The sequence below is a fragment of the Lepisma saccharinum genome, chromosome 12 (assembly GCF_977018435.1).
Source record: "Lepisma saccharinum chromosome 12, izLepSacc3.1, whole genome shotgun sequence".
NCBI lineage: Eukaryota > Metazoa > Arthropoda > Insecta > Zygentoma > Lepismatidae > Lepisma > Lepisma saccharinum.
In genome coordinates this window covers 35,335,528-35,623,885 of record NC_139240.1, presented here as the reverse complement: position 1 = coordinate 35,623,885, position 288,358 = coordinate 35,335,528, and the positions used below count along the sequence as shown (strand labels likewise).

At 38.4% G+C, this 288,358-nt stretch overlaps 2 protein-coding genes across 15 annotated transcripts; both read left to right on the top strand.

The window, feature by feature from the left end:
* The first annotated feature begins 12,251 nt into the window (after positions 1-12,251).
* On the top strand, positions 12,252-102,950 carry LOC145995972 (uncharacterized). 7 transcript variants are annotated; one of them, XM_083132068.1, is made up of 17 exons: positions 50,317-50,651; positions 54,653-54,841; positions 59,357-59,403; positions 60,877-61,008; positions 63,434-63,482; positions 68,259-69,585; positions 71,490-72,316; positions 73,265-73,381; positions 75,294-77,261; positions 82,135-82,197; positions 87,973-88,134; positions 90,360-90,464; positions 92,077-92,607; positions 93,485-93,723; positions 94,737-94,980; positions 99,306-99,414; positions 101,338-102,950. In XM_083132068.1, exons 4-17 carry the CDS (start codon positions 60,992-60,994, stop codon positions 102,189-102,191), a joined length of 6,612 nt encoding a protein of 2,203 aa, XP_082988194.1. In that variant the 5' UTR covers positions 50,317-50,651; positions 54,653-54,841; positions 59,357-59,403; positions 60,877-60,991; the 3' UTR covers positions 102,192-102,950. The 7 variants fall into 7 exon arrangements, with proteins under 7 accessions (XP_082988193.1, XP_082988194.1, XP_082988195.1 ...); XM_083132067.1 differs by lacking the exons at positions 50,317-50,651; positions 60,877-61,008 and adding an exon at positions 12,252-12,268; XM_083132069.1 differs by lacking the exon at positions 59,357-59,403.
* Positions 102,951-144,185: 41,235 nt separating this feature from the next.
* On the top strand, positions 144,186-277,793 carry LOC145995971 (uncharacterized). Of its 8 annotated transcripts, XR_014442737.1 has the most exons (22): positions 204,496-204,797; positions 209,456-209,604; positions 213,573-213,754; positions 215,860-215,983; positions 218,186-218,370; positions 219,646-219,799; positions 223,441-223,589; positions 225,393-225,557; positions 230,565-230,639; positions 239,418-239,653; positions 244,036-246,749; positions 249,605-249,665; positions 250,910-251,037; positions 252,832-252,942; positions 255,184-255,351; positions 256,645-256,809; positions 258,278-258,451; positions 267,039-267,194; positions 271,765-271,887; positions 275,616-275,708; positions 276,479-277,712; positions 277,761-277,793. XR_014442737.1 is itself a non-coding variant. In XM_083132061.1 (21 exons), the coding sequence occupies exons 2-21, from the start codon at positions 209,467-209,469 to the stop codon at positions 276,575-276,577; spliced, it is 5,400 nt and encodes a 1,799-aa protein (XP_082988187.1). In that variant the 5' UTR covers positions 144,186-144,440; positions 209,456-209,466; the 3' UTR covers positions 276,578-277,793. The 8 variants fall into 8 exon arrangements, 7 of the variants coding, with proteins under 7 accessions (XP_082988187.1, XP_082988190.1, XP_082988188.1 ...); XM_083132061.1 differs by lacking the exon at positions 204,496-204,797 and adding an exon at positions 144,186-144,440 and having other exon boundaries at positions 276,479-277,793; XM_083132064.1 differs by lacking the exon at positions 204,496-204,797 and adding an exon at positions 154,430-154,478 and having other exon boundaries at positions 276,479-277,793.
* Positions 277,794-288,358: the final 10,565 nt, after the last annotated feature.

Genomic DNA, 288,358 nt, shown 5'->3' with positions numbered 1-288,358 from the left:
AAAACCCCACATGAAGAAATCACATGGGGTCAAGTCGGGGGAATGAGGTGGCCAATAAAGGAGAGTTCGATCCACTGGAGATGCACGGCCTTTCCAACGTTGTTCCAATGCCCCATTGAGATGGTCCCGAACGCTGCCACGGCAATGCGCAGGGGCACCATCCAATTGGAGAATGAAATCTGCGCTATCCTCTGCAAGCTGTGGAAGGAGCCGTAGTTGCAGCATATCAAAGAAAACAAGTCCTGTCACAGTACGTTCATGGAAGAAAAAGTGCCCATAAATCTTTTCATGGGAAATGGCACAAAAGGCATTCATTTAGGGAGAATCGCATTCGTGTTCCACAAATTCATGGGGGTTAGCATTTCCCCAAATCCTTACGTTGTGTCTATTCACTTTCCCTGAAAGGTGAAAAGTTGCTTCATCACTGTAAATTAACCTCTCAGAGAACCCATCGGTTTCCATTAATGTGAGGAAATCAGCACAGAAGGACGCGCGCAAAGCATAATCAGTGTCTTTTAAGGCTTGAACTAGTTGCAAGCGGTAGGGTTTTATTTGTAAATGTTTCCGCAGAACCCGCCAGATAGTTTTCTGTGGAAGTTGAAGTTCTCTCGCTGCCCGGTAGGTGGACTTCTGTGGACTCCGCACGAAACATGTGCACACTCGTTCCACTGTCTCTTCCCCAGTCGATTTTCATTTACAGATGCAGCCCGAATCTCTGAAATGTTCATACCACTTACGAATGGCCTTCCCCGTAGGTGATTCTCTCCGATAGTTGGTACGGAAATGCCGTTGCACACTAATCACAGACTTGTTCACATTATAATCAAGCACACAGGAAGATCTCTGTTCTCCAGTCAACGCCATTTTCCTGTTCACTGCTCGCTGCTGACTTCTAGCGGTAGAAAGTGGAAACACTGCGTGAAAACTAAACTTTGAAAGTTAACCTTTCGAAGCGCATGTCTCACAATAACATATGTTTATTAGATTTCATAGAATAAATTTCTGTAATCGGGTCCATCATTTTGACTTACCCTCTATACTGTATCTGTGTGTGTTTTTATATAAATACACACACACACAGTGCTTTTTTCCTGGAAGGAAAAGTTCCTGTACTCTTCAACATGGTTTCTTATTGTGTTCGTCATAAGAACGTCCGCAGGAAGGGTCAAATGGGGAGTCCCTTAACCCCCCTCATCCTTCGATAGGGGGGAAAACACCTACTTTCCTTCTTTCATCCATTTAATTTGCAATTCTTTCTTCTACTTCTCTCCTTGCATCTTCTCTCTATATTTCATTTTTTTCTGTTTTAGTAGCTCTTTGTGCGTGTTTATTTCCTCTCCTCTTGACCATTTCTAAGTTTTCCTCCCATTTTCTGTGCTTCTTCTCTTTTCTTTCTATCTATTCTTTTGCTATTTCTCTTCTTGCTTCTTTGCCTGTTTTCCCTTTGAATTTATCTTTTCTTTCTCCCTTCTTTCTTTCTACATCGCTTCTATCATTCTCTGCCTCTCTTCCCATTTTGTATCTCTGGTTTCTCTACTTCATTCTTTGGCTTTCGCTAGCTTCTTTATTTCGCTCCCATATATATTTTCCTCTCTCTTTTTCGCTTCCCCTGTCTGTGTGTGTGTTTATCGTGTTTCTTTATTTCACTTTGTCTCACTTATGTCTCCCTTCTATTATTCTATTCTATTATACTTCTATAATATATCCCATGCCCAACTGACGGCTGACCTACATAACTTAATCTATCCACCAACCGCTCTCCCGTTACAATGTTGCCAAGCGTACGCCTCACTTTTGTCAGTTGTTTGGGTGTTTCGTGTACTAATTTCCCGTGCTCTTCAGTACCGGCGCTGATCAACTCTCCCCCCCCCCACCCCCGTTTTACAATACGTTTGGCAACATGCGGTGTATCAGACGCTCATTTGTTTCGTCCCGCTAACAACTTTCGGTACCTTGTGACTCGAAAATGCCCGATGTCAGTCGAAGAGAATTCAACTGATCGCTAAAGCCCGCATCACACGGAACTGGATTTCCAGTAGGTATGCCCTAGTTGGCGCTGGACTGGCTACCAATTTGCTAGTTTTCGCCTCACACGATACTTATCACCGTACTTGTCGATAGACTTTTGTTCCCATACGAGGGAAGTTGTAATAGCGGCCGCGTGAGATGTAAACATGAACAATGTATCACTTCACATTTTTAAAACCCGATAACTATTCAACCGAGAGGAATAACGTTTCCTATAAAGAGGTTTTAGGTACAAAGCAATGGCGCTGCTTAAATACATACTTTACAACGTTTACTGTACACGTATGGAAGAATATTTTAGTTGTTTGAAATGTAAACACTGTGCACTCAGCATAGATGATGTAACTCAATGCGCCTTTCATGCTGTATACGTTATACATTGCTGGAGTAACACTCGGAAACCACAGACAAAAGCGCTCCTTTGCACACTCACAGATTATCTTCACATGGCGAAACTTTGCTCTGATTGGCTGTTCCACAGAATCCAGTCGAGGAAAGCAAGTAGCAATTAGAACATGTCCTATTCCTCCAAACCAGTCAAGCAGTCAGCCAGGCGGCCATGATTGCTACCTAGAAAGTTAGTTCAGCGCCAACTAGGGCATTCCTACTAGAAATCCAGTTCCGTGTGATACGGGCTTTACTCGTTATTTCCCAGTCGCCAGCCAGTTGGAAATGTGACCAGTCCTTTCTCTCTTTCGCTTTTTAATTCCCTATTTTCTCTCATTCTCTGCCGCTTCTTTCATTTCTCCTTCTTATGATGACATGTAAACATGTTGTCATTATATATCTAAATTAAGGAAACAGCTTTTCGATTTTGACACCCCCTTCCGCCCCTTGGAAATTTGTTTGAGGGGGGAGTCCATCTAAGAACTAACCAAAATATTGTCGTATGTTCGTAAACGATCACATCCATTCAAGTAGTTACACACACACATTCTTTTTTTTAATGAATGGTTATTAGTTTTTATTCTGATCTGTAAAAAGGTGCCGGCACGGCGTACCGTTGCGTACCACCAGTAAAAAAAGCACTGTATCAGTGACGTATTCTAGGTTCAACACCATAATATAATGGCGAAAATTTTGCTTGGGAGGAGGGAGGCCTCTTTCTCATTCACTTTTGGGGATGTTGAAGTGATGTGACGTTGTAATTAAAAATACACACCTCACAAATAATCATGAAAATTTATTATTAAAAGAACAACATTAAGGAAAAATTTCAAGTATTTCATGCTAAGTATAAATAATAATAATGAAATCTTGTAAAATATTTATATACCTAGACGTCGACTCTCGAGTTCATCAAAGAAAGTGGGCAAAGTTGCCAACTCATAAGAAATCAGGTTGCCAACTCATTAGAAATCAGATTGCCAACTCATTAGAAATCAGGTTGCCAACTTCTAAAAAATCAGGTTGCCAACTTCTGAAGTATATATCTTTCTCTCCCTCTCTTTCTTCCTCTATTTTCTTTCTTTCTTTCTTTTCCACTTTCCACAGAAACAGTTTGAAATGGAATCCGATTCACTATGTGCTTCCACCGCGTATCGAACCTTGTGTACCCTTGTGCATAGAGTTGACTTAAATCCGAAAATCAAACTGTTTCTCTATATTAGGGATGGTACCGAGATAAGTCTAGCCTAGGTCTCTCCATGAAATCGATCCGAGAATGGGACCGAATCCTTCGAGACGAGACCGAGCGTGTGTCCGACACTGAGACCTTATTACAGTACCTAAACCAAACTTTACTACGAATGACATCTTGAGACATACCAAGCGTATGGATCTGATTATTTACAGATAAGTCATATATTTTGATTAGTAATTGCAAAGTTAATCCATATACAGCAGTGGCGACGATTAAGGGGCGAGAGGGAGTTGATCCCCCACTTTTTGCCACTTTTGCCCACCGCACTATGCTAAACCTTATCTACGAGGGGCAAATAAATTGTCTTCCCCCACCCAGTTTTGGCCCCTTGCCCCCCCCCCCTACTTATGGAACCAAATCGCCGCCTATGATATACAGTAAATCATGACGGTGGTTGCATGTATATTCAGGTAAAATTCAAATAATTGAGAGTTCACATCGTCGAAAAATTTTACCAAGATAAATTGTTTGACCTCTCTATGCTGTGAAAGTTTGTGTACAAACTGTTTATGTTGTTTACGGTATATATTTCGAAACTATAGGGACAAGATCGAAACTGGCCGGTATCGTCTAGATAACCAACTCCAACTTTCTTCACCCTCTCTCTGTCGCTCTTCGCTGTTTGTCTATCTCTTTTATTCTTTGTTTCTCTGTATATTTCTATCTTATATTTTGCTTTCTGTCTTTTCCCCTTTATCTCTCTATATTTTCTATTCCTTTCTATCTTCCTGGCTGTCTCTCTTTCCCCCACTCTCTCTCCTCTATTTAGCTCTTCTTCTCGTTTATTTATTATCTTCTTTCTCTCTTTTCTGTTTATCTGCCTTTTCCCATTTGTTTCTCTATACTTTATTATCTTATATTTCTTCTTTCTCTCCTTCTATCTCTGTTTCTGTTCATTTATTTTCTTCTTATTCTTTATTCCTCTTTCTATATCTTCTTGTCCTTTCATTCTTTTTCTTCCTTTCTATTTAATTCCGTTTTTTGTTTTTCGTCTGTTTCTCATTTCTTTCTCTTTCTTTTGTCTCTTTTTTACTTTCTTTCTCTGGGGGCACAAAGCTCCCTCCTCGAAAAGAGCCAAAATCTTATTTTTGATTAGATAAGTGTGGATTTGTTTTAAAAAGAGTTAGATTTGTGTAGACAGAATTAATTGAAGTTACTACTGCATGAAGTAGTAACTTCATGAAGTTATGTATTGCAAAATCATAGAGCAATTTAAGCTAAGAGATTACTGTTAAATACATACCTGCAATCATAGGCGCCGTCAAGGGCAAGGGAAAGGGGCAGCATATGCCCCTCCCTGGCTTTCCCTGAATGTCCGTTCTTGATTCTGAAAGACGGAAAATTCCGACAGCAAATTTGGAGAGACGTACGTTCGAGTTCAACAAATTTGTGAATACATTGATGTGGTACTAACACGACCTCGCTGCACTTCACTGCAGGTGTTTTTTTTAATTTTCATATCATGATATGAAAATTATCCATCAGGAAGTCTACAAGAGTATACTTTCTCGGCGGCAAATATTTGCGCCATAAATAGGGTAGTTATGCTTAGTTCTCTTAGTCTAAATAATATTTTTTCATTGTATTAATGCTAATGGAACCTAACCTAACAGGTCTAACCTAACCTTGTAGGCATTCCTCGTCTGACATCAGAACACAAGGTAGCAAAACTGTTCTGCGACAAGGAAGACCCGGATTGTGTGCAAAGTAATCAAAATTTCCATTGTATAGAGTGATTGACCATTGACTTATTTGGCAGAGGCGTCTCCAGTTTTTGTTCTGGGAATAATTGTGTTGTGTCTACAAGTGTGTTCATATTTTTATAATGTGTTCATATACATAGATTTGTGTTTAGTGTTTCCTAAATTAAACGTACTTGCTTCCCCCTGAGTTTGCCCCCTTCTGCCAAAATTCCTACAATAAACGTATTCATTAACAGTAACACGTAAATTATTGTTTAAAAATAGGGCTATTATTTTTCTTATTTAAAATCGTTAATATACAGGGTAATTCAAAATAAATGGTGCAACTTTACGCAGTTGTTATGACGTTACTATTTATGATAGAAAATCGGGAAAGGCATCAATATAAAGAAAAACTCTGGATGTTTTCTTCTCACTAAGTGGGTGCTACTTTACCGCTATTCCACCAGTGTTGCAAAATGGTTAGTGACCAGTAGAAGGTGTATTGGGTGTTGGAACTATCAAGAACTGATTCACTCAGAATGGTACAAAGACATTTCCACATGCGTTTTGGTAGTAATGCACATGCTTCACCCTTCCGAAAAATTTGCCAAAGTTGCAACTGTGAATTGCTAGTGTCTTCGAAACCATAGACAATGACTTGCTGTCTCGTGCATAGCATGTTCTTGATTATCGTTTGGACGTTTATCGCATTACACGGTTCCGGTGTTGAATATTTGTAATGTGAGTCATGCGAGTAAAACTTCCACAGTTTTTCTTCATGTTGATGCCTTGTCTGATTTTCTATCATAAATAGTAACGTCATAATAACTGTAAAGTTGCACCATTCATTTTGAATTACCCTGTATAACATGTTCAAGGATTTTATTGGGGGTAGAAAGTAGGAGGGATGGCAAGCTGGAAAGTAAGGGGGGCCAAAAATTTACCTCGCCCGGGTGAAAATCTTAGTTTGAGGTGCCCTTGTCTGATTCTCTATATTTCCCCCCGCCCTCTCTGTTTTGTTCGTCTCTTTTCATTAGTCACTCTCTATATTTCGTTTTCTTTCTATCGTCCCACTTTCCCTTCTGTTTATCTCTTTTGCTCTGGACGTGTAAGAGGGGTAACTTTCGCTGAAGGCATCCTATAAAGCAGGAGCGTATATTCTAGGCTAGCTAGCTATCTGCGAAGCCTGAAGTCTAGAGAATAAAATTCAGGAGGAATTGTAAATATTATTATTCATATCAGTGAGATGATAATGCTGATTCTGGAGTTGGCAACCTGATTCCCTATGAGTTGGCAACTTGATTTCCTATGAGTTGGCAACCTGATTTCCTATGAGTTGGCAACCTGATTTCCTATGAGTTGGCAACCTGATTTCTTATGAGTTGGCAATCTGATTCCCTATGAGTTGGCAACTTGATTTCCTATGAGTTGGCAACCTGATTTCTATGGGTTGGCAACCTGATTTCCTATGAGTTGGCAACCTGATTTCCTATGAGTTGGCAACCTGATTTCTTATGAGTTGGCAACCTGATTCCCTATGAGTTGGCAACTTGATTTCCTATGAGTTGGCAACCTGATTTCCTATGAGTTGGCAACCTGATTTCCTATGAGTTGGCAACCTGATTTCTTATGAGTTGGCAACCTGATTTCTTAGGAGTTGATAAATTTATTTCTATTCATAGCCTAGGACCACGTGACATAGTGAGATAGCCCAGATCTTGGACTCCGTATACGCCACTGCTATAAAGTCAAACTACCTTCCACGTAGTACTCCCAGGTAACTTCAATATTGCAGGCGAACGAGGCTCTGGCGCCTGAACCTGCAGCCAGGATACTCCACTATAAGAATTTTGTTGTGCGTGCTTGTGATTGTCCATTCATCTCATCGTATCGGCATCGTCGCGATTAGCCAAAAGTGAAATTAATTAAATCAATCAATCAAGCTTGCTTACGGTTGAAAATTCGATGACAGCGCTACAGAGGATTTTCTCGAACTGATCAAGGCAACTTCTCTGAAAGAACTTTCAGACTGAAGGGACGAGCGAAACGTGTCAGGCACATACTGAGCTGGTTTCTCAACGTCACGTATCGTGTCGCCACGGTCTGGCGGTTGCACATGCCCAGGTAGAGTCCAGCGCAGATAATTCTGCCGTGCAATGCGCGACAGAACTAAAGAAGCAGTGTTGCTAATGGAGCAGATAGAAAAATCGCTGCGGTGCGCCGATGCACAGCTGTTACGTACAACAATAAAATTAGAGAATTCAGGTCTATCTAACGTTGAGTTTTAAACGTCATGCATTATACCAGGACTAGGATTAATATGTACTAACAAGTGACTATGTATGTAGCTACATACATATGGACTAAAAATTCGCAAAATATGAACTAACACATAAGTAAAATTACCAAAAATGCTGCAAAGAAGACTTCTTCATACGATTCCTTATTTGAGTGATTTCAAACAAAATAAAAAAATATATATATTATTTTTCATTGCATTAATGCACTGGTGGCGTTCTAACTTTTCACTCCCAAAACCCGTATACACTGGTATGGAACTGCAACGGCAGATAATAACATGCCAACGTGTTAAACCGCTACAATTGCACCATAACACTCCTCCTGAAGCAGTATTATTATTTCCTCTCTGAGATCGGCGACAGTCGGTTGCCTTTGTTGTACATTTACAAAGGATGCCGGCTTCCACAACAATAACAAGTACATATACTGCCACTAGACGATAAGCTGCGCGGCTTTTTCTTTTGTTATGAACCAGGGCCGGCGCTAGTCATTTTGCCTCCCTGGGAGGTGGCGGCAGATGCCGCTCTATTTCGACCCCCCCCCCCCCGGTCATTACGCAGCAACGGAAAATTGAAAATCAATATATTCCTAACTAAAACATCAAAATATAAAATAAATAATGAGACTTCTTATGCTATTTCAATACTATTCAGCGCAAAAGAATATCTCGCTCGATCACAGTTTTCAATAGGCTTATTTTTTTCTTCTCTTCAAATTTTGCCGCTCTGGGCGATGGGACGGTTCGCCCTCCCCTTCCGCCGGCCCTGCTATGAACTTGGTCACCCATCAAAGCATGGCAATTTTAACACAGAAAACAATATGTATCGCATGAAGCAGCAAAAATGACAGCCTCCTCTATGCAATTTCTACAAGAACACGTGCCGGAGCCAGAGTTGAAATGATGTTGGAGCCACATAATTTATTTATTTTGAATAATTCCAAAATTATGAAATATGAACAATTTGTTGCTGCTGTTCGCTGCTCTCTTGCCAAAATGCTTTATTGGGATGCTAACACCATGACTGGCTTCCTCCTTCATGAACTCGTGCACGTTGCTTAGAATTTCCCGAGCTTGGCTATGCAAGGTTTTTGATTTCAACTTCGACAGAACTGGAGGCATTATGGAATTTAACGTTCATCAGCAAACACACACTTTTACATAAACACACGCAATACACGCACACAACGTCAAACCGGTCAAATACTTAGTATAAAATAAAAATATGGTGCTTCCAATCCAACAAAACTCACCGCCACTTTACCTGCTTTCCCCTTCCGTGACAGAAATAGTGCTTCATTATTACAGTTGGCAACACTAGTTACTAGCTAGCCAATGAACATGCACTGCATAAAAGAAGCAACGACTCCGCCGTGCTATATTGCCACATTGCCGTCCCTGCTGACCGGTGGGAACCGCGAGCTGGAGCGCTGTTCAATTGTTTTCAATGAAGTTTGCGCGAGTGTGTCCAGGAATGGAATGACAATATGGCAACAATAGCGAAGGTTTTCGAGCAGGGTAGAACACGTGATGCTAAGAGAGAGGGAGACGAAACGAAAATACGTTTCTACGCAACGGCAAATTTACGTGTGTGGCACTCTAATGTTTCCTAGAATGGAGGTGTCTGTGTCACTTCGGTCTGCAAGCTGCCTAAAGATGGGTTTTCTTCCTGGTAATAGTACGAACGTAAATTTTTACAAATTTTTCGATGTTACCACGCAGTTCAAGCTCTCTCCCCCCCTCCTTTCACAGCGCAGAATGGCTATTTTGCTGGTCGCTTCGTAGAGGAGAAATTCTAAGGTTGCCGTTTCTTGCACAAACATCTACCTTGTTCCACAACACTTATGCAACCTTGTGTTCTGACGTCAGACGAGGAATGCCTACGAGGTTAGGTTAGGTCTCTTAGGTTTGGTTCTATTAGCATAAATTCACTGTAAAAATTATTATTTATGCTAATAGAACTAAACCTAGCTAGCCTAACATAACAACTTAGGCATTTAGCCTAAATTAAAAAGCTTTCTCCCGTGACGTCAGAACATAAGGTTTCTCAAGTGTCGTGCGATAAGTGAGACTCCAAATATTCGGGCATCGGTAGGTCTAATTGGCTGTTTGACCGCAAGTTTCTTCGTAGGTAACACGGCAACAGCGGGTCACTTACCATAAAGGCAGTTGCCGCGCCGGTTATTAGATTGGGCGGACTCTAATTGCCACTAATGTTTCACATTTGTACTTTATGTTAACAAAATACATGAATGATTCATAAATAATCAGGCAACCTCTTATTACCTCTGAAGAAGTCTCATAGTGCGCTAAATACATGGACGTCCCGAAGGGTACAAGGAGGCCATGGCCCACCCCCTGTAAAATGAATTTGAATTGTGTTTTAAGTCCAATTTATGTCACAGTTAGGCTAATCGGGACTGGACCTATAGTTTAAAGTGGGATCCGAACCACCTACGTTCCTTACTCGGGGATCCAACCCGGGATCCCTTGATTGCAAGGTACCTTGAAAAATGCATGTCAACCTATTATTTCACACATATAATTTCAGTCACAGTATATTTATTATGTTAATTATTAGATATGGTATGGACGTTCCAGGAACATGATAACTTCTGATTATTATGGGGTCAAATGTCTAATATGTCCCCATGACATACCTAATTTACGTTAATTTTTCCAGTGATTCAACGCACACGCCCTAACACTTCCCCCAAATGTCCTTAATACCAGGCTCGTAGCCAGGATTTTATTTGGGTGGTCAACCTTATCAGCACAGGCGTCGCCTGAAATATTTATAGAGGGGAACAGGCCACTGATAGAACTTGATTAGTAGAAATAATAATGACAATAATAATTATTACCACGGCTATAATTGTCATTACAATAATAACTATTATAAGTTCATAAAATATAAACCAATTTTCAACACTCCTAAAAAAAATCACAAGGGCCAACAAATGTATGTTCATCTTGCCTATAAATTTACCCTCCTAAATACGAACTTACACTCCCTTAGATGCAAAAATTCTGGATAAACTTCTGCGGTTCTTCAAATATCATTCCAAAGTCTCGAATAAACTTGAGTCTCCGGACAATAAGTCTCGGTCTCGGGAATTTATGGGAATGGGGAATTGTAGTCCAGTGGTGTGCCCAGGATTTTCGAAAGGGGGTGTGGTCGTGGGGGTCCAAAAACTTTTTGTAGTAGTCAGCTCTCATTTTGCCATCTTTTCTTGCTTTGCCGTTAATTTTTTCTTTTAGAAATACTGGGCCAAAGAGAGGGTTATGACCCCCCACAAACCCCCCTTGGGCACGCCACTGACGTATCTCAAGAACAAATTTGAGTAGAAAGGCCACTTCAAACTGTTCCATTCCTAGTTAGCTTTGCTGTAGGGTTTGGTAAAGGAATATCTGGACAAGGTCCTTGCGCTGTGAGGCTGGCTGCCTGTTCCTGACTAGAAGTTGTAAGTCTGTCGAGAACGTATTCAGTTGTCACGCTTCGTGACGTCACAAGAATGTAACTTTTGCGGAGCACGTCATTATGCATGTTAGTTATCATCTCTCCCCCTCCTCTCGGGTTTAAAAAATCTGCAGGTGATGGGAATTGGATCAATGGCCAGGTGAAGGGGGAGTGGGATATCAAAATATGTAAACACGTGGTGTGCACTGGTCACGTGACTCCAGGGGCAAGGGGAGGCACCTTCGACCTGTTCATGGGGGATTGTATGCACGGAGTCTGGCAGAAGGCAGTGCGTAGTGTATTTCGTGTCTTCTCGTGCTCTCAGAATCAGATGTCACACTCTAGATCCCCCAAGCGACCAGCTCATGCAACGACGAAATGGGTGTTGTCAGTATGGGAAGCTAAGCTCCGCCCACATCTCGAACGGTCGCCTCCTATTGGTCGGCTCTCAACGGCAAATGCTGCAGCCATTCCTTTCTGGCTAAAAACGGAACCCCAACCCCTGAAAAAAGCTTTCATTTCTGCCTTTTTCTACTAGAAATTCTAACCCTGCAAGTCCTTGCGATCCAGCGTTTGTTTCGGGCATGTAGCATTACAGAAGAAACTCGCCTTGCAGTTTCTACCTACTTCCGGAGTTCTAAGTCAGCTCCTTGATACATTGTTTTATCGTTCAAGAGGGGGGAAAGGGCGGGGGACTCTGGAAACGTCCTGCCTTTGTATCCGAAAACTGTAAACAGCAGATATTACACGCAGTCATACCATAAATAGTGCATACAATGAGATCTTTTGTACAAGCACCCGATCTAGAAACAATGATTTCCCTTTCAGCTATTCGACATCGCCGCACTGGCTTTCGTGATGACGTAACTATCTGCGCGTATGCCAAACTGCCGAGTCAGTCCGTGAAACGAAAAAAAAACTTCCAACAACTGAAAATAGGACCTCATTTTAAGAGGCAACAAACAAGGTATTCGAAATACAACTGCTTTTTATCGTTTCGGTCACCCCCTCTCTCTCCTAAATCACCAATAAATCCCTCCATTCCATTACAGCAATGAGACTTCTTATTGAGTGACGTCATCACCCAATCGGGTCACGGAGTCCTTGCGTTGAGCCGTGTAGCCCCCGTAGGACATAGGCATGTTAGATGACGGGTGAGTGTTTTCGGAATATTATTTTGTTGATAAAATTTTCAGGGAAAACACCGTGTTCGAAAGCTCGTAGGCTCCGAATATCTTCGGTTTGATGTCGTGCAGCGAAAAAGGGGTGCTTTGTGAACTTGTGCCGAGAGAAGGGAGACAGTTGTGATAAAAAAGTGTGCGACCAGTTTGTGTCCCGCGAGTCGAGATATTGCAGGCTTCGTTTATGCGCCGTTAGCAACCACACCGCTGTTGTGGGGTTCGCTCGGGCTTTCGTGTGGCAATATTTTTATTTGTGAGGGATCGGGAACCGTGGCTGTGCCTTCGGTACCCAAGCACATGACATTTACCGACGACTTTGGTGAAGTGAAGCGAGGAGTGGTTGCTGCGGCGGGGGAAAGAGGGGGCGAAGGAACTTTGTGTGTGTGCGTGGTGCGAATCTCACTCGGCCCCCACCGTTGTTTTTGCCAGGTTCCTTGCCTTCCCTGGCGTGGCTTATAAAGCTCAACTGTTGTCGTTATCGTGCTGGCCAATGGCAAAGCTGAAGCCAATGAAAACTGCTCCTACTCGGGTGCCTACGCAGTTCGCAATTACCGGAGAAGGAACCAGAAACAGTTTTTTCTGTGTTCAAAGACAGTCTGTGCCAAGAGAGCTGCAAGTAACTTAGTAGGAGCAGCAGTGATACAAATATATGCTTTCACTGTACCCAGTCAATTCTCGAGAGCCTTATGCCTTATTGTTACCGAAAATTTTGCAACGTGATACGTGTCTTATAAGTGTATCTAGAAGCTTAAATGTTGGTGCATACGTGAAAGTGCTTATGCAATACGAAACAGTTGTGATAAGTTTTAATATATTCCTCGCCGCAAAGAACATTTTCGTTCACCCCTTTTCCGTATGCCCGTATGATTTCGGTGCTGGAGCCAAAGTATAATTTTGTTGTAACCTCGCTTGTAAGCCAGTGATTACGTGTGCATTAAATTACCTACAAATTTGACCAGAAATGTTCTAGCCTGATGAATTCTTCGTACACGGTGTTTTCATGTTTCAATTTACCAAATTATATTTTTTTTGAATTGATGCAATAAAAGTGTGTTAGAATAAAAATGCAGGAAAAATCCAGATTTTGCGACCGGACGTCAAGTATTTGTTTTTGCTGCCAACAGATGGCATTAATAAGTTCTACGTGGCGTTTTGTGAGAGTGAATCGATAACATTGCTGCGGAAGAGCGACGTTGTGGGGAAAATGTGAATTAAATAGAAGGCCTTTCTCTGCGGTGGCCTTGTAATCGAATATGCCCTTGCTGTAACTCGGGGTTCCTTCGATATTTTTTTCCTGTTGAAGAAAAGGTTGTCCTGTGTAATTTCTTTCTCGGCGAATATCCATATCTTTTGTATGTGGAGTGATTACGTAAAGAATTAAGTGATATAACTACGAAATAGCACGGGTAAGGACGAACAAATTATAGAAATATTATACTGCGGGTGTCTGCATAAACTTCGCTAGTTTTGCTCTATAGAAACATGCAGTCCCTTAGAGGACGGAGCACGAAGTTCGCTGCGCAGCAGAAGGTGCGCAGGAAGTATAACCTAATTTCGCAAATGACACTACCTCTCCCTCCCTCTCCAACCTTCCTCTGAAGGCAATGAGAAGTGAATTTACCGTTTACACATTCTTAGCTTGCATCGGGCCGAACTGTTATCTTCAGTTTACACTAAAGAACCATGATTGAGACAGCAAATTGCTAAGTAATGACCACTTTTTGTCCGATTTTTATTTTTTTCAGAAAGTCTCGTTTTTGGGCCTATTAGTTCAAGTTGCCAGATTGCAATTGTTCCGGGTTCGATTCCTTATATTCCCTACCATATGATATATAGTTGTGAACAGGTTAGGGTTTGGTGATATTTGTATTTTTTTCATCTTTTTCTTTTACTATACCGCTGTTTAACGCAGCAGAGTAGTTATCGCCACGACGCAAGGGTTCGAATCCCGACCTGGACATGGGTGTTCTTTGTATGTCCCTTCATCATATCATCATTCATCCTCATGTTCGCGATTAGCCAAAAGCGGCAGAAAGTCGAAGTAAAATAAACCAAATCAATTTAACGCACAAGAAGGCGCCGAATTTTTAACGATGTTTTTATACTACCAGTCTTAGGAACGCGTTCTCTTCGATACATATCTTCCAGATAACATAAATCGAACATTGTTGCCTTGAAATCAAGATGTCCCAAGATTTTTCGTGGCAGCACATTCCACAGTTCCGTGGGGCCTACTTTAAACTATTGCTTGCCACATTATCGTCCGGACACACTGTTGCTTGAAATGAAAAAAATGAAATGTACTTAACCATCATCGGGACGCTATCCTACAATATAAAGAGAGAGAGAGAGGTTTCAGATATACCATATAACCCCCCCCCCTCCAGGATATCGTATTTAGTTCTGTCTTAATATCTGCCAACCTTGACCTAACCTGTTAGGTTTCTTCAAAACTCGACATATATAACCTGTTAAGTTTCTTCATAACTCAACGTACATTTGATTCACCCACACACTATTTTGTTAACTCCTGTTGGGTGTTTCATTCTTATTTTTTAACATCGGTGCTTGGCCCGATTGTTACTTGATTGATTTGCTTTATTTTAATCCGTTTTTTGTGCCAGTTTTGGCTAATTTGCGAAGATAGGGATAATGATGATATAATGAAATTGATGAATAAACAGATTAAGGGGGAACCCCCTGACAAGCCCGCCTCATATATTGAGGGGTATGCGCTTTATGCTCAACCAATGCGTCAGTTTTCTCTGAATTACGGTTCCCCCGTTTATTTATTCACCAACTTGATTTAAGCTTACTGAGAGTGAATACAATATATTACAAATACATCCTGGCCAATTCTGGGATCCAGAAACAGACACACAGTTTGTACTACCTATTATTATTTTATCTTAATTCTAATTGTAAATTGGAATTTGAGATTACGAGTTAAGTAAGTATCAGGGTTTAGTTTTGTTTCAGTTCTAGAAATGCATATTTAGGTTTATTTAAGTTTATTCGTAAATGAGGAATTGATGTTCCGTTTATTGAATAAGATCATATAAATTACTGTAAATGGTTATGTGTGCGAGTGACATTTATTGGGGGGGTGTCATAAAATTAAGTAGAATAAGGTTGATGAACTAGAATAAAGTTATTTAAGAGGTAGGGTAAAAATCATTTTTGTTTGGGGATTCAGATTAAGTGTGAGAGCAGTTTTTTTTTCATTTCTTAATTATTATTATTTTTTACTGAATGAACAGTTACATACATCCATGCCCAGGCCGGGAATCGAACCCGGGACGCTGGCGTCGTAGCGCCATGTGCTAACCACTCCGTCACGGGGGCCGGCCCGATTGTTACTGTACAGTTTGGAGAAATACAAGGCTACGGAGTCCTCAAAAAACACGCTAAACTTTCCGTTATTTACACCCCTCGCAAGCAGACAATGGCAAAACTCGGATGTTGACATTCAGCGTGTTACGCAGTGACCTGCACTGAGGATTAGCTAGTCTAGCAGAGATAGATCAATCAATCTCAAATCTCTAATTATTTTCAAATCACAATATTTATTGTTTTAATGAAGCCACAGTTCATATACAACACTTTTTTTTCACGCGCTTGTCGTCCCTCGGTGCGTTCAGCGGCCTAACTCGCTCTTTCTCCGCCTCACAGTTCCAGGTAGAAACGGGTTTTCGAAGGGAAAGGGAAGATTTCTGCCTCTACCTCCCTTGACCCCTCGTGCCGGCTCCAATAGTTGAAAGCCCGTTCTTTCAGGTCCTCCATTCTATCTCCTATAGGACAGATAGGGGATTGGATTCCCTTCGCTTCCTTTGTAAATCCTCTAAAGAACGAAGGGGAAATTTTTCTGCAGTACGTCTGTCCTCTGTATTTACACTACTTTTTACACGTTGTACAATATGTATGTATAATATGGGATGTACTTTTATTATTTATGCAATTGGAACGTCTTATGTGCAGACAAAAATTTTATGCTTTTTTTAAAAATATGGGATATATAATGATTAAATAACAAATATTTGCTCACGCTCTCTCTTGCTCTCGTTTTAGTAGTGTTTTATTTAAATATACTAATCTTTTGGCTTCCAATAAAAAAATGGATAAGCTAAACAATCATAAATACGGATGTATTTATTTGTGCAAGTGAACGCGCGTTCTAATTCTTGTTGTTGGTTTGGTTTATTTTACATCGCTTTTCTGCCACATTTGGTTATCGCGAAAATGAGGATGAGTGATGATATAATGAAATTGATGAAGGGACCTCGCAAAGAACAATTCAGGCCGGGATTCGTGACAAGCCAGCATTCTTGTTCTTATGTGTTGTACTCTGCCTGCAGTGAATAATGAGAAAATTAGAAATGAAAAATGTATCCCAGAACTCAAAAAGCCAAATGAATATCATTGAAGAAAGTAGAAAAATGGTTTGTTTAAAGTTGTTTTTTGTTACCCATCGCTTTTTCTAGCTGTATAGATTTAATCGGAATAAGTAGCTAAGAGCTTGGAAAGTCGTGAGGGACAATCATAAACAGAGAATTATAGGCTCCTGATTTCACAGTGTCCTGCAGATGCACTGGGAGGAAATTATTTGTATTTTCTTCTCTCTTCCATCGCTTTACCTAATTTCTGCCATGACGATGAACCTTGATTAAATTAAACGGGTGAAGAGTGTTTGCAAATAAACACTCATGCAAAGGCCAGGGCTCGAGCCCGGATCCTTCAGTAACGAGATCGTGAGATGGGGAAATTAGGGAAATCAAGCAATGCAAAATTTGAAAAAACGTTAATCATAAATAAAAGATGGTATTTAAAAAATTCAATTGAAAATTGCTACTCAGGAAAAATGCAGTTTGCTTTACCAATACCCACGTATCCGAATGGTTAGCGCGCCTTCCTCACATGTTTTTTGTCGGCCAACCTCCGTGGGGGAGTGCAAGTGGTCCCGGATCTGTACCCGATGGAGGCATATAGTGGTTCGGATCCCACATTAAACTATAGGTCTAGTCCCGATTAGCCTTTCTGTGTATAAAGTGGACTTAAAACGTCAAATCAACCATCAAATCAACCAACCGTGGGGGAGTGGTTACCACAGCGCGCTACAACACCAGGAGTTCCTGGTTCGAACCCCTACCTGGACATGGGTGTTCTTTATGTTTGTCCCTTCATTAATTTTGTCGTATCATCTTCGCGATTAACCACATGTATAAAAAAGCGAATCAAATCAAATCATTCATTGATTGATTTGGTTTATTTTACTTCGCTTTCTGCCATATTCGGCTAATCGCGAAGACTATATGATAAAATTGATGAAGGGCAAGGGACACACAAAGATCACCACCCATTGCCAAGCCGGAATTCTCTGGCTCAGTAGTCAAATCAAATCATTTTAGATTTTCGAAAGTGGGTGGAAGTTATGTGTACAATTTTTTGTAGTCATTCCTAACTTTGCAATTTTTCCTGTACTTGACGTTCTTCTATTAGGAATACTGGGCCCTAAAAAGGGGGGGGGTTATGACCCGTTGGACACGCCACTCATTGCTACCCCAAGTGTTGACGTCACCGCACGTCACTGGTGTTACGACACACTGTATCAACGCGAATTTCTCCTGGTTGTGTCCGACAAGCAAGTGACAGCGTTTTCCAAGCCCGAGCGCATTATTCGAATCTGTCGCTTCGCGCATGGAGGCTGACTGAAAAGAAAAACATATCGTATAACATTGCGAAACTGAGTGTCGAAGGTTCAAATCCTGACCGAGCAGGTGTTCCCCGTCCTCATGGATCGGAAGTTGATGACTTAAAAAATCTGAAACAATTGACCTTACAATTATTAAAAAAATACCTTCAAATAATTTTCGAACTTGAAAGTGATTTTTTTCATGAATGGTAAGAGAGTAATTATTCACCTCCTTTCAGATTGAGCTTTGCACAATTCAGAAGTCGGTCCGGTCCGCACCTCTGAAAATACAGTTGTTTAGTGTACATCCAGGTTATATATATTTTTGTATTTATTCTTATTTTATTATTTATTTTTATGTTGACTAATTTTACTTTAAAACCACAGATTAAAGCGTGGCCAGCCAGGAAACCACAAAGTAGGCTGGAGGAAATATAAATTTACCACAATGACGTATTTAGTGCATTGCCAAGGATTTCAGTTAAAATAACATTGTGCTTTTGCATTGACAATATTTTCGATTAATTGCGGGCATACTTGCTAAAAGGACCATGTTAGGACATTTAAATATGTAAGTTATGTTAGCAAATTCGTATAAAATTCATGGAACAACAGGGAAGCAGCAAGATGATACCCATAATAAATGTAACCAAATTGGGAAAATATACTGAAACCTTACATAAAAGCCAAAGAAGGCCGGAAAATGCAATATGAAAACAATCCTTGTTCTAATTGAAGGGAAACACACTACTATCAGGCTTAGCATTGTCTTCAATGCTCAGGGAAAAAATCATCAACTTCCTAGCCCTAGTCATGATTTATCCTCATCGATGCGATTGACTGTAGAGATAGAAAAGCAACGAACAATAAGCATAATAGAGTTTACAAGTGTGTCGTCCGGGAAGGGCTTGCGTGGGCATAGTATTCCTTTTTGCGTGTGCTTAATCAAGTTCATCCAATCATCATCGTCGTCGCAGTTAGCGAAAAAAAGCAGAAAAGCGACGTAAAATCTTAGAAACTCGTTCCGTCTTGTCTCGAATGCAAAGGATATCTGGGACTGCCTCTGTGAGTAACCTTCGCCTCCCGTGCCGCCAGGCGAAACCATTAATCTTGGGGGTTTCGGGACCACCGATCTTTCGGCGACGTTGGTCGGAATCTGGACTTCTAGAGCGAAGACATGAAGCGACGAGGCAGGCAGGCTCTTTTAGAAAGGCAAAGTCTGTGTACTGACAGTTGATTTTAACCAATAAATAACAGTGGATAGGGCTTGAAAAAAAAATCTACCTTGTTTATTTTATTTCATCTTTTTAACTTAATGTCAAGTATCGTATTTCCACATTTCTGAAAATGTAGTTCGCTATTTCTAATCAGTTACTTAATTTATGAATTAATAATTTAAAACTTTTAGTGAAAATTAATATGGAACCAAAGAACCATACCATGTTCCGTGCCGCAGTGGTTAGGTGGGGATTGATATGTAACATTCTCGGTTACGGGAGGTTTAAAGGTGAAGCTCGTTCGTGTTTTTTTTTTCTTTTTGCCTCTGCCACTGCTTCCGTTTTTTTTTTTTCCATTATGCCCAAATTGTTTGGCGGCATCGTTAAAATTAACCGTTAGAATTCAGAGTACTCCTTCAACAGGAATAGTTCATTCACCTCCTTAATGAATGCAATGGGTTGCTCTGTAAAAGAAACTGTGTGACATTTACCGGTACTTTACAAAATATGCATTTGCATTTACATCAAACTGTATACTTATTGGAACGACAGGGTACCGATTAATATATCCCATCTCTTGTAGAGTGGGATGCATATCATATGTATTAGAAAAAAACACACGTAAATTTGCCGTTGCGTAGAAACGTATTTTCGTTTCGTCTCCCTCTCTCTTAGCATCACGTGTTCTACCCTGCTCGAAAACCTTCGCTATTGTTGCCATATTGTCATTCCATTCCTGGACACACTCGCGCAAACTTCATTGAAAACAATTGAACAGCGCTCCAGCTCGCGGTTCCCACCGGTCAGCAGGGACGGCAATGTGGCAATATAGCACGGCGGAGTCGTTGCTTCTTTTATGCAGTGCATGTTCATTGGCTAGCTAGTAACTAGTGTTGCCAACTGTAATAATGAAGCACTATTTCTGTCACGGAAGGGGAAAGCAGGTAAAGTGGCGGTGAGTTTTGTTGGATTGGAAGCACCATATTTTTATTTTATACTAAGTATTTGACCGGTTTGACGTTGTGTGCGTGTATTGCGTGTGTTTATGTAAAAGTGTGTGTTTGCTGATGAACGTTAAATTCCATAATGCCTCCAGTTCTGTCGAAGTTGAAATCAAAAACCTTGCATAGCCAAGCTCGGGAAATTCTAAGCAACGTGCACGAGTTCATGAAGGAGGAAGCCAGTCATGGTGTTAGCATCCCAATAAAGCATTTTGGCAAGAGAGCAGCGAACAGCAGCAACAAATTGTTCATATTTCATAATTTTGGAATTATTCAAAATAAATAAATTATGTGGCTCCAACATCATTTCAACTCTGGCTCCGGCACGTGTTCTTGTAGAAATTGCATAGAGGAGGCTGTCATTTTTGCTGCTTAATGCGATACATATTGTTTTCTGTGTTAAAATTGCCATGCTTTGATGGGTGACCAAGTTCATAGCAGGGCCGGCGGAAGGGGAGGGCGAACCGTCCCATCGCCCAGAGCGGCAAAATTTGAAGAGAAGAAAAAAATAAGCCTATTGAAAACTGTGATCGAGCGAGATATTCTTTTGCGCTGAATAGTATTGAAATAGCATAAGAAGTCTCATTATTTATTTTATATTTTGATGTTTTAGTTAGGAATATATTGATTTTCAATTTTCCGTTGCTGCGTAATGACCGGGGGGGGGGGGTCGAAATAGAGCGGCATCTGCCGCCACCTCCCAGGGAGGCAAAATGACTAGCGCCGGCCCTGGTTCATAACAAAAGAAAAAGCCGCGCAGCTTATCGTCTAGTGGCAGTATATGTACTTGTTATTGTTGTGGAAGCCGGCATCCTTTGTAAATGTACAACAAAGGCAACCGACTGTCGCCGATCTCAGAGAGGAAATAATAATACTGCTTCAGGAGGAGTGTTATGGTGCAATTGTAGCGGTTTAACACGTTGGCATGTTATTATCTGCCGTTGCAGTTCCATACCAGTGTATACGGGTTTTGGGAGTGAAAAGTTAGAACGCCACCAGTGCATTAATGCAATGAAAAATAATATATATATTTTTTTATTTTGTTTGAAATCACTCAAATAAGGAATCGTATGAAGAAGTCTTCTTTGCAGCATTTTTGGTAATTTTACTTATGTGTTAGTTCATATTTTGCGAATTTTTAGTCCATATGTATGTAGCTACATACATAGTCACTTGTTAGTACATATTAATCCTAGTCCTGGTATAATGCATGACGTTTAAAACTCAACGTTAGATAGACCTGAATTCTCTAATTTTATTGTTGTACGTAACAGCTGTGCATCGGCGCACCGCAGCGATTTTTCTATCTGCTCCCTTAGCAACACTGCTTCTTTAGTTCTGTCGCGCATTGCACGGCAGAATTATCTGCGCTGGACTCTACCAAGCAAATTGTCCTTAACCATGTTTGTTCTCGATTCACTCATAAGGATTCAAGAATCGAAAGAAAATGCCAAATAACCTGCTGACCACCTCTGCACTGCACCACCATACGTTAAAATTAATTCCTTAAAAAAGACGTGAATTCAAGATAAAATTTAATGAAAATACTCACCGACAATTTGACAAGGAATACTCGAGCATCCTGTACAGTCAACAGCAAAGATAATAGTAGTAGGCAAATTGTCCATCGCTATTGTCATTCTTTTCTATTCTACTTCGAGTGTTGTTTTAAGGAATGAAATTTGTTGACGTCAAGCAGATGTTGCTCTCTGCTTGTTGATATTTTTGTCACTTCTTTTGAAAAGATCTCGTAAATTCTTTAGCCATTCCCCGTGATGGAGTGGTTATCACATCACGCTACGACGCTAGGTGTCCCGGATTCGAATCCCAGCCTGGGCATGGATGTTTGTCAGTGTCCATTCATCAATTACATTTCATCTTCGCAAATTAGTCAAAAGTGGCACTAAAGGCGAAGTAAAATAAATCTAATCAAAATGTAAAAAAAAAGAAAAGAAAAAAGTTTTTTACTGACACGTATCTAGAAAAAGTTTTTTTCTGGGAGGGGGCGAACCAAATATGTCAAAATATATTAATTTTTATTGCGTGAATAGGTAAAAGAACTGCACAAAATATTTTATATTTACCTACCATTACTTTTGGCATTGGGTATACATTGAGGCAAGTTTTGCTCGGCAAATTGTCAATGACAATTTTCATTTATTTTTCTCGCGCATCCTACGTATTTTTAAGGAATAGATAGATATTGATATAGAGATTGTCAGGAGCTTGTTTGGCGTTTTATCAATTCTTGAAGCGCTCGTTGCTTAAAACAAAGAGAAAAACCATGTTGATTGACAATGTGCTTGGTAATACTTACGCATCCCACTCTACATTCAGGAGTAAATTATTATTGTTAGAAAATAATTAAAAATGCTATAATTTAATCTTAGTTTCTTGCTGAAAAGTTCGACTGTAAAGGATGAAAAGTTACTTCTCAAGAAAGATGTAGATTGTATGAATTTCAGCGTGTTTTTCAATAAACTTGCAACAAAGGCAATTTACTACTGAATGGACAAATAAACGAACCGGAAACTGTTCGCGTTGTGGCTTGGGGTACTCTTCCTCCCAACCGTGCCTTTTCGAACACTTCCGCCATTCCATAATCTCGAATGGCTTTGTCCTTGAGGAGTGTAGCAGATGGAGTTGAATATAGGCGTGGGCTGTGTGAAGTGCATTGCGTCATAGACGTGTACGAACGACCCCCTTCACACGTTTGAAGGTTCTTATCATTGGTCTCTCCATCCATGGCTGTATATATAGAGAAATAACGAGAGCGGTTCAACTTTCAGCAGCCCAAGAATAGTAAACTGTTAATAATAATAGTAATAAAATTGCTTAATGATTGTATTTGTAAAATGGCTTCGAATTATTATTGTCCAGTGGCGTATTCTGAAAATTTGGTCTGCTTTAGCGCAACAATACTTATTTATTACATCCCATCAAGATGAATTAGATGTAATAGAAATATAACACCAATGGAGACATGCAAGTAAACCTGAAACAAAAGTCTGACAACTTCAAATTTTCCCTCAATTTCTGTAGTTTTCATAAAATCTCCCTTTTTACCTAAAAATGGATCTAGATTTCACTGCACCAAGATAAATTTACTTTTATGTAGCAACACTGACTCTGCCAACCGCGGCACAGAAAGCAGGAAGGAACAAGCAGTTTTCTCGTGCCGACGCTGTTTCCAGTAGAAGGCGGCGTGGTTTTAAATAATCACTCACTTCGGCTCCCTGTATCTCCCCGCGTGCAATCGGGGAAGAAACCAGGTCGTCAGAAGGCAGGTACAGTGGGATCCATGAGTATTACCGTGCAAATTATCCATGACTATTTTCATTAATTTTTCCCCTACATCCTATGTGTTTTTAAGCGATGGATTTTTATGTATGCTGGTGAAAAAGTTGTCAACAGCATGTTTTGAGTTTTCTTTTAATTCTTGAAGCTGTTATTGGAATAAAGTGCACGAACATGGTGATGGACAATTTGCAAGGTAATACTCATGGATCCCACTGTACATGTGAAACGAGTAGTGGCGTATTTAAACACACTTTAAGTTATTTAATTAATTTACCACCTTGAACCGATATCGCTACTTGAAAATTGGAATAATTAAAATTGTTCAAAATATTGATCAATATTGGCGTGTAAATATTCTTCTCCAATCATATGCATCAATTTACCAAGAAAAGTGGTTTAGAATTCAAGAATTACATCAGAATATTAAAACAGATGTTATGTAATCAAAAATACAGTTTTTGTGTAAAATTGGTGCTTGCGCACCCTGTGAGAAGCCACAATATCGGGAAAGTATCGGCTGGTATCGGTAGATGAATTTCAACCAACACCACCTCAGCACTAATTTAATTTCTTGTTTGCACTGATGTGAAATAAATAGGTCTTGTTCCATAAACGGACATTTGACTTGTTTCTCTCGTCTCGAAAACCGCTGCGATATTCCGAATTCTAAAAAAAATACAACCACAACTAATTTGGACTGAATTTATAACTGGTAAAGGATAAGTTTGAAGTCCATTGTACGCACAGCAGGCTTAGAATTCCGCCTGGAGCATTCAAGTGAATCTTCGTTTGGTTACTCTGTTGTCTAGATACCTAAATAGGCGTATGTAGCCACGAGGGAAATATCTAAACAGTAGTGAAAACAAACTACACGTTGCTCTTGGATTTTTTAAAGAGATCCATGTTTAATATAGTTTATAATGTCGTGGTGGGTTTTTAAGCGAAATGAATTTTCGAAAAAGAATCTTTAATGAGACAGATCAGCTATATTTTTAAAATTATTATTTAGCTTCGCTTTTCTGCCAATTTTGTCTAATCGCAACAATGAGTGATGATGTGAAGGGATATATACAAAGAACACTCTTGCCCAGGACCCCTGATGTCGTAACGCGCTGTGGTAGGAGTTACCACACGGAGGTCGGTAGCAGCATTTTAAGAAAATGTTTATGCTATTTATGTTTCCATGCACTGTCAGGAGCGGGAGAATAATCTAACACACTTTGTATGCAAATATTAACTGTCAACACAGCGATATCCGTTGAACGTGCGTTGTTGCCACGTTTCAGGTTCATCTTTACTCCGCTGAATAAAAATCTCTATAAAATCGGTTTCATAATATGAATTGACAACGATAATGAATTATAAAAACAGATGCAAAGAGCTTCAAAACAAGACTAATATTGTATTTGTATAGGACTACCGAATACTAAGAAAAAGTTGTTTCGCAAAATTGATGGTAACGGTTTGTTTGACAAATTTTTGAAATCTGAAAATTAAGATTTGTGTTTAAAACCTCTGCCTGCACCATACTAAAAACCATCGTTTGCAAAATAATAAAGAAACCAGCCCTTTATTTGTTTTCACGATAATAAAAAAATGATTAGCATAGATCAATGCATAATTGAATAAGCTAAATTTTAATGTAACTCGTTTTTATGTAGGTCTACGGGTTAATTTTTAATTGGAATCCAAACTCAAGTATCTATGATTTTTAATCAGACAGTAGTACTCCGGGAGTTTGTTTCTTTGTACAGCATATTTGCAGAAGATACAGTTCAACCTACAATTGTATCAATATACGCTGTATAAAACACTTTGTTGAATGTACACTTACGAGCAAAATTATTTAGTCATAGGGGATGAATTTTCTCTGATGTCATATAGCCTAAAAATTCAGACACGACCACAGTGCACCAATTGTATGACCGGAAGTTCAAGTATCATAACATGGAATGTTTTAGTTCCACCTCATTTGGCAAATCCATTTCTGCTTCTGCGCTGTAAGTGCACTTCATAACTGACAGAGCTCGACTCTTTGTGATCTTTTGTTCTTGAAATGAACACCTCACATGTGCACCACGTGATCACGGCAGTTGTAGAGCTTACCTGTTCCCATCGAATCTACATGCCCTGTAAAGAAATAATAAAAAAAAACACCATTCTGTGAGGTGCCCAAAAAGAAAAGAACACGAGCCTCAGTGTTGCCACATACGATCTTTTTCAACCGGCGATGGACAATTGGGGGGGGGGGATTTGGTCTTAAACAGTGTTGTTGTCACATGAAGGGAAATTTCCCACGGAGCAGGGAAATTCAGTAAGGAATTTACGGAAAAATTGAAATTTCGCGCAAGAAACTGATATTGAAGGGAAATTTGAAAATAAACAACGTCAGATTGAAGTCTGATCTAAATTTTCCGTTCTTTTTACGCTTAATTTATACCCCAAGCCTCATTAAACATTTTAACTTACTGAATTAAGTTGTTTTACGTTGCTTTCCTTGATTTTTTTTGGCTAATCGCGAAGTTGAGGATGAGTTACTATCCACCCCCCCCCCCCCCACGGACGCCAGCTTCATCTTGTTATGGTAGTTGGGTTTAAAATTACTCTGCAAAGCTTATGAACCAATGTCGTGTTTACTAAACCAATATAAGGGATTTAGACCCGTTAACCCTCCCCTTATAGACGGATGTTAGGATCCCACTTTAAACTCTGCGGGCCTACCCGATGGCGTAGTGGTAACGAGGGGGTCCCGAGTTCAATACCCGGTGGGGGTGCATAGTTGTTGGAATTCCACTTTAAAACTGCAGAAAGCTGTTCATAAAGTTGACTTAGAACAAGAACTCAAACTTTGAACTGTAGGTCCAGCCCCGATTAGCCTCTCTGTGCACAAAGCGGACTTAAAACAACTCAAATGACTCGTATCTTTGAAACCATATTCCAGGAAACAGACTGCTAAAAGAATTTCACTTGGTATCCTGTACAGCTGTGAAAGTTTCTCTGTGTCTTACGGCGACCGTCTGCAATCTCAAGAAGAAACATTCACATCACTTCTTTGCTCTGCCCCTTTGGATCCACGAGCATGCGCACAACAAATTTCCTCCTGTTACAGTAGGGGAGAAAAAAACATGGGTAATTGCGTGACCTTGAGAAACAGCTGTGTCGTGTCTGCGTGCACACCTCGATTTCCTTTCGGGCAGGAGGAGAGGGTGCATATAGAGTTACCCCCCGGAGAATGCATTTGTGCCAGGGTGGGTGTGGGTGGAGCCTGTCTTCGAAACAGCCAATGGAGAGGAAGCTAAACGTTATCGTAAGAGAAGGTACCCCGAAATGGCGTCCACTTCCGATGCTGCACGAAGAGCGTGCTCGGTTCTTTTCGTTACACAGGATTGTATGCGTGACGTCACGCATGCTTCCCTGCCAGGTTTTTGCAGTGTTGCCAGACGTATCTTACCGAAAATCACGACATTGCTGGTAAATATTTCTCGGCCTACTTGGTACGTGGAAGAAGTGCAGGCCTCCCATCTACCTGAAAATACTGTAAAACCTGGGAAAGTCGGTGAAATCAGTGAAAAACTGAGGAAAAGCCAAGTGTATATTTTATTTATATCATTATTATTGCTAGGATTTTGGAATGAAAAATAAATTCCATCTTCTTGAAAAGGCTGCTTGTTTATAATTTTGAACAATGCTGAATAAACTTTATTGTCTTAAAATTTAACACTTTAAAATTTGTGTTTTTTTTTTGTTTTTTTTTTAGCATGTTATAGCACCACAGGACAGCCTAAAAAATCACTATTAAATTGCCTTGGAAAGGTGGGAGAAGTTCGGGAAGGTGTTTTGTTGAAATGACTGAGAAGTCTGAATTTGCGTTCGTGTTTCAGGTCAGGCTTCAACTGATTTTTAAAAAATCAATAAGTATACAATTCATTTGGTTTTAGAACACCGACGAGCTCTTCGTTTCTCATAGTTCGATCCTGATATAAAACTGTTGATAAAAAGCTAACGGTTTATTCTTGAAATTGAGTGGTCCCGGTGGAGGTACAGCAGGATACACAAGCATTGGTCGCAAATATTCGGCTTCCTACGTGTGTGTAAGAGAGAGGTTTTCAGGTATGCTGGTGCAGAGAATAGCAATATCTTGTTTTGGTTTAGTTTCAAATTTTTGAACCCCTCATTGCGTAAATTAAGAAAATAACATGGTGATTAGCAGTTTGTTTGCTAATACTCATGCACCACACTATACATAGTTTATCTGATCTCGGAAGAGCTGTAGCACAGTTTCTGGATCTGGAGGTATCAAGTGGACTTCACAGAAATCAATAGTGCCCGGATTTCTTGGCACTAAGACCATACTAAAATAAAGGATTCGTAAGAGGTCTGAAAAATAGGAGAAAAGTTACGACAATAAACACTAAAACAGACCAGTTTCATAGCATATGCATTGGTAGAAATAATGAATTGACTGATACAATGTTAAACATACTCTTTACGAAATTAATTGGCCCCAATTTACCCTCGAGAAACATGCATATAGTTAATCGTTTCAGTGGCCAGTAGTGGAGTTGTACTGAGTCTCTCGATCGCTATACCGACGGGTATGGATTCAAATGTCTGGCAGGATATGTGGAGCATGGGCATACGCAGACTTTTCGTTACGTACGATGCCAAGGATTCCTGGTTCGATTGATTGATTGATGTAGTTTATTTTACTTCGGGTTTTGTGCCTCTTGCGAAGATGGGGATGAGTGATGAAATTGATGAATGAGCATTCACAAACAACCAAGCCCGAGCGATATTCGAACTCGGGACCCTTGGTGTCGCAACGCCATATGCTAACCACTCGGCCACAGGGTCCGGCAATTCCTGGTTCGAGTCCCGGCCTGGGAATGGGTATACTTTGTGAGTGTACCTTCATCAATTTCATCATGTCATCGTCGCGATTAGACAAAAGTGGCAAAAAACGACGCTAAATAAAAATTTCATATTAGAAAAAGAGCTTATATTGTTTTCATAGTTGGTAACAAAATATAGTTTAATTCATTAGTGTTCCAGCCAAATAACCAAAGAAGTAAAGTGAATTAGCTCCAAAAATTGAGTGTAATATGCAGGTCCATGTTTTATTTTATGCAAGGAATGAATTGGTCCACGAGTTTTCAAAAGGAATTATTATTATTATTATTTTTTGGTACTTGAAGGGGGCGACAAGATAAATTTCATGACTGAATTTTTCTTAATTTCAAACATTTTTCTTGAACGAGTTGTGTAATACTAAATAAAACGTGAAAACTTCAAGTAAAACAAATGTGCCGGATATTCACACATATAACCTCTCTCCAAGGTTATAACAATCATAAATTGTCACCAAAGTAAGTTTATTAAATTAATTTAGATGATAAATTTTCCTTTCAATAAATTAACCTGTAAGCTACAATATTGTGTTTAAGCAAGAACATTTATCGTCACCACTGGCATTGAAATTCTGAAGAGCCTCTCAAGATACCCAACTTTGTAAAGACTGGTTCTGCGGCCATTGGCCTATTGTATTCGTAGGCAATACATTCGGTCATAAACAAACACGTACGTATCTACATTCCATGTCCTTGCCACTAAGTGAGTAAATAAAGGTCAACAACAGTATAAATCTGTATAAGATTTAATACCGGCAGGGTTGCCAGTTGCATTTTTATTAACATTCTCCCGAGCAATTAAGTTTTCTTAGACAATCTTTTGGGAATATCCATGTATCCAATTATTGAATGTAATTGATGTTGTAGTGAAAGAAATAAAATATGCAGAATTTACTACTTTTTTTTTGTTTAGTTTTTAAATTTTTATTATTTAGCGTTCCTTTACACCCACGCTCAGACCGGAATTCGAACTCAAGACCCCCGGCGTCGTGCTAACTACTCCGCCACGGTGGTCGGTAGAATTGACTATTCAACAATAAATTTGGAACACAATATGAGAGGCAATTTATTTCAATTTTACAAATGTCGCCCTTCCAAGATTTATTTCTTTATTTTATTTATTTATTTATACATGTCTTATTTTAAATTTCCTGAGGGTTATGGCTCTGGTTATGGTGTACAGATATTTTCCTTCCACTCAACTACATACATCCCATAACATTTTGAAGTTATAACTTAAACACAAAGTGTGTTTGTATACTTAATAAAATGTTTCGTAATTACCATTTTTCACCATCGTTTTAACAAAACGTTTAGGCAAAATTCGTAATCGAGGGTCATTTTGAGGGGAGGGTTACATTTGCAATTTGGTTTTTCGAGTTCTTTACTGCTTTCGTTTGAAAATTTTGATTTTCTCAAAATTTGGTAGGTGCTGTACGCCATCATCTCCTCCAGTGTGTCTGGTGAGAGATTTGAAATCTTGGCAAGGTAAGGTAGGTCTAAGAAATATTCAGAAGAGAATGCTGTAAGTTGAAAGAAAAAGTTCTAATAGAAGTTCGATTTGTGAACAGGGAAAGAGAGATGAGGAGCCATCCGATATGGTAGTACAGTCGTGAAATTCGTTAAGAAATTGGAAACGTTATGGGTAATGCTTAATAGTCAATAGCCGGAACGCCAACCACGAATGAATAGACATCAGGGGTGCCCACAGGGGGGTTTCATGACGCAGCACATTTCGTTTGATTGACTTGTTATTGATTTTTAGTTTTGGTTATTATGTACAGTTTTTCTACCTACTTGTGGGTGATCGCGGCGATAGGGTTAAAATGAAACAGCACCTCTTATGCCTTTAGAATCGATTTGGATTTGGGGGGGGGGAATGTTGCTGTTCGCATTAATACAAGGTTAGTCGAGCAGACAAACTGTTAAAAATAAGGTTCAGTACACTAACAATGGCAGTTTTGTACGTTTTATGTTAGCAAAGCAAACATGAGAGTGAGACTACAGTACCTAAAGTAAACATATATTGCTTAAATATGTGTGTATTATATTGTTCCGCAAATTTTGTCTGACCGAAATAAATCGGCATAAAGGAGGAACGGGGCGAATGTTCTACCTTTTTGGGGGGAGTGCGTCATAGGCCTTAGGGGTGCAGGCCAAGGAGGCTCTGACGTCTTCACCTACGGCTACTTATAATCCTCCATAAGGCTGTGTTGTCCTTCTGTGTGCTGAGTGCCCCTTTACTACAGGTAAAGGTATTTTAATTCTCACAGACCAATGACGTATTTAGGGGGGTCCAGGGGGTCCTGACCCTCCCCTAAAAACTTACTAATTACAAAAAATAAAGAATAAAATTACTAAAATTAAATAATAAAAATATACTTGTTCTTTAATCGAGGGTTATTTATCGCCGCCAAACTTATTGGAAGGCATACTCGTATATGTTGTAATCATACTACATTGAATGACAGTGCCAAAGTAGATTTATGCAAGATTTATTACTACTTGTAACGTAATATTCGTAAAACATCACCAGGAACTTAACTTGTCGTAAACGGATCTAACAATCTTTTTTTATATATTTAATAAATATTCAATTCTTTATTTGACATTAATTTCGTTGCCAGTGCAGTTTTTTGTACAAATTCTGCCGAACTCAACTGTTATATCACTACTCTTACACCGTCCTTTTACCTATTCATATAATAAAAATATATTAATTAATTTGAATATTTTAATTAACACTATATAAATTAATTTAATATAATTATTATTTTTGTGTAAACATTATTATTATTTTGAGACACTTGGTTCGGAACACTCCCTCCCCCCGAAACATATTTCTAGATGTGTGCCTGTTGCAGACAGTATAGTTCTAGATCGTCTTAACCGATGAATGAATGAATTAGTTTTAAAAACTGAAGAAGAAAGATTTTAACAGAGATATTTTGTCTTAATGGTTAGAGGTCTCTCCTCATATTTGTTTTAGTCAAGGCCATATCCCCGAATTATGTGACGGACCAATATAGCCTATGTGCTGAAGTGCTCATATCAAATTCAACTAATAGTAATAATAATAATTTACGTGCATATTAAAATAAGAATGGTATTTATTATTATTATCAACAAATTTGTTATAATTACTGCATCCAAAGTAAATGTATTCACGCACCATCTATCATGTCAGGAAATTAGCTTGTCATTTACATTTTAAACGAATATCACTTACCAAAATGTGCTATTTTTCTAAATTTCCTCAACGCCCAAAGACAGGAAATAAATTTAGTACAAGAACTTTCTCTTTTCCTCCTCATCTATTGTTTACAAGAATTAATGTAACAAAGGATAGACATTTGTATAATGTAATAAATAAATAAAGTGGATGTCCGATGTCAAAGCAGGAACCAAATTGATTTGCTTGGATGAAATTCTGATGCGTTCCCGCTCACTTTAAGCCCTGGATGGGAGATAAGGAAGGTGGCTTGAGGTTTCGAAAGTCCATCCCTTGTTACCAGGCACGTATCCAGAGGGGGGCTCAGGGGGCTCGAGCCCCCTCCGAAATTTTTCGGTTTACACTAGATAAAATGAGGTTTTTGGCTTGTGTTTGTAAAATAAAATATTGTGATTATAATTTGAGGAGGGATATAATTATCGAGGAAAGGCGGAGAATGTTCTAGAACCCTGAGGGATAATCCTGTTATTGATGATATTGTATGTAAACTTTTCTTGCTCTTTCGGTGTTGTCACAACGAACGTCAGCATTATTTAAAGATTTGTCAGCATTTGGAAGTTGCACAACAAAACACTGTTGAAGGTAGTGCCATGAGTCGAGCGATTCGTTGCATTACTCATTCTCTAAAAAGCTCGAGAGGGAACGTTCTTGATTAGGAGGTGGAGTCGAACTACTGGCAGTATTAACAAAACATTTTATGTGCGGAACATTCCAGAATATAATATGAAGGGCCAGGGGGAAAAACGATGAATGTCGATTTTTCGCCCATTTTGAGATCGCAACGCCATCTGATAGTTCAGAAGCTGTACTATAAGAATGAGAACGGCCTTGGTTGGGAAACGATGAGAAGTGCCTGAAAAACGCATTATTATTTTGGCATATATTAACGTTCTTATGGAAAGAAATACTTTGTTTTTCATTTCCTGGCAAATTGTCTCGAATGAACATTCATCGTTTTTCCCCCTGGCCCTTCATATGGATATGAATACGTGGATTCAATTTTACAGTTGGTCTGTACAACAGAATCATTCAATAAGACTTCAGGAGTAAGTGTGGCAGTCGATTAGTGATCAGTCAGTGCCCATTGACAGTTTATAAGATGTAGAGATTCGGGGGGTGGGGGGAGGACTAGTGACACATTTTCCTGGAAAGTGCTGAAGTCTACTACTAGTACCAGTTCGGGCCCAAATCTGAAGACATTGCCGACAGTGGAGCCTCAGTGTAGTGCTAGTTTCGGGTCATGAGTCGAAGAGATCGAAGGTCTGTAAAGTGAATATTTCAGCAGTAATGGGCATTGGAGCATCATTTTTTTCTTTTTTTTAAAAAAAGGAATAAGCTGCACAGATCGACTGAAAATCTAAGTTTTGAGTGACGATTTATTAGTGACCGGGTCCAGTTTCGTGTATGCAGTCCGAGAGTTTCGTGGGTTAAAAAGCACTTTTAAGTCAACTGTTTTGGAAACACACTCAAACACTAACTACCACAAAGGGGCAGCCATGAAGGCCGAAAATTTTATGAATGTCGAGAAGAGAAAGCAAGAAGAAATTGTATATGTGAAAATTTTAGCGGAAAAAAGCAAGCTCGACCATGACCCCAAAACCAGGGTCTCTGGCATATACCGTGCCATTCTTTGTTCTACCAAGTGAGCCGAGCTATGCCTGGTGGAGCCTGCATTTTCAGCTAAAATTTCTGCATAGCACATCTCTTGTGTATGCCCAACCGTGAGATGTTGCCTGTTTAATTTTTTTAACATATTTTGAAATAAAAATTTTGGGTGCGTCAGCACTAAGGCTATTTTGCACCCGTCACATTATACGGGGTCCAGCCCCTTATCGTTACACATAACAACTCTAACGTTGCATAACTAAAATCATAAAATATTCTGACTTTCGTTAAAAGCTGAGGCTGTAAAGGAGCACTCAGCACAAATATGGACAAAACACAGGACAACACAAACAAAATTATACTGGCCTTGGGGCCAGTCGCCAGAGGCTCGTTAGTTTGCAGTCCAGGGTGTACTACGTGGAAGTGAGGTTGACTATTGGGTGCACTACATGGAAGGAACACCCCTTACACCCCGCCTGTTTAATTAACAAGCACAGAAAAAGGAGATAGAACAAAACTAAGGGACATTCTCACCGGTTGAAGATATATTTTTCTTCCGTGGTCAACACGAGCTGCCGTTTCAAGGTGACAATTGGATTGACCTACTGAGGGAAGTTTTACACCGAAGCTACAAGCCGCTATGGTGTGAAAAGTTTCTGTTGATTGGGTCATTGCAAACGACGTGTGTGTCCCTTCGGTCTGAATTCTTCCTAAATCTTGAAGATCCAAGTCACAAGGATGGAAAATTAGGATTGTGTTAAGGTTACGTTTCGAATGCAGGCGACAACACCATAAAGGATCATATCGAAACCTGGGAGAACACATTCGAATGGATTGTCCATTGCATAACAGCTTCGTGAAACGGACACACATGCACATACTGAGATCGTTTCGGCACAAACACAACGTTCGCACATTGCAACAGAGGAGTCGAGTGATAAAAAATGTCCCGATATCATGTTCTGAAAAAATAAGAAAAACAGTAGCTTAAACAGTGGCAGATTTAGGAGACAGTTGCTCCCCATTTTTGGCCCCGCAGTATGGCTTTTTAATGCTAAACTTTGTCTACCAAGAGAAAGTAAACTTTTGTTGCCCCCCCTCCCCCCGTTTTGGAACTGGATCGCCACCATCGACCTTAAATCTTGCGAGGTTCTATCTATACCTCTTTAAAAAAATTGTTTAGCCCCCCCCCGAAAGGAATTTCTGGATACGTGCCTGCTTGTTACATCAATTCTTTTAAACAATACATGAAAAGAGAAAGTTCTTGTACTAAATGTGTCCCCTGTCGGTGGGCAGTGAGAAAATGTAGGAAAAAATCATATATTTTGCAAGGTACTATTTGTTTAAGATGTAAATGAGAACATAATTTCCTGAAGACAGTCGTGATATATCTTGTGTTTATATATTGACTTTGGATGCAATAATAATCAGAGCTTCTTTTTCGAACGGTACGTCTTTTTTACAGGTGCGAATGAAACTAAAAACATTTTATTTTAACGAAATAAATGTGCGTGTGTGTCTATACATGGATGTACTATCTATCTTTATGAACATACTACAATATTTAGAATAGTTATGATGAATGACATAATAATAACAGACTAATTCGAAGAGTACCGAAAACTTTCTTCCCAGAAAAAGAGCGTTGAATGTGATTGTTGGAGCTGGTGGGCGCGCTCCTTGGACTTCAAAGCCAGCCGGTCGTAGCTAGCTCGTCGACTATAGTAGTACTCGTGTATAGTTTGCATTCCGGCTATTAACTGAAACTACTGCTGATTTATCATTGTTTTCAGCGTGATTGTTATTTGTGTTCTGCAGCTTTCTACCTGTTCCCACTTCTTGTCTTATATTGAATTGGTGTTTTTAAGTCCACTTTATGCACAGTAAGGCTAATTGGGACTGGACCTACAGTTTAAAGTTTGATCAGAACCACTATGTGCCTCCACCGGGTATCGAACCCGGGACTCCTTGATTACAAGGCAACGACGCTACCACTGCGCCATCGGGAAGGCCCCCACTTTTTGTGTTCACATATTGATACTCCATGTACTGTACATGGTGTCTGACCGAATGTCGGAAAGAATTGAATAAGAATTTGAAAATTATGGCATCCAACAAGCAGGTGTTCATCTAGAATGTTCCATCTGGAGGGATATAAGTTCTTTTCTTAGGGTTGAATAAGGTAAATCTTACACCAGAATGACCATACATTGCGTTTTGGGTGTCAGGGATGTGTTTATAAAATTACTACCCGATTACAATATTTTTCAAAATTACTTGATGTGATTGAACAAAATGTGATCCATTGTGTATACTTTCAACAGTGCATTTTCAAGAAACTACCACTTTTCGACGTATTGAATTAATTTTTTTGTGATATTTATGGATGCTGACAACACTTCACTTCCAAAAAACCATCGGCGGTGGGCTAGGCTGCATCAACTGGTATTGAAATAACCAGATGGATGCACATGAACAGTTCTTGTGGACGATTTCGATTCATGAATCAGTTCTTAATTAGAAACCAGTAAGAATTAATGGAGCCAATTCATTACCATCAGTGTACCATAAGCATTGCGTGTCAGGACTTAATAGGGATAACATGTTTGAACCATCCCAGTGATTGAACTGTGAGAGGTGTTCATTTTCAACGGTTCACATGAACTCCTCACTCCAACGTGAAACCTTCCCCCTCCCCATCCCCAGTCTCGTCCCCGTATTGCCTAGCAACCTGCAGTGACCCTCCCATTCAAAAGCCCTTGTAGTACTCGAAATGACGTCATCATCGTTGCTTGGCAACACTGTAACCTACTCCATCTCCTTTGAAAGTATCGACCCTTGACGTCACAGTGCCACCTGACGGCTTATCGTCTAGTTGTTGCCAGACCCAGCTTCGTGTTTCCCTGGTGTTTTGCTGGCCTCCGTGATCCAGGCAGAAGTTGTGTGCCCAGCAGGGAATTACAAAGAACAGGAATTTGGCACCAAAATTTACAGGAAAGGGGAAAGGGAGAAACTTTTAATCATAGGATAGTAAGGTTACCTATTTTATGATTTAACAATATTAAAGAAATGGGAAAATTAACGTCATACATGAATGCACTGTACACGCAACGGCGAAAGAAACAGTAGGTGAATTGTCCATCACCACTTTCATTCGGTCTGAATTACACAATGTGATGACAATGAATTGAAATAATGACTTCAATAAGCAGAAAACAATGTCTGCTTCGAACTAACATATAGCCCAGTCAATAAAGGTTTAATGTCGAGAATAATTCCGTAAAAGCTAAATTTTGGTCAGTTGTTAGAACACTACTAGTAGTGCAAAATCCCAAAAGTCCCCCGCCTCTCCTCGCGGCGCTTCTTCCCCCCACCCCCACCCCCGACCATCAATTTCGCAGACTCTCAGTTATTGACCTATATCTCCGTAACCAATCATCGTAGGCAGGTAATCTTTTTTAGTCTTAATCCTCATTAGATGGGCTACAAAAAGGATTCTGTTTAATTTTTCGATAATGTTGATGGGTTTGCCGTAAAATCTTCAAAAAGTTTCAAGTACTTTCTGAAGATTTTGCCTTGTAACTTTTGAACAAATTAATTGACAAAAAATTGTTTCGAATAAAAGTTGTAGCCTAATTTATAAGCTTTAAAACGATATCAGTTCTAATATATTGTAATGAAAGATGCGCCATAAAATGTGTCTCCAAATGGAGAACAGCACCAAAAAAGTGTGTCTTCTTCACAGTCCGGCGGTTAAGTCCGGAATCATTGATTTTTCGATAAAAGCATGAGACTTGGTAGAATCAATTGTTATACCGCACTTAAGACATGTTCAATCGAGTAGCCAATCGCCATCTGCGTTCTGATGGCCGCCATCTTGAAAAAAAGTCCGCTATATTGGATATTTTTGATTTGATATATCTCGGGAACGGTGGTACCTGTCAACTTCAGGATTTTTCAGAAATGCTCCAAATAATGTAAACTTTCATAATTTATCAATAAATGTATTATTGACAAATAAAGATATTGGTCTTATAGGAAACTCACTATAATACTTTATGTGAATAACTCTGAGATAAAAGTCTTAATAATTCTCGAACCATACAATAGTATTGTATATTTGGTAACGTTACGAAATGTTTGTTAGAAGACTTTAGATGAACTGAAGCCTTTTTTTGTATTTATAAATTTACTATAAATAACATTTTTAAGATAAATTCAATTTATGTACAACCCAGTTTGATTTCTGAAAGTAGAAGTAATTGAAATTCTATTAAATTGTTTTATTATTTGAAGGAAAGAAAGCATTCATTGTAATTGATGATACAAAAATACTGACATATTTGTTTTACAAAATATTTTGTAATGAATTTCTCATTACATCCGTTCCCTTTTTTGATCAGGTTCTAAATTCAAATCTTTCACATTGGGATAATATACTACAGGCAAGATATCTCATTCAACACCGAACACCTATACTCTATCCTGGGAATCTTTGGAGAAGTCCTGCGCATAACGGAAGAGAAGTGCAAAAAGCGAGCAAAGCAGTACACACTGATGCAAGCAGCTGGTAACTGCAGTCCCTTTTGTCCGTCCACGCAATCCCGTTTCCTCGCAAAATTTCATTGTTCGAGCCCCTCTTGGGCAGAGACTTACTTTCATTCGCTTGCTCCATAGGTTCCCGGGACAGAGTATAGTACTCTGTGCTTGGTTGTGAAGTTCTCTCTCAATTTAAGTTGTTACACTGAGAGTTTTGGGCTTTTTTAGTTCCTTGCATGCACTGTTTCCAAATTGAGATATCTTGAGTCAGGTTCTGTGTTGCAATTGACGAGGTATACATCCTTATGCAGTTTGTAGAGTACATACTGGTAGTCTGATGAGCATTTTCTGTTTTCCTCACATGTCAGGCTTTATTAAATGAATCCCTTGTACCAAATAAGAATGAATTTTGTTTTGCTCCAGGGTTTATATCTAGGCTCCTCCAGTAAGAACACCGCCGTGCATTTTAAGGCAGTCATTTCAAGGTGAAGCTTCCCAACATGATGACTCTCTTACCGTCTTTATAGCCGGGAACCACTGAACCCAGTTCGATATCTTGAATACATGTATATGTACGGACGTATATTCAGTGTAAAAGTTGGAACTGTAGTGTTTTCAAAAGATTTACGGGTTTTTGAGTGACGTCAAACCTATGTCACATCATTACGTCTTATTTAGTCATTCAGAAACAAAAACAGTAGTGCTGTTACTTCACGTGAATGGGTTGAAGTTTGGGTATCCACTCATTGCTATCAACTCATGTCAGCAACAGGTGGTTTCTTTACTTGCAAGTTCTTAATTCATCAGATCTTGAAGACTGAAAGGTACTCAGTAACTCACTCACTTTCTAGCATTTCTAAACCCGAAGGTTTATGGCTGCAGCAACACAAGCCTTCCATCTGTCCAATCCAATCAATCTAATCTTTCCCATCCTGACTGATTTCCTTTAGGTCCATCTTAACGTTATCCCTCCATCTTCCTCTTGGTCTTCCTACAGGTCTCTTAACATCAGGTGTCCCAACAAGAATCCTGTAAAATCTTCTTTCCTCTCCAATTCGTACCACGTGAACTGCCCACCCAAGTCTTCTTGATTTAATTATTCTAATAATATCTGGACATGAATACACATTATGTAGTTCTAAATTATGTAATGATCTCCACTCACCGACTCCTCATCCCTTTTAGGTCCAAATATTTTTGTAAGTATTTTATGTTCAAATACTCTTCATTTATGTTCATCTTTTAATGCAATGGACCAAGTTTATAACATCCATACAATACTACAGGCAAAATTACTGTTTTTTTTTCTTCTTAATTTGAACTTTGTTTCATAGATATAAAACTTATGAAGAGAAATGTGTTTTGAGCTTAAGGCCATCCGGAAATGAGTAGTTATTGGAAAATATCCCAATCGTTTTTACTCGTTTTGACATGGTTAGAATGGGATATTGTGATCTACTTTTGTCAACATGAGGATGTTAGAATAACAAAATTTCTGTATCATGAAAGAACCTCCAGCACTTATAGCCATAGAGTTGGGATCTTTGTAACTGCCTTTGTTGTCAATCCAACTCTGCTGATTTCTGATGGAGGAGTACAGAGCGACAGAGGTTCTTACTCCTTGGATACTTCAATGGCTGACAATGTAGATATGTAAGTATTAGCTGGTGATAACTAGAAATAAATCATAAAATACGCGCCACTACATTATGCGAATGTGAAGGATTCGATTTTGAGATCTGATCAAAGAAGGGAAACGAACTTATGAAAAATTCATAGCAAAATATTTTCTAAACTATTTTCACTATTTTCGCATCATTTACAATGAAAATATGTTTTTCTTTCATTCATATTTTCAGAAATCAAATTGGGTTATATATGTCTTGTATTTCTCTTAAAAATGTTATTTAAGGTAAATTTATAAATACAAAAAATAGTATTTTAAGGGTTCAGTTCATTCTAACAAACATTTCGTAATGTTACCAAATATACAATACCATTGTATGGTTCGAGAATTATTAAGACTTTTAACTCGGAGTTATTCACATAGAAAGTATTATAGTGAGTTTTTTCTACAAGACCACTATATTTATTTTTCAATAATAGATTTATTGATATATTATGAAATTTTACACTATTTGGATCATTTCTGAGAAATCCTGAAGTTGACAGGTGCCACCGCTCCCGAGATATATCAAATCAAAAATATCCAGTATGGCAGACTCTTTTCAAGATGGCGGCCATCAGCACGCAAGAGGCGATTGGCTACTCGACTGAACATGTCTTACGTGGTATAACAATTGATACCAAGTCTCATGCTTTTATCGAAAAGACAATGATTCCGGACTTAACCGCCGGACTGTGATGAAGACACACTTTTTTGGTGCTGTCCTCCATTTGGAGACACATTTTATGGAGCAACTTTCATTAATATATATCTGATATCGTTTTAAAGCTCATACTTTAGGTTACAACTTTTATTCGAAACAATTTTTTGTCATTTAATTTGTTCAAAAGTTACTAGGCAAAATCTTCAGTACTTGAAACTTTTTGAAGATTATTTTTTAAATTACGGCTGACTGTACCAAAGCTGATTTCAGTGACGTGCCGAAGAGTAGCGAGTCTAGCAGTAATAGATCAATCAACCTCACATCTATAATTATTTTCAATTCGCAATGTTTATTGCCTTCTGGAAACTACAGTTCATATGCAACACTTTTATTTTCACGCGCTTCTCAACTCCCAGTCGGATCAGCAGGTAAGCTGGGAAAGAGCTACTATAAAAAAAAAAAAACGCCAAACAAGTTTCAGGTAGAAGCTGTCGCGGAAAGGGAAGATTTCTGTCTTCTCCCCCCCCCCCTCACTTCCTCCAACCGGCTGGGTGATGCAGTGGTTGAGAGCTCGTGGTTTCACCCTGTAGTCCTGAAAAAGGATTGGTTTCCCCGAATTCCCTTTCATTTCGTCCGAGAAGCTTGGGGCGGAGTAATTTCAACATTTACACCACAAATTTTACACATTTACTTATGTAAAATATCCAGGGGTCGAGATGGATCGGTTCGTGAATATCTGGAACCTTCCTGTCCCGTCTTGTCAGAAATGGGAACGGACCGTTCCTGTTAGTTTATTGCTTTTTTTTTCTGTATGAACTAAATTATTCACACTCCATAATAGCATATATTATAGCATTCATTTAAGCTTCCCCTATACATGGAAATGTGTTGCCGTGAGGGAACTTAACAGAGTATAGCGACGTCTACAAGTATCGACCGCTGTAACCAGCACACAATCTGCAGTACTTCCTTTTTTCTTGAATTTTCCTTTTTCAGTAGTTTTCTGTCGTCCTTTCTTCTTTGCCCTGATTAATCGAACAGAAAAAAATCAAATCAGTTACACAATAAATCCAAGCCTTGATCATACCCAAAATACCAAAACTAAGATATATTTCACTTGCACAAATTATTTTTTTAGCAAGTATTATAAGTATTATTAAGATAAAGTATTGAGGACATATATTTAATTAAAATTTTCTCCTTTCCGTCTGAATTTTAAAAAGAAAATTTCAGAAACCTCTTGTCCAAAGTATTTTGCATTATTTGATGTTTATGTAAATATTTTAATATTAACTATTATTAATGTTAATACAGCACGTCATTTCTCTAGTCTTTAATCTCGTCGCTGTAGTAATCAGAGACAAAAAAAAAAAAAAAACACCATCCATGTTAATGAAAATACAGAGTTTCGTTTCGTGAGAATCTCTATTTCGAGCCCTGCTAATCCTATATGGCTTCAAGTCTTGTTATTTATGAAATGAGAAAATAAGTATATTCTGTGCAGACGACTTACTGGAAACAATTATTTTTTTCTCAAGTAAGGAATGTAATTATAATAACGGAAAAAATACAAAAAACAATTTTTCGTTTTAATAGTATTATCTTTAAATACACTAATTGCTTGTCCGCAGGGACATACAGCTGATCAGTACATTTTGATAAGCATAACAATCTGAAATGTTATGTGTGGAGGTGGTTGGGTGGGGGTGTATTGTTTTACTTTGTCTGTAATGGAATAATGACCCAGTTAAAAACTGTACAAGGGTCAAGTTCCACAAAACTTACCAGTTTTCTCGGCTTTCTAATTTACATTTTTGCCATTTCACATAACTTTTCTGGTATTCGAACTTTAATTGCCAATGCGACAATTAAAATGGCTAACAAACTCATTGCAGTGATGAGGGACAGTGGTTAGGTGGTAGAACAGCCGCAGACTGAACCTCGCCTTTAATAAAGGAAATTGAATTGAAATAAACATTCATAATCATACATTAATCTCAAGACCTTTCTTCAATGTCATTGTTTTTGAAAAGCACTTTCTTAAAATCCCTTGCTTGTCTCTGTATGCTTCCGTGCATAGGCCCAACCAGAAAGTTTTTAACGGAAGTCAGACTGCTGAAAAAGTATTTTGAATGTCAACATTGGTAGAAAAATGAGGCAAAATAAATACAAGCACTTATATTTTAAGGAAATTATGTTCAAAGGGGTATTTATGACCACCATAACACTCCTTTCCAGTTTGTATTTGTTTATTTAGCATCTCTGCTGAAGACTTATATAACGTTAGATGCAAATCGTGTTTATTTTTTTATATGAAACTTGCACATGTACATACATATAAATAAAATTCAGGTTTCGTGCTAAATTCCCACTTCCATGAAATAAGCTAAATCCTTTCGTCTGCACTGTAATCTATGTACTATTTGGGTGTGTGGGCGGCGGGGGGTATGTGTGATGCTTTAAAGATTTTCAATAATCAGTTGCTACCCCAAGTGGCGAGGTAACAGCACGTCACTGGCTAATATCTGATTCACAATTTCTTCCATCTTTCCACTTTTGGTGGAATATATATTAACACCTGAAATCTTGCATCGTTTGCGGGGTTCCCTAAAATGCGGAGTCTAACGCCCGCTTTAGACGAAAGCATTTTCCTTATAACATTTGTGCCATGACCAAAATGCTAACGTGTAAAGTGAAAAATCTTATGGCATTTTAGATGCCATGGCATATTCCATGGCATTTCTGCAGGATAGAACCCGTCCTATTTCCGTTGCATTTTTCGTAGCATAACCAATCAGAAGCGACCTCTAGGTCACGAGTGCAGGTGTAATGGCGGCCGCGTGAGATGTAAACTATGTATCACTTCACATTTTTAAAAGCCGATAACTATTGAACCGAGAGGAATAACGTTTCGTATAAAATGTTATTAGATACAAAACAATGGCGCTGTTTAAATACTGTACTTTACAACGTTTACTGTACACGGAAGAATATTTTAGTTGTTTCAAATGTAAACACCATGCACTCAGCGTAGATGTTGTAACTCGACGTGCCTTTCATGCTGTGTATGTTATACATTGTAATCGCAAAAGCTAGTCGAAAAGTTACACGAAATGCTTACGTGTAAAGTACCGTCTGTTATAAGATTTTTGGAAGCATTTACATAACATTTATGCTAGCAAAAATGTTAAAGGAAATGCTTTCGTCTAAAACAGGCTTAAGTATCTTGGAAGTTAGTCAATGTTCGGAGTTTTAATTAATCTTTTTACGTACCAATAATATTTAAATAAACTGCAATTTGTGATTACTTAACAGGTATTTTTATACTCTGGGATGTAATTTTTAATTTTAAAGCAGGAGTGGAATACTCACACACTAATATTAATCAATATTTTGAACAGCTTTTAATGATTACAATTTTCAAGCATCAGTATCGGTGGGAATCGGTAAAAATATCGGTATGGGTATCTGTTCAAAGTGGCCTTTATCGTCTTTCTTTCATTTGAATTCGAACTTGGTTGATCGTAATCGACTGACCATGAAGCAAGTTTTAGAAATTCAGCGTCTAACGTAAAGGAAATTAGTCCACTAAAAAAGCCCATACATTTTTCGCGACACGCTTCATATAAAGTTTATTCACATAGGCCAAATTTCCTCCTCCCGGGTTCGATACCCGGTGGAGGCACAAGTGGTTCGGATCCCACTTTAAACTGTAGGTCCAGTCCCGATTTGCCTTACTGTGCATAAAGTGGACTTAAAAAAAACAAATCAACCAACCAGCCAAATTTGCTCCTAGATTTCTTTTCATTGAAAAATTCTCCATAAAACGTAAGTGTATGCATCGTACCCCCAACGGTAAAAATAATAGTGGGCAAATTGTCCCATTATTTTCATTGAGTCTGTTATCCACAATATGATGATAATGAATTGTAATAAAAACGCCTACTAGCAGAGGGCAACAAGGAGGATATACATTAAAAAGAATGAAAGTAACTGTGGACAATTTGCCTACTATTATCTTTGCCGTTGACTGTACAGTCGTTGGAAAAAATACTTCCCCCACGAGACTGTTATTAAGGCTCTATTGGAAAGTATTTGTTCCATAACTGTACATCCTTTGGATACTTTCGAATGTTTCTACAGCAGTAGGGTTGCCAAATTTCTAAAATAAAAAAAACGGGACATACAGATTATATAGACATGAATATAGTTAAATTTATGTTTTTATAACATTTTTAAACATTACAAAATCAATTGCTGTTTATAGCAGTGTTAATCCGTAATTTTTAACATTTTGACAAAATACATTCGACATATCGACAATGAGCAGTTCTACGCCAATGTTAATATGAATATTGAGTGGTAAATGGTAATTGGTATCCAATTAGGTTAGTTATAAATTGTTATTAATTTCTTGTTGTATAAAATGATTTTGAAATTTGAATTCGTTATTTCTTTAGCTAAATAGGGACGGGACAAATGGGCCTCCCGATAACATTTTCCGTGTATCACATGACCCACCTAGCATTTTAAATAAAAAAGGTGAATTCAAGATGGCGGCCGTCCGCGTGACATACTCCACAAGGTGTTCCCTTAGGTCTATTATGTATCGCCCATATCAAATTCCATGAAAATACATCACTGCGAATTTTGCATTGGGTGGTAAGGGACTTCTGATACACCCTGTATATTGGACATGTGTAAAGATTCCAAACGGTGATGATCCAACATTTATATCATGTCTGTAATGTTTGCATATTAAGAGAATAAACATACAGGGTGTTTAAAAAAGAATCGTCCGATTTTAAAAGGCTATAGTTAGGAAACCATTGAACATAGAACTTTGCAGTAACTTGTAAAATACATGTTGGAACATCAAGTTTCACTTACAGTAGGTTTTGATTTGTTGCAGGTAAGTGCTTTACTGGTGCAACTCACTCATTAGTCCGCATCAAGAAGGCAACCTAGCAACAGAAATCTTTCTGCGTTCTCCACTTCAACAAATGTGAGTCCGTTACAGCTATGCACCGTGAGTTTCGTCGTAAATTCGGTGCTACACCGCCTACTGCTCACAGTATTCGACGTTGCACAGTGTTATAACAAACTCACATTTCTTGAAGCAGAGCATGCAGAATTGCTTCCTGTTGCTCGGTTGCCTTCTTGATCCGGACTAAAGAGTGGGTTGCACCAGTAAAGCACTTACCTGCAACAAATCAAAACCTACTGTAAGTAAACCTTGAAGTTCCAACATGTATTTTGCAACTTGCTGCAAGATTCTATGTTCATTGGTTTCCTAAATGTACCCTTTTTAAATCGGATGATTCTTTTTGAAACACCCTGTGGCCGATGATAGGGCAGCAGTTTCGAATATTCCTCTCCTTTCTAAAAACAGCTATAGTATTCCAAAATTATATATGCTTAGAATTCCTTCTAGAGCATTCACGTGAATCTTGATGTGGTTTGCCTTTGCTGTTGTCTAGATATTATCAATAGTTTAATAGATTTATGTAGCGACAAAACGACTGAGAATAAGCAACACCAAAACCAAACCAGATTCACCTGACTGCTCTAGAAGGCATTCTAAGCATATGTAATTTTTCAGATTGTGGAATATCATAGTGTTTTTTCAAAAGTAGAGGAAGATACCAAAACGGCTGGCCTAACGACTGGCGTACGCAGGGGGAGCTGATGAGCTAAAGCCTCTCCAGAAATTTTGAGAAAATTATAATATTCAAATGGAAAGCCGTCGTCGTTTAGCACTCGAAGAGAAAGGTGTAAATTCAAACCCCACTTAAAGTGACCTTCGGTTACCATTTTTGTCTTCGAGTACAAAATTTCCTGCCTATGCCAGTGGCCCTGACGTGACGTCGGCCAGAGGCAGGCCCCGTAGCGAAGAGTAGGCTGGAAAGAGAAGGAGGGAGTTCTGAAGCCTAGTGCAAAATTCAAAGTTTTTTTTAAAAAAAAAAAAAAATAATAATAAGATTATGCCAAGACGAAATTTAAACTTGGCAGAGGTAAGGGGAGATCAGCCACAGGCTGAACCTCGCCCTTTAATAAAGAAAATTTGAATTTGAAATTGAAAGGACAACCAGGGGGTCACTACGTGAAAATATATGCCACCACTCGACTCGGTACATGTTCTCTGTTCAACCACGTCAAGATCTCTATTATAAATCCTTTTCGATTTAATAGGTTGATACTAAGTTACAGACATACATACCACAGATAAACGTTTATCTGTGTACATACCAAGACATAAGATTAAGAAATAACTGAATTATTCTTAAATATGCTACAGTTTTTTTTTTAACTCGGGAATGAAAACTACGAATCTTTAAATATGACCAATATTATTTTTAATTGGGTTCTTGTTTCCTCGTTTCAAAATTTGTAGGATGTAAATGCTACAAACAATGGCATAAGAAGAAAATATCGAAGCAGAGTTTTTTTCCAAACAGCCTAGATTTATGTATTGGACTCTACATTCCCGGAACGCGGAAAGCAACCAATTGGAAGCCGTTTAATACAGATCTTCCGGGGAGCGCCATTTCCTGATTGCCAATATGGACAAGATGGTGGTCGGCGTATTGATTTTGGCCGGCGGGCGTCAGACTGCAGTCACGCACATGTGTGCACGCCACGGGGACAAATCGCCGCGGGACAATTTCCGGGAAACATTACTCCAGGAATCGAATTCGATCCCCGACCCTTTCGCCTAATGTATTTTCCTCTGGCCGGATATTGCTACACGAATATCAGATGCATGTTAACTTGCAATGTAAGTTTTGGCGCGAGTAACATTGGTTCTTGCGGGTGTAGGAAACTTATTAGTTTTCGAGTCATTGATTATTCTTTCGGGGGAAGAGAGAAGGGAATAACGTTCAGTGAAGAGTTGAAGAAGAGTTATATACAGGGATCATTTATACAGCGCGTCCCCCCCAAAATATTACACACAGTAACAGGAATTTCAAAATCAAGCGTCCGTTGTATTTGGAAGCACTGGCATTGGACTGTTGCATTCCGTGCTCTTCATACAGATCATTCCGGATCGGAAGTTCACAGTACAAAATCGGTAAATTTGACGAATTGAAAAAAATTGAAAAAAGTAATTGAACAAGAATGTGCACAAATGCCGAACGAATCACGAAATCAGGTGATTTTTTTTAAAAAAAGATCACTGATATTTAAATCACTCTAAATAAATAATTTATAGAATAATGTACATAAGGATTTAGTAGATTTCAGAAACACTTTTGTTAAAAGTACATTACTCTCGTAATCATTTAATGGTTATTATTAGGTTCTAAGATAGGAAAATAAATAAAATAAAATATATGTACTGTTGGTGTGAAGCTCATACGAAAGGAAATGTAAACACAGGATTTCTCTTGATTTAAAATTCAGTTATTTTATGGGCAAAAATAGCAAACATTTTGTGTAAAAAAAGTACAAAATACTAATCATGTCAAACCATAAATAGTGTCAATATCATTAAACTTAATAAACATGGCAGCTGATATTTTTCGAACTATCATTTAAAAAGCTCCAAAATTTAGGTACAAAGACTATAAAAATATATAAGTTAATATTTTAAGTTACAATTATAGAGTACATCCAGAATGTTTTAGTTTCACTGGAAGAAAAGTTACTGAAATTATTATTAGTTTCATGAACAAGCTCAACAAACATTTCCATAGTAGTTACAGTATTAGAAACAGAAAAATGTATATTTTTTATTTGCTTTAATTAAACTGCTAAAATATTTTACAAAGCCATTTACTAAAAAAAGCCTTTCTATAAAAAAATATATATCTATGTGCATGGTGCCAAAAGCCATGCAAGCAATTTTAGGCATGTTTTTTTTAAAAAAAAATCGATTTAAATTTAGAAAAATCAACAAAAAATATTTTTTTAAATAAAAATCATGATTTGTATCCACCCTGGGTGTTCGGATTCCATTGCTTCGAAGTTTCCAGCAGGGGCTTGCAGAGGGTTATCAGTTTGAAAACATGCATTGACAAGGAAAATTATTCATGTCTGGATTCTGTTAAATTTTGAAAACGAACTTTACAATCATTCAAAGTGTGAATACATTTTATTGGGTCACTCCATAGATTATAACACCGACAGTGAAACAGAGCTTTAAAGTTACATCAAAGTAAACAATTGGAAGGCATTCAACAATATTGTCAGTGGAAATATTCAAAGGTCTAAAATTGCACTCGTACATAAGAAAAAGTGACGGCGATTTCATATTTTTACCGAAAGATAGCAGATATCGATACCGGAAAAAACAAACTGTACTCGTACCGTTAAAAATGAAATAAGTAAATATGCGGTAATTGAGATAATTAATTAACACATTACTATTTCACTTCCACTTTGCGCCATTCCATGAAGCCATAGACGAACCCAGGAATTTTCTATGGTAGGGGTAAAAGAATTGTCGTGATTCTTATTCTCAAGCCACAACTTTGAAGTAGATGAATTGAAAGCCCTATAAAAGGGTGCATCGATTGATAAATGCTGCTGTGCCGTTCCAGACAGTGATCCTGTTGTTAGAAAATGACAAGGATGAGAAATTTTCCATTATAAAAATGTGGGGAAAAAGTAATTTTCTTACCCCCATAACTCCCCCCTTGCATAAAGCGTAAATAGGGGGATGTAGGAGTAGGACCCATATATACTTCAATCTTGGACATTTTGGAGGTGATGTGACTAGCACCACGCTTCGGCCGCCTTAACTTGCCAGGGTTGACCTCTGGCACACGCTTATTTGAGGCTGGTGAGCCCCAGAATCGCTTTATGTGGGGACAAGGCCGGAAAATTACGACCGTTATGTCACCCAAACCGGAGGATTGAACCCGCGTGTCAGTCAGACGCCCTAGCGATTAGACCACCGTGGCTACTAAATGGCTATTTATACTACTTATATTTTGTGGTAATTTTGAAAGCAATATTACCCCAGGGGAGGCCTCATTTGCAAGTTGACGTCATCCACGTTAAACATTTGGTGAGTTTAGATGGAATGGAAGAAGGTTGTTTTCACAAGGTATGGATTGCATCACAAGAAAATCCAAGCGAGAACTGTGTAGATGTGAAATCATATTTTGAATTTTGTAATTTATTCTAATATAGAGTAATTAGAACTGGTAGATAATTTCAAGGGGAATACAAACAACTGTGCAATGTGCCTCCAGCGGAAATCGAACTCTGAACTCGTTGAATAAATCCTGCCCTGATCTACTACTCTTGGCACTGGCAGGTAATATTACCATGTTTTCCCCAGTCACACAAAGAAACAATTACACTAGCCTTCTTAATTTCAGCCCTCTCATCTTCGTCGCAGTTAGCCTCCAGGTACAAATAAGCTATATCTAAGCCAACAGTCAGTTAACCCCCGATTGACAACCAGGCTTTTATAAATTTCTCACATAAATCGCTTGTATGTACCAGACTCCGTTTGACAGGCATGGAGACGAAAATCGCCACCCGCTGCCCTAATATAACATCATAGCACCGAACTTTGCGGAAGTGCCAAGATGTCTGAACTGAACTGAATTTCCACGAACCAAGCTGAGGAACACTGTCTGCTGACAGAGTGCCGAGTTGTGCGTCGATCTTGGTTCTCGTCCTTGTCATGTGATTAAGTACGGACCAATCACGAGAAGTTCTCCTTTCGCTGTAACCAATCAGAAATCTTGCTGTACAATGTGTTTCATTATGCACATTCACTTCTTTCTTCTTCTTTTTATTTAATGTAAGAAGTTACGGTATACCAGAAAGTACACGACATATTCAGTATTGTGAAGACATGTTAGCAGACGGACTATATTTTCATTACCCACTTTTGCTTTTGTTTAATCTTTTAATGTCAGTGCCGGAAGAATCGTATATTTCAAATTTCAAGTATTCTGTTCTGCTTTCATGTACAAAATTAACAGTTGCCCCTAATTTATCTGTTACACTATTTCATTGTAGTATCATATTGCAATTACAATAATGATCATTCTTAGTTATCAGAAAAACTTCAGAATGCGAAGATTTTATAATAATCCCCGATACTTCCGTTATCGTTCTATTCAAAACCAAAGCAAGAGCAATTTTTCTTTCATTATTTCGATCTAGGTATTCTTTATAATAATGTCAGTTCGTAAACATTTGCAGGTCCGTGACACATTTTCATTGTGGTCGGGTTCCAGTTGCGATGTTTACAATGATGTAACGTCCAGCTTGCGCGCGGCCTCCATAATACACAGAGCGATATGTATCGATTATTGTGGTCGAAGTTGGGTCGAGTTCGAGATGAACCATCATCTTCGATCCAAACATTGCAGCTTTATGCTGAGAACCTGTATTTAATTAGAAATAATATCAAAATATTAGCTCTATATGGAAAAAATATGGAGCGCGAATACTTGTGGAGGTAACAATGCGAAACTACAAATTCTGGAAGAGAAGAGATCGTGGACGAATAGCTTAATGAATTGTCAAATGCGAAGGAATATATGTTTAGGGAAAACCCAACAAGACAAGGTAAGCCTGCTCACAATGGATTTATAATATGTACTGTAATATTATCTTTGTAATATGTATTTGTGAAGTTATTGTCTTTGTTAAAGTTAACACTCGTCATGTGTGATCCATGAAAACAAGACCATGTGCCTTTGTTTTAGGTAACATGCTTTCGCAACGATTTGTTTATTTTCCGTCTGATATTTAGTAATGATGCGAACTTGGGCCGGAAGATGGTGTCATCGCCAACCGTTCCTCTGTAATACTGAAATGTACTTTCAGATAATTACGATATGGTAAAGTAAAGTTACTTTTGCTTGCAACAAGAACGAAATATGTTCTATATAAGATAGAAATTATGTATCTGTTTATCGAAGAAGGCGATAGATGTTCCCTCCAAAATTCAGACAGTGGTATAAGTGCAAGTATAATTTTTCGTTTTTTATTTTTCGCTTCTGACAAGTGATATTTTTGTTTTTGGAAATTTGCGTATTTTTTTCCAAAACCGAATATTCAAGAGACAAGAGGTGTACACGAAATATTTTTCGATGTCATGCTTTCAACTACCACATCGTTTATCAGGATTTAATTTAAAAGTCACATCATAAGAACATATTATAAAAATAACATAAAATCTAATGGTCACAGTGGACCTTGATATATGGAATTATAAATAGCAATGATACTTCAAGTCTGATTTGTCTTGTTTTTGCAAGAAGTACCAATTTGTGAGCTTCAAACTGCAATCTGGAATAGTCATATTAAGAATGCAAGAGGCTACTACAGATGCTGTAGTAGTGGAGCAGAGAATTTGAATTGTGACTGAAAAGAATAATCATAATTATTGTTGCTATTGATTGTGTCATTGCTTGTCAGCCTCACTGTGTCTCATCATAGTTACGGTACAATTGAAAGGAGCAATCATAATTTTCTTTCAAAAATCTCAGTAAGAAATTTGGTAACAGTTCGTTATATCGGAGACACATTAAAATTGGATATTTTGTGTTTTGCATGGTTTGTACTTAACAATTGTGTATTGCGGAACATAGTTCAAGGTGCCATTATGCTTTTTACATGAAAACAAACAATTTTTCACATAGTAAATAGTTTTTGTTATTCCTTTTTTCGCTTCCGTAACACAATATGGTGGGCAGAGGTTGACTAGTGTTGTAGGTATGCAGTGTTTCCAACCTTCTTCACCAAAAAATACCTACTATCGTGTTCGTCACGTGTGCAAATTGTAAATTATGCACGGGTAGCTGATGGATAGCCCCACGAACCATTTCCGATAAGGTTAGGTTAGGCAAACATAGTTAAAATAAAAGGAGGTTGGAAACACTGACAGGGGGTTACGTCATCAAACGTATGCAGCATCCGTTTCACGTAGTGAAAGCAATGGCACTTGTGCGTCAATGAGATATTTCTCTTGAAAAATACATGATTTCCCGGTCAAATAGATTCCACAATGAAAGAAAATACCTCGACGAATGTTGGAAAACTTAGAGAAACTCATTTCCGTAAGTAGTTTCTTCTGTAAAAACAAAGAAATGTGTCTCAGATATAATGAACTGTTACCAAAAATTTATCAGTTTAACATTTCTCTATAAATATGAGTTTGTGAAGTGTGTCTAGGTTCGCATAACCACTTTTTTATAGATAGAAAATGGCACAAGTGCTTATAGATAGGAAATTGCACAAGTTCATTTTATTGCGATTTCATCATGCTACGAATGCAATTTTTACATGGTTTGATTTCGATTCACATCTTTTAACACATGCTGCAGAGTTTTAGCGATTACTTAAGATTTTGTTAGATATATGCTTTCGTGGTTAGGTTAGGCAGGTCAGTTTGGTTCTCTTAGCATTAAAATAATGTCCCTAAGAGCATTTTACTAAGGTTCTGATTTACTTCTACATTCATTCCCACTAGTCTACGATATTTACTGTCGCTTGTCAAAGGAGAATACCTTGTCCATGGGAAGGTAACTTGCATAAAGTATTTTTTCAACATAAATAACTTTTTCGAATCCAAACAGTGCTCATTACTTCAAGGAATGTTCAAATTCCACGTGACAAAAATTTCCAAAATTCTACGATAATTAGTCTTTCTGCTAGGAGAATTTGGAAAAAAAAATCATAAACAATCTGAACCGTTACCTGGAAAATAATACCTACATGGTAATTTTTAAGTGTTTTTATTTTATTTTTCATGCAATGTTTCACAACACTTAACTAGTCACTACAACTAACAACTCTACATGACTAGTCATGTAAAGTTATGTGTTGTGTGTGTGTGGTTATCTTGGCTAGAGAAAGTTCTGGGAAACCAGGATGAAACATTGCATGAAAAATAAAATAAAAAACACTTAAAATTACTGTATATTATTTTCCATCTGTGAAGTATGTGTATTAAAAAAAAACAAAATAATGTTGCCTGTTGTTTTAAAATAGAGGAGCGATTTTACAATACCGGGAATTTCTCCATTTTGTTTGAAATTTGGCTTACTCACTAAATTAGGGCTCCTAATCACGAATCTGAAGTTAAAATTTGGCGCTCACCTGACAAACTTGCAAAATAAGAGGGTCAGTCATCGCAACTGACAATGCACAATTGCTCATTATTTATCGCAAGATTTTCCGTTTCGAATACTTAAAGAACGAAATATATATATTCCTGATATTACTACGACCCTAAAATTTAACTATGTTTCCTAACCTAACCACGTGCCAATGGTTCGTGGGGCTAACGCCAATGGTCCGTGGTGCTAGCCATAATTCAGGAATTTCTATACGTGAGCGCCAAATTTTAAGTGCAGATTCGTGATTAGGAGACCCAAATTAGTAAGTATCCGAAATTTCAAACAAATTGGAGAAATTCCCTGTATTGTTAAATTATACCAAAATAGATTTCATCATGTAGTCTGATGAGAGTTACTTCAGTAGAGTTGGTATATTGCAGTTAAGATTAATATCTGCTTGATTTCAGTGTAATTAGGTAGAAATGCAGCAAGGTTGAATAATGCTAATTTGTGATAAACACAAATACTGAAATCCCTAGAAAGACATGGAGATCTCATTGTCCTTATTATAAAGGCAACTGTACTCTACAAACATAAGATAGCAACGTATTAAGCAAATATGGGCAATCTGTAATGCCATAAAAAAGTTTTTGTCCCAAGTTCCTTCTGTTTTATTGCGATTTCATCATGCTACAAATTCAATTTTAACATGGTTCAATTTCGATTTACTTCTGTTAACACATACTGCGGAGTTTTAGCGATTACTAAAGGTTTTGTTCAGTGTATGCTTTCGTGGTTAGGCAGGCCAGGTTTGGTTCTCTTAGCATTAAAAGAAAGTGGCTAAGTGCATTCTACTAAGGTTCCGACTTACAAGGTGCCAAAACTAGGGGGGCAAAGACAGTATATTTCCCTTTGTAGATAAGATTTAGCATAGTGCAGGGGCAAAAGTGGCAAAAATGGGGGGCAACTGCCCCCCTTAATCCATGGCACTGTGGAAAAAGGAAGCAAGCATATCGCAATCAGACAACTACCCGAACAGAACCATTATGAGCATTTTTCCCACCATCTAGTGGCAGTATGAGGAAGTACGATGTCCAAACATTACTCAGGATTGCTAACTCCGTAAATGTACGGCAAGCAAATGACTGTTGAAATAAATTTTGAATTCAACTCCTTATATATACATGATCCGCACACTAGAGAAGTTCGGGAACTCTGTATATATACATGATTAGCCCTCTTTAAGTGTTAAGGAAGGTTCAAATTTCATGAGAGAATGATAGCCAATATTCTGCGATAATTAGTCTTCCTGCTGGGAGAATTTGAAAAAAGAAAAATAAAACAATCGGAACCTTTACCATTTCTGGTGTTGAATATTGGTGATCATAAGAGCAATAGTTTTTGTTGTATAAAAATAAGGCTGTTATTTTTGTGGTATCTAATTTGATAATGAAGCATGATATAGTACGTATGGAAGTTCCTAATTATGTTATCTATTTCCAGGTGAAAAAAAAGAGCACATGGCGTTCATCCCATTTTCCCCAATGGGTTAGTTTCAACTTTTGTTCTCTGTCCAGTCGGGCAAGATCCCCAAGTGGCAGACAGAGACGCATTCTTCTCAGAGTGCAATGGCTTATAATACGACACTTCCCTCAGACATAGTCTAAAACTCAACTTTCTCAACAATTGTTGGTAAGTCCTCGTATTTATACTCCTTAGTACATTTCTTTGTGGTGATGTGTGAATTAAACCCATTCTGATTAATATTTCATTCTCAAACAAAGCTAAACGTGTTCAATTTTTTTTCTTAAAGAGGGTATGAGCTTGTAGTAGATTTGCTTGCACAAGCTGTACACTATAAATTACATCACAAGTTGACAAAATGAAATTCCTGCATTTTGGTTTAGGGAACTTTCAGTCGGAAGTGACAAGTAACATGTTGCACTTGGTAGCGAACCCTCGGTAATCCCCCTCAAGAATTACGTTGAATATTTTTTTTAATTGATTGATTTAGATGTTTTATGTAATATGAAATTGGTTCCAGTGTGCAGAAAACACGACTGAAGTTACTTTTGTTTTATTGCGATTTCATCATGCTACGAATGAAATTTTAACATGGTTTGATTTCAATTTACTTCTGTTACCACATACTGCAGAGTTTTAGCAATTATTTAAGATTTTGTTAAGTATATGCTTTCATAGTTAGGTTAGGCAGGCTAGATTTGGTTCTGTTAGCATTAAATAAATTTCCTAAATACATTCTACTAAGGTTCCGATATACTCCTACATGAATTCCCACTAGTCTACAATAATTACAGTCCCTTGTCAGTGGAAAATACATTGTCCATGTGAAGTGTGCATGTTTATGTAAGGTAATTTTTAAGTTGTTTTTTTTTCAACATAAATATTTTTTTTTCGAAATCCAAACAGTGTTCATTACTTTAAGGAATGTTCAAGATTTGTGAGAGAATGATTGCCAAAATTCTACGATAATTAGTCTTCCTGTTAGGAGAATTTGAAAAATATAAATCATTCAGAACCGTTACCAAAAACACAAATAACAGATATTTGATCCTGTGTGGCCTTCGTAAGTAAAACATACCATCTCAGAGTACTTCCTCTGCTTTTTATTAGTAAATACTGATTGTATGCACACTCAAATAGCTAAAGAACACATACAAAAGATTACACCATCAAACCTAAGTCCTAACCTAACAACATAATATTATAAACACCAATAAATCTAACTCTCCTAACAATAATAATTTCACTTTTATTTTTATTTTATAAGTTTTTAGTTCTTCATGCTTGATGTGCCTTATTTTATAATACATTTATGCATGGAATGTCAGGTTGGGTGCTATATTCACTTGCACAAAGCCTTTGGGCACTTCTGCTTCACCCTATGGTAACAGATGTACTTAACTTCACAATAACAGATCTCTGCGAGCTAGAAACAACTGAAGACATCCATAAACCATGCAGAATATCACTTTTGCGAGGGATACAGAGGATCAAAGGTGCCATCACTGCAACCTTTGAAACCATGCCTAGTCGCATGTTTTACTCAAACTCGGCCGTTTTCTTAATGGTGTGTGTCACGTCAACTCAGTTTGTTGATTGGACATGCACACTGAATGCTTGCTTGTAGACTGAAAGGTCCCATGTTGCTGTAGCTTCTTTCTGAAATCTCCCTTAGGACATTAATAGATTGGTATCCATGGTATGTTTAGAGGTTGGCCTAGAATTTTGCCACCGAGGCTTGCCCTTGTCATTGGCCTACAGGGGCAGAAAAACAGCGTGAAGGAAGAGATAGTCTCTGTAACAATGGTTTTTAGGAAGGAAAATCCATTGTAAAATGCAGAACTTAATGTAAAGGTCAGATTGCAAATGATTTTTTGTTATTTTGTAGAGAAAGGGTGAAAGTGTATTTTTGTTATTTATATTTAGTGTGACTTTTCTTCCACCTTTGGCTAATTGCGACAATGAGGATGAATGATGATTACGTGTAACTGATGAAGGGGCAGTCATAAAGAACACCCATGGTCAGGCTGTTACTCAAACCTGGGAGCTTCGGTGCCAAGATGGAATGTCGACCTCTGCTTGGCCACCAAGCAATCTATGTGCAGTTTGTACTGCTTTGTGTGTGGAAAGATGAAACTAAGAGGCTCGTTCCCAAGTGGCATGTATCGTGTATCACCTTTCGCGTCGGTCCAAAATCTCTCTTGGGGAAGCAGCAGGTGACTCTGAGAATTCACACCAACAATGTAAAGCAAAACATTCACTGGGCACGCACGAACAACACACAGAATCGATATGATGCATGATATTAGGAACACGGCCCAGTCCGAGTGACATGCAACTTGTCATAACCAGTTTGAAAATTGCATTTATTTCTGAGAGTCTGTTACCAAGAGGTGTCACATATTGTTTGTCGCCTGTCGCTTTAGTCTGAAAACTTCAATAAACAGAAAGGGCTCCTGTCTTTTGCTGCTTGTCGCTTATCGTCTGATACTTCGATCTAGAATCTACCTAAGAGCTCTGCTACTGAGGTGGCGTAAATTGTCTTGGCAAATCAGGCTAATAATCTCTACATAGCTCATATTTTTTTATTAATAATGTTTTGTAATGCATTTAAGAGTTACAATGTAACTCATATTTGAAATTGATTGTTGTTTCATTTAACCTAAGTGGTCGAAATTTCAACCCCCACATGTGAATCCTTTAACGCCTGATGGTCAATATTACCTAGGTATATATCCTCATAGAGTGGTCTTTTGTTGTGCTTCCCTCCAAATTCCGGATTCCGATTCTAGAAGCATACGACAAATAGAAAATTATCTCTAAAATATATTCAGATTAGGGCTGTGTCGATACCAATACTACAGCGCCTTGAATAACGTAGTGTGGAAAACGACTCAAGAAACTGGTTCCCCGAGACGATGACAAGTAGATGGCAGTGCGATCGACCCAGGTGCTAATTTTGTTATGAAAGTAATGCGGCTTAGTTAGTTTTTGGAATATATTATGTAGATTTGTTTCTCTAGAAAGGCGGTAAGTGAATTGATGGAAACAGTTATATTTGTGGAGTGATTTGCAGTCACGAAATGTCATTAATTTGGAAAGAAAAGTAAAATAAAATTAATAAATAAATAGCATGCGTAACACAAGAAGAAACATCGCAATGTGATTCCGAACGTCAGGTCTTGGATTGTGTATTAGAGTTTATTTTTCTATGTTATTAGAATATAAATAGTATCCTGAGAGATATTTCATACCGAGGCGACAAACCACAAATGTCGCTTGAAAGCGAGCATTAGGAAATCAATGCAGTCTTTCGAACCGTAGGGACAAAAGCTCTGACTGCACCGTTTCCTCAAGGAGATTTTACACCAAAGCGACACGCGACAAACGATACGAGGATTTCACACCAAAGCAACACGGGTCATTCGGTCCAAGGCAACTTTCATACCGAAGTGACACATGTTGCTTGGAAAGGAGCCAATCAAGAGCAACATTTCACATTGTAGCGGCATAACGGGAAGCACAGGCCAGCGTTCGGTTGGTGAAATCCTCAAGCGATAAGTGTCGCGTGCCGCTTGTCGCTTTGGTGCGCAATCTCACTAAAGCAAGACACTCATTGCATCGCGTATGCGCGAACAACAAACCACGGCAACATGTTGCAAGCTATTGAGGAAATGGCCCAGTTTGAGCGACACAGAAGCGACAAAGCGACACGTGTGGCTTATCGTGTCGCCTATCTGTTGTTCGCAAGCAACGCTTGCTAATAGACTGAAGGCACCATGTCGCTTGTCACTTAGTTGGGAACTCCCCCTGTAGCGCGTCGCTTCGGTCTCAGCACCCTTCCTTTAATTAGCTTTCCGACCGAAGTAACAAGTAGCACGCGAATATGAACGTGTCGTTTGCTGTTTGGACCCTCATGTGCAATGAATGCTATTTTACAGTCTGGAAGCGTGTGTCACTAGTGTGACAGTGTGAACATCCCGTGTCACTTGCCATTGGTTTGAAAGTTTCCTTGCACTCATGTCGATGGCACTAAGAAAGTTATGTGGGATTCCCCTTGTCGTTTCATGCAATCATCATCATCATCATCGCTGCGATTAGTTTAAAGCGGAAGAAAAGAGACAGTAAATATCCAAAATACAAATGCTTCAGTGTGTATATCTTTAAAAGAAATGATGATGGTGATAATAATAATGAACCTAATTCATACACAAAAATTTAGTTGCCAAGAACATTCCACGCATATTTTTTCTCCCGTATTATTAACGAAAGTATGACGATAACATTACGTGGTCGACTGTCTAGAATGTTCGTTAATATCTTCGCGACCACTGTACCAAATATCATAGCAATTATTACATTCATAGAAATGCTTCATGTAAAAGAATCAGACGTTGCAGCGAAAACTCCATTTACTTCCATTATAAGCAGTCGAACACCAAGCACCGGGGTCAACACCAGCGCCTCTAGCGGATCATTTTCGAGTGGAACCAGCCTGAGAGCGCAGAAGCATGCCGTTTTCCACACTACGTTATTCTAGGTGCTGTACCAATACCAAAGCAGATTCCCTTTCTGATTCTCACTGTTACCAATACCGATGCAATTGAAAATTGTAACAATTAAAAGTTTCTACTGCGTATGCACTTCCAGCTGTTTCTCCTCTGTTTCTCTGTTATATTTCAGGGCTCTGCAATGGATGATGGTGGTCAAAAGTTACTGGATGTTATTAAGTAAGTATATGTGCTAAGTTACACTGCTTAACATGTTTTTAGTAATTCCATGTACGTGCAATACACTAACTGTATGAAATATTATATGATTTAATCCAAAAGAATGGTTCCACTGTTTTCAAAATTCCAACATTTAGAGCCACGTAACATAAACTTTATGACTAAAATTTCACCCCAATTTTTAAAACTTTTTAAAGCATTTCAGTACACTACAGTACAGTATGAAATGTCAAACAAATAATGGGAAACAGGTGTGCTGGATATTCACTCACCTGGTACATCAAAATCGAATTGGTTTATTTTTATTAGTTCATAATAGTCATTATTTTATAATAATAATTATTGTTATTATTTCTACTATTTAGGGTTTATAAAGTATCTGATGCCCCCCCCCCACACACACACCTAAAAACATTTCTGGCGATGCCCATGAACATATATTGTGCAACATTTCTGCCGTATGAAATCAAATATGGCCTGGCCTGTGCACCCTTGTACTCGGCTTAAGCTGAACTGAACTTCAGAGAATCATTAACAGGTTGTGGCATAATTCCGACGAAGTTCTCTGCAACACAATTAGGTCCCTGGATTTTATAGGCAGGGGTGGGCAAAAGTGAGTTCCGAATACTTTTTAAAACCGCTTCAATGCCTCTTGTGCCCATTTCTTCTCCGTTTAATCTGTAGAGTGACCACAAACAAAAGAAGCTTCAGCTAAAATCCTTTGCACATTTTCCCGGCTGTTCAACTCTGGCCTTAAGGAAGGCTGCTTCACTCACTACCTCTCCTCTCCACGTGGGAGTACGGTGAACAGGAGTTGTTTGTGCTGGTAAACATGACCAGAATCTGCCAAAATGACTATCATTTGCATAGTCCTGGTAACACTGGTTACCAGGAACAAGTCTGTGTAGAATAATCAAGTGCCAAAATCCACGTCGCAGTTGCTCAGTTTACATTTGGACAAAGCTTGCCATAGATCTCTGGTTTTGGTTGTTTGTTTGTATCCGAGGAGAAAACCTTGGTAGCCATTATGCATGCATGTATGTGCTTTCACAAAGCTTACTGTCCCTTTTATGGGGGGGATTTGAGCACTTGATTACAGCAGAGACGAGGGGAAGGGAACTGACAAAAAGGAGTAGGTATTTCAAATGGCGAGAGGATAGTAATTTGTCCTAAGAGCTTGAATTAATATTATTTTCATACCCTTTTGAAGTACTCCAATGGCATGGTCAGTCGCAATGCTGGATCTACATTTTTTTTTTACCTTCCTGCAAAATATTGCTAAAGCCCCCTCTACACACGTAAACAAAAATTCAGCTGAAAACTGTGGACCAATACATATTTCTTACATTTCTGTACTTGCTCTGCTTTTGCTATCAGTTCATAATGAGTTGGGTTAGTTATGCAGTGGTAGTTAGGTAAGCAAATGAGGTTTGATGGTCCCCAGAGTAAATAGTAATTTCGTTCTATCGACAGGTTTTTCGTCACTTGCATCGCCGTGTTGGACTTCTAGTAAGGCCCGTTTCAACTCGTAACTCGTGTGTGCGTATAGTACATACAATCTCAACTAGTAGTCCCACACCACAGAGCTATGGGAGAAAACTTACGGTTAGAAAGAAATTAATGTTTTGTTTATGGTATGGAGCATTCATCAGTAGTTATTAACCAAAAACTAATGCATGTTAGCCAACTTATAATGAATAACAAATCCTTTCACAGTCCATTCTTCTCTGATCTGCAGTGCTGGACAAATTACTACATTTATTGTTTTATATACACATATTTGAGTATGTAAAGAGAACGACCAGGCCCCCATAAAAGGCTTGCTCATCCCCAGGCCTCCCCGCACTGCGGTTTTTGCAGTTTGTAGATCCAGCACTGGTCAGTCATCATGTTTGATTGAAACAGATATTTCGCAACAGTAGCCTAGTGGTGGATTCCACTCTGGTTTCATACTTGGAATATATACTTATCTCAAGAAATTTTAAGTATGAAATGTGTGGGATCATATCACATGTGCCATTATTGTATAATGCAGTGGAACCTCGATTTTATGTTTTTCACGGGACCAAGCTGAAACTTTAAATACGGGAAATATAAAATCCAGGAACATAAAATTGGGGTTCCACTGTATATAATGGGGGGAATGTTTTAGCATAGTTGTCACCCCAGTTGTGTTTTTCAAGAAGTATTGATCTTTCAAGAATAACATTCTCTGCCTTAAATGCATTTGACACAAGTACACAGTTTCTCTTGGCGAAGAAAATGAAAAAAAGTTCTTATGGCAGTTGGTATTGTTGCAGAAAATCTATCCATTTTAGTATTAAAACTCTGCTTATGAGCCATTCATACAGTCTGAAAGACTATAATGTGTATTGCACGAGATATGTTTATCTGGATTTTTTATGGTTTTATGAGTAGTAAAATTTTGTAAAAATATATATTTATATTGTACAGAATAAAAAAACCTTCTGTTGTGGTCTTTTTTTTATTCTTTTCTGTGTATTTATGACAAAGCTTTCCCTAGTATTAGGTGGTATGATAGACTAGATGAAATTTGTGTTTGGATGGTGGCTTTAAGTTGGAATGTGGATTTTTGTTTCCTCGGTGGTCTGTTTTCCCCCCCTACAAGAACATGTAAATATCTACAAATGTTGCTAAACTAGATGGTCAGAAAGGGAGATATGGCCTTTAAGTTCCATATTAATGCAGTTCCTTGTTGTCACTGGTGTAAAGGGTGTTGGTATAACCTCAATCGCAGCACAAATGTTCTGAGGCCACTTTTATTTGCCCCACCCTGTAGTTCATGAAATGTGTCTTTGCTCTGTGTAGAAACATACCAAGTTGTGTGCTACTAAGTCCAAATGTAAATGTGCACACAGATTTGTGAACAATTTGGGAAATATCTACAGTTGTCACCTAAACTTAGCCAAGGAAAGGCATAGCGGTAATGTCACCTTGTAATCATGTGATCTCTGGTTCTACCCATATTTCACTGCATAATTGTAGCAGATTTTGTGCCAAATTTTTCTGCAAAACAGAAATGTGGGACCATTATGTGAAATGTGTATTTTTTTAGAGAATTGTCCTGGTATTACCTGTAATTAAAAATCATTTATTACTAAACTGTCTTTCATGCCAGATTGGTATGCATGGAATACTCGTGAATACAGTTGAACCTCGATTTTTTCAGGGGACCAAGTTGAAAAAAACTTAAAATGCTGGAAAATGTAAAATCGAGGACAATTTTTAACATTTTACTGTGTAGAGACCATCATGATTGAATGCATAATGCAGGAAAATGTAAAATCGGGGATCCACTGTATGTTGAAATTGAATATAATTAAAATAGACATACATAATTTCTTCGTGAAAGTGTAGCATTCTTCTCATTAGGAAAAGTGATTACTTGTTATTAATTTGTGTATTATTGGCAAAAAATTTACTACAGTGTTGCGTAGTAATGTTCTGCGTTGTTATCATTGTTTTCGTTATCTTACATGCCAATGCGAGAATTATGCAATGGAAGGTTATTAACCAATTTTCGGACTGAAAAAACTGCAACAATTATGCGGTGAAATATGGTATACCCAGTGGAAGCACATAGTGGGCTGGATCTCATTTTAAACTCTAGTTGCATTAGCCTATATGTACATAAAGTGTACTTGAAACAATCAACTCTTAACCCAGTCAAGGAAGATCCGTATAGTTGAAGCGCCAAAGCAGCCGTTTACGAGTCCAGTCAGTCTCCTACTTTTCCAGTACCTTGCCATTTGATCTCAGTGCTGGTCAACACCAAAATATTGATGCAATACAAGATATCATATATATGACTGCGGTTGGCTTCATTTCCTTGAACACTTTGGGGAAAACGTGCTAGAATCAAACGGAGGACAGAAATCCATATTCCAAAATATCTGTGACTCGCACAAGTGGTTGGGAATGTTACGGGGTGGTGGTTTAATGTTTTACCCAAAGTACCCCTATCTAGAATTAATACATAATGTACATAATTTCGTTTTGTATCTTTCAGTGACCCTCATGCACTTGCGTCTTTCCTCGGTGGTTTGAGCACAGAATCTGTAAGTGTTCCCCAACCCTTCTCTTGTGTCGGTATTTCTCCTGCATGCATGTAGCTAGTAGTCTTCTTAGAACCTATTGTATTTTGTACAGTAATTATATATACACGAGGGTATTACAATAAGTTAAGGTAACAATCAATTATGTGTACATATTGATCCACGTGTGCTATTCAGGTTGGCATAGGTAGACTGGTGGTTCCTTGTCAAGCCACTGGACAAGTGTGTGTCCCAACTATTGGGCTGCACCGGTACCAGGCCATGGCGTCGATTCTATCAAGTCGTGAGAGTTTCTCCTGAAACAGCATCGTTAAAATCAAATTAATAATATACTAGGGAGAGTCAAAAATTATCTACACTTTTCACCATAACTTTCTTTACACACAGCTCTCGGAGGCTGATAAGTGGTACTCTTGTGGTTACGTGGCCGATGTTTCATATTAATTGCTCCATTTTTCTTTCTTTTGTAACAGAGTAAACATGGCCGTGCTGCTGGTAATGTGCACCAAGGGAAAACAGAAATCAGTGAGCTTATGCTTGTGGACGATTTCACACACAGAACCATAACTAACAGTGGCATGCCCAGAATTTTCAAACGGGAAGGGGTTATGTACATTTTTTTTTAGTAGTCTGTCCTCATTTTTCTTCTTATCCTTCCTTTGATGTTCTTTTTCTTTAAGAATACTATGTCAAAGGTAGGGGTTTTAACCCCAACCACCCCCCCCCTCCCTCAGGTATGCCACTGATGACCAATTTGCAGAGAGCACCCTGTGACCCACCTGTTCGTCAGAATCATCGCTTGAGCTTGTTGAATCTTCACATCATTGGTGGAGCTTGATAGGAATCCTGCTCCCGCTTTGTGCTTCCTGCTTGTCCCTGCTTGTCCGGTCATTTTTAAACCTCTCGATCCACTCATTTATAGTGCTAGTCTTGAACGTATCTCCAGTTCGGCATCTTTGACAGAACCGCAGAGGAAGCAGACCGGAACCCGTATCTGGTTTCGAACCACCACCTGTTGTCACTTTTGCCTGCAGTGTTTACACATCCATTCATTCACTGTGACGTTTTACTCCTAAGGTCTTTATATTGCATAAAAAAAATAGCTAAACACAATAACACAACCTAGCAAAGATAGAGAACCGCAACCTCGCGTTTAGAAATTATAAAAAAACTGAATTAGCAACATCTCATTTAGTCCACGTGGACTTGGCGAGAGCTGTCATTTCTTGGACGCATGCTATTGGTGGGAAAGGTTTCAGGGGACGATTTATTGCACTCCACGTGGACCTGACATGTGATTGTTAGGGGAAAACTGATCTTTCGGAACTTTTTTGAAGTAAAGTGAGGTTGCTTTCGGGATGACAACTATACACTTCTACGCAGGAGAGTACTGTCCACATATTGTACAGAAAGCCTAAGGTGAAATTCAGCCTCTTGACACACCTTCGGAGCAGAGAAACTGGCATTGGTGCACACTGCCAGCAGAGTGGCCATGTTTACTCTGTTACAAAAGAAAGAAAGAATGGACCGATTAATATGAAACCTCCACCACGTAACCACAACAGTACCACCTTTCAGCAAGCGAGCTCTGAAGGCAGTGTGGCCAACCTAAAGAAAGTTATGATGAAAGTCTGGATAATTTTTGACTTCCCTCGTAATTATCAATTTTCCGGTTGGTATTAATTGAAACTTTATGCAACATGCCAATGAAAATCAGCATTTACCAAATTAATTTAATGATGTTGGTATGAAAAAGTACAAGATTTTTTTAGATCCAGTGGTTGGCAACTATTTTAAACCTGATTTTATTTTTGTCAGCAAACCTACACATAATCAAACTGTCAACCTCCATTGTGGAGTTGTTAACACAGCATTCTATGATGCCAGGAGTCTCAGGTTCTAATCCCAGCCTAGGCATGAATGTCCCTTCATCAATTTAATCATATCATCACCCATCCTCATTTTTGTGATAAGCCAAAAGTGGCAGAAAAAGCAATGTAAAATAATCTAACTGAATCAACATATTCAAACCATTAATCTTTATGATCATACCATAATTTATTTATTAATATTAATTAATGTATAAAGTTAAAAATGTAGAAAAGTATTTAAGGATAACATTTGGGATCAGGACACTGACTTTTAAAAAGAGAATTTACTGGCCCACAGTCTCGCAAACGTTGAGAACCACTACACTAGACTACATCTGCTTGGTATATACCAATATCTTTGGTATTTTGCTGTGTAAATTATTATCAAGTGGATGAATGACTTAATGGTGTCCATTACTTGTTGGACATATTCAAAAAATGAAAATCACATATATTACATTAAGAATGATGTATTTCCTAAGTTGCCAGTTTCATTATTCCCACAGTATTTTTTCAAGCCATGTATACTATGTTCCCAGAGTCTGTGGAGCAAGGGAATGCACTCAAGAAGGCTTGATATCTAACCAATACTACATTTTGTCCCCCATATCATGGTTGATCTGGGCCCAGCCATGGTGATACTGTTGCAAAGTTTTTGGAGTTTAACGGGAGTGAAGGCTCTTGATTCCTTTCGAAATAATTACTGCATAGTCATGGCGTATTCCAGTATACAAAGCACCTTCTCATGTTTACTACTGCCTCCTAGCGGCAGACCATGGTAACTATCATCTCATGTGGTTTCTTACAAAATCTTCGAGAATTTGTTGCTCTATCAGTCTCAGAATTACTGCTACATAGTTTATCCCTTTGTTCCAACTAAAGAATGAGCATTGTGCAGCCATGGACTATCCAGGGATGTGTTTCTAAAAACCTGATGGTGTTTCATTGTTTTAATTCATCTTGAATGATCTTTTAATTCTGTCCTTCACTACACATTTGATTTGACCAATATGTTTCCTATTGCATCCACATTTCATAATCTGTATGCGGCTATTTAACAGGGAGTTCAGAAAATATTTTTTATAGTTGCAAATGAGATTTTGTACTTTTATACCAGTTTTCTAGGCTGTCTTTAAACGTTCTTCACAGTTGGTTGGTTTTCGTGAAAACTCCTTTGATAAAGGGCATCCCCACCCATATCTTTCTCTCCCTTATTATTATTTTTTTTCTTTAGTAATTGTAATTCATTGGGAGATGCATACATAAAATTAAAATGAGAGAAAACATTATTTACACTTCAGTTTTATTTGTGTGTGCTGTGCTTTCTCGTGTGGTCCTGCTCTCTGACTGGTAATTTATGTGATTTTATTATTTTGAAGTGAAGGGATGAATGGTGTTTGAGGGGCAGAAGAAAGGTGATTATGGTAGTGGTGTGTTCTGGTTAAAGCAAAACAATAAGTACAAGTTGTAATGTTTTGTTACCTTCTTTTATGTAAATTGCAAAAGAATGTATTGTAAAGAAATAGTATAATGTTTACTAGTGTACATTTTGCTTGTAAGGATTACTCCGATAAGCATAATGTTAAGTTTCTCCCCTCCTTCAACCAGCTCTCCTTCTTCAGGTTGTTGCAGGAAATGGTCTGTGAAAGAGGGTTTTTCCAGAACCTCGGGTTTGGCTGGACACTAAAACTGTTCCTTGTGGTCTTGAGATGATAACAACTTTGTGAGAGCACTTTGTTTTTTTTTGGCCGCACTTAATAACTAAAAACACAAAGACACTTACGTTTGTACCTTCTGTATGGCCTACAGGGAGGGACTTCTTCTTTTTTTTTCTTTCTTCAAAGTACTTTGGGGTTTTCGTATTCTCAACTCAAAGCTGTCATTACTGTCAAATATACATTTGGTGTTAAAAAGAGATTGAAATTAGATAGATAGTAGCAGTATCAGAAATATGATATATCGATGTTGAGAATCAATTGTTTCTTTATGCTTGCTACATTATACTAAAATACAGAGCATGTAACCTGATACTATTTCTTTGGTCTTTATTCCTTCAAAATTACCTCTATTTGGTCTTTATTCCTTCAAAATTACCTCTATTTGGTCTTTATTCCTTCAAAATTACCTCTATTTGGTCTTTATTCCTTCAAAATTACCTCTAACTAATGGCTGGATGAAAGTACCTTTGTAAGCTCATCTGTCATCTTGATAAAGGGAGTCACCTGCTTTTAACGTTTGGAAAAGCTCAATTTCAATCAATCACTCTCATGCAAAATATATTATACCTCTGTCAGCAGTTTCATTTTTGTATCTACTTTCCTTCCCAAAACTTACAGATGGATTGTATAAGTTGTATAAAAAATATGCTTTGGTGATCTGTCACAACATAAGCAATTGTGATATATGAATCTCTGTATGTATATATATATAACTGTACAATTTGGTACACTAGATACAGTACCAGGCCTTTCTGATGGTGCTGTGGGTGCATTTCAGACCCTGCTGTTCTGCATGGAGTGTGTCCTGTTGTTCAATGGTTCTCGGTTACTTGTAAATTTATTTGTCCTGATATCCATAGATTCATGGTGGTGGTGGAAAAAACAGGTTGTTGTAAACTTTAAGGGTTCTCTGTTTGAGACGGACAAACTGGGAGGCCTAGAGGTTGATTCTGTCTAGCAGACAGGAAGCAAAACTAGATGGATTTTTTGTTTTGAGGGAATGTAAATGGTGTGGGCCAGCAATGGGAGGTATATTTATGCACAGACACACACTAAGTTATACATAATACTGTGGTATATTCAGATATCCTATTGTCTGGCAGGAAACTTGCCAGTTTGTTGTGAAATTTCCCAAATTGTCATCAAATTTATATTTATTGACCTTGGTTTCATTTGTTTATTCTGTACAGGCACAGGATTCTGATCATGTTGGATCATCTGTGGACAGCATCGTGGATTCCATAGCACAGAACCTTATTGATGGCCACGGGAATGAGTCTGGGAGTTCCTTGGTTGTGACATCCCAAATTCTGGGAACGACATCATCTCAGTCCGGGCCTTCAGTCACCTTCACCGTTCACCAGCAGCAGACATCTGACGCATCGGCTGCAACGTCCTCGGCGCACTTTGTTATCACACCCACGACGTTCCAGTCCCCCCACGTTCCAGCTAGCATTGTTGGTGGACAGAGTTTTAGCACAACGTACCCCACCATGGCATTAACTCAGGCGCAAACGTCCCCTGCATCGTCACTACAGCATGCACCCTCGCCTGCCACGTCTCCCTTCCCAACGCGATCTCCCGCCCCAGCGCATGCACCACCAACACCATCTCCTAGTCCGGGAGTTCTGTTACGATCTCCTGCCCACCCCCCTTCGGTGCAATCACACGTGTCCCCAAACCCTTCTCCGTATCATCAGCAGTTGCAGTCCCCTTTGCAGCAACAAACCATAATTCACACCAGATCTCCTGCCCCACCGTCCCTTACCCCGGTACCTTCTCCGTCACCTCAGAGAGCTGCACCGTCACCATCCCACAGTGCCTTACAGAACCAGCTGCGTCCTTCTACACCCACATCGGCATCAATACCTGTGATACACCAAGCTTTGTCGGCTGGATTGAGTTTGGCGCCGATCACCACAACGGCAACCATGCCGCAAGTTGTGCAAGCCAGTATGCAACAGTTTCCCATGATGGCAGGGAACTCTGTGATGTCTGGCACTCCCATGCAGCAGATGATACAAGGCAACCAGCTGGTGCAAATCATCCAATCGGCACCGACACCGCAGGCTTCTCCGATCCGCACGCAAGTTTCCATTCCGACGCCTCGTCCGAAACAGCCGCAGCTACTTCCGAAACCGGCACAAACGCTGCAGAACCAGATCCAGACGACACTTGGAAAGCCAATTGTGAGTGGCGCACGGCCTGTGACAATGGGAAACGTCCCAACGCAAGCACCTCAACTAATGATTGGCACGAATCCGACCGTCATCGCTGGACAGCCTGGACAAGGGACTCTTCTCCTAAACCAGATGATTCCAGGTCTCACCCAGAATCCTGTGATACTGCAGCAGCCTGGTGGAGGAGTCCATCTGATCCTGAGACCTCAGACACCTCTCGCGGGACAGCAACAACTTGTAGGTGCCCAGAAGAGTTCCCAGCCGCTCGTGATTTCAGGTGCAACAGCCACTGCTGGACAAGGGCAGGCACCAACAGTCCTCATCCAGCAACCAATAGGTGAGGGTTTGAAATTTTTGCTATGATTTCAAAACAGATTTATCAGAAATTCCTTTTTTTTTTCTTTTTTTTTCAGCCAATATACACATTTGGACAATTAAGTAATGTGACAGTCGTTATCAAATGAAAGGGAAACAAATATTATCTGTTAAGTACTCAAGATACATCCCTTCTGCATCGATACAGCAGTTGCCATGGCTAGCCAGTGATTGAAACGACATGGGCAAGTTTTCATGTATGCCTTGAAGATTTAATATCACAACCTGTTGGATGTACCTGTGTTCAAAGTAGCTAATTTCAGCAGTACTTTTACTTTTGGGAACAGGAAATAATCAAAGGGGGAGATATATTGGAATTAGAGGGGATGATTCAACATACACACTTTTTAGGGCTAGGTATACCTGGACAACCACCATCTACTGGCACCATGCATTATTACTGAGCAGGAACCAACTGTCCGATGTAGAATACTAAGGTCACACAGGGACAGTTCTCTTTCTTATTCCGAGCGCGACAATAGTAACTGCCAATTACAGTTTCACTGTCTGGAACAAATACATGATGAATAATACCCTTGCTGTCATAAACAAAACACATCGTATTTACCTTCCAGTTTTAAAGCTTCATTTTCTTGCCTCTTGGTAAAATTAGCCGACTTCCAATCTGCACTTAATTTTGTCTAGTCAATACTGCAACAATGGAATTCAAGGATTTTTTATTTCTGCGAGCAATTTTCAGTATGTCTTTGATGAAACTTGGGTGTTCACTCCTTTCTCCAAAGGGATTACATGATAACACCCTTGCACCTCCTTCACGACATGGTAGCATAACTCCCAGCATGCCATGAGATATTGCAAGGTTGTAGATTTTTGGACCACACTACTCTATGAACATGTTACGTCACAGAGAAAGTTCATATAAAATTTGTCTACTTAATTTTCAAACAGCATATTAGCACTTTGTGAAGAATTTTCTTTGTTTTTCATAATACAGTGAATTCTCAGCTTTATGTTCTTGGAGATCACACTTTTTTCTGCATTTTATATTTAATTTTTATGGTCCCAATAATACAGAATGTTAGAATTTTTTTTGCCACATTTTATATGTTTAGGATAGTTTCCTGGAGAAGTTACACCCAAGGTTCCACTTAATCAGACAAGAGGGCAAAATTTATAAGCATTACACTTCAAACATGCTGTGTTTTCTCATTAGACATTGACAAGTAATGTTGATTTGCAATTATCTGAGAACAGTAACTTATGCATGTTGTGATAAAAAAAACATGTAGTGGAATGACAAGCAAAATAACGTTTGCAGAATTGCATTACGTGTGCATTGGACTCACATCTGGAAGGGGAGGTGTAGAGTGGAGCAGAGCTGAACGGATGGAGGGGAAGATTCACAAATGCTTCTGGCCAAAGGTTCTTTTGTTTGTGATTGTTCTATAACATGTGTATTTTTAGGCAACCACGACAATGAGGCTTCTGTAGTTATCAGAACTAGCCAGCTAGAAGTTTGCTTTATATTACCTCTTTGATGGTGTAGCAGTAACAACATTGCTTGGTAATCAAGGCATACCCCAAATTCAATACCCCGTGGAGGCACATAGTGATTGGGATCCCACTTTAAACTGTAGGTCTAGTCCTGATTAGCTTATGTGTGCACAATGTCCCATCTCAACGTTTTTCTTCCTTTCGTTTGCTTCGTAGGTTCATTGAAGATTATCGTTTAAGGTGTCAAAGGTGAGGTGATTAGTATTTACCCTGATCATCTTCCTTAACCCATACTTGTGTATTACGATCACAAAATACAGCTACTAATTTTAGAGGCTGATCAATAGATCTTTGATAAGAAGTGTCAAGTGTCATTTTGGAATGATTATGATCTGCATGTGTTTTTTTTAGGTGCAGCAAGTGCAACAATGAACCAAACAACACGGCAAAGTTTGCAACAGCAACAGCAGCAGGTTGTGAGACTCATAACAGCAGGCACGATGCAGCTTCAACAGATCCAAACCCCTTCTGGTCCAACATTCATCGCGGTACCAGCGGGACAGACACTGAACTTTCAGCAGCTCACGCAACTCCGGCCTACCGCGGGCACGGTGGGGAACGGAGGTGTCAGCGTGGCCACCAGTTCGGCCAATCAAATCTCTCTTCCTGCGGTTAGCATGGCCGGAACCGGTTCGTCCGGCATCATCCCCTCTGCTTCCATGATTGCAGGTGGCATTCAGCATACCCTCGGCACAGGCACTCAGACAGTATTACAACAGACGGCCCTTCCTTCTGTGATACAGCATAACCAGGAACCCAGTCTTGGCCACCCACCCAACGCAGTTGTGAGCGAAATGAACACCGCCTCGCTAACGTCCATCGGCGGCCATAACAACTCCAATCCAGTATTCCCACCGGTGAAGAAGAAACCTAAGAAGAAGAAGAAGAAAAAGAAAGATGAGGAGAAACGCGAGGAGACCATCGCAAAGCCGACACTGAACCTGGCGGAGCTGCTCAAACAAACTGGGATTGTTGATGAGGATGATGTCGGAGTGTTTGAGACGCTTGAGGAGAATCAGTCGACATGTGGCACAATATCTGTTTCTCAAGGGGATGTATCGACCAATGCAGGAATGCAACATCAGCAGCACCAACATCATGCCATCCAGCAGACCCAAACGGCAGTAGTCTCACAATCCCAATTGCTCACACATTTACAAAACCCTATTTCCTCTCAGGTAAGTCTATTTAAAAATGTCTATTTTACTCTGTTTTACAACTGTAAAGAATGAAAGTGAAATGTACATACAGGGTGCTGCAGCATTTATAGCATAACTTTAAGTCGCATCTCCATGCACAACAGCCCTCTAATTGCCAAGGCCAGTCAGAGCTGTGGCTTTTTTTCATTGGGTGACATGTGGTCAGCGCATGAAGTCCCATTGCCACTCTTTTCTGGCTTTCGAGACCATTGTAGCTCCCCAATTTTCGTCACTGTACTGGGTCTACGCTAAAATTTTAGGGGCTCCAAGTGGGAATCGAACCTGGAACCACTCGCACCAAAGGTGAGAGTGCTAACCATTTGGCTACGTGGAGCCCCACAATTATATATGGAGAAGAGTATTTTTATTGAATAACTCTAGTACCTAATTGTATAGAAAGGAATTCCATGTATTTCTTAATGTTTGAATTTGACCCCTGGCAAATGAATACCTCGGAACCAGTTTTAAAGAAATTAAACTATAACAAATGACTTGGAAGAACAATGCATACCAGTTATGATCCAAATAACTTGCATAATTCACGGTTTATTGTCATTCGATATATTCGACTAAAAGCAGCCTTGTGAATGGTAACAATGGGACTGCCAAGAAGGCGGGTGTCAATTTTTCTCACCGGGCTACCAATTGTGAGTAGTTAGGGGGGGGGGGGGAGGGAAGGGTGCCGATTGTGTATTTTCGTGTGGGTACTGAGAGGATGCCCTGACAGTGAATCACTGTAACCAGTATTCACAAGCTAAAAATGTTCTTCAAAATAATGCATAGCACATTGTTCTTTTTAAGGTTGTCATTTTTCTGGATTTGCTCAAGTATACATCCAGGTATCAAGTTGTTGATTAAAAATTAAGGTGCGTGTGATAATGCCAGAGGCTAAAGTTATCGTTCATGTTGTAACTTTTTCTTTTGCAGCCTTCACCGCAATCCCAGCCGCATGTCCGGCTCTCGCTAGGTGAGGATGGGCGTGTTCTTTTACAAAGGGAGGCACAAATATCATCCAGCGGTAACCTGATATCTTTAGCAACTCAGGTGAGTTATTATTATTAATCAATAAAATGTACTCATAACATATAATGTACTGATGTGATGTAAAATAATATATCTTGAAATTTATAAAGGTTAAGCAGGCTACCCACTCACCAGAAGTTAAATTAGGATTCTGTATGAATTTTCTTCTCTCGCGTGGTGTCAAAGATTATTCTAAATACCTGAAACTAAACACTCTGTGGATCTTTGTCATAGTTATGTAACATCCGCATGGATAAGATTTATAAAAGAGCTCTTATTATTATTGAGAAGTAATATTTTACTACCAGCCACCCTTCTTGTCTTATGTTTTATGGTACTATTGAAAATAGAAGAGTAGAAATAAGGATGCCTCTTGTTGAAGCATACACAATGTTATAGTTAAAATAGGATCCTAAATTATATGTAAAGTTATACTTGGTGAAGTTTAAGGTTTCTTGGAAATAAATTACATAAAAAAAAATAGGGGAAAAATTGTTTACACCATAAGATATTTTTGGAAATTCTTGGAATATTCTGGAATATGCATTAGCAATTTTTGTTCTTAAGCTTATAAAATCAATAACAAGATGAGATAGTTTTATGGAAATATCAGGTCTGTAAAATTATTATAAAATTACTGTAGAATCTATATTTTGTGTTATGGGATATGACATTATCAGAAATGTGTTATAAATTTTTTTCCAATAGGATTTCTCACATTGGAAGTTCAGAGGACAGGCCCTGAAAGACATATAATTGAGGGTCTATTGTAAATTTCTAGCAATGAGCTTTGTCTAGTTGCTGAACGTACACTTTGCTCCTATATGCACTAATATAGTTGAAAAGTACTTACAAATCACACAGGAGCAGCCTCATCACTTTTGTTCGAAGTAGCTCGGGTTTTCTTGGCTTATAAACCATGGTTACCTCCACGTTCACAATGCACTTAAAATTCGCATGTGAAAACCCAAACAGCCATATGCCGGCTGCTCTTTTGTTTAAAGAATGAGAAATTGGAACCCGTTCGATGTCTTCCTCGGTGACTTAATAAGGAAATCTGTAAGGACAAAGCAGAGTCTTGCTTTCCAACCCACATCCAGGCCTCTGGCAGGAGGTGGTGCAATAAAGTGAAATGTGCATGCCTGTCAAGGAGCCAAAAAGTGCACGTAAAAGCAAGCTTTTTCTCTTGGGGAGGGAGGATGGGAACGAGTGAGTGAATCAGCTCCTGGTTTTTATGCCTGAATTTCAGTGCATGTGGGATCACACCTTTCAATCTCCAGCTCATATTTAGAGGCACGAGTTTCTTTTATGAATCAATGAGAGAAGGAAGTCTATGCTTGCTATGTTTATTATTATTATTATTATTATTATTATTATTATTATTTAGTTGAATGAAACCTTTTTTTCTGAGGATGTAGCAAGGTTTTACTACTTGAGAAGAGAGAACAACTTTCCGTAACAATCAAAAGAGAGAAGCAATCCAAAAATTAGTATTTCAACTCTTAAAACTTAATTAACGTTTAAAGTTTAGTTGTTTCTTCATAGGAACCTGAACTTAAAAAATCATAATTGCAAAGATCTTGAGTGTTTATTTACATGATAACTAGATTATTTTATATTTTGGGAAATGCTGTCACAACGGGATCTGTTTCATTTGAAACACTGATGACGTCAACAAGGCCTAGTTTCTCCCAGCATAGATTTCTCGCTGGCAGAACCAACTCCACACAGGTGAAACAGCGACAGTAAAAAATCAAGCAAAGGCAGGGCTGACTCAATAGCTCAGCGCAATGGCACAGTTTGCCAAGGACCTGGGTTCGAGCCCTGGTCGAGCCTGCATTTTCACTAAAATTTCTCCATAAAATTTGTGGAATTGTTACATGTGGGGAAATGTAAGATGATGTCTAATTTTTGTTGTTTTTCTTTTTTCCAGTCACCATCTCCTCAGCCTTCCACAACATCTGTGTTGTTGCAGACGCTCCAGCAGGGACCATTGATCCATTCGCTGGCATCTGCAGCTCCGGCAACCCACACATCACAGTCCATCACAACAGGCCAGTCACACTTGCCTCACATCATCTCTTCTGCTGCTCGCAGTTCGCCTTCACCTTCGGCTGCTTCCCAGGCAGCGTCGCACATCGTGCTGTCACAGTTGCTTAGATCGGGACCCCATCTCATTCACGGACCAACGCCGTCGACAGGTGAAGCTGCCGCTCAGACTCATCCGATCATTCCCACGCATCTCAGCATTGGATCTCAGTTCAACGCCGGTCCGCCTGCGTTATCGCAGATGTGCCAGCCGCAAGGTGGCCTGATTCTAAACAGCAGTACAAGCACGCCAACGTCGTTTCAGACGGTTGTGAACCAGGCTCAGCAGACAGGAATTCACGGTCTGAAGGTCGGAAACTCTGCAATACTCCAGCAGCAGCCGTTGCATCATCATCAGCATCAGCCGACGATGGTTGACAGCAGTAGCTCCACCACACCTCCATCGCCTCATTTAACTCTATCTCACATTCCAACTAGCATGGCACGGACCGATGTTTCAAATGCATCTCTTATCCACACTTTGCATTCAAATACCGCTACGAATTTAGGAACAGGTTTGTCTGTTTCTGGTGCCCCGTCTTCGCTGTCTGGAACTGGAGTGACTCCGATGCTCTCTGCGTCGGGACCCGTAACGTACACCACGAATTCAGTGCTCATAACCCCGTGTGCTCAAGTGTCTCAAGCAGTGTCTTCCCCCCCAAGTGCAGTGGTCGCGACATCGTCCTTGCTGCAGTGTTTGCAGCACGGTGGGATATACCAAGTTCCTCCCCTTCACACCCAAGGTGGAGGAAACATTACGAAAGTGATTCCGGGACTGACCGGCGACACCAGTGGGGATAGTGATAACGTGCAACAAGCAAAAACTAGTGTAATCACAGCAAACTCGCAAGTGCAAGCACAACAGTCTGTTCTCTTGCAACAGCTGAACGCAGCTGTACCGAGACGGAACTCCGTCGAGGCCAGTTCGACCTCAGTGTCATCCACAGTACCTTTGATTCCGCAGCCAGTTCAAAGTTTGAGCTGCGTTAGCCAAACTACCCAAACGAACGTATCCAACCTTGTATCAAGGTTACCAGTCACAACAGCAGAAGAGACATCTGTCCGTCCGACATCGGTTGCACCTGGTTTTCAAAATACGTTTCTCGAGAGCATAGTGCAAAGCCAAATTCCTGATTTGAACAAGGCAAAGTACAAGATTCCTCAGCCCTCAAAGAAAAAGAAAAAGAAGCCCGATCGCGAAAGGCCTAAACTTCCAGTGATCGTCCAATCGCAGATCGGTGGAATGAGCCCGACGCTTCAAAGGACCGACATTGTGAAGCCAGTCATACCAGAGCACCTTAAGGGCATTACAACGTGCAATCAAGCTTCTCCTAGTGAAATCATCTCAAACTCCAATGTCTCGTCGGTCACGACACAAACATTTCACAATAGCAGTTCGGTTCCTGTATCCTTACCCTCGTGTACACCACCGTTGATTCAACATAACAACAATATACACAGTGGAACGCAGACGCACCAGCTAGCTCTAAGCATGGAAAATATACTGCCTAGTCATACTGGGTCGCAAACGACCTCCATCCAGCCTAATCTAGACACTTCAACGCCTCATCTCGTCCCCATTGTGACGACAGTGGGTTGTTCGGTTGCGACGCCATCCGTGATGAACTCTAGCGTGGCAACGACAACCATGTCTCAAGTGATGTCTCCCCCAGGCACCATTTGTAGTGATTCGACAGGGCAACAGACACACTCGCAGAACCGAACTCATAGCAATATGGTGCTTAGTACGCAAGGAACCGCCGGAGTTGTTCAAAGGGTGCAAACGATCCAGCTCACTCCACAGAAACAACAGGTAAGATTGTTATGATAGCTTTGAAATGTTCTGTATCAGTCTATGTATTCATATATCTCTTTATGTTTTAATTAACAGACGACTTGGTGGTTGAACATGTTACATGGTAGACCTTAAATCTTGCTACAGAAGGTACCAGTTCGTCTCTGGGCATGTGTGTTCTTTGCGAGTGCTCCTTCATTAATTTCATCTTGTCAACTCATCATCATCATCTTGATTGGCCAAAAGTGCCAGAAGCCAGCCTCTGTGATGGAGTGGTTAGCACACAGCATGCTACAACAGGTGTCCTGGGGTCAAATCCCAGCATTGGCATAGGTGTTTTTTTGTGAGTGAATTTCATCATATCATGATGAAGGGACACTCGCATGCCCGAGCCCCGATTCAAACCTGGGATCCCTGGTGTCATAGCATGCTGTATTAACTTCAAAGTTAGTATTCACAGTAGCAACCGGAATATTTTACTTGATCATTTCTTGACCTATCAATTTACCACACTTAGCCATTATTTTTTACATTCATGGACCTGCTGACTTCAGGCACTCATAAAGTTCCTTGTGTTGATAACATTGCATCATTAGCAACATCAACAAAAGTTACAATGCATTCCATATTGTCACAAAAAATTTTGACATTGTAATGTGTAACTTAATCTGTGCAATCAATCCACTTGCTCAGGTGTGAAAATTTGGATGAAAATGACCACCATAAGAACAAGGTAGATAAGAAGACGTAAGTGAGTTACTAAATTATTTCCGCGAAATTTGTAAATGTTCTATTACTTTCGGTGGCCTCTGCCACCATCCACTTGGAACTCGATGTTTCACTGTTGGGTTGACTTCCAGTTCCTGTTTACTCCTCGTTTACTGCTAGGAGCACTGGTGTAGCCAGTTCGTCTGCTGCGCATGATAGCTTTGAGTTGTTGCAAAGGCGGAAGCCAAACATGATGTGCCTGACCAAGCAAAAATAATTTAGTAGCTCACTTATGTCTTATTATTATTAACTGTGTTTTTTATTCCCCCCTAACATGAACATGAAGGTAGTTGAAGTGAAGTATGTCAAGGTAACATGGAACATTACTGTTGCTATCAAATGGCAGCTCTTTAGAATTTTAATAATCCACATTTTTATTTTCATAAATGTGCCTTTATGAATCTTGCAAAATGCAAATAATTACATATATACTAGGGATGGGACCGATTAATCGGAACTCTTATCAGTATTGGCCGATATAGGCATATTGGTGTTTCCAGTTTATCGGTAAAATTACAGATTATCTTACCGATCTGATATATCAATAAATATCTTATAATTTAGTGCAATATTCTGCCATTTTGTTGTAACTTTTATGGATATTGTCGATGCCCTACTTTCTAAAAAGTAATTGTCTAAATATTCAGCTTCTTATTGCACTGCAGTCACCTCGAAACACATTTGTTAAGGAAATCATGAACATTTCAGGTTCTTCAAGTACCATATCTAATTTTATATCTGATCATTAGAATATTGGTATCGGTAAATTTTATATCTACTTTATTGGTATCGAACACAATTTCATATCTGCCCATCCTTAATATATACTATTCCCCAACAACGATGTTTTTCATGATATTTACTAGGTTAATTGTTGCTTGCTGGATGCTCAGTTTGAAAATGTTTCAAGAGAGTACGTTTTTACTTTTATTTGCGACCACAAATTGAAACAAGTAATTTTTAAATGCCATTCTATACATTTGTATGCTTGTATTTATCATGATAGTATTTGTAAGAATAGTGTGTAATATTGTAGAAACGTGAGAAGGTTCATTGTGATTCGGGAACTGTTACTGTAAGAATTTCAATGAGGCTTTTCTTGAGCAGGGGTCAATAAGCACCTTATATCTTCTTTTTTGTTTTTCTTTATTTCACTTATTTTGAAAAACAGGTAAGAGGTATGTGAGTATTGTAGTAAGAAAGTACTTAATTTATCGCTCAGCATATCTTTCATGTATAAACTAACACAAAACAAATATGACATGTGTTAGTTTAAGGAATATACAGGTAAATAAATTGGATGGTTTGTCTTCTTATGCTTAGATTACACACACTGAGAGAAATTGTTTTGTTTGCCATCTTCAATACATCAAAGCCATGGTCTGGGGTATTGAAGTAAATATGGCACCACAATGGTGGTGAGGTCTGTTGCTTGGTCTTGCCTTTGGTTCAAATAGTCCTTGGTTTCATCCCCAGCGGGGGTTCTGAAGTTGCAATATTGATCCTGCATTGCAAGGACAAATGAATAGTAGTTTTAGCCCGTTGTCTACAGGACCTGACGCACTTACCATGCTTCACCCCCAGTAAAAATGCTTCTTAGCAGGCCTATGCCTCTAAGGGCTGTCGTACCACAGTTGTTATTATTATTATGGTGAATATGGTTTGCATCAGGACTTTAACAATAAACATATGCTGTAACCTTTGTTAATGAAGGCAGTAGTCCTCCAAAAACCAAAATTCCTGGTGATGTGACAGTGGCACATAGAAGTTTGAAAATTGTTCAGATACCCCACACCAAATAAATTATTTTGTATTTTTAACATTTTAAGTCTTACTGCAGAATTGCATCTAAGGTGTACTAAGAATATTGGTAGTTGTTTGGCTCACCCAGTGTGTTGTGTGTTAAATGCAAATCACCTGGTTTTTATAATTCTAAAAGAAAAATAAAGCAAAAGGTTATAGAAAAAATTGTATTACATTAGAATAGAGGCAGAATATAACATTATTGTTAAATTGTTTGATTTGCTGTGGAAAAGCTAGAATCTATATATTTATAGATTTTATTTGTCTGCTTTTACATATAAATATATATAGCCTATGTAGACACAAGCATCACACATATAGGTAAACTATGAATGTACAATTCATGCATTATAGTATCATCATAGATTAGGGATCCCATTTTCAAACCAGTCATTTGAGTACATTAAGGAATCCCTGCCCATTGTATAACTTTGATGTTCCTATGTTCTAGTCCCAGTGAAATACAGGTATTTCTAGTTTGTACCTGGTAGGGGAATGTATATTAATCATCACAGATTTTAACTCATGCTTGCACTTTGTATTGTGTTTTCTATGTGGTTACATTTGAGTTCTTCAAATATCTTGGTTCTTCTTGTGATTATTATACGTTATATAAATTCACTGGACAATCTTCACCATTGACTACTTCACTAGTTTGTTGTGATCATTGTCAGCCCTAGGTAACTTGTCTTAATTGTGCAAGAATGCTCTACATTCGCATGCATCTCAGAGCGAGCAAGGTTTCAGTAGTGTTGTAAGAGGGGCAGAGAGGAGGGAGCAGTATTGCCAGATACTAGATGAAATCTTGCTTGCAGAACAAGTAATCAGTGCTCTTGAAGTACCTGACCCTTTACCTGTCCCGGTTGTTCGAATGAATGACTACTGGCGACCATTTCCTACATGCCAAAGCTTTCATTTAAAACAATCCTATGTGTGATAGTGCTGTGGTCAGTGATCTGTACTGGGACTTGGTGTTGTGATGTAATGAATGTTCTAACTTGCATCATAATGTGGAACTTCCATCTTGGTCTGGCGATTGCATCAGAATATTATGTTGTGGCTAACCAGTCTTACTTTTATATTTGTTGATAATTGTTCCTGTACTTTGTACTTTAGAATTTGTCCCACACAGGAGATATACTACAGAAATTTCAGCAAAATATGCATTCTGAACCAGGACTCGAACCTGTGTCTCTGGTGGTATACATTGCTATTGCTCTACCAACTGAGCTGCCTGATTTTTCACTCTTGCCATTTTACCTGCATGGAATTGTCTCTTGTTAGTGCTACCTCAATCGGATCTGTTGCCTTTAAGACACCGATGGTGACTAGTTTCTGTGTAAATTATCTTAGTATTTGACACACACAGGAGGTGTACTATGTATAAATTTCAGTAAAAATGCAGGTTCAACCAGCAAGACCGAAAAATGCAGGTTTGACCAGCAAGACCGAAAAATGCAGGTTTGACCAGAAAGACCGAAAAATGCAAGTTTGACCAGCAAGACCGAAAATGCAGGTTTGACCAGCAAGACCGAAAATGCAGGTTGGACCAGCAAGACCGAAAAATGCAGGTTTGACCAGCAAGACCGAAAAATGCAGGTTGGACCAGCAAGACCGAAAAATGCAGGTTCGACCAGCAAGACCGAAAAATGCAGGTTCGACCAGCAAGACCAAGAAATGCAGGTTCGACCAGCAAGACCGAGAAATGCAGGTTCGACCAGCAAGACCGAGAAATGCAGGTTTCGACCAGCATGACTGAAAAATGCAGGTTTCGACCAGCATGACTGAAAAATGCAGTTTTCGACCAGCATGACTGAAAAATGCAGGTTTTGACCAGCCTGACTGAAAAATGCAGGTTCGACGAGCAAGACCAGAAAATGCAGGTTTGACCAACAAGACCGAAAAATGCAGGTTCGATGAGCAGGACTCGAAAATGCAGGTTCCACCAGCATGACTGGAAAATGCTTCGGCCAACAAGACCGAAGAATCAGGCAAAACCAGGTCCGGCTTGGTAGCTCAGTTAGTTGACCCTAATTCAGGTCCTGATCGAGCCTGCAATTTTGCTGAAATTTCTATGCTGTATTTTTTATTTGGCAATTGTTCCTGTTTCATCATCTTGTTATCACATTAGCCATTGATGTTCTCGTTTCTCATTATAGTCATTCTCCTCTATACATTTTTTTTACACTATTCCTACTTCGTAGTAGGTGTTCTTGATTTTGGGATCCCTAGAATATTTTTTTTCTCGCAAGTGCTCATCACATTCTCACCTGATCTAGTTGTGCCAGTGGGACTCCTGTTCTGTTTCTCCTCTTTTCAGTATTTCTCGGCAACAGATCAATTGAAGGCTGTGAATGGGCCACAGGATGGTATCTACCACCGAGTAAGTCAAACAACTAGCGTGTGATGCTATCTGCTTCTGGTGTTTAAACTTGCTGGAAGATGGTTCTTTTGGGTTGCTTTGAGTATTTAAGGGGAATTTTAAATGTTCCAGTGGAATGATCATATTCTGCATTTTGATTTTCACACAATTACTTGATTTATCCTGGGCCACAATTGCCATAATTATGGTACTAGAAGAATTTAAGACCAGGTTCAGAAGCTAATAGTAATGCTGTGTCTTTCTAGTGTTTCTATGGAGACACAACAGTTATCCGTAATTCCGTAATGTTGGGATTGTTTTTACCTTATGCTGGCAACTCTGTGTACTGATATCAAATCAGCTGCAGGCTGATGATTGGTTACTTTGTTTTATCTTACTTGTTGGGCAATTTTAACGTGTTTGCATCATTGAAGATAGCTGAAAACGATTTCTTGGCAGGTAGAAGGGGTTACCAGTGGCGAGGTTTGTCATTTGCTGTCATTGCGATATGTTGATGGTGTTTTACACATGCCATCTTTTACAATTTAATCAGTAGCAATGAATTAATGTTATAAGTCCAGATGGGTTCCATACATTACTCGCTTACTTGGTAAGGTGCGGTGGAAAGATATATTAATAAATATTTAGAGTAAATGATAATACAAATTATTGTATTTATAACAATTATTATATTTTGCCTTGGAATTTTTTGGAAAGTTTCCCATGAAAAGAGAATTACACTTGAATTTCACAAGTGTTCACCCTGAATGAGCACTATGCATGAAGGAGTTGGTTGACCATTCACTTGAATAAGTATTTGTGATCGGAGCCTCCGCGATGGCACAGTGTAATCACCTTGTAATCAAGGGGTCCCGGGTTCAATTCCTGGTGGAGGCACATAGTAGTTCAGATCCCACTTTAAACTGTAGGTTCAGTCTCGATTGGGTGTATAAAGTGGACTTTAAACAACAAATCAAACAATCAAGTATTTGTAATCAGATTACCATTGATGATTTTCCAACTGTTATGGACATTAGTCATGCAGCAATTTTTGGTACAACAAATATAATTCTGATCTCTTCTCTTCTTTGGTGCAAACGTAGAAAAATGAACCTACATGCAAAGGAGAACAAAGTTAATTATAACCTGTAGTGAGCGCATCTCATATTATGCCAGTGGCTGATTTGATATAGGCAAGCATAGTGGTTCAACAGCGCCTGCTTTTTATGCTGACTATACCAACAAGTAATAATAGTTACCTCTGTATTTAGTTATTTTGCATAACTCTTTGATCTATTTAGTTTTCTTTTTCCAAGTGCTTATTGCCCCTGCATTATCTGCATTGCCTACAGAGTGATTAGAGTGTAGCATTAATATTTACATGTAAGTGGTCATTTGCATGCATTTTGTCCGAAATCCTGTTTATTGTGTTACTTTAGCATGTAAGTCATTTCTTTCCCAAGCGGAGAAGAAAAATACTTCAGCTCAGCAAAGTAATGTACTGCCATCTATATTTTGGTGTACAAACTATGAATGGTGGTATCATGACCAGAGTTATGGATGGGCATGTGCTTTACATACAGGTACCTACTTTGTCACTGGTAATTTTTCATGCTGCCCATCCTTTGCACATGAATGAGTATTTATTATCTGTATACTAGAGATGGCCAGATCTGGATTTCGATGTCGATATCGTCCATGCTAAACACTTTTTTAGTCATTCATAACAATACATACATCGTGCTTACATTTTTTATGTCTGTATATACTAAACTACATGGTCAACAGCCCTCTAAATGCCCAAGGCCTGCCAGAGCCGCTTTTTCGTTGGGTGATGCGTGGCCAGCGCATTGACTCGCATTACTGCTGTTTTCTGGCTTCCCAATTGTCCTCACAACACTGGGTCAATGTGAAATTTGGGGGGCTCCCACCAGGAATCAAACTCGGGACCGCTTGCACCAAAGGTGAGAGTGCTGACCATTTCGCTATGTACTTCCCGTTCAAGGATGTACAGGGTAAGTCAAAAAGAATGACAGCTATTATGGCATAACTATTTATGATAGAAAACCAAACATGGCATCAATATAAAGAAAAACTCTGAAAGTTTTATTGCTACATGGCACGCTTATGTAGCTTTGCCGCTGCTCCGCCAGGATCACTAGTGTGGCAAAATGGCAAGTGACCAGCAGAAGGTGTATTGTATGTTGGAGTTAGTGAAGACTGATTCAATCACATTGGTGCAAAGACATTTCTGCACAAGTTACTGTAGTAATGTGTATATTCCTCCCCTTCCAAAAGATCTGCCAGAGATACAGCGGTGAATTGTTAGCGTCTTCGAAACCATAGTGGATGACATGCTGTCTCTTGCATAGCAAAGAGCTTGATTATCATTTGGACGTTTTCTGCACATCATGTGGTTCCCTTATTGGATCATTGAAATGTGAATCGTGTGAGGAAATCTTCCAGAGTTTTTCTTTATATTAGTGCTTTGTTTGATTTTCTATCTTAAATAGTTAACGTCATAATAACTGTGTAAAGTTGTTTCATTCTTTCTGACTTACCCTGCCGGACTCCCCCCCCCCCCCAAAGACTTACCAAGTACCCTATTTAAATAATGAAAATATACTTTTTTAGCATTTGTTACATACTCGATGGTTATTTATTACAGCCGAACTTGTTGGAAGTTGAGAAATTGGGATCATACGGCTTTAAAGGACAGTTCCAAAGACTTAAACACAATTACTTATGATAATATGCATAAAATATTAATCAGGGACTTTACTTTTCCTCAATTGAATCTCACTCCTTTCTTTGGAATTCAATAAACATTCAATTCTTTATCTATTTGATATGAATTTTCCTTGCCAGGTCAGTTGTTTTTATACAAATTTTGGCAATCGTAACTATACATAAGCTAGATAGTGAATACGTACTGTTATACATATATTCTTTTAGTATAGTTTTATGTATTCATGTAATAATAACAATACAATATTAATTTATTTTATTTTAACTCAATTATTATAACTTTATATTATTATTATTGAGCACTTGGTCCCCCCCAAATGTATTTCTAGATACGTGCGTGTTCCCATCTGAAAAATAGTGCCACAACAAGGTGTGTATTTGCCAGACACTAGATGATATCTCAGAGTTTCTCGTCTTGAATTGCTCTAACACAGTTATGGTTCACAAAAAATGTGCTTCTGCTGAAAAAAAAAATATTGATTTAAATTGGAAATACAGCAGCGCATTCAATGGTAAATAGAAATATCTGGTTTGTTTTGGTTTTGATTTTGAATGTGTATTGCGGTAGAACCTAAATCCTAGCATGCTGAAGAGGCCCAGGACTACATGATCATGAAATGAGGAAGACAAAACTTTGAAATAAAACACATTAAGAGCTTTGTTAATAAATGCTACCCGAAAAGTGTGGAAAAATTATTATAAACATCTTATTCTGAAATCGGATTGCCTACGAAATCTGGATAGTAAAATTTCCGAATTCAGATTTTACATTTTCTAGAATCTGGATTCCAGATATTTTTGGCCATCCCTACTGTATACCCAACTTTCACGGTTTGAAGTCTTGAAAAGCCCACAGATTTCAGGCAGGAAGACTTGGTACCATGGGCGTAAATTGGGAACTAATTTTGGGGAACAGAATCAAAATACATCTCATGAAAATAACTGTTAAATTGTTGACATCGTAATGATTACTCATTACTTTGCTTCTCAGGTTTGAGGATGTTAACAAAAGCAACATTAACTTGTAAATGTTAATCATTTGGGGGGGGGGGCAGTTGAAGTGCCCCCTCTCCCACTCTTGCCCAAGTTGCGCCTATGATTGCTACATTTCAAAAACCAGTTTTCTTCCTGGCAGTGAAGGTTAAAGAAAGGAGTGATTTGAAACTTTACAAAAATACTAAGCTGGAGTTAGAGAACCAAAAAGTTATACCAGTTTAAATACAGGGCGATTCTTTCGCTACAAGACCCTGGAAAACGCAAATGTCTCTAAGGCCATGCATTTTATTTAGAACATTACTTACATGAATACATAGCTTGATGGATGATAAATATGTCCATATTACGGAAGGCATTGAAAGTTTCCACCATTGCTGTCCAGGCAGAGTTGAGCTTGACATTGCATATTTCCAATGAACACATGCTCTGTTCCTGTGTAACCCATTCTTCTGCATTATCTCCACACACTAAGCAAAATTTGAAAAGAAACCTGTAAGCCAGTAGCTGTGCACTCACTTCATCTTGTGCTCAACAGAAGCCATAACCATAACGAGCCCCGACTACAGCTGAAAGGAAGAGAGTAAATGTCAATAATGTGGCAGATCATTATCATGGTGCTACAGAGGTTGTTCGCTTTATATCCGACCATTGTCAGTTCGGTGCTGCCACCTGGCATATCACACTGGAACTATGGGTCTGCTGTCGGGAGCAGTGTTGAGTCTGACCTTGTAGGTGTGTGAGTGTTGGTAGTGAATGTTATCAAGTGGCGCAAATCAACCGGTATTGGGAGGGTTACGTAATGGCCCTTTTCCATGCTAAATATTCATACGTATGCATTGTGAAACACTCGGGGTGACTACTGCGAAAGCTATTGTGGCCCGTTACACACAACAGGCTCTCCTTGCGAAACATTCACCCACAATAACCACCAGGAGAAGGGCTGCAAGCAAAGTGTCACATACCATGACATTGACGGCAAGGGTGCAACAACTTTGTTCGTCAGTGCAGGGAAAGTTTCCCTCGTGGCTTTATGGTTGGGACAAGATTCTGATATGAGGGTAAGTTGATGATACGCAAGGTGGACAAAAACGTGAAGGTGAATTCCAGATACTTCCAAGATTTCATTCTGACACCTATCTATCGGAGAGACATCCCACAATTGTATGGAATGGACGCGATCCAGCTGATGATCCATATGGACAAGGCTTCGAGTCATACCGCCAGAACATCACTACGTTTTTATCAGGAAATTTCAGAGGAATTAGGAATTTGTGTCATTCCGTTTGAAGACATTCCTGTGAAAATCCCAGATGCCAGTCCAATGTATTTTTGCGCATTTGGACTGTTGAAATAACGTCTTCAACATTGCCACCCGCACACCCTGGATGGTCTATGGAAAGCTTGCAGGGAGGAGTGGGACAGAATTCCCATGCCTGTCCTACGCCGGAGCTTGCTGCAATGGAAACTGCGATGCCGGGCAATAGTCCACAATGCTGGGTGTCCAATAGAACATGATCGGTGGTGGCGGCACGGTATCTCTTAAGGTGAGTACCCATCAAAAATGGTCGGATATAAGGCGAACAACCTTCTGTATATTATTATGACCACGACCACATGTTGTTACTCACCGTCAGCTGATTTTATTACTCAAGAGTATCCAATACCTTTTACCATGTGCCTCCTCGATGGTGCAGTGGTAGCATTGTCACCTTGTAATTAAGGGGTCCCGGATTTGATTCCTGGTGGAGGCATATAGTGATTCAGATTTCACTTTGAACTGTAGGTCCAGTCCCAATTAGCCTTTCTGTGCATAAAGTTGAACATTATCAACAAACGTTGATTTGCAATTTCCGTTCTTGCATCAAAAGTATCACCTAGTACAAGCAAGACATACATACAGCCATGGATACTTGTTAGTTAGAATGATCCTACTGAAAATCAGTAGAAGGTTACAGCCTGGAAGTGTCCATGACTGTACAAGAACAGCCAGTAGTGTTGTTATCCAAGCATTTCTTATCTAGTGCACTGAATGGTTTATTTCCTCCTTTCAAGCATCTAAAGAATGTTCAGATGCAGCTACAGGCTATAATGGCGAAGAAACAGAGGACCGCACAGGAACAAACCACATTCCAGAGGCTCCTGCATGAACAGCAGAAAATATTGTCAACAGGAAAACTAGTTCCTACAATCCCTGGACAGCATGCTGTGCCATTTGTAAGTATTACATTTTTTCCCTCTTTTGTATTGTTTGTTATGCATGTGTCAAGTAGAGTGAATACTGTATGATGTTTTGGCATAAATGCCACAACTATGAATGTGCAAATTTTTACTTTTTCACCTAGTGCAGTTTGACTACGTTTTGTTGAAGCATTTCTTATCTGGTTTAAATCTCACTTGAAACTGTAGATCCAGTCCTGATTAGCCTATCTGTGCATAAAGTGGACTTAAGGCAGAAATCACTAACTTGTATAACCTAATACACATCCGTAAGTAGGGACATATTTTACCTATGGTAACATTTATCCAAATGTAAAACCTGTTTTTTCTGTGATCTTGAATGTTAAAAATGCTTTTACCTCAAAAAGAAGATTTTGCACATTTATGATTTTGGCTCAGGTGAGACAATATGTTATTTCTTCCTTTCTTTTGTTATGTTTGTATCATAAGTTTCAGACTGCAACCTTAGTAGTTCTACCTGAAACCTAACAGCAGTCTGCTTCTAAAAGGTTTTCTGCTATACTCAAGAAGTTTGCAAGAATTGCCAGAAATTTTGTAGGGACAGTCAGACCATTGGTGTAAAATTGAATAGTAGTAATAATAATCATCAAAGTTGTGGAGTTTGGTCAGCCTCTCATGAAATGAGTACCTGGCGTGAGTGGTAAAGTCGGCCAGAGCATGTTGCTGATCACACAACTTCCATAATGGCCAATATAGGGAATGCGTGGAACATTCCCTCTGAGCAAACAAAGGGCATGTCATGTCAGCCTCTGTGGCAGAGTTTTAGCACAGCACACTATGATGCCAGCGGTCCCTGGTTCGAATCCCAACCCGGGCATGGGTCTTGTTTGTGAGTGTCCCTTCATCATATTACTTGACTGCTTTTTTAATTCTCTTCCTTTCTCCCATTCTCTACTGCTTCTTGCTTCATTATTTTTTATATAACACTTTTTGTTAAAAACAATAAAAAACACACAGCACAACAAAAAAACACTTTAGGAGTACTTCCAAGCTTTCGATTCCATCTCGGAATCATCATCAGGGCTGGTCGAGAGATGACGAAAGTCACTCGGTTGAAGTCACTTTCGTCATCTGTCGACCAGTCCTAATTATGATTCCGAGATGGAATTGAAAGCTTGGAAGTAAGTACTCCAGAGTGTTTTTTACCATGCTGTTTGTGTGTTTTCTATTGTTTTTAACAAATAGCTATGTTGCCGGCACATGATGTAAGAAGTTTTTAACTGTCTTATAACACTTTTTCTTATGATCAAGAAGAGAGGAAGTAAACATGAATGAATAGGTATTAAAACTGATAAATGGTCGAAAGCTAGAAACAGGAGACATTTTTTCATATTCCAAGTTGAACAGTACCAAACCTGGCTTCCCAGAAGAAAAGCACTGCATTTAGGAAAACCTTTGAATGGTAGAGAAATTATTTAGTCATGAAGTTTGCATTGTGTGATATCACATAAAAAATAATAATTTTTTTAATTTTGAAAACTATGGAACTGCTTATTTCTTGTATCAATTTTTCAAGCTTTGTTGCCTTTGGTTCTTTCACTAGAATACTAAATACTAATTAACTGAACTTCATTTCTGTTATTTACCATGAAAAATAAGTTTTTTTTATGTAAAATGATGAGTGCAGATTTCCAGGAGGGTTGAGTAACCTTTCTTTGTGATGCCATAAATGAAGTTTTATTGTACAATTCCTATGGGTGTGTTTTCAAAATGCATCAGAAGTGATCATCTTTGTTTAGTGGGTATGTACAGTCATAGACACTTCTGGGTTGTAAATACCATTAACTTTCAGTGGATTCGTTACAAAGCAGAAGTGTCCGTGTCTCTACCACCGGCTACCAGATTTGCTTATACATCAGGTCTCCCCAATTGTGTAATGATAATCTCGTCACATTGCAATGAATAGGTCCCAGGGTCAATACCCGGTGTAGGTACCGGGGGTAGGGAGTTTCTGGAGCATTGTGCAGATCGCATAACCTTGCAGAAAATTGTGAGTGTACAAGATGCACAGGGAACTTTGTAAATAAAAAACTCTTTATTTGTTATAAAAGATAATCTGAACACACCACATCTTTTCTATTTTGTGTGTGCAAGTTTTGTTGTTTAATGCTTCAAAGCATGTATTGTTGTAACTTTTCTCACTGTTTTGTTTGAGCATGATGCATGTAATGTTTATGTTTGTTGCATGGTTGATTTCACAGAACCAAGTGAGCGAATCAAACTCTCCTCCCAAACGGACTCTGCCGAAGCCGGTGCCTTCAAACATCCAACAGAATACCCACTTGGAAACCCTGTTGAGGCAGCCTGTAAGTACAAATAGGGTTAACACGTGAAAACTGCCTAATATGTAATTTACCAGCTCTCAAGTGTGACAGATAGTGTATAATTCCAAACAACATTTGCCCATGGTTATTAGGACTTTAGCAATTAGGCCAATTGCATGTTGTGTGTTTTGATGGTGTAATTGAAGCATAGTGTGAACCAGGGTACATGAATAAACTGGATAATCCAGATATCTGAATATTATAGGATCCGTATATGCAGATGATTGCAATTTGCTTTTTTAAAGTTCAGTAAGTTATTCTGGTAGGAATAGTTTCTGGAAGTAATTACCAGGTAAATAGTCTAGTTGGTATGGTGTCCGACTTCCATGCAGGAGACCCGGGTTCGATTCCCAGAGTGGATGATCTAAGGTCAGAATTTTTCCAGCCTTACCGGGCCTTATCCCTGCTAAAGCAGCTCTGGGACTCACCCAGCAATCAATGGGTACCTGGGGGGGGGGGTAAAAGTGGTTGGAGTAGTGTGCTGATCACATCACCTCTGAAATGGCCAAGATCAGGGCCCCACATCCCCTAAAAAGTGCCTTAAATAGTGGCAAGGGGTACTAGAAAGAAATCCTTGCATGAATGACTCTGATCGGAAAAATAAGGATAGAAACATGACAAACCAATATAAAATTTCTTGTGTGTGTGCTTTCAAGTCCTATTCAGTAAATATTTCCGACTTGCCGAAATACAAAGCAAGGGAGGGCCGACAAGACAGTCAGGTGAAGTGATGAACATGTTCCTTCAGTGACAAAAAATTATATCTCGTATATAATGCGCAGTACAATCCAGTTTCAAGAAATGGCTTTCTTAGTTGTAGGTCGTAAAGCTGTTGCTATGCTGATCAAGAGTGAATGACATCATACCTATTCAATTGCTCATTCCTTCTTTATCAAAATATATACTTTTTCTTTCCGTGACTAATGTAACATTTATACGAGGCACATTCAGGACCTTCCAAATGGCAGTTAGTAGCACAAGAGTTCTTCCATTAAGGAATTTACACACTCCATGTATGTCATATTATTTGGCCAGTAATACATTTTAATTTTTATTATATTTTTCCTTATGTTTTCTTTCATCCGAAGTACCATAAAAATCAGAACGTTTCTTCATTTTGTGATGAACTTATTTCAACCGCATTTCACATTAGTGTTATTATCTTGAATGGAATACTGTTTCCATATTCAGAAACTGCAGGATTCAAGCTTTACAACGATATCTAACATGATAGGGTTCCATAAACATGAAAAATCAATGCAACTGTCCCAAAATCATGAAATGACTCTGTACGGTTTCATGTTGCCTGTCTGAATTATTGCATGCATAATACGCACCTCAGTTTTTGGGGGCAAACATTTTGGAAAAAGGTGCGCATTATACATGAGTAAATACGGTAATAGTAAATTTTATAAAAAACAAATTGCTAGTTTTACTGTTAAGGTGTTATGTTTCAGCAATGTAACATTATTGACTGCTTATAACTATAAGAGAAATAATGGAAACACAATTTAATTGTTCATGAGGTCAGATTAAGTTTCATACATAAGTTACTTCGGAAGCTACAAACTTGTGTTCTTGATTTTACCACCAGGTGTCAGGAACGCAGTCCCCAGCAATCCGTTACTACCACCAAGTGGGCAATCAAATCATTACATTCACCCCTCAGCAGAAAACGCAATGCCAGCAGGTCCGTGGGCTGTCCCCAGACATTCCACCTCAGCAGCAAGTACAAACACAAACCCAGCAACAGCAGACGCAGACGCAAACGCCAACCGCCGCTCAGCAAGTCTCGACTCCTGTCCAGGTTTCATCCTCTTCGTCATCCCCCACCCCTTCCCCCATGCAACAGCACATCAAAGATCACATCCACTTGCCAAGCCAGCCGCAAACGCAGCATCACCATCATGTGCACCATCAACAGCAGCAAACGGAGCACGTGCACCAGGCACAGCAGACCCAACAGCAGCAGATAGTGATTGCACAGCACCAACGGATCTCCTGCCATCAGCAGCAGCAGACCTCTCCACAGCATCACTCGCAGCAGTCAACACCGCAGCAAACTTTCAGCCCGATCGGCAAGGTTGATAAGATGCAGAGTACCCATACTCCATCCACAGTACAGGTGAGTTCATCTAATCAATAAGGTTAAGTGTCCCCCATCTAGTATTTACCAGTTCTTCACATACACACAGAAATAGCCAGGCTTTATTCAACATCAAGAAACTTTTGTATTGACTCAAGCAGTAGTTCTCAACCTTTGCAAGACCTTAGCCTGGTAAATTCTTTTTAAAAGTCTATGCAACAACTGCAACAATGTTACTCATAAATACCTTTCTAATTCTTTTAAGTACAGTAGAACTCTGATTTTACATTTTTCTGCATAATACATTCAATATTGAGGATCCCAACATAGTAAAATGTTATAAAATTTTCCCCAATTTTAAGTTTTTTCAGCTGTATGTACATTAATTTATATGTACCTTTAAAGTTAACTGTTAATAAATAACTTATGGCATAATCATAATTCCCCAATTTTAAGTTTTTTCAGCTGTATGTACATTAATTTATATGTACCTTTAAAGTTAACTGTTAATAAATAACTTATGGCATAATCATAAAGTGCAATAATTTGATTATCTCTAGGCTTGTTGACAAAAATAAAATTATTTTTAAATTAGTTATAAACCATTGGATCTAATCACATCTTTCAGCTTCCTCAGTGCAACATCATTAAATAAATTTGGAAAGTTCTGATTTCCATTGACGTGCTTCATTGTGAACATTAAACATTTCAATCAATACTAATCAGTAAATTGATGACTATAATTAGTATACTCTTAATACTTATAGCTATATTATTGATTTTATTTTAATTAGGCTGATTGCAGTTTTGCAGGCAAGCAAACATGATGGTTATAATGTAGTTAGTAAAAAATACTCAACATGTTTTTGCTATTTTAACCTGTGTGAAGTTAATTTGAAATCATTCATATTTTTAGGCCTCCACTCAAACTCCAGTTCCTACGTCCGAGGCGTCGACGTCTCCCAGCATGCCGGCCGTCGTAGCAAGTGTTCCAAACTTCACGAGCGTCCTCCATATCCACCAAGTGGGGAAGGGAATTTCCCCGATGCCACCGCAGGCGGTGATAGCTCCCGTAACGCAGCCTTCCCCCATCAACAGAGGTATTAAGAGGCCGGCCGGATCGCCACTTAGGCCCACCATCAGCAAGAGTGCGCTGTGAGTACTTGTTCTCTTTGCATTTTATACCCTCAACAGATCCTAGTGCTAACACCTGCCCCTTTTGCATTGAAATGTGAAGAGCCAATGCATGAAGGAATAGAGTCAAGTTCGCTTTACCTTGCAGCAGGTAACACAAATGCAGGTTTACAAATCCCAGTGCTAGAACTTTCCTCAGGTCTACTATCAGGCGAGAAATTTTATTATTTAATTAATTATGGCAGGAATTTAATTATTACACTGTACTAACAAATCTGAACACTAAAGTACAATGTAAGTGTGGTAAAATGTCATTTGGATCTGACAAGATCGGACTTTATTAGAAATTGTTCAAGACATTGACTTTTTTTAAAGTAATTGTTCAAGAAATGGGCTTTTAAAGTAATTTTTCAAGAAATGGACTTCTAAAAGTAATTGTTCAAGAAATAGACTTCTAAAAGTAATTGTTCAAGAAATGGAACTTTTTTAAAGTAATTGTTCAAGAAATTGATTTTTTAAAATTAATTGTAGAAGAAATGGACTTCCTTAAAATTAATTGTTCAAGAAATAGACTCTACCTCGTAATAGGTCCAGATAGGAGCAAAACTTCAAACCCTAGAGTTAGACCCCTTCCCAGGCCTACTATCAGGGGAGGAACGTGTTTAGTTAATTAAGAAGGGAAGCAATTGAATTATTACGCTGTACTAACAAATCTGAAACCTAGAGTACAATATGAGTATGACAAAATGTCATTTGGGTTTCACCAAGACCAGACTTTAAAGAGAAATTGTTGAAGAAATGGAACTTTTTTAAAAGTAATTGTTCAATAAATGGACTTTCTTTTATAAGTAACTGTTGTTCAAGGAATTATTTTTCTAAAAGGAATTTGTTCAAGAGATGAACTTTTTTTTTTAAAAGTAATTGTTCGAGAAATGGACATTTGAGACACTTATTCTTGAAAAGCTGTAATTGTGTCTTGCCCAACAGCATTGTCTTGTATCACCATGATCGCTAATACTGTCGTTTCTCTCCAGCATTGAGCAGCAACTGCGAACAGATCAAGCAGGTGCTCTTAATCCAGACTGCAAGACTCCGTTCAAGAACAAGAGCGACGCGTGCAAAAGGCTGATTCGTTACCATGTGTTCAACGAGAAGATGCTGACGCAGAGTGATTTGGAGAAAGCAGACGAGATATTTGAAGCAACGGCGAAGTACTTGCTGGACAAGTGCTGCCAGATGATGAACAAGTATCGATACTTGCTGCTGAAGGAGAGCATGGTAAGTGTGCTGAATGTGGAACAATAGTGATTTTTGTACTTCGATGGAAACTATTACTTTATTTCTTTTGAAGTTTTGCAGTTGTTACAAGCATTGTAACCTCCTGGTTGTGTGCATGAAGAAATAGAACAAATTAATCTCAAGGGAAGCGTGAAAAAGGTCCGGGATCTATTTATGCACAAGCTTAAAGTAAAGCAACAACCAACAGATACAAATTCAAAATTATTGAAGGTTACGGCCAGCCTTTAGGGCTACCCCCTCAGTCTCAAAAGAGAGCCAACGCCTATTATCGTGCGAACTCAAATATAACGCGAGGATTAATTGTTCCCCATTTACCAATCAAGAGAAAAATTGTAGGCAAACATAAATGATCACAAAATATCGTGGAAAATTACACTGCTGCAATTCAGAAAAATTATCACATTAACCCATAATAACTACATGCAACAAACTACATCGTCTACTATATGCTTCAACACTAGTTCTTTTTTTGGTATCAATAATAGATTCGTTACTTTAGTGTTTTACTTTACGCAAAGTTTATTAACAAAAGGAGAGGCACAGAATTGTATGAAAGTTTCGAAAAATACTTTTGAATAACAAATTTATTTATATCCAATCATGAACAAGAAACAGTAAATTTCTCCAATAACAACAATATAAAAAGGATAGTTTTATGACGTACAATTCTAATTTTACGTATCCTTTTTTGAACTTCCTTCGAACTACAACGTTAACAATTTCTGACTGTCATTCTTTGTCTTGTCATTACACGTGGCAGTGATTATATACATGCGTTTTACGCAAAAATTACAAAGTTCCAGCGAATGCTAATACGCCCACCAGTTCCAATTGAACCTCATTACTTAATGCTGGTTATAATTCTGAACATATCAAAGAATTTTGAACATTACAATTTATCGATATGTTAACCTCTTATATTACGTATCATTTTTATTTCTTTTGGCAATAAACAATCTTATAATTTCTATGACATTTGATGCTCCCAGTAAATTACTTATTTATTGGTGCCAGTCCCCGTGTGCGTCTTATTTTTACATTTTTTAGGAAAATCGCAATTATAAATAGCAAATAGCTCGTGTACGCCAGGGTCTACGCTTGCAATTATGGCGAAGAATGCCGCAAGTTCGTTTGCGTTACTATTAATGTGCAATCCAAAAGATAGTTTGACACTAGGGGTGTGACGAAGTGCTGTAATAATGATTTTGAAGCGAACTAGCCTTTTTTGCCGATTCGTCGTTTAGTCCTAATACACTCTTTCTTTATATTTTCGATCCGGTTAAATTAAACATATTCCAACCCATCACAGCGCGCGAACTTGTATTCTTTTGCAATCAAAAGGAGGGAGAAAACAACACAGTACATACCTCCATTAGATTTCGCATAGAGTACCAAACAGCAATCTCTCACAACCAGGTACGGCAAGACACTACAAGTCGTGGCTTCCTTCACGTCTCGTCTTCATGATATTGGGGTCACACATAGGAACATCTCTGGATTCGTGTTCAATCACCAACATGGATACTAATTCGTGTTACTGGAGAGAACACCCAAATCAAACTGGGCAGTGAGCACCTTGGTACATTCGTCAAACGCACCCTTCCATAAAACTGCTTCGCGATATCAAGTCCAATGCTTGTGGAGAGAGAAAACTGATTCTTGGTGCGCGCAAAAAGAGAAGAATTCAAAATTGGGTTAAGTCTCGCCAGCGAGGCAACTTGCACACTTAACCATGCGGCACACGTAAAATTCTCTCTCACACTCGTGACGCAAAGTCACGTCGTTCTTATCGCGATAATTACAGGATCGGAACTGCTGCTGTTTTCAGCTCGGGAAGTGAGCACGGAGCGAGGGGTCGGTGGAGACCTCTAGCGTAATAAATTATAATCCAGGGAAAACAAACAAGACGCAAAGCGTACGAAGGAAATGAGAAATTGTGACGTTTTTCTATGCGAAAATACAAATGCGTAGAAAAAAACGTCACAGCATATAAACACAATTTTTGATGTGGCATAGTGGTATCGTCATCACCTTGTAATGAAGGGGTCCCGGGTTTGATACCTGGTGGAGGCACATGCCACAGTGGTTAGGATCCCATTTTAAACTTAGGTCCAGTCCCGATTAGCCTTCCTGTGCATAAAGTGGATTTAAAACAACAATTGAAAAAAAGAGGAGAGAGAGAGAGAGAGAGAGAGAGAGAGAGAGAGCTAGAGCTAGCTAGCTAGCTAGCTAGCTAGCTCGCTCGCTCTAACTATGAAACAAGCAATCTTTTCATTTATATTATTATAAATTAATATGTTATCTGTGGAGTTTTTTCACAAATTGGGTAAGCCACCACCCTTGAAACTTAATTGTACAGAAGAGATCAAGAATCTTTGTAGAAACATGGATGATCTTGAATTACGTGATAACATTTGGAATCCATAATAAAAATTTGATAAGATCTTAATTTAAAACATAATGATAAAAAGATTGCTTATTTCAAAGTTATGTTCCAACAATGCAACGTTATTGACAAGAATCAAACTAGAAGATGAATGAATCTACAATGCAAACAGTATGTACATACAACTAAACTCCATGCTCAACAGCCCTCTAAGGGCCAAAGCCTGCCACAGCAGCTTTTTGATTGGGTGATGCGTGGTCAGTGAATCATGTCCCATCGCTGCAGTTTTCTGGGTTTCGAGACTGGAGCCTGTTACTTCATCTTCTGAAGTAGCTCCCCAATTGTCTCGATGCTGGGTCAATGCCAAAATTATAGACGCTCATTGCCTTTTGAGCACTTCTTACAGATCGTTTCTCAACACTGATCCTTGGCTTCATCTCAACACAGACTTTTTCAAACATGCAGAGAGCTCCTGCATAGCTGAATGGTTAACCCTCTTACCTTTGTTGAAGCAGTCCTGAATTTCATTGCCAGTGGGAATGTTTTCATAAATTGGCCAGATGACACACTCGGGCTGTGCGGTATTGATATCGACCACCAAAAATATCATCATCAGTATTGATATACGAGGGTCATTCAGAAAGTAACTTCCATTTAGGTATAAAAGAAACACCAGGACATTGTGAGAGTTTTTATTATATGCAACTGAAAGAGACAACTCTAAGATATTTTTCTACATAAGCACCATTTCTGTTGAGACACTTATCATATCGGCGAACAAGGTTTACAATACCCATGTCAATGAAATCTGCCGCCTGTGCATTCAGCCATGCAGTAACATTGTCCTTGAGCTCACAGCGGTTAACGGCGTGAACGATGAAACTGTGGACTAAAAAGTTGAAATCGGCTAAAATTAATCGGGAGATTTGTGCCGTATGTGGGGAGAACATCATGAGTGACAGTGCTGAAGAAGTGGCTAGGGGCACAGTGCTTCAACAATGACCAGGAGCTCAAGGACAGTGTTGCTGAATGCACGGGTGTTCGCCAATATGATAAGTGTCAACAGAAACGGTGCTTATATAGAAGAATACCTTAGATTGTCTCTTTCAGTTGTATATAATAAAAACTCTCACAATGTACTGGTGTTTCTTTTATACTCAAACGGAAGTTACTTTCGGAATGACCCTCTTAAATAAGTATCTTGAAGTCCAACTAGAGAAAATAGAGAGAATATGTTGCTTGTTGAATTAGTGAAAATTGGGATCCCACAACACAATAGAGTGCTGCCTGTGGTTGTCAACCAACTTCCCCCCACCCCTTATCAAGGAACTAAAGATCTGCAAGAATGAGTGATTGTTTTGTACTCACCCAGATTCACAATTATGTCGGGAGATGATGACAGCATTTGAGCAAATGTTTTTAGTTGTTTGAGAAGTGCGAGCCTTTTACACTGTTTCTGAGAAAGTTTTTAGACTATGCCTTTTTTTTAATGTGTTATGTTTGTCCTCTGCAAGTCGTGTTAAGCAATCAATGGATCAAGTCACACAAGCCAAGTACAAGGCTGTTTATAAAGACTTTCTTTGATTTCAGTAATATCAATAACTGTATTATTGATCTGGCATCAACACTACGATATTTTAAAAATATCAAATTTTAATTTAAATACTGCACAGCCCTAAACTTCACACAAACATATGTATATCACCAAATCATAAGAGTTTGTATGAGAAGTTGCTACACTGGAAACTATGAGAGCAAGGACTTGATTCATATCAAATGGAGCATGTGAACATTTTTATTAATACCCTCAACTAATTAAGAAATTACATCATCAGGTTACAATAAATCAAATAACATGAAGTTGAGAAGATAAAAAATGTGTTGTTGCAAGTAACATGTGATTTCCTTTCTTTTGCAGCTGGAGGTAAGGACATCCGAGTTGATGATGATCGATCGTATGTTTGTGGCGGAGGAACAGGCTGCCTTGGAGAGAGATAAGAAGGAAGAGGCGGAAAAGGCTGTGAAAGGTAAGGGCAGAAACACAATGAGGTACATTCCTGAATACTTTCATAAAACAAGAGACTTGTTTAAGAATATCATATTCTTTTTGTGTTGTCTTGGACCTTTGTTACTTGTGGAGGGGTTCATTTTAAATTATGCATGGGTCGATATGAAATTTTGGCTGATACTGATAAAGTACCAATAAAAATTTACTGATACCGATATTCTGCCGATCCGATATAAAATTCCAAATGGTCCTTGAAGAACCTGAATTGTTAATTGACTTCCTTAATAAATGTGCTTCTATGTGACTGCACTACAAAAGAAGTTGCATATTTGGGCATTTATTTTGTTAAGAAGTAGGTATGGAGATTATCCATAAATGTAATAATGAAATGGCAGAATTTAGAACTAAATAATAAGATATTTGTAGATACGAGGTGCATTTCAAAAGAAGGGGCCCTTATTTTTTAGATGCGCCTCGTATATCGGATCAGTAAAATAATCTGTAATTTTACCGATATATCGGCAAATACCGATAGAGTAGAGATTAATCTGTCCCATCCCTATTTTGAATCAACCTCCTGCACCCTTGCAAGTCCTCCAGAGAGAAGTGTCCATTAAAATTTTCTTTGTTTAGCTTTATATCTTGTGCAAGTCACTCACCCAAGCCCTTGCCCTTCCTTACCCTCACAAGTCTTCCGGAGGGTGAAGGCTGCCCTCTGGATGGTTCCAACAGATCTTTAGTACATGGTAGTGTTGCAGAATTACACAAGGACCAGACATTTTCCTAAGGCATCCTCACCATTCTTTGTTCTTTCTAGTCTGGCTGGATAGACTTAGATAATCTTACCGATCCTCATTGAAAATTGTAATAATTAAAATTTGTTCAAATATTGATTAATATAATTAGATTGTTCTTTACTCCAATAATATGTATCAATTTGCCAATAGTTTGCTTTACAATATTGAAGAGTTTGTAACCTTCATTTTAAGAGTTGTTTCAAGACAAAAGAAAATTGAGGGGGGTGCATTTTAAGGGCAGTTTGCATCTACCACTTTGGGTTTTCCAGAGTGCTTTACTGCTGCTTTCATTTGGAAATTACAATTTTCTCAAAATTTCGGAAATTAGACCCCCCCCCCCTTCCCCCCATTATGTATGCCAGTGTTCAAATATTGCTATTGATGTGAACCAGTAAGGGTATCAGTTTCATCCTTACTCCTAATATCTGCACAGTTTGATAAGGAAGCTTTCAGACCAAAGTGACACATGTCTCTTGAGATCAAACCCTCAGTAATACATGAACCTTTCGAATCGAAGTAACATGACAAGCTGCATGTGTTGCATGTTGCTCGGACTGGGCAATTTTCTCAATACCATGCATCGTGTCACTTGATCTAGTGTTGCGCATGTATGGTGAATACTTGTTTATACACCGAAGGGGTCCATGTCTCTTGTCGGCAAATAATGTGAAATCCCCATGTCATTTGTAGCTTTGGTGGGAAATCCCAATGTTACTTTGGTCCATAAGCTCCCTAAGATTTTTCTATTGTACCGTATTTCACGTGTAATCATCACAGATTTTATGCCATTTTTTTTTCAGCAAAAACTGGGCTGCAACCATTATGTGAAGCTTTTATTATTATTATTATTATTATTATTATTATTATTGTTCCGGTATTACCTGTACTTAAAAATCATTTATTACTAAACTGTCGGTTCAAATTGAATAGTCCAAATTCAATGCACATCATTTCTTCGTGACAGTTTACTAAACATTTTTCTGGTCTGAAAAAAGAAGTTAATGTGTTAGTTGTTATTGATTTGTGCATTATAGTGAAAATAATATAATTGAGAAAATTTACTACAGGCTTGTGAAGTACAGATTACATTGGTAAAGTTAATTTGATGCCGTGCATAAACAACAATATATTTTTCTTCTGCACAGATCTGGAAAGTATGAATGTTGCTCAAGGTGATGAGAGGGTGAAAATGGAACCAAAGTTCAAGGACGAGGATTCGTCATCATTTTCCGGTGAGATACGAGAAGTCCGCATCATGGTCCAGGATGTTATGAAGAACGACACCATCAAGAGAGAGCTTGAGGAGGATCGATTCACCATCGTGAAAAGTGAGCCTGATGAGAAGAAGGTGAAAAGTGAATGTGATGAGAAGTATGATGAGTGGGAGGCGATACAGAAAGAATTGAGTGTGTATTCAATGGGAAAGGATAGCAAGGTTGACATGTTACCCAGTCCAATACAAGATGTGGAGTTCGAAGAGGTGAAAATGAATAGTCACGAGTGCGGGTCGGAAGTGCGGACTAGCTCGAACATCGCCGAAAGGGTGGACCTAATCTCGAACAAGTCTCCTATGTGGTCCAAGGATGAATACACTGAAGGCAGTTCCACGTTGAACTCTGATGTTGGAATCAATGGAAGTTTAGGGTTGGGGTTAGAGTCGTCGCCGTCTCCGCCTCTGCTTCACCCGAGTTCCATAGTTTGTCAATCCAACGAACAAAGGGACTTGGATTCAAGTCCGAACATGACGTGCGGGGAAGACGACATTCACGCGCAGGTTCAAAGTGCCATAGACAGCATTCTCAACTTGCAGCGGACAGAAGACGGTAGTGCAAATACTGTGAATACAAGTACTAGCTTCCCACTTTTGGGGGCGAATTCGAGGGAGGAGACTCAGGTCCTGCCTCCTCCCGTAAGTGAATTTAACGGGGAAGTCAATCATTACGATGATGACGATGACGATCCCGCGTTGGACGAGGCGGTACGGAGCATATTGTCATGACACGGGCTGTCTTCCTCGTACATCCTTTCTTCCAGTACAAAGTTTACTGATTCTCACAACAAGCTGTGATGAAAACTAAGATTTCCTTTTTTTTTTAAATTGCATTATATTTGCTTTACTTTAGGTCACATCACAGGTTACCCCCCACTTGCCATTTTCATGGGTGGGAGGCATCTCATGCAGTATGAAAATGAACTGTGAACTTTTACAAAACAAAAGGCCAAATGTCTTGGAAATAATATGTGAATTCTCTTATGTGACTTTTTCTTGCTTTATTTTGAATTGCTGTGACGTTAATGCTCCATCTATTAGAAAGATTTGTACATATTTAAAAACATTGACGAATAGATGATAAAGTATATGTATATATATGTACAGACATATATATATATATAAATATATATATATATTGAGTTTCTGGTACCCTGCAATCAGGGATTTTCTAGGCAGGCCAATGAACAAACAAGAAAGAACACTGACTTACCTGCCAAGACTGAATGCAATCACCTATCGTTTGGTTCCTAAAAAGCATTGAAACACTGAATATTAAAGGCCTCAAAGACTTAACGTTCAGATACCTAGTTTCTGATAGAAAACGTAAGAAAAAATTACAAGATTTGAAACTTTGTTATGAAAAAAAATCAGTATAGATCAAATTCTATTTTTCAAAGAAACAAAAGGAGAAGCAATTTTTTCTGGATAATATCATGGCAAAATATCAAATTAACTTTTTCGTAATAAGAGAGTCAATTATGAATATATGAATAAAAAAAAGAGGTGCAATAAAAGTTTATAATTGTCAATGTGTCATGGTGTTTGTATCAGAAACACGTATACAGTTGGGTTATATTTTAGAAAAATATTTTGGCCTAATGTTAGTGACAATCTATTTTTGTGACACTTCTTTTATGTTGTTTTTTTTTGTATGGTTTCATATCAATATTTAGGGCTTAAATTTTTGTGAACCATATATGAGGGTCATTCAAAAAGTAATGCCACTGGATTTCTTTTGCAAAGGTATATTATAAATACCCTTATTTTGAAGATTGACAGGTGAATATTTAATATCATTATGTCTTTAAAACAATATTACAATCAGTTCACTTAAGCTTTATTTGAAAATATACTTAATAATAATTAACATCAATAAAAAATTGACATTGAGTAATGCTCTTATGAAAGGTGTGGTTTCTGCATGTTCATTATCATGCCTCAGTTCTTTTATCCCCAAGAATTGTTTTATAGAAGACGTAAGAAATTAATAGCACATCCTAAAACAAAACCAATTTACACAAAGCTGTTAATTATTTACAAGGAGAGGCAAGAGTGTTTAGCTTGTTGCAGAGTGCATTATTGAAAAGTACAAAATATTATGTGCAACGGACAGTTTAAACTCTGCACAGATTGCTTTATTTCATATTTCAAAACACTTGTATGTAAATGGCCTGTAGAGAGTACAAGGCAAATTATTTTCTTTTTATTTATGGACTTAGAGTGCACAGGTCACTGGAATCCTCCATAACAAGTAAATTTTGCTTTAAATGAACTTAGGTCAAATGGTAGTGAACTTTCAGTTTAAAGGTGAATTTGATATTGGTCCTTCCAGGAATTGAACATAAGATGTGTAGTGGTAACGTTGTCGCCTTGTAATCTAAGTGGTCCTGGGTTCGATATGCTGTGGAGGCACATGGTGCTTCGGATTCCACTTTAAACTGTAGATTCAGTCCCGATTAGCCTATCTGTGCATAAAGTGGACTGGACTTGAAACAACAAATCAATCAATCATCTGTCTTGTGAGATTTCCATAATGTGTACTGTTAAATTTAGTGATGAATATAAAATGCCTCTAGCTTTAAAAATAATTCCATGACGAGTGTAGAGTTAAGTTGTGTTTCCTTCTAAATTTAGAGTGAGTTTTCATGCTACATTTAGCATTTAGTTAAAACATTGAGATACAAACTGAAAATTGTTTTCTGCAAGTTGTAAACCTTTATTGATGAACATACCTATATGCAGAAATATTCATCAGATGTGACTTGCTTTCATATTTGCGGTTCTTAATTCCAATGCAAAGTACTCTGTAAAAACTAACAAAGTAAGAAAAAATGTAAAAGTGTTGAAAACCTGTTATAATCTTCTGTGTGCATTACTATTGCAAAGACCGTCATCTGTGGTGAAAACTTGCCACAATTTCTTTTGGAACGAATGTGCTTAGCTTTTGTATCATACTCTTCACCAGTTTTAATTTATGCTTTCAACATTTTAGCAGTTCATTATTACTCAGAATTTGGCATTTCACTTTAGTGTCAATGTACCCGAACTTGGTCAGAAATACTGTAACTTTTCATATGAAATAATCAGATATATTTCTCATTGCTCCATTAAATTTCATCTGCCAGTACTGTGGTGACTTCTTTCGAACCAGCACTATCTCCATTGGCTCAAACCTAATTGTAAAGATTTTTCAGTGGCTGTTTCTGAGCGTAGTTGTGCATTTTTCCATATTTGAAAGTGGCAAATTGACACAAAATTTTAATTATTATTCACTATAAATGTACTTTTTAAGTGATTCTTTTTTTTTAATGTTGTGTATTTTATGTACTTAATATTTTATATGAAATGCTCAATCTGTAGGCTATATACTACTTGGCTGTGTACAAATTGACTTGATTGTTTACCTTTTCAAGCATACATAAATTCAGGTCCATCTTGATTTTCCTGTAGTTCCATTCATAGTGAAAATATTTTTTTTTATGCTGTGAAGCTTTAAATGCATTTTTCTAAAAATTGTGTGTTTCCGTACATTAAATATATTTCTGTGTGAAGGATGCATGACAACAATTATCTAGAATCAGAATAAACTGTTTATTGTTTTGTATTGTGTCAGCACAGACCTGGCCTTAGGGAGGTGCAACTTGTCCACTTTAGGGTGCCGTGGCAGATGAAAATAATTGTTTGTGTGTTGTTTGTAAGCAAATAATTTTATTTTTCTTGACTTCATGTATTGTTTTGACAGGATTAAAAATAAGTAAGACTTGAAGCTTTCCTGGCAACGAATGATGAATAAATTCTCTCGGGCTATCAACCAGGTCAATTCTGGAACAGTTTCCGAGCTTTCGAGAGTTAACATCATTCTCATCAACCTTGTCACTTCTACCCTGAATATGAGAGTGACGTTAGCTCTCAAAAGCTCTGAAACTGTTCCAGAATTGATATGTTCGATAGCCCGAAAGAATTTATTTGCCTAAGTTAAAATTATCCAAAATTTCTCAACGAAGTTCTAGATAAAAACAGTGCTCAAATATTTCAAATAAAAATATTTAATATACAATATAAGCTTCATTATATAATTGATTCATGACATGAACATATAATTTTATATGAAACAATGTAAATTCAGTACAGCGTCAAAATTCAATGGAAAGTAAACAAAAGATAATTTTGCGTATTGCACTTCGTTAATAATACAAAATATATAAATTAATTGTTTAATGCTTAAATTGTGATGGTATAGGACACCACTACTTCACACTAAGGAACAAAAATCACAGTTTTTTTTTTTAGACCTCTTGGTTATAGGCTCTACGTATATTGTATGCCCCAGGGCTTGCACCCACCTAGGGTCAACCCTGTGCCAGCATATATTAGGGGTTATAGATAATTGTTACAGAGTTTTAAAAAAAAATGTTTTGATCTAATCCATGATGTGAAGCAATAGATCCTTTCAGCACCAACAGTTCTTGAGTTATTTCGCAGCCATCTCTTGTAAGAATGTTTTATTTTCAAATTGAATTTCGATTACCATCAATGTGCTATGCACAGAATATTCACTTCCCTTTCTTTAAGCTCCTGCATGTATGGTAGACAAGCTGAAATGCTCGGATTGATCTGTCATATTTGCATGTGCATTTGTAAAATAAGCTTCTCAACCAATGAAAATTTCCGATTATAATGCTTGAAAGGTTAAACAGTCTTTACAAAATATTCGCAGTTTTCTTGTCACGGTACATTAAATTATAACCCAACTGTGTCAAAAGTGCAAAAAAGGGAAATGTTTGCACACTAAATATTAATGTTATTGAACATAGTTTTACAATCATCGACCAACTTGTTTGACTTTTTTTAAAAAAAATAATGCTGAAACTGATCGACATGAAATACGATCATTTTATTGATTTTATTAATAAACTGGAGTCCAGGTTGACTGTAACTTAAATGAACTGTTTGTTGTTTTTTAATATAATTGACTAAGAAAAGTTGTTAATAGTGGAAAGAAGAAAATACGGCCTGACCAAGATCTCGAAATGTGCTATTTATATACTGTACAATGTTATTTTTGTTTCTGTGCACAAGCAACTCTTCTTCTAGTTTGTAGATGTACTTTTTTTTGTATGGAAGAAAATAATAAGAACATATGCTGTGCCGTTGATCCCTTTTCCTATCATGTTACATCAAAGCAGAGCCACGAAGTACCTGCTGTCAATCATGTGGTTTGTCTCTTGTACATAATTTTGATTGTGATATGGAAATTTTTGATTCAGTGTAAACTTAACTCATCATTTTATAGTTCGTTTTTTTTTTTTTTTAAATTTATCTCTGGGGGGATTTTTTTTAAACATGTTTTCCAATTTATTTCTGGTGATAATTAGTTCGGTTTTTGGGGGAGGTGTAAACTGAGTAGGTTGGTATTTCGTTTGAATTATGAAGTTGTGCAGAAAAAACTACAAGATTCATCAGCAAAGCCCTTGGTTGTGTGGAGCATTTTAGAAAGAAGTATTTAAACTTGCCAGGAAGTATCCTTTACGGCACACTGTCTATTATATTTGATACCAGATGTGTCTAGAAACAGTGGCCATGCATCAGTCAACAGAAAGCCACTTGATAAAGTGGAGTTTAATTCTGTTTGTCTCCAATATTTTTTTATATTTAAATTGTTTATGGCAAAGTCCAAGTACAGTACATATATTTTGGCATCTTAGTTTGCAACACTGCCAGTTCTTTTCCATAACAGAGATATTCTGCCATGTAGTAACCTTTGGCACAGGAGCCCTTCAGGATAGGGTGACCATAATATTTTGACCCGAAAACAGCACAACCCAAGGAGATCAGTTTACCACCTCCCCCTTTTCCTGAAAAATCGGTTAGGCCTAATTAAAAAATTAATGTAATTAACGTATTATTATTATACATCATAAACAAAAATTGAAATATGATCACCCATTGTCAAAAGGTGTTAATTATTATAATCTCAGTATGACCTACACAATGTTTCTGGTCCCTTATGATCAACCTACACTGAAATTGAAGAGTACCAGAACTATTTATCAGAAGAACCAATCTTCTTGAGAGCAGTTTTATTCTTCACCAACAGCAAAACATAAGTCTACCCGAAAACCTTACCCCACATATCTGTGTGCGACTTTCCTATTGGTCAAGGTAAAATTGTCTTCGCAACTTCATAGTTTCTTTTACAAAATGCGTCCACAGTATATTCGCAGGTGATGCATCCGTTTTATATTTACCAAGATTCCAGAGTTTGTCATGAATATACACCCCCTTCCCCCCCCCCCCGAGATGAATTTTTTACAAGCTGCCTCCAAAATGGCTGCTGTTTTTTTATTAATTAATTAATTTGAACTGGTGTCCTTTGCTTTATTATAATATACGACTCTGCTTTGATGTGATGTGAAGCGAAGAAGGGAGGAAAAGAACCCACAAACATGAAAATAAAAAAAACTCTTCGTTTTTTTGTCTCAGGGTTCCATGTTTTTTTCTTCAGATTTAAATCATAAATGTAAAAAGTAAACAAAGATTCATAAGTGAGAAATGAAGTTTTATAGTAAATGTCTTTAAAAAAAAAAAAATTGTGTTTGACTTTGTTCATGTTTATACCCAGTACATTCTTGACATGGTTTTGTAATGTGAATGATTTTATATCCAAATTTGAATTGGCTTTCTTTATTGTTTAAAGTTGCGTCTGATTCTATTTTTTTAGATTGCTTCATACAGAGAAAACCTACAGTTCAAAGTGAGATCCATTACATCTAGGACTACTTGAAAGCAATGTGATGTCATTTCTTAATATGAATGACAAGTTCCAAGCAGGATTGTTCAAGGTCCAGGAACTCATAAATTCAAATGGGTTCTGTTGCAGGACCAGAACCATTTTTCATGCACAATTTAAATTTGGTCCAATTTGCGTATTGTTTCATTGAAAAAAATCCTGGACTGTATTTAAATTGATGCTGAAAAAAAGGTTCCTGGACCAAATTTAAATTCATCCAGAAAAAAGGTTCAGGATCAGATTGAAATGTTTTAAATATGAAAAGGTTCTACACTGTCTAGAACTCATTTATGTTTGCTGATTATCTCTCCCAATCCGGGTTTGAATTTATTTGCAACTCCTGGACAAGGTTTGACCGATTAAAAGTTGCCTTCTAAAAAGGTCCACGAGTACGTTTTACATTGGAATGTCGCACTGTGGTTGTAGAAAGCGTAGCGCAGGGAAGAAATCACAACGCTGTTATTCTCTCATAGACCACGTTCAAGAACCTCCCCTTGTTGAAGTGTTACATAACGCAATGGACTATATTAGTATGACGTCACATTGTGTTCAAACAAACTCGTCACATGTTGCTTGGGCATCCTATCGAGAAACCACAGCCAATAAACATCTATCACAACAGGGACAGGCAGTGTTGTTACATCAAAGAAATTCGAAGCAAATTGGGCTGTTCATTGACAAACTTTTCCGGTGCCGGCATCACCCCTGTCGTGTCCGTGAAGAGTTTCATTTTTTCAATTTGTTGCCGTAAGCATTATATTGCAGCGTGATGGGATGGCTATTCAAACGTTCCTTTCAATGAAGGCAACAAGCAAGCAAACGAAAACAGTGTCTGCGCAAGTAGTGACTCGAGAGGTCTCAACGAAGGGAAGGAACATGCGCAGGAGAATGGGGCTACATGGAGAGGGGTAACGTGACTGCAGCATTTGCATTTTGCCTATTTCTACCGTTATGCACGGCCTTGTTCCTTAGATTCTCGAGACAGCCAGCACCTGGATTTGTCTTTCATCCTCACAAGTGGATAATTGTTTTTGTCAGGTCCGTAATGAGAAGCAGGATTGTTGAAGGTCCAAGAACCCATACATATATTTTATTGGGTTCTTCAATAGGGCAGGAACCTTTTTTCTCGCACAATTCAAAATTCGATCCAAGTTGTGTACTGTTTCATTTCAATACGGAACTTGGACTCTATTTATACTGATTCAGAAAAAAGGTTCCTGGACCGTATTTAAATTGATTCGGAAAAAAGGTTCCTGGACTGTATTCACATTCAGCCGGAAGAAAGGTTCCTGGACCAAATTGAAATACTTGACAGATAAGAAGGTTCTTTACAGTCCAGAACCCATTTACGGTTGCTGATTTTCTCTCCTGGACCAGAATGGAATTTATTTAAAATTCCTGGACCTTTAACAACCCTGGTTCCAAGTCAACAGGAATTAGCTAGTAATAACCTGTTCGAAATCAGATTCAGGAACATGCAAGTAAACACAGAGCATGCGTAAGTAAAACTGTTCCAACATCTGACAACATTTTCCCGCTGGCATTGTCAACTTTTAAAACAAGAACACGCACAAAAAAATTTAATGAGACTGTGTGTTTATGTCAATGCTGCATTGAAATCTAAAGTTGCGAATGGATAAATAAATACAACTTTATGCATTAAATGTTCCTCTACCACCCTAACACTTATTATTCTTCATAGTCGTCAAATTTTCACACATGTTCATTATAGTATTTTAGACACCTATTGTATGTAAGATCATTGTGTTGCTTTTTCTAAGACTTGAGGGTAATCATAACAAAACAAATGATGTGATAAATTTCATGGGAATGTGGGCAACTTACGAGTGTCTCGACAACTGCCCCAAAATCTATGGGGAATTTGCAGAAATAATCTACCTAAACTGCTTTGATTTTAGGAAATTATAGCTCAAAAATATATTTTTTTTTTTGAAAATTAAAATATTGGTGGTTGTTATTTTTTTTAATTTCAACAGGAATAAATCCGAAGTGAAAACAAAATCCTAATAAAGATGACCCATCTTTCAAAGGGGTTATTTTTTATTTGTTGGTAGTGTGCCCTATATTTTGCCAAATTTGAAATTATTTCTTTGATAGCTGCTGAGAGGGCTATAACAACTACCACCCCCTTCCCTCCCCCAGGGCACACTACTGTTTAGCCCTTAACTATGGTTCAACTGGGATCTCTGGCTTCCTAGAGCCTTATATGCTGACCACACTGCCAACAGCGTTGCCAACCTCCAAAAATGAAAAAGTGCTGTTTAATCTGTGAAATTATGCTAAATGCTGATAAATTGTGCTAGGATCTACAAAATTAATTACTACTCTTCATGATAATTAGTAATAGCAATTTAGTATTATAATTCTTTTCGACCTAGATGACTTCAACATTGAACTAGAGAAAGTTTCAGATGGTGGAGTGGTTAGCACATAGTGTTATGACGTTAGGGGTCACGGGTTTGAATCCCGACCTGGGCATTGATATTTGTGAGTGTCCATTCATAAATTTAATATCATCACTCATCCCCATCTTCGCAAATTAACCAAAATTGGCACAAAAAGCGAAAAATAAAGCAAATCAATCAATCAATTGTAATGAATTTAAATCGGGTATCGGGACGTCTGGTAGCCTCCCATCAATGGTCATAACAAGGGGGGCGGATTTTTGCATATTTGCTTGTTTTTTTCCTTAAGGAAAATGCATATGCTCTCAACGGATTTATCCATTTCACTTGATGTGGATTACTCTGGTAAAGTTTTATAGTGCATATAAATGCATATTTGGGACGTTAGTGCATATTTTAGCTTAATGTGCATATATTGGGAATTTGGGAGCAATTTTCAAGTAATTGTTCGTTTCAAGTTTGTCTGCTTCATTTTCCCGTTCTTTGTGTTAGCATTAAAAAATAGGCCACTTTATCTGGTCTTGGGCACTAGTTGGGTCAAGGACATTCCAAAACTCATCTCAGGGCGTTGCAGGTGGTCTGGTTCCCAAGATAGAAAAAAATATTTAACCAATGACCTTTTAGAGATGTGAGTCACATTTCCAGATTCCAACGAAAACACTGGGGTCGCGTTATTTGAGGATTATCTTTTAGTGATATCTTGATAAGTCAGTGAGTTTGTGTGTGTGCTGTAGAAGTGACAATAAATGCCGATCGAGAGAAGTAACAGCATATTGCTCCAACAGTGGATAGAAGGTAACGATGTATTTACCACTGCCGGCAGAGTTATATATTGCCAAGTATGCTCTAAACAGGTAATACATTTCAGGTATTTAGAATCTTTCTTGGCACCTTAAATGGAAATTTGCCATGCTCAAACAGAGCTTTCATTCTTGGTAACAGAAAACATTTGTTGCCTGCGTAGCCCTGGACACTGATTTTTAAAAACTTATGTTAATTTTTGCGGACAATGCTGCTTACAACAGATTTGGGGGTTTAGTAACGGTCCGTTCCAGGATTCGGCCAGGGAAGCTACGGGGAATTTATGAGCCAAGAGCTCGACCTAACATTACCTGGTCTTCTTACCCGTTGCACTCACCAATGATCAGGTACTTAATTTCTACTTCTTGTATATGAGGGAAACGAATAGAGATTTTTAACATATTTAATTAATGAAGACATAAACCTAACATACTTACACAAGCAAAAGGATACACTTGTTACACATGATTGGCGCTTATTGCCACACACGACTGTATACGTATAGCACAATACTGTCCCGGATTCGAACTCTTATGCACACACTCTACCGTGTAAGTTACTGGCGCACTCTCTATTCCAAGTCTCGTCACACACTCTTGGCGGGTACTCTGTATTTCCAGTCGCGTCACACACTTTGCGGGTACTCTGTATTTCAAGTCTCGTCACGCACTGTCCTTTCTTCAAAAATATTTCCCCAAAACTGTAGCTTTGCTGGATCACGTGCCCCCTGGCCCAATGAAATTGTCCGGCGTTGTTTAGACCAAGCCGTGGGAATAGCATCTCCTGGTCATTCTCTGGATCCTCCAGTTTCTGCCACATGTTACCTAAATTAGTTCGGTGGCGATGGACCGTGTCGAGTCGAAGGGATACAGGGCTGGCTCATTTGTCACTTCTCGCATTCCTTCGTCCTGGTCCCTCCCTGGCTGGGGAGAGAAGAGCCCACACAGAAAGAAACTTGGTTCCCAACTTTCCGAAGGAAAGTATTTTCAACATGGAGCAACATAGAATTGCCATATATTCCCGTTCCCCCGGGGAAAAATTTCTGAACTTGTGAAGAAATTTTTCATCATTTGTCCTTCACTAGTGGAACACCCTGTATATGATGAGATGAAACTGTCTTTCAGTCATGGAACACCCTGTATATAATCACACTAAACTTTGTTCATTCACTTGGTGGACACCCTGTATATATATAGTTCACCTGGACTTTTGTCCATTAAGTTCTGTAACACCATGACATCTTCTTCTTTCTTCATTAGGTGAGGTAAACTTAACTTAATAAGGTTGAAGGGTATATTTGTCTTCTCGGTTAACAAGGATTAATAACTGCCGATGTCTTCGCAAGTCGTTGGGATGGGAAGGAAAGAAGGATGGGTTATTCTCTCTTCTTTCTATCTGGAATGCCAAACGTCACTGGGTTTGGACTTCATAAAGTTTTGGTGTTCTCAGGTGTCTACAGAGGAAACAACTCTTTTGTCACTTTGAGTCTATGGGGAACTTCTGGAAGCTTTTCACAAATTACACCACGGCATGTCGATTAACTGGATGTGTGGGTAAGGGACACGTGATTTGTTCCGCACCACTGATGAGAGTTCATCTCCTTGGCGAAATGTTCAGATTGTCTCCGATGAAATGTTCTATCACCATCACTTCACTTAATGTTTGCTTAGCGTTTAATCACATTGTTATTTAATGTCAATAATTGTCTATCCTAAATGCTTCATCACGATTCATTAGGAATATACTCGTTTTCATTTAGTTAATTTTCCCAAAAATTTGCAGGATATATTATACACATACATTTTACTTGTACCGTTCACACATAGAGAGATAATGCTATTACACGTATCATGATTACACTTAGTAGAGAATTCTCAACTCTAATATATTTATTGAAAATCAGAATATGAATAATGTGACCATATAGGTTATATTAATAATATGATAATGGTGAACTCTATTAACACTATATTAAATTTCCTTACTTTATAAATGGTCATTTTGGAACCTGAAAAGTACATGAATAAATGCTGAATAAAAGAAGTAACATGAATACGAATTGCATACAGACAATTGTCTTTCTCTTCAGTAATTATCTGACCATCATGATGATAAACAGATTTTCATAACCCATTTTTATAATACCTCATACACGTAAACATAAAAAATGATCAATAAAATACACTAATAAGCAAATGAAATTTCAACCTTATCTAATATCAGTAAATTCTAAGCATAACATATGGGCCATTTGAATATTACTCAAATGAAATTTAAATATTCGAACTCAATTACCTCATGAACATAGGTGTTGATTCTCATACACATACACCTATAATTGAAAATAAACAAACTTCTACTTAGGTTTCATTCTTGAAACTACCAGATAACATATTTATTTTGAAATTGATTAATATTATGATATTGAACATAATACACAGACAGGAGTTCAAGATGTCACCTACTCCATTTTTTCATGAGTTAAAAGTTGACATAAAAGGTAAAAAGTAAAAGGTAAAGTGTTCCCCTGTGCATAGCATCACGCCATGAAGGCGTATAGGGGGTGTGGGGGTAACGCCCCACACTTTCTTGATCCGGTCGTGAGTGGGGGTGATGTGATCAGCATCACGCCCCTGACCGCCTTTACCCCCCAGGGTTTCCCCCAGGTACCCATGGTATTCGACGCTGGGTGGGCGCCGGGGCCGCTTCCACCGTTAGAAAAGTTCCCGGATTTGAACCGGCCGGGGATCGAACCCGGGACCTTTAGCATGGTAGTCAGAGCCACCGCGGCCATTAAAAGTTGACATAATACTCATATTTTCAAAATATAACATATCAATAAAATACCCTTTTCTTAAAATAGATTTTTGTATGATTCTGCACGAAAACAGGATGAAATACCAAACCATGACAATAATTAATATTTCATGCACTTCAAAAATATAAGTTTAAAATAGATTCATAGAAGAATAAATACGTCACATTGCATGACCTCATATTGACCTATCAACATGTTAATAGTGATTAGTTCATTTTTATTCAGTAAGTTTGCGATCGTCACTTTTATATGTATAGTTTTTCCTTTATAATAAGTAAACAAAATACGTAAAAAGACAAGTTTGGTCTTTGCAAATGTACCGTGACCATCATTAATAATTTTTCTTCCTAAATAAATTTATTTCAGCACATACTTAACCCTTTACTTTCACTGTCAATTCAAAGTTATTAAACTACTACTGAAAAACATAAAATGTGCTAATAGCAGAATAAGTACATATTACCACGCAGATAAAATCTCAGATATCATAATTGTTACTTGTTATTCGTACTGAAACAATTGAAACTTTCTCAAGCAATAACCCAAAATCACACCTTAATATTATGTTGTTCACAAGTTTATCAAGAGTACTGGAAAAAAGTATACATAACTTATAACTAAAAACCTCTTTCTACCATCTATTACTTCGAAGAAAATACCTATTTTATTCATGGATTGGTACGTAAACATAATACATAAATTTTCATACGCACAACAATACCTGCAAGCAGAGGCGAAGATATAGTACAAGCAATGCAAGCACTGCTTGCATAATTCGAATATCATTTAATGTACTTAATGTTCTAACCGTATTTAGTTTCCATCGCACTCGATTTCGCGAAAAAATGCGGCCGCAAACTCCCCCAGCAGCTCTGTAGCAAGCACCAGCCTCAATGCTTGCAGCCGTTCTGCGGGAAAATAAGGCCTCCGAAGGAGTCACATGGCGAAGCGTGAAATTTTGGTGGAACCCGTCCACAAAGCTTCTACAAAAAGCTGTGCTTTCCGAGCTTGCGTGATTCCCGAAAATAGCCGAGTTCAACCGAAAGCAGAAGGATTCATCTATGGGTACGTTGCCAGCAAAAAACTAGTAACGAATATTTGTCTTCATGAACACGTAAACAAGATCGCAAATATAATAATAATTGTTAGTCATAAAATAACTAAAAGAAGTTATTATCACTGTTCTAAATTCCATATATATCATTTGATTTGATTTGATTTGTTGTTTTAAGTCCACTTTATGCACAGTAAGGCTAATCGGGACTGGACCTACAGTTTAAAGTGGGTTCCGAACCACTTGTGCCTCCACCGGACCATATATATCATATTATATTACAAATTATTTTAGATTTCGCGAAATATAAAACGCGTAAAAAAAGTTGACATTGGGAGTTGGGGCAGTGGAATTTCTGCACCCCCGTGAAGAGTTTTCTCAGGGAGGGAGGGAAGATTGGACGGACCTTGGTCCCGCACCCTGCTTCCTGGTCGGTCCAGCTCAAATTACGCCAGAAGTGATGACCACTACCAGTGTTTGCAACTGCCAAATTATTTACGCAGTAATTCAAGTGAGCTCTTTCACAAATTTTACAATCAATAAATTGACTGCTTTTGAATAAAACTTGGGGTGAAAATAAAGCTATCTGAGAAAGAACTATCTACTGATATTTGTACATGGCATAGAAGTAAATCGTATACATTCTGCATTTTATGAGCACAAGAATATGTTTTAATGATTGATTGATTGATTTGTTGTTTTAAGTCCACTTTATGCACAGTAAGGCTAATCGGGACTGGACCTACAGTTTAAAATGGGATCTGAAACACTTGTGCCTCCACCGGGTATCGAACCCAGAACCCCTTGATTACAAGGCGACGACACTACCACTGCGCCATCGGGGAGGCCCGAATATGTTTTAAGTTCTATTATTATGACGCAAGTGGTGTTCCCAGGGTCTTTTTACGGTCCACATTTTGTCATCTTTTCCTTCCTTTGACGTTTTTTCTTAGATATACTGGGCCAAAAGGGGGTTATGTCTACCATCCACCCCCCCCCTTCACCCCGGGCACGCCATTGAATGACACTTTATTACTTAAATATTAATGTACATACTCGTTCTGCTGAAATGATTCTGATTCCTCCGCGTAATTTTTATCTCCAAACTGATATATCTTTCCTTTGTGACGGATAAAATTAAGGAAATAGGTTGGTATCACTTTCTGTTGTTTCAGAGATTTTCAATTTGATCTTGTGTGGATGCTTGTATTTGCAGTTGTGGAAAGCGCGTGGGATAGTGTGAGTGTTTGTTGCTTCGTGTTTTGTGCTGTGAATTTATCGGAATGAACGCGTATTTAGGAACGGTTGATGTGAAGTGCGGGTGTATTATTGAGCAATTGAAAATTGCTTCGTTTAGCTCGAGAGAGATAAGTGTTAAAATGAAAATCGTGGAAGGGGGTCGACCAACACCAAGAGTTTGAAATTTATTGTGGTGAGTACATCGTCTATGCATGTGTTTCTTTGCTTTGAAATGAATTTTTTATTGTTTGTGTTTAACTTTTTATTTAGTGTTTAAGTTACTCCAATGCGGTTTTAGGGTGCCCAAAAATACTAAATTACATCATGCAGCGTAAAATAAACAAATGATTCCCATTTTTTTTTATCTAAATCGGTTTGGTCACCGTTTGACCATATTAAATAATAATGAACAAATAAAGGTACTAATAAGTAAGTAAGAAATTCCGTCTCCCTTTAGTCGTATGCGGAAAGTTCGCATATGCAAAACGTTTAATATCATATGAATAACGTTACCTGGATTTTTTTAAAAAAGTAAATGTGACGTTTGCGGATCATATGGTTTATTTTTAGTACAGTCACTTTATTACGATATTTTGACAAATCCAGCGACTGGGTAAATGAGGCTATAAACCTTGAATCTTTCCCCTCGGCATGTCGTTGTACTACATGTTTTGTTGTACTGAAACATTGCTTGCCTCCTTCGTAAGACTACGCTTCGCTACTGCCTGCAAGTAAAACATGTGTACACATCCTTAGAATCCGTACTTCACTAGTTTGCAAATAATAACGTATATGTGCATTTATTAATCAATAAAAGTTACGTAAATCATCTTAGGGACTAAATTTCATAACATCCTCACACAAATTAAGTGTTATAAATATCAAGTGTAAACACACATCAACTCATTTTCTTATATATAAGAAATGGTACTTTGAAATGAATATGGAAACTAATATGCTAACTTCATTTGTCATAAAACTCTATAGAATTCTCTTGATCATTTGATAATTTTCGACCTAAGACTAAATTTATCTTTCTTACTTCACCCTCTCTCTCACCAATTAGTAATTAATCACGTGCAGCTCATGCTTTGAGAAACGTGTCAAGAAATGCATGCTCATTTGGCATAATGCAGCATATACAATGTTAGTGAAAATATAAGTGTCTAGCATAGCTTTATAATCTATTCCTATAGCCTACACACTTATTACTTGTAATACAATTGCAATGAATACAATGTGCAGTCCAATAAAGATGTGAAGTAATACTCAAGCAATAAATAATACTCTAAGCAATCCCTATCGATACTTGTTTATAAAGAAATAACTATATCACTGCTGAAATACATTCTTCTAGCTACTACTAACTATTTTCTAGAAAAACCCTTATTATTTATTTTCAAATCAAAATACTAAAATTATATGATTACCTACAAAATTAAACTACCTTGTATCTGACGTCTCCTCTCTCTTTTTTATTGACCGACTTACTAATTTACCTGTTTTCCTGTTTTCCAAGTTTATATAACAAAATAACCTGGTCGCCAGTGAGGAACCTGTTCCTTTAACAAATCCTAGAAAATCAATCTGAATTCTAAACAAAAACAAATGACACTTGTTGCAACGCTAAGTATAGTTAACTAGACCAGAAGAGATGTTCTTACATAATTTCCTTAAAATTAAAAAGCTAAATATGAATATCCTTATATTGAAAAATTAAGTACTATAACACTTAAAATAAACTTTGATTATATTTAACTATGACACTTTGAACCAGAATGCTATCCTTCGAGCCAGATTAGCTCTTCAAGGAAACTGTGTCACTAGGGTAGACTTCCCTTTTTTCGTCGCTGTGACCTTCACTCCGGCCACCCCAGCTGACTGACCATTCCTACCCTTCAGGGGGAGGGGTAGTTACGAACGGGACACTTCTCCTCTTTTGCCTGAAAAGCCAAAAATCTGGCCTCCCAGGACCGTCCTATTTCTTTACGCACACAATAATACTGAAAATCACAAATATAAAAGAAAGTAACTAATTATATGATAACTTCAAACATTTACTAGCGAAATAGTACGTACCAACTGCGTTATATATATTTTTAACAACTAATAATCATTTCCTTTTCCTGTGTTGTGAGTACTAGTGCGTTGTGAGAGAAAGAAAAACATTGACCTGCGAGGGATGGTTGCTACACGACCCTCTCTTCTTCCTTTCCTTTTCTTACCAATGTATCCAACACCTTTCTTCTCCCGAATCTTTAAATGAATAAAACCTTTGTAACCACTGATAAATTTATGGTGGACCCTAGACCTCCTTAAAAGTAATTTTGCATTCATTGACGCTGCATATAAGTAACTATAAAGTAATTTAAACTTTCAATTTTCACTGCCGAGCATACCATACCTCAAGCAAAGTAAAACAAATTCCATTTATCTTATAACATTGTGCACTGTTCAAATTGACTAATAATATAATTTTCCATTTGTGACATTATAATTGAAGCACATTCCAGCATGTAACTTATTCATCCTGAAACAAAAATCGTCGTATGTCCCCCTTACTCTAGCAACGTTCCTACCAGCGGAACTCGCACACAAAATAAACCCATCGCCTTCCTGGCGGACAAAATAAAATAACCCTTCGCTCTCTGGCGGACACAATAATTACTCGCACTCTGGCGGTACTAATAAAACTAACTTCATCGCTCATTGGCCAACACACTAAAGTAAAACTCATCGCCTTCCTGGCGGAACCATTTAAAAAAAATCATCGCTCTCTGGCGGATGCAAAAAGTAATCGCTCTCTTGGCGAAACTAATAAAATATAATCTCTACGCTCATTGGCGGATACAACTAAATAAATCTCATCGCTCTGTGGCGGACTCAATAAAATAAACTCATCGCCTTCTTAACTATGTCACATCACGTCGACTCACTTTAAAATGAAATTTCACTTGAATGTTACATCATAAAATTTTTCACATTACTTCAGCTTTAAAAAATAAAATTATGCACTCATTTCTTAACTTTTAATCTTATTCATGTACTGAATATTTCCTTTTTTCACAGCGTTTAATTATCAAACTGTTGGATCACGGGTCACCACTTAATAGGTTAAATCTTCATTCACCGTGTAAACTGACGTATTTTAGATAATTTTTACTCATTAAACACATTACGACACTCATTATCAATTGAACAAAACACACTAATCACTCGCTTAATATCACTTTAACGGAACACATTAAACACTTAATTAATTTCGCTGTTAAAATAACGCAATTGGCACCAAAAACATTCTATACTAAGCTTAACTATCACTTTATGACATATCTACATATCAATGTGTTGGTTCCTCCATTATGACTGAAATGGGCGGTTCCCTTGGTAGTTCAAAGGAGCATTTCCGACGGGATCCTGATCATGGAGTAGCCCACCAGATGCATTTTCATATATGGGAGGTCTGCTAGGTGAACTGACTGTTTCTTGCCTTCGGTCATAGCCACCGCGATCAGCCTCAAAATTTCTTCGTGGGGAAATAGGGCGCCGCTCTCTTGAGATGCCTTCGTACTCTCCTCTCTGCTGCAAATTGTCAAATCTCCTTGGCGAAGTCCACCTATTCTGTCCATCGGTTCCTCTGAATTTCCGATCAGACTGTCTGTCTCCGAAATTCCTACCCCATTGTCTAGCATTGTTTTGCTCTCTCCCCTCTCTGCTGACCATGTTATAAGGTGGAAAGCGTGAATTGACTGGAGGGCTTGAAGGACGACTACCTGCCACCGGACCTGCGCCCCTTTGCGGTTTTGACGTCCATATGTTTATTTGCCTGGTTCCATAGACCCGGTCTCCCTTCTCTCTATTGTCCTTGAAATTTCTATCCCTATCGTTTGCTTTGTATCTTCCATCCTCATTATTATGATAAATTGCATCGAATCTCGACACAATTTCTGCCGCCATTTCCAAACTGATGTACGGATGAACTAATAAAGTCTCTCTTACTTTATTTGGCATTTGATTGGCCACAAGCACAGTTTTCTGCTGGTCAGACATGTCCGGTTGAATGTTGTTAAGGAGATGAATCTGTGACCAGAAGTAACTCAGCATGGTTTTTCCGCTTTCCTTGTGGTAACGAGCGCTCATTACATTGGCCAGGAAAGTCGATTTCCACGAATCGGACTGATAAGTGGCAAGAAACATTGATTTGAATGTTTTACTCAGGAACACCCAAGAACTCGAATGATTCTTCGAGGTCCTGCAAGAACTGAGATGCGAGATAATCTGTGCGCGCCGCGCTGTACTTTGGGAATCGCTGTAGGTCTCCAAATTTTATAACTTTATGGTTGTGGGAAAGTTGCCCTCCGGAATTCTTACCGCAAGGTGCATCAAGAACAGACTCCTCATCGTCACTGAAAGACACTTGTCCCCTTCTTGACGTGCAAAAGCTGTTTCGTGTTTCCTCGCAGCGAACCCTTTGGTTAGTTACCGCACGGGACTGAGGAACATCTCTGTTATTAATAGTCTCATATTTACTATCAATGTGATCCCTTCTGCATCCACATGTTGACTTGTGAGCAGTGTCGTTATCGACTTCAGGCACCTGTACTTGAGGATTCACTAGCGGAGAATCTTTTGGCTCCTTTGGTTTTTCAATTTGCTGTATTAACTGAAAACATTCGCGAATTCCCCCATCTATTTGTTCAATTTCACTTGCAAGTTCCAATAAATGTTTACTTTGACTACTATGGCTTTCTTCCAAGATGGTTACTTTTGTTTGAATTTCTTCATTGGTCTCCCCTTGCTTCGTTAATTCTAATTTTAATTCCTTCACCGAATTATCAATAACATCAAGCTTCCCATTTACGCCTGGATTATTGTCCTTTCCCGCAATATTCTCATGTATGTCACTTTCAATCCCTTTGATGTTTTCTTTTTCATTGTCAATTTGCTTTTGTAGCCTATTTTCTAATTCCGCGATTTTTTCATTTTGTTGCTTATTTTCTTCACTTTGTTGCTGAATTTTTTCGTTTTGTTGCTGAATAATTCCCTTAAGTGGGGAGACGGCTGCTTCGATTTGTTCCCTAATAAAATTAGCGAGATCGGCGTCCATGGCGCGAGTTCTGGGCATAACTAATAAATGAGTTTTCCTTAAGAGCAACAGTCAAAGAAAATCCCTTTTAGTTAAACTTAAAAAGTTACCACATCTCGCGAATTATTAATATTTAGAAATTTAGAAATTCCAATTGGGGTTGGGTCACTCCCTACTCTCATTCCTTATTTACCGCCTGTTTTATTCCTCCACATGCTGCGAGGATGACGCGCATGCAACACTCCCGAACAGACGGCAAATTAAGATCTGATCATGATGATTACAACGGTCGAATTTTGATTAATTTAGGTCCCTGTTCGATGGCATGGCCATATACAACAGATTTGGGGGTTTAGTAACGGTCCGTTCCAGGATTCGGCCAGGGAAGCTACGGGGAATTTATGAGCCAAGAGCTCGACCTAACATTACCTGGTCTTCTTACCCGTTGCACTCACCAATGATCAGGTACTTAATTTCTACTTCTTGTATATGAGGGAAACGAATAGAGATTTTTAACATATTTAATTAATGAAGACATAAACCTAACATACTTACACAAGCAAAAGGATACACTTGTTACACATGATTGGCGCTTATTGCCACACACGACTGTATACGTATAGCACAATACTGTCCCGGATTCGAACTCTTATGCACACACTCTACCGTGTAAGTTACTGGCGCACTCTCTATTCCAAGTCTCGTCACACACTCTTGGCGGGTACTCTGTATTTCCAGTCGCGTCACACACTTTGCGGGTACTCTGTATTTCAAGTCTCGTCACGCACTGTCCTTTCTTCAAAAATATTTCCCCAAAACTGTAGCTTTGCTGGATCACGTGCCCCCTGGCCCAATGAAATTGTCCGGCGTTGTTTAGACCAAGCCGTGGGAATAGCATCTCCTGGTCATTCTCTGGATCCTCCAGTTTCTGCCACATGTTACCTAAATTAGTTCGGTGGCGATGGACCGTGTCCAGTCGAAGGGATACAGGGCTGGCTCATTTGTCACTTCTCGCATTCCTTCGTCCTGGTCCCTCCCTGGCTGGGGAGAGAAGAGCCCACACAGAAAGAAACTTGGTTCCCAACTTTCCGAAGGAAAGTATTTTCAACATGGAGCAACATAGAATTGCCATATGCTGCATAACCTAGTGAAGGATCATTCTGTTAAGTACAAAATAACAATACAGTAGAAACTAAGGAAATGATGGTCAGATGATGAAGATATGCACTATGAGCGTATTTTATTCTTAAATTAGACATAATAAAAATACAATAACTTTTTGCGATAATGTCTGTCGATGGATTGCAGCTAAATATTCTAACAACATACTGGTGAGGATTAAACATCATTTTTGGGTGATTTTCTTCACGAAACTAGTAGATTTGAAGTGCTAATTTTACTATTAAGGTAATTGGAAGGAGAAAGATGGCAGTGCTCTAGAGACTGAGATAGCTTCCGTGGGATTTGTGCACTTTTTGATATACTTAATGCCCTTATTATGGGCGTATAACACGGTCTCTTGTTTTGATAAGGAAAAGTGTCACAATTATGTCTCGTATATAACCTGCAGCACAATTTATGTTTAAAAAATTATGCTTTTCTTATTCTTTGATCTAAAGCTGCTGTTATGCGGACAAAGATGGAATGTCGCTGTGCATTATTTTCCATTAAATCTCACGTGACAAATAGCATTTGTTCGAGTCCTATGTTACGTTAGGTGCGAACCGTAGATTCATAGTGCAGACGGTTTGCTGCCTAACTTCAATATCTGTCTATAATACATTTATCTTTGTGCGAATTCTATCGCCACCAGAACCGCACGTTAAATGTAGCAACCCAGCATTGCTTCCTTTGAATTAGATGTTAAGGTGATGGATTCACATTTGGAGTGTTTGCAGGTTGAATCCCCGCAGTAAGCCATCCAGACAATTGTGGTATGTCTATAGTTGTACCAATTTTTTTATTGTGTTGTTAATGTGAATCAAAATTCAGTTAATCTGAATCTTGAATGAAGTATTAAAAATATGGTAAAATTTCGCTGATAGTTTTGAACGGACAAAGATAAGACTTTTTTCTTCCTTTGTCCATCCAGTCTCTTTTCGATATTGCTCAAAATAAAACAGTACCAGCTACCAGGAGAAGTTGAGAAACCTGAATTAGAGAAGCAATTAGCAATAGCTTCCAGAAACCCAGGTTTGCAGTGAATTCTGTGTTGGAGGGGGAACCTGTAAAGGATTTGCCTGGGTATTCTACAACTGAAATTTATTTATTTGGAAATTCTGAATGCAGAAAAAATCAATTTTACATCAGGATATCAACACGAGAAATGAAACGAAGAAAGTCTGGCCAGTGGTATCTTGTGAAACGGAAAGAACATTTTCAAAATACAAAGACTTTCTGAAAATCCCAAGAGTCTGCTAACCTGAAATCATCAATAAATAATGTCTAGTATATTGAAATGTTAATGTAAAAGAAAAATATATTGATTAATGCAACGAAGAGAGCATAGTGTTTGCAATATTGCAGTATTTAGAGCGAGCCTCCAGACAACGGAATGCGTGCAATATAATTTTGTTCTATGAAACTAAAAATATTTGTAAATTAGTATTTTTTGGTGATCCTAAAAAGCACAATTTTCACACTTTCATTTCCATAATTACGTTCAGAAGTTACTGATACATTTACGGCATGTAAGGCGTACAGAACCTTAAAATAGGTTCTTTTGAAAAAAATTAGTGCATATTTTAAGTACATACGTATTTTGGCCTTCTTTCGTGCATATTTTGGCAATTTTTAGTGCATATAAATCCGCCCCCTAGTCATAACGACCAAATATTGCAACTTCAGACTTCTGGAGTTGCCTATCTCCACAAACAACCCATTCATTTACGCAAGAGAAAAATCGAAATTATTTCATAATCTGAAAAAATGGTCAATGTTATTTTCGTATGTATTTTTAGGATCGCATCTAAATATTTCGTTGTTAGAGGAGCATCGCAAGAAGTGAAAGTGGCTCTTTAATTGAACGCATTGGCAGTCTTTCCTCGGTCTGTTTACTATAACTTCCTACACCTAAAAAAAAAGCCACGAGTTGCCACTTATTCCAGGGCAGTCCAAACTACAGCCCAGATGGCCATACCATAAGAAACCGGTGGACCCCGATATGGCCCTACGGGCCGTAGTTTTGTTGAGTACGATAATATAAATGTAGAGCTAGGGATTAAAACAGTAAAAAGGGGGGGAGTCCTGTGGGGAGGGTCCTGGCTCGCCCTTCAATTCGAATACTACTTACTCCGAAATTCTTTTCCAGTTTTTACACAGTCGACACGGAATGTTTCATATTCGATTGGTTGATTTGGTTCATTCTACTTCTCCTTTCTGCCACTTTTGGCTAATCACGACGATGAGTATGAGTGGTGATATGAAAGAATTGATGAATGGACACTTGTAAAGATCGCCCATGCCCAGGCCTGGATTCGAACCCGGGACCCCTGGTACAGACAGATTCCAGTATACCTATCGTGTATTACAGTGTTCCGCAACCTTTTTTTACTCACGGCACACCACAGACGGGCCTAGACTCAACACGGCACACCAAAATGTCTGTCCCCTCAAAATCATATTAATCTTAATGTAATTACGAAATATGACGTCATTATGTAATCAATTATTATTGTTATCATCATTGTTGTTGTTATTATTATTATTATTATTATTATTATTATTATTATTATTATGAAACATGAATAGACTTATGCATTTATTAAAAATTTATTAACTTTAATTCACTGTAGAAAATACACATTTCTAATACGAATTTTAAAGTAAATAACTCTACTCATACCTTCAATATGATACTTGAGCCTGCTTAGCTGCACACAGACGGCTGATTCGTGGCGGAATCGTTGACAAAGCAAGCCTCATTTCTTCATCGATGGATTTGAGTCTCTCTCTTTGATGTTTTAATTGCAGTCAACGTCGAGAAGCCCAGTTCACACAAATAAGTAGTTGAAAATGGTAAAAACACATTAACTGCCATCTCGGGGATAGCCGGGTATTCACTGCTTATTGACAACCAAAATGTATCCAAAGGCACTTCGAAAAATTTTAATTTCAATGTTCTGTCTGCTTTCAAATCTGCCAGTTCCTCTTGTAAGCGTAAATTTTAAGGAAGATATTTCGAATCCATACTGAATGGATCACGAACCCAGTCAAAATCTTCAACGCTCTCTCCAAAATACTCGTATTTTTTGAAAGTCTGCTGCAAGAATACTAAATGTTCTTTAATTAAGTCCATCAACACCTTGTTATCGTCAGCAAGGGGGCCATATAGTTTGGAACATCTCACACGATCCATTTACAATTGTCTGTATCCACAAGTTCAACTTATTACTAAATCCTTGAATCTTATCCATACAAGTCAGAATTTTTTTTTGTTTCTACCTTGCATTTTTCTGTTTAGTTCATTCAAGTGTACGAAAATATCGGAAAGATATGCCAACTTAGATACCCATTCATCATCTGCAAATAAATCCACATATGCAGAGCACAGATGTGATAGAACTGAACTGAAATACTGTAATTGTTGTCTGACAATGTGTGGGTCCTTCGGCGAAGGAAAAGGGCAATAAAGTTTAAGAAGCGCCGACAAACAGGCACAAAACAGCCAGTCGTACACAAAAGATGCAGTGTTCCAAACAAAGAACTCGCTTGAATAGCTCTATTGTATGATTGGTGCGGGCCGCTAAAAGGCTTGCTAAAAGTCTTACGCGGCTTTCTTTGCGGTGAACACAAAGCTTGCCGCCTGTAACCCATCAAACCGGCCCAATATTATTATACATACCGTGCGTCCATTTCGATCTGCAGCCGAGAGATCGGGAGAAGCGTGGCGGGCGGCGCTGGCGGAGATGCCGACATTTGCGGCCTGTAATGCTCGCTTATTTTTACGGACATATCCAGACATTTATATAAATATTGCAAAACGAGCACTAACCTGGGTTATAATTCATCATCTGTAATTCATCCAAGTTCTGCAATTATATACACAAAAAAATACGTTTTAGAAGTGACGATAAGAGTCACAGATAATAAAACATTTTAATCATAGTTTTGACCAGCAACGTCCTGCTTAAGTTTATATCCTTGAAAGAGTTTTGTGTCGATGGGGATCGTTTGGAGGTTTCGAATGTGCAACACTGTATCAAGATTACGCTGCCGACGAAACCATTAAAAGTCAATGGTTTTCGTGAGCTTCCTCGATGAACTCGATGAAATTGGGTCAGCGTTAGAAAGTTATCCAAACAAACCTCTACGCCGTTATGACGAACTGTCATAAGGTATTCTGGAAACTTGAGTTTCGTGTGTGTTTTGCTGGGGTAAAGTAGCCCAACTCAGGTTCAAAGACGATGAACTCGTCTAGTGCAGAGAATTCACGATAGGTGGAATGCCTATGCAATATGAAAACTTTGTTGCTTTAACAGTTACGCGAAGAATCGCTAGATGGCTCTGACCGTCGTGCGCATTTGAATTGTAAATTCCTTTGTTTAAGATCCGATTTTCTCGCGGTTTCCTTATGCACAAGGACATTTTGATGTGTCGGTCACTGCACGCATGGGCAATTCGCAGTTATGGCGCAAAATAATAAAATATACAGCGTTTTGATCTAGATGCCTTTGGTTAATTATCAGCAAAAAGTTTATCTTATTGAGCATTACACTGGGTTCCTTAACGCATATACATATCTGTTAACGTGTGGTATTTAAATCATGAAAAATTGTTGTTTGGTAAAGACAAATGTGCTCTGCAAAAATGACGAATAGTGATCGAGAGGGGTGTGCAGTGGTGGAGAAGGACTTCCGGAAAATGGAAACATGGAGTGAACAGGGTAATGTCACTACAGTGGAGGAAATCAGAATTGTTTCCGTGCTTTAGGGAGGAATCTTACATCTGCAGTTAGGACAAAACGGCAGATAATAGCTTGAAGTGAAAGCACATCGCAAAAATAAGTGTTGGAAAGGAATGGAGCTCTCGGGGAGAGAGAGGTAAGAGTGGACTCGTGCGTGCTGGATTCGTCGTTCCCGACACACCAGGTGAGGAAATTAATTATCTTAAGTGACTTTGAGAGGAAGAAAATTCTCGAAGATCGTGTTTACAACGTTTAAGCAAAGTTGTTTATGAGATAGCTATCTCGCGTGTGTTGAATTTTACGGGAAACGGTACTAGTACACGTCACAGACCATGCGTTATTTACAAAATGGCCATCGACGCCATGTTTGAAAAGGGCTTTGTGCACACGTAAAACGATTTATTTTCGTGCAAGAAACGCATAGCACTAGTCAAAATAAACGAGGAGCATGTTCTAAAATTGGTTCAATGTCAAAATAGGAAGTAATTAGGACTTTTGTAATTCCTTATATGGCATTAAAGGTGCATGCTAAATGACTTTGATGGGTAAATTTTCGTTCACGTATCGACAGTTTTTATTTTACGTCTCTTAACTTAATAAGGACAGATTGTTGATGCTTACGTACGCAGGAAATATGTGTTAAATTGAATACAATAAATAAGTTTACTGTTTCTGGTGTTCATATTTACGTGCTAAAACATTTTCTTCCATTTGTATTTAGTGTTTGTGGAAATGTTTAAATGATTAATTCTTCTCTTTCAGAAGGGGGGAATTTCGCATGTGTAAATTGGGTTAATGCTGTTGCTATGGAAAGGGGTTATTGTTAGTTGTAAATTATTTGAAATCCTATTTGAAAATCTGAAGGTATAAAATTTTAATCTCCAGCGATCTGCACGCGTCACCAGCGTTACCAGGCAAAGTTTATCAAAACAAATAATTCGAACTAATGACATATTCAACGTTTCAGGATCGTTGAGACTCAGTTATTGAGTCGTAGTTGTCTGATCTAAATTAATAAATTGAACGAATGTCATTTAGCTCGTCGCACCGTGTTTCACAGGAGATGGGAGTGTCAAAATCATCAGCACATACAGCCACTAAGCTACTAAAATTAAAACCATACTCTTATAACACAGGTTAGTGCTCGTTTTGCAATATTTATATAAATGTCTGCATATGTCCATAAAAATAAGCGGGCATTTCAGGCCGCAAATGTCGGCATCTCCGCCAGCGCCGCCCGCCACGCTTCTCCCGATCTCTCGGCTGCAGATCGAAATGGACGCACGGTATAAGATGAGCAAACCATAACAATATTGAGTAAATAAATTAAATTTAATTTCTATGAAAATATAACAGTTATCAGCAAGAATAAACAAGCACCTTCTTACTTAAAGTCTACAATTAATTTCTTACAATATTAGGTAAAAGTTCGAGTCACACCTTTCACCTTGTGACGGCACACTAGTGTGCCGCGGCACACCGGTTGCGGAACACTGGTGTATTATATATGCTCTGAAGCTCTCTGATGGCACCGTGATGAGCAGTAGATGCAAAACAACAAACTTAAAGTAATATATGAAATTCGTTTCACATGTTGAAAGACCCACAATGGTTCATTCTACAGGCTCATATCAGTGCTAGCCCCTGGGGTTATGTGAAAGGGGTTTCCCTTATCGCACAACGCGAGAGCAACCTTACGTTCTGACGTCACCACCGTGGAATGCTTTTCATTGTTATGTTTAGTTCTCTTAGTATAAATAAGTATAAATAATACATTTGCGGTGTATTTATGCTAAGGGAATCAGGCGTAGCAACCATGCGCGTGCACTCTAGCACAGCAAGGCCAGCAGTGCTGGCTCACAGCATAACTTTTGGCTTTTTATTATTTCTTCCCTGTTACCGCGAAAGAATCAACCTGCAAGCCTTCAAGGTTCCGATATGAGGCCATCCACACCCTTTTGTGACGTGTTGACAAAACATCTGCGACACCCACCCTGGCCAGCCTGTAGGCTACAACGCCAGCAAAGATCAGAAAGACCACCACGCGGCCTTGAGGAATCCAATGGGAGGGGTAGTTATGTGACGGGGGACTTTGTTTTCCAATAGAGGGCTGAAATAAAAGGCACAGTGCCATCGGTGTGTTCTATTGATGTCCTCAGTGTTGCGAACTGCGCGATTAAGTGTCAACGTGCACTGTATACTGCCAGCGTTCGAAGCACATGAGAATCGCAAAAATACGATTGCTGACATAGCCTATGTAGTCTATGTGAAGATAAACGTTTCCGAGCATTGAGAGTTGAGACAGCTAACACGTCCATAGACACATCCGCCAAATAGAGTTGGTAAAACTGGCTAGCTGCGGTCACACAATTTTTTCAAGCGCTTTGCGAGGTAAAAGTTACTGTGTTTCGGGTGTGTGAATTTCTATTTGTTTTGTTTGTCTTTGCGCGCACCTTCTCTCTCTCTCTCTCTCTCTCTCTTTATTTCTTTCTTACTGTATGAGAGTGCTGTGAAATCAAAAGTGTAAAATTTGACGTTCAACTCCAGATATTTCTGAAATGTGCCAGCAGAGAAGGGCTTCAAATGTAACCAACTTTGAAACTACGGGAAGTTCGAGGGGTTGCGTGAAAACCGAAAGCTTCAAAAACTTAAGTGTTGGCATTGTTTACTATTTTCTACGGAAATAACTACGTGGCAGTGACGTGCGGTGACATCGACACTTAGGGTAGCAATCAGTGGAGTGCCAAAGGAGGGTTGGTGGTGTCATACCCCCCCCCCCTTTTAGGACAAGTATAGCTAAATATAAAGAGCTTGACTTGCAACAATATTGAAGATTGATCATAATCGTCACAACCTCATCATCAAAATTATGGATAAAGCGAGATATGAGAATACACCAACTTTAGGTATATGCTTAGGTATCCTGAAAATCTCACATTGTAGTCAAACAATTTGGTTAGTCGATATGTGTATAGCACGAAGACGATGCTACAAGCAACATATCAAATTATATTGTGAGACTACATCGATCTGTACTTTCTAGTATGTTCATGGACGTACCCAGAGATTTTTCCAGGGAAACAAACTTTCTCCCGCGGGGGAAAACAACATTAAGATATTTTTTAATATTTACAAATTTGAAAATGTATATTTTATTCAGGCAGATGAACAACTACAATTTTAATGTTTGAGCAATATCGCTGAACCAATATTAAAACGTTTGCCATCACAAAATTTTGGACAATTTTTGGGGAGGGGGTGCTAACGCTCCTCGTTGTCCTCTCTGGATGCGCCCGTAATTATGTTCTTCGTCTCAAATAAACAACGAAAAATAAAATAGATATAACAACATCAAATCCATTCAAAACATACAGTCACGGACACTTCTGGAATGTAACGATTACATTGAGAGTTAATGGGGTTCTTACAGCCCAGAAGTGTCTGTGACTGTACAACATAGAATGCAAGACAAATCCAAAGACTTACCTATTTGTATGTGAAGTCCATTCGACGCTCTGCTGTAGCGAAGTGGTCAACTACAGACTCAAAAAATGTATCTTGTTCCTTTAGTTCACTCAGCAGTCTTGATTCAATTGATATAAGCGCAAGATTAGAAAGACGAATTTGTCCGCATCTGTTTCTCGCGTAGTTCTTAATCCTTTTCATTGCTGAAAACGATCGTTCCACGGTGGCTGTCGTTACCGGTATTGTAGAGATCAAGGAGGCTAGTATGAGAAGCTGTGGCATTGCCTTCCCAACAGGCGTTAAGCTCAGATAAAGTAGCAGCTGGTGAGGAGATTTGTCTGCAAATTCAGCAGAAGAATAGGCTACGACCAACTCATTTTTCAACAGAACTTCATCAAAGAAACGACCGTAACTTGCAATTAGGTTCTTGAAGTGTTCCGAAGGAAATTGATGTTTATATGTCTGAAATTTGGATGTGTCCAAAAGACTCAAAAATGAAATGCTATTGTAGTCCTGAAATCTAGTCTGAATCTGTTGCTGTATATTATCTAATATTTCAATGAACGAACGCTTGAAATTTAACTTCGGATCTAACGAAGCATCGGAACTACGTGGTCTTCTACGTGGTGGCCCCACATCAGTGACTATTTCATCGTAAATTTCATCAAAAGAATTTCTTAGAGACTGAATCGCCATTAAAGTTTCCGACACCTTATGTCTGCAGTACACAATGTCCAAAGCTTGCTTCTGAAGATAGGAAAAGAGAACATCTGTGTGCATGAATATTCGGTGGAAAACAGCAAGAAGGAAACAAAATTGAAAATTTTCCATGTTTGTTAAGTGACCCTCTACAGATTCCAAAACATCTCTTTCAAGTTCATTGTTGTGGTCGATCATGACACAAAACACTTCACGTAGGCTTTATTTCTTTTCGTGCACAGTGTTTACCAGACGCGATGAATAGTTCCACCTGGTTGGACAGACGCTTGGGAGACGGCGTTTCAGGAACTCTTCTAAATATTTTGCACGTTTTGGCGACCGAGAAAAAAATGCTGCCAATCCACCTAAGGTGGCAAAAAAAATACGACATTCTGAAATATTTGACGCACTTTGTGACAGTACTAGATTTAAAACGTGTGTGTAGCAATGAACAAAAACCGCTCCAGGAAAGGATTCCTTCAGGATTGCTTGTACTCCATTCAGGCCCGAAGTCATTACAGCAGCTCCATCGTAAGTTTGTGCTATAACTTTGTCGCAACAGCCCATATTTACTACATTTGCGACAATGACTTCAGCAACAGCTTGGGCTCTCTTGTTAGCACTAACGTCACAAAAACCAACAAATCTCTCAACCACGTGGCCATCTTTAATGTACCGATATACCATTGACAACTGAGATTTATTCGTGACATCAGTTGTCTCATCAGCCATGATTGCAACAAATTTCGATGATGTGATTTCATTCTGAATTTTGCTGTAAAGAGCACATCCAATAGATTCAATCAAGTCGTTTTGGATTCTGTTCGAAACACCCTTGAAAACTGTTGCTCTTTGAAGATGATTTTTTAGTAAAGTGTCATATTGGGCGATGTAATTAAGAAGTTCTACATAGTTGCCCCGATTCACTGAATTTTCTGTTTCATCGTCACCACGAAATGCGAGTTCTTGTTGGCCTAAAAAGCAAGCTGCGTTTATCAGGCGTTTCAAAAGTCCCCTGTTTGTTTTTACGGTTTCATTATGCAGCAACCTCTCCTTTCTAACCTGCTCACTAAGTTGAGTCTCGATTCTCACATTGCCAAACGTAGATAAGGCAAGAGACGCGTTAATATGTGTTGGGGATGTTTCGTGAACTTTTACAGCCTTGGTAAACCCCCCTAAATTACAGAAACCTAATTTCGTCCAAGACGAATTTCTGTCCGTGCTGAAAAGTAGGCAATTCCAGCAATACAGTTTCTTATTTGTTGTACTACCTGTCAACCAGTAAGTCTTATCGTAATTAGACGGTAAGAAATGGCGCGTGTAATTCTTCTTCTGTTGCGATATTTGAAGAGGTGGAGTTGGTCGACCTTTCTTGATCAGTGCCGCCTTTTCTTCAAATGTCCTGCAAGCAAATGGTCTCTGAAGAATGTTGGCCACAAGATCTTGATTTTCTTCGGACATTTGATTTGTTACACACAAACGCACACGCAGGCAGACCCGACACACGCACAACCACACAACGAACTTTTCTTTGCTTAAAAACGCACTATGAAAACCTTCGCGAATCGCAATAGCACTCACGTCTACACTCACAGCTCGGAACGGAAGCAACTATTTTAACTAACCCCCGTACCCTATTTTCACCAAGGGTCACGAGACATCGTTGGCAATATTTGTCTGATTTCAGTTCTTCTATCCCACTGAAACACGAGAGAAATATGAATATTTTTAAAATCCAATTCAAGTATTGGCGCAACAAAATTTTCGAATAACATACGTTTATTTTACTGGATTGCTAGATGCATTGCGCAGAATTGTATTATGCAAGTTTATACACTATCCGGAGGGTGATTCCATAAATTCTGTAGTTTTGCAAAAGGTCTAATAGTTGTCAACCTTTTTTTTTATGATACTTGTAAACTTCGGCATCTCTCGCCTCTCTTGTCCAGTGATAACTCCGAGGGACACTTGTTTCTTGGCAGGAAACGAGGAGAAGGGGAGGGGAGTGGTTGCTTTTGAGACCTAATGCCAACCAAGGGTCTTTTTTTAAAAAATAAAGAAAAAAGTGCGAGGAGAGAGGGGGGTATCGCGTAGACAACGCATCGAATCCCATCGCGCATTTTTCTGAAACCGGACTTTGGGGTCCCCATTAGGAACCGAACCTATTACCGATGACAACAAAGACGATTTGATTTGACTACGAAGATAGACATACGGGTTCGAATCCCGGCCCGGGCATGGGTGTTCTTTGTGTGTGTCCCTTCATCAATTTTATCGTATCATCTTCGCGATTACCCAAAAGTGGCAGACAAGTGAAATAGAATAAAGCATATCAAGCAATCAATCAACGATTTGATTTTTGTTGTTTGGCGTAGCCTTTTTGCCACATTTGGTTAATCTCGGGGTAGAGGATGGGCGATGGTATGATGACATTGATGAAGAGATACTCACAAAGAACACGCATACCCAGGTCGGGGTTTGAAACCAGGACCCCTGGTGTCGTAGTGCGCTGTGATAACCACTTCCCAAGGGAGGTTGGCCAAACAAAAGAAACGGGAGGAAAGCTCTAACTAATCGGATACGGTTGTATCGGAAAAGCAAACTGCACTTTTCCGCTGTTGTATTTTTCAAATGGATTTTTTAAACACAATCTTTGCATATGATTCGTGTTTTTTGAAATAATGTTTATTTCTTGATTTCCCTAATTTCACAATCGCAAGATCTCGTTACTGAAAGATCCAGGCTCGAAGCCTGGTCTGTGCATCAGTGTTTCTTGTAACCACTCTTCACCCGTTTAATTTAATCAACGTTCATCGTCATAGCAAAGATTAGGTGATGAAAGAGCAACGCTAAATAACAAAAATACAAATTATTTCCTTCCAGTGCATTTGCAAGGCACTACGAAATCAGGAGTCAAGAGCTCTCTATTTATGAATGTCCCTCATGACTTCCAAAAGCTCATTAGCTACTTATTATGGCAATTTAATCTATACAGCTAGAACAAGTGATGGAAGGTGGCAAACATTCAACATAGTAAAAGGCGGATGAACTGGTAATAATAGACACTTTGTGTACTTTCTTCAATAATATTCAGGGCCTCCCCGATGGCGCAGTGGTAGCGTCGTCGCCTTGTAATGAAGATGTCTCGGGTTCGATACCCAGTGGAGGCATATATAGCAGTTCGGATCCGTACTTTAAACTGTAGGTCCAGTCCGGATTAGCCTTACTGTGCATAAAGCGGAATTAAAACACCAAATCAATCAATCAATACTATTTATTTGGCTCTTTGAGCTCTGGGATACATAATTCATTCCAAATTATTTCATTTTTCACTGCACGACTGCAGAGTACAGCACATCGAACAGGAATGCGCGTTCTTCACGGATTCGAATCCTGGCCTGGGCATGGGTGTTCTTTGTGAAGTTCCTTCATCAATTTCATCACATCATCAATCATCTTCATCTACGCGATAACCAAATATGGCAAAAAATCGAAGTAAAATAAACCAAACCAACAACAATAAGAACGCACGTTCTTTGGCCCAAATAAATACATTCGTATTTATGACCGTTTAGCTTACCCGTTTTTTTATTTATTTAAATAAAACACTACTTAGACGAGCGAGAGAGAGAGCGAGTGAGCAAATATTTGTTATTTAATCATTATATCTTCCATATTTGAAAAAATAAAATAAAGCATAACATTTCCAAGTATTTTTGTCTGCACATAATACGTTCCCATTTCATAAACAATAAAACTATATTTTTACATCCCACATTATACATACATATTATACAACGTGCATAAATACAGAGAACGTATTAAGTACTGCAGACATTTCCCCCCGAGTTCTTTAGAGGATTTACAAAGGAATCGAAAGGAAACCAGTCCCCTATCTGTCCTATAGGAGATAGACTGGGGGACCTGAAACCACGGGCTTTCAACCATTGCAGCGGGGTGCAAGGGGACAAGGGAGGTAGAGGCAGAAATCTTCCCTTTCCCTTCAAAAACCCGTTTCTACCTGAAAGTGCTGCGGCGGAGGAAGAGCGAGCTAGGCCAGTCCTGCCGGCTGATGTCACCGAGGGCCGAGAAGCGCGTGAAAAAAAAGTATTGTATATGAACTGCGGCTTCAACAAGACAATAAATATTGTGATTTGAAAATAATTAGAGACGTGAGATTGATTGATCTATCTCTGCTAGACTAGCTACTCCTCAGTGCACGTCACTGCTACGTGGTGCCAAAGTGGATTTGTGAATATTGCAACATGTGAAAATTGTTTCAATCATCCGCAATCGTCTGCTGCATTACATGTGGCTGAGTGGTTCGCACATCGCGCTGCGACGCCAGGGGTCCCGGATTCGAATCCCGCTCGGGCATTGTTGATTGTGAATGTCCGTCCATTCATCAATTTCATCATTTCATCATTCATCCCCATCTTCGCAAATTAGCCAAGAGGCACAAAACGCGAAGCAAAATAAAATATATAAATAAATAAGGAAACAGTATCAGGTAGAGTGCTCCCTTTTTTTTCAGTAAACGTACCATGTAGAAGCAATGAATTCTTGTTTTTCTTAATTTTTCTGGATCTGCTTCCCCAACGGAAAATGGTAACAACGTAGGCATTTCTGCGTCTGACGTCAGAACACGAAGTTGGTCTCGCGTTGTGCGATAAACGAGACATCGAGCGAAAGATGCGCGGCTTCAAACAAAAGCGCATCGTCTGGTTTGACCTTGGGAGCTATTTCTATCTCCCTTTCGTCTTCGATAGGTCAGTGTTGCCACATGAAGGGAAACTTTCCTTTTGCAGGGAAATTCGGCCCGATATTTTAGCCAAAAGGAAAACGGGAATTTCGATGAAAAATACCACAATTGCATCGAAATTTTAAGATCATCTGACTGCATTATTACATTTTATGTTAATTTCGAATTTCATATCCACATTTTTGTTATTTATTTATTTTGCTATTCCTACTTACGTTGCTTTTATGTATCTTTGGATAAATAGTAACGATGAGGATTAACAATTAAATGGATTCCTGACCAGGATTCAAACCTGGGACATCTGGTCAGGAAGTGATGAAACTGAAATGTGAAAGTTTTTTTAAAATATTTTTTATTCAAACGAATAACGAATTCAACGGAATACTCAGCGGCGGCCGGCGGCAAGTTTGATGGGTAGTGCCAACGTGATCAAGAAATCGAAAAAAAAAAAAAACCTCCGCAATGCCCCCGCTCCCTCCTTGAGGGTGCCCCACTCACCAAGATGTTTATCCTCGTTTGGTGACGTGGAAAACAGTGTGGGTTTAAGTAATAACACACTAATACGATTCATCTTCACTCACTAACCTATCTTTATACACTACAGGACACTTAACTAAAAACACAATTACAAGAGGAAGGGAAAACAAATCTTCTCACCTTCTCCTCCCCCATGCACACGTATTCCAACTGGATGTTGAAAATATTCTAGACATTTGATGTAAAAAGAAATTGTCGAAATGCCAAAGAAAACTCGCATTTTTACTTTTATATTTTTAAAAAGTCTGGATGGCCCTCTAGGCGCATCCATCTATTATCAAAATGTTGATTTAACTTTGGAAAAAATACTAGGTTCGTTTCTCCAAAAGTCGGCAGAAAAGTAGATAGTACCTTTTCCGAGAATTACTTCCCCAACGGGTCTTACAAATCCGTGGTATTTAGCGACTTATCTCTGAAGATGGCAACTGTGTCAACACTGCGAAAGTTCCCTCGCTGTGTCAAAGCAAAAACAGGCACGGCTGGTGTCTTATGGGCTAACTCCATTGGCTAACACCACCCCCTGCCACCTTCTTCCCGGCTCATGGTGGAAATGTTACTCGCTGAGACTTCTCACATGTTTCAACTTGGTTAGGCCAGCTCCTGGGTGGCGCGGACCGCTGCCTCGCCGACGGTACGAAACAGCCGGCGATGCAGTGAGGAGGTTGAGGCGGTTGGGGTTGTCGTCACGTCAGCTTGACCGATTGCAAGATTCGAATCTCCTTGTCTGTAAACTATCAATGTATTAATTTAACAATACTTGGGCTATGCATGCATTTCTTCTGAGGGTAGTGCCATGGCACGGCGGCTCTCCCCCTTGAGCCGCCGCTGGGAATACTTAACTACGTACCGGTACTACTACTGCTTCCACCACCACCACTAATAATGCTGCTACTACCATGGGCGTCCGGAAGGGGGCAAGGGGGGGCCGTGGCCCCCCCTGGAAAACGAAAGTCAACCAAAAATTACATATTTCACACATATAATTTAATTTCAGCCACAATAATGTGGGTTAATTATTGCATGAACATGATAAATTCAAATTTAAGCAATGTTTTTTGAGGGATGAACACTATTATTGGGGAAAATATGCCATGTTGGCCCCCCTGGAATAAAATACCTTCCTTGCCCCTCCCTGGAAAAAATCCTGCGGACGTCCATGGCTACTACTACTACTACTACTGCTGCTGCTGCTGCTAATTATTATTATTATTATTATTGTGTAATTTGTTTAGGTGAAGGGAAAAAAATGGTCCAAATAGGGAAATTTTGCCCCTTGGGAAGGGAAATTGTGCCCTCGTATTGTGGCAACACTGCGAGAGGTGTGTGCTTGAACCGGTGGCAATCTGATTTGCGTCGTGAACATTCTACGAACGTTCTCTTGAGACGACGTGACCAAGCCATGCTTTTTGCCGTATTTCAACATTAAGCATATCGTCCACTGAGACTCGGTAACATAACTTCTGTTGTTTGCTTCTTATGAAATCAAATGGTATAACGCCCGCTACAGCAAAACGCGCATGTCAGATGTGTGCAGGTTTCTAGGGTGGAAAATTTCCGTTGGCCGCGCCTCCAACAAATGCTCTCTCGTGTAATTCCGCGGTCTTCGTTTACCTCCGGTAAGTGTCATACTCTGTCTCGCTGTAGCCAAACATGGAAAATGTTCCGCGGTACGTGGGCGGACTTCCCTCGGAGAGGCGCATGGAATTTTTCACACTGGAGGTTCGGGGTGGCGCGTTTCCGGTGTCTCAGTGGACGATAATCTTTAAAAGAAAGTACAAAGAGTCGAGGTCCCGTTGAGGACTAGTTTCTTTCGCGATTACAAGGGTCAACTCGTAACAGGACAATTTAGCAACGCTCTCATTTACAACCCCACGAGCCAACATGTAGTGCCTCCTCTCGTTTGTTTAATGCCGCGAGTGCTATACCTCACGATGAGACACGAAAGTAAACGATGACACAAGAATGCAATTGAACCGGTCGCCAGTTTAGAAGGCACACTCCAGGGGTGCCCACAAATCAAATTAACGACATTCATCAAACAAAAATTAATTACTGTGTTTTTATCCAAACTATATTTGTGTGTGTGGAGGGGGTTGTGATGAACAATTCTTTTGGGGGAGTTTGATGAACGACTTTGAGGGGGATGCGTACACGGCCTTGGGGACGATGGGCCCCCCTGGTATACTCCATAGCGCAATCATGTTAGTAACGATTGTTGTGAAGACAGCGAAAAGGGTTTAAAATCGAGATTAGAATTGACCTAAGAACAGATATGTCATGGTATTACACCATTACTTTAATGATCCTCTAGATACAGAATTCCAATATCCCACACTAAAACTCACATTATAGCTACATATCTTCAACTCTTGTCGCGTGTGATCTCCCCTGTGGACATCAGATATAAATAAGGTAACAAGAGTTAAGAAACTTCGATCTTCTCAAAAGATCTTCGGATGACTGAAGCCTTCAGCACGACACCAACACTGGTACTTTTAGTTGTTACTGGATTTTGGTCTACACATAAGTTCATCAGGAAAAATACTTGTAATTACTTTTTCAAGTAAGGAATTGAAGATAAAATAATGGCTATGATTGGAGTTTTCACCAAAACTCTTGATATTCAAATCATAAGGGGATAGCAGGAGGCGTGGTCCAACGCTGATAAGGGCAGATTATTTAATCTTCTACCAGATGATCAGGAAAGGCTCTCAATGGGTTACTTGCGCCTACAAAAGGATTGATTCATTTCTTAACAGGCCTCAGACCTTATGCTCAGTACCTTTACAAATTTAACTTGAAACGATCCGAGTATTGTGATGACTGTATAAACGTGGTAGACACCCCGAACAGAAAGTAGACCAATGTCCCTCCAATAATCCACAAATCAATGGGTTAAGACAGGCCTTACCCACAAAAAACGCCAAATCATCATACCGGAAAATTTCAACCTTCTCAATACCTTATTGGGCTTGGTGTCCAAAGAACAACTTACCAAATTTCCATTCCGAAACCTATCCCCTCCTTCCTCACCTGCAACAGGAACCCAGGAGATCTGAAAGACTGCACAACCCAGTATCTTAGAAACGCAGTCTCCTCTACGTACACCAAACGAAGAGCAGAAAAACGACCCTGAAGGATATTCCAGAGGAAGACAATATGAGGCTTCAACCAGAAGACAAGAGGCTGATGAAGAAGAAGAACGAGGTCTACTAGCAGAGGAACGCCAAAAGGAATAATTTTAGAGAATTAAGTCGTGTTCATGGTGTTTGTATTTGTATCTTAAATATTCATTCATCCATTTTTACTTACTTAGTAGCATACGTAACCTACCATTTAACAACTCGCTAACTACAATAAACATCATTCCATATGTTCGCATGCACCATTTGCACATCCTACACAGTGAATTAGCAGCTTAACTAAACTTCTTGAAGCTCCCCAGGGCTACCAACCCGAAGATTTCAGAAGACCATCCTCATACTGATGATCAATTCCAGATTTTTAATTTATATTTTATTTTTTGCTGGCTTCCAGTAAACTACACTCTTACAACTGTCAGATATACTCTCATTTCGTACCTCCCTTACCCACCATCAATTCAACTACTAACAATAGCCGATATATTGTTTTGGTTACCCGAACATCGGGTCTAGCTAGGCGTGCATGTAACTGGTGTTACCGAAGGTAACAGCAAAGTGTGAAGAATTAAAAAGTTGTTTCAATAAAATAACAACATTGTTAAATACGTTAACCAACAGCGTTGCCGTCGAGTAAATATTGCAGAGGACATTTTTCTGCAGCCGACAGAAGCGAAGAGGGAGGCCGGTTCCCTTACCCTGAAGAGGTAACAAGAGGAGAGAGCGCCAATGCAAGGAAAGAGCGGAAGAAGGTTTTGGGGTAAAGTTTGCTATGGGGTTATTCATATGCCTGTTAAGGCTCAGCTGGACATTTGGCAGCCGAATGAGCGATTAAAAAAAAAAAAAAAATCCACTACAGTCGAAAAACTGTTGTGATATTCCAACATAAGAAAAATTACATACTTTTAGAGAGCATTGACGTGAATTTTCGAGAAGTTTTCTTTCCCTGCTGTCTAGATATTATCAATAGTTTCGCGATTACGTAAGTCTATTTAACTATTGATATCTTGACAACAGTGAAAGAAAACTACACGAAAATTCACGTCAATGATCTAGAAGGAATTCTAAGCGTATGGAATTGTTAATATTTTAGAATATCACAGCGGTTTTTCGAATGTAGTGGAAAATTTTTAAAAAAATCGCCCATTCGGCTGCCAAAGGTAGGCCAGTGTAAGTGTTGTCACATTGGATTGGCAGAAAACAGCTAAATCCCGCCTAAGATGGGGATACCACTATTTCTCTGAAGCAACAAGAGCTAGACTGCAAAGTCAAGGCTGGATTGAACTGCAACTGAGACCTGTTAGGTAACAGAAGAAAGGATAGTTCCTTGATGCGATTCGTTATTTGAACAAACCTTGCTACAAAAAAAAAAGCTAAGTTGACAACAGTATTACTACGTACAGCTGGACTTCCCTTTCACAATCTGACTGTCGCTGGAGGAGCGGAATTCTGTCATCTGCTCGCCACGTCAAACACCCGAGAAATGTGTTGTTCTTCTACTCCCCCTTTCCACCTCAATTACAAAGAAACAGATATAAAGAAAGAATTGACAAGGCTTGACCATTATGTTTCACTTACGTCACAAACTGCTGCATTGTGGCTTCGAGCAGCCATGATTGAGGACAATCCAAGCGAGCGGAAGATACTAACACAGACATTGGTGATTCAACGCTACGTGGTGGATATTTCCTTGCAAACGACAAATAAAATTGGCCGCAAACATGGCGGCTGTGCGCATCTTGACGTTACATAAAATCCACCCGATCGTATGTACGGCACCGTAAATGTTATGCACTATGCACATCTCATTATTATTATTATTTTTGTTAATTTCTATTCTACTGAATTATGAAATGAAAAAAAGGAGAGGCTTGTGAAATTTCCACGGATATGACGCCCTGGTTTACTTTAAAGGCACTAAGCGCATACCCCTCAATATATGCGAGTGGAGGTTGGACTACATTGGGGTTTCCTCTTTTTCTATGTTATATGGTAATAAATTCCTCGCATTTGTCGAAAGTACAAGAATTGCCTTTCGTGACTTTCAGAAACGTGAAAATTTTATTGATGAGAGTTAAGATAACATCTTGGAATTATAACAGGAGTGGCATTTTTCACTTACACATACATTGAGCACCAAACTAATAATTTGATTTGGAGCGAATGCAGAATATAGAGAATGTCTCCAATTTCGTTAATATTTGTTATACTAACTACATTTGGCCTTCTAATCACGAATCTGTTGTTAAAATGAGGGGGTCACGTCTGGAAATCGCGAAAAAGCCGATATAAGTGGATTTTTTTAGAGCTGTATCGCATATTTTTGCGAACAAAATTTTGACTATGCTTGCCTAACCTAACCTTACCGGAAATGGTTCGCAGAGCTATCCGTGAATGGTTTGTGGGGTTACCCGTGCATGGTTCGTGTACTGATTAGGAGGCCAAAGTTAGTTAATATACCAAATAATAACGAAATTGAAAATAGTTTCTTACCCTAACCTTACCGGAAATAGTTTCGAGGGGATATCAGTTAAATCTTTTCCCAATTAGCACATATAAGTTTTGTAGCACTAGCTTCCTCAATGCGCAAAACGCCATTTTTCTAGAAGAACGCTCGAACACCGTTGCCAAACCTACCTCTAATCAAAGTCCGCAATGCCATGCTTCAACGATTAATGATCTTCAAGTAACGAAGCAACAACTGCAAGTAACGAAGGAACAGTGTGGCAACGCTGTAGACAGCCCAACGAATGCCGAACGTCACTTGTTCATATCAACAAACATGGTTATGTTTATGTATGGAGAATGATTGCGGTAATGAAGAACGTAATTTTGCAACATATATGCATGATTCATGATTCGTACAGCCGTCACGTTCGCGGCCAATTTTGTTTGTCATGTAGCAAGGAAATGTCGTGAATAACGTGAGCTTCTGTTTGAACAACTAAATACTTCATAATGTACCGTCCGCCCGCTTGAATTCCGTATGTTTACAAGAACTGGCCTCAATCATGGCTGCTCGATCCCACAATGCAACAGTTTGTGACGTATGTTGTAACTTGTAAGTATACCGCTTTTGCCGACAATGAAATTGTCATTGTGCTTGACAAAACACTGCATTTTAATATTCTAAAGAGAAAGTGGACCATTGCAAAAATTCAAATTTCTAAGTAGCCTTGATAACAAACATGTTGAAGTACTCATTCCAAGATAAAAAAATATATAAAAATAAAAAAATATGAGAAAAGTTGGTTTAATGGCGGTAAACGCGGTAACATGGAGAATACAACAATGGTGTTCATTACCAGGCCGGCAAAATTATTGCGAGAAAATTGGTGTTATACGAAATATTAGAAACCAAACGTCTCAGCATTTTTTTTACATAAAAAATAATTCATAATTAAATACGTTGTAACAATTCGAACATGCTGCATTTGGCTTGCTTCCCTTAATTCCTCAGCGTTGTGACACCAAATAAAAGTACATACCCCAAGAACTTTTATTAACTACCGGTACTTACCAAAATACGTGAGGAATTCAGAATTCTATACACTTTCACATAAATTTCACTGAGCAAAGAAAAATCTGAAAAGCAATTTTATAGACTATCCACTGTTCGTCTATCTTCCCAGGAGAATAAGTTGTTTATTTTAAAAATTAGAAATGCTCACATGATACGTTACCCGATAAGATTTTAACATAAACAAATACATTTCTGTTCTCAGCGCGAAAATGACGATACTATGTGAGCAGCTTGTAGTTCGTGGGTGCCAAGATCAAGCAATGGAAAGTTCCATTTGAACAGCTAGAGGTAGGTGAAGTCGGCCCACTCGTGCGACAAGCGGACTCGGGCAGCCTTCACCCAGGGAAGTTCGTTAAACTGATAACAGATGGCGGAAGCAAGCTTGGTGCCTGTTCAGCGTGGCCTCGAACGATTGGTGGAAAGTTCCACGTTGGCACAGTCTAGCTTTGGCTACAGAAAGGTGAGGTCGTTTTAAACTCTCCACAGAAAAGTGCACTTCGTTTCAGCAGTTCTTGCAAGGTGAACATTTCGTTGTTTCGTACAGTGTGCAGAAATTAAGAAGAAACATGCGCAGTTCGTATTTTAATTGTACCAGTCGACACAATTACGTCGAACTAAGCTTGTCGGGAAGTGTTCCTACAGATGATCACAATGGCCGCCATTTTAAAAATGGCACCATGAAATGGATGAACATGCTGGCCCAGTTGCATTCACCAGATGTTTTGCAGAGGTATTGTATTAACACATGTTTCAATTCTATTAATTTTTGTTTATATTTGTAAGATAAATCAATTTTTGCACATATTTTTGTTAACAAGGATCTATTATTTAGTCATAGTTTCGTTAAAGGATTGTTTTATGATTTGAATATTTGCATTATAATAGAAAAAACTAGGTTTCTGTTTTTTGACAGTTCTACTTTGTGTTATACTAACTTCCTTGAATTGGCATTATTCGAAGAGATACCCTAAAGTTCCCGGACTGGTGTAAGTAGATATTTATCATAGTGCGACTTGCTTGGGAAGATTTCCAAGCTAAACAGCAGGAGGCTATGCACACACTCAAAACTGATATAAATCACATTTGTTGTCTCGAGAGAATTATATGTTTGACATTTTTTTTCTGCATTCGTGAACCAATCAATACAGATGTCCCTTTACGATTATTCGTTCTCGTACTTTTGCATTTATTTTATGCCATGTATTGCTTAATGTTCATTAATTATCTCAGTCGATCTCCTTTTATAATTCTAAAGTATATTTACGTATACAGTATACTTTTCAATGGAAGTATGTGAATTTCTCAGGACCCATAAAAATTGATGAGAGAAGTGCTACTGATATTTTAGTAATATGTCTTATCTCTTTCTGTTGTATATTTTAGGTATTTTCTCACTAATTCGGTTTGTTGTTTCCCAGATTTTTTTGACATGCGCTAAAACATGTTTGATGTGACATTTTTTTGCCCTCCACATTCCACCTATTTCTGAGCAAATGAGGAAATCACTTCGTCTTTATACTCTGTGAATCTGACTGTGCGAAAGGTGCAAGACCGCACTTGAAACGAACTTCCTTCGAAACTGGTCTCCCAGTTCAGTCTTGAAGACTTTGAAATTAAAAAAATCTCTCGAATTACACTTAGAATGCAGCGAGTAATACGACCAGTACCTACATAAAACTAAGACCCCCGCGTTGTAAACACTTATTTTTCACCATATAAATCACATAGCATTTTAAGAAGTTCTTATATACTAGTAATTAATTATGCGTACTTACGTTTCCACACAATTCAAAACCTAAAACCAAGACCGGCTGACTTTCGACTTAAGCCTCTGTCACACGGAACTAGATTTCTAGTTGGAATGCTCTAGTTGACGCTGGACTGGCTACCCATTTGCTAGTTTTCGCCTCACACGGTACTTGTTATACCGTAATTGTCGATAGTCTTTCGTTCCCATAATGGCGGCCGCGCGAGATGTAAACAACGTATCACTTCACACCTTTAAAATACGATAACTATCCAACCGAGAGGAATATCGCATCGCATTAAATGGTTTTAGGTAGAGAAGAACGGCGCTGATAAAATACATACTTTACAACGTTTACTATACACGTATGGAAGAATATTTTAGCTTTTTCAATTGTAAACATGCCTTTCGTGCTGTATGCACTCGGAAACCACAGACAAAAAAAAGGCTACTTTACAAACTCACAGATTATCTTCACATGGCCAAACTTTGCTCTGATTGGCTGTTCCACAGAATCTAGTCGAAAAAGTTAGTAGCAATTAGAACATGTCCTATTCCTTAAAGCCAGTGAAGCAGTCAGCCAGGCGGCCATGATTACTACCCAGAAAGTCAGTTCATCGCCAACTAGGGCGTTCCAACTAGAAATCCAGTTCCGTGTGATAGGGGCTTTAATATCAAGCAAGTGCGCAACAAGCGAATGAGTGTGCATTGTCGCTTACTGCGTGTTGCTGGCTCGATTGCTCGTTTAATTCGTGCTTTCGAACTGCACTATGTGACGTCACTTCCGACAAGACCGTACCTCAAGCCTGCTTTGGACCTTTCGGACAGCCCATAATACCCCATAAACAAGGAAACGAACGATCGTCTTGGACGAATTCGTCGTATTTTTCGTTCGAACTCAGCCATACCAAAAAGAAGAACTGACATGAGTATTGAAGTTAGTGAAAGCCCGCCAGACGCCACGAACGGAAAACAATGAAACGCACATGATCTATGCTCTGGGAGAGGAGGGGATGCGGGCGGTTGTTTTCGCAGAGCACCCCCTCCCTCTAGCTGTCTCATTGTTACAATATTGAACCATACGAGCATCCCTTCAGCTAACCTCAAGGCTCGTCGAAACACCCCCCAGCTAACATTTTCCACTTCAAGGGCTGCACACGATGATTGTCCTATATTACACCCCTCTGGAATAGAGAGACAGTTGCGTGCGCAAGTGCTTGCTTGCGTACAAATGGGTATATGTCGTTGGCCTGTGTCCCTGGCCAATCGGCATGCCTATTCCAAGCCGACTAGTAGTTTACTTCAAAGGAAATCGTGCCGACGCGCCGAGCGTGCCTAGACAGGTTGACTCAGGATTGGTCTTGTTTGTTCAACGTTTAACCACGGAGTGGACGAACTGGCAAGTTAAAACATTAATAGAAATGTACCGTGATAGTCCTCTGTTGTGGGACTGCAGATTGGAGGACCATAGGAATCGGAACAAACGTCACGACTTGTTATAGCTCTTTTCAGTTGTTACGGCGTGCGCTCTAGAAGCTGGCAGGGTAGTGGGAAGCGGGGAAACGACCTATCCAGCGCAACGAGACAGGCCGGTTAGAGAGAGAGACTGCAGCGTTGCCAGAGTAGCGGGAAAGGCGAGTTGAAATCGAAAGAACCATGAAATACAGACGTCCATTGTTCGCGTATGGCCTGAGTATGCGTATTATCCCTATCTTCTGGTCTAGAATACCAATAAGTGTATGATATCAAGTGTATGAAAAGGTTCATTGACAAAGGTTCCTTATTTCTGAGAAGATGTACTTGTATTGTATTTTTGTACTTGAACCCCATAGACTTCAGTATCCTCCACAACGACGAAACTCCCCACTGCAAATCAACGCGTAACTTGTTCAGTGTTTGATATGCACCCTTTACATAATACCCGAGGAAAGTTCTTATTATATCTTTATCGCAACCATCGAATGCCTTTGTGATACTGTTCCTTTTCATTAGTTTGCGCGGTGATTCGAATGACGTGGAACTCGACGTCTCAAGTCTGTCTTTGCCTTCCCTAACAATACGCGTCACAGTTCGCGTACTCACTCCACAAACTTCCGACACTTTCTGTTGCACTTTGTGCACACTTACCAAGGGACCGCTGTTTTCTGCTTCCTTTTGAAAATATTCATGATTCCTACTGATTATTTTCCTGCCTTGGCTACGAACTACATCCTTCCTGTTCGCCATCGTACGATACTTACTGCGTTGATAAACACAAAGCTCCCAATGGAACAACGAGAGTACAATTTAACGTCACATCACTTGCCACATACACGTTTACCGACGAAACAATGCAGTTAGGCAATACACGACGCGACAACAATTACTCCCTCTCATGTTATTTTCCTACATCCCGCTCATAACAAACAGGAATCAACACTGGGGCAAAACACCATCAGCAGCGCGACGAATTGGCAACACAGCAAAGTGCAGAACGAGGTTAGCGCTGCAGCTTCCTCCCGCGACTGCGTAACTCTCGGCTCCACCGCTAGGTGGTCTGTTCTCTGATTGGTCAGCGGCATGTTTCCCGCTCCCCACTTCCCCTGCCAGCTTCTAGAGCGCCCGCCGTAAGAACTGAAAAGAGCTAGTGGAAATTGCAGTTTCAATTGGAACTTCTAAAGATGAAGTTGAACGAAAAGTTAAGAATTTGCTAAGCCATTTTGCAAGAGAAGGGTAAAGGACATCAATATGTCCGGTAGTATTTGATTAAATCACTTCCGCTATACTTATTTCGGATTTTCAGACTGACGTATCCAAAATCTCCGTGGACGGTTCATAGAAATAACAATTACAGGAGCTGCCGCTAGAAGCTCATCTTCCTCGTCGTACATTTTCACGGAGTATTTCTCCATTGCTGGCAACAAGGCGTCAAACCAGACTGATGCACGTCTCGACACCGCAATCCTGTGGGGACGTCTATCGACATCGGCAAAGCAGAACGGCTTTGGCACTCGGACTTGCCAACCGGCATAGTTGGGATGCGTCTTTACCCTCTGTGAGCAGATTTCGTGTATGCCTTCCCGTACTGCGATGGTTGAAAGTTATTTTCGTAAAGTGTCGTTCCGACTGAAATCACAACCCATAAAGCCAGTCTCACACAGTGGTTCAGTAGGTCCCCACTTCCCTACCCACCTTCGACTCGAAACTACCAAAATAATTTTTACGTCTTCAGTTCGCGAAGGCAGCAAAAGGTCTCACACGATCGTTAAAATAGCTTTTTTAAAAATGGCGACTGCACAAAGACTGTATACCACTTCACAAGTTTAGATGCTAATAACTGCTGAAGATAAGGAAAAATAATGCTTTGTATTATTATTTGAATAGGAGAATAACATTGGCACTGTTGAAAAATGCTGCGCATGAAACCCGTAGCAGTGAATGTGAGTATATAACATATGTTATTTCAAGTTGATATACCACTTAACGGACACACTAGCATAAAGTTGCATTACCCGTATATTACAATAGAAGTTGCATCTTTTAATGAAATCCTTCTCGTACGGTTGAAATATATTCCGCAATACGAACTAGTCAAATAAATTACATAAACTTCACAACATTCAAAGTGCGAAAATTATGGTGTTTTCATTAAGTTACCATATTATATTTATATTTCATTGACACTTGTTTGCTCCTAAAATACTTATTGTGAAGTTTACTTTGAAGTCCATGAAGAACTAATTACAATTCATAATTTATATATCATTACAACACTAGTACATTTATTTACTGCGGTGCTACACACAGCACAGTCTATTTGTTACAGCCAACATACCAGAGTACATGCATACGTACGAGTATGTGGCGACTGTTCAGTGTTTACTTCAAAATAGTATTCGCGTCGGTAAAATAACAGATTCACAGTATCATATTTAGACATACGAACTATTTATTTAAAACAATAATAATTAGTAGACTCTTCACTAAACAAATAAAATGTTCCCCTCAATCATTTACATAGATGACTGTATAGGTCGGATGTTTTTCTTCTTTAAAAGCTGCATTGAATAAACAGTCGAACATCTATTGCCTTTCTTCTTCTATTTCCTACTGCAGTTGGCCAGTGTGCTCCTCAATTCTGATTGATTGTTCTATGGTATTATCGATGGATTTAAAGACTGTTTCTAAATCTGTCTGGAACTGAATAAAGAGAAAGTTCTCACACGATCGTTAAGTAAGGAAGCTAGAAATCGATTGCGAAGTGAGGACGTACCTAACTGCCGTGTGAGACTGGCTTATGGCCGTGTGCACGAACGAAGATCAAATTTTAAACTCGGATCGGGAAAGGATCACTGGAAAATTCCATTGCACGAAGACGGTTCAACACTTGATCGCGATCTAGGAACATCAAAACGAGTTTATCTTCTGAACGGCCATTCGCCACCGTTTTGGTGGCCGATCCTGGTTCACGATACTGACGCTTCGACCGCAGGCAGTTGTTTTTGAATATAAAAAGAGCGGAAAGTGATATCGAGAGCGTGCAAACGCTAGAGATGTTGGATGTACAATGCTGATAATTCGAGAGTTGTGTAAAGTAAACTAAAAAGTGCCAAAATAATAATAATAATTTGTGGTTCTGTGGTGCAAAGTCCAAATGTTTCTAAATACTGTACTTTCTATCCCAGAACACAAAACATGTGCAAGTGCAAGGTAAATTAGAACAGAGCAATGTTACGATATTGCTACATGGTGTTGCTACACGACATGACAATATAAATATATAAGAATTAAGAAATGAAAAATTCAAATACATACCACAATACAGTAATAATAATAATAAAATATCTTGATTGAGCGGGCGAGTTTCAGCGTACGCTGTTCTCTCGCGAATGCATTTCGTAAGGCATTGAAGTCCCGTAGAAGAAGGTTCCATGCTTTCTCCTTCTTCTTTTGTCTTATGCCGTCAGTTCTTTTTTAAGATTATTATTTATTTACACCCTACTACATCCTTGTACTCGTCGATAAGGTTGATCAGTACATTTCACAAATTCAGATAAGTTTGCGGCCCGAATTACTTTCTTCTCCTACACGTTGATACTTTAACACATCACACTGTTCGGTGGGGTTCTTGATTGTCATTTGTTTTAGCCAACCAATCAGGTATAGCCTTACAAATTAATCTCGGATCATTTGAACGGAATCTCTTGAACGTCGTTTTTCGTTGGTGCAATGCAAATCTTTAAACCAAGTTCATTTAGAGTGGATCAAAATTGATCCCGCTCATCTGAACTTCGAAATAATCGTTGTTGGTGCACTCGGCCATTAAAAGTTCACAATGCTCACTTGAATTTTTGGAAATATTATTCTCAGTTACAATTTGCCAGCGTATGCCAACCGACCCACTCCGCTCCTGGTAGAAAGACGTAATTTAAACTAAAGCCAGTCTCACACGGTACTTGGAATAGTCTTTACTTCCCGATCGACTTCTAGCTTCCGTACTTCAAGATCGTGTGAGAGCTTTCTTGTCTTCAGTTACCTACAGAATTAGAAACGGTCTTTCAATCCATCCTTAATACCATAGAATTAATTACCAATCAGAATTGAAAAACGCACAGGCCACCTGAGTATGAGCAATAATATTCTACTGTTTATTTCAAGGTACCTTTTTATTAACATTCGGCCAATACAACACCTATATACAGTTCCTATGTAAATGACTGAAGGGAACAAATTTAAATAAACTTTGATATATACTCACATTCACTGCTACAGTTTACATATGCTGCATTCTTCAACCGTGCAAATGTTATTATTTTATTCTTTGTTGCAGAAACCATTATTTCTCATTTTCTTCAACAGTTATTAGCATCCAAACTTGTGAAGTGGTATATCATGTTTGTGCAGTAGCCATTTTTAAGGATCGCGTGAGACTCCTCTTGCTCCTTTCGCGAACCGAGGACGTAAAAAATCTTAGTTTCAAGCTGGAGGTCGATCTGGAAGTGAAGACGTAGCTAAGTGCCGTGTGAGACTGGCTTACGTTTCCGATTTTCGTGGGAGTAGTGAGCAGAAAAGCGGATTCATGTCCGCACGTATAAGTTTCAATGTCAGCAGCTGTGCCAAATTGGTCAGCCGCCATGTTGTCGGTTAAGTGCAAGGTTCGATCTGCGTTTCCAAAAGTTGGAATGTATGAAAGTTCCATGTGGCTGTAATTATAGAGTTTTTTTGTTTTATTTTGCACTGAACCAATTGCGATTTCACGCAACGTTCAAGATATGTTAGAAGAGTATGCTACGCAATAAGTGCTAAAGAAAATTATTTTCCCATCAGATGGCGCATCAATAGTGTTCCTCACAAACATCCGGGGACTGCTACCGTAGCGCAGGGTTTCCTCAGGCATGGGTCGGAAGAGAGAGGTGGTTATCAGGCTCGCCATTCGCGATTAAAATTATCCGATATGCCATCTGGTGAGCTTTTCAGGAACCACTCCATGTAGGACACTTCGCTGGGTTGAAGCCGTTCAAAGCATGGGGAACGTGCGAAAAAGTAACGTCTACTGTTCAGTTTTTTGCTCTAAATCATTTTGTGGGTCAGGACAAGTGAAAAGCTTACATGTGTTTTCCACCCCGTGGAATCAACAAAGTGAAATCAACAAAGTGAAATCTGTAAATAAATCAGGGAAAACAGAACTGATTGACAAAATTTGCATAACTGAAATACGGCAAGGTAATTACGAAGAATGCACGAGTCTGTTTTCCGAAAGATGATTTTATTATCATGAAAGTAAGTTTTAAATTGTTCTTTATGAATATAACATAAAGCCGCGGTGGCTCAGTCGGTAACGCGTCTGACTACCATGCTAAAGGTCCCGGGTTCGATCCCCGGCCGGTTCAAATCCGGGAATTTTTCTAACGATGGAAGCGGCCCCGGCGCCCACCCAGCGTCGAATAACATGGGTACCTGGGGGAAACCCTGGGGGGTAAAGGCGGTCAGGGGCGTGATGCTGATCACATCACCCCCACTCACGACCGGATCAAGAAAGTGTGGGGCGTTACCCCCACACCCCCTATACGCCTTCATGGCGTGGTGCTATGCACAGGGGAACACTTTACTTTTTTTTTTTTTTTTTTTTTGAATATAACATTTCTTTTTCGAAAACAATGTATTATGTATGTAATTTGGAACAGGTGCAAGTCGATTAAGTGCGAAGATGAAAATAGTTTGAGAATTAATTAATGTCTATAATCATAAAGGTAAGATAGAAAAAGGAAATTGACATGCTAATGTTGCTGTACTTCTACCAAAATAATTATATTTACCTCAAGCAGAGGGAGCGAGTTCTTTGAAGGAGGAACCTTATTATATTCTCGCCCTGAGCTTAGAGATTTCTATCTAACCCTCGCGACAGGTTAAGTTTGCAGCAAGTTTTATGTATTAATACACGCGAGAACGGCGTTCAGCATCTCCCGTGCCAATTTTGCCTCAACCGTCGAGCTGTTCATGTCACAGGCAGCGAGAAAATCGGCAGTATTGCAGCGGAACTATATTCTGCGCGCACGTTTGGGTCTACAAGTGTGAAATGTTGCTGCAAACTTAACTTGTCGCGGGATTGCATCAAGTTATTTCTTTGGCCAGGTTGAATTTTCTATCTTAAGGTGTGTAACAATTTGTCTTAAATGTGTGGATTTTATAAACCTTATTCTCCAATTCACAATCACTGTTTAAATGCATATTTATATAATTTAATTTATTACATTTAAGCAATCAATGTGCTAGCTTTCCGTTATTTCGAAAAGTGAACAATTAATGAAATATGGACAGTTCAACATGTGCATATGAACATTCAAATAAACGACAACTATTATGTATTCATCCAAACTATTGTGGGGAATTTTAATGAATAAATTAAGGTGGGGGTATTGCATTCATGGCCTTGGGGGGGATGGGCACCCCTGATATACATAGTAAATAAATTCAAATATGAGGGTTCAACAAAGAATCGGGAAGGAAGGAGAAAAGGCTCACTGAAAGAGAGGAACTTTTTTCGTGGTGAGAAAAGTTAAGGTTAATCCAAAATTAAATGTTCCGAAATTCAGGTCACTGGAACAGGAAAGACAATGAGCATTTTAACAGTTCATCACGCATTGTACAGGGAGAATGCATAAAAAAAACATGTGCATAAAGACCAGGAGTTCTGGAACAACGAACCTCATCAGCTCCGATGAGACCAAAATAAAACTTTTCGGCTCAGATGGCGTGCACAGGGTATGGAGGAAGACAAATGAAGATAACAATGTACCATTGTTGTCAACATAATTTGAGCAAGACTCTTTTTTCTTTTATGTTTTCTAGCGGTGTACTTTATCATTTCACTTTCCAACTACCTCTGTACGGATAAGACTGGTGCACACTGTATAAGAAACTCGAAGAATTTTTTCATTTACCAGTTAATTTATGTTCTGTTCTTCACAGCGCTTGAAGTGGAGAATGTCAGCTGGGGGATGCTCCTATTTCTTAACATGGTGCTAATGAGATAACTGAAAAAAATGTTAGTTGGGGATACCTCCCCCTCATTTCGAGCGCTGGATCTTCATCTTCTAAAGCTGTGGCTGTTTATAGAACCACCATGTCTTTATAGACACACTGTATTTACGTTTTCCATTATAAGCAGTTGTGTTAAAAACATTAGTTCTTCTCCATGATGTGAGATGGCGGGGCATGTTACGCACACTGCAGTATTTTGTTTGACCTCGAAACGACCATGAAGATTGAAGAATGCTGCGCAGCCACAGATATTGCGCAGTTGCCAACTGACCTCCCTCCCCTCGTCAGTTTACAAGAGCTTGGCAAGCGAAACGGTCGATAAGGAGTGTGTGGAAACCAGAACGTCGTGACATTTTTATCTAGTTTCAGTTTGGTCATGCGCATGTTGTTCATCACCTGTTCTGTATTGCGCATCTCTTTCGTGCGCCGTGCCGTAGGAGAACTGGCCCAAATGACGTCATCAGCCGCCATTTTGATAATTGTGAAATGCTTGTTCTCACTGTAAGTAATCGAATTATCACAGAGTAGTGCTTTGATTTGTGCATTTTCTGCTTTTCATTCTATTTATAGCAATAATGACTTGAAGAAAGTAGGGTAAAATGTGATGCTTAACCTGCGAGACTTTACGTAGAATTTGCAATCTGGGAGTGGAATGCTTAATTTAGCACCAAAATAATCATAACTCAAGCATCTATGAGAACATTTTAACGGCCTTCACGATAGTTTGAGGAGGAAATTACTTTAGATATTTTTAGTTGTTTTCAAATGGGTACAAATGCGTGTCTAAACCAGAGCATAAAATACAAAAAGCGTCTTCAGATACCAATAGGAACTTGGTTATCGTTCACAATAAACTTTCGTTCGGAAAGTAAAAAGAGATCCATAAGATTTCATTCGCAATCTGAATCCGAATGCATTAGCCTCTCAACTTCGAGTCAAAGTGCATAAATTACAATTCTATGAAAGAATATACAATTTATACTCGTGTTTTTGTGTTAGTCCGTGGGAACACGAACGAACAGCTTGTATTCCACCCAAGACAAGAGGAACCATCCAACTTAAAACTTGTGGGAAACAATTTAAGGTGGCGGAACTTTTTTAATTTCGTTAATGCCGAAGCTCAAGTTTCAATAATGTACGAGGGGTGGTGGAAAAAAGTTACAAAGCCTGTAAATGACAGGGCAGTGTTTATAGTCTGGAAATGTGCAACGGGTGAAAGTGGGTACTTGGCACTATTACTCCACATGATCACAGTTTCTGTTGAAGCACGTATCACAGCATGAAATTAAGTTGATCATGCCGGTCGATCAAAGTTTGGCGTAAAGATCTCGATACCATCTGGAAGCAGCTGGTTTCAAATCTTCATTGCTCTGAAAGTAGCGTTCAGACATGTGTTCCTCTAGAGCAGAAAATAGATAGAAGTAATTTGGTGCCAAATCCACACTGTATACGGTGAGGGGTTCAAGGTTTTTTCCCATTGAAACCTTCGCAAGCAAGCAACGGTTTATCGTGCGGTATGAGATCGTGCATTACCTTAAAGAACGATCACCTACTGCATAGAAATCCTGGTTGTTTCCTTCTTATGTCCTCCCGCAAATGTTGAAGTGTCTAGTAGTAGGCATCGGCATTAACAGTGCGTAAATGTTCGAGGTATACCACTAACAAGACTCCAAACGCGTCCCAGAAAACAGTATCCAGACGTTTTCCGGTTGATGGGATCATGCAGCGTCGCTTCAAAGGCATGACACCAGTTCGCTATGAATTTCGGCAACTGAAACATTTTTGATCAACAGAAAACGAATCGCAACCGTCTTAACAATTTTTCAAACGTTCGGCCATTTTGAACAGTCACTGCGCAGCTAGTTCTGGTCAGAATTGGACACACCTATAAGAAACGAGATATACATGATATCAGTACACACATATTTACTTAACTCGACTACAATTGCACATAAATTTATGACCCTAGAGATACACTCCGCCTCAAGCGAGCGTCTTTCTTAATTCACCCCACTGTCCATTACAGGAAAAGGTCACATATTGATCAGTTCAGTTAGCAATATGTAAGTAATACAGTATCGGTTTTTCTAACTTCTGATTAGTACCCTCAAACTTGCTTTATTTCGAAACACATTAAAGGCAGATTCGTACGAAGCTGAATTTTCTACTTGATGGAATGCCTTAGTTGAAACTAGACTCGACTATCTGACTAGAAATGATGACTGCCAGGCTGGCTGCAACTTGCTTCTCTGCCAGATGCTGTAGTAACAACCAATCAGAGCGAACCTTTGGTTATATGAATATAATTTGCGAGTTTGGCAAGGAAAAGGGGTAACGGATTTCGTCTGGGGTTTCCGGGTGTTTGAGTGAAATTGTTTCTGTTCAATACTCGAAGAAAGTTATGGAAATAAGGAATTAGGAATTTTTCCAAAGCAATGATATTTGTTCACAACACATATGGTTAGCCTATAATGAAAAATCTGTATTATTACTAGTGTATTAAATGTTTGACAATTTGAACAAAATCTGCTGATCTCATGTATGAATACATACTCTAGTTCATTAAAGAAGTACGTTGAGTACACTTTGATTGCCACAATTTCTTTCGAGCGAATTTCTATCCCAGTATTTCTTTTCTTATACCACTAATTTTGGTACTTGTAAGAAGAATAGCAGCAATAGCTGTTCTACGACATTCTTCCCCAAGTCGTTCGTCCATCTTTTAAGCTTCTCTGCTCTGCGCAATCCCTTGTGGGAACAAAAGTCTAACCAGCAAGTTCGACAACGAGTATCGTGAGGCGAAAACTAGAAAGTACCACACCAAGTCCAACTGGCAAATCCAACAGGAAATCTAGCCTAATTTGATTCAGCCTTAAGTACGAAAATAATTTAAAATGGGCTGATAAATCAATGTGCTCAGAAAAAAAAAAAGACCAGAAGGTGCAGGTAAGAAGTAAGTAGAAACATACACGGCTTTAGTGTAAGAAGGCATGAGTAAGTTGAAATACAGACCTATCCATAAAATGCTTGTCATGGCACCTTCCACAGGCAAGACTGGAAATGCTTTGTCGTAATTCAGTGATGACGTATGTTGTTCTTCGCGTAAACTGGACTAGCGTAATAATAACCGAAGGAAATCGTCGCAGAACTCGATGTTCATTAAACAATGTTTTGAATTCTTGATGCGCAATTTTTGATAAACGTTCAAAGGAAAGCAACGCCAGTAACTGAAATCAGAACATAACGACGCTGCAGTTTTCTCCCGTAGTTCCGCCACGCGCCGGCAGGTGGCGGGCACGGCAGTGACGTTTTCAATGTGACCTTCACCGTTTCCTCTTTTCCGCTTCGCTTGGCTAAGTCAGTTTTCTTTCTTTGTCCATGTTGTTCGGTTGGATATGGCGTTATTTATATCGAATATGGAAGAAACATTTCGATGTGCTAGTGCTGCGAGATTTAATTTCCTTGCGTTCAATACCGACATTTTGTCACACCATGGCGGGACTTTCTCCACTTATGTTCAACTGGTTCGATGGGAAAAATTATTTACACGTGATATCAGCGGCCGCCATTGTCAAACTCGTATCAGTGAGAAACCATTTTGTGATCGGCAGCCATCTTGTGTGACTGAAAATTTGAAACAAAGGTACGTTTTTATATTATTTTAAAATATTTTCTTTAAAATTGCATTAATTATATTGAACAATTGATCTGTAAAGAGGGCTTTGCATATATGTTTAAGGGGAAACTATGTTCATACACAGACTGCTTGTTTTAAAACTGCATTTAAAGAGACTTCCAGTAGATCCTTAATTTTCATAGATATATATATCTCTTCCAGTGAATTGCATTTTAGACAGTGCTAGAAGTGGAAAATGTTAGCGGGGGGGGGGTTAGCTGGGGGATGTTGCTATGGTTTAACATGGTAACAATGAGACAACTAGAGATGCTTTGCGAAAATTTTTCTTGCTGGGGGATACCATTTAATAAAATTTAGCCGGAAAAGGGGGGGAGGCAGTCGCATTTAATATAGCCCATAAATACTAAGCAAAAATGAATATGTGAGCATATGTTTGTTATTTTTCCGTTTACTGGGGAGCGGGCTGGCCAACAAAGAGCGTCAACAGCTTACTCACTGGCACCGTCGCTGAGGCTCAAAATGAACTCCGTTTCAGATTACCTCTCAAAAAAAATAAATACGTTTATGAGATTTTGATAGCTTGTGCAGTCAGTCAGTAACTCCATAAAGGAGGAAACCACCTTTCTTTTTCAATTTGTGTGGACATAATTTTTAATCTTTCAACGAATCTAAAGGATTTATTAAGAATTTACCATCCTGCAGGGGAGGGGGTAAGTTCGTATTTAGAGGTGTAAAGGTAAATTTAGAGCCAAAGTAACCATAAATTCTGCCTTTGCACTGAATTTAGGGATGTGTTGAGGTGTAAGAGTATTGTCGGCTTCTCTCCTGCTGTTACCCAAACTGTGGCGCGCGTATTGGTGAAGGTGTAACCGACATTTTCAGGGCATGGTAGTTGGTTTATGCGAGAAACGAAAGTTAGTTGTCGGAATTGCTTTGTTTCAGAAGGTATATCCACTTAGGTTACGCCTGGTGCTCGAAGTGAACTGGGATGGTATTATAACTCCAGCTTTTTTTTTCTCTCTTTTTTTTTCAAAGTATTCCCCCGGTTGCCTTATTGTCACCATAGGCGCCGACTCCATGGGGCTTAGGGGGGCTCGAGCCCCCCCAATGTTAACGATGTTGGGGCAGAGCCCCCAAATAATTTTGCTTAAGAGGATCTAATGTATTATTATGCTTCTCTTGTAAAGTTTACTCTGAATTGTGCAAAATGAACTTAACTTTAAATACACATTTGAAATGTTCTAGACCATCAACTTTGGGGACTGAGACCGCTAAACCATCAACTTTGGGGGCTATGACCAGAGACAGCAAAACACATAACTTATTACTATATACTAAGTATGTAATTATGAGTATTGTTAACATTGTTACTAAAAAGAGTTTCAAAAGACGATGTACATGAACTAGGAGAGTGGATGGGACGTTCGGGCTACAAATTGCTCTCACATGACATTCAGAATGAGATCATTGATTTATTAGGGAGATCTGTTTTGCGCTCCGTGGTTGCAGATATTAAAAGTCGGGAATATTTTGCTATTATGGTTGACGAAACTTGTGACATATCCATCCGTGGACAATTAATATTCTGTATTCGAACTGTGAATAAAAATTTTGATATTTTTTAGGATTTCCGAACACTGAAGCCAAAAATTAAAAAAGGGAGAGTGAGTAATTTATTAATTTATTTCAGTGATCAGAGCCCCCCCAATAATTTTGCCAAGTCGGCGCCCCTGATTGTCACCATGTGTTAAACCCTAAGGATCATCCTCCAATCTAGCCCCAAGGCTCGACCAAACATCCCCTCAGCCAGCCAACAGTTTTCACTTCAAGCTCTGTACGCAGTTTCATCTGATGTGCAAAGTACTTCCATGCTACAGTGTATACCTTTAGTGTTTGAAGATTTATCCGCGGCTCCCAAGTCAGAATGTAGGCCTATCTTACACTTACAACGCTCAGTTAGTGTGGTTACGTTGCTTGCCTTAAGTTGAAAAATAAGCACATATTTCAAATTCATAAACATTTTATATATGTAAAAAAAATAGTAAAGTGCTCCCCTGTGCTTGCCTTTACCCCCCCCCCCCCAGAGTTTCCTCCACGTACCCACTTTATACGACGCTGGGTGGGCGCCGGAGTCGCTTGAACAGGTGGAATAAATCCCGGTTTCCCCCCGCCGGGATCGAACCCAGGTCTCTCGCATGGTAGTCAGACGCCCTACTTTTTACAATTTATGTGTAAACACATATTTGGATTGATGCGATAGTCCGATTCTAAAGCAATGCTACTAGCAAGTGTGTGTGTCATTTCAGTGAAATTGGAACATTTTGCGGCGCCCCTGTAAGGCAGCCACCGCTCCCGCCGCACACTTTGGGAACCACTGTTAAAGACGCCTGAGGAAACTTATGCCAAGTCCGAGCTTGTCGAGGGTTTCTTTCTCATCTATTCTAGCTGTCGGTTCACAGGATGGCTTGACGCTCGGATGTTGCAACTTTGAAATGTATCCCGTTTTGTATTTGATTCTCGGCATTACAACATATACTTCGTAACTGGCAGAGACAAAGAAAGAAAGAGATCATTTTTCTAATTAATACACTGACCATGTAATCGATTGTTTGGGTTCGGTATGAAGTATGAGACTTGTTTTATCGGGGAATGGTTTTGAGAATTGCGCAGTAAGGACATGCGGACCGCTGCTATTTACAATATGATTGAAGACGGAAGCAGCTGAATTGCTGCAATCCGATTGGTGGACCTGTGTACAGCAGTAGGAGAGTTGGCGTCAGCGTAGGAATTTGTAAGAGGGAAGAGATAGAGGGTAAAAACAGCTCTTCTCCGGTTTTTAAGCTATGAACCCCTGAATATTTTCGGCGCCACCAGTGACGGAACTCGTAGTTTACTCTTTAAAGCCAGATATGCAAACTGCGAGTACGCTTCACACAGTCGGTATCGAACTGTAGACCTAAGTGTTGAAGCCCTACTCGGCTGAGTAAAGAAAGCAGGGCTATCATGAGTTGCTCTAATCTTTGAAGTCTGCACAGAATTTCATAGAAGAGGAAGCAATGCCCAACAAGAAAGACTGAATGTGTTGCCACCTCCCGCAAACCTCAAACTTAACCCCCCTATTTCTCTCGTAATTTAAGTGTGTTGCCAGGTACCAAGTATACATACAAAGCCACCTTGTTGCTTAGTGAAGTGTTCAGTGTAACGTCTAATGTAAGAGCATATGCAACTATATAATAGAAGTATTAAACGCCGAGATTTCTTGTTTTCTAAATCTAAAAGACTTTTGAATTCGGAGTATAGTAGGTATTGTGAATCTCCGATATGAAGTGTGGCCAGGTACAAAGTTAGATGTTTTAAATACAAATCCTTGGAAAAGTTTGTATTGTTTCCTAACTTATTTGATTAATTTTTTATCCAGTCGTCGTCGCAATTGACAGATAATTCGGAAAGGGTGTAAAATTATCACAATAAAGTGAAGTACTACTGGCGTTGGAAATGTATGATCGTGATTGTTGGAAGACTGTTGTGGGTTGACTGTTGCTTTCGTCGATATGGGAAAAGCATTTGATAATGTCAAATAAGTTAATGAGAACATTCACAGTATGCAGCAATACAACCAGTGAGTAACAATGATTGGGATTTTGGAAGGGGGAGTTAGTGAGTAATGTTACACCCTCTCTCCTTCGCCCGCTACTGTTTACATAGAAGAAAAATAGACGAATCAAAAGAAATAAAGCTAGGAGTAGAAGTCATGAATACCCGGATGACAGTGCTGAGTTTGCAGAAGTGAAGAGGATTCAAACGAATGGAATTCTGTTTGTTTTCAACATGCGGTGAAATAAGAAAAGAACAAAAGGAGGTGGAAGTATGGAACAGACATACAGGAATGACTAATGTCAAAACTACTCAGTGAGGTCTTGTGTCTGGAAAATAGCGGAAGTGGAACCGGTGAAATCGTCAGTGAAGAGATAATGTGTGTGTTGTGGATAAAAGATAATGGAACCTCTTTATCTGTAGGAAATATTCAGCATACTAGATCTTACCAGTCACTGTCAGGCTCAGTTCATGTAGTTAGCATACTCATCACAAGATGGACAAGCTACTGCTGAATGGCGTTCCGCTCTCCTTCGTCCTGATACGGATACTACGGATATCCTGTTTCCTGGCAGTTCGATATTGCTCTCATGAACACAAGAATCATATTATTGAGCAGACTGTTGTTTTATCGTATTTATCCGTGCGATGTAGGTTGACCCCACCGCCACATCAAACTTTGCTTCATGGCCAAGGAGAATGCACGTTGTACATGGTCGGCGAATATAGTAATACGGTGTGTTTTATGTACAGTACATATTAGAATACTTATTTTTCACTCTTTGTACGGTTAGGAGCTTTTTCATCTTCATTAATAAAAATGAAAATTATATTACAGGATGGTGTAGAAATTTTGGATTTATCTCAATCCACAACGTACTAGAACGCCAGTGTGAGTGTCCCTTCATCAATTTCACCATTCTCATGTTTGCGATTAGCCAAAAGTGGCAGGAAAATGAAGTAAAATAATCCAAATCCATTAATTTATCGCAATAGAATCATGCAAGTTGAATATTATATTTTGCACTAAGTGAGGCGAGTGTATATGTCTGATTATTTTGCAATTATGGTAATCTAACTGTGTTCCTCTTGACAGTTTGTTGCAGTGGTGACTCCTAGCTTTTTCGGAGTGTAGGAAGAAGTTATGGTAAACCGAGAAAGGTTTGAAAAATGCTTTCAATTACATTCACACGTATTGCTTATACTATCCTTTGCATTTAGAATGTTAGCTGCAGGCCCATGCTCAAGGTTTGTCAAGGGGCCCTTGCTCCTCACTTTGAACTATGAAATAGTTAAATGTGAACCTATAAAAACCGACGAAAATAACATTGACGATATTTCAGATTTTGCAAGAATTTCGATTTTCTTCCCCCTCCCTGTCGTCGTGTGGATTGATAATAAAAAATGTTGCTTAAACTTCGAAATTGTGCTAAATGCTTCTAAATTGTGCTAGGATTAATTATCTTTTCGGATAATTGTAATTCTACATCTACTTTTTTAGAGTTTTGAACTTGTGTTACTTATTATTAACAGCTATGTAATAGTGTAAAGTTCCCTCCAAAATTGTTTAAACTGGTGCAACAAACGACATTGGTTCAACATAGAACTTAAAAGGGTTTGAGAAAAATTATTTAACCCGAACGTTCTACCGATTTCCTACCATAGAATCTTCTGACGAACTAAATCGGGTAGGATGAAGCAAAGATAGAAGATGGATCGTGGCATGATGGTTGCAAAAGAGCATACCGGTGGGTCGGATACACCCTTTCATTTGAAACATGTCCGTTGGTGAAGCAGAAATTTGATTTGGACATAATTTTATTTTTATTTCCTGAAAACCTATTCCTTTGAATTCGATTTCCCTCTCCCAGGGACTGGCGTTTGCAGATTATGCTAGATTTTACCATTATACCAAAAGCAGGGTGCTAAGTGTTAACAAGGATCAACCTGTTTAGTACCATTTTGTTGGAGTTGGCATCGCTGATTGAGACAAATCTTGCTGGTTCCTCGGCTCTCGCCGATCTTCCCCATCCCTTCACTGTCCCTTCCGCTCCTCACCCATCTGTCTGTAGGATGACCGCCGATGTTCCTCAGCGAGCGGCAGCAAATCCATCGTCTTTGGGTTGCTGCTGGAGTGAACTAGAGCAGTCAACTCCTAAAAAGTAGAGAAGTTAAAATAAGTATAAATGAACTGTAGGAAGTTCCTCACTTCCTACATGGAGGAATCGCCCCTGGTTTGTTGCAGTTGACTCTCACACAGGTGCTATTCACTGGATTGCATTATCCGCACAACTGAACTTTGACTAACTCAACCGACAATCGCATAGTGCTGCGGACTCCCAATAGGCGGCGTATCGGGAAGAGCTCCAAATACACAGGAACGCCATGAAACCTACTATACTATGTGATTTTAAAGTAGTGCACGATTAGGGTGGTGATTTAAATTCTCAAAGACCACCCGGTGTCTTCGTTCTCCAGATATGAATATCATTTCCATGCGTTTCTTCTGTCTTATTACTTGGTTATGTGCAAAGTAAAACATATTTATAACTTTGACAGCCAATAATTTTCCAACCGATTACATTTAGATTTCTGTTGAAATTCTCATGTTCTTTGATATGTCATGCTATGATATGTGAATATAAAACATTCAACCCGTCTGCAAGATGGCGCCGATGCCTTAGTTACAGTGTCTAAGGTACACTCCCATGTCTCCATACTGTGGCCTTTGGTCCTGATTGCACTTAACCAGCCATATTTGAAAACTAAAAGACTTGCCATAATGATTCTAAGAAGTTGACTACTGAAATGGCACTTTTAAGGACACAAGTAATTCTTCCTGATGAGAGCTAACAACAAGAATCTTGGAATGAGAAGCGCCGTATTTTGCATCGAATCTCACACCAAGAACATCATTTTCAATAACTAAGGTTGTTCATTAAATTACCCTGGTAGTTCAAAGCCATATAAGATTCTAGTGTGATGCTTCTGTTATCGTATCATTATAAATTGACATTATTTTGAAATACTAAAGAAAACTTAATAATAATTGCTACAAAACGGAAACTCTACAAAATAAATTCAGTTTCAGTAGGGCTGTAATTCCAATCACATGACGCTACACGACAGACTTTGACTTCTGCAGAACACGACACAGGGTGCGAAATCATTTAAGACTGTTGGGGGGGAAAATATCTTAATCTGCAAACCCCCTCCCCCAACATACATACATATACGATATACATATTTATAATGTTATTAAAAGTAATAATAAATAACTAAATTATTAATTAAAAATAGTATTATTTATTACATACAAAGATATAAAGTTGTTACTTTTATGTATATCAGATATTATAATGTAGCAAACTACTTCCTTTACTAACTGGTTAATAAATTATGAAATAGTTGAAGTGGTTTTATTATGTGTAAGTTTTTGTTTAGTTTGTGCACTATGTTAATATAAATCAATTAGATTTCATAGTTATTATTGGTTTGCATTCTTGTTTTACTTTTATTGTGCGTATTGATGTAGATTTGTTAATGATCTCTTAAGAATACACTAATTTGTGTATGTACCTATTCCATATTATTCTTAGTACCGTATATTTGAAATTAAAAGTAATTGTTTATCTTTTGTTTGTTGTAACAAAAACTCTCCCCCCGGAATTTTTTTGTGGGGGATTTTTGAGGCCAAGATTGTTGGTGGGGGTAATCTCCCCCCCCCCCCAGGATTTCGCACCCTGCACGACAGCAACACGTCTGAGGATTGTATTATTAAAATAAGCACAAGTATCAGGTGCGACCCTATTATAAACAAACTTCCCACTTGATGCAAGCAAAATGACTGACTAGAAATGCATGCACGCTAACATGGACTAATGGTATGAAATCCCCTAGATATCAGTGGCAGGTCGTATAAAATAAAGTTAGCTCAAATTTCTTTTCATGGTTGTAACAAAAATGAGTGTGAATCCTTTTTGCGAATTTTGTTTTTCTCATGTACGAGGGTCATTCAGAAAGAAAGGAACGTTTTGGTGTAAAACACAAACTACAAATGATGTGTGCAAACAAATTATGGCACAGAAACTACATACCTCACTGTACTTTTCCACATATTCGCCATATCCATTCAAGCACTTGTTATACTGTAGAAATATACCAGTTTGTTGATACCGTCATTGTAGTCGGTTGCCGCCAATGTACTTATATGTGGGAAAGTAGAGTAAGGTTTCTGTGGCATAAATTTTTTGCACACATCATTTGTCGTTTGTGTTTTATACCAAAACGTTCCTTTTTTTCTGGATGATCCTCGTATGTTAACACGTATTAGCACAAGCAAACAATGTACCATCATATTAATTTTTATCGTTGTCAAGGTTGCGGCGGCAAAATTTGACGTGTAAGAGTACCTATCACACTCGGTGCCTTTGGCAATCTCAAACGTATACTAATCAAAATTATCAGTAATTTCCTACAAATACAAGCAAATTGTTTCATATTCAGCAAGCACAGACGGCCTCCCCCATGGCGCAGTGGTAGCGTCATTGCCTTGTAATCAAGGGGTCCCGGGTTCGATACCCGGTGGAGGCACAAGTGGTTCGGATTCCACTTTAAACTGTAGGTCCAGTCCCGATTAGCCTTACTGTGCATAAAGTGGACTTAAAACAGCAACTCAAAGCAAGCACAGACTTAGAGAGAGTCACTTTTTATACACTTGAAACTTGGGAGCAGTTCCACTAGAATTATACTAATCATCTTGTATACAAGAATCTAATCGTAAGAGGACCATATAATTCTCGCCAGTCTAAAGGTATCAACATTTTTATATTTATTATTTGTACATTTGAACAGTAAGTCTTTGAAGATAGTAAATATTAGTTTCAAGTATGTTAATGCTTTTGCCCATAAAATAATCTATTTTCACTTCTATTCTATTTCTAATCTATGCTTCTACTTTTATGATAGGTTAGGCTTTTGTTTTGATACAAATTACAAAAGTGTCCTTGTTGATGTGTTCATTTTCGAAACAATCACAAGTTAGTGGGTCTATGTGTCACATGTGTAATTTCAGTTTATTTGCACCATAATGATTTTAACAAGTGCGTTAAATGCGTTATGAAAAGAAAAGAGGATAGTTTCCATACCAGAGAAGGTCGACCAAGGACAATAGGCGAACGAGAAGAATTGTCCGCGATACAAAAAAAGTCAAGATAAACCCTAAAGTACTTGATATTGAAGTACAAGGTAACCATAAAAGTTCTTGCCGTTTTTGACGTCCCATTAATCATGCGCTCACAGAGAGGAAACGAAGTGACGCACGTGGCTGCCAAGCGATCGGGAGTTAGTCTGACCATCGACTGTCAGTAATACAGGCACGTTGCGCGCACACAGCAGGTCATAGCTCGTCCAGTGTCGAAGAGAAATGGAGGTATCGAAGCACCTTGTTCGCGGGTGTTTGTTGTATGACTTTCAAGTGGGCCTGTCAGCTGCCGCATGAAGTAGCTGCATTTGCCAGGCATTTGGGGAGAATGCCGTGAACGAACGCACTACCAGGCAGTGGTTCCAGAAATTCCATTCGGGAGGTGTGAGCCTTTCGGATGAACCTCGCATTGGACGACCACATGTGTTGGATGACGAGGCCCTGAAAGCAGCCATCGAGGAGGACAGTGGTCTAACGTGTGGTGAACTTGCAGAAAGGTTCCATGTTTCCGCTGAAACAGTCAAATTCCCCCCGGCATAGGATAGGGAAGTCATACAAGTTAAGCAAGTGGGTACCCCACACATTGTCGGCAGCCAACAAGGAACAACGAGTGACACCCTGTTTGTCCTTGCTCACTCGGCAGCTGAACACACCCATATTTGATCGCTTGCTCACTGGTGACGAAAAGTAGGTCCTCTATGACACTCCCAAGCGTACCAGACATTGATTGTCACCACGTGACCCTGTTCCTCACACCTCAAGACCACCTCTGCACCCACGAAAGGTTATGCTCTCTGTATGGTGGAATTGTCGGCAAGTGGTGCATTACGAGCTCCTTCCACCTGGTCAGACCATCACTGCTGACCTCTACTCTCAGCAGTTGCAAAGGGTGCACCGTGCATTGCGGCAGAAGGAGCCGGCATTGGTGAATCGCAAGGGTGTGCTGTTCCTGCACGACAATGTCAAGCCACATGTGGCAAAGAGGACCCGGGAGACCCTTCAGCAACTTGGCTGGGAGACACTGTGCCATCCACCATATTCACCGAACCTTGCACCAACAGATTACCCACCTGTTTCATTCCCTCGACAACCACCTCCGTGGGAGATCCTTCGCAAATGAGGGAGAGCTGCGGAATTCACTCGCCGAGTTTTATCAACATGGTATTGTGCAGCTGCAGGAACGTTGGCAAAAGGTGTTGGATAAAGGTACGTACCGTGCACTGTATTGCTCTTTGTTTATCGCTGCTCTAGAACGGCAAGAACTTTTTTGGTTCCCTTGTAACAGTGCACACATCTAATACGGACCTTACACGATCAATAATATTGACAATACCTTATCACATTGTCAATAATATTGACCGTGTAAGGTGAAAAAAGTGGATTGACGGTCGATATTGATGGAGTATTGATGGAAATCCGGATTTTCTGTTTTTCAGGCATCAATACTGGAAAGTGGAGGGAATATTGTCAATATTATTGATCGTGTAAGGACCGCTTTAGACTGTTGTACATCCGGAAACAGTGTGGTAACTGCCCAAGTTACCAGTTCGTGAAATTAAAATCTAGGAAAGTGCAAAAACTGGTGGGAAAACAAGTTTAATGTTTCGGATTGGGGAGGATGTAGTATGACAGCTAAAACCGCGTTTACACCGAACGTTACCAACAAATGATATTAACTTTTTGTTGCCAACACGGTTAATAACAGATGTTGGCAACAAATGTTGTAACCAGAACACTAGTAAGGAAATACAACACTCTCAGTTGCAAGCGCAAATAGCTAGAAGCTTTTCTTCCAACGAAGAATTAATATAGTTTATATGCAGTTCATTATTATGGAATATTCTCCATTCCCGTGGTTCTTCATCTCTTTTAGGTCCAAATATTGTAAGTTCTTTGTTTTCAAAAGCTCTCAGTTTATGTTCTTTTAAAGTTAGAGACCAAGTTTCACAACCATATAATACTACCGGCATGGTAAATAATTATTAGAATATTCAGACATTTGTCTCTAATTAAGCCTATTATTAGTTACACTGAAACGGTGTAAAATTATTTTACAGGGGTGTGTGATCTACAAGTTCATCAAAACACTAGTAAACTTAAAACTTGTGTTCGAAGTGCTGCATCAAAAATGTCCTCTTTTTTAGATCATGAAATCCAAAATGTCCTCTTTTTTAAAGTTTGTCATCGGATTAATTGGTTGATTGATTTGGTGTTTTAAGTCCATTTTATGCACCGTAAGGCTGATTGGGACTGGACCTACAGTTTTAAGTGGGATCCGAACAACTATGTGCCACTTGATTACAAGCTAACAACACTTCGGATGGTCGAAGTTATTGCATATTACATAAGCGAATTTGCGATTCTGTGCATTTAATGCTCATAATAAAATAAATAAAATCCGATAAAATATTATTCTACCCTCCACCGAGTACTGATTTGGTAATCGTTATATCATGAATGAAGGGTGATAAATACAGTACGTTAACTACATATTATTATTCATGTTACAGAATATATTCATGAACATACCGCAATATTTGGTGAGTACCAGTGCCTTTCTTTATAGGATAAAAGCACTGCACATAGTATATATTATAGCGTTTGGCAACGTAGCTGAGATCAATAGAATGTTTTTCCTCGTACTGAGTACATATGACGCAGCAATTATTATTTTCGCGTGACGTGTCAGGGGCACAAACTCCTTATTTTATTTTCATGCTATGGTTTTTTCATAATTTTGTTTAATATTGATGCCAAAAGGCATTTAACAATAGTTGAATGAGAATTGGGGCACAGTATTGTCTTGCGCGGAACACGTTTATTCCTTTCCGTAATTTTAGACACAGACGTAGCGTCTTTTACTGTATCGTGAGGTGGCAACACTTCCAGTCCAGACGTCAGCAAAAGCTTCTACCTCCCCCACCATTTGAACCTCATCAGTGTTGCCAAATAATACGCAGCATAATTACCTGCAATTAGTTTCAAATTTGCTGCGAGTTCCTTTCTTTCCCAACACCGGTTGCTCAAGTTGCCAAGAGTGTTGTTGGGCGACTCGTTTTTTTTTTATTTAAGTTTTGCCACCTACAGTCCGACTTCGAATCTCAACATGAGCATGTCTGTTTATATTCACAACTGAGCCTGACCATCTTCATTATTGGTAAGTCATTCTCATCGCTCAGATTTATTTAATCGAAAACTCGGACTATGTATATACTTTTCCAAAAGGACGTATTTAGGGGCGTCCACGGGGTCCGATACTAACATTAAATAATCAAAGTATACTTTTCTTCCTTTTTTAGCATTTCGCGTTATTTATTACCGCCGAACTTACACGAAGTCTATGATTAGATTGGGGTTTAAATTGACAGTACCCTCCCAAAATATGACCACGAACTTTATTCTTGATCATCTGACCTAACGTCCTTTGTTTTTAAAATTTATTTGTCAGGATGGTTATTTTTATTCATGTTGTAGCGAACTGAAGTACATGTAAGCTAGATAACTATTACGTCCTGATATATCTATATTCTTATATCGTATTGTTACCTATCCATGTATTAATAACAATAGAAATATTAACTTTCATATATTTTAAATTAATATTTAGTTTAATTAATTAACCCACTTATTAATTAATAGACTTATAAAATGCTGGCCTCCGTTTCCAAAAGTGGCAGATAAGCGAAGTAAAATAAACAAAATAAATCAAATCAAGACTTATAAATTATATTAATGTACTAATTATAACCATTTATATTTGTGAGACACTTGGTTCGAACCCCTCTAGAAATATATTTCTAGAGTGCCTGCTTTTGCCCTAAATATTACCAAAATATGAACTGAATAGACATCACAAAAGTAGTACTAAAAATTACAAAAACATTTTTAAAAAAATAATTATTTTCTTTTGCAGTAGAGTGTTCCTTCAAACATATTTTTGGCCCCATAAAGATAGCATTTTGAAAACTTCCGTAGCACAAAAAACCGGATAAGCGGCCCTATATCGGTCGAAGCGTGATCACTGATCAGACATCGAGTGAAATCGCCGGGTAGGTGGATGAACAATATTTGGTGAAATGTTAAAAGCGCCCCAAATGTGACAAAAAATATTAATTTATGCCATGTTTTGGCGAAAAGTGTGTCCTGAAATTAAATTATGGTAAAATATGCATTTTTATAAACAGTAAGACCAGGGTCATCGTGAAAATGAAATCTTTAACGTGTTTAAATTAACTTGCAGGCATGGATAAACCGTCGAATCGAATCATCAGTAAAAGCCAGGGTGCGAAATCCGGAAAAAACGCACGAACAACCTTGTCCTAAAAACTCCCCCATCAAAAGTTCCCCGGGGGTGCAGTTTTTGTGATAACCACAAAGATAAGCGTTTAGTTTTGACTTCAAGTCTACTTTATTAAGGATAATGTCGAAAACGCAAAAAATACGGATAATACCATCCCCGTGTGGGTTTGTGATTCAATAAATTCTAAGAAAATGCTAAAGAAAAATTTGGAGCTTTGATAAAATAAGACCATTAACAGATCTATACCATCAATAATGGTATATACGCAATGAAAGCTAAACAAGAATGGAAGATAAATGTAATTGTAAAAGGTAATTTGTGTATATTAATACCAGTGGCGCAACCACAGGGGGACATTGCCTCCCCCCAACCTTGGACGGAAATGAGTTGTAGGAGGGGCAAGGGGGCAAACAAATATGGCCAAAGGTACCTGCAGGGGGCAATTGCCGCCCCAAATTTCAAATTTTATAAAAATAAAAATACTTTTCGTAAAATTTTCTTCCTCGCTTCGCTTGCATTACCTGCATTTCTTAGTTTTATCAAGTTGAGAGCCGTAGCTAGGGGGCGGCGGGAGTCGGCCCTGGGCACCGAACGATCTAAGTGAAAAAGTAGTAAAACAGAGAATGTCATGGCGCCCCGTTAAATTATTTGTACCCTATAAAATGAATATTGATTTCGGTCTGCAAAAAAATTGAATCTAAAGATTTTGTTGTTCGCTTCGCTCGCATTATGTTATTGTTTTCTGTAATGCATTGTAAATTACCAGAGAGAAGTAAAAGCTTCTCTTAATTGATTTTGTCTTAAATGTATGAACGATTGTTTTGAAAAAGGAAACATACACATTTGAGACACAATTTATGTAATTTTTGCTGTTGGTTTGTTATGAGGTGGATGAATTGATTGTGTAATGTATTTAAATAATATATGTTGTGTATATATATATATATATGTGTGTATTAAAGAAACTTTCAATACGTTCGCAATTTAGTGTTGACATGTTGCATATGTATTTCTTTTATTTTACGTCGCTCTTTGTTGCATGTGTGAAACATACGTATATCGCGCATGAAAGTTATGTATGTTAATGTTAAAAAAAATAATTATATTCGGAATGCATTTATGAAGCATTTTCTGTCTTTTAAAAAAAGATTGTGTGCTTGTTTTCCATTATTAATGTGAAATTGAACCTGTTGAAAAAATAATTCAAATGTTTCAGCACCGACTTCTACCCCCTTTTTTTGTGTAATTTACAAGGATAATAACGTCTTCGATATTACTACTACTACTAATAATAATATATTATATTATATATTATTATTATTATTATTATTAGTAGTAGTAGTACGTTTATCCTGGTATATTATATTATTATTATTATTAGTAGTAGTAGTAATAGTAGTAGTAATAGTACGTTTATCCTGGTACTTACCCCCCCCCCCCATCCCAGACAAAAATTAGTGGTTGCGCCTCTGATTAATACAGAGCAAAAATAAAACTTGTACTTAATAAACCAGTTTCAACTTTCTTGTAATTTCAACCAGGTAGCTTGCTACTTTATAGTTTCTGATACAGTGGCGTGCCCAAGGGAGGGTTGCCGGAGGTCATAAGAAAATCTGCCAAATGAGAGCTGACTACCAAAAAGAGTGTACAAAACCCCTCCCTTTCAAAAATCCTGGGTACGCCACTGATGTGATTGTGATATATATGAAAGTAACAAATAAATTCCTTTTAATAAAGCAATGTACATTTAACATGTATTAATTTATTTGTGTGTGTGTGTGTGTGTGTGTCAACACCAGCACAACGCGCTACGACGCCTGGGGTCCCGGGTTCGAATCCCAGCGTGGGCATGGGTGTTATTTGTGAGTCGCTTATGAATTTCATCATATCATCCTCATCTAAGCGGTTAGCCAACAGTGGCAGAAAATAGAAGTAAAATAAACCAAAGCAATCAATCAGTATACACATGCATACACGACCCCCCTCAAATCAATCAATCTTTCATCATTTCGCACCCTGGTAAAAGCGGTAGAAAAAGTGAAATAAAACGTGCCCTACAACACGAACAATGCTTATGAAGTATTGCATTAATAATTTGTGGAAACGTAAGAATAAAAGAAAAATGATCATAATTGTACGAAAAATGCTACCAAGAAAGTGAAGGTTCACATTAAGAATGCAACCAAATCCCGTTCGTGAGTTCCTCGCACACCATCGATAAACTACGTACATTTTATGCACCGTGCCTTGAAGGCACATGTCAGGGATGTGGAGGTAGGGGCCCTGCGATCTCGTGGAGGTTATGTGATCAGCACCACGATCCGGCCGCTCCCCTTCCCAGGTACCCATTTATATGAAGCTGTTCGTCGACGTATATTCATCATCGTGTGCAATATAGACGTATAGATTTAGCAACGCAACTTGAAGTAACATAAATAACCAGTTTCATGAGAGCTCACTGTATATTTACATGGTGGAAGTGGTTAGTGTATCACAACGCGCTACAAAGCCAAAAGTCACGGGTTAGAATCGGCGGCGGCGCCAGGATTATTCATCTAGGGGTGCTGAGGGGGTACGGAATTAAATGTAGGGGGTGCGATTCTGAAAATAAGGAAAACATGAAACACGCATGTAACCTTTCAAAACTGGGGGGGGGGGGGGCATGGAGAGTTACTTTCCCTTGGTAGATTAGGTTTAGCATAATGCGGGGGCAAAAATAGCAAAAAGCGGGGGGCAAATGCATCCCTAATCGCCGCCACTGATTAACATAAATTACTGACTGATAATAAAATATATGTGTGAAATATATAACTTTAGATTGACATTCAGGGATGCTGCCCTCCCTCTGTACGTCCGTGATGATATGTATAAGTCTTCTACTCGAAGAAAGTGGCCATACAGTGTAAACATTCAGATACATGTTGGAGTCTTATTGAACTATGTAGTGAAATACAAAATAAAATCATCCTGCCCTTAAAAACACAATTTTTGAACCTTTTCAATGTAATCGATGAAGGCACAAAATACATAGTACGTTATACCTTCCGTCTGCCACAAGACAAAACGCGAAGAACACAGCAACTGTGTTATCTTTAAAATCCCTTCTGCCGCACTATCCCCAACAACGAACTATAAAATTTCTTCGTGAGCATTGGACCTCTTCCTAACAGTTTTTGAAAAAAAACCTTGAAATGGTACGTTTACTAGACATGTTACGTGGAACAAATACATAGAAAGTATTAAGGAGAAAACTACCCTTCATGTTACAAGTCGCATTAAATAATTTCCTGAGCACGACCTGGTGATACGTTAAAAGCAGCTGAAATTTTTGCTCCAGTGTAAGGAAGAATAAGTAAGCGGAAAACAGTCTATCAATAATGCAAAAAAGAAAAAAAAAACAACTTACATTAAGCTATAGGCAATTATCAAAAACCACGAACACAGTGGCGCAAGAACGTTTTTCATTTGGGGGGTACAAAATTCAGCCTCCCATACATATATATATATATATATAATAATTATATTTAATTAAATTAATATATTAATTAATTAAATATGTACATTAATTAATATTGTATTATTATTACATGAATAGGTAAAATATAGTAAAAGAATAGAAATATAACAGCAAGTATTCATTATCTAGCTTACGTGTAGTTAAGATCGCCAAGATTTGAACAAAAACAACTGCCCTGGCAAGGAATTTAATGTCGGATAGAAAAAGAATTGAATATTTATTGAATAACAAAAAACAAAAAAAGAAGGTAGATCCAATTAACGAAAAGTAAAGTTCCTAATTAATATTTTATGGATATTATCATTAGTAGTGTGCATAAATCTTTAGAATCCTTCAAAGCCGTATGAGCCAAATTCCTTGCCTTCCAATAAGTTCAGCGGAGAAAACCATCGAGTATACAGGGTGCAGCAGAAATAACTCCCGGATTTCATTCGTGAATAACAAAGCAACGATAGATGTTATGCAAAATTTTATTTCACAGTTGGAAAGAACAAGGATTACCATTTTGTTTCCCATATGTACCGAGACAAGTACACGAACGCCCCTACTTTTTTGAGGAAGACGGCACGCAGTTAATGTAATGTCTGGCAGTTATGTATGGATGTTACGCAACTTCCTGCAGCCGCAATCTAACGAACGTGGCAAATTGGCTGTGTGGTTCCAACAGGATGGTGCCACAGCACGCGTATCGATGAACGTGCTACGTGAAATGTTTCCAGGGCGTCTGATCTCACTTCGAAGTGACCTTCCATGGCCAACTCGTTCCCCCGAGCTCGCACCCTGCGACTTCTATCTGTGGAAGTACCTGAAGGCTAAAGTTTACCAAGGAAGGCCGAGGACAGACAATGATCTGAAAGATGGTATCAGACAGGAAAGAGCGGCAATACAGACCAGACATGACTAGGAGGGTAATGCAGAACTTCAGGGCGAGACTTCAAAAATGCGTACACTGTGCAGATCGGCATTTGGACGATATCATTTTAAAACAAAGTCAACTATGTCACACAAAATGGTGACTTGTGGCAATTTTTGACAAAAAATAATTGGAACATTTTGTTCTTTGCAAATGTGCAATTAAATAGTAAACCTTGTTCTTTCCAAATGTGCAATAAAGTTTTGCATAACATCTATCGTTGCTTTGTTATTCACAAATAAATCCGGGAGATATTTCTGCCGCACCCTAACTTTTAATTGTTACGCTGTTCAAGCATTATATTGGCATTGATGGAAATTGAGTATAACAAATGCTAAACAATTATATTTTGATAAATTACTTTTACTACTTGGTAAGTCTTTCGGGGGGAAGGGGTCCGGACCCCCTAGACCCCCACAAAAACGTCCTTCATACCTAGGTATAATGTGAAGCCATGAGAAATATTCTCTTTTAGAACAGCACACACGAATGTCCTGTTATTTTATGCAAAATATGCATAAATATTTTTCATTGTTTTTGTTAGAATTTAAGTAAAAGAAAAACAGATGTTAAAATCAGATAGCAATTCTGAAACATACTGGACCTCATTCTGAGCTTTTTGGATTTCACGGAACGGAAAATCAGGAGTGAGGGCGATCTTGAGCCACCCCAACCAGGAATAATCATCTCCCACCCACTTGATATAGAAACTACATTATATAGAGTTCCACTTCAGTTCCGTTCATTCTAATTTTAAAAGTCCCATAGCTACGCATAAAAATATCTTTAAACAACTTATGGCAGATGTGTACCACATCCAATGCCTTTTAGAAGCCATGTATTTGGTATTTTCTCAGACATCTATAGGGTGTTGTATTAAGAAAGAAAATAATGAGTTCAGATGGTTCCCAATCAACTCGTAAGAAGTCTAACTTTGAAATATTTGTGAAAAATTTGACAAATCATTTATTTGTAATATAATTAGCTGTACCTAATGACGCTCTTCAAGTACTGAAAGTAATATCATTCGGTACATTTACAAAACCGAAATCCTTCAGCTCTCAGAAGTAGCAAGGAAAGCCATACGCTCAAAAGTTTATTCTTTCTTTTCAATTTTTGGTGGACAATGTGAAGAGCAGGCCAAGGTTTATTTTCGTATGTAGTGGTATTAAATGCAGATACATGCGTGTGTTTTAGGATGACATGTCAATTTCTTGTTTATGTGAAAAGGTAAACTTTAATGTAAGCAGAAGCATGTGCGCGTCACAGTTAAAGATTTTCGCATCTACAAAGAAAATAAAAAAACACATTCCCACCTAGCCGGACTTCGTAGCGGAGGGGTTAGCATAGCACGCTATGACGCCTGAGGTCCCAGGTTCGAATCCTGGCCTGCCCATGGGTGTTATTTTTGAATTTCCATCAATTTCATCATATCATCATCACTCATCCTCATCTTCGCGATTAGCCAAAAGTGGCAGAAAGGCGAAGTAAAATAAACCAAATCAATCAATCAAATATTCCCATCTTACTCCCAGAGACCTTGGGAATCCAATCCAAAATCTACCAATAGAACCTGCCGTGAGTCTCATTTATCTCGTGCATTCATCTGACTAATGTAATTTTCTTACAATTTGACTTTAGAGTTTAACATAAAATGGCGTTGTGTTTGTGTTGCATTCGATATTACAATTAGATTTTAAGCAATTAATGTCCAATTATAAGTATACCTAATACATAGGTAAAAAATAGTCCCCCCTCTGATAAAATCGCAAATTGCACCCTGTTTAAATGTCTAGGAAAGATTTCATTTAGGTAAAAAATAGTCCCCCCTCTGATAAAATCGCAAATTGCACCCTGTTTAAATGTCTAGGAAAGATTTCATTTCACCTAGGAATGATACCGCGGTGCGGTGAGTCGAGAATTGTCACAGCCTCATCTCGTCTCCTGTGTGGTGAGGTCCTTCTCGTTCTTGTTTGTGCTTATTTTTCTTTCGGTTTCCACTCTGAAGTTATGAAAACTTATTCCAAATTCACCTCATTCTCAGATAGGCTATTTTTAAAAAAAAATATATCTTAATATATAGGTTTAAGTATAGTTTTCCCAACACCCTCTTACAAATTTATGAAAACTATGGGTGAGGTACAGGAGTGCATTGTAACCCCCCCCCCCCCAAGTTGGTCTGTCGTGTCTCGTATCGTTCGTGTAAGTGTTCCGTTTCGGAAAAATCCATTATAAATATCCAAAAGAAAATGGCGTCAGTCATATACTCTTCTGATGAAGATTTGTATCTTATCTTCAAATCGATGCGACCACTGTTTTAGAAATGTGTACCCCCCTTACGCAAAGCAGCAATCGTCTGCAGCGTAATTGTCTGAGAGTCAATCTGATTCCATCGTTCCACACACATTTTAAACAATTTTCATCTCCTTAAAGAGGTTTCAAAGAACTTAGGTCAATGAACTAACTAGTAGCAAGCACAATGTAGTAGAATAAGTTTACAATTAAATCTTTTGAATTTCTGTGGTAAGGACTATAATGCTTAAAATGTATAAACAATAATACTTTTTTTACTGGGTGAATTGATAATAGGTAATTTTAACAGTAGCACCTTCCGTCTGCTGTCAAATTACCAAAGGGGGGGTACAGGGGGTACAACTCGATTTACGGATTTAGGGGGTACAGTACCCCCCGTCAAAAATTTGCGGGGGTACAATGTACCCCTGTACCCCCCCGTTCCTGCGCCACTGCACGAACAGACCACTTGAAGAAACAAAAGAAGAAAAAATTCATAACAATGCTGACGAAAGAAAAAAAATGGCCGCTGATCTTTACAGGCTGCCGCCAGTACAGAAAAGTATCGGCTTCAGTGCTTGCCTATTGCATACAATAAAAACGGTCTTACTTCAGAACCTGTCATTCGGCCCTCAATATGAAATGACATAATATTACATATGAATGTTAGTGTTTTCAGTTGAAAGTAGGGGGTGCGGAAGAAAATTAAGGGGCGCGCAAGCAACCCCTTGCGCCTCCCTGGCGCCGCCCCTGGTTAGAATCCTGGTCTAGCGGGTGTTCTTTGTCAGTGTCCCTCCATCAGTTTCATCACAACACTGCCAAAAGTGGCAGAAAAGCCAAGTGAAATAAGTAAATCAAAGCTCTTTGCGTGTAACTAAATTCGGTAAAATAATTACAAGGGTAGCAACACTGGGCGGAAGACTGAAAGCCTACGTGCATCTCGGATCTCACGCGTCGTCTACTTGTGCAAGGTGAAGGCCAACTTCCAAGCTTCACTTTCGTAAAATCTCGTGTAAAGTTTACTTAGTAGAAACTACACTAAATATAATAATTAGAAATATAAACTCGTTCTCTCTGGGAATAACACATTGTGCAATAAGTCACTGTTACGTCGCATTTGCATTCGGGTTGTGATTTGACCTACTTCGGTTCAACACATCACGTAGACTTGGCAACACAGCATTCCTCTTGTCAGAAATTGAACTCTCCCATTCCAAATGGAACGGTCGTGCAGAGGAAGGGAGGGTGGATTTATTGAAGGGGAATTTGGAGTAACTGTACTCTTTTCATGGGCGGCGTCAAGCTGCTTCTTTTCGATGTCGAATCACAACAGCCAAGAATAGCTAGCCATACCGGGTTTTGCTTGGACGACGGCGTAGGGAACATGTTTACGAAAATAAAAAGCTGAACATAACAAGAAAGATATTTTCTAAATTGTAGACGTTGTAACAAACACAGGGAGATGGTTATTTTGTAGAAGTATATTTCGTGGATAGTCCTCGACCAAACCAAGTGCCAGATAGGTAATGATAATTATAAAATAAATATTATACTAATACAGTAATCCATTCATTGATTTCAAAAAAGCATATGATTAGGTTCGGTCAAAAGAGATACATTATATATTAATCAAGTTTGGAATACATAAGAAGCTTGTTAATATGATAAAAGTATGCACCAGTAAAACAGAAAGTAAAATTCGTGTGGGCATTAATGTGTCTGACAAATTTACAATATTTAATTTTGCCTTAGAACATGCTGTTAGGAAGGTAAAAGAAACTAACGAAGGACTAAAACTAAATGGTATGACTCAGTTGTTAGCATATGCAGATGATGTAAAGTTATTAGGGGATGATATAAATACAATCAAGAATAATGCTAAAATATTTTTCAAAACTGTTAAAGAGATAGGTTTGGAAGTTAACAAAGAGAAAACTAAATATATGCTTACAGGCCGAAACCAAGTGTTAGGTAATAATAAAAATCTAATTATTGATAACAACTCGTTTGAACCAGTTTCCAAATTCAAATACTTAGGAGTAATATTAACAAATGAAAATTATATTAAAGAGGAAATAAAAAGTAGGCTTAATTCAGGAAATGCATGTTACTTTTCTCTTCATAAACTTTTGTCTTCTCGTTTAATATCTAAGAAACTAAAAGTTAAAATATACAAAATAGTAGTATTATATGGGTGTGAAACTTGGTCCCTTACATTGAAAGAGGAACATAAATTGAGAGTATTTGAAAATAAGATCCTTAGGGAAATCTTTGAACCTAAAAGGGATGAGGAGAGACAGGTGAGTGGAGAAGGTTACATAATTTAGAACTACATAATTTGTATTCATGTCCAGATATTATTAGAATAATTAAATCAAGAAGACTTAGGTGGGCAGGCCATGTGGCACGAATGGGAGAGGAAAGATGAGTTTACAGGATTCTTGTTGGGAAACCTGATGGTAAGAGACCTGTAGGAAGGCCAAGACGAAGATGGAGGGATAACGTTGAGATGGACCTAAAGGAAATCGGTAGGGATGGGAAAGAGTATATAGATCTTGCTCAAGATAGGGACAGATGGAAGGCCTGTGTTGCTGCAGCCATGAACCTTCGGGTTTAAGAAGGCTAGAGAGTTAGTTACTAATACAGTAATACATTTTAGTAAGAATATCTATAAATAATAGGTAATTATTATTATTATGACACTAAAATAAACGATAAAAATAACAATGAACTTCGCACCGTCTTCATTGTCGTCGATACATTAATAAATTTTAGTTTTTTATAATCATTATTATTATTATGCATTAATTTTCTGAGACAACTGCTAATACAAAACTGATTCAGAACAAATGGTAAACAGGTAGTTATTTCTTATATACATTTACTATATGGTACCTCATTCGGGGAGGGTCTGGATCCCTCTCTAATACGCCCTTGGAAATAGCTAATATATACAATGAAAAAATAAAAACAGAAATTGTGATATTGTATATATGTGTATTAATTATACGGTATATAGGCAGAAGCTTTATTCTGCAATACGAACAATTACAGTACAGAATACAAGGGACGAGTTACTGGTGATAACATGTTGAATGATGGAAAAGTAACATTCAAACAACAAATATAAATATCAATCATCCACGATACTGTTACTCTATTTTATATATGAATGGCTTATTGCAGAAAGGGACCTGAGTCACTTTTGCACAATTCTGAGAAAAACAATGAAAAATCGTATAATATTAATAGTGTAAGAAAGAAATGTGCCGTTGTTGGCTCAAATATTCAACATAATGAATAGTTAATTTTGCAACCCTCAATGCACCCCCCTGCAGTATGCTGCTAGACACAGTGGAGATGAAAAAATTAACTCCGATACCTCAAAAATGTGACTCAGGTCCCTTTCTTCAATAAACCATTCATATATATTTTTGTATAAATCACCACACTCAAATTTGCATAAACCTGTTGTATCATAAAAAAAATTGTAACGAACAGACCGAAAATAGCCGACAAAGAATGTGTTCGTGATGACAAGGTTGGATTTAATATTAACATTTAGTATCGTTATCATTCTGCTCAGATTTTTTAATGTGATGTTTCAAAATCTTAATAAAACCTTGCATGTACACTTCATTAAACTGGAGCATAAAGAGGACAGACAAAATTACAAATCTTAATTTCAACAAAAATGTGTATATTGAGATTTATGTCATCATAAGAAATATGAGAGACATGATAGAGGCGGTAGAGAATGAGAGGGAAAAAATAAGTCTGAGAGAGAGATATTTAAATAAAAACGAAATATAGAAGAGAGACGGGAAGAAGTGTGAGAGAGAGAGAGAGAGAGAGAGAGAGAGAGAGAGAGAGAGAGGTGGGAAATATATAAGAAAGAGAGAAGGAAGAGAAACACCAAAAGATCTATAAAGAAAAAGGAAAAGAGAAGTAACCGACGGAAAACTGAAGGCAAACGCCGTTCGTTTCTCCTGGTAGAAATATCTCTTGGCATTGAATATCATACCTTTTGCACCACTATGATATTACCTTCTTGCCATTATCATACAACAACAAAAAAAATAATCACTTCACAGAACCGCCATTACTCAATACTGTGCCTACGAACAAACTCGCGAACTTGTGAGAGACCGACTACCTGGACAGAATGCCAGTGGCGTCGCTAGGGCCATCTGCTTTGGGGGGGCTACAACCAGATACATGACTTACTACTATTGTAAATATTTTTAATGTTTGAAAATAGCAAAGTGATTAATAAGACAATAATATATAACAAGCATAAGGAATTAAAACTAACATAGACTTACTGCATTAATTTTTATGAAAACATGGATATTCTTGTTCTGTTTTTCTAAAGCTGGTGAACTATGTCTTTATGTATCAATTGTACTCTGCGGTTCGAATTTCTTGCAAAAGTATCAATAACACAATCCACACACAATTCATGACACTCTTCCTTTTCCGATTTTCGATTTCAGGCGCTTACTTCGAATAATAAATTTGTCCATTGTTGTATGAACAACAGTAAATGTCACAAAAAGCTTTGATAACAAACACACAATATAACAAACTCCGTAACACAAAACGCACCACTACCGGTTCCTCGTGGCCGCGGTGGCTCAGTCGGTAACGCGTCTGACTACCATGCTAAAGGTCCCGGGTTCGATCCCCGGCCGGTTCAAATCCGGGAACTTTTCTTACGGTGGAAGCGGCCCCGGCGCCCACCCAGCGTCGAATAACATGGGTACCTGGGGGAAACCCTGGGGGGTAAAGGCGGTCAGGGGCGTGATGCTGATCACATCACCCCCACTCACGACCGGATCAAGAAAGTGTGGGGCGTTACCCCCACACCCCCTATACGCCTTCATGGCGTGCTGCTATGCACAGGGGAACACTTTACCTTTTTTTTTTTTACCGTTTCCTCGCGTAGCAACCGTTGTGAAAATAGAACAAATGACGGTGATCGTTTGCATTTTTGCCAGCTAAAGACATGACGTGTCAGATGTAAGATCGTGGTTAAAAAAAAACCTGTCACAACGAAACGAGTCTTTCCCAGAATATGTATCTAGAGGTATGTTCCTGCATTAACAATTGTTCAAATATGTTTTCCCGAAATACTGTATGTAATAATAGCTAAAAAATATGGATGATGTTATCGAGGGATTGGGGGGGCTTAACCCTGGAATGGTACCTATGCGTCTAAGAGACGTAGTTCAGTGGAAGAACAGCGGCCATCTTGTTTCGGGGGGAACCTTACTCCCGCCTCCCAGGTATGCTTCAACGGAAACTCTCTTGGCAAGTCAGTGTTCCTCAGATTGCCGAGCAGTTCACGTCAAGATCAGTGTTTTGTTTTTTCCAAAGCCTAGTACGCCTGTGAGACGTATTGATACCATTTAACGTAAATTTTCCTACGCCTGTCAGGCGTATTGGTACCGTTCATGTGGTAGTGTTCCTACGTTTGCCAGACGTTTCTGCCATTCACGAGGTAGTGTTTCTACGTTTGCCAGACGTGTTGGTACCATTCATGAGGTAGTGTTCCTACGTTTGCCAGGCGTGTTGGTACCGTTGATGAGTTTATGATTACATAGGTACCTACCTTATTGTTCCAGATGTCTGGCACAAACACAAACAAAACATTCACTACTGAAGATGAGATTTTACAAGAACTGCAACTTCAGTTAGATGAATCCGATTGCAGCGAGGTTGAAGACGAAATTGAAGTGGATCAAGATGCCTTTCCTGAGGATCCTGACGATACCGACTTGGACCCAGACTATGAACCTTCGTCAGAAGAAGAAGATATCAAGGAGGCCATCATTCAATCAGCAGCACAATCATGTCGGCCTTCAGCTGTTTCTAAATCAAGTTCGTCAAGAGCTGAAGGCAAGCAAAAGTCAGGACCTGCAAAACAACCTCCAAAGTCAGGTGAAAAGAGGAAGAGGTCAGCCGAAGGAAATGATGACCATTCAACAAACAAAAGATTAAAACCTGAATGTGACGATATGTTCGGGCGTAACGGGTTTGCTTGGAAAACTGTTCCCATTTCTAACACATCTGGAAAAGCCGCAGCAAAACATTGTACATGTCAAACGAAAAACAAAAAACGAAGCTGTAGATGTTTCTGACCCTGTTGAATGTTTTAACGTCTTCTTTACCTCAACAATGTTGGACATGATCCTGCACAACACAAATGAGGAAATTGCAAGACAAAGGGAGTCTTATAAAAACAAGAATGCTTCTGCTTTGAAGGACGTTTCATTGGCTGAACTGAGAGCACTCCTCGGTGTGACAATTCTCGCAGGGGCCAAGAAAGACAACCATATGAAGTTACAAACATTACATGACACAAAGGAATGCGGCGAAAAATATCATGCATCATTTTCTGTGCAGAGACATCACTTCTTGCTCAACACTCTTCGCTTTGATTCTCGAGAAACTCTTGAGGAAAGGAAGATAACTGATAAGTTTGCACCCGTACGGGATATATGGAACATGCTGATTGAGCAATGCATATCAAATTATGAACCAAGTGCCTACATGACAATTGATGAGCAACTAGTGCCATTCCGAGGACGAGTCGGGTTCAAAATGTACATCCCAAACAAACCAGCAAAGTATGGGATAAAAATTGTGATGCTTTGCGACCAAGGAACGAATTACATGGTAAGTGCGATCCCGTACCTTGGTAAAGGAACTACACCTTCAGGCACCCCTGCAGCAGATTACTTTGTTGAAAAGCTAACAGACATCATCCAAAATTCAAGTCGTAATGTTACAATGGATAATTGGTTTTTCAGCATCCAGTTAGCTAAGAAAATGGCAGAAAGAGGCCTCACAATGATTGGGACGACGAAGAAAAATAAACCTGAGTTTCCTAAGGAGTTTGTGGACCCCAGTTATCTTTCACGACCTCCTCAGTCATCGCTCTTTCTTTTTCATGAGGATCTGACAGCAGTTTCATTTACTCCACGTGTTAACAAACTGGTCACTCTTATTTCCACAATGCATGACGACGATGCAATAAATGAAAACAGTATGAAGCCTGAGGTAATTCTGTGTTATAATCAAACAAAGGGAGCAGTTGATGCCTTTGACCAGTGTGTCACGAATACTTCTTGCATACGAAAAACAAGAAGGTGGCCAATGAACCAGTTCTACAACATGCTCAATATTGCATGCTACAACTCTTACATAATATATGTGCTCAACTTTTACAAGAAAAAGAAAGAAGATGACGACGCAAAGCCTTTGTCGAGATTTCAGTTCCTCGTCAAATTGGCAAATCAACTAACGTTTCCATGGATGAAGGAACGAATGAAACAGCCACATATGCCTCACACTCTAAGAAGCAGCATACAAAATTGCCTTGGCGTTGTGGATCCACCTGTTGTGGTTCAACCTGCAGCGAAATCTGGAAAGAGGCAGTACTGTACTTACTGCTCGTATAAAAAGAGAAGGATGAGTAAAATGATCTGCTGTAACTGCAAGAAGCCTATCTGTGGCGAGCATTCTTTGATCGTTTGCCACATTTGTAAAAAATGATAATTTAAAGACTGATTTGTTTGTAACTATTTACTGTTCTGGATGTGGAAGGAGGAGTGAACATTTTTATTCATGAAGTTTTTTCTAGTTATTGTGGCTAGTCTAAATGACTGTTTGTTAGTGATAGAGAGTAAATTTTAGTTCATGTATTCTTCATTAATACTTTTACATCCATTTCCTAGTTAAAGGGATTGTCTTATACCTACGTAAGTATAATCTTTATTTGTTTATTATTTTCTTGCTGTTCGAGTTACCTACTCGTATTTGCATATATATTATGACTCTTTCTATGCAACCTAGTTTATAAATGTTTAAAATGTATGAGTTTACGGAAAAATGTTATTTTAATTATATTCATTAACAATAAAAAGTATCTAAAATGCAGCGAGAAGAGTATGGAAAAAAATTAAATCATTTATAGAGGGTATAGTAACTTTTTTTTTTATGTGTACGTCTATGGGACGTATAGGTACCATTAAACATTTAGGTACTATTCCAGGGTTAAGCCCCTCCAAAAGGGCCTAGCGACGCCACTGCAGAATGCACTTAAGAATTATTATGGCTGTGTGGGTGTTCAGGCAATATTTATGGCAGGAATGTAAACACAGAAGTGACAAAAGAAACTTTCGGCATCTCTACAATGCTTTCCTTTGCGCAACACATAGTTTCAGCTCATTTCCCGTGTCAAAGCTGCACGCAGAGTTTAAGGGCAAGCGGAAACGCTTGGCAACAAAGCTCACTTGCTCTACATGCGTTCTTAGCAACGATGTGAATTGCACGGGAACCGGTTGCCAAGAAAAACAATTCTCTCTGTTGTTTTCAATTCGCACAGTGTGAAAGAATGAGATGTGGAAATTTGATTTTTATTCCACGGTCATCATCTTGATATACATTCCATTTCGGAGATTGCAACATCATAATTAGTCATTAATTGTGGTTGTTTCACAGCTGATAGTACCATTATATTTGACTGAGATATTTCCACATAAACAAGCTTCAATCACAAAAAAATCATATACGGTTTTACACGAAGCTACACAATTGAATTCGACCAATGTAAAAATTACACGAAATAACTACACTTTTACATTTTTGTCTGAATAGAAAACAGAGTGAGTTATTATCACTTGGTCTTGCTTTTGTCTAAAAGCAGATACTTGTAGCTTTCCAATGAGGTATATTTGACTTTTTTTCTTCCCACGGAATACAGTTTTACAAGCACGCAAACCGAGGGCTCAATATTTTTGTCACGGATAGTAGAAAAAGAGATTATGAAGAGAGGAAGTAAACACGAACCAAGATAGACTAAAACAGAATGAAAATCGAAAGCTAGAAAGAAGCTCCAAGGAAAGATATAAACAAGAGAGTTACAAATAAGGGAGGCAAGAAGTAGGGAATTTTTACTCATTCCATTGCGGGTGCCCATGCTTGAGTATAATTTTCAAAGTGGTGCTGCGTATGAAATGGCTACCTTTACTGTATTCTGTTCAATATCTTGGCAAGTCTTCATGTATCCGACATTTTTAATAGGAAAGTGTGACCAAGGGTGAGTTGTAACCACGATCGGTTCCTCTTTCTCCTCCCACATTACATTGCTGATGATCGTGCTTTGATCCACCTGCATTTTGCTTGTTTTTGAATCGGGTGGTGCTGCAGGTACCAAAATTGGTGCTAGTCTGGAGGATCCAGGTCAGGGGAATAAGCCGCATGAGGCGGAACTTCTTAGTTACGGCCTGGCGTTATCATGCAGCAATATCACCTGCAGAGTGCCACTGCCGGTAAATGGTCTTATTGCTCTCAATTTCGTTACTCAAATGAATCATTTGACGTTGATTTTTGGACTTTCATACAACAGTTGCTCCAATTCTCCATCCCCACTTTCTTTGGCTGTCCAGGACGCTGTTTACCCTCCAGATTGAAATTTCCCTTCCGGAATCACTGCAGAGGCCACTTTTTGCAGGTCCTTATGATATGGCATCTTCATCCAAAGCCGAAATCATTTCATTCACCTCAGCGGCATTTTTCTTCAGTTTATATATCAACATATCATATGCAAAAGGCTGCAGTATCTGACGTGCTGCTTCTCGAACGATATCGTGCTCACTATTGCTTCTTTGTCACATCGTCTGCTATTTTACCTTTTTGGGTTCGCATTGGAGTGCCCAAACATGGTGGAGAAGTTTCCAATTTGAGCAATCACAACAAGAAAGTATAATAGGTGAATTAATTTAGTGGCCGAGAATTAATTTGTACATCTAATAAACATACCCATATACGTAATATGGAAAAATATAATGGATCCAGATATAGGAGATTTTGTAGATTCTGATATAAAAATATGTCGGAAAAGAACAAATATGACGATGGTCCAGAACGTAAACAAGCCCTTTGCTGTCGCAGAAATGCAATGGAAGTCTTACACAAAGAGGTTGTTGAATGAAAGTTTTTTTTTTCATATAAGGGCGAGAACAGAAATAACACTAGGTTTCGTTAGGGAGGCATTTCAAGTATTCTAATCCCACTTTATCTTTATATCATTCGTAATCGTTATACTAGCCCCACGCTTTCTGAAACTTCGTATAATATGCGAACTACAGGCACCAGATAATCATTTATGTCAATATCATCGGAATGGGTACTGCTACTGAAAAGGGCAAAACACAGGACAAGAATGTATGAATTTCTCCCCCTGTTGGAAGTGGAAGCAGTTTTTAAAGTTGATTATTAAGCTACGTAGATACGATATGTAAAAAAAAAATACGATGAATAATTATTTATAGACTCCCATGTATTCCTTATGGACAAACAACTTCAAGTTATGGTTAGCGTCGTTGACTTGTAATCAAGGTGTCCCGGGTTCGATACCCGGTCGAGGCATACAGTGGGTCGGATTCCACTTTAAGCTGTAGGACCAGTCCTAATAAGCCTTACTGTGCATAAAGTGGACTTAAAACACCAATTCAATCAATCAATTCAAGTTATGGCTAATCAAGTGGAAGTTTCGACTAATCCTAACACAAGCAAAATCTTCAACCTGTCCTGTTCCCGCTGATGTATTTCTCTACACCATCTGAAGTTAGATATTCCCAAGATAATAAGTAAAATAATACGCCCATGAGCGTAATGCTAAATTTCCTCCCCCTCCTACGACCATCCAGCGGACAGGCCTCTCTCTCTCTCTCTCTCCAGCGCGTCACGGGGAAGGTTTGGGGGGAGCAGTTTCGACGAGTTCTCGCGGATGGCTGGACGTGGACACTGTTCCTCCTGCCCTGAAACTAGCGACACTGCTTGTATGCCAGGGTTCCAAATTCGGTGGTGGATCTACAGCAGTTTTCGTTGTATTTTTCTGATACGACACTTCTCAATGAACAATGCCCAGTGTTTGTCAGTACTGTGCATCACGAACCGTATTCTTTTTTTAAAAACGGTAGGAACGAGTCTGTTCAAAACTAGTTGAGTACAAGCAAAATTAACTGAATGAGTCTCATAATCTTCAGAAGAACTGTTTAGTCAAGTTTAGTCAAGTAGACACGATCAGATAATGGCAATATGTAATTATACAATCATACATAAAACAGAAATTAATTTGACTTAAATACGTAAATGAGCATATTCTAAAATTCAGCACAACTGAAATCGGATTATAAGAGATCAGAAAAGAGGAGAGTCATTTCTACATTAAGGTACTTTTCTTTGGTAACGTTGAGCAGGGGCGTTTCTACGTTGGATTCTCTGGAACACTTTGAGAAGGTTTGCTTTTATGTTTTTCATATCTGGGGGCGCATCCTCACTATGCCAGTTGGGAAGGCCGAAAACCAAAGCCGATGAAATGGGTACATGTCGTCGGCCTGTGTCTACAGGTCAGTTGGCAGGCCGATTGCAAGGCGACTAGTAGCCGGTTTACTTCAAAGGAAATCGTGCCGACCTGCAAAGTGTGTGACACGCCGAGTGGTACCGAAGGTGTCTACACAGGTTGAGGTAGGATTAGGTCTTGTTTTTTCAACTTGTGATTATGAAATGGACGAACTCTGAAGTTAAAACATTAATATAAATTTACCGTGATCGTCCTCTGCTGTGTGACTGCAGATTAGAGGACTATAGAACTCGTGGAAATTGCGGTTTCAAGTGGAACTTCTAAAGATTCTAAAGAAGTAGTTGAACCAAAAATTAAGAATTTGCTAAGCCATTTTGCAAGACAATGTAAAAGGGAAAAGGACACCAACAAGCCCGATAGTATTTGACGTACTTCAACTTTAGTTGATTCGATTCGAACAGCGGAACATAGGTACGTGGAACAGATGTATAATTATCAGAACGGTGCCAGCAGAGTCTTGCTGTGTTCCAACTTGTTGTCACTACATTACTGTGCTTCCTCTTGTGCATACACTTTGGACACGATACAACAAACAAAACATTTTGGCAGACGTGGTTAGTTGCCACGCCACGGTTATCTGTTTTTGAGTAATAAAATTGCCAAACCAGCAAACATCCATCGGAGGAATATGGGGATTTCTGGGTGTCGGTTCAGCAGGTTTTGAGTGGTGCAGAAATTTTAATATGTAGTATCAACTGTCGCAGCTCACTTAGGTCTACCACACAGTGCGACTACCCCAGACACCTATCGCTTCAGTGGATCGAATGATCCGAGAAGAGGCGGGCAACAATTGGCTAGGTGGCTGTAGACTTGAGTATCAGTTCATTCATGACGTCCAGCAGTACCACAAAGTTTCCACTATATGGGTACCAAAACAACACACCCCCAAACTGAAGGGACGGCGTTTGTGAAACATTGCTACGACGTTATAAAGCCGGAGATGTTTTTTTTTCTTTCTATATAATACTTAGTCACTGGTGAATGCTGGGGCCATTACTTCCAGACAGACCAATGGAGTCAGCAAGAAGTGGAGGCATTCATCATCGCCGAAACCAAAGAAATTCCGCACTGGTATGTCTGCCTGCAAAGTGATGTCCAATCCGGTACATTACATGAACATACGATACTATTTTAACAGCGAGTCATATTGTCTTGTGCTTGAGAACCACTTGAAACCTCAATGAGGTCAAAACGTCGCGGTTTGCACAGTTCTGGCGTGATCTTGCAGCAAGAAAATGCGAGGTCACACAGCTCATGCAACAGCATAAACAAACTAAGGAACTTGGTTTGGAGTGTCTACCACATCATGCATATTCACATGACCAAAGTTCGGGGGATTATCATGCGTTTGGTCCCCTTAAGGAGGTACTGTGTGTCACGAAGTTCCGCACTAACAATGAGGCGAAAGCTTTGGTGCATGTGTTAAATTTACTTTTTGACTCCCCTGTATAAAACAAACAAAACAAAACGTTTGAACATTTAACTTTTTTCGACATAGTCACCAAGGTAATCCAAGCTCTTTTCGAATCGTATGACCAGTTTTTCGATTCCTATTGTGTAAAAATGTCTTGCAATTTCATTTGAGTTGATTTTTGTGCTCATCGGTTAAGAAGCGCGGCACCCAGTGAGAGCACAGTTTACGATATACCCAACTGGTTGTGAATCAGCATAGACACACCATAGTAGGACATGTTCAGTTCACTTGCAGTCTTGTGTCGCCCCTGTCAACACATGCTTTTTCAGGCACTAAACTATTCAATCTGTATTATATTAATCTATGTTGAAATCTTTTCTTTAAAAATGTGTTATTGTTAATGGGTAATGAATTGTTTAACTTAAATGTTGAAACTATAGAAATGTTAAACAACTATGTAATAACCATGGTAAATTGTAAACAACAATATGATATAAAAGAGCTAGACTTTTGCGAGTCTGCGGGACATTCTCCTGGTTGCCGAAAGGTTGATGATTCAGGGGACGTTGGGGAATATCTTGCTTCAATCTTCGGATTGGTTGGTGTACTTGTACTCCATATTTGGCGGATATTCACAAACCCAACTCTGAATAAGGTGTTCTCCTGCATCATCAAAAGACCAGGGTTATAAACTTCGGTATATCTAATAGGTCCAGGCCTACAAGTTATACCGGGTGAATTGTCTGTTTGAAAAAGTGTTTGTATAACATCGCAAGTTAAATAAATCTTCGAGTAAAGGATCTTAAGGATCTTTCATTTCAACCTTGCATAGGTGATAATTAAAAATAAATCCTGCACCACAGACCACGCAAGGGCTTGGTCCTACTAACCCTTAGAAGCCATTGAGAAGTCCGATAAAAGGGTTGTAACCGGACTGACATAAAGCCCTAAAAGGCAGAAGGTGCGTGTCAGTGATTTTTGGCGACCGTGACCAGGACCATCGAAGCAACCACCTGTGGATCTTCGTGGCCCAGCAGAAGAAGAAGAAGCCTGTTCCAGAAACTGAAGCAGAAGCCTGTTCCAGAAACAGAAGAAGAAGCCTGTTCCAGAAACGGAAGCAGAAGCCTGTTCCAGAAACGGAAGCAGAAGCCTGTTCCAGAAACGGAAGCAGAAGCCTATTCCAGAAACAGAAGAAGCAAAGATGATAGGTTCCCAGAGACCTTTGACCAGGCAACAAAAGGAGAGGCTCGTTTGCTGTACGAGCGAAGAAAAGAAGGAGGAAACCTTATTACCATGCTCCGGCTGCAACAGATACGTTCATGAAAGCTGCGCACATAAAACCCCAGGATCTGACGTAGCAGCGGAGGTAGAAGTTAAATGTAGACAGTGCGTGGAAAAACAAGTTACGCCAACCCCAACAGATGATAGTTGGAGGGAAATGATGATCTCCTTTATGACTGATTTTAAGAAAGAGAAAGAAGCAGAAAAAGAGCAAAGATTAAAAGAAAAAGAAGCAGAAAAAGAGCAAAGATTAAAAGAGAAAGAAGCAGAAAAAGAGCAAAGATTAAAAGAAAGGGAAGCAGAAAAAGAGCAGAGATTAAAAGAAAAGGAAGAAGAAAAAGAGCAAAGATTAAAAGACAAGAAAGAAGATGATCAGAAATTCGCACGTTTGATCGAGAAGCTAGAAGAACGTGAAGCTGAACAGGGTATGCGAAGACAAATAGAGAAAGAAGCAGAGAGAGAGCAAAGATTAAAAGAAAAGGAAGAAGAAAAAGAGCAAAGATTAAAGGACAAGGAAGAAAATGACCAAAAGTTCGCACGTTTGATTGAAACCTTGGGTGAAAGAGATGCTGAACAGAAAGCAGAAAGAGAAAGAGAACGAGAAATGAGTGACCAAAAGTTTGCACGTTTGATTGAAACCTTGGGTGAAAGAGATACTGAACAGAAAGCAGAAAGAGAAAGGGAACGAGAAATGAGTAAGGAGATGTTTGAAGATTTTAAAGTAAATCTAGGAAAAGAAATATCCGAAGCGATAGCTGAAATCAGAAAAGAGAGAGACGAAAAATATGAAGAACTAGTGGAAAGAAGGAGAGAAGATCGGCAGATAGATGATGACCGTTTTAAACAGCTACAAGAAGGCTTGAACCAAGAAATAACTGAGCTGAAGGAAAGTCAAAAGGAAATGTCCGTAAATTTGGAAGGTGAAATAAGAAAAATGAAAGAGGTCCAAACACAACAAGTTGAAATTATAAAAACGTTAACCTCAAAGTTGGAAACCTTACAACTAGGCAAGGAGAATAGGAATGAAGAGATGGAAACTCTGCCAAAGAAGATATGTGTAAGAACCTCTTGCTCCTCACGTTCTTCCAGTTCCGAATCTCCCGAACATTCTGAACCATGCCAAAGAAAGAAACGAAAAAGGAGTGGCGGAATGAGACGAACTAGAGATTACGCTACGGAAAAAATGGTAGAAGATAATTCCTACTTAAACCATTCATCCAATCGGATTCTCCGAATGTCTGACGTCAATTCCCTCACCAAGTTTAATGGAGAAATAAATTCAGTATCTGCTGAGAGGTACCTGGAAGAAATAAATACTTATATGGATTTAATGAAAATGCCCATGATGTACCGACTAAAGGTCCTTCCATCGCTAATGGTGGGTAAAGCCAGGGCTTGGTTTATGGCAAACGGAAAAAGATGGAAAACCTTTGAACATTTCCGCTCTGCATTTAAGAAGCAATATGCATCGCCTGAAGCAAAACAGAGGGAAATGAATACCCTGAGGAATAAACATTATAGCAAAGGTGCAGGGTTATCATTGGAAGAATATTGCTGGGAGGTATATGCAGCATACTGCAATCTGACAGAAACCATCAACCAATCAGAAGTGCTGAACTTAATCATTGGCCAATTACCTTCACGAGTGCGACAACTGGTACTAACTCGAGATCCCGCCAACATAGACCAACTCACGAATTTCCTGGGAAAGTTCGAAGCGTCTGAACAAATGGAAGGATGGAAAGCCGATCACCAACGAACTGATGAACGACGAAATCCTCAACCTCGTATAAGGAATCTAGAGCTATCCCGGAGGAATGGAGAAGAAGATAAGAGGCCCACACCGATCAACCAAAGGTTTAATGGTAATCTCAGATTCCAAAGGAAGGATTCCAATAGAAGGACATTCTGGAACAAGAACCAGAATCAAAGAAACTGGAACCAGTCTCGTAAGAAAGAATGTGGAATACAGACTGACGAAATTCCAGAAGACTGTGCTTTAAACCCTAGAGCACCTGTATGGGAAATTCCCTCCGCTATTAAAGCTCCTTCTTGGGATATTCCCTCTACCAGTCGAGCAAATTTAAACCAGAGGCCGTTGTAGATGAAGCTCTCCCTTCTACAACGCGACACAATCTTGATGTTTGTGAGAGCGAAGAAAACAAGCTAATGACTAATGAAAATTTAGATGTTTTATACCTAGATGTAAATTCTTGTCCAAATTCTGAAGAAGATAATTTGTTTAATGTTTTCGAAGTAACTGGAAATTGCAGCAAGAAGCCGGAAATTCTAATAGAAGTTTTAGGATTAGAAATAAGATGTACCTTGGATACGGGAAGCGAGTGCACTGTCATGAATTATAATGTTTGGGAAAGGCTCCGAGAGAGATTACCAGGCTTGAAATTGCAAAGATGCCCAGGAATAAGGTTAAAGGATTTTGTTGGACATGAGAGGTCCCGAATTGTGGGATACCGAACCATTCTTTTTGAGATTGCAGGGCACACTTTTGAAGACCAAGTCTATGTGGTAAAGAATTTAGAGGCCGATTTGTTATTCGGATATCCTTTCTTCAAAAGATACAAAGTCAATTTAGATGCAGGTGCAAACAAATTATATCTAACGGTAAAGGGACAAGTCGTGGAAGAAACTTTGATTCCAGGTAGTCATGGAAATAGTGTTGAAGCAATGGATGATAAGACTTCGTATGTAAAACTATTAGTGACGGAGAAGGAATCTCAGTTAAACAAGTGGTCCGCATCCGAGGAAGATATAAAGAAGAAAGCATTTGCTCCAGAATTGTTAAATCAAAAGGAGAAGGAGAAGCTATTTCGAATATTAACTAGGTATCGCCCTATATTCTCTGACAAACCAGGACTTGCAAAAAACCATACCTGCGAAATTTTGTTAAGCACCAACCAACCAGTGTTTTCCTTACCTTATCCTATTCCGATGTCGAAACGTGAAAAATTAGAAGAAGAGTTAAAAAAATGGAATGAATGGGGAGTAATTCGAAATTGTAACTCTCCTTACATGAATCCAATGCTAGTGGTGGACAAACCCGACGGATCAGTAAGACCCTGCATTGACTTCAGGAAATTAAATAAAACAATTATAGTTCCTAAAAGTACGGTGCCGCGACTTCAAGAAGCTCTACAAAAGTTTCAGGGTAAAAAATATTTTTCGTGCTTTGACCTGGCTTCAGGTTACCTTCAAGTTCCTATTAAACCAGAGCACCAGAAGTTCACCGCCTTCTCCTACAAAGGTCGAGCGTGGTGTTTTACCAGGATGCCATTCGGATTATCGAACGCTGTAGCCATTTTTATGCACACGATGCATAGCCTTTTTGAGCCTTGGACAGAAGACTTTCTCACTGTCTATATAGACGATCTTCTCATTTTTGACGCAACTCTAGAAGAACATTTTCAGCACATACAATTCGTATTAGAAAAGTTGCAGAGTGAAGGATTCACTATAAAGTTAAAAAAATGTGAATTTATCAAACCAGAGATAAAATACTTAGGCCATCTTGTGTCAGGAAAGTGCATCAGGATAGATCCCAAAAGGGATGAAGCCATCTTAAAATTTCCACGTCCAAAAACGAGGAAACATCTGCAACAATTTCTAGGTTTAGTTAACTGGCGACGTAGGTTTGTAAGAGACCTAGCATCAAAAACTGCCGTTCTAGAAGAACTACTAGAAAAGGGTAGCCAATGGGAATGGGACAACCTAAAAGAAAGAGCTTTTCAGTCACTAAAGCATGAGTTAGTAAAACTTCCTGCATTAGCTCAACCAGACTTCCAACAGCCATTCCAGCTGATGTGCGATGCCTCTGGCATTGGGCTAGGTTCAATATTGTTCCAAGAACAAACGGAACAAAAGGGAAACTTAGAAGATATTAGTATAATTCAATATGCCAGCAGAAAGTTAAAACCAGCAGAGAAAAATTACACAACCCAAGAGATAGAATGCCTAGCCATCATATTTGGGATTGAACATTTTAAAGTATACCTTTACGGCACAAAGTTTAGGATCTATTCTGACCACAAAAATCTGGTATGGCTGGAGAACAGTAGAAATTGGAATGCTCGATTAACACGGTGGGCTTTAAAATTGCAACAATATGAATATGAGATAATCTACATCCAGGGGCAAAACAATGGGATAGCAGATGTTCTTAGCCGATATCCTGTTCCTGAAGATCAGCCTACCGAACTAACTCGAGAGGGCCAGACTTATAATGTATGGAGTCTTATAAAACCTTTGGAGGAACTAGAACTAGACAAATGGAAAAGGGAACAACAGGAAGATCCATTTTGTAAACTTAAGCTAGAGGAGGTCCGAAGTAACAATGGAAGCTCAACCAAGTATAACTTACATTACGACTTACTGTTCTTCCAAGGAAAGAGTGGACGGAAGTTTAAAAGATTAGTAGTGCCTGCCCAGCTAAAAGGAGAAGTACTAAGGTCCGAACATGATGATACTGGACATTTTGGTTTCAACAAAACTTACAAGAAGATTAAAGATAGGTTCTTTTGGGAAAACATGAAAATGGAAATAGCCCAGTATATACGAGAATGCTTAACTTGTTCTAAAAACAAACCGGATAAAAAAGGCCTATCCAAACAAAAATTAACCACCACAAATCGAAAGCCTCATGAAGTATTATCCATTGATTTGATCGGAAAACTACCAAAATCCTCTTACTATTACTATCTGCTCACTATGATAGATGTCGGAAGTAGGTTCATGATGGCATATCCACTACGTACAGCTAGCACCAGGGAAATAATAAGTAAATTAGAAAACGGATACTTACTTCATTGTCCTAAGCCGGAGTATATACTGTCAGATCGAGGAAGTCAATTCACCTCGAAGAAATGGTATGAGTTTGCAAAAAAACACTCGCTTGTAGCAGTTCACACCACTCCTTATCACCCTGCGGGCAACATTGTGGAAAGAACGAATCAGGAGATAGTTAGGTTAATTAGGACCTTTTGTCATAATTCCCATCAGGATTGGCACAAATTTATATCAAAAATCTGTTGGATATTGAATTGCTCTGTGTCAGGAGAAACTGGGTATGCTCCCTTAGAGCTTTTCTACAATAAACCGGTGCAGATTAGTATTTTGAAACAAATAAATTGGCCACAAAACGATGGTTTTCAAGATCTACCGTGGAAGGATAAACTTTTCCATGCTCAGGCTAATAATCTTCGAAGAAAGGAACAAAGACTACAAAAGAGCAATCCTAGGGCCTATGAGTTACTTAAAGGGGACTTGGTGCTAAAAAAGTCACACAAGCTGAGTTCCGCTAAAGATAATGTTATTTCCAAATTTTTCGAATGTTTTACTGGACCATTTATAGTGAAAGAGATCAGAAACAATGCCGCGGAATTGCTAAACCCATGGACTCAAGAAGATTCGGGGAAGGAAAATTTCCAAAATTTAAAAAAGATAAATTGCACTCCTGAGAGGAAATCGGAACTACTGAGATTATGGAAACCATAGCCATGGTAAAGAAGATGTTTAAAAAACAAAAATAAATAACGTAAACTTGTATTTCTTTTTGTTTTTCTTGTTGGGGAACGCTATGTGTCGCCCCTGTCAACACATGCTTTTTCAGGCACTAAACTATTCAATCTGTATTATATTAATCTATGTTGAAATCTTTTCTTTAAAAATGTGTTATTGTTAATGGGTAATGAATTGTTTAACTTAAATGTTGAAACTATAGAAATGTTAAACAACTATGTAATAACCATGGTAAATTGTAAACAACAATATGATATAAAAGAGCTAGACTTTTGCGAGTCTGCGGGACATTCTCCTGGTTGCCGAAAGGTTGATGATTCAGGGGACGTTGGGGAATATCTTGCTTCAATCTTCGGATTGGTTGGTGTACTTGTACTCCATATTTGGCGGATATTCACAAACCCAACTCTGAATAAGGTGTTCTCCTGCATCATCAAAAGACCAGGGTTATAAACTTCGGTATATCTAATAGGTCCAGGCCTACAAGTTATACCGGGTGAATTGTCTGTTTGAAAAAGTGTTTGTATAACATCGCAAGTTAAATAAATCTTCGAGTAAAGGATCTTAAGGATCTTTCATTTCAACCTTGCATAGGTGATAATTAAAAATAAATCCTGCACCACAGACCACGCAAGGGCTTGGTCCTACTAACCCTTAGAAGCCATTGAGAAGTCCGATAAAAGGGTTGTAACCGGACTGACATAAAGCCCTAAAAGGCAGAAGGTGCGTGTCAGTCTCTTTAATTTTCATGTGGCGATTGCAAAAATCATTGCATTCACATGCTCCGTGTTGTCGATAGTGTTCACAGTTGCAGGCCACCCGACACACTGTTCGTCGTTCACGTTCATTCTTTCCTCTTCGAACATCTGGCACCATTCCTCGATCATGGGGTGTTATATATATATTGCATTCTCACCACACACCTCGACAATGAATTTCTCTCCGATTTTGCCTTTGTGCCTATAAAAATCGGACGACAGAGGACACCTGAATGTTGGACGCATCCTCAATACGACGTACTATACTCGCATACTAAACCAGCTCCAGCACAGCTGCTTCGGGGGAAGATGGGAAAGCAAGAAAACAGTGCTGCCACCAAGTGTGATTATTTTCTCTCTCTTAGTAAGGAACACACACGGCTCGGGTGTAACTTATTATTTGATTTGCCCACGTAGTTGGGCTTGTAAATGTTTCAGAGGGAAGGAAACCGTTGGAACATATCTGCGATGGATTTTTTTAAAAGTGAAACAAACTCTTCTTTTTAAGAATTGCACGTGTGCTTGAGATATGAGGACTGATATTTTAACTGACACAGCTATGATAAGGGTTTAAAATAATCAGTGTGTGGGCTATGGTTTGGTGGCTTGCCAAAGATGACTAAATCCTTCCTTTCATTTCCCGTTGAGTTGTACGATATGGATCAACTACAAATGGGATAAATTAAAATGATAGAGTAACTCTGAAAGCAGCTTAAATTCTGGCCGTGTCTAAAAGGTGCAACATCGTACTTGAAGCGAATGTCCTTCGAGAATGGTCTCGCAGTTCAGTCTCGAAATCTTGGAGAATGGGAGCGGCAATCTTTCGAATTGCACTTAGACTGCAGCGCCAAATACAATCAGTAGATAAAACTAAGAACACGTTGTTTTCCCCGCACTTGGTTTTCACCACATAAATCATAGCATTTTAAAAAGTTCTTAAACGTTCATTTCCACAAATTAGAAGAACTACAACTAACATCTGGTTGACTTTCGATTACCACGATGCATTTTGGACCTTTCGGACAGAACCTAAGGCTTTGCGTATCTCGCTGCCGCCGTTTTGAACCGAACGCTCACCTGTACAAGAGAGCAGCCTGCAGTGCACTGCGCACATCCCACCCTGTATCGTTTGTGTCCCTCCCCTCTTCGCGTGAACTGCACGCGCACCTGCACTGCGCACATCCCACCCTGTATCGTTTGTCCCCTCCCCTCCTCGCGTGAACTGCACGCGCACCTGTACTGCGCACATCACGCCCTCTATCGTTTCTCCCCCTCCCCTCCTCCTCGCGTCAGATCTTAGTACCAGAAGCTCACGCCAGGTGGCTCTGCTGACATAGAACTGAAAATTACGTCAGTTGTTCGCTGTGGAGCGAGTGCAGTCAGCTGATGCAGGTTGTTGAACTAAGCATATCTGCTGTTTCTTGGTCAAGGTCAGTCGCGTAAACAAATCGCACGTGCTTGGCAGTAAATCTTGTTTGTTTCCTTAACTTGGTCCCGTTTTCTTCCACAATTATCGGGGTGTAAGGGGTGACCTTCCGCGTGGTACACCTAATTGTCAACCTCACTTCCACGTAGTACACCCTGGACTGTATTTTGCAGACGGACGAGGCTCTGGCGAGGGAAAACAGTTGGTATGAAGATGAGGATGAAATAATAGTCTATGTACGAAAATCATGAGTGATCCGGTCGTGAGTGGGGGTGATGTGTTCATCATCACACCCCTGACCGCCTTTACCCTCCAGGGTTTCCCCCAGGTACCCATGTTATTTGGCACTGGGTGGGCGCCGGGGTCGCTTCCAACGTTAGAAAAGTTTCTGGATTTGAACCTGCCGGGGATGGAACCATCAAATTTAATGAAGGGAGGCTAAAATACTCCCATATTGGCACCATTTTCCTGGGATATGTGTAAAGTAGAAATCAGGAATGTTTCTCAGTTCCGACATTTTCCTATTTTGCTTTCCGGGATTATGAAAGTAACATTGAGGATTTTTTAAAATTGTAATCGTGTTACTGATTGTCGGCATTTTTCTTAATATCACTGAGAATGAGAAAGTTTTGAAGGTACATACATTCACTCATCACTATCTGCATGGTGTAAGAAATATATTCCCGACACTCCACGGTTTCGTATGTACGCAGTCTAAATGCATCCTGATACTAGCGTAAGCAGGATTTTCTTTTCGGAGGGGCTTGGAATTGTAAAGGTGGACAGTGCGTAGCTGTATTCAGTGGCGTGCCCAGGATGTTCGAAAGAGGGGTATGTATACTTTTTCTTGGTAGTCAGCCCTCATTTTGCCATATTTTCGTACCTTTGACCAGGGGCGGCGCGTGCCTTTTCAGTCAGGCAGGGCACATTTTTCTTTTGGGTGGGGAGGGGGGGCAGTTTACCTCTATATTCCTCTTTAAGGTTTTTGAGGGGAGTTCCTTGATATGGAGTAAGTAAATTGTTCGAACAATTTGGAATAAAATTAACATTCTGATCAAGATATCTCTCCAAAGAGCATTAAATACTCACTACGTAGGAATACGAAAAATCAGCAACATATGGAACAAAAATACATGAATAAAAAAAAACCTCGAATACTAACGTCGCTTGCAGTAACTAAACTTTGGGTAGATACTGGAATGATTATGAAAATGTTACACTGCAGTTTCTCTTCCATTGTCAATGAATTGAAAGGCGTAGATATTAAAGTTTCTACATGATTCAATGTCATATTCACCAAGTATCCACTAATATCAATGACTAAGTAGGAAGATGATGCAGCGTTAAGTTCAGTTACAACACTTTACATTGGCCATGTACCCCAAAAAGTTCGTTTATACTTACGAAGATATTCTGCATGTCAAGTTGCTGGAACACAGACACAATTACACAAATAAATAAACGCGTACAGTAACTATAAACTCGCGAAAAACGAATTATTTCATAAGCGACCAATACGCACAGACGAAACGCAACGCAAACTCACACACTAACTCAAATCCAAATCCGTATTACAATGGGAAGAAAGGAGGATCTTTTTGAAAATACGAGGGACTAGTTTGAGCAATAAAAAGTGTTGTCAACTTTTCAGGTCGCCGGAACAAGCGCGAAGAAAAGCATTCGAGGGATTTTTTTTTATCTTATTGCTGCAGGCTGGAAGAACGAATGAACTGCCTGCCAAGCGTTGGAAACACTGAACGGTGAACGAGGGAAACATGAATGGACAGGGCACCTCCTTAACTGCCCAGAGACGGCTACGAATTTTGCGCGTTTCCATTGTGAGGGACCGTCCCTTGCCTATGCTGTAAATGTTTGGGTCAGTCAGTGACGTCACGTCTCCGGGGCAGAGCCGAGATTGAACTCTCTCCAACAGGACGGAGAAATATATTAACCTCGCACAGGGTGCATACCCTGTAAGTCTGGTTGCAGCAACGTAGGGGTTGAGGGAAAAAAACAAAAAAAATATTTACACGTATATACCGATCGTCTCTTCAGATGAACTTTTTATGTTAAAATTGTTGTGGGGCAGTGCCCTAGTTGCCCTTTATGTAGCATCGCCACTGCCTTTGACGTTCTTTTTTTTTTTTAGGAATACTGGGACAAAGGCAGGGTTATAACCCCATCAACCCCCCCCCCTTGGGCACGCCACTGGCTGTATTATAAGGAAAGCGGGATGAACGCACAATAAAATATTTCGTAATTATAGTTTTTAACCTTCGTTTTAAAAGTTGTTTGGCTAATCGCGAAGATAAGGATGAGTGATGATATGATGAAATTGATGAAGGATCACACAAAGAACGCCCATGCCAAGGCTGGGATTCGCCCCGGGACCTCTAGCGGCGTAGCGCGATGCGCTAACCACTCCGCCATGGAGCCCGACTGCTTTTATTTTTAATTGGGAATGTTGTAGCCCCGTCAGCTCCCCGCTGCATACGCCAGTGCATCCCGACGTACATTTGTCGTAATCGTAATAAAGTATGAATTCTAAATTATATGTCATATTTTAAAGGAAAAGTGATATAAAACAAATGCACGTTGACTTAGCGACAATTATAGGCTACTTGTAATAAATATGGAAGTAAATTCAACAATTTTCATTATTATTATTTAATCAATTTCGTAATAATAACCATATTTTGAATGAGTACGTATGTAAGAAGACGCGACATTTACAATCTATATTTCAGAAAGACATATCATTACACTTATCTCAAATGGAAACATTCCTCAACTAATCTTTCTCTTTCTCGTGCAGAAAAATAGTACCGAAAAAGTCCTTTGCGATTGCGAATCAGGTGTTCGTAGTAAACAACGACGACCTGGCAACCTCGCAAGGTCACCTAGAGGTCAAAGCGCAGTTGCTACCCTGGTAAAGAGTAAAAATTTCACCCAAGGGCAACAGGCGACATGCTTGTTCGGAGTAAACTTTCGAGTCACTCCTAAAATAGCAACTGTAGCTTTCGATCTCGTTACACTTATACTTTGTACAGCGATTTATCAAAACATTCCCACTAGAAATTTCCACAAGTCTCGAATCATGGTCATTATTAGGCTCTATGGACTCCCCCTTCCCAGTGGAAAATTTTGCATGAATAGTCAACACACCCCTGGTCTTGATCAGAGACTTGATGAACTTCAGGGGACCCCGCAGCAAGATAAAATTAATTGTTTTCGTACGATTTATAAAGAGCTTGCAGGAAGCTGGTGTTTCCAATTAAGCAACTAATCTATTTTTTCTGGTTCACGTGGGCATGGGGTGTTTATTGTACGTCCCTTCATCAATTTCATCATATCATAACTCATTCTCATCTTGGCGATTAGCCAAAAGTGGCATAAATGTGAAGTAAAATAAACTAAATAAATCAATTCATTATTCTTTCTTATCGAACACTGACTCAATCAGTCATGTTTTTTTTTTTTTTTTTCACATGGTGTAATTGTTAAATGATGCCATAGCCTTCTACAGGCACGGGCACTTCTGGGTTGTAGCAATACCATTGACATTCAACTGAATCGTTACAACTCAGAAGTGTCCATAGCTCTACATTGTTCAATGTTAGGAAGGCAGATGTAGAAGTTGAGCTCCACACATTCTCTAACTCGCATAGAGTTATGGTGTCATCAGTACCTCATCCCGGTCGCCTTGATTCCCCTCCTTCCGCATGTGTCCGGGGCGCCCCAAATATTCTTCTTCCGAGACTCGAATCCTACAACTGGACACTGGGATAACCACGCCTCCTTTTTTTTATTTCAGATTAGACACCCTCCATTACTATTCAACGTTCTTTAATTCGCCCTCAGCCGACCTCCGTGGGGGGAGTGGATAGCACAGCGCGCTACGACGCCAGGGGTACTCGGTTCGAATCCCGCCCTGGGCATGGTGTTACATCATCAATTACATCATATTATCAATCATCCTTCTCCTCACTACAAAGCACACGCAAAGAAAGACAAAATGTTTCGAGATTTTCTCGATACAATGTTGTTGCACAAAAAATCATTGAAAACTGGTGGGGGAGAATGATCTTAATCTACAAACCCCCTCTCCACACAAACATACATTTAATTATATGATATACATATTTATAATGTTATTAAAATTTAATTACTAAAATAAAAATCTATTATTATTATTAATTACATAGAAAGAAATTAATTTGTTACTTTTATATATATATCAGATATCATAAAGTAGCAAACTAATTCCTTTACTAACTGTTAAAGATGTTAATAAATTATGAAATAGTTGAAGTGGTTTTATTATGTATAATTTTTTATTTAGATTTTGCTTTGTTAATATAAATCATGGATTTCATAGTTATTTTTGTCTTGCATTCTTGTTTTATTTTTATTGTGCGTATTAATGTAGATTTGTTAATTATCTCTTGAGAGAGAGAGAAAGCAACACTCACAACCACCACAATATGTGTGTGTGTGTGCTACTTTCTTATATTTCAAATTAAAAGTAGCTAATTGCTTATCTTATGTTCGTTATATCAAAAATCCCCCCCCCCCCGAAATTATTGGCGGGGGGATTTTTGATGCCAATCTTGTTGGTGGGGGGGAAATCCCCCTAGGATTTCGCACCCTACCCTTAACTTCTGCATGAGACGAATGTAAATCCATTCATTTATGAACTACATACCATTAAAATCGTGTAAGATCATCATTTTTTACATCGAAAACGCAATTTCTTTGACGATTTTCCCTAAGTTGAGTTGGTCTAAAAAAATTATCGATTTTTCTACTTTGGTTTGATGTAAATTCCATTTTCATTAGAATCATAACCGGAAGCAATTACAACAATTTTTATCTGAAAAAAAATCTTATTTTAAATATCGATACTTTATTTAGATCGCTGTAAGAATTAGTTAATTTTTTTAAGGTTAATTTTGTTTACAGTAATACTCAAAATACTCACGAAGTAGTGTTTATTTCTTGTCGCGTAAATGAGAAGCATAAGCGCAGGCGGAGGGATACATTCTGGATTCTGCTCAGGTTAAGTTCTTGCATAGGACTAGGCATTATGATAGGGAAATGTGTTTCATAATTGGTTCAAATACATAAAGTATTTTAGGGTAAGTGATACATAAGTCATATTCTTATGTTGTTAAGTGTGTGGGTGTGTGTACGGTGCATCATACATTTGACCAGTGAAGAAAATAGTCTTATCAGGTGATGTGTACTGCATCGGTGTGTGCATCTCTTGTGTGTGACTTTTTGTCATCTTAATTCCCACATGTGTTTATAAGTGAGTGAACTAATTTATTTGACGTTCCTTGCTTTGTATTCGATTTATCGTGCTTCGCTGCACGCAGCGTTTGATAAATTAAAGTTCCTGCTAAAATACGGATGAAATGGTCTATTGTGACGCCATCTTGGGTCCCCAAGCTTCGTAATTTGCTGCCGAAGGAACGAGATTTTCGATTCGACAGTCTGCATTGATGAAAAAGGTAGAGGTATGTAATCTTGTAAATGTTATAGTTTTCCAAGAATTGCTCTCGTCAACGGATTAATTCGACAAATAATGTAACGTCATAGTTTGTTGTGTTAATACCGCTGTGTTTTGAACTTGTTTTGGGGATGGGAGAGGATTTAAAGAGCTGCCAACTCTCGCCGTGATTGAGTGCACGTAACCAAATTACAAAGTTTTTCGTTCTACTCGTGATAGTCAGCATATACAACGAATAGTTCACAGAAAATGGCTATTGTTCGAGATGCCCTAGTGCGAGGTTACAGTCGCAACATAGAAAAATGCATGATGACATGCCTGTACCCTAAATTGTGTAGTACACTCTTACAAATTTAAGGGGGCGTGTGAACTTTTTTGTGAATGAGTATGTATGTCCACGAGTTCTTTGAGGGATCAATAAATTGTTTACGAACAGGGGAAGGAACTTTATGCAAAAATTAATTGCTTTTATATTTGGTAGAAATTACGTGTTGAATTTTAAAAATACATTGATGTATATTGTTCCGTTGTGACACAATGTCTGCGAAAAGTGCAAACTAAAAAGTGCAGTTGTCTAGTGTGACTGCTGATTTTCGAGTGGGCTTTGGGTTGACTTGTTTACATTATCTACTAGGCTACTTGTACTAAAGAATAAAAGTGCCTGTATTGCAAAGTTTTAGGTGATGGCCTGAGAACATTTTCCTTCAGTTTGTTTCACATGCCTATTTCCAAGCAATTCACTTGTTCACATCATGCCTGAGTCTATGAACATACTCACTATGCATTTCAATATATATATATATATATATATATATATATATATATGGTAAATTTCTCGTATCGGACAAACAGATTTCTTCAAATTTACAGGAGAAATTACTTACCGAATGCAGTTTCTTTAGACTTGTGGAAGTTCGGGGAAGTGTTTTCTCGCATCGTTCATTTAATTTTGCCGGTAAATCATCTATTTTTCGATATAAACCATTTTGCGTGTTACCGAAGGCAAAAAGAAACTAAGAAAACTTACTCGATATGTCGCAAATAGAGCTTATTTCCGTGAAATAAGCGAAATGCCACTTTCAGCAATCTTTCTCAATGCAGAATACGTAAGTACGAATATTCAAATTAAATGAACTAGCAAATTTCAGCCGTTTGTCCGATACGAGAAATTTACCAAATATATATATGTATGTTGTGTACATATACACTGATGGGACGAAGAGATTGTGGTAACAGTTCGTTATATCGGAGACACATTAAAATCTGATATTTTGTGTTTCGCATGGTTCGTACTTACCAATTGTGTATTGCGGAACCATTATGCTTTTTACACGAAAACAAACACAGTTTTTCACATAGAGAGTAGTTTTTGTTATTCTTTTTTTCACTTCCCTAACAAACAATGTGGCGGGCACATGTTGACTGCCATTGTCGGTATGCAGTATTTCCAACCTTATTCACTGAAAAATACCTACTATCGTGTTAGTCACACGTGCAAATTGCACATTATGCACGGATAGCCACACGAACCATTTCCGATAAGGTTAGGTTTTGGTTAAGTTAGGCAAGCATAGTTAAAAAAAAAAAAAGGGTTGGAAACGCTGACAGGGGGTTACATCATCAAAAGTATGGAGCATCCGGTTCACATAGGACAGGAATGGCAATTGTGCATCGGTGAGATATTTCTTTTGCAAAATTCATGATTTCCCAGTGAAAGATGAAAGAAAATACCTCGACGAACGTTAGAAACCTTAGAGAAACTCATTTCCGTAAGTAGTTTCTTGTGTAAAAATGAAGAAATGTGTCTCCGATATAACAAACTGTTACAGATATTGTTACTTTTTGGATAAATAAATGCCGTAGGAATTAAAAAGTACAATACACTCATGTCAAAACTTACGTGAAATAAAGTTTGTGTTTTTTTGAGGGGACCTGACTCCCTACTAATGACACCTGTACAAGAGCAACTAAATGATTCTTAATAGCCCCCATCTAGTTTGTTGCACTTTTTGACTCTCTCTCCGCACTCAAGCATCTAGTTTGTTGCACGGTGCAACACTCGACTCTTCTACTTCGATGATTTGGAATAAAGTAGTGTATTTGATGTCGGTACATACCATTTGCATCACATTCTCGAGCAGTGTAATATGTGGTGTGTGCGAACTAATCAAATAAACGTTTAAAGCAGCAGACAAGCATTTGTTGAATATTCTGAACTTGAACATTGCTTATCATCTACTTGGTTGTACGTTATTTCCTTTCTCCAGCCTGACACTGGAATACACCTGCACTACACTGAGTGTCAAAAAGTGCAGCGAACCAGATGGGCCTTATATTATGGAGGCATACTTTGTATTAATCCAATATTACTTTTGACCAAGTTCTAATGGTTTATTTCTGAACTAATCCTGGTACACAGCCATTTTTTTACATGGTTTGATTGCTATTTGCCTGTTAACAAAATAAAGGCATGACGGTTACTTACTTTGAGTTTTTCCTTTCTTTATGTTCCTATGCACATGTTTGTTCACTAGCAGCCATTTGTTAGGATTAAAATAATGCCCTAAATGCTTGCAACAGTTAATCACACTGGTGTGATGACATGGGATGCATGCATGAAAAACATTAACGAAAGTGTGTTATGTGTCCGACACTTTAAATATGTAGCAAGTTTTGACTACATTTCTCTGTGAATCATATAGGTTACAGATGCTAATAATTTTTGATGGTAAAATGTGCAAATTATATGAATCCTCAAACATCTGAACCTTAATGCAATTAAAGACAATCATTTTCACATTGTTTCATTTTGTTATTTACATGAGTTAGGACTACTTTTTGTGGAATGCCCCAAACCGAGAATGGTTGCTCTCTGTGAAGTGTGGTTGCATAAGTAGTTTTTGGAATCTTTATTTATCCAGTAAATAACACCTAGTGAAAATTTTGAGTGTTCTAATTCGTTTCACCAAGCTTCAAACTTAACAATTGTTTCCAGAAATGAGAAGCACTTCCTAATACACCTGTCCCATTTCATCTGAAATATCACAGGTAAGTACTAAATGTGTCACCTTCGAATTTCAAAATCAGCTGAAAAATATTTGTTAAAGGATCACATGATAAGACATCCAAAAATAATTTTTTTCTTTTCTGTTGATTTGTTACAGTGTTACCAGCTCACAAAGAAAGACACTGTCTGGTAAAAAGAATTACGTAAGGGAAATAATGCAATTTTCAAACCAGTATAAATTAAAAAGCAAAAAATGGTAGAGACTTAAGGTTTCTTTTATTTGAAAGCTTGTTCAAAGCACTTCCAAAACCTTATTCAGGAATATATTTATGAAACTCTGTTCAACTCTAAAATTAAACATCAGAATACTCAAATTTTAATTTTTTCCAAAGTTCATTTTTTTTATATATAAAAAAAGTGAGGAACCACAGGACATGAGTTTTGCTGTGATAATCTAATATGGGAAATGGACTACTATTTGCAATGCCAATTCTGCTATAACTTCTTACGTTATGTAAAAATTATGTGTAAAAAAATGAAAAAATCCATTTTGACCCTTTTTTCAGAAATCATTTTCTCAAAAACACCCATCTCAAAATTTCTGAAAATTGTATAATATAGTCTTTGGTTACTTTACTTGTGGGAGGTGCAATCAGACCTTGTAAATATTTTGTTGTGCAACTGGGTAGAATTTTTAAAGAAATGTCCTCCCATGTTCCATATTTTTAAAATTTTTATTGTAAAATATGTTACATTGGCGACAATTTGGGTGTTTTTGAGAGAATGATTTCTGAAGAAAGGTCAAAATTGATTTTTTAATTTTTTACAAAGAATTTTGTACATTACATAAGAAGTTAGAGCAGAATTGGCATTGCAAATAGTTAGTCCAATTCCCATGTTATATTATCACAGCAAGACTCATGTCCTGTGGTTCTCACTTTTTCAAAAAAAAAAAAAAAAAATTGAACTTTGAAAAAAAATCAAATTTTTAGTATTTTGATTTTTAATTTTATAGTTGAAGAGGGTTTCATAAATATATTCCTTAATAAGGTTTTGGAAGTGCTTTGAACAAGCATTCAAATAAAAGAAAACAAGTCTCTACCATTTTTTTGCTTTTTTATTTATACTGGTTTGAAAATGCTTTATTTCAGTTACTTATTTTTTTTTCATGAGCTTGTAGCACGAAAAAAATCAACAGAAAAGAAAAATATTTTATTTTGGACATTTATCATGTGGTCTTTTAACATATATTTTTTTCAGCCAAAACCGTGATTGTGAGTTGACAGCACCTGTATGATTTGAGATGAAATCACCCACCTACAAAACTTGCAAAGATACATTAACGTTTGGAATGATATTATCAACATTTTTAAAATGTATAGCTTTATTTCTTTTTGGTGAAATAAAGATGTATGTAGATAATTGTAGTAATAAGATAGATAAGTTCTATAAATATTGTGTTCAACAAATTTTTGTAGTGATTGCAAGCAAAAATGTCACAGGAAACTCAGTCACATTGTTGCAATGTTGGTTGTAATATTTCAGTATAGTCAGACATTGTGAATAAATATGGCAAAAGTGTTCAAAGAGATTAAGAATGTTTATCAAGATTATGTGTTTCTGTTATATAAACAATGCATATTTTTATTACTTTGTAGGGTAATTCAATATGGAGATGACTGGAAATTCTGGGCCAGGTGTGCCCAAGATAATGGTTTTCCGCCCAACATACGAGGAATTTCGTGATTTTTCAAAGTACGTTGAGTACATGGAATCATGTGGTGCTCACAAAGCTGGTCTTGCAAAGGTAATGTAGATTTAATATTTGTATTTAGTGTGTTATTAATGAATAACAACATGCTATTGAAGATTTATATATTCCTATGAATGATAAACTTGTTGGTACCCTTGACTCTCAGTACCCCATAGAAAGATTTTGCATGGTTTATGAAGATTTTGTTTTTTTAAGAATGTTTTCAATTCTTTTTTCCTCGCGGAGATGGGTTATAGTGAAGTAGAGTTCGTCTGTTACCTTACTGTGAGGCAGAACTGAAGGCTTCGTGCAAGTGAATATAGCACCGAACATGTCATTCTGCAAGAGCAGCTATAATTTTATGTGCTTAGGATTGGGACTGGTAGTTATTTTGGATTTGTTGTTTTCTATTTGGTGTTCATAAAAAAATTAAAAGCTGTGAAAGTACTCTGAAATGCCAGGTTTTTACTTACATTGGTCATACTTCGGGATCTAATATTTCAGTTATTTTTGTTTTCTGTGCACGGGAACCAATTATGTAAAACATCGATATCTGTCAATTTAAAAATTAACATAATTCTCAAGGGGGTTACAGTGGGTCGACAGCCCCAACTTGTTTGTTACTTGTGATGACAGGTGGGTAAGGGATGACAAGAAATAACCAGGAAATATTATTATCGACCATTAATCAAGGATGCTGCTAATGCCATTTATTCCCACCGGAAGTTATATATGTTGCAAAAATGGCTTGAAGTTGATCTTGTACCATTCCTATGATGTAGCTGTCCAAGCCTAACTTGTAAATCAGTCAACCTTAATAGAAATAGTGCAGTGTATTCAGATTGAAATTGAATCACTTGCATGGAATGATATATTTCACTGGAGGGTCGGTAATGCATAATCCTAGCTTTCAGTCTGCAGATTTGTTGCCGTATTGAAAAATCGTATGAGGCATGTAACTTGTTTTAAATTCATTGGGTGTCTACCAGTCAAGAATGTCAAGAAATCAATAAGTAGGTCAAGAAACATGCTTGTGGTCAAGATTTTTTCTATTTTTTTTAGAGTATAGTGAATTTACATTATTACTTGTACTGGGATTTGATAAAAAAACAAAATTTGGAAATCTAAAATTGTATTGTTATGTTTAAGATTTGTTCACATTCTTGTATGTGTGAAGTTTTAAAAATATCAAATAAAGTAATGGTGGCCATTCACCATCCAGGATGAAGTCTCAAGCATTCATTTTTACATGCATTAATAATTAAAGCAACTCTAAATCTCTTTAGTTTTCATCTTAACCAGCCTTGTGGTAAGGGTTTTTCATTAAATAAAAATATCTATTTTGTTAATTTCGAACTATACCTAAGTAGGGGGTGAATAAACGTCAAAAAAGCTCAAGAATTTTGGTAGACACCCTGTAGAAGGTATGAATGATACAATCGAATCATAAGACAACATAGCCATTGTTACTATTGTCATTTTTTTCCTCCTGTGTGTATTATGTTATATAATTTATAAATAGGCTCTTACTCTTCTACCACAGCTTTTTTTATATATTTTTGATTGAATTTTTTATATATATTTTACTTGTGATAATCAAATCAAAAAAAACATGTTCACAAACCTTCAGTTCTGTGTCGAAAAGTGTGCTATGTGCCGAGCCCAATATGCTGTGCAGTGGGCTATCTGTAATGTGTATTGTTCGTAGTGCACAGTGTGGCCAGTAGAATGTGCATGGGTCAAGTTCTACCAGCTGTGGAATGAAACCTGTGCTAAGTGCCACCGAACATGTTCGGAGGATGTGTGTCATTGTATACTGCAATATTGAGAAGTTGCTCCTGATCTCTGACGTAAAATTGGTGATACAGAGGTGTCGGATTGTAATGAGAGAAAATGGTGTAAAGGTGGAGAAGGAAGTGAGAAGAAATTGCGATGGGAAAGTAAATGCTATCTTAACAACAAGAAACAACGTGTGTTGGCGAAGCAGCCGCTGCCAGATGAGGTAGGCCTATAACCCAGTTATTAAATAACACATCTGTTCTTAAAAAAGGAATAACAATAGCAGATGTTAAACGCATACTTCAGCCATTGGAAATGACAAACAATATAAAACAGGAGAAGAAAGATCTTCAAGATGATGATTCCATTTTTGAAGGAAGAAAGCAAAGACTTGTACAAAGGATTGGTTACTTGAGTTAATAGGCTAGCTATCACGTGTTTGTTTCTTTCAGTTTCATGTTTCAGTCATACATTTTCATTTTCAGTTTCATGTCATACATTTTCATTTCAATCCGAATCTAATTTTATCCTAACTCTCCACTGGTTCTACCTTCCAAATGTAATACGAAACCAGATGTTTACTAACTCTGCACTTGACTCGTTATTTGGTTTTTGAATTGGTCCTTAGCCCTTGGACATACCTCTTTTCTCAATATTGTCACTTCAACACTTCTTCATGGTGGTTGCGGTAAACGCGGTTTAAAATTACTTACGTGAAATTTAAAAGATTTCGTATCTCAAGTAAATCTGCATGACTGCAAATTTGTTTTTATTACAATACGTATTTCCATATAAAAAGGGTTCTTATGACCATGTCTCTGCCACAAATATGGTGGTTTTTCCTTTTCAACAGTTTTTCTTCATTTTCTCGGAATTCCGTTTTTGGTACTTAGCCCAGTTTTCATTTCCACTCTACAAATTTTCTTTCTAAAATGTTGTGTATTTTCGATCTTTTTTCATATTAGGAGATGGGCATTGCATGTCCTCAAAGGGTAGTCTTTTGTGATGCTTCCATGCAAATGTGATCTATCCGTAATCTATTGTGGTGCTGACAGGACCATGCGAAGTACAATTTTTTAAATTTTGATTTTCTTCTCCTTTAACTTTCATTATTGGGAGGTACAATGTATAAATTTCACCTCTGGTAAAAGCCCTGTGATTCTGAAAAAAGGAAGAAACAGTCAATTTCATCTCTCTACAACAATTCTCAAATTACTATTTTTTTAAATTTTGTGGCAAGTTTGCAAAGTGCATGCCTGGAAATTGCTTGTCTAGAGAGGCTCCCTCCCGTCTGCTAAAGGTTAACTATGAGATATTGTTGCCATTCTTTTGGTGAAAGTAACACTTTGTGAACTTTATGGTCGTGATGGTACAGTCACGAGCACTTCTGGGTTGTAACGATACCATTGAAAGTCAATGGATCTAACAACCCAGAAGGGTCCGTGACTGTACGTTGACATCTAGGGTTCGGAAGTTGATGACCTAAAAAATATCAAACGAATGACCTTAAAATTATTTAAAAAATGACCTAAAAATAATTTTTGCTCTGAAAATGAGTTTTTTTTATTTTTTAAATAAATTGCATGACAGTAGTTGAATAATTCAATGAAATCTGTTTTTGGTGGTTTAAACTACTGAAGCAAAGGGATAAAAGCAATTAAGTGCTAATCTAGTTTGCTTTATTTTATTTCAAGGTTTCATAAAATGTACCCCAAAGTTTTTATGCTAGGTCATTCACCTTTCACTGTGGATCTTCCACGATACAATAGTCGGTCAGCATCTGAAAATTGTAATTCACGTGCATCAGATTATATTTTCTTATTGAGACTAATTTTACTTTAAAACCACAGATTAAAGTGTTAAAAGAAATCGACAAGTGAACCTGAAAGTTGGCTTCACACAAAGTATTCTAAGTTTTCTAGAGAAAATAGAAACACCACAATTAATTATTTATTGCATAGCAAAATATTTCAGTTATGCTAGCAAATGCATTTAAAACTCACGAAACAGGGGAGGAAATAAATAAGCCTCAAAAATTAAGAGAAATGCAACAAAAACTAAAAAAAAAATCTGTAGAATGACCTAAAATGGAAAATAAAAATAATGTTTTCTGATGGAAACTGCAGGTGTAGCATTATTTTCAAGGCTCAGAAAAAAATATGAATTTTCATCAACTTCCGAGCCTTATTGATTACTGTGTATCACTGTGTAATATGAATACCTAATTGGATGTTTGTTTCCAGGTGATCCCACCCCCTGAATGGAAGCCCCGTAAGGGGGGCTATGAAGTCGAGAATATAGACGTAGTCATTCCAGCTCCCATCTGCCAGGTAGTCACTGGCAAACAGGGCCTTTTCCAGCAAATAAACATTCAGAAGAAGGCCATGACGGTGCAGGAATACAAGACTTTGGCTGAGAGTGAGAGGTAGGAGTTCCTTTATTTGATCTGACAATTCAAAGAAAGTTAAGCTAACACAATGATTAGGGACTTGCATATTTTGTTTTAGACGGAAACACAGATTGTGAAATAACATGTTGTATGTTCATTTTTCATGTTTGTGAAAGGTGTGAGGTGCATTTTCCTACCATATTTTGTCACAAAATGTTGTGGAATGAACTGCAAAATGTGAAATAAACTTTTAAATAGAGTTTATTAACAGAGACTCCACTTTCTGAAGTCTGAATTATCCTACAAGTTAAGCAATTCATGGAAAATTTATTAATTCTGCTGTAAATATTTGAGAAGCAAAAATGGACTCCCTTACACAGCAGGAATAAACTTCATACTCTGATAACTACATAAATATGCTATTAGAAAGGAAATGTTTACTTTGTATAAAGAGTGTAGTTTTTAAAATCAAATTTAGGTTTATATTCACAATTTTAACACACCAATGTTATTTTGTGTAACACTTTTGATCCCAGAATGTGCCCAATTGTTGTACCGAAATCTCGATCTTTTATTCACCATAAATATGTGGCCCTAACATGAAATATTCACGCTGAAGATTCGAAGCTAGGACCTGTAACTTTGCAATACCTCACACTGACCGCTCGATCACAGAGACTTATGTGGACGAACAGTGTACTCATGCATACCCCTTTCTTATTAATTGAAAACTAGACATCGAAGTTTATTTTATGTCCACCTCATCCACAGACTTACCAGGACTGGACCTACAGTTTACAAGCCTCCCTGGTGGCATAGTGGTAATGTCATTGATTTCTAATGAAGGGGTCCCGTGTTTAATACCGATAAGAGCCTCATAGTGGGTTGTATCCTACTTTGAACTGTCAGTCCAGTCCCAATTAGCCTATCTGTACATTAAGTGGACTTAAAAACTCAAACCCTGTATTTTAGAGTGGAATCTGGAGCAGTATGTGCCTCCACCGGATATCCAATCCAGGACCCCTCGATTCCAAGCATCAACAGTGCCAGTAAACAATTTGGAAGGACTATAATGTGAATAGCTTATCTTAGACAACAGGTATAACTAGCAGGAAACTGAGAGACCCCGTTGGTGGGGGGGGGGGTGCATTTTGAACTTGCAGGGTTTGGAATTTTCTATTCAATACATACATAAATAAACTACCTCTGAAATGCAGATTCTCTGTTTTTACTATCTGGATTCCGGATTTTAAAAAAATCCGAATTTGGCCATCCCTAATACAGACATGAACCTTGCACTAGGTATTCACTTTGTCTATGTAGATATTTTTTTAAACATTAAACCAGAAAAATGATCCTTTACATGTTCAGTATTCAGTGTGGAGAAGAAGTCGCTAAGACTTAAGAAAGTTTTGTATGGAGTAAAAATAAAATGAATAAAGAACGGCTGTTGAGTCGCTTGCAATAATTTTTGAAGTGTATGGATGATCTACATTGATTTATGAGGTTAATTGAAGCGATCGGGAGTAAAACATGTTAGTGGCATTTTTGTCATTATTGAGTTACAAAGTAAAACGAACCATCCTTCAATTTTCGCGTGAAGTTGCCATGCATGCAATTTGGATTGGACTCTGAAATTCGTAAACACAGCTTGCAAAACAATTTATTTACAGTATAGCTTCTATAAATCTTTTTTCTTAATAAAATTTAATAATGACCAAAATGTCACCATGTTTTACTCTCGAACCCTTCAATTATGACATAAAATATTTTCTAATGTAAAAGCTGTACTCCAAACATATATCTCCTAACATTAACTAAGTGACAGTACAGTATACCCAAACGAGAAAAAAAAATGACACATGTTATGTCTTAGCTTTTAAGGGTTATTGAAAGAACAGTGGAACCTCGATTTTATGTTTATAGAAGTCCATTGTGAAAAAAATAACTATTAATTTCGAATCGAGGATATCTTTCAAGATTTTCTTTGTTTGGCCCATCAGGATGGAATGTAGAGTATGGGAAAATGCAAAAATTCAGAATCTTAAAATTGGAGTTTGACTGTATTATTGCATTTACTTTTGTATGTTGATATAAAATACATGTTCAATTGTTCTAATGCACGTTTAAATGTTTTCCAGGTACAACACACCTCGGCATTTCGATTATGAAGACTTAGAGAGGAAGTACTGGAAGAACATAACCTATGTAGCCCCCATATATGGAGCCGATGTGTCTGGTTCACTGACAGATGATGATGTTAATGTTAGTATTGGTCATATGTTTTCATTTAATAGGTAGTTAGTAATTTTGCTGTGGCTTGTGTCCTTTTGAGCAAGTGTAACAGTTAGAACTATTCCCCCAAAGTTTGCATTTTCATTTTAGTTCATTTTCTGCCAAATTTACATAATACATGACAAACACCATTTTTTGCACAATAAATACCAATGTTACTCGCATCAATGTTACTCGCATGGCAATATTGCACCATTGATGTAAAATGTTTCTCGTGCTACAAATACCGATGTTACCTAATCCGTGTGATGGTAGGTGCAGACTCAATCTCCTGCCAGAACCCTGTCACTGCTCAGTGGAAAATGTTCCGACAGAAGGTTAAAAATTGTAGGAACATTTGTAGATGGTTTTATTTAGCTGTGGGAATTATTTCACAGTAACTGTACAATAGTTTTTTTAAGACTATAACAAAAGTGTGCTGAATTCACAGAAAAGGCCACAATTTATATGTTATGCCAAAGTCAAAGTTATTTTGCAATTTTGAATGTTTGAAAGATGTATTTAGAACATGCCACTGCACATACGTAAGCATTCCCCCCCCCCCAACATAACCACAGTTTTTACTTTGTTGGTTGCCAGTACTTCATCAGTGTATTTAGTGGTACCTTTTCTGCTGATTATCGACCAGGTGGATTCTGAAAAGGTTTCCAATCTTTCGAGAGCTAACATCACGTTTGTCTTCAGGGTAGAATGCCTTGAAACCCTCCGCAAGTCAATTCTGTTGGCATCCTGAGAGAATCTGTTTATTGATGACTAGATCTAGGATGTTTATGACTTAGCATATTTTTTTGGGTAAGGGTGATGTGTTTCCTAAATATATAAAAATTCATATTGTGAAGAAACTAGTTTAATTACGGTTCTTTTTAAGGTCATATTTTGGCATATGTAGCCATTTCTACGTGATAAAGCATTTTTGATGGATTTTCGGTCATATTCAGCATATTTTCGCTTTTTCAAGAAATATGCGGCCATTTTCCAAGTCTATTCGTTCTTACTCCAATGTTCCCTCGAGGTGTTTTTTTTCTTACTGCAGCAAAATCCTTTTCATTTTTAATTGAAAATTTACAGAAAGTTTTAATTGTGCATTTCAACTCATCAGGGCCCATAAAGTGAGCTAAAAATAGAATGTATATGAAAATATATCAACATAAGTTAGATATTGATGTTTGAAACAGTCTAGTTATAAGGGCATATTTTTGAAATTCTAGTGCATATTTTGTAAAATTTTAGGTCATAAGAGCATATTTTATTTTGCATATTTTGGTGATTTTTAGGTCGTAAAAATCTTAACCCTATTGATGACGCCTTTAGTAGGGCTAAGCCCATTCCGATTAATCTGTATTGATCAGTTTCAGATGTATCAGTATCAGGTTGGATTTTATTTACTGTTACATGCCGATACTTTCCCCCTCTGCCCAATAATGCCTCCCAACACTTCCATGAAGTCCAATTTTCTTGGAAGTTATGCAAAATTCGAAGTTTCCATTGATTTTCTATGAATATTAATGTTAACAACTTTTTTTGTAAACATATACTGTCTGTTGAAAAATTATTAATACTAGAGTTTGGACATATATTAAAAATTAACCAGTAGACCTACATCAATATTTAGCTTACTCAATTCTGGTTAATCTATGCTAACAAAAGTTTTTTCAAGTATGCCTTGTATTTTTATCATTGTGAGAACAAAAAAGTGCATTTTTTTTAGTTTTGCAGACTAGAGTTACAGACAGTAGGGTATTTTTATATTCTTACGTAATTTTTTAATATTTTAAAGCAAAACTGGTAATCGGTGCTTGTAATTTGTAGTGGATTTTTTTTTAACAACTTATTTAATTGTTGCCATTTTGAAGCATTGGTATTGGTGGGAATTGGTATGGAGGATGTGTTCAAAGTGGTATCGGCTCAGTAAAAGGAAAAATCAAAATTATCTTGAAATTGTTAATACTGTATTTCACTTTGAAATAATCTGCTTCTAAATTGTAAAAAGGTTTGTTCATAATTGAGTTTCCTGTTCGTTCATAATTTTCACAGAAAATTGTGAAAGGGAATTGCTCTGTGAAAAATCATTCCATGCATTTTCTTAATCTTGAAAATATGCCTCTCATTTATACAGTATTCTAGTGATTTTTGAAATATATATTTGCACTAAAATATTACTTTGTTTGGTAGGAGTGGAACATTAATCACCTGGGAACTATTTTGGATTATGTGAACGAAGACTATGGTATCAGCATAGATGGAGTGAACACAGCATATTTGTATTTTGGAATGTGGAAGACCACATTTGCATGGCACACAGAAGATATGGATCTCTACAGCATAAATTATTTGCATTTCGGAGCACCAAAGACATGGTAAGAAGATTCTTTATTAGTGTTAATTAATGAAAATGTAATTTAACCCTTTCGGCCTATATGATAATGGATATATCACAGCCAACCTTCCATTTTCGACCCTTTTCTGAAAATTACTGGTTCTAAGTACTGCACAGACCTCAAATTTTATGCAAAAATACAAAATGCTACAGTTTTCAATGTAACTTACAAAAACTTATGTAATTTTTTCAAGTGTGCGTGTTGTCATCCCAGAAATATTAAAAAATCTCAATTCTATGTGTGTTATTTTTCCCTTTCTGTTACTTTGTACACACATTAAGTTTAATGTATGAATACCAACTTGTATACATTATAATATTATGTACAAAAACTGTATGTAATTTTCTTCAGGCGTGAGTGTTGCCATCCCAAATATATGTATATTTTTAAATCTGTTAATTGTCATTTTTATTTTTGTCAATGTTCAGTGAATGACATAATTTTCTACATTATCTTCTTCACATTCAGACCCAGAATCATTCATAATCTCCTCCAGACATTGCTGAATATCCTACTGGAAGATTATCTGCCGGAAAATAAAGCGTTGCCAGCCAATTTTCAAAATGAGAAAATGCACAGCTCACATGTCATATAGACAAGCAAAGAAAGAACGAAGAAATGGCATATGTGCTGCCATCAGTTCAGTTATGAACTGAAATGTCAAACATGTGCAACAAAACAATTGACTAACGATGTAGAAGCATGTAAACGTGCCGGGGTGTAATTTTTGTCCATAAAATATAAGGCGAAATCTGTTTAAAATGTAATTCAATACTGCTTGACCCCATTTGATCTAAATTTGTTGTACTTCCAGTGTGGCAATGGCTGAAATTTTTAGTTGATTTCTTTTGTCATTGCTAGAGGCACATATTTTTGGTAAATAAAAAAAGCAAAATTTCAATGCAAACAGTCAATTTCGGGTTCAAAAGTACTAAATAAAATAAAATTTTGGTGTTTTAGCAGTGAAAGATTAGATCAAAAGCAGTATATAAAATGACATTTTGGCTTTAAAATTCTCACACTAATTCTAAATTTACAGCAGGATAATTCAAACTTCAGAAAGTGCCGAATCGGTAAATAAACTCTAAACCTTGGTGTTGGAGTCTATTTTGCATTTTGCAGTTCATTTCGTCACAAGGAAGGATAGGGAAATGCACCTCACACCTTTCAGAAAAATGAAAAATTAGCATTACAATATGTTATTTCACATTTCGTGTTTTCGTCAAAAACTAAATATGGATGCCTCTATTACAGGTATGCCATCCCACCGGAACACGGGAGGAGGCTGGAGCGTCTGGCATTTGGCTTCTTCCCGGCGAATTACAAGGACTGTCAGGCGTTCCTGAGACACAAAATGACCCTGATCTCACCTCAGATTCTCAAGCAGTATTCCATTCCCTTTAACAAGGTAAGTGAGACTTGTAATTTTTGTATCACATTAGAGATTCCCATATAAGTTGATTCGAAGCATGCTATAAATTTATCCCTTAACCCTTAGACGACTGAGTGTGTTTTGCCAGTAAACTCGCCAACAACGGAGGCGTTTTCAGTGCGAATTTTAAACTTCCGCATGTTTTTAAAGAAAATTTTATATCGGAATTAAGAACGGTAGAGTTACAAATTATACCTTGTTTTGTTCAGTACACATGGGGCTATAATGCTATGCTATATAAAAAAGAATTCTGTTATCGGGTAGAAGAAGATAAACTTGTTATATTTTTTTAAGAAATCTGAAATTCGTCTGACCCCCACGCTAGCAACGGCGGGACTGTACCTACATGTTGTCTGATGTTTTTTATTATTGTGGAAAAAATTGTGCACATATTGCAGATGCTTTCCAAAAAAAAATGTAAAGCAAGATAAAATCAAACGGGATTTTCAGAGGGCTGCCCCTCCTCCCAAATATAACAAAAATGAAATTAATTAAACTTTACTAATTGCTAAGTACATACCTCAAGACCATGCAGAACTCAGAACATGTATATCCGAACATTATCCGAGATAGTATGTTCAAAAAGTCTCATACTACGAGAAAAAGCTCCTTGTGACAATATGTCACAAGCCGGCGTCGGCGCAAATACCTGCTGTGACAATGTCGCAACCTGGCATGTAAGTGTTAAACAAAGACTGTGACAGCCCAATGTAAATGCACACAGTTTTCCATCGTTCCAAATAAAATGTAGAGATACTGGTATGAAATATAACATTATCTGTTATCATCACTTGACCATGTTGTTACCCCTCTTCCTCTCTCAGGATGGCAGTTGCATTCGAAGGACCAAGCATTTTGCATCAAAGCATGCAAAGAAGAAAGATATGGGTTTATCAGGTTCGTTTGCTTTTCAGTGTGAACTAGTTGGTAGGGTGTCTGGCTGCCACATATGTCAGACCCAGATTAGATTCCTGGGGTGGGTGATGTAAGTTCGGAATTTTTCTGGCCTTGTCCCCTCATGAAGTGGCTCTGGGGCTCACCTGGCCTCAAACCAATGGGAATGGTGTGTGTGTGTGTGTTAAAGATGGTCGGAGTGGGGTGCTGATCACATCACATCCAGAAAATGGCAGGGATTGAGAGTGTGTGGTGCCCAACCCCCCCAAATGTACATCCATGGATTGGTGCTATATGCATGGGGAACTTTATCTCATTTGTACAAGGATATTCTTGAACCTTTATTTTGTAATTATTTCATTTCCTTAATATCAGAAAGCATTCTTACCAAATAACTTACTGAATTAACCCATTAACGCCCATGAGATCACACTTATATTGCTTCACTGAGAATAATATATTGACAATTTTTTTCTTCTGCACACATGAACACATCATTGAAGGTTTTTCTTGCATGACAACAAAAAAAAACAGTTAACGCAGAAATTTTAAATATATTTATAGGCACAATTATGTTCAAAAAAGCAATATTTTCATCAGTCAATTTACTTTCCCTTTGATAATGTTTAGCATAGTGCGGGGGCAAAGTGACAAAAAGTGGTGGGGCAACTGTCCTCCCCACCCCACCTAATTGCTACCACTGAATATGTTATATATCTATGTATTCTTGTATGTTAAATGTAAGACAAGATCAGGAATTAGTTGTGTAAATGGAAATATACGAGGTGTGGCAATTAAGTAACGAGACTGGTGTCATAACTGTGATGTATTGCAAGAAAGTTACAATTGACTGGTATCCCCTTCAATATACTCCCCTCCCCTATCAATACACCGCTGCATACGTGTCTTCCATTGTTCAAAGCAATGCTGTAGGTCATCAGATGTCACACTGTTCAACAACTCTGCCGTTTTTCGTTTCACCTCTTCCACGGAGTGAAAATGTGTTCCCTTCAATGCACTTTTCACTTTTGGGAAGAGATAAATGTCACAGGGGGCCAGGTCTGGGGAATACGGAGGATGGTCGAGCACAGGAATGCGCTTGTCGGCTAAAAACTGCTTCACAGAAAGGGCATTATGGGCAGGCGCATTGTCCTGGTGGAGGATCCATGCATCGTTCTTCCACAAATCCGGTCTCTTCTTCCTTATTCTTTCCCTCAGTTTGCTTAGGACTTCTTTGTAGTAGGTCTGATTCAACGTTTGACCCTGACGCACCCATTCAGTCATGATGATACCCATGATATCGAAAAAAACGATGAGCATTGCCTTCAGTTTCGACTTGCTCATTAGTGCTTTTTTCATTCTTGGCGATGTGGGAGTCTTCCAGTGCATGGATTGACGCTTGGTCTCGGGATCATATTGGAAAATCCATGTTTCATCACATGTGATGACACATGTTAGCAATTCTGGGTCTGCCTTGAGTCGTTCCATGATGTCACAGCAAATGGTCTTTCGATTGTCTTTTTGGTCCTGAGAGAGGTTTCTCGGAACAATTTTTGCACACACTTTTGTCATGTTTAAATTCTCATGCAAAATTTGTCTTACTGTCTCTTTGTTAATGTTCATCATGTCTGCGAGCGTCCGAATGCTCAGATGTCTGTGTTTCCGCACAAGTTCATGAATTTTTTTTAACATTGTCGTCCTTTCTTGAACTCACAGGGCGGCCGGGACGTTCATCATCTTCAACCTCCTCCCTCCCTTCTGAAAATCGTTTGTGCCATTCGAACACTCGCGCATGTGACATAGCATTATCACCATACACCTCTTTTAACATTGCACAACATTCCATCGGTGTTTTTTAAAATTTAACCAGAAATTTGATGTTAATGCGCTGCACAACTTTATTGTCCACCATGATTCCGTCACTACTACAGAACACTGTCTCTTCAAGGAAGCCTGCAAAGAAAAGAAAAGCTTTCAGAATCATGAAACAAACAGTGGGTGCGCATGAAGGTTCAATATCAACAACACATCAATAGCTACCTCCCCCCCACTATCCTACGCGACAGGAGGTGCGCAGTCTCGTTATTTAATTGCCGCACCTCGTAAATGTGTTACTAATTTACCAGCCAATAAAATGCTTTTATGTACAAACTATGACATTTTTCGTTCTCTCAAAATAATATTCACGCTCAGGTGACCAAATGCAAACTTTTTAAACAAAAGGATTCAAGAAAAAAAATTTGGGCGTTAATGGATTAAAAAAAAGTAAATAGCAATGTGCATATGTGGATTATCTGAATATTCAGATATCCAGATTATCAGTATTAGTCAGATATCCATATTACGGATGGCCACAAAATTCGGATAACTGATATCTGGATTTCAAATTATCCATTTCAGATGCAATGAATAATCTGGATAATTCAGATATCCGGATAGTGCAGATTTGATGAAGAATTTGTAGAAAATCTGTACAGTGAAATATGAACAATATGTGGACAAATGATAAAACTGTGTGGATATCAGAATATTCGATATCCAGATTTGGCCATTCCTAATACATATTATCTAGATATTTCAATTTTGATATGCGAATATCAGACATACCAAAGATGAAAAAATCTAGCTGCAAAGAGGTGTATGTTGGTGGGTACTAAATATTACTACACATGTGTTCAGAAATCTGAAGAATCCGTTTTTAATCACTGTTTTGCTTCTTCCAGATAACGCAAGAGAAGGGAGAAATAATGATCACTTTTCCATATGGTTACCATGCCGGTTTCAACCACGGCTTTAACTGCGCAGAGTCAACAAACTTTGCAGCCCCTCGTTGGGTTGAGTATGGCAAAAGGGCTACTCAGTGTTCATGCAGGTAAAGATTTTGCTTGCTATTGATGGCAGCAGTAGAACTCATTTTTATGTACTTGTAATATGGTAAAATACACCTTTGTGTTTTAAGGTATATAGAGGTTTTTACAGATCTCATAACACGGAAAAATCAACTTGTGACTAAAAGGTCTGGGAAATTTATTAAATTATGGGGAATTTATTAAATTATTAAAAACCTGAAAAGTCTGGGAACATTCAATTCAGGGTGAGCCAAAAGTACGTACACATTATCCCATCACAAATATACTGTATAATGTATACCAACTTTTGGCCCACCCTGTACAATCATGGCATGCTGTGAAGGATATTTCACATTTGTTCTTGTGTAAGAAAGACGGTGAAAAGTTGATGTTGCGTTCCTGAATTTTACTGTCATTCCATTTTCAAATCAACCTTGACACCTCACAAATTGACAATTTTTTTTTCATACAGTGGTAGTACCGGTAAAGTTGACAAAAATTAAAATTTGAGATTTTTTGGGCTCTAAAATTATGAGCTACTGACTTTCAAAAAAGAAAGAATAGCCAAATTTGACATTTTGCAATCTTTAAACAGCTGTAGATCAAAAACCATTTGATCTGGAGAGTTAAAATTGGGGTCATACTCTTTTGTTTTTGTTGTGCTTTAATTTGAAATGCAACATGACTGTTGCTTGAAATTTGCAATTTTTCAAAAACAGATTTTTTGTAATCTCAAAAATACCATTTTTAAAAAAAAACATATTTGATTCCTTTTTTTTGGTGTTATAATATGCATGAAATTTACTAAATTCATTGATTTCCATGTTAAAACTGTAAAGATAAAACTTGAAGGTTCAAAGTATTTTTTATTTGTCAATTTCACGCAGAATGAGCCAGTGGGTGTTCTTGTGTAAATGAGAAATACAGTGAAAACTGGATGTTGCATTCATGGATTTTACATTTGCATTCTGGTTCCAATAAAACAGAATGTTATAAATTTTTCTCAGGTTGTACATTTTCCTGTATTTTAAGCTCTAAAATCACAGTACAATAAAAAGCTAATAAAAACTTATGTAAAGTATACTTCATGCTCATATAATCAGGAGTGGACCCACATTTACATTTTCTAACCAGTGTGACGTATCTCCACTGGGAATATAACTGTATCAGCTGTTAATACAGGGTGAGAATGTTAGCCCCTGTTATCACAGATGCCCTGTATATCTACTGTGAAATTGATTTGGTTTATTTTACATCACTTTTCTGACATTTTTGACTAATCACGAAGGTGAGGATGAATGATGATATGCATTTGAAGGGGGACACACAAAGAGCATCCATGTCCAAGCTGGGTTTCGAACCCAGGACCTTTGGCATCATAGCATGCTGTGATAACCACTCTGCCAGGAAGATCGGCTACTGTGAACACAAGAACCAATTCTTGCATATTGCATCAAAAATATAAATGTAGGTATCCACAGGAAGGGGTTTAATTCATTGGAAATTTTAGAATATTTAAGAGCCTAATAAACACCATTGAACGAGATTATTGTACTTTCACCAAAAATGATTCTGATATCTACAAATTACTTATGTACGTTATTCTATAAATTATTTCGTCAAAATGAAATCACACGATTTAAATCAATCCGATTTAAACCAAACAACCTTGCACTTACACGTGAACATAAACATACATTATCAGTCATTTATTGGTAAAACTTCCATGTACCTGCCTATTTTCGCAAACTTCAATAAATCTTTTCAAGATTTTTACACTTTATTACATCAAGCAGTCAGGACTAACACTTGTACTTCACTTCCAGGAAAGACACTGTGAAAATAAGCATGGACACGTTTGTGAAGAGGTTCCAACCAGATAGATATGAGCTGTGGCTACTGGGCAAGGATGTTGGCCCCCATCCTGAAGACCCCACTCGCCATTCAGCAGCACCTCCACCCACAGAGAGAGACATCCTGTGTAACAAAAAGTGAGTGTTGGGTTCACATTTCTCTCAGCTTTAACTGGATCCTGCTCGATTGCTCAATCTTGGTGTGGTTTTTGTTGTAAGATGCATGTTGCATGATTTTCATATGGTGCTGGAATTGCGTGTGTTCATTTATATATGCCTGAATGTGTGTGAAATGGCTTAATATGAAAGGATATGACAAATGTTTCATATATTAAATCTGGAAGTTTTTTGATCCATAGTTTTTTTCCATTGTGCACGATTAGTGTATTTTTTCAGATCGTCCTTTCGCCATATCCTGTCTGTCTGCAGGGCAATTTTTCTTTTTTAATTTTTAGTTTTGCTTCGTTACTATGTTGTTGTTAATCAGTTTATAATTTATAAAGAGAATGTTATAGAGAGCCTTGTAACATGCTAGAGAATAATTATTTATATTAGAGATGGCCAAGCCTAGATAAAATTTTATCTGGATATTGGATAAGTTTATATCTAGATTTAAAATATCCAGATATCCATATTGTTATCCATATTGTTCAGATATCCAGATTATCTGTTACATCCAAAATGGATATCTGATCATTTGAAATCCAGATTTCTAACTTAGTCAGAAACAGAGATAAATTGCCTTTAAAATGATATACCTGGATCTTAAATTTTCATTACAATTAAAGTTTTTAGTTTGTTATGCAGCCCATGAAGTTACTACAGCAAAGTTATTTTGACTTCATTTTTTTTTTTTGCAGTAAAGTAATCAAAGTATTTGTATTTAGTTGGTCATTGTGTGGTAGTTTCTGTTAAAAGTGTCAGCTGTTGTCTCAAGAAAGATATGGCCTTGCACTTCACTAACAGATTTTGTATGAACTATTGCTTTTTTACCTCCAGGTTCTGCTATATGTTAGGTTATTGTAGGTAAAATGCATTGTGCGCTTTACAGTTAGCATACTTAGTCCATAGTTTTGTGAGAGATGTACAGATTTGGGCTGAGAGCATCACTTTCAGAGTATAAGGAACTCTAGTCCAAATTAACAACAGAATGCAAATTTCTATTTCTTAAGAGCTTCTGTAGTTATTCTTTCTCTGTGATAGATCAACAGAATGTCCCATAAGTCTGGACCCGCAGAAGGCACATAGAATTTCAGACTTTTTCAAAAGTGGCCCTCATTGCATCATATACACAGTTGAAGACAAAATCTTCCTCCTGCAACACTTCATGGATCAGTTGCAGAAATTTACTGACATGCTTGCGCAGTGCTTTCTTTAAAATGGAAAATACCCTGAATTTGGCCTTTCAGATGGCCCCACATTTAAAAATCGAGCAGAGTGAGATCTAGGCTCCTTGGAGGCCATGTCATTCTTCCTCAGCATTCATTCCACTGTACGGAGAACTGTGCGTGAAGGTAATGCCACACTGTCAGCACATAATGTGGAGGGGCATCATCTTGCTGAAAACTCCCATGGGTCCAGACTTAGGGGACACTAATTCAGTGCTTTTAGGTTAGGGACTAATTCATTCGTGAATAAAATTATGCAAGACCGTAGAATTTAGTTGGTAGAATTTATATGCTTGATACTCTGAGTATGGTGTGAATGACAGTTTATGTACATTTAAGTGTTCTTGAAATATCTTGCTACTGTCAAAAATATTGCACAAAATTCACAGTGGGGGGTATCACAAAACTAATATTTCTTCAGACCCAAGTTCTAACTGCCTTTGTGTAAGAGTTCCATTGTATATAAGTTCTTATCATTAGTACCTGAATGGGAAAAAAAGTTGATCATCATAAACACAAGTAAGATAAAATCCTTTAGAATTTTTGTTGAGACTTTTTTGGTTTTAGGGTAAGAGTTCGTGCAATAGCCAGCATTTGTTTGAGGCATTGTGTTTCAGTGATATTCGATAACTTTTCGTTCCTATATAATTACCCATGATATGGGTATTTACTTGGGTATTGACTTTCATCTGTTCAAAAAAATCTTTCTAGAGATATTCCTGAAGTTCCATTTGTCTGTTGCCTTTTTTCAGATAGGTTTCTCTCTCACTCTTTCTTTTTTGCTCGTTATTATGTGGTTATTCTCATTGTTAAGGTTCCACAAGGACCTTAAATTTGTGATACTCTAAATTGTGAATTAAATGTTTAGAATCCCTTCGGAAACATTTACGGTCTTTATTATTATTGCGTTTCCTGTTGTCTATTCATCTGTAATGGTTTTGCTGCACTGAAAGCTTATTTTCTACAGAAAATGCCTAAACAATTACAGCTGAAGAGGAGAAAATTCGAAATGGATCTAATTGTTTAGATTTTAGAGTATTGGTGGGAGACACCTCTTGAAAACGATTGGAGCAACATGTTTAAGAAAACTACACAAAATCTGACAATATGAGACTATTTGGTATCAATATATTCGTAATTCCATAACAGTTTGATTTATTTTGCTACTTTGTGCCCAAACACACTGTCCATGACTTTCTCATATTTCAAGAGTTCACATCACATACAAAGGTGATCATTCTAAATGGGACCTTAATCCAACACAATCAGTGTGTGTATGTGTAGAAATCAAGGGATTGAATGTGGAAAGCGCTATTTGTAGTAATGTTGAAACATTGCAAGTATGTCTTGTAACATTATACTGCTAGCATGTACTGTTCCATGACAGATAGCCCTAACATTGAACCCCTGGGAGTAGAATTGTCATAATTTTCCGACACTCATGTCTGGTATTAAAGAATTTAGTCCTATTACCATGACATTTTTATGAACCAGTGTTCCCACAGACATTTTTTCTTTTGTTGAATTTTGCAGGATTCTTGTATCTATAAAACCAAATTCGTATATTTCTAAGAAAAGAAAAATGGGAAGATTTGTTGCCGTTGTCTGTAAATTAATATAATTTTCAAAAACATTGTACGATAAATGTGCCAAAAAATAATAAAAAAATGATTGTTACAAAGATAGCAGTTGCAATTTACACAACTGGTTATTTATATGTGTTAATCACTTAAAAAAATCAATAAAACTTATGAAATATATTACCCAAGTTTCATTTTATTTGCATTTACTGTAAGGGAATCAATCAACTGTAGTAACTATTCATATTGAGTAAGTAAAGCTACCCCTTGCAACATGTCATGTGGAGATATAGCTCCACACATTACCAATGTCAGCCATTTGTGGAGCTGATGGGATCAGCAGCACTTAAAACTGCTGTCTTTAACCCCCAGGTAGACATTTATTTGAGGCTGGGTGAATCCCAGAATCACTTTATGCAAGGGCAAGTTTGGAAAAATGCCCTGGCTCTATTTGTTTTAAGTAGAAGACAAAATTTCAAACAACAAAGGGAAAAATGTGTGTGGAGAATCTATTTCTTAGCATTAGAGAAGTTTAAAGGCAAGGTAGGAACCAGTTTGTAGTTGATATTTTTTGGTGCTGTGTCCATGCGGAGAAGCAGACATCAAAAGTAGCATTGCGGAAACTTTTTCCTTTGCTGCCAGCTTATGCAAGACAGGAATATTCCTTTTGTATTTATTCTTTTGTTACTTACACAGGGTTTCCACTACTCTGGAAATCTTTAAGTCGAGGAAATCAACCGTTTGAATAAATCGGTCATGGAAAAGCCCAGATTTTTGAAAATGCATGGTTCATTGTAGCAAGCAGAGTAGTGGTACAGCTGCTATCTTCAATCGTTTATAACTATTGATAAGTGAATATTGTAAAAAAAAAAAAAAAAGTTTAAGTTAAATACATTTTTTTGTGCGTAATTTATAAAAGGGGAGTTCCCATTTGAAAAATGAAGTTTTTACGTGTTTTAACAACAGTAATGGGCTGATCTCCATGGCAGAGTGGTTAGTACAGCACACTACAATCCCATGGGTCTAAGGTTCGAATCGTGGCCTTGCACGTGGATGTTCCTTAGGAGTGCCTCTTCATCAGTTTCATATCATCACTCATCATCTTCATTGCGTCATCATCTTCATTGCGATTGGCCTACACTAATATAAAATATATCCCAGCATGTGGTACTGATTTACTTTTCTGTTTATTTTTTTTTATTCATAAATAGTTCACCACAGGAAAACAACGCAATTTATTAATTAGAAAGTTTTACTGTTTTTGGGGCATACTTTTCGTTTAGTGCATATTTATGGAAATTCTTGGTCTTAGTCACAACTTTACTCTGCATAGTCAGGTTAATTTTTTAGGTCTTAAAATTCCTTGCATTTTCTAATATTTGTTTACCCCATAATCATCTGGCTTCACTCCCAGCACTAACTAACTAACTCTCTAGCCTTCTTAAACCCGAAGGTTCATGGCTGCAGCAACACAGGCCTTCCATCTATCCCTATCTTGAGCAAGATCTATATACTCTTTTCCATCCCTACAGATTTCCTTTAGGTCCATCTCAACGTTGTCCCTCCCATCTTCGTCTTGGCCTTCCTACATGTTTCCCAACAAGAATCCTATAAACTCGTCTTTTCTCTCCCATTCGTGCCACATGGCCTGCCCATCTAAGTCTTCTTGATTTAATTATTCTAATAATATCTAGAACACCCCCAGGACCCATCCCCATTTTTTTTTGTTGTTTCAGTGTGATAATGTGACCAGGCTGCATTATATAAACCGTTTCAGTTAGCTTAGTGTACCTGTTCCTTCAAATAATTCCTGATTGACATTTTGCACTAAATTTTTCATGAGTTTTCATTGCCATGATAATTGGGTTAAGTTCTTTTTTTGCCAGAGAGTTTTGAGTCAAGTTTTGCATAAAAGTTACATATACTTATTGCATTTATAGTGTGAAATGAGGCCCTTTGAGTTAAGCCCCACATTTTGTGGGTGTTACTAAAAGTCTATACATTTTCTTACGAGTTTGAAATTACATACGTACTCTCTGTATAGAAAGCTTGAGCTGTTCGGGTCTCAATGTAATATATTTCTCCCTTGAAGTCTTGATTCTTAAAATGGTGTTGCATATTTTGATATACATATCTATGCTTTAGGGACTGGCAAGAATATGTTTTGTCTTATATAGATGTAGCAGAGGGAAAAAAATGAAAGGAAACAGCATGGAGCTAAACAAGAATGGAGAAATGCCCAATGGAGATTGGTGAGATATTTTCCTTAGAAAGGATACTTGGCATGCTGTGTGATCCTAAGTAGGGAAGGGTGAAATAGAAATTCAGTGTTGTCCCCGGATTTGAGATGTTCACAACTTGCAGTTCCTTTTTCTCTTCTTCCTGATGCATACCAACACTTTACAATAACACTTTTTTTTTAACAAGTATACTCAAAGAGGTACTTACTTTTTCTGTTAAACCTTTTTGTGGGAGAAGTATGTACCTCTTTCAAGTGTACACATATGAAGCAATGCATTTTTCATTCTCGAACCATGAACAGGGATATTTTTTAAATGTGTTTGTGCCCAAGTGTTTGGTTGCCGTAAACGTTTGATGTGTGTGTCATGAATTTGTGGAACCACTTCTTCTCGATGATCCCATGTGGTTAACATGTGTCTCATTCTAGCTACACAATCTGACTAAGGAATTAGCTTACATTGGTGACTGAAAATTTGTGTGTGTGCTATTTGTCACTTTTCTGCCCCTTGTGACCTTATATGACGCCAAAAATAGAATTTCGTTACTGTTTCTTAATTGCCGATATCGGTACATTACAAACACACAATAAAAAAATGTGTAAAATGTGGACCATTTTTGAGAAAATTATGTCAGCCAAGTGGTTAATATTGTGTCATAATACACAAAATACCATTAAATACACTGTCATTTCAAACAAGAAATTCAACGCTAAGGTATTGTTTCATCAAGCACGCGATACAAATTCACTACTGCTCATCTATTGGTGAGATATACCCATGTCTGTCTTCGAACTCATACCTTGTAACCTTCGGTGGGTCAACCACCTAACATGCTCAATCACAGTGGCAGTAAACTCTCACTTGTGTACTGCTGGCTTTAAGGTTTGCTGGGCCTTTCGTCTGTCTTGTCAGTGATTTTCTAATCAGATCTGTAATTAAATATATTCTAATTTCTAAAAAGTGGATCTGTGAAATTTTCTCTGTAAACTGATAATCTTTGTGGATGATGACACTTACTGATATCTACACACTCTTAACCTTTTCACTGCTAAGGACTTTCTCAATTGTAATACCATGCTGTGCTAAGTACTTTTTACATTTTAATAGTTTAATTTGTACCATTTTACCCTTTCAATTTTAATGATTTTAGTGTTTCAACAAACAAAAACTGCTAAAAAGTTGTACATATTATTATTTATCACCAAAAAATTACACACATAATACACAGAGGTAACTATATAAATGTGTATATACGTATTTTTTGTAAGAACTTTTTTTGTATATGAAATCACTGTATTATTATAAATGTATGTACAAGAAACTGTATCATAAAAGGGAGCACTGCTAAAATTTGTTGGGAAACAAATCTATCTAATATACACATAACAATACACACATAATGTTAGTAGTTTTTCAAAGTGTGGTATTTTTCAAAGCACGGTACTACACAAAGTTCGACATTACATTTTTGCCACATATAACGTGACTCTTTTCTCTTCTTGGGTTCTATAGTCGAATTGGCACACACATGACATTTTCTGGAAGGTTCTTTCTTCTTTCCTGTAGCTGGAAGTAATGTAAAAAAACGGGTGCATCAGGATCATCAATATCACTGTTCTCATCTGATTCACCATGTAAATCATTCTGACTCATCACTTTCGTCATTTGTAATAAATTCGGCAATTTCATCATTGGTAAGTGCACTCATACTTGGGCGACTAGAAGCCATTGCAAACAATAATAATGCGCAAAGTATACAAAATAACGACCGTTCTCACTATAGATGGTGGTAGTTAACAACAAGTTTCACAAACTCACATGGCAATTCCACAACTCAAAAAACATAGGCTAATCTTTAGGACCAGTATACTCGCCCATAGCAGAGCAGAGTTTTCAGTATGCATGAACATAGTTGCTTTGTACCTCCCAAGATGGCAGTAGCTATCAGTGATAAACAAATTTGAAGGTGCATTATGCTGACGCCAATCTAAAAATAGCGAACTAGTTGGGCGAGTATACTAGGATATGATTGTATTATTCCTTGGATGAGTATACTCGCCGGTAGCAGTGAAAGGGTTAAAAGAATGATTCCCATTACAAATTCTCCATAAAGTCGAGGACGAATTATGAGTGGAGTAGGTCTTTGAACTTTTGAAAATCGTGGGTTCTTCAGAATGATTTGACATTTTCAAAATAGCCATGCGGACACGGTTTAGATTCTTCTTCAATCTGATTCACAATAGCTAGAAATGCATCCGTTGTATTTATTTACTCCTCCAGGATGGGAGTGCTGTTGTTGTAAAAGGGGAGGAAGTGATTAGGATATGGTGTAAGTGGTTCAAGGGAAGTCTTGGTGCTGATCACCAGTAATAACAAAACTTAGAAGTGAACCCATAAATGGTTCATTCACATCAATCAATGCATGTGATTTATTTATTTATACTTTGCAGTTTAGCTGGATACTCATGTTTGCTATAAAGTTGATACTCGTGTGCTGTAAAGTTGATACTCGTGGGCTGCATGCAAAGTTGATGCTTGTGGGCTGCAAAGTTGATACTCATGGGCTGTAATTGACTGTGTGCTTATAAATTTTTCACTATCCTTGACCAGTCCGAAGAGTAATAGACACCTTTTGTTGAATCTTGCTTTGTAACTTGCCTGCATGAAGAGCCAAGAACCTTAGCTGCTACAAATTCCCAAATAATATGGATTCATTATTATTCACTATTTTTATATCTGGTAACGTTTTACAAACCCCTGATTTGGAAGAAAAACTTATTGTGCATTACATAGTTTGTTGTATTACTAAGATTCAACAAAATATGTGATGAACAAATCGAATCTCCTTGAACTGAATTGGCAACTGTGTAATCCTATATACTATAGGTTTCTTGTTCCAACTCTCCTGCAGCTGATGATGCAAGCAAGAATTTTGTGGAATGTGCTGTTTATAAATACAGTCCAGTCTCGATACAATGACCTTTCACAGTTCCCAGGAAAAGGGTGGTTATTTTGAAGGGGTTGTTATTGGAATTTTCACCAATTTTCATCTTAAACTGAGCTCAAACAGACACAAAGATTCCTAGGAGATGGTAACACCATTTATCCAAAAAAGGATTTAAAATGTTATTTTCTTTTAATTGTGCACAGTCGTTGCTCTTCCATGAAATTCTTACAATTCTAGTTCATGAAAAACCAGTTTGCACCAAGATCTACGGAAAGGAAAACAAGCTCTTGCTTATTGCAATCGAGACTCAAAGAATCTTGACACCAGTCACACTGACGCCAGCAAAAGTCTGGAGATAATCGAGCAGAAAGAATGTTTGAGCATTGTCTATTACAAGATTAATTTGTAAGATAAGATCTTCCGGGAGAGAGTAAACAACCTTTCTAGGTACCAGACAAAAAGAAAATCGGGGCTGTAAATTTCGTTCCAGTTCAGCTGTGTAAAATACATCATAAGAAAAGTCACGTTTTCTTTGCTTCAACCAACTTCATATTCATCCCTCCCCCATTCCAGGGAGCAGTCCAAACTCTTTCTCGACTTGCGTTGTAGTCCAGCCTGAAAAAGGAAACACGCAACGTGCGATCTGTTTGCACCCAATGCATATTCTAGGATACATTAAACAGTGTCACACTCGATAATCATTTGGATTTGGAATTGGATTTCACTTCAAACTGTATATTTAGTCCCAATTAACCCATCAGCATAAAATGAACTCAAAACAAGTTTATGAAACCTCCGCATTTTCAGATATCAAAATGCGAGATCGTTATTTACTCGCAAGTTAATCGATGATCTAATGTTGGATTTAGGAGTATTCTCGATGTCAAAACACCCGCTCCTCCAAACGGTTTCCCCTTGAATATTGTTCCTTTAAATCAGACTCAGCGTCCATTTCTACATTGAGCTTTTTTTTTTTTCCCCACATGAATGGTTCTGAAGAAAAGCGGCAATTATATTGTGTGCATTTCATTCCAACACTGCTGTGAGTGTTCAGAAAATTTATTCTTGTGTCAGATGCAAAATGAAATTTACAGTTTTGCTTATCAGAACGCACAGAACAGGAAGTTGTTTTAACTCTTTGTTTTTCTTTCTGGAGATCGAATTTCTTTATCTTCAAATCAAAACAGGTTTGCGAGATTCAAAACAATGACTTTTTCCTTCCTCGTGGATGAGTCATTGCTGTTATTGCTTGAAACACTGGCACCAGGTGCAGCGTAAAAACAAGGGAGAACAGCTGGAAGTTCGAGCAACAGGTGGTCGAAGAGAAAATCCTCAGCATTTCAAAGATAACACAATGTGGAAGATGGAACTTTTATCAGCAGTGTGAAGAAGAAAGAAATTGCCCTTGCTTTACGTTCTAACATGCAACAGACAATAATACTGGCAATATTATATATATATAACAGCATAAAAAAAAAGTAGGGTCTGAATTCTGCAATTATCACATTGCCGTGTGGCGGAGAATGAGCTGGGAAGGGGAGTAGGTCATGTTTTTTTTAAATTGTCGTATGGTTTTTGTTCGTTTTCAAGAATGTATCTAGAACAGGTTGCCCCATTTTAGACGTCAAAGAAAAGGAAGAGTTGCCCACTTCCACCCTCGCCTATAATCAGCCCGTGTGCACACACGAGCAAGAAAATCATGGCTGAAACAATCGGCCAATCCCCCCCCGTTTGCTGACAGGAAAAGAGGGAGAAGGCACTCAGGCCAAGGGAACACTTTTTTGGCAAACATTATGACTTTGGCACAGTTAGGAAAACGTATGAAGTGGGAAACTGGAGTTATGATGCACATAAGATCAAAGTAAACTTTTTAGGAAACCGGGATGACAACGCATTAAGGCTGGTTTACATTGGTAGAGTGAGTGGGAGAGTTACTGGCCTGTCTGATTGACTCGACCCTTCTATGGCGAGTAGCTATTTACACACTTTCTACTCGACTCCAGCAAAGTGGGATAGTAGCTGCAGCTGTTTGGTGCTCTTTTGACAGAATGAACCTATCGACGGGGATGTCGATTTAAGAAAAAAGTTCTGAAACTGTTTACACACTTTTTTTTTCACGAGGAATGAATACAATTATGCACAAGGACATGTCTGGGGAAAAAACTCATTTCTTTGATTTTTCTATTTTTGATCATTCTTAGTTGAACATAAATTCCTTATTTTTAATTGTATTTCTCTTACGCCAAATACATCAAGTCTCATCTCTTCAACTTCATACACTCGTAGTTTATTTTGTTTTGTTCCTATAGGTGGGTTTCATGTGACGTCAGAATTTGCACCACCGCCATGTTTGCGGCCAAGTTGTTTGTCATCTGCGAGGAAATACTTACCACGTAGGAGAATGGGATCCATTCTCTTTGCACATAGCATTTGTTAACAGCTGCGCCAGTTGTATGTTTGTTGTTAGTACAGGACAGCCACTCGACTGTCCTGACTACTGGAGTGAGTACTGGCTCCAGTGCTCTCCCCAGATGTTTACACAGGGAGAGTAGCTCGCTTTACCCTACTCGCTCCAGCTACTCTCCCGTCTACTCGACCAATGTAAACCAGGCCTTAGGTGGCTTGACAATCTTTAGTTGGCCTATGTGGCTTTCATTATCTCTAACAGTTTCGTTTTTTTATGAAGTGTTACAGGGAACAAAGAACATGTTTTAAATGAAAGCGGCTACCGGAAGTGGTCAGCTACGAGGGCAAAAGTTGCTCACTCACGGGAACCTGCTGAACTCTAGGTCAGAGCTGGACAGATGGGCGAGACTTCCAGGTGCCACGCATCTGTATTTTGGAACATTCCTGCGATCTTATCTCTCAAGGTGGTGTATTTATTGATGAAAGAGCTTGACATGCCATACACATTGACGAAGACTGCAATTCCAGCAGACATTTCGGACTGCTCCCCCCCCCCCCCCCCCCGGAGTTGTTAGTATCTCGTAGGACAAGGAAACAAGTCAAGGTTTATTTAAAATAACATCCAAGCACATTCGATCTTTGCTTCTCGCGTATCCAAGAGCAAGCTAAATCACAATGGCAAAACAAGCCTGGCACGTTGGGTAGCAGACGTCGGGTGCAGGGTAACATTGGCATGCTTGGGGGAGGGGAAGACAGGTCAAGTGCTATTGGATATCACTCAAGCATGGTGTGGTGGGGGAACAACTTGCAAGCGGTAGAGCGCTCGTGAAGGGAATGAGGATGAATAAAACGAGTGCAAGAAACTTTTTTTCGGCAGTTTTTCCTTTAATTTTTCAACTTTTTTCCAAATACTTCACGGTTCCCGGGAAAAGGGTAGTTATATTCGGGATCGTAGAATCGAGCGCTGACTGTAAATAGTGCATAAGAATGTACGTTCTAGCACAAGTCGTAAGACAGGTTCTTGTGTCAAATTTTATCCAATTGCGTCTTTTCGAACCAAATTGTGGGGAACACTGATACCAGATATATATATAGACAGTTTCACACACGAAAAAATGATATTGTTCCCTCGCTAGGCTGTCGAAAACTGTGAGTGGTGAAAGGTGTAGAGAGAGGTAAAGGGTGTTGCTGAAGGTGGTGAGGGGTGGTTGTGGGATGTGTGTGTGATATATATATATATATATATATATATATATATATATATATATATATATATATATATATATATATATATATGAGAGCATGTGTTTGCAAAATTTACCACTGTCAGGTCTTTGGTTCAGTTTCATATCCTGAAACAAAAATCTGGCAAACAATCTTTTTCCTCTGTGTACCCTGCATGATTTTCATGTCTTTCGATCAGTGTGAACGATTGTGTTTTCGATCAGTGTGAACGATTGTGTTTAACATAAAGTTGCATGCTGCTTCAGTGCATTGTGAAATGTTCTTGCTCCCTCTATCTTACCATTCTAGCTCCCTCTGTCTCGCCATTCTATATAGTAGTCACTTTTAGGTGTCTTGATGGTATTCTCTCATGGTTGGAAACCCTGATTCCTGCATTAATGTTTCAAATTAAAAATGTACCGCAGTGAACTTAATCTGGCTGTGAGGTTCTGCAGATTTGATTTTTTGATATTAGTGAATCTTGGCCAGGTGTTTAATGCTCCACATATTCTTGACCAAGGCATCAGGAGGTTTGACAAGCATGGAGGAATGTTAAATACATAGTTTTTGACTTTGGAAATAGTCTTGCAACAGCAGGAAACAGCATTCTTAAAATTAGATTTTCTTACACTGTAGTGAGCCTGCTTGGTGGGTGAACATGCTAAGTGGTCAACTTTCTGTCTCGCCACCAAAGGCCCCTAGTTTTGATTGATTTGTTTATTTTACTTCGCTTTTCTGCCACTTTGGGCTAATCGTGAAGATTAGGATGACTGATATGATTAAATTAATGAAGGGACACTTGCAAAGAACACCCATGCCCAGACTGGTATTGAAAACCTGGACTCCTGGAGTCATAGCATGGTGTGTTAACCACTCTGCCGTGGAAGTCGGCCCTGGTTTCAATCCCCAGCAGGCAAGGGTGTTCTTTATGAGTGTCACTTTATCTGATAGTTGCTCATTATCATTGTTGCTGTTACCCAAAATTGGCAGAAAAGTGGTTAAATAACAAAAATTCTTAAACTATGGAGAGGTCTTTAGTCATCCTACAAGTTGAAGTGTTTAAATGAAATGGATTCGTAGTGGAGCTAATCAGAGAGCCTTTTAAATTCTCAGCATTTGCAACTGGGAAGAAAACAAGAGCTCAAGTTCTGTATCACTTTGTGTCTTGACAGCCAGTGTAATCTACCTCCTGCCACACATGTTGATGGCAGCACCTCCATGCAAACAGGCAGTCTCCTTGAATTTTCTACACCAGTCTCTTATTGTTTTGTCTGTTGGTGGTTCTGTACAATACTTAGTTCCAAAAACATGTTGCACTGTTACAAAATTTAACTACGTTTTATCAAATTGCAGGACACAAAAAGATTTCTGTTCCTCCTACTGCCTCCTAGCAGAGAAACATGCAACTAAGCCATGTCATCCGTCACGAAACAAACTTGTTGTTGGCCTGCTTTCATCTTTTGTATTGGGTTTGCTACAGCACGGTGAAACTTCCATTATCTGTACATACTGTATACATCATCTATGCTTATCTCATATAAAGTCATTGTTTTTTCTACAAAGTTAATTAGTGTTACGAGACACACCAAGAAAGGAAAGATATACAAGCAGCAAACTAAAGTAGTGTAAAGTATAACTTGCTTGCCTTCTCATAACTTGGCACTATGCTATGATCATTGACCAGCTACATAACAACTTTTTATAGATGCAAAATAGCAATACAGTTAAGTGATTTTATTTAATTTTTCATGTGAGTGTGGAGTGACTAGTCATGTAAAGTTGTGTTGTGTGTATGTGTGGTTATTTTGGCTTGAGAAAGTTCTAGGAAACCAGGATGAATCAAACCATATATTATTTTGCATGTTGAATTTGTATATGATATGGAATGCTGCTGCTTCTTTTCAAGAACCCAATTGTTGTCGTGATGCTGGGTCATATGTATACAAGTGAACACAGAAGACAACTGAAATATATGTAGATTTGGAGAAGTGACATATTGATTGCTTCTATACAATGTTGGTAGTATGTCGACTCTCAGTTCATAGAAGATAAAAAATCTCAAAACTACCAAACTTGAATTCTAATATATGTGGTGGACTGCTACACCATCCTTTCAATATTCCTATCAAAGTTCACGTACAGATTTGAAGCCTTTGGTTTGCCACTGAATGAATATTCTAATCAATAAAACCTCTGTCTTCCTCTCTTTCTAGCAACAATGAGATCCCTTCAACATATTTGGAGACAAAGAAGAAGCCGAAGCGCCATCCAATTCACAAGGACAAGGGGGCACTTGCAGAGATGAAGTCAGAGAAACAAGAGAAGGTGGACATCCCACCAGATGTGAAGAGGGTCCTGGAGGAGATCGACATGGATGATATAGAAGAAATCCCAGACGAGGAACAGCTAGAGGTTCTGGAAGATATCTGGCTAAAGGCTGGGGAGATGGGTAAGAGCAGTCTTTTTTAACTTACTGCAGAGTTATGGGCAAGCTGTGCATGTAAATATTAAGACAGTGTCATTTCCTTGAGACAAGATAAATTCATCAGGGTAATAGAGAACTAGGAATGTTTTTTGCCCTAAGGACATACTCTTTTATCTCCATTGATAACATATTGTGGAATCTGCAGCCTAAGTTTGCTTACATGTGCCTTAATGTTTGTTCTCGCATGTGTATCTTCAGTTAATGATCCAGTCTGCTCATCATAGTAACAAAAAGAGGTAGTAATTATAATCCCTTTTATGCCATTGGAGAGGAAAATGTAATCAGTTATATTAAGGCTCAAGCTATAGGTTTCATCTTTGAATGTTTTGAAATACTTGTACCCATACAATTGTGTTTGTGTATATATGGCCCTCTACATTGATGCAGTAGTAACGTAATGTCACCTTGCAGTCGAGGGGTCCCAGGTTCAATCCCCAATGAAGGCACATAGTGGTTGGGATCCTACTTTAAGCTGTAGGTCCAGTCCTGATTAGCCTATCTCTAGATATAGTGGACTTGAGGGAGATTTCACACCGAAGCAACACTTGTTTATGTGCTCAGTTCGCATGGTGATACCAATATAATATCATTAATCAGTTTATTAGTCAGCCAAAAAAAATGTAACAAGACATTGTTGCATGTAAATCACATTATAAAATTTGTGCAAGTTATTGAAACTCTGGAGAGACATGTTGTGCATGAGAAAATGGAGAAATCTTGTGCACAGAACTCAAATTGTATATGCTAGAATTTCCAGCCTGGATATAGCAAAGAACTAAACACTAGAGAAATGGTTCTGAACCTTTATTAAACCATGTCCAGCCATTTTTTTTAAAAAATTTCCAAGTAAATACCTTTCCAGTATTTAAGATTTTATACATGAATTATCATGTACCCATGAAATTAAATATTGATAAGTAAATTCTGGCGTAATCATAAAGATTATTACATATAGGATTGCTAACAAATATAATAATATGGGTGACGAAGGGATATCTAGTCTCCTTATAATTAAGTGATCCTGGGTTCGATACCCGGTATAGGCACATAGTGGTGTGGATCTCACTTTAAACTGTAGGTCCAGTCCTGATTTGTCTATTTGCGCATAAAAATGGACTTTAGAAAACTAAAACTCCAACTTAAACATGAAATTGGGATTATCTTATTTGTCATCTACTTTGGGCAGAACCTTTTGCAGCTCAATATAGTTGATGTGAGGGCCCGGCAGTTGAGAAACAATGCACTAGAGTACTTTAGCACGTTGACTGTTCTATTTTGAACTAACATGCCTAAATGTGCTGGCTGTTTCAAACAAAAGCAGTCGCGTCCTAAATGGCAAAACATGGACTGTTTACATGATGTTGAAAGGCAAATTGCAGCCGATAACTGCACCAACAAACTTGATAAAGCCAAAGGAACATTGTGTTTGTCTTCAAACATTGTACATATCGATACTTTATTATGTAAACAAATTAGAGGTTTAAACGTGTTGTGTGGCCTAGGGTTGGGCCCCCTTCTAGAGTTTAAATATAGCTCGTTGGGTCAAAGCATTCCCTACACATATGTGAACAAGATGGCCCAGTCCAAGCTACACGTGCAGCTTGTCAAGTCACTTCGGTTCGAAAGATTCAATTGATTATTGAGGGTTTGCTTCCAAGTGATATGTGCTGCTTGCAGCTTGTTGTGTGTCGCTTCTACTAGGGCGTGTCAAAAAGTATGGTAAATTTTTAGATTTATTGAAAAACGTGCATAGAAAAAATATGAAACTGTAGTATGTTTGACACATGGTACCACACTAAAATTCGACATAGGAACCACTGCCTTCGTGGGCATATCGTGTGAGGTGGGACAGGGAAATGGCCATTCGGTGGTGTTTTTGGTCCACACTCAGATTTTTGGACACCCAGCGTGCACACACTTTCCTGAAGCCAAGTTGGTCATGGACGATACTCTTCACTGAACCATATGATATGTTCAATGCATCAGCAATGTCATGCAACCTGACTCTTCTGTCTTCACGAATCATCACATCCATGTCGCACACATTCCTGTCGGTGATGGACGTTGCTGGTCTGCCACTTCTGTCATCATCTGTCACACTACTCCTACCACTTGCAAATGAGTTGCACCACACATACACTTGTTTCTGCGACATAACACTCTCTCCATAGACCTCCAAACAATTCTCGATGAATTTCAGATGGTTTCTCTCCCTTGACCCATAAAAAACTAATAACACCACGCACCTCCTCCTTGGAGTAATGTTCAAGTCATTGCGCCATCTTTGAATTGCTCTAGGTACCAGACGGATTGACGTAGAAGGCTGTAATTGCCGCCAGACTTGCATCACCTTGGTATCTAACACATACAAAATATTTAATTAGCTACACAAAAAACTCTGGGTTTTACAGACAAATTCACCTTACTTTTTGATACATCCTAATACTTTGGTGTGAAATATCCGTGAAACAACTCAATAAATTTGTTTATGCTTTAAATCATTGCCTGGTATTCATTTCTTCCAGAAAAAAACCTGTAAACTTTCCAGAAGCTCTCTTATTTTATAAAGTTTATATTGCAGGCACTAGCCTATACTGAATTTTCACTAGCAATTCTTTCTAATAATAATTGCCAGGCAGTTGGTAAGCACCTGTGAAACTGAACATTCTCTTGTACCTATGTTAAATGTCAACTTTTAATTTGGATGTATTGTTATAAAGACTGCTAGAGTACTGACTGTAAGTTTCCTAGTACTGACACTCGTTGATAGTACACCAAGATACTTTTACTTCATAACTTCAAAATGTTACAGTTTATATTCAGTCATTAAATTGATAATCCCACCTCAGAATCTGAATTCCAAACCTAGTCTATCCTTTGTGTGTGGAAAACAAACACGGGCAGTACTTTTTGTGAATGTTGCTTTGTATTACTCTCAATTACATTTAAAATGCATTTTCCGAACTAGTGCAGTTTGAAGCCATCATGCATTGCATGAAAATTGACGTAAGGAACACCATAACAAACTTCATCAAGTTCACGACAGGACTTGTGAAACGGCCATTGGCCACAACTCATTCAACATGTTAAACTTAAGAGTATGAGGAACAGTTTCTGTGATGCTCTTCCGCCAGAGGCAGCTGGGATCACTGTTGCCAACTTAGCTCTTTTGGAGCCAGATCTGGCTTTCATGCACTCGTTTGATATGAACTGTGGCACTCGCCCTCATGCCCCACTATGATGCCATAGACCACTTTTGCCATGAGTTTTTGCAAGTGACGTGATATTGTTATATTGGCTACGTGGCCTCATCCCCTCTTACCTCCCCAGCTACTATTTTATAGAACAGTGGCTGACATATGAAGATGACATAATATTGTGATCCAGGAACAATTTATTTTCGATTTCATACGATCATCGATGAATTATTGAGATGGGTGATGCTGCCTAATCTAGATGGTGAAAACTAAGAATAAATTGTCATCACTTTAAAGTTAACAGTGATAAAACCCCCACCAACCCCTTCGACAACTAAAAATTACCATAGGAGACATTTTATTCAGCGTTTGTAAATCACAGTTTTAACTTCATTTAAGGTGAAATGTAGCTCTTTTATACACATCAGGTTTGGCAACACAGCCTGGATGCCTGTAGGATGTAAGGAGAAATGCATTGCACTTATGGGAGTATTATTTTATTTGTTCTCTTGGGAGTATCAAACTTCCGATGGCATATGAAAATATATGAAAGGGATGAGGACAGATTGAAGCTGTAATTGACAGGTGGAAAAGTTGAAACTTCATGTGATTTGCGCATGAGACGAAGTACGAGCATAGCCCGTCGTTCAATCGGCAAAGCAATTGAATACCGCGGGACGGGCTATGCCCGTCGTTCGTCCACATTAACTTTAAGTGCACTGCGGGCTATGCCCGTCGTGAGACCCCAATGTGTTAATAGTAAACATTAAAGAAATGCTTCCACTTGCAACATGGGGAGACATTCATACTCTGGCATACGCCCAGTTTTTGTTAGTAGCTGTGCTCATTTGGACAATATTGAAATAAATGCATAACTGGTACAAAATTGTAAATCTTCTGCTTAATGCAACTTTTAGAATGAACCCAGTAAGAGTATCAGCATCAGTTCCAAGTGGTATTGCCTCAGTCTAGTAATGTACCTTGAAAAGCAAAAAAGAATAAAACAGTACCAGAAGTTGTGTCCATGTGTATTAATATACGTAGAAATTTAGTCATTATAAATTGAGTTTTGTTTGTCTTAACTTTGTAACGTAAGTGTTACTGTCTCTTTTTAATTTACCAATCTTTTATTGTTTTTGGTTTTTCCAGAGGTGGAAGAAGCAACAATTGCTGACGATGGTTATGGCCTTAAAAAGAAGAAACCTCCTAAACGGAAGAGAACAGCGGACAGTGACGACACTAGCAGAAGGAAAAAGATAAAGGCTGAGGAGGAGGCAAGTGGAACTGACATTCTTGTGGATAAGATGAAATTGGAGAATAATGACGTAAAAGCAGGCGGATTGGCAGTTGGTGGACAGCAGGAGGATTTGGAAGACGAGCTGTATCAACCAGACGGAGGGAATTTGCAGAAGGGCAGTAAGCAGGGAAGGAAGAGAGGACCTAAGGTCAGGAAGGATCAGATTGTCCTTGTCCTCGGCCCAAAGAGGGATCCTAAAACTGAGGAAGCTCAGGTGAACCTCGTAATGGAATCTCCCACCCAGAAGATTGTGAAGACCATTCCGTGGACGCAGGAGGCAAAGACTTACCTGGAGGCGTACATGAGCTTTGTAAAGAAAAACAACACCGAGCTTGATACGCCAGAGAAGATTGGGGAGTTCCGCATGTACGTGAATGAAAGGTTGGCATGTAATACCAAAGTTAAGAAGGTGAAAGACCTTGTTAAGATAGCACCGAAGGTGGAAGAGCTTGTTAAGATAGCACCGAAGGCGGAAGAGCTTGTTAAGATGGTACCTGCGGATGTTAAGATGGAATCTGCGGATGTTAAGATTGAATCTGCGGATGTTAAGATTGAATCTGCGGATGTTAAGACTGAATCTGCAGAAGTCAAGACTGAATCTGCAGAAGTCAAGACTGAATCTGCAGAAGTCAAGACTGAATCTGCAGAAGTCAAGACTGAATCTGCAGAAGTCAAGACTGAATCTGCAGAAGTCAAGACTGAGTCTGCAGAGGTAAAAGAAGAACCCAAGGCAGAAACTGAAGAATCTGCAGATGCTGTTCTGGTTGATAAAGCTGCAGTTTCTCCCAATGTTCTTGAAAAAGCCACTGCAGTAAAGCCTGCTGGTGTGTTAGACACTGATAAAGTCATGCCTCTTAAAGATAATGAAGCAAAGAAGGATAAACAATTAACACCGCAGTCAAAGTCACCGCAAAAGAAATCATCAAATAATGTGAAGAAACCAGTGCAGCCGAAGTCAACCACAAAAGATGAAGTGAAGGTTGATAAAGAACTTAAACAGAATTCACCGCAGGAGTCTACAAATGATGAGAAAGAAGAATCCAAAGAATCTCCAAGCAAAACAATTATTAGTGCCACAAGCGAGAGCACACAAAGTCCAAATTCTACATCTCCTGCGGCTGGAGTATTTTTGTTACCTGTGCGAAAATCAGAAGTGAAGTCCGAAGGCCTGAGGCAGTTCAGGTCTCCATTGAGTACAATCAGAAAGAAAAACATGCTGATGAGTAATTCACCATCCAAGAAGAATGTTCAGCCTAGTGTACAAACTGACAAAACTTCAAAACAGATTGATGATAAAACACCTGCTGCTAGCCCAACACCAGTTACGCAGTCAGCCAGCTCGTCTGATACTAGCGTACCCTCACCTGGTACTAAAGTTACACAGTCAACCAGCCCAGTTGCATCTGCTCCATCTACGAGCACAGAAAGTACCGTCAAAGGGCCTATGGCCTGCCCAATGACTGTGGTGAGCAAAATTGGTAACTTTGTGCTGCAGATACCAAAGTCCGCAGCAGCTGCCTTGAGTCCAACCATGATCAATTCAGAAGGAAAGCGGATGCGTATCCAGCTAGTGGCAAACATGGGTGGCAAGAAGACCAAGCTCGTAACAACCCAGGGCAGTTTGGACCATTCGATGTTAGAAAAGTTGGTGATAGAGACATTGAAGTTGAATAAGCTGACCAACAAATCAGTGGATAAGGACCTGCATAAGAAGCAACCAAGAAAGATAAAAATGACGATAGAAACTAAGCACATGGTGAAGAAAAAGGATCCGTCTGAAATAGAGACTATCGTCTTGGATGATGATGACGATGACAATGCCAGTAGTTCAACGACGGAAGCGTTGAGCGACGTTAAAATTAAGACTGAACCAAAAGAAGAAGAAGAAGAGAATAAATCTTCCTGTGAGATTCAAGACACCAGTCAAATTGAGGGACAGAAATCAGAATGCAATGCAGTTGAGGCGAAATCAGTTGAGAGAGATGAGGCGAAATCAGTTGAGAGAGATGAGGCGAAATCAGTTGAGAGAGATAATGATAAAACAGAATTGGAAATGGCTGATAAAGACAGTGACGTGGAAGTTAAACTCGAGCCAGCAGACGTAGATGGGGAAAATGCATGCACACTCTCAAATGGTCAAGCGACCGATGAACCAGATTCTACAGTGAAAACCTGCGGGACTGGAATCCAAGTGACGGAAGTAAAGAAGGAAATGTGCGATGTGGGAATACAGAATGCTCCAACCGGACCCTTAAACTGTGTGGAAATTCAGACAGAAGTTACCGGTTCACTTTCGGGATGTGCCAGCGTGTGCCAAGTGCAGCGTCCGATTTCAGTGGAAAAGGAAGTGCAGTACGAGTCTCTTCATTCCGTGGACACTTGCGTGCAGACAGTGTGTGAAACGAAGGATAGAACTGACAAAACAATGCAAACAAGTTTCCCTTGTTGTGACAACAACAGCCTCCATTGTTCCGTTTCCTCGTCTGTCACAAGTCCTTCTGCCAATGTTGCCAAATCTGCTCCACCATTGGATCTGCCAACACTATCATTGGAAAATGGAAAAGAGGTAATGGTAGTTTGCTTTATGCATTGTGTCCCTGCATGTCATTTCATCCCTCCCCCATTTTAAAATCAAAATTGGTGGTTGTTTTTTATTTATAATTTCTGCTCAATTATTTATACTTTATAGCTTAACTGTGGTTTTTGTTTCTGTGGGGTTTTATCTTATGAGTTGCACATTTTGTATATATATGTACTAGGTGAAGCTCAGGTATACGATAAGGAAAGCACAGGCAGACCGCATGGGAATAGTGTTATAAGGGGGTATCTTTTCTTTTTTAAAAGTTTTAACTTGCACTGGTTTTTAAGTGGAAGGTTTTGTAGTGATTATTTTAACAAATAGCAGTGAGCATGGATCAAGCAAAGGGTTTAGCATTTTCCAAATATTTTACCTTTACCATAATGTACCATTTCCTTTTTCCTGATGAGTATGAATTGACGAGGCTATGGCAATTTTCGGATAGCTGAAATATAGGACCTGAAGAAGGGAACAGTGGTTCCCGAAACATTGTCTGTGTACAAAATAGATACTCTTTTTTTAGGGATGGGACCGATTAATCGGTACTCTATCGGTATCGGCCGATATAGGCATATCGGTTTATCAGTAAAATTACCGATTATTTTATTGATCCGATATATCGATAAATATCTTATAATTTAGTGCAAAATTCTGCCATTTTGTTGTAATTTTTATGGATAATCTCCATGCCCTACTTTTTGAAATAGTAAATGTCTAAATATTCAACTTCTTTTGCATTGCAATCAGCTCGAAACACACATTTATTACAGAGATCAATGAAAATTTCAGGGTCTTCAAGGACCATTTCTAATCTTATATCTGATCGGTAGAATATCGGTTATTGGTATCGGTACTGTATCGGTATTGGCCAAAATTTATATCGGCCCATCCCTACTAATTTTACATAAGTAATAAATAGTTTTGTATTTTTAATTTTTAGAAATACGAAAGAATATATATAAAAGTAATAGAGAATAGACAAGACTGGTACCAAAGAAATTGATTGCGGATGAATCAATTTGAAAGATTTTCCCATGCCAGTATTGTACCAATCCAGTATCTTGAAGACTGAATTTTTCATTCACCACCTTAATTGATGTACTTCACAGGGTGTCTGGAAATGCTGGAGAGGTCAGGGAATTTACTTCTTCTGGATAAGTCAGGGAAATTTACTGTTTCAGCAACACTTTTGTAGCAGAAATGCACTAAATGCAGGTTTTGAACAAACTAAAACAGGAGAAGCAAAAGAATTTCAAGTTTGTTGTGGAGATACTATACCAGGCAACAGATTGTTCATAAAGGACAGTCCTAGGTGGAACTCCAAACGTTTTATGTTTACTGGGCATCATAACAATTGAACTAACTCTGTGGTGGAGTGGTTAGTATGCTACAGATCCACTAGGGATCTCAGCCTGGACGTGAGTGTTCTTTGTATGTCCTTCACGAGTTTCATCATACACCACCTATCCTAAAGTGGGAGAAAAGTCCATCTAGGACAATTGAGAAGCTACTTCAAGTTCATTGTAGTAGAAGCAGAAAACAACAGCAGTATAGTCACTCCGTCATAGCAATCAGGGAAACCACCTTTATGTCAGTCACGTGCTGTTAAGTCAATTATGCCTACCACTGCCAATCCCTCCCCTCGAAGCGGCCATCAGGGAAACGGGGTTTCGTCAAAATAGCCGTTCTGCACCTGTGAATGGGGGCTGGTTCCTAGCCTGACCCACGTATAGGATACAATGAGCTCGATGCACCCCACGCTGTAAAGCTGCCACCCTCAAATGCAGTTGCCCCGCTGATAAAGAATGCTGATAAAGAATGTATGTACAACTACTAATATTTGCCATCAATGTCTTTTCTCCACAGACATTCATTCGTACATGTATCACGTACCTGACAGTTTTGATTGTTAAAATATAATTTCATGATTCTGTGCCTTGAAGTTGTTTGTGTGTGTGTGTGTATCTGTTTCCCCCCTCTCTCCCCCTCCCCCTCCCTCCCTTCCTCTCTCCCCCCTACTCCAGAAAAAATATTTGTTTAGGGACACATCCGGATTAAATCTGTATTTTGCATGTAACATATGAGACAGCTTAATGCCTTCTGCATTCACATGCCCACGCATGTACAAATAATGTTTGTTTTGAGCACCAGGGCTGAGCCGATAGTTATACTTGAAAATTGTACTGATCCAAAACAACTCATAGTATTTAAAAATATTAATTTTTCTATTGCAGCTTTACCATATCGATCTAACAAGAGTTTGTGTAAAATATTGCACATAATTTCACATGAAATATCTTAATTATTCCGATCCTCTTCTACCGATTGGTGTCGAGGTTTTACAGAGAGCTCGCCATCTGTCACGATCTTCTGCCAACTTCCTTCACTCCACGAGATGTTCCTCCCGTTCAGGATATCCTTCATTTCCTTATTCCATGTCCTACGTGGTCTTCCTTTCAGTCTCTACACATCCAGTCCTCCCATACCTGTTTAGGTATTTGATGTTCAGGCATTCTGCTGAGGTGTCCAAACCATCCGAGTTGTGCTTGCTCAACATCCTGATATATTAGTTTTGTGTTTAATGTTATTCTGATTGATTTCTGCATAATTTGCAGGATTTGCAAAATTGTCACGTGACATTTTTGTAGACTGTGTAAAGTATTGACCGATATCAGTGATCGCGTTGCAACTGATCCTTTCCGATACCACTCATATTGATATCGACTCGGCCCTAAAGAGTACTTATTTCTGAAAATTTTTATTTAAATGTTACTGGTCCATACTTATGAAGTTGTGACTTAATCTGACACATTTGAACAATTTTGATTGCTTTATTTTTGCAGACTAACCATAGATCTGACCAAGAGGATGTCTCGGATGATGATAGTGATGAGGAATATGATGGTATGTGTTAGTTTATTATGTCTTTTGTTCTTGGAGATTGAGGTGTTAGAGGTAACAAGTCCAGTGAATTAATCAGCAGTAATAAGGTGTGAATAGTTGGACTTTGAAGAAATGTCTTGTTACCTTGAATCAGCACAAGGGTCAAAATCGTTCAGATCCCATTTTAAAACCGTAGTGCAGCCCTGATTAGTCTATCTGAGCAATAAGTAGACTTGAAACAAACTTTGACTTTTGTTTTTTCAATTTCTTGGCAGTTTGTTGGAATGTTGGATTCATGAAATTATCAGCAAATTTGCTGATATGCCCATATACAGTGTGTCCCAAAATAGTGTTTACACTCTTTCATCGCTAGTAACAGGAACACGCATATAGCAAGTATTAACTTTTTTTGGTATCACATACTTTGAAGTTATAGTGTTCAAAATGACCACGTGTGTAAATTATCTGGAGTGCAGATCGACAAACATCAGATACAGTTTCCACGGGAATGGCAGCACAGGTAGTTTCAATCGCATGTCTCAAGTCATCCAGTGTCTGTGGCTTTGTGGCTTACACATCATTCTTCATGGTTAGCACAGCACACTACAATGCTATGGATCCCAGGTCCACATCGCAACCTGGGCATGGGTGTTTTTGTAGGTGTCCCTCCATCAATTCCATATAATCATTAGTCATCATTAGTGTGATTAGTCAAAAGTGTCAGAAAAACAATGCTGAATAACAAAAATCAAATCGAGCATTGTTCTTCACAGTCGCCCACAGGTAGAAATCTGACAGTGTTCATTCACGACTTACATTTCTTGAAAGAAAAATTGCTCACCTCTGCCATTTTCTGTACACTAATACATACCGCCAGCTAGACTGTGATGGAACTAAAAACAGAATGCTTACATGCACTCGCACACACTTAACCTAGACATTGAATCTTCAAATACAAAAAGTCCAGTCCAGTCATCATTAATAGTTCCTCTGTATTCTGTATTTTGGGTCATTGTAGGTCTATATACTGAATAATGTCTCCATCTGTATACTTGCATACTAATTGTAGTTGTTGTTACTCAAGTGATGCAATTTTATATTTTATTTAATTCATAAGAAATTAAAGTAATAACCCTATAGAAGAAACATAGCTGAACATCAAACATAGTGTTCTAAAATGTTTTAAAATAACTACTGGGAAGTGTATTTAGTTACATGCAATGTAAATGAACGTTGTAAGTGGTGTTGTTTTTGTTCTGTTGCAGAAAAAGCTGCTTTCCAAGGCCTGTGGAAAGAAGCAGCACGGGATGTGCACCAAGAGAAGTTGTTCCATAATTTCTGCAGCCAGGAACAGCCCTACTGCTCACTCTGCATGGTTTTCTCATCAAGAAAGGTATTGGATTTCAAAAAGTATATTCTTTAATAATGTTTATAACAGCAGCCTTTGAGTGCCGGCCTCGCTTCCACATGCCTCAGCAGAGGTGAGCAATCATCTAACCGGTTATGGGGTACATGTGATCAGCACCACGAACCTCCAGTCCTTGTTGTAGGATTCTGTGGCTGGGTTACTCTACTTGTTCGTAGCTCCCCAATTTCCTCACAATGGTGGGTAGCCACTGGTCCCATGGTCCCATACACAGGCAGAAATCTCAGGACAAAAGTTGTTATGCTTTCCTCCAGGAAATTTGAAACAGCATACATCCTGTCGCTCGAACCCAAAGCCATGGTGTGGGATTGTTTAATAATGTTGGGCCTCCCGGATGACACAGTGGTAGGGTCGTCGCCTTGTAATCAAGGGGTCCCGAGTTTGATACCTGGTGGTGGCACATACTGGTTCGGATCCCACTTTAAACTGGAGATCCAGTCCCAATTAACCTTACTGTGCATAAAGTGGACTTAAAACACCAAATCAACCAACCAACCAATCTAATAATGTTAGATGTTCCCACACATGATCGGCTCTAGCTACAGGATGCATGCTGGTTTGAGTTTACAAGTGCCCAGTGTAGAGCTAGTGCATTCATAGGATCCATTAAATTTATGATGATCTATCTACTGGTATCTTCCCTGCTGGACCCTTTCCCATATCCATTCCTTTGAGTTCATCTTTTTGCATGCCAACACAGTACAATTTGCATTGTTCTCCAGAGTAGAATTCTGCATTTACCAATCATTTCGTTCCCACATCACTTCTAAAGAGAGAGTGTCTAAAATATGTGAATTACAAGTTCAATAGATATTAATTCTATTGCAATTAGTTTACAATTTTGCTATTTTGCATTTAGTGTCCCTCAAGGGCTGTTGCGCCACTGATGATTATTATTTATTTATTTTTATCTATGTAAGAACCCATACATAAATATATGTCATTGTTGTGTTGAAAATATGTGTGTATGTGGAAAACATAAACATTTAATCAAGAAAAGATTGCATCTATTTCTTCTCCTTCATTCTATGTAACCAATATCCATCATGCACATGCGAACGAACTGTTTGTGCAAAATGGTGCTGACGAAATAACAGAAAGTGTTTTGTGTTGTAGAATATGTGAAAAAAAATGTCTGGGATCACAGTTCAATGCAGTTTTCAACATTAGTTTGGGTTTGATCCACCTGATAACCCCATTAGACATTGGCATGCATTTTCCTGGAGAAAGATTGACCGTGCAAAGGCACTGGTTGCCCATCATGTTTAGTTGAGAGTTTGGGATGCCTTCCTGCACAGCACGAGAAATTCAGTTGGAAAAGTGAGCTGTTGAAAATTCCGCACACTGCAGTATTGGATGTGCTTTATAAGCATTTGCAACTGAGAGCTTACAAAGTTCAACTTGTGCAGGCACTGGCTGAACCAGACAAGGCACTTCACTCGGTCTTCAGTGTGAATGACCCCTTTGTCAGGGAGGCTAGTTGAATGTAAACTTGTAACATATGTTAACAAAAGTTGGAGAGATTATATCTTTTTTTTGTTGTAGAAGAAATGCTCGTACCACATGGGGCGAGAATACATTTTGAAAAAGTGACACACTGTTCTGGACACCCTGCATTTTAAAATTTAGAAATAATTTAAACTGTTTCAGTTACCAAGTATTGGGATCGGTGGGAATCTGTAAGTGGTCAAAGTGGCATCAGCTAGGCCCTATCGTAAATTCATTCTACTGCGGCATTATCTTGTTATTTGTTTGTTGCAGAAGCTTTCTCGGGCTGGAACGAGGTATTTGTTGTGGAGATCAGCGAAGACATCAAACAGACCTGCCACCAGCAGGACTGTTTTGGATGAGCATTGGTTCTCGAAGCAGAAGGTAGGTGTCCCGAAATGCTATGCTTTTATAGGTAACTAAAACCAGATGTTCAGTTAGAATGTCACCAAAAAATTATTACAGATCTAAAACTGAAGGTGTGGTCAAGTAATCTTGGATTCAGTTCTTGAATGTGAACATTCCAATGCTTCTGATCACATTTAAAATTGCACCCTTGCCCCTGATTAGTGTTGTTAAACAAATTTTTATCTACTATTAAGAGTGTGAAATGTTTCCCTATTTTCCGTGATTTAGTCATTAAGAATTTGTATCATCTGGATGTAATCCTCACTGTCTGTAAATTCACCACACGGATTTTCAAGAAACCAAACCTTCAATCTGCATATTCATTGTGTACAATTGTGGTACGCTAGCAGCGCAGTTTGGAGTTACATAGTACGTGTGCCTTGAGAAAAAAATAAAGATAATGAAAAATTGGAAGCATAACAATCCAGAAAATATGAAAACCTGTAATTAAATTTGTATGGACAAAGTTCTTTGGCCCACCCTCAAACAAATCGTAGTTGTTGACGATAGCCTGAATCACTTTAGGTACCATAATTGTCAAGTGTATGAATTGGATTAGCAAACACTAGTTGTAGCAAATGATAAGGGAAACTCTTTCAAATGTCTAACTCACCAAATACCCACTGCAGCATACATGCACAAGTTTTCCACCTGGAAGAAAAATTCTCGATTATTGCACATAAGTCACATTACACTGTAGAGATGTATATGGTGAAATGTAATCACTGCATAATTTAACAAGGTTTATTTAACAAAAGAGAAAAACAAATAATGCTCTGATCATACCCAGTGGCTTCATATACTATTTGGTATTACCCTAAGCTGTATAACTTGGTTTGTTACAAATAATGAGTTATAAAAAATACAAGATTCATCCGGCTTAACTTGCCCGGGTGATCAAACACTTCAGTTATTCAATAAGTCTTTCTACCCTTGATCCTCTTGCTGTTCATTGAAATTTACCAGAAGTTTCCACTACGAAGGAAAGAGTGTACTTCAACGTTAAACAAAAACCACAATCTCAAGTCCTTCTCTGCTAGTCTTATAGCAACTTGTACCGAAAATAAAAATTACGATGAAGGCGAATCTGTTCAGTGATGTCAACATGCTGAAAATTGCATACGACTTCTTTGGAGAACTCGTCGTAACCTGTACCACACTTACCTTCTTGTGGACGTCACAGTCAGTCTGTACTTACTCAATGCAACACACTTTTTTCTTGCCTGTGAATACTCGCAACCTTCTCGAGGTAACATACCAAGAACATCACTGCTACTGTTACTGCTTGTTGTACATTGTTCCCAACTCTGTTCCCATATGAAATAGGTTGAATTTTGAAGGTTTTACAACACCAAACCATTACGTTTCTAGCTCCATAATCACCAACACCGGAAGCCTTTTTTTTCTCCCCCCCCCCTTTCTTTCCGCGGCAAGCATCCTTCACCAATCAATGTCCAGAAGAGTAGGCTGATTCCGTTGCAAGTCAACCCCTCTCTTCTTTAAACTTTCTGCTTAAATTTAGAAACGCTCAGCGCATATATACAAACCATGGCCAAAAATGCACAGCGCTGCATCCTGCAAAGATTAAATACAACAAAATTACTGTTCTGTGCCGAATTCAGGCACAAATAGAGTTTTCTTAATTAAACCCCCGGAATGAGCATAATATCTCCCGCACCACTTACTGCTCCAAACAGCACAACAAATGTGAACTTGCAGCAAGCATTAGCACTACTGCGACAGGGCCAATGATGGTTTTGTCATACTCCATGCTGTTTAAAAGTCCTGCAGGATTCTAAAAACCTATAACTTTTAAGTAATAGCTTCATTGCAATGAAATATTCTTTGTTACACAGAGGAAACATTAAAATTAATGTTTGATGTGGTTTGGCTCATCTCCACATCTCCAGCTGGGTACTATTCACGTCCAAACACTCTTGCACTCTTCGTTTGAATCCGAGAATTGCATTCTGTCTGTGTTCGTCTGGAATGTTGTGGACGACATCACATATCTTGAACTTCAGGTCGTCAAGATCTGTTGGTTTCTGTGCATAAACCTGGAACTCGACATGTCTTCACAGCCAGTAATTGCAAGGCATAAGGTCTGGTGAACTTGCGGGCCAACTTGCAAGTTGCTTAGTTATGTAGTAGTATGTCACAGTTTTTGGTTGTGAAAGTTATTCTCATACATTTTGAATGTTCCTTATCCATTTTCAGAGGAATGAAGAGGACACAGACATGAGTGACGAGGAACATGAGGATGAGTCCCCGCTCGTCACATGCTCAGAGTGTAAACTGTGCGTGCACACCACATGTTACGGTGTGAGAGTGAAGGGAGAGTTTGATTGGAAGTGTGACAACTGCAGGAGTAATCATTCAAATGAGGTAGGCATATATGTTTTCCTGTTCACAATGATTTTTAATGAATGAGGAATGTGTTTGTGATGTGTGATTTATGATGAATAAAAATCAAGATTTGTGTACAAATACTGGGCATATTTCAGGATTGAAAGCAGTATATAAAATGCCATTTCGGTGTTAAAATGGTGAATACTATCGTGAATTTGATTTAAAACTACTTATTACACAAATATTTCCCTTTTAATAGTGCATTTATGTAGTTATTGGTTAATTCTTGAATAAAGGAGTCCATTTTTGGTTCACAAATATTTGCAGCACAATTAATCAATCTTCTGTGATTTACCTAACTCACAGGATAAGTTGGACTTCAGAAAGTGTCGCTTTGTAAATATACACTTAAATTTCTTGTGTAAGTTTATTTTCCAGTTCATTTCACATCACTTCGTGACAAGTCAAGTCATGGGAGCCAAATGTGCCTCACACCCTTCAAAAACTAAAAATGAGCATTACAGTGTGTTATTTTACATATTGTATTTCTGTCAGAAACAATATATATATGCCTCAAATAATAACCCATTCATACATTTTCTTACAACAGTTTATTTCTCGAAACTATTGAAGGGACACAAATGAAGGTACCTAGACACAACTTTTTTGTTGCATTGAACAGAAGGAGCATTTTGTGTGTGTGTGTGTTTAAACAAAAATAATGTTGCTATAAACAATTGAATCTCTTCTTAAAACCTTACAATCTTCCTGTCATTATCTCTATTATTTTGGAGTTCTGTTAACTAAGATGTGAAAGTAATTGGATTTATTTATCCTCCAGTAAAGCTGAAACCATTTTAAACTGGAAGGAAACAATGATGTAAAAGTAGGCCAACTAACAACAAAGAAAATAGCAAGCAAGATGGCAAGAAGCAGACTCCTTAAACCTGAAGTACATACCAACATGCTATGTATTATTTTATTTTAGTGTTATTGTATAATTTTATTTGTGTGAATATGAAAGTAATTGTATAAAAAAAATACTGCATGAAAGACAGTCAAGTACAGGGATTTATTTAATTTAATTTTGTTCAACGGGATTCTGCTGGAAAACCTACATTTTCCAGTATCAATGTATTCAGATAATTCCACACTGATGGGTTCAGAATAAGTTTAGCACTAATATGACCGTAGTGTGAAATTTAGAAATAAAGTCGTGATCATATTGGTTAATGACTTTTGATGCATTTCAGGATATGCAATGACACGAAGTACTTGAGAGAAACTTTGTTACTTTAGTAAGATTTGGATTCACATTGTTTCTTCCAGGGTTGCTGTCTGTGTCCGTTGCGTGGGGGTCCAATGAAGCAGACGACAGACGGCCATTGGGTCCATTTGATGTGTGCACTCCTTGTTCCGCAAGTCTCCTTCGAGAGCAGTATTACGAAGCAGTCAATTCATGTTCCTCCGAGTGCTCAAGAGCAGAATATGATGGTAAGTGCTGCCATCTGAGTCTGTCAATACAAAATTTTAGAGATGGGACACATTAAACAATTCTCTATCGATATCTGCCGATATAGGCTGATTCAATATATCCATGCAAAATAATATAATACAAGTGTTTTTTTTCCTGCAATGTTACCCAGAACATTTTCAAGTTCACAGCAAGATAAACAAACACATAACCTTATGTGGCTGGTCACGCTACACTTCTAAAGAATTTCCTTGTTTCTTTCTAGGCTGGTTTTTCCACCTTGCTGTACCACCCTAGGTGTCACAACTAATAGTTTCTTCCCCTCCCCTCCATTCTGTGACCTACCCTTCACTCTTTCCTTCATCTGGTGTGGCAAGTTAAAATCTATTTTTGTGCTGAAAATTAAAGGTGGCCCTGGTAACTTAACCAATTTACTTTCAACATGCTTGTTTTTTTTTATTATTAGTTCCATCCATTTTGTTCCAATTTACCCCTTCATATTTGTTTTGTTTTCTCTCCCCTGTTTAAGCAGCTGTGCGTAGTTTGTCACTTTTTCTCTTATTTCATTTTCCCTTCTCTCTTTCATTTGCCCTTAAATATCTAAATATACAGCTTTTGTGCATTACATTGCATTGGTAACACACATTTATTAAGGTTAATAAACTATTTGGAATTTTATATTGGATCGGTTATCGGTGTCTGTATTTTATATTCATCGGTGAAAATTTCAGATTGATCCATCCCTACAAAATTTACTCGTTATGCTACATGTGACAGAAAAGGTCCATTTTTAAACTATGTATTCTTAAGTGTAATTGTACACACACACAAAATATTTTTTTCCAAAATGGTCAAGGAATAATTGAATTCACTATTGGACTTGTTCAATAGATTGACTTAGTATTAATTAAGCCTGGGATTTTGAGACATTTACATCTTTGTTTTGTAAAGTCCAATACATTGCCCAGTTACATGTTCATGTTTCATAACAAAATAAGTCAAACAAATCATCTTTGATAGGTCAATTTTTTTTTTTTTTTTGCATTTTTGTGGATTTTGCAGGATATTGCATTTTTAGGAGCTTTCATGGCATTTTAGTTCATTTTTAACATACTTTTTAAAAACAATCATTTCTCAATGTTTTTGTTTATTTTATTAAAAAGCAACCTACTTATTTCTTGCCAGTACGAAAGTTTTAGAACAACTACTTTGTTTCCAGGTTTCAAGACTATTAGCAGTAAGTTTGCTTTGAGAACGTATGTATGTTGTTAGTAGTGCATTTCAATGTATGGCTGGTGAAATGAACATGTACGTGCACATAATTTTTTTGAAAATTTTATACAGCATTTTGTGTAGGTTTTAGGGCATTATTGCATTTTTGTAGAGCTTATTCTGATATTTTATTGTGTATTAATATCCTAATAATAAAACCTGCATTGAAATTTGGAATGTGTGTTGTATAATTTTGATTTTTTTTTTTTACCACAGGAGTGCAGATATTGCCAAAAAGTTGAAGGTGCATGTGTGAAGTGTTCTCTAGAGAAGTGTGCGAGTGTGTTCCATCCAATGTGTGGTCTCCTGTCAGGTGTTGTGTTTGAAGCCAGTCTGTGTTCCCATAAACTCTACATGACTTGTACGGAACATGAACACAGGCAAGATACCGTAAGTTTACATTTTTTCCCTTGGGCAAGTTCACTTTTTTTTACCTGGTGCATGCTTGCAGCTTGTCATGTATACACAAGATGTCCACAAAGTCCCTCCCTGATTACAAACATTTGTAGCTCCCAACTTTTTTTAATATAGAGAAGTGTGTAACCTGTGGGAAAGTGTAGCATAACTCACGAAGTTTTTTGCATATCAGTAAACCTCCACATGAGTATCTTTAGTTGCCCAAAGCATAACTAGGCAAAATTCCACTTAAGCCCATATTTTTAGCAGATTCCTCTGAGGGTATTGATGTAATGGCGGCATATATCCAGTTCTTCAATGTGACAATATGTGGCCTGTTGTGTATCTCAATTTGCACCTTGTATGCATGGAACAGCAAAGTGATTTTTCTGGACTTTGAGTTAAACACTGATGTCGTTCGCCGGCCTAAACAGATTTTTTGGTAAATGTGCCTCGTGATAAGATAGTACACACTCAACTTGGATGCTAATACTTTTCAAGGGGCATTCACTATATAACCAGAATTTTGCAATAAAGTCTCCTGTAATAACAGTTGGGCTGAAAAGTTCGTAGGCTGACTCATAGATGGCGTTACTAGAAGTAAATCCATGTGATTTTTACTTAGTACTAACCTTCAAAAGATACGTGTATAAATTTCACAGCTGCCGGATAATTAGTTCGTGAGATATAGCATTGTGAGTGAAGCAGCTTTTGTTATTGTGAAAAAATGGATAAAAAGAATTTCGTGTGTTAATAAAGCATTGTTTTTTGGCGAAAAAAAATACTGTTGAAGCCAAGGCTTGGCTTGATAAACATTATTCGGACTCTGCACCAGGAAAATCAACCGTTGAGAAGTGGTTTGCTAAATTTAAACGAGGCGAAATGAGCATCGAAGACGATGCACACAGTGGACGCCCCAAAGAGGTTGTTACCGACTAAAACATCAAAAAAGTCCACAAAATAATTTTAAATGATCGTAAAGTGAAGTTGATCGAGATAGCTGAGATTATTACATAGCGTTGTTGGAGCGTTTAAAGGATGAAATCACGAAAAAACGGCCCCATTTGAAGAAGAAAAAAGTGCTGCTTCATCAAGACAAAGCACCATGTCACAAATCAATGAAAACGATGGCAAAATTATATGAATTAGACTACGAATTGCTTCCCCATCCACCATATTCTTCAGATCTGGCCCCCAGTGACTTTTTCCTGTTTGCAGACCTTAAAAGAATGCTCCCTGGAAAGAAATTTAGCACTGATGAAGAGGTAATCGCCGAAACTGAGGCCTATTTTGAGGCTAAAGAGAAATCGTACTATAAAAATGGCATCGAAAAATTGTATGACTGCTATAATTGTTGTATCGCCCTCGAAGGCAACTATATTGAATAATAAAATCGAATTTTGTCAAAAAAATATTTTTTACTATGTTAGCCTACGAACTTTTCAGCCCAACAGTTAGGTCCACAATCACGAAACTTCATACGGTTGTTCTAGGAAGTACCCTTGTATTAACCACGGAAGCCCTGTAGTGTGTGATGTAAAATCCCTGCGTTAACTGCGGAAGCCTCGTAGATTGGCATCAATGCACCCATCACAGTGTGTACGAAAGCGGAGATAGAGATCAGTGATACGTTTCCTGCATTTTGAGGGTGTAAACCTTGCTGAAATTTATCGACGAATGACTGTAATTTACGGTGATATGTGTTACGACTGAAGGCATGTGGAACGCCATTGAAGCAGTTATTCGTGAAGATCGAATAATTGAATCATATAGTGCTTTACTGCGGGATCGTTTGTCTCGAAAGGAATTTGCTTGCAACACTACAACGCCTGTCCACATACTGCTGCTGCGACTGTTCTAACCATTGAGGACTTACGTATGGAAGTTATAGCACATCCCCCTTATTCACCGGACTTAGCACTCAGCGATTATTGGCTCTTTTGGACATCTCAAGGAGGCTCTGGTGACTCATTCCTGGTTGACAGGTCAACCAAAAGATTTTTTTTTTACAAGGGCATTAAGTCGCTGGTGCCCCGTTGGCAGAAGTGTGTCGATAGAGAAGCGGACTACTTTGAAAAATAACATGAATGTAGCAACTCTGTTCAACGGTAAGTGATGCTACACTGTGTAAAGAAAAAATAGCTACACTTGCTCGGATATGGTTTTCACAAGATTATGAAGTGAATTAAAACTAGGAAAAGTAGGATTTGTCCACCAGCCGTATTTGTGAAGGAGCGTTTTCGAATGCATTAGTAAACTGTAGAACGAGTAGGAGTGCTGAAGCGTTGCAAGGGAGCAGATAGGAAGAGTGAGACAGGCAGGAGGCATTGTCAGTCGTGTTTGTATGATGGAAAACCTCTTGTCATGTGATGCTGCTCTCTCACTCCCTCCTATCTTCGCAGAAGAGATGGGAGGTGGTTTTCCGAAGACGACGACATTTATCCAACACCCCCAGATCTTTTCTATTTTCATTAATTTGTTTGTTTCAATGCAAGAGGCTCCCTCTTGTGCTACTCTGTTGCTTTTAAGGTGCATTGTGCAGTCTGAAAGTTTGCATTGCACAAAGCACTCGTCGGCCTCCATGCAACAGTGTTTTCTTGCATTGAAACGTAAAAAAAATAAATGAAAATAGAAAAGAACTGGGAGTGTTGGTTAATGAATCTTGTGGAAACCATATCCGAGCAAGTGTCGCTATTTTTTCTTTACAGAGTGTATTACAAAATTCTGGTGAAATATTGAACGCACATTGTATATCAATGGAACCTGAACTCAAAGAAACTTGGTGACTTTTCCCTCACTTTCTCATAAATTTGACTCCTCTATCTTAAAAATTCAGAAGGTACAAAGGTTTGGAACCGGGGAGGGAGGAAATTTTGAAACGTTGCAAGCCTTTTACACCGAAAAATCAGTGGTCAGTGGATTATAAGCAGGACTCCCTGCTTCAATTTCATGTAAACTACATTCTTGTAGATTGGATTAACCTGAAGAGGGAACAAAACGGCATAAAAATATAGCCTATAGAAATACAGATATATTTAATGCCCATTTGTCTGGCTCTGTTTATGCCCTGCAGTAAATTTTTTTCTGTTATTTGCAATAAAAACAACCCAGTGTCTGTATCGGACAGCAGTCACACAAGAAACTTACAGAGAAGGGTAGAGCACAAGAAGAAAATCCTACAACCCTCCCCACATGGCATTAATCCCTTTTCCAAGAACTCCAGAATGGGCCTAGCATGATGATGATTAGGGAAAGGAACTTTAGGTAATTACATGTTTTTTCTGCGATAAGATACAGACCCTCATTTTTGCCAAAATTCTGATTATAGCCTTATATGTCAACACAGCAAATTTTATTTTACATAAAAACACATATTTTCCAGTTTTCCGTATGTAAATACATATTTTGCGAATTTTCATTTTAAATACATAAAATCGCTCATTGACTTCATCCACCTCGAAATCCTCGAAGGAAAAATGTTTATAGGCTACTCTGCACCTCTTTCATATCGAGAGTGCTAGGTTTGTTTTGTCTTTGAACACCCTCGCTGGCAGACTTCTGGCACCTCGCCTACGATCCTATTGGGAGAAAATAGCTGTAAGTAGTAGCTGGGGCTGGCTACACGTAATGATAGCAAGGCTTTTTAATGAAGCAATGCAGCTATTGTGGCCGGAAGGCATAACATTTGACAATGTTCTTCTCCTCGTGACAGATGCTGCAGCTTACATGAAAAAAGCTGCAGTAGGCCTTGCCGTTAGCTACCCCAAAATGGTGCACGTTAAATGTGTGGCCCATGCGTTGCATAGAATATGTGAAAAGATAAGAGCTCTTTATCCCAATGTCGATAAACTGGTTTCAAATGGCAAGAAAGTTTTTATCAAGTTGGCTAGAAGAATAGACAATTTTAAACAAAAATGTCCTGAGGTTCCCCTTCCCCCTACACCTGTAGTTACGCGATGGGGCACTTGGTTGGATGCAGATGTTATGCCCAGAAGTTTGAAAAAATTGTATGTTGTAAATGATCTCGACAAAGAAGAATTCTGCAAGAACTGTTGATGGAGCCCTCCGTAAAAGTCGAATTGGCATACATCTCAACAAACCTGTCCATTCTCTCTAATTCCATATGAAAGCTTGAATCGTCCGCGAACACTTTGGCAGCTTCCATTGTTAAAGTCCGTATAGTAGAATCGAAACTGCAAGAACTCACTGGATCTAATTGTCTAAATGTACAGAATTTTTTGGGAAAAAACAAGGTTTTCAAACTTTGTGCCAAATTGCATGTGTTTTGGAAAGTGAAGTAGAGGAAGAGGAAGCTTTGGAAAACTTAAGCGTTAGTGACATTTCGTGATTCAAATATGCAAGAATTGTTTCTTGTGACGTGGAGCGATCTTTCTCACAATATAAGATGCTTTTTAGAGATAATCGTCACAGATTTACAATGGAGAATTTGGAAAAAACTATGGTGATCCACTGCAACTCTTCCAAAAAATAGCTCGCTAAGAGGTAATCATTTAGAAACTAATTTCAGGTGTTTAAAATGCATGTTATAGTTTGTTTTTGTTACCAAATGTTTTTATTTTTGTCACATATTTTCCTGTTTTTATCACATATTTTCAACATTTATGACACATAAAAAATAAATATTTCTGTGTTTTTTAGCACATAAAGTTCCGTTCCCTAATGATGATGCTGGTTTTCAAAATGCCCACGTTACAATGCCTTTAATAGGTAGTGTGGAAAACTGCACGGTTCTGCGCGCTCTGGCAGTTCCACTCCACTGAATGAGGAAATCCGCTAGAGGTGCTGGTGTTGGCAGCTCTGTGGTTTTCGTCTGCTTGCAAGTGAAGAAAATGGAGTTTAACTCCAATGCAACTTGTGATTATTTTACTAGGAGCATTTCTATGAATGTGATAATTGCTATGATGTTTGGTACAGTTGTCGTGAAGATACTAACGGACATTCTAGACAGTTGACCACATCCTATTATCGTGTCTCGTTAATACAGGAGAAAATATACACGTGGAATGTTCCTAAAACTGAATTATTTTTGCATAAATTACATATTATTGGCATAAGCATTGTACTAAAAGAAATACACATTGAAGCATTTTTATATTTATTGTCGCTTTTCATCTGCTTTAACCTTTTGGTTCCCAAGACCATTTTCACATGTAACCCCCTTGATGCCCAACCCGATTTTGAGCAAAATGCAGAGTTTCAATTAAGTGAGTGTAGATCGGAGGCTAATTGCCCTAGAGAGATGAGTGATATACCGTTGTACGCGGAACGAACCAGAGATTCAGACTATATAAAATGTAAGCAAATTCGGCGTATATGTGGCGGAGGGGAGGGGGCTAACTCAAAATTCCAAAATTTCGGGAAAAAAATTTGGTTTTCCAACCCTCCCCTCAAGAAAAAAGTACATGACAGTGTCGACATGCACATGGAAATGATCGCTCACATGTAAGGAACACAAAAATATTTGCATTATTATCATATGACCAATGTAACTTGAGTTGTACCCCCAAAGGGAATGGTCGGCGCGCCACTGATTCAAGCTTCAAAATGCAGCGGTACCTTGAAATGACTTTAGCTCAGAGACTATTTGCCCTGGAGATATGAACGATTCTCCCCCCCCCCCCCCTGGCCCCCCTTAAAAAAAGGATATGAAAAGTTCAAAATGCACATAGAAATTATCGCTGGCATGTAAGAAACAGAAAAATATTTGCATCATTGCCGTATGACCAATGTAACACGAGTTGTACCCCTGAAACGAAAGACTTGTACGCCACTGTCTCAAGCTTCGGAATTGAGCGAAATGCAGAGTTACATTGAATTGACTACAGCTCAAAACTAAATGCCGTAGAGATATGAAAGATATACCATTGTACGCAGAATGAATCACAGATTCAGACGATATATAATTTATGCACATTCGGCGTACATATGGAGGGGGAAAGGGTGGAAAACCCCTCAAAAATACTTTTCTTAAAAAAATGGTGTTTCACCCCGCCCTCCCCCGAAAAAAATGTCAAAATGCACAAAATGCAAAATTTTTGCAAATTTGGCGTATATATGGAGGGAGAAGGGGGAGAACCCCCCATAATTATTTTTAAAAAATTCACTTCACCCAAAAAATGTCCTCGCACTTGGGCACAAAATGACACCTACGCACAACATTCATGGACGAAAAGCTAGAATGCAGTGAAAAATGAGCGCTGATTCTTGCAGCTGGTTGAAATTCTATTTTTAGACAGTGCAGGGTAACCCCTGTTGCAACTTGTGGACACTTGTGCTAAAAAAAAAAACAAAGATTTCCTTCAGCGTGCTTCGAAATTCCATATTCACAACGCAGATTCAACAACCAGTCTTCCCCCTCCCCCCTGCTTGGGCCCTCATGGAAAACTTTCATTTTGACATCGGATACTGATAAACAAGCTTCCTTCGAATGCAGTTAACAGGAGGGAGTGAAAAAGCATTGCTTTAGAACAACAAAGCCGGTGTTAATATGTCGGCAAAAATTTGACCTTGAAAAGACACACAAAAGAGAAGTACCTTTTCCCTGCCTTTTCCCCTCCATTTTCATGAAGACAAAAAAAATGCAAAAAAACATTTCTGTTAAATACATGTGTTAGAAACAATATAAAAAAAATCGAAATTCTAGCCAAAAATAGAAAAGTTATAAGTAAAAACTACGACCTTGACACAGCATCTCGATCGAGACGCTTGGTACCGGGAGGGTTACATTTGGGTATCTCGATCGAGACGCTTATGTCCCAAAAGGTTAAACTATTCACGGCGATGATGATAACTGATGATTGCATGAAATTGATAAAAGAAAACCCACAAAGCTCCCATGTGGCAACTTTCAGACCAATGTGACAAGCAGTGGATGTTCACACTGATGCGACTAGCGACAGCTCTTGAGAAAACAGTCAGAGTGGCAAGCATGCGACAAGCGACATGTTCAGTTTGTTACGTCACTTCAATACGAAAGGCTGCATTTTATTCTGAGGGGTCGTTTCCATGCAAAATGTATCACCATCCTGTGCTGCTTGTCACTTCGGTCAGAAAGCTCCATTGTTTCCAGACCAAAGAAATGCAACAGGAGTTCACACCGAAGACAAGTGACATAGCCCATACAGTCTATAAGCAAGCGTTTGCCACTCATTGTGTGAACAACAGACCTAGGCAACACGATCTATGGCATTGGGAGAGCTTTCAGATTGAAGCATCATGTGAGAAGCGACAGGTTGCAATCCATACGCATTTTTAGAAATTAACCTAACTTTTCATCCAAAGTGACATAAGCTATTTGCACATGTAGCTTGCGTGTAGCTTAAAACGGGGTCATATCGTTAATACCATGTGTCATGTTGCATCAGTATTTGTTTGCGCAAAGGCAATGAATGTGTCATTTCAGAGATATTTCATACACAAGCGACAAGCGGTACATGTCCCATGCTGCTTAAGTATTTCACCAACGTAACACAGTCCAGTGCTGCCAGTCATTCTGTTATGGTGCGGAACGTTGCTCTTGATTGGCTAGTTTCCAAGCAACATTTGTTGCATGTCGCTTCGGTCTGAAAGCTGCCTTGGACTGAGGACTCGTTGCTTCAGTGTCTGTTGTCACTTACCACTTTGGTCCAAAATCTCCCTGAGCAAACGGCCCAGTCTGAGCTTGTGGCTCTCTGGTTCAAAAGGTTGCTCGCTTCCAAGCAACACGTGTGGTTTGTCGCTTTGGTATGAAATTTCTTTCAGGATATTATTTCTATTCTATTGACATAGAAAATTGAACTTCGGTACATAATCCAACAATTGACTCCCAGCGTCACGTTGTGATGTTGCTGCTTGTGTTGCACCAGTTATTTATTTACTTTTCTTGCTAACTTAATGTTATTTCGTGACTGCAAAACACACCACAAATATAACTCTTGCCATCAATTCACTTATCACCTTTCAAGACAAGTAACTCCACATAATATATTCAAAAACTAACTAAGCTGCATTACTTTTATAAGAAAATCAGTTGTGATACATACTGCACTGCCATCTATGTTTTCAGCCAGTTCGCAAACCAGTTTTTTTGGGTGGTTTTACACACTTCCTATTCACCCCATGAGTTTGTGAGCAATAATTGGCAATGAATGGTTTCTTTTAGATCCACATAGCTTTTACCACCAGGCCTTTACATGCCTTCCATGTCACGTTTGGATGCAGCATTTTCATTTTAGTCCTGCCTTTGATCTTGTCATCTGCTTCCCAGGAGGGTTTCTTGGAAATCTACATCTGTCATAGGGAAGGGCGAATGAATCTTTGAAAAGGACAAATATTGACAAACGAGTTTTTTTTTTTTTGTCGCTCTTCTAACCACTCAAGATCATTGTTATCGGCGAAGAAAATTCAACTGATACTTACTGATATCAATACCACTGGTATTGGCCAATATCGGTATCGACTCAACCCTAGTTAGGTCCAATAAATATGTAATAAATTCTAGCCAGCATAAATAAAATAACTTGTATTATTACTTCATCATGTAACCTATTGATATTTTACATACATGTCATTACCTTTGCAGGTGTCCTCGGTATTCATGGGCCAGCAGGTGTGGGCCAAACACAAGAACGGAAGGTACTACAAGGGGACGGTCGTATTAGTGGAGAAAAAACTCTTCTACTGGGTCGTGTTTGACGACGGCTCATTCAGCGATGATCTCTATCCAGAGGATGTGGTGGTGAGTGTTCCTATGTACACTGTTGCAGTGCTCTGCCCCAAAATACCTTGACCAGCTGCTTCAACAGCACATAATGTATTACATAGAGCCATAAATAATATACAGTGGAACCTCGATTTTACGTTTTTCAGGGGACCACGCTGAAAAAACTTAATATGCCGGAAAATATAAAATCTAGGAAAATTTTGTAACTTGCTATTCATGATGAATGCTGTAAACGCGGTTTAAAATTACTTCTTTGAAATTTAGAAATTTCGTATTCCCACGTTGCACAATTTAATAGTTAAATCCTATTAATTTCGAAGATCCTCTTGTCTTCATTCACTAAGGGTACGCCATCTGGAGCGAAGATGGTACCGCGTCAATGCTTTGTTTGTTCCCGGGTGGTGGTAGTTGCAATTCCTCCTGTTCGGCGGTGCTGGCGTGTGTATCCTGGGTTATGTCGTCTGCTTCCTGTCGTCAGGTAGCGATGGTGGTTGGGGGGCTGGGTCATGCTGCTCGGTGCGGTGCGGTTCCTGTTCCCCACATGGCTGGAGGTGGGTCGAGTGACAGGGTACCAAGTCGGGTGTGCCTGTCCATTGTCCAGGTTCAGTGCTGGTTTCTGTTGGATGATAGCATGTGTTTCTTTGACAGTGTTTTCTATGACAGAGCCGGTTGGGTGAAGTATGGATACAGAGGCGATGGTGTGGTTTGTGGAGTGGAGGTGTTGAGAAAGGCCTGATTTTGGTGTATCTTTTTTGGCATCTTTTATGTGGTCATTAATCCGTTCTTGGACAGTGTGGATGGTTCTGCCAATGTAGGTGTTGTGACATTGGCATGTGGCCTTGTAGACACCAAGGGATGCACGTTTGGGTAGGTAGTATCGCTTAAAGTTGGGTAGTGCTCTTCCGATTTGGGATATGGGTTTGTGTGCCACTCCGATGTTGAAGGGTTTGAGGACCTTGGCAAATTTGCCTGATGTGGTGGGGTGGTATGGAAAAGCAATCCATTTGGGTTTGGGATTTTGTTTCTGGTTATCACTGTCTCGTGGGTGTCTGAGCTGGGCTTCTGCTTTTGCACACCACATGGATAGCTGGCGTTCGGTGTAACCTATTTCAGTTACGCATGCTATTTCATCTTTGAGACTGACTTCTGTGCAGCTGTGTGTGAAGGCTCTTCTGTAGAAGTTCATCCATACTCCAGCTTTCTGTTTTGGTGGGTGGTTGGATTTGGCATGGATGTACTGGGTGCGAGAACCTGGTTTCCTGTATACGGACGTGATGAATTTGTCTTGGTGTCGTTGGATGCTTAGGTCGAGAAAGTTGAGGCAGCCATTTTCTTCCCTTTCAATGGTGAAATGTTAGGATGTATGTTGTTGAGGGCAGTTAGGAGATGGTTTAAGTCCTCTTCCTGTTTGTAAATGACTAGGGTGTCATCGGCATATCTTCTGTATCTTATATGCGCAAACTCTGGGTGGGTGAGTATTGACTTCTGTGCTGGATAGGGGGTTGCCCATCACTATGCCTCCTGTCTGGGGGAAGAAACTATCTTCGAACTGGAAATAATTGTGGGTGAGGCATGCTTGTAGGAGGTTGCAGATTTCATCTGTTACAAATGGGGGCGTGCCATTGCTGAGGAGCCATGTTCTGGTAGAGTCAAGTGCAAGGCTGATTGGAAGAGGAATACATATCTACTACGTCTATGCTGGCTAGTTTGCAGTTTTTGGCTTTGATGAAGGAGGTGACAATTTTTTTTGCTTCAAGGCTGTTCTTTAGGCAGTAGGTAAGTGTGTCATTGTGAGCGGTCAGTTTCTGGAGGAGCCATTTTGTCAGGTGAACACTGGCTTGATTGAAGCCGGCCACTATGATTCTTACAGGAGTTCCCGGTTTATGAGTTTTGGGTATACCGTATGCAGAGGGAAGGTTGGGGTGGGTGTTGATTAATTTCTTCCTTTCACTTTCTTGGAGGAGGGCACAGTTCTCTATGGCTCGGCAGATTGCTGTATTGTATCTGCTTGTGGGGTCATGTTTCAGTTTTTTGTAGCCATAAGAGTTTAGTTTTGCATGCATTTTTTCACTGTATTGACCTTTTCCCATTATGACATATTGATTGCCTTTGTCCGATTTTATGCACCAACATTTGTTGTTCTGTAGCCGCGGTGGCTCAGTCGGTAACGCGTCTGACTACCATGCTCAAGGTCCCGGGTTCGATCCCCGGCCGGTTCAAATCCGGGAACTTTTCTAACGGTGGAAGCGGCCCCGGCGCCTACCCAGCGTCGAATAACATGGGTACCTGGGGGAAACCCTGGGGGGTAAAGGCGGTCAGGGGCGTGATGCTGATCACATCACCCCCACTCACGACCGGATCAAGAAAGTGTGGGGCGTTACCCCCACACCCCCTATACGCCTTCATGGCGTGGTGCTATGCACAGGGGAACACTTTACCTTTTTTTTTTAGCCACTTTCAGAATTCCTGTGATGCGTTCCTTAGTTTACTATGCACTCTGGGTTTATGATTGCCAGTAGGTTGGGCGTGTTGGCGGAGGATGATGGATGCACACGTAAGGCTTACACACTTCGCATCTAGGTTAGTTTTCGTTGCAAACGCAGTTTTTCAGCAGAACATATTAAGCCTAGGGGGGGGGGGGTCACTCAGGAGGTCGAATTTGAGGCCGTGTTGGAGGAGGGAGTGGAATTCAGTCGGCACAGTGAGGTTGGTGGGGTGGCGAGGGCCGGTGGTTCGGCACCAAGGGTTTGTAGTTTCTGTCGTAGAATTGTTGTTTTCCTGTTTTGTAACGTTCTCAACATGAAGTCGATGTTTTGCTGGGCTTTTTTTTTTTTTTTTTTTTTTTTTTGCTATGTTGGGATCATCAAGATTGAATGTATAATGCAGGAAAATGTAAAATCGAGGAACGTAAAATCGGGTTTCCACTGTATTTTAAAGTTAATTACACATAATTTTTGTTTTTCTCAAGTTTCAAGAAAACTAAAGGAAAAGAGATATACAGACAAAGATGAAAAATCTGTTGAAAAGACATTTGTGTGCATTCCATTCCACAAGGGATTCTCACATAAAATTGCAAAATTTTTTAGAAGTTTTAATTTCAAAATTGTTTTTAAATCACCAAGAAGTTTGGAATGTATATTTAATGAATTCAAAATGTGAAACTCTCTACCAGATGTGGAAACCACAGGAATATATAATATAAGTTGTTCATGTTCAAAGGATTATGTGGGACAAACAGCAAGGAAAATGGCAATAAGATTGAACAAACACGATTTGGACATTATAAATCTAAACCCAAGAGCAGGTTTGTCAACTCATATCATCGAAGAGAAGCATTTGATTAAAAAGAGAAGGGTTTTAAAAAGATTAACGGGAAACACAGAGTTGAATGTCTGGGAAGCTTCGTTCATTGCAGAAGAACACTGGAATAAATTAAATAATGAAAATGGTAACATAGATCCAGTATGGAGTTTTCTTTTTCACAAATGGAGTAAGCCACCATCTTTAAAATTTAATGTAACAGAAAACATCAAGAAACTTTGTGAAAACAATGATGAAATTGAATTACCTTATGATATTTGGGATTCATAATTTTAAATAAAAAATAATGTGATAAAAAAATATCTGAAATAAAAATAAAACAGGCTGCTTCTTTTCACAGTTAGGTTGCTATATTACAACAATGTAACATTGACAACATCCATTATATAATGGATTATTTTTGTTTAAATTACTAACGATTGTTATAACTGTATCTTTAGTCAAAATGAAAATAAATGTCTGATGAAAGGAGCATGTGTTCTGAAACGTCGCAAAGAAAAACTGTTTTCTTATGCTTGTAATAACCGTAAACTACAGGAAAATAAACATAATTTTTGACACAGGTCTCCTGTTTATGTAAAAATTTAACGTAATATTTGTTACATACATTACAGTACCTCATTGGTAACATACAGGGCAGAACTCTAGGCCATCCTAAAGGTTCTAGACTTTAGAGATGTTCACACTTCCCAAAATAGTCCTTTTTCGCACTGAATGAATTGTGATTGTGGGTTTTCTTTTTTGGTTATGGGCTTCAATCGTTAATTTACTGGTTAGTAATTAACTAGTACGATCTTTAGTAAATACAAATAATGCCAGTTTGTGTAGCAGAGTTGTTAACATGGCACCAACAGGTCATAGTTCTCGGTCCTGTGTAAAGCATCCTGTATTTCATAAACTCATCATTAATTGTTATGTTTTGTTAGATGCACTTTAAGCACAGATAGACACATTTGGACTGTACCTATGGTTTTAGAGTGGGGTCAGGTTTTGAATCCAGGTCCCCTTGATTACAAGGCAAGGACATTACCTCCACACCACCAGGGGGGCCTCATTCATCCTTATCATGATTAACCTAAGAGATAGAAAAGTGGTTGATAATTAATTTCAAGCTAGACTGAATTGATGCTACTTGAACAATGATACAGATAGATTAACTAAAATATAATGAGTGTAGAATTCTGTATGCTTCAGCAGTCTGGCTAACTTCATGCATTTTATAACTAAAATCAGTTATTATTTACATTGTTCTATGTTTTTCTAGAATTATGATTTTGAGAAAGACGGTGGACCACCTCCTCGAGGAGCAAATGTGACTGTTCTATGGACAGACAGAAAGGAGTACTATGGTGTTTTCAGAGGAACTAACAGTAGAATAATGTATACTGTAAGTATGTAGTATATCTATGCTTAAATTTGTAGCACAAACAGGGTTAAAATTAGAGTTTTCTACATTAGCACTAAATCTTTTCTGTGTGTGATATCTGTTCATACTAGTATCATTGCTGCTATAATCAAGAGACATGAATTTTGTGTATTCTACACCTAATTAGTAGGGGGCGGATTTTTGGATATTTGCATGTTTTTTTCCTTAAGGAGAATTCAACTCAATGGATTTACCCAGATCACTTGGTGTGGATTACTGTGGTAAAGTTTTATAGTGCATATAAATTCATATTTGGGATGTTAGTGCATGTTTTAGCTTAACGTGCATATAATTTGCATATATTGGGTGTAATTTTCGTGTAATTGTTAGTTTCAAGTTTGTGTGCTTCATTTTCCCCGTTCTTTGTGTCAGCATTAAAATATGGCCTATTTCTGTCTGGTCATGGGCACTAGTTGGGTCAAGAACATTCCAAAACTCATCTCATAGCATTGCAGGTAGTCTGGTTGCGAAGATAGAGGAAACCCACCCTCTCATTAACCAACGACCATTCAGAGATGCGAGTCGCATTTCCAAATTCCAGTGAAAACACTGAGGTCACGTTATTTGAGGATTATCTGTTAATGTGACATCTTGATAAATCTGTGTGTGTGTGTGTGTGCGTGCTGCAGAAGTGACAATAAATGCCGAAGGAGAGAAGTAACAACATATTGCTCCAGCAGTAGGTAAAAGGCAACAATGCGTTTACCACTGCCGGCAGAGTAATTTATTGTCAAGTATGCTCTAAACATGTAATACATTTCAGGTATTTAGAGCAGTTTTTGGCAGCTTAAATGGAAATTTGCCGAAATGCAAATTTACCATACTCAAACAGAGCTTTCATTTTTGGTAACAGAACATGTGTTGCCTGCGTAGGTCTGGACACTGATTTTTATAAACTTATGTTAATTTTTATGGACAATGCTGCTGTGTAAAATCTAGTGAAGGATCATTCTGTTATTTGAGTTCAAAATAAGAAGACAGTAGAAACTGAAGGGAATGATGGTCAGATGATGAAGATACATAAGCGTATTTTATTCTTAAATTAGACATAATAAAAATACAATACCTTTTTGCGATGTCTGTCAATGGATTGCAGCTAAATGAAAGTTGAGAAAGCTGATTGGAGAAGCAGTTAGCAATAGCTTCCAGAAACCCAGGTTTGCAGTTCCCGAGATGGGTGATTTCGGTGTTGCAGGGGAACCTGTCCAGGATTTGCCTGGGTATTCCACAACTGAAATTTATTTATTTATTTATTTGAAATTTCTGAATACAGAAAAATCCATTTTACATCAGGATATCAATGCAAGAAATGAAATGTACAAATACTGTCCAGTGCCATCTTGTGAAATGGAGAGAACATTTTCAAAATACAAAGACTTACTTTCTGACAATCGCAAGAGTCTGCTTCCTGAAAACATTCGGCCTTTTGTAGTGCATATAAATCCGCCCCTACTGATTAATCTCTTAGGATCCCAGCTTGAGACTTGGTGCATGTGAAGGTGCAAAGTATCTGTTTAAATAACTAGTACCAACTGATACCTTTCTGAAGTCTGGCTACCTTGTGGGATGTGCAAAACTGCAGAGCAAATCTTTCAAGGTATCCAAATTTCCTGGAATTTATTAACTTGGTCAATCTTATTGTAGGTAGAAATTGATTTTGCTAGGAAATGATTACCTTGTGTGAAATTGTGAATATTTTAAAGCAAAACTGGTAAGATTATTATGTATATTTCCATTTAAATAATATCTTATACAATTTATTAATATTCTGAAGTACTTGTAATTGTTTCAATTACCAAGCATTGTCAGAGGTATCAGTAAGGGTCATTAGCATTAGTAGGGCCAGGGCTGAGCTGATACCAATGCTGAAGCATCGGTTTGATTATACCATTACCAGCTGATACTTTTTGGAGAGTTTGGTATTTTGTGGGGTCTGCAAAAATGTCACATGACACTTTCGCAGAGTCAAATTATCCAAAATTATGGAAAATTCAACTTTGCATTAACTTCTTGCATATATTGTGTGAAAAACTGTTTTTTGTGATTACATAGGAGTAGAGGTACATATTTTTGGTAAGTAAAATAAGCAAAATTTTGGTACAAAAACAGTAAATTTTGGGTTCAAAAGCAGTAAATAAAATAAAATTTTGGTGCTCTCATGGTGAAAAATGGGATCAAAAATGGTATATATAATTACAATTTGGTTTTAAAATTGTGAATATAATCCTAAATTTTTGGATCTGGGTTCGATACCTGGTGGAGGCAAATAGTAGTTCGGATCCCACTTTAAACTGTAGGTTTAGTCCCAATTAACCTTACTGTGCATAAAGTGGACTTAAAACACCAACTCAACTCAACATAATCCTAAATTTGATTTAAAACTGCACTTATTACATAATAAACATATTCCTTCTAATAGCACATTTATGTAGTTACTAGAGTATTAAGTTTTTTCCTGTGTAAAGGGATCCTTTTTTGCTTCTCAAATATTTACAGCAGAATTAATTTCCCATGAATTGCATAACACTCAGGATCACACTTCAGAAAGAGTCTGTCTTATTTTGCATTTTGCAATCCATTTCGCATCATTTCGTGACAAAACAGGGTAGGAAAATGCACCTCACACCTTTCAGAGACATGAGTGAACATTAAAAACGAAATATATGAGTGTTATTTTTTAAGTAAGGTCTGTTTTGCAATAAAAGCGAAGTATGTAAATGTTTTGTTTTTTTAATTCTGAATTTACATACACTTTTCTATTTTTCTACATAATTTCCGTGCCAGTTTAAACATGGATTGTAACGAACTAAGAGTTTTTGGATACCCTCCTCATAGAACTCTGCCGCCTGTAATAATAGCCAGTTACTCACGGTCGTTTTCACTTTTTCATCAGTGTCTAAACGCTTGCCGACCAGGAAGGTCTTCAGATGGCGGAAGGTCTTAGACTTGACTATCATCACAGGCGGCAGAGTTCTATGAGGAGGGTATCCAAAAACTCGTAGTTCGTTACAATAGATGTATAAACCGGCAAGGAAATTATGTAGAAAAATAGAGAAGTGTATGTAAATTAAGAAAATAAATGTATTTGAAAAACATTTACTTACTTCGTTTTTATTGCAAAGCGGACCTTACTTAAAAAATAACCCTCGTGTGTGTGTGTGTATATATATATATATATATATATATATATATATATATAAACACTAATGATGAAGGAGACAGTAAACACTTACCACACGAAGAGAAATTATTCAATATTTCGCGATCTATGTCGCATTTTCAAGTTGAAGAAGAAAGATCGGCGTTACTAAGAGAAGAGGCACAGAATACTGACCGTAGCATCTCTCTCTATATATATAGGAGAAATGTTTATATTCTGACGTAATTCTTGAATATTGTGAACAGAACTTTTAAGTTGATGCTTATAATTGGAGTGGAATGTTATAATTTTCGAATGTCAATATCGGTGGCAATCTGTAATAGTTTAAAGTGGTACCGACTAAACCCTAGCGTATTGGGAATGGGGTCTACATAAAAGAAAACACAAATGTTGCTATATTAATTTGTTATAGATTTTGCAAATACTATCGAGAATTGTCATTGTAAACTATTATTAAAGAAAAATAATTATAAGAACCACCTATGTTTCATGTGCCTGTACAATACATCATGAATTTACTCTATTGCAGGTTCATTTTGAGGATTCGTCTGAATTGTGCCTGAGGAGGGAAGCAATATACAGTATGGATGAAGATTTGCCTAAAAGGATAAAAAGAAAATTGGTATGCCACTTTGTTTATAAGTTCATAACATTTTTTTTCATATTTGTTTGATTGTGGAGAAACAAGTTACCATTTGTGTATCACTAAACTTTGCAAAATGGTCTAGAAATGAATTTTAACCCTTGTCCAGGCAATCAGTGTCTATCAGACACCATGTTTTTTTTAATGCATATTTTCCTTCTGTTGAAAGATTTTAATGTTTTCTCACTGGAAACAAGACAGTAACATGATTTCTAACCTAATCATCATTGTCATGTTCATAATTATTATATTCATTGTCATGATTGTCATTTTTGTTTCCAGCATAGGATATAAAATACATTAAGATGTAATGTAATATTAGAAAATTGCTCTAACTGCTCTAATGGGAGATAAAATCTTTCAAGATTCTTTGTATTTTAGCATCAATAATAATTTTAAGTGGTGTCTTGGTAAATACTTTATTTTGTTATTATTTATTCATTAAACATTTGTTAATATATATTCAAGTAATGTTACAACTTTTGTTTGTGTGTTTACATATCTTTCAATGATAATGATGCTGCTATAACTATCTGCATGATTTATACAAAAACATTAAAAAAAATACTTGGTATGTTTACCGGTGGTAATTGTTAAAAAGAGTATCAGTTCGAAGTGGTATCTACCCTAATTAATACATCTTAGTAACTCTTCTATGTAGACAGTCTTCAAAGATTTGAGTTCTGAAAGCGACAAGAGTTGCTCCTTTTTGTACGGTTAAGTTACACAAATTCATTTCCTTTTTCCAGTCGACGGCCACTCCGATGCGCCACAAAGATTTTCTAGAGGATGCCGAGGAACTCCCTAGCAAGCGACAGCATAAGTCAAATCCCCGGTATAGCAGTTAGGATTTTGTATCTTCAGGTGAGAAAGCCCGGGTGTAGATATATCGTTGTGTGTCTGTGTGAGTGCAATGAACAAGAAATAACACTTTGAACAAAGACAGTGCAATCTCTATATATATATATATATTGATAGAAAAAGTTTATTTACTGCCTATGAATCAAAGGTACAATAGTGCAAGTGCCAGTGTGTGATTTTGTGCATACAGATGTATTTTGAGAGAGTATTATGTAATTTGCCATATTGATGGCATGTGCGATGTTCAGTATATAATATATAGACACCGGATTAAGGCATTCTGTCATTGCCATGGAAGTGTCATAGTACAAATTCACTAATCACGGAACAGAAATCAAGTAGCAGGAAGAATAAGTCATTCCCTGTGCGAGTTTTAACTAACTGTGTCTGTTGGTTTGCAGGCAATGTATATAACGTGGACGTTAGTGTTCTGTGTCCGTAGCATAGTGCGTGTTTAGATCTAGTTCCCAAAGATAAATTCTGTATGAATCACTCTGTAGTTTTCAAGAATCATCAAATGTTTATGAATCTTTGATATTTGTCCACCAGCAAATGTGATTTTTATATATATAATTATTGAAAAGATCCCCTTAGTCTATTTTTTGTGCATGGTATTGCTGTTATTTGACAGTTGAGGATGTGAGAAGTATTTATTTGTGTTCAGCACGCTCAAGGAAAGCAGTTCAGTTTATGGAGGCACCAAAATGTTTTCAGTTATGAAATGGTTCCAATAACTTGAATGAAGTATTTGAATTCAAATTGGTAATTGATAGGAAATTTTCGTGTTTGTGAAGTTGTGCAGTTTTTTCACAATATGCTGTTATTGCCAGGACAAAAGTATTCAAGTTCACTTGGCAGTGGGTGAATTTTCCCGTGCTGTATGTATCATTTAGATTTTTGATCTGTAACAGTAAATTTACTGTACAAAATGCAGTATTTAACAAAATAATTTCTCTGATTGTCACTAGTGTTGGAATTTGCAATACTTTTGTCGATGGTGCAATAGTAGACAAACTGAAATTGATATTCTTTTAGTTATGGTTCTAAAGCAGGCATAAAGAGCAGAAAGTTTATAATTGCCTAGAACTAGAAATGAAGAAGCAAGACTTGCCCTAGACAAATGTGTAATCCATGTTTATACTTCAAAATCTAGTCTGCTTGAAGTTCCAGTTGTTATGCATTTTATTTTTTAATTTTTTTTAATGTTCTTGTAAAGTACAAAAAAATTAACTGGTATGTGCGGATAAGAATTCATGAGTTGGAAACCTGTACATATGACTATGTTAATTTTTATTCACAAGTGTGTGTGTGGATTCATTTAAAATAGACGTGGAGTGCATGACATTATTGACAACATCAAATGTTTTGCTGGAGTCCATAATTTTCATTTTTAAAAGTTTAATTTTTCATGTTAAGCTGAAAATATATACAGTGAGAAATCGATTTTATGTTCTTCACGGGACTGAAGTTGGAGTAAATTATAATATCCAGACAAATTTTACATTACGCTCTATTGGAATCATGAAGATTGCATGAAGAAGTAAAATTGGCATTCATTCCACGGTAGGTACATACTCAAAGTCAATTGATTGTTGCATTGTACTGTACTTAGCAAAAAACCAGTTGTATTTAGGCAGGTAGATGGGTAACTGAATGGTAGAGTTGTGTTAAGGCTCGGTTGGACCTTCGGCCAAAACGAGCAAAGCAGTTTCTGAAATATTCTCTCTGAAAAAAAAAAAAACACCATGATACTCATGAAAAATTACATCTGCTTAGAATTTGTTTTATAGTATTCACATGAATCTTTGTGTGATTTGCTTTTGTTCTTGTCTAGATAGTCACAATAGTTTGGTAGCTGTGTAAGCCTATTTCTCATCACAGATATCTATACAACAGCGAAAATGAACCACATGAAGATTCGCATGAATACTGTAGAAGGAATTGTAATTTTTCAGAATTTGGGAGTGGTTTCCAAAAGAGAACTTTCGAAAACTGCTTTGCTGGCCAAGCCTTAAATCAAGGATCTCGAGAATTTAAAAGTATCAGTTTTTCAAGTAAAAAATTGAAAAACAAAATCACTGCTGGTACAGTCAGCTGCAAATAAAATACCAGACAAATCTTACTGTAATTCATTTTTCTTTTATATATTTTAATCTACAAATTAACAATTATTTCTAATGCTGGTCCAGTATTTGTACTCTGCTCTCTTTGCAATTTCCTGTTAAGTGAGTAATTATTGTGAATTGCAATCTACTTATACTTGCAGCTATCTGTACATTTCTATGCTAGTAAATAGATTGCAAAGGTCATGATTACATGGACACCAGGAGTGAATTTAAATTAAATTGTATTGTCATGGTAATTGTAAATTGTATTCCACTAAAGACAAATATTTTAAAAAGGCATTACAGTAATTGAAGTAACTCAAACTGATCTGCTTCCTGAGCTGTTTTTATCACTTGTAACTTGACACTTGTTACGAAATGCATTTGAATGGGATATTAGTTAATAGTAAGAGTTTATTGTATGAGTATATGCAAGGTTTATTATAGATAATTGGTTTATGAATAGGAAGACGAAGAAGAGAGTAGATGGATTATTTGTTTGGGTTTAACAGAGAAAGAGTTTGGAATAAGAATGCTTTATAGAGATTGTGTAATCAGTTGTGTAGAGTATAATAAGTTATTCTGAATGCGCCTTCCTCCGTTTTGAAACTGTTTTGCAGTTTTTGTGACTCATCTCCTTTATCAAGAATACATTACATCTATTACACAGGAATTTTTTGTTCATTGATCTGGTATTGGAAAACCCTATCAAGCGTTATTGTATTGTACTGAGAGACATGAAAATGCAAACTTCAAGGACAACCAACTCCCCTCTTTGCTCATGAATGACCCACACTTTTGATGCAAGTGATTTGGTAACGTGCGCTGTTACTATTACCATGAGTAACAATCGAAATATATCACATGCCACAGCAACGAGGGGGAAACAATTCAGCAGGAGCGACCAATATAGCCAGATTAGAAGAATTTGATCAGAAATTAGTGTGCAATCCGTTTTTAGTTTATATGATCATGGAGAATATCAAAGTGCTGAAAAGATGCTTGATTTAGCAGAAAAAGAAACTTTCGGGGTTACGAATTCTGCTCAATAATTTAAATATTTCTTTAATTCGTTAAAGAGTTTCTGTTCTTTTGTCACTTGATATATGTTAAGAAAAGTATAAAGTGTAAAATAATAATGCAAAGTATAATATATTGTAATCCAAGGGAGAGAGAGAGAGAGAGCATTAGCCCAACAAGGTCACAGTGAGGCTTCCATTTCTGTGTCCTACAGTACAACAAATTCCATATTAACAGAATATATCTATGCAAGCTGACAAAAGTGTTATAGTCCCGTTTAAGAGCACTGTACGTAATTGACAGAACGCTCGAACAGGCAAAATTAGCGGTATGCACTCGAAGCCCAGTAGTACACGTATAACCATGATTTGTCTGGTAGTTGGCCCTCAAATATGGATCATAGTCATCATCTCCATGTAAAAATGTGGTTTAGTCTATCTTACCAATACATAGCGATATATGAAAATGAATAGATGATTATGGGCTGAAACTACCAGGGTAGATTTTTACACATATACCGTATTCACTCATGTACGAGGTTTATTTTGTAATTAGGGGCTGTTTTGAAATAAAACGAAAACATGCACAGGAAGAAAAAATATAAGTACCTTTCTGACTTTTCATATGTACATCAGCTACTTCTCAACATAGTTCCCATATTCATTCATAATTGGGAAAAGAGAGACGCGGTAGTATAATAAATACGGATAAACTAGTACTCACTTTATCCGCGGATGAATTGAGGACTAGTTTCCCCGTATTTATAGTTCCCATAGTTGTTGAGACTTGTCGTAGCGGTAGATGAGCTTTTGTAGACCCTCATCAAAGAAATCTGTCGCCAGGTCAGACGGCCAATCAGTCACGGTCTGTTTGGCTTCATCGGCACTGTTGCATCGCTTCCCAGCGAGGAAAGTCTTCAGGTGGAGGAATAGGCGATAATTGCTAGGGGCAAGATCCCGACTGTACGGAGGGTGGTCCATCGTGTACAGTACAGAATGTGAAGCTTGTGGAAACAAATCGGACATCGTTGACACTGTCAAACGGCAGTTGGCTCTTATCGTGCCCGTGGTTCCTGATTCGCCATGAACATTCGTGCAACCGACCTTAAACAGACATACCCAATTACGCACCTTGCCTTCAACAATGACATTCTCACCATACACCTTATGTAACTGGTGATAAATATCTGCCGCTTTCACATTTTTCACGGTCAAAAACCTGATCACTGATCGTATCTCACACTCGGTGGGATTTTCAATCACCTGCACCACTTCCATTGTCCACCACAACCCCACCAAGCATTTCACAACGTGCAAATGGCATCTGTTTACGTGCAAGGCATGTCTGTAACTAACGCACATGTGGAAAACGCCAAGCACGCAGTGTTGCCAACGTGAGCTCAAAATGACCCTAATTAAAAAATAAACCTCGTATAATGTGCACTTTTTCCAAAATTTTTGTCCTCAAAAACTGTGGTGCGTATTATGCACGGAATAATTCAGACTGCCAGCATGAAACCGTACAGGGTCATTCCATGATTTTGTGACACTTCCATTGATTTTTCATGTTTACGGAACCCTATCATGTCACATATGGTTGTAAAGCTTAAATTCTGCAGTTTCTGAATATGGCAACAGTATTCCATTCAAGATGGCAACACTAATGTGCAATGCTGTTGAAATAAGCTCATCACAAAATGAAACATTCTGATTTTTATGGTACTTTGGATGAAAGAAAAGATAAGGAAATAATAATTCAAATGTATCACTGGCCAAACAATATGACATGTATGGAGTGTGTAAATGCCTTAATGGAAGAAATCGTGTACTGCTAAATGTTAGTTTGAGGGTCTTGAATGTGCCTCGTATAGCTGTTACGTTAGTCACGAGAAAAGCATATTTTCAGTTTTTATTTTAAAAAAAGTAAAGAAGGAATGAGCAAAAGTCTTACACCAAAGTTAGAGCTTAAATATAACCACTAAATGACCTCATACTCTATATTTGGAAATATCGCCCCTAAGCACCAATAAAAGCTGTGACTAATGTAACTAACATGTAGGTCCTACAATACAACATTGTTATATTTCCTGGCCTCTTGATTAGCATAGCAGCATCTTTAAGACCTACAACTAAGAAAGCCATTTATTGAACCTGAATTGTACTGCGCATTATATATGAGATATAATTGTTAGTCTCTTTTTGCCATCAAAAACCAGGGTGCGCATTATACTCCTCACGTAAATACGGTATTTCTACAGTGTGTTTCAAAAGTCGCACAACCCAAACTTTGAAAATTTATCCCATGAAAACCGTAAGAGACATTTACACCGGGTTTTTTGCATTATAAAGCATCATCCATTGAGATATTTTTCATTGCTTAACATTATCAATTTATTCCATACAGAAAATTAAATAAATTAATAGCTGGTGGAAGGCAGCGTTAAAATTTTTCCAGAAATGCACTTTTGAGAGAACTATGCAAGAAATTATCAGAGAGTCATAATTCGACGTCTAATGAATGACGCCATGCAACATGTGCCTAAGTATTGTCCATACATGTACGTGAAAAATCAAAATCATAATTTTGGGCCAAACTTTGACTATTATGTGTAAATTTCTCTGCACTTGGCAACCCTGCCATTTCAGCACAGCTGAGGGGAGCTTGTTACGAAATGGTAAGGGCGAGTCGTAAATGCAGCTACTACACGTCTACTTTTTTATTATTATTACAATTTGGACATAAGTGTTCCGATGAAATCGCTAAACTAATCATGTAGGATATCACTAGGTTAATAAATTTGTTATTATTTAAATTTATCCAAATAAAAGCAATTAAAATATTTTATAAACATTGTTAATTTGCTGAAAACATCTGAGAATTGATATTCAATAGTAAATACCAACTCTTAACAATATGTGGAATCATTTGTTGGTGTTTAATATTTTGATTGTTGTCAAGTGGTGGAGTGGATAGCACATTGCGGTAGGATCCCAGGGGTCCCGGGTTTGAATCCTGGCCTGTGTATTGATGCTTGTGAGTGTCGATTCATCATATCATCACTCATCACTCATCCCCATCTTCGCAAATTAGCCAAAAGTGGCACAAGAAGCGAAGGAAAATAAAGCAAATCAATCAAATGTTGTTAAGTCTGAAAACAAAAACGGTCTGAGAACAATAGTAAATGCAATACTCGTGTGTCACAGTACACCAAACTCCTAAGGTTTTTTTTAAATATATGGAGAGTTACCTCGTGGAACGCATGAGAATTTTCAGCGGACTATGTTCTGCTGTTTTGGCTGTTAGCATAATCATTCAAATGTAACCAAGCTTCATCAATGAAACAAAACTAAATGAAAAATTCTGATGCCATTTTCTTCGATAAGAGATCGAAACCACCTTCAGTATTCAAGTGTTTATCCTTATCAAGAACAGTTGCTTGGGAGGTACAGTAGGAGCAGGATATTTTTCCTGGAAAACCTCTTGCACATGAGTGTAAGACTGGGTAGTAAAATAATCTTGAACAATGCACACGTGCTGCTCCAATGAATACGCCATGCTGAACCAGGCACTGTAGTGGTGAAACTTTCACATAAATAGGCAATACTTAGGCACATGTTGCGTGCGTCTGGTGACAAAATTTCGACCTGCTAGTGTTACCAGCTACGGAGATATGTGCCAAAAATTGCACTTTTTCACAACCCATAAAATCGCCAGTCATGAATCCATCAAATGCTGTACATCTGTCATTTTTAGTTGCAAATGACAGATTGGCATGGCATCACTCATTAGACATCTAATTATGACTCTCCGATAATTTATTACATAGTTTTCTCACTCAAAAGTGCATTTCTGGAAAAAAATTAATGCTGCCTTTATTAATTTTCTGTATGGAATAAATTTATAATTTTAAGCATTGAAAAATATCTCAATGGATGAGGCTTTATAATGCAAAAAACCGGTGTAAATATCTCTTACGGTTTTCATGGTATGGGGGCTATTCACCGGATGTTTACATTTCTGTGCTTCCTTGGTGCAGGCGGGAACTTCACTTCCGGTTTTGAAAAAAATGACAAATTTCAGAGGTGTAAGGGTAAGGTATTACAGAAAAGGCGACGATAATTGTGTGGCTGTTGGTTGCAGCATGAGGTCAGGGACGAATATTTCTTCTCCAGTATCTGTACATCGTTTTTCGGCAGACCCTATACGGAAAAATCAGTCGATTCAGGCAGTAAAGCGAGAAGACTGGGAACCAACATGAGGGAGTCGTAACTTCATCGCCGGTAATTAAACCCAATGAAATATTTTGTATGTTTTAAAATTAACGCAAATATGTTGGATGTAACAAATTTAAAATATGTTACTGTTATTATGTCGGGTGGTAGAACCACAATACTCTGCCTGGTAGAACCAGTGGTGGAACTAAGCCCTCTCCAAGATGTGAAAAGTATGGTGGCTATGTTTGAATACACAATTTCGAAAGTTATCCAATTTACAATCGAAGTATTTCAATGTTATTAATTAAATACGCACGCACGCACACACATATATAGAATATACACACATACATCTGTGCCACGTATCTAGAAATATATTTGGGGGGGGGGTACATTAATAGGTAAAAAGTCTTTATAAGAATCGAGATATAACTGCACATATTCATAATAGCTTACAAAACATCTAGTGTACAAGGGTCGTTCAAGGTTGACCGGGACTTTTATTTCTGCAGAGGAAATAGGTAGCAGAAGAAACACCAAACTATGTCAGTTTTTCAAAGTATTCTCCATGCGCGCCGACGCACCGTTGCCATCGTTCTGGCAGCTCCCGAATTCCTTTGGCGTAGAAAGAACTTGGTTGTTGTCGTAGCCACTGGAGGACATCGCTCCGCAGTGCTTCGTCTGTTGTGAATTTCTTCCCTCCCAGATGGTCTTTAAGGGGTGCAAACAAATGATAATCACTGGGGGATGGGGCAGAACTTCCCAGCACATGTCGGCCAGAGTTGTTGTCACATTGGCCGTGTGAGGGTGGGCATTGTCATGGAGAAGAATGACATTTCCAGACAACATCCCAGGTCTTTTCTTGCGAATGGACTTTCGTACAGCACCACTCAACAATGTGGAGTAATACTGGGCATTAACCGTGCTCCCTTTGTCCAGAAAATCCACATGGATAACGCCCTTCATGTCCCAGAAGACACTTGCCATGATCTTTCCAGCAGACGGCTGCGTTTTGCTTTTCTTGGGGGGCGGGGAACCTTTATGCCGCCACTCCATGCTGCATCTTTTGGTCTCTGGGGTTGAATTGTGCAACCATGTTTCATCACACGTGATGATGGATTGCAACAATTCATCACCTTCTGCTCGAAACCGATTCAGAAGCTGTTCACAGACCGTCCTGCGTGTCCACTTCTGATCGAATGTCAGCTGGCGAAGAACCCACCTTGCACAGATTTTGCGGAAGCGTAAGTGGTCGTGAATGATTGTCTCAACACTCCCGACACTGATATTCACCTCGGCAGCAATATCCCGCACTGTTACTCGCCGGTTCTCAAGAATCATTTGCTCAACACGTGCGATATTCACTGGTATGACTGCAGTCGGGCGAATGTGTCCATGCGCTTCATTTGTCACCAGCTCCCGTCCTTCGCGAAACTGCTCACACCATTCGTACACTCTTGTCCGCGACATTGTTTGTTCACCATACTGTGCTTGCAATCGTCTGAAAATCTCAGCTGGTTTCACTTTCTCCTTGACGAGAAATTTGATTACACACCGCTGCTCCACAGCCACAGACACACTGCTTTCCGCCATGTTCGCTGCAACTGCTGCGCATGCGTGAAATACATCATGCCGGGCACTAGTTACTCACGAAGGAATACATTATGTCACCCGCACGTTTCATCATGATCCGGCTATTCATCAATTTTTTACGTACGAAAATCCCGGTCAACCTTGAACGACCCTTGTAGATCGCCAAAATTAAGAAAATTAATAAAGAATTGAATATTTATGGAATAAGAAAAGAAGAATTTTAGATCCAGTTGACGAAGAAAAGTAAAGTTCCTGACTAAACTGCTGGTAGAAGATCAACATTGTCTCGGAAAACATTACTATTGTTCCTTAAATCTTCATCCAAAAGCTCCGGGAACTTGCCAATTTCTTCGAGGTACCTTTGTTTCTCCATACTACTTAAAAATTTCAAGTGATCTAGTTTGTATCCGATCTTTTGTAACAAAATATGCTCGGTGACGATCTGTATTCCACTTGTTTACATTGGAAAATTGGCCAAACCGAAAGTTCTTTCCCCACCATCGATAATTGAATTGTGTGATCGATTATTTTTTGTTTACTCAGGAATAACCCCCATAAATTTTCAAAGTTTGGGTTGTGCAACTTTTGAAACACTGTACTATTATTGTCACATTGAAATGATATTTGATTCTATACACTCGAGCATGGAGACTCAAATGAGTATAATCAAGCAAAAGTGTAATAGATAACTAAAAAGAGTAATTACTTCACCTGCCAACTCTGTGATCACACCACCAATAAAATACTGAAATCCCACTTAGTCTGTGGACTTAATGTGTGGAGAATATGTGTAAGATTTATAGAACACCAATTGAACATTTCCAGATATTGTTAACCATTCATGGGTTGCACGACCCTCTTCTTTTTATTCTTTTTGCAAACAAATGACATGCTATGAAATGTACATTTTAGTTAATAAAATTAATACTGTGCACAGGACAAAAGTAATATTCCACATAATGAAAATTTGAATGTTACATGTGCAACCATAAATTTGGAAAAATGAGTTTTTGCTTCTAAGTCCACTTTATGCACAGAAAAGCTAGTCAGGACTGGGCCTACAGTTTAAAGTGGGATCTGAACCAGTATGTGCCTTTACCGGGTATTGAACCTGGTACCCTTTGATTAAATGCGATGGAACAATATGTTTCTTTTGCAAATAAAGTAACTGGCGATTGAAAATCTTTTTCATTTCTCATGGCACTTCCAAATGTTATGCTGATAGGTCCCTATAGTCTATCTGAATTAAACTTTGTCTATGAAGTGACTTCCCAGGGAATTTCCAGCAATAGCTATCTTATCCACTCTTACCCTTTGTCCACCTTATTACACCAGCTGTTCCACAAATACACAAACAAAAAAGGTACTGTTCATTAGTCGTGCATGGACTCTGAGGAGGGCTTCAATGAACCTTCCCCCTGTAAAGTCCATTTTTTTCCACTACGAAGTGGATGTAAACAAAAGCACGTGTTCTAGAGAAAGCCAGTGCAGCCCTATTGGTGGATTCTGGCAGTAGTCCCTCCGCAGACCTTTTGCACCCTGATATAGTCCATTCAATGCCATCTCAAAATTAGAGTTATACAGCATTGTATGCTGTTGAAAACATTTACTAGCCTGCTTATGAATTCATAACCATTCTTTAGTAAAGCAGCTACGATAACATTCACTCATTCAAAGTAACAAAATTCTCGCTACTTGTCTGTCACTGTGTTGTAGTGTTGCAAATTTGCAATATTAAGTAGAGTCTATAGTCTTGAAACACTGGACTAGACAGAATCCGAAAACATGATTTCGACTGACAGTAACGGACGTGGGAATTTCTAGATTACACACATGTTGATGTATATACCACAAACACGCACACACACTACTTTCAACTTCATGCATTTTATCTAGAATGGTAAAATCAACACACTGCAAAAGATTGTAGGGAAACCTTTGAGAAAGCCAAAGTGGTTGGTGCAAATACAACCAGTGATGCTTAAAATCGTACGGGAATGTTACTTTAGCATTTATTAATTGATTCACCTACGCTTCCTTTCCTTCCCACATAAAACATGCTGAGATTTCAGGAACCTGAATTCCCCCAGCTTGTCAAAGAAATGCCAGATGCATACACTGGCAACTGCTTCCAAGAAGGAATTTGTAGAGGGTGGGGACACAAGCTTTTGGCGTTACAGATGGGCAAACAGTGTTGCTACCCAACCTTTATAGAAATATCGTTACAATTTGAAAATATTCCAAAGCTGTTATCGTATCTAATTGCTATACAGCCAACTTTGCAACTACAAAGTTTTATCAATGTTCCAACATGCATGTACTTAATAAGACCTTCACATTTCTTGTATCTAATTCATAAGGGAAAAATAACATGGTTGGAGACACTACTTCTGGTCAAGAATCTTCCAAAACATGGTTACCCTCAAGCACACTGCTACTTATAGCTTTCCTTGACCCCTGCAAAACCTGTCCCATTGCCATCCGTTGCCGTATGGTGGTTCTCGAGATTTTGCGTAGTGTTTATATTAGCTGTAAGTATCATTGAATGTTGATGTGGCTTCAACACCAAGTTACAAAGCATCTACGTTTGAAATCTTTAACAAGTGGCGATAACAAAATTGCGGTGAATCCAGTGTTGTTGAATCGTTAACTTCTGAATGCACAGGTGCCTTGAAAACAAGCATTTATGTGGCCCGCAAGGAAATTCACCCGAACGGTACGGTGGTTACTCCGAAGCAAAAAACAGCCGAACAAAAACGCTGATGACACATTTTAACCGATTTTGAACTTCAGCAGGAAAGTGGAGGGTTTTTTTTATCTGGATATGAGTTTGTCT

What these genes read in the sequence shown, in the direction of transcription:
- LOC145995972 (XM_083132067.1), top strand. Translation starts at nt 59,366, where the DNA reads ATGGATGATGGTGGTCAAAAGTTACTGGATGTTATTAA. An exon ending in CCTCATCCAGCAACCAATAG is followed by an intron (nt 69,586 to 71,489) that starts GTGAGGGTTTGA and finishes TGTTTTTTTTAG; the next exon opens with GTGCAGCAAGTGCAACAATG. An exon ending in GACAGCATGCTGTGCCATTT is followed by an intron (nt 88,135 to 90,359) that starts GTAAGTATTACA and finishes TTGATTTCACAG; the next exon opens with AACCAAGTGAGCGAATCAAA.
- LOC145995971 (XM_083132061.1), top strand. Translation starts at nt 209,467, where the DNA reads ATGGAGATGACTGGAAATTCTGGGCCAGGTGTGCCCAAGATAATGGTT. An exon ending in CATTGGAAAATGGAAAAGAG is followed by an intron (nt 246,750 to 249,604) that starts GTAATGGTAGTT and finishes TTATTTTTGCAG; the next exon opens with ACTAACCATAGATCTGACCA. An exon ending in CTCAAGAGCAGAATATGATG is followed by an intron (nt 256,810 to 258,277) that starts GTAAGTGCTGCC and finishes TTTTTACCACAG; the next exon opens with GAGTGCAGATATTGCCAAAA.